This window comes from Lontra canadensis, unplaced genomic scaffold, assembly GCF_010015895.1.
Source record: "Lontra canadensis isolate GAN:19392208 unplaced genomic scaffold, GSC_riverotter_1.0 scaffold193, whole genome shotgun sequence".
In the NCBI taxonomy this organism is placed as follows: Eukaryota; Metazoa; Chordata; class Mammalia; order Carnivora; family Mustelidae; genus Lontra; species Lontra canadensis.
In genome coordinates, this window is record NW_022631187.1 from 543,722 (window position 1) to 832,079 (window position 288,358).

Sequence of the window (288,358 nt, forward strand, 5' to 3'; positions counted from 1 at the left end):
GAATTTGAGCTTTACCCTAAGAGACATGGGGAGCCATTGGAGGGTTTTGTGCAGAGAACTAACACGATCTGACTTGGGTTCAGCAAAGCTTCTGTGTGGAGAAGAGGCCACAGATGACAAGGACGGAAGCAGTGAGACCGGTTGGGATGCTTCTGCAGGGATTCAGGTGAAAGATGATGGTGGTTTGGACTACAGCGTTTGCGCTGGGAGAGAGAGAAGTGGCTGGATTCTGGATGTGCAGTATCCCCCATGTTTCAAAAGTTTGCCTTATACCACTTTGCTCCAAAGAAAGACCCGCATCACTAGCTGTTTTCACCAACTGAAAGAAACCCAAAGAGGATTTTTGCTTTTATTTTTTAAAAAGGAGTAAAAAAGTGAAAATAGCATTCGGCATTTGCTTTGCAGTGAGCAGTGATAGAGGTGGCAAATACCAAGAGCGAGCAGCTAGAGCAGCCTGGCCAAGCTCTTTCCTGGGGAACTGTGCCCAGCAGCTCAGCGTCCAGTCACCACGGCTTTGAACTGTATCTGTGAGCATCTGTGCTTTATCTCCATTTATTTTGTGCATTCGTTAGCAAGATGTGCCCTGAGGTATCAGAAAAGCCTAAGAGAGATTATTTTTGGGGTCTGGGAATGCTCAAAAATTTTTCCATGCACATTAATGGTAATTGCTTTTTTGCCATTTCAGCTTATGAAAGGTTTCAGAGGAACCCACATTTTGAAGCTAGGATTTGCTGACAGAATGGATATGAGGTGTGGTTCCAAGGCTTTTTGGCCAGAGCCACAGGAAAGGTGAAACTGCCATTGACTGAGATGAGGACAGCCTTAGGAGTGGCCATTCTTGGGAGGGGGGGAGGAGGCGGGTGCGAGGGGAGAGATCAGATGTGTGGATTGGGACATGTTGAGTTTGAGGTATCTATCAGACACCCAGATGGAGAGATGAACAATAAACACTGTAAACAGCCCTGTCACTGAGGTGCTCCAAGTTAGAGAAATGGAAATGTAGATGCAGATCATTATAGTCCCCATGAGAAGTGCTGTTTCAGAGGGTTGTACAGAAAAGCAAGTTACCAACTCTCCTTGTGGGGGGAGGACTTCAGAATTGTTTCACCAAGGAGCTCATATTTTTAGTTTGGTCCTGAAGGGTTGATTAGGTGTTCATTAGGTAGTGAGAAGAGAGTGGTGTCTTGTTTTCTATATTTTAGACCCTGGCACACAATGGTTGCTCACAGACCCAACACAGTCACTAGTCGTGTGACCTTGAAAATGCTCTGAGCTTTAGTCTCTTTGCTTGTGAAATGGAAATAATCGTAAGGTTTTTGTGAGGATTAAATGTAAAACACTTCACACATTCCCTGGTACACAACACGTTAAGGTTAGTTATTATTGTTAACTGAACAAATGAATTAATATCTTTTTTTTTTTTCTGACCAAGTCTAGGCTGGGCTGATAACCCAGGAGCTTGAAGTCTTTTATGTGCTCAGCAGTTTGACAATATTGACAAAAAGAGGGCTAGACTCATTTTTCCACAAAAAGTGGCTCGGGAAGAAAGCCCGCTGTAGCCTGGACCCTCTGAACGGCTCCGATTGAGGAATAAGCATTGGTAGGCCTGGAGAGAATGGAGACGGTCAAACATGCCTTCCCCACAGTCCCATCCCTACTGAATGGTTCAGGCCCGCCCGCTCGAGCTCTCTCTCCCTCCCTCTTTCATCTTTTCATTTTTAATGAATATGAGTAAAATCCCTCTAGAACCATAGTGTACTTCTCCCCACTCACTCCGGAGAGACTCAGACTGGACTGGGTTGGCTAGGCTGGGAGCACGCGGTCAACCCTGAGACGCTTTGACACTTGGCACACACTCTCAACTGCTAGAGCTCCAGCCTGAGGCCCCAGGGAGGCAGGCGCCCCCTACAGGTCCAAAGCGGCCCCGCGCCCCTGCAGGCGGCTATGGTTGCTAGGCAACCGAGGGGTCTGCGCAGAGACTGATGCCACCAAAGAGTAGTAGGCGAGGGGGTCCTGGAGGAGGAGAGAGACCATTTCTCATCCCATCCACCGTCTCTGGAGCCCTCAGCAAAATGACCCGGTTGGGACAGGGCGGCCTGCTGCTGTATGATAATCTGGGCTCATTCTTGAAGGTGGACCTGTATACAAAGACAGATTTTGTATGTGGAGAAACAAGCAGCCTTGTCCCAGAGCCCTCTGGTTTCCCCTGGGAGCTGGAGATCTGGGTCGCTTGAAGGCAGAAGTTTCTGGTTTACAAGGAAGGGGCCATTGTTGTGGGTGTGCATCCTTGGTGAATGGGAATTCTAGCAAATTGGGTGTGGGTAGGAATAATTTTGGTGAGTAGTCCAGTAAAGTATCAAGATTTCCCCACCATTCCCAATGTACGGATCAGGGAATTCCCAATTTATTTTTTTAAAAGAAGATTTTATTTATTTATTTATTTGAGAGACAGCGAGCATGAGGGGGGCAGGAGGGATGTGCAGAGGGAGAGGGAGAAGCAGACTCCCTGCTGAGCAGAGAGCCAGACATAGGGCTCCATCCCAGGAGCTGGACCCTGAGATCAGGACCTGAGCTGAAGGCAGACGCTTAATGGACTGAGCCACCCAGGCACCCCAGGAATTCCTACGTTAGCCCATTGAAATAAAAAAAAAGTCTCCATAGAAACGACGATACATAAAGGATCATTTATATCTTGGCGGAGCCAAGTTTCTCAGTGGCTTTCCTGAATTAGGTTTCCCTATGGAGTTGGGAGACATCCTGAGGTTTGTTGACCCCTGTGAGTAGGGAGCCCAACAAGAGGGAAAGCAAAAGACTAGGCAAGCGGTAAATACAGAATTCAGCAGTTTCCTAGTGTTGTGTCTAGTATGGGGCTAGCAAATTCTCAGCTCTGTTGCCCTCTCTTTTAGGACCATGCTGAAGTACCCCATCCTTATAAGGGCTTCTGGGGACCAGAAAGCCAGAGCTTTTCTTCCTGGTAACCCAGTATTCTAGCCCAAGAGTAGGTCCAGGCAAGCCAAATCTGTAGCCACAATAACTGTTCTACTTGGGGCTTGTGTCGTCACTCTCAGATAGTACAACAGGAGGTTCATTGTGGCAGAACCCCAAGCCATGGCAAACTGAGGGGAGAGCTGTGCCCAGGAGTCTTGTGTGCCTTCTCTTGGGAGTTTCAAGGTAGAGATATTAGGCTTGAGGTACTGGTAGCTAGAGAGGTACTGGTTCAGCCACTGCCTCAGTCCGCAATGTTTCCATCAGGGCATGGTGACAGAGGGAGGCTCCTTCCTCCCTGTGCTTCCAAACTGAACTGGGTCGGGGCTGTGCCTTGGCTCTATTAATAGCCCCCTAGCCCAGCCTGCTAGCCCCAAACCCGGATGCCAGGAGCTGTGAGTCAGCAGCTAAAAATAACGGAGAGCAACTGCACCCCAACCCCAACGAGCAGCTCCCTGAGGCCCTCCACCCTTAAGTTTTTGTCAGTCCCAGTCTCCAGCCGAAGGCCTCATAGAAGTTAAGTGAACCATAGCTGCCCAGTCCTCCTGGGAAGACGGTAAGGATAGGCGGTGGCAGGCTCAGGGCCGACGACTCAGGGGCTACGGGCTTTAGGGTCTGGGACTAGGTCCCGGCATTCCGGCGGTTACACGACTGCTGCGGAAAGCCTGGGAGCTGAGAAGTTGAGGCCCCGGGGGCTGGACAGCCTGGAGATTGTCAGGATTGGGTTGGAAGGGGAGGTGAGTTAGAGGCTGCTGGGCTGCGAGGCTGGACGCCCGGGAAGGGGCAGAAAAGTAGGGCTGCGGGGCGGAGGTGCGCGCTGAGAGGTGAGAGCCTGGCAGTACCTGACAGGCTGCGCGCCCCGGAGGTGAGGCCGGCAGTCGGTCAGATGGAGGGACGGATCGGGAACAGGGAAAAACTAAGGAAATGCAGCTTGAAAAGGTAGTGTGTGAGGGAGACCTGGCTGTTGCAAGGCGGCGTGGACACCCGAGGAAACTGGGACCAGACAGCAGCCGTGGCGTTGGCTCCTGAGGCGCCTACCTCCTCCCGGTCCCTTGAGCGCCGCCGCCCCCTCCCACCGCGCCAGCTGCAGGCCAGGTATGTTGGCTTGGAGCACTGCCTGTGTACGTGTGTGCATGTGTATCCATGGCGGGGGCGGGGCGGTGAGAAGGGAAGGGGCGGGACCCGGACGGAGGAGGGGGCGGGAATACAAATTCAAACACGCTTCCGTCCATCCCGAGACCGGAAGCGGTCAGGGGTATCTTGGGAATCGTAGTTCCCCGGGCTGGGGTGAGAGGGGGGGGCTGCCTTGGAATCGAGTAGGGTCTTGTCCGGAGGGGCTAGTGCCGCCCTCAGGTCCCAGTCTGGCGAAAGGAGAGGAATTGAGAACCGAAACTCCTGACCTCGCCAGCGTCTTAATTCAATTTCCTTTCGTGTGGAGACGCGAACGGGGGTGAATGTTGGTGCGGTGGGGGACTGAAGAGTCGGCCACAGAGCCTGCTCCGGTCCCCGGTTTTGCCTTGGCCCCCTCCCTCCCCCTTCTACCGGACTCCTCACCCTAGGTCAGCCCCTCACTGGTTTTAGCCCAGGACCTCACGAACAGCAAACACACTGGGGAACTTGCTCTCGAGGGGAAGGAGGGCCTGGGAACCAGACCCTGCGCGCCGCAGCTCAGATAGGCGAAAATTTGTGGAAATCGGCTTATACCCTTAGGGTCTAGAGTCAAGGACACAGGTCCCTAACCCGCACGGAAAACAGGTGGCATTCATACGTCACGGTGACGGCTGACGCAGCCTTCTTCTTGCGGCAGGTGACCACAAGGTGGAGCTACAACGCAACTCTGCACAGCGTGCCTCGGGCCCCCCAGAGTGTCCCCCGCGGGGGTTGCTCTCCTGCTTCCTCTCTTGCAGCCCTTCATTGTGGGAGGTGGTCCTCCCGCCTCCAGCCCAAGAACCTCCCCGTAATGACCCCTCAGTGTCATGTCACATGAGGCCGGGATGGAAGGTGCACCCCCCAACCCAAGCCCCCGCGCTGAAAAGATCAGACCGCGACCCAACAGGGGTTAAATTCATTAAGTATCAGCTTAACAACGTAGGAGGAGCCAACCAGTCTTGAAGAAAAGTCTGTGAACAGCAAAAAGCCACCTATAGGTGCAGAATTAAACAGCTACATGGGCTTTTAAGCCCCCAGCATCTAAGCAGGAAAGCAGTTAAATTGCGGCGGTCAGGAGGGACAATGAATGGAGTGGGTTTAGTGTTTCCATCATCTTAGTTCTCAGGAAAGGCCGTTCTGTCATCTCCTCCAGTCACTGGTCCAAGCTGGTCTGTCCCTGACACACCCTGTGCCTTCTACACAAGAATAGGTACAGGCAGATCTGAAACATTATTGTGGCAACCTCCTTCCCACTTCCTCTGTTCTAGTTTCATTTGGGGAGAAACCTCCCATGACTGTCTTCCCAACGACCTCAGGTCAAAACCCTGAGGGAAGTCAGACTCCGTGGAAGCTTGCTGCATGCCCATGATCTGTGCAGACGGCCCTCACGGTTCAAAACCTTCCGTTGGCCAAGTTTACCCCACCCCATCCCCACTCAGCCACTCTCCCTTCCCTGTTGTTAGTCAGTCCAGACGAGCCTCAGGCTCTGGTTGGTGGGGGTCCAGGGTTGGGCATTCACTCCATTATGAAATTGTTGATCCTGGTCAGCAGCACTGCTGTTTCTAAGCCTAGAGCAGGGGGTGGGGAGAGGGGAGGACATATAGGGAGTGACCAAAGGGCAGGCTAAAGGAGGAGGAAAATTGAGGTGAGGGGAGAATGTCCTTACCAGTTTTCTCTCTCTCCTTCTTACATCTCCTAAAGGGAGAAAAGCTTCCCATTATGAGTTCAGCCAGCTTCATGCATGACCTTTGGATCCCAGGTTCCCCAACACTGCCTTTCCTGGGTTCCAGCCAATTTGGCATAGAAGGAAGGGTCTCAGACCTTCAAAGGAACCACATAGCCCCAACCCTGTGCTCCCGGCAGCATATGTGGGTCTGAATCACCCCCATCCCCGGGACCCTGTGGGGAGAGTGAAGACCCAGGAAGCCGAGGCGTGAGGCACTCACCCTTGGAGGAGGAAGGTCCACAGAAGCAACAGGGTGGACACACAGTTGGTGATGACCCACATCATTAGGTAGGTTTGAGGGGGCTACGGGAAGAGGAAGAGGCACCTGTTGGTGGCCGGAGCGCCAAAGGTATTATATGGGGGAAGGGCATGGACTATGTAAGGAAGAGAGGGCCTGGATTAAGGAGAAGCAGGGACAGGGGAGGAAGGAGTGGGGGGGGACAGTCCCAGAGCCCTTACGATGATCCAGACAGGGTAACGCATCTGCTGGAGCAGCTGGCAGTCATTGGTGGTGACCGAATCCACCCCTGCGCACCAGAGCAGGGAAAAGAGCCAGGGCTTGTTCACCACAAACAGGTTCACCGAGACATTATCCTGGTGTAGTGCCCTGTGGAGGTGGGAAACGGGAACATCGAGGGTCACGGGGCACGAGGCACAGAAGGCAGCCCCCGTCCATGCTTGAGTCTACAGCCTTGTTGCCAAGGAACTATCAGTTTGATCTTTACACAGCAGCCCCTGACCAACGGTGATTTTCTTTGCATGACTGCACTTTGCCTCCTGGTGGGGCCCACCTCTGGATCCTAGCTTTTCCATCTGGGGCTCCCGAATGTGTTTCTCCTCTTTGTCCCACGACAGTCCTTGGGAGGTCTGAGGAACAGGTGACCATGTCCCCAGGCCCAGCAGCCCTAGTTCCTTCAACCCGAGGGCTGGGGGACCTGCCTGCTCCTTCCCTTGGCCATCCAAACCTCGCCTAAGCTGTCCTTGCTTCAGTTTCTCAGTGTTCTTTTTCAAGTGTGGGGGCTTGCCTCTGAACGTGATATCCCAGGTGGGCCTGGCCTAGCTTTGAGTACAGCAAAACCCCTCCTGGCTTCTGGGCACGATGCCTGCGCTCAGGCAGCCCGGGGTCGGGTTGGTTTTGGCAATGTCACATGCCACCGATGACTTAATATGCACACTATTCAATCAAAGCCCCGGTCTCTCTCGCACATGTTCCTGCTGAATGCCAGGATCTCTCTTGTCTTTGCTGCAACCGAACTTCCGTTGGACCGCAGATTGGGGTCTCTGCATCTATCCCTGTTGTGTTTTCCTCTCGGTACATTTGGTCCACGGTCTTGGAGTGTGTAGGCCTTTTGGGGCCCTGATTTCATCACCAGTGTATTCATTACCGATTCATGTCTTTTGGAAACATGATCCATAGTTGAGGTTGGCTAGGGCAAGACTAAGGGAGGGCCAAAGCCAATGTCGTGTCTCCCTCCACGGTGACAGCTCTGGGAGAGGTCCTTGAAATACTTGCGATTACTGGGCTATCATTCAGGCCATGGGTTTTTTTTCCCCCCTCTGTGACCACAGGGACCTTATAAGAGACCTTGGCAACTGCATGATTTGCAGTCTATCCTGTTTACTGGCTCGGTCCGCTTCTGGGGCCCAGCTCACATCTAGCACTCTCTCGTCTCTCGCCTGGACCTATTCTCTCTTGCACTTATCTCTTTGGTGAAGAAGGAAAGCTAAAACCATTCTTGTGGCCTCCAAGGGCCTACCCAGTTTGACTCCTGCCTACCTCCCCAGCCTCAGCTTCCCCTTCCTTTGGCTGCTGTCCTTGCTCTTGCAGCTCTTGTCATCATTCAGGATCTCCATGTGACTGGTCAGGTCTCAGCCCAGACAGCACGTCTTTAACGACTTTTCCCAATGGGGCCCCTCTTGAGCCCTCACTCCCAAACCTGAGGGCTCTCCTTCATCTCCCCATCTCACTATCTTCCTATCACCTATCACTATCCACTCTGTGTGTACTTCATTTGGTTTATGATCTGTCTCTTTCGCTGGTATGTATGCCCAAAACCTGCACAGGGAGTGCCTGACACAGAGTGAGTGTTAGATATATTGATAAATATTTGTTGTATGCGTGAATAAATGAACGGCTTCTGTCCTCCCTGAGGTGTCTCCACCTTGCCATGGAGCTTCCTGGGGTCCCCTCGGCTCCTTTCCCCTGGCACTCACTTGATATCCAAGAGTGGCAGGTCTTGGTAGGGGAGGTTGAGAAACTGGGGCCTCTCGGTTCTGTTGCTTTCCTGCTGTCCATATATCTGGCGCATCCTGGGGGCCCGCTGTTGGACGTTGGCCCGATCTTCATCCGGTAGCCAAAGGACCTGTGGTTCAGGGAAGATGGGCGTGAAGCTGGGGAGAGTTTGGGGGTTCCAGAACCAGGGGGCGGGGGAAGAGAGGTCTGACCACAGAAGGGAGTATATGAGTTGGGGAGGGCCTTGGGAAGGCAGTGGCTGGGGAGAGGGGCAAGAGGGAGCACTTGGGTCCTGGCAATATCACCATGGCTTGGGGCACCCTTGCACTCAGCACAGTCTCCAGGGTCTGGTTCACAAATGTGTCATGGTATGTGTGATTTCGTGGGGGGCGACGCAAGTCAAACATGATGGAAAGGTTAAGGACTGCAGCTTCCTTCAGCAGCTCTTCCAACGTTGGTACTGTCTGGTTCTCAGCCTCCTTCCGATCAGGGCCTGACAGCCGCTTGGCCCCCCAGAAGGGTTGCCTCTGTAAGAATAGGAAAATTATTTTAAGACCAGAAGGAACCTTTAGGCCATTTCCATTTTCACTCATTTTCCCCACTTGGCGCCTAGCTTCTGTGCACCTCTGAGCTACGGTCTTTCTTTCTCTCAACTGTGGCCCTTTCCAGACCATCTAACACCTTACTCTGTGACACCCACCTCCCAACCTCCCACCCTCCCAGTTTCCTTACTTCCTCTTTCCTGCTACATTTTCTCTTTGGTCTCATATAGACCTCTGGGGTCTTGACCCTTTGGTTTCCTCCTGGTCCATCAACCCCTTTCTGCCACACCTACATCCTCTCCTACCCTTGGTTCATCCACAGCTTGAGTGACTTTTCCACAGCACCCTCCGCTCTGTTCCTGCCCTGCCTGCCCCCACCCCCCCCAAAATCCCAAACTCCGATTCAACTCTATAATTGTCTGCCTCCTCCAGACCTAGAATTGTGGGGCAGAGCACATCGTGTGGACTATCACTTTAGACCTTTTTCACCTTTAGTGCCACTTCATCATCCTTTTTTTTTTTTTTAAGTAAGCTCTATGCCCAATGCACGACTCGAATTCATGATCTTGAAAGTCGAATGTTCTAACGACGGAGCCAGCCAGGTGCCCCACTTAACCATTCTTTTACTTGTTCTTGTTTTGTTCCTTCTTCCATCCCTAGTGGCTGTCCCAAACCTCTGCCACTCTACTCTCGTCCCCTTGTAATCAACAAATGACTTACCTCCTAATCACCAACACGGACAAAGCAAAGCTATCTAATACCTATTAAGCATTGACTATGTGCCAGGCAGTGTTAGAAGTACTTTATGTATATTAATTTCTTTGATCGTCCCAAGGTACTATTATGATGCCCGTGTTACAGATGAGGAAAATGAAGCCCAGAAAGACTAAGGAATGGAGCCCAGGCTCACACTAGCTAGCAGGTGGTGAAGCCAGGAGTCAAACCCAGACAGCCCCGATCTTGATCCCTCTGACATGTCATCTTACATAAAGTTCAAATGAAAAACTAGTCAAGTTGCAAATGAATATATGAAGTGATCCTATTCACGCAAAATGAAAAGTACATGTGTGTACATACATGTATATGGACACATGGAATTATGTGTCCAACTGTTAGCAATGAGTATCTCAGGAGTTGGATTATGGGAGGCTTTTCATCATTTAGGTTATTTTTCTGATGCTTAATTTTTTATGAGGAATGTGTATTACTTTGATAATCAGGAAAAGAGAAACTGAAGAAATAAAGTACCCTTAATGAATATTTTCTGTCACCTACAGGACCGAGCTTGAACTGGGTCTGGCATTCAGAGGCCTCCGAGACCAAACCCCTGCTCCCCTTGCCAGTCCCACCTCCTACTGCTCCCATGAATTTTATCTCTTGGTCGCACTGAGCCAATTTTGTCTGCTGGAAACACTTCTTCATGCCTCTGCGCTTTGCATATGCTCTTCATTCTGACTAGAGTTGTAGTCCCTGCTTTCCCCACCTTAAAAACTACTGTCATTTCATGTGCTGTTCAGGAATTCTTTCTTGGGAAACCACTTCTGATCCTCTCCCATGCCCACTGAGCCAAACAGCAGCTTTGCTCTCTCTCCTATTTACTTACCTACATATTTATTGATTTTCATCTTTTATTTATTCATTTGAGAGAGAGAGAGCACAAGCAGGGGGAGGGCCAGCGGGAGAGGGAGTAGCAGGCTCCCTGCTGAGCAGGGAGTCAGATGTGGGGCTCGATCCCAGGACACTGGGATCATGACCTGAGCCCAAGGCAGACACTTAACCATCAGAGCTACCTAGGTGGCCCTCTCTCCTCCCTATTTCGTAAAGGTCTTGTGATCACTCTAGCTTTCCTATTCTAATAGCCTGTTGGCTCAGCTCTGTCCTGTCCTTGGAGGGAGTGACTTGCAGGCAGAGACTGGATACTGGTAGCTCAGCACAGGGCTCAGAAAATACTTATTGATGAATGAACTTTCCCCCAAGTGGACCTACAGGTGGTTGCCTCTTCTGTGAGGCTATCTTTACCTCTAGGAACCAGGTCCCGGCATTGAGCTTCTTCAGTTCGGCGCAGGAGAAGTCACTGCTGTGGGAGGAAGTTCGGGCTGGGAACACAGAGGCCACATCCGTGGTCCGGCTCAGGTGCTCATCATGCATGAGGAAGGGGATCCCATCAGAACTGAGGGCACAAAGGGGGTGGTCAGAGGGCTGAGCTCTGGGACTGCTCATCACTTCCCGAGCTCCCCTCCTGCATCCCTCTGCACCCCCAGCTTCTCTCACCTGACCATCACATCGGTCTCAAACACAGCGGCTCCACATTCAGCAGTCTTCCGCAGGGACATCAGGGTGTTCTCGGGGGCCAGCTGGGCAAGGGAATTGACAGGGAGGTAGCAGAGAGGGGTGGGAGCCTGGGAGCTCACAGGCCTGATGCTGCAGCCTAGAGGAGCAGCCTAGAGGAGCAGACCCTCTCTCCTTCATTCATCAACCCTGCCAGCATCCCCCTCAGCGCTCACCATGGGGGCGCCTCGGTGTCCCACCAGACCAGGCTTGGGGGGTAAGTCTCTGGGCTCCATGATACAGGGTGAGGAGATGCATAGTGGGGCCAGGTAGACGGCCAGGGAAACTCCAAAAAATAGGAACAGGAGCAGAGTCTTGGGACCTGTGGGGAGTGGGGGATAGGCTATGGAGAGAGGGTGGTGGGTGAGCTGAGGCGGGGTGGGGGAGGGCAGAGAGCAGAGTGCAGGTGCAGTAGAACAGGCAGCAGGAGGCAGAAGCATCAATGGCCAGTGGGGGTATGTCAGGGAGTGGAGTTGGCACCTCTTCGATGGATACGGTAGAAGGTGTCAGCCACGGGCCAGGCCAGGAGGGTGATGCCAGCAACTGCTCCGATATGAAGGAATGGGGCTGTGGCCTGTGGAGAAGAGTTCTTCTCTCTAGTGCCCCTCCCAGGTCCTGAGTCTAGAGCCACTCGCAGCCCTGGGGACCAGGGGATTGGACGCAGGCCAAGGCTCCCACCTAGGCAATGGGGATAAGTCACTTACCTGCAGTGACAGACGTAAGCTACGCCATTCCTGCTGCCATTGGACATCCAGTCCCACAAGGCCAGCGGCCACAAGAAGCATAATGAGCAGCAGCAACATCTGGGGGACCGGGGGTAAATGGTTCCTTCTTTGTCAACCTGGGCTCATGGATCCCCAGGTTGTGCCCCTCCCTCCACCCCCCACCCACACTCTATGACAACAGGACCATTTCTTTCCCCTTGACTAATCCACGTTCCTTCTTTCACTCAACACATATTTACTGGGGTTCAGGTCCTAAGCTTGAGTCCACGGGTAGAATACTGGGGTGCTTGGCAAAGAACTGGCTGAGTGCCGGGCCCAGTGCCCCCCTTTTCCCGCTCACTCCCATCCCCCACTCTACCTTGTGGACACTGTGCAGATGCAGAGGCTGGCCACAGAGCCGCAGGAGCAGGGCCAGGAGCTGGAGGCAGAGGGTGGTGGGAGTAATGAGGCACCCAGAGGGGTCCCTGAGATGGGCTTCCCAGGCTGATGCCTCCCCCCTGCCCTCCCCTGGGTGGCCAGGGAGAGAAGCTGAGCAGGAAGGGAGGACTGAGTTGGGGGGGGGGGGTTAGACGGGCCACTCCCCGACCCACCAATAGCAGGGATGCATATGTGACAAGTAGAGAGATGACCAGCAGGAATGCCAGGGACCAGTCCATCCAGTGTCCCCAGTGGTGGAACAGAAATCTGTGGGAAGGGAGAGGAAAGTGCCTGAGTGGAGGGGAGGGGCGTTAATAGTGGCCTAAGGGGAGTTGAGGTGGATGGGCCCAGAAGGATGACCAGAAGGGAGTGAGGGGAAGCCCTTCATGGGGCCAGGGGCCCCAAGGACTTGACGGGGGTGGGGGGTGTGGGACGTGGACTCTGTGGAGGAATTTTCTAAGGAGGTTGGGCAGCAGGGCAGCTGGGCAGGGCTGGGGATGACTGAGCACCCAGGGGTCTCAAAGTGGGGTAGAGATTAACGTGGAGGCTGAGGAAGGAGGGGGTCCATGACACACTCATTGAAGTTGTGCAGGTCATTGAGAAGGATGAGCCCGATGTACAGCCAGCCCAGGGAGAGGAGAAAGGTGAGGAAGAGCAGGCCAAACCAGATACAGTCGCACTGCAAAGGGGCAGGAGAGAAGCTCACAGCCGATCCCCACTTCCAGCTCACAGTCCCCAACGGATGGCAGCTCAAGGGGGCTTCCTGCCAGGCGTTGGGCTGCTCTGCTCTGCTCTTCGGGCAGAGAGAGATTTTCTTCCTGGGGAGAGAAAGCCCCTTCCCCCCAGCTGCCTCTGAGCACACTGGGCCTCCTTATCCCCTCCAGGCGGCCTCTGCCTCGGACTTCCGGTCCCCCCCCATCCCTACTCCACCTTGCTGGTTTGCATCCTCTCTTTGGGGCATTTCCTCCAGTGGCAGCTATACAGGCAGTGGAGGCAGCGGGCCCAGACGGAGCAGCAGCCAGGGGACTCGGCCATGGTGAGGGCCTGGGAGAAGGGACACTCAGCCATCAGGGACCCTGGCAGAAGGCGGAGCCCAGCCTCCCTCCCAGCATATCTGAGGAGCTGGGGGTGGGGAGGAGCAGAGGCCTGGGCCGCTGCTCAGCAACGGGAGGTCATGGGGCTGCCCTAAATGCCAGATTGGACAAGGACATGAGCCAAGGGTGGGGGATAATCTTTGGGGTCTTTCTTTCTCTTGAATCTGGAGACCTGAAAAGTCAGTGGGAGACCAAGGAGGTCCAGCCTCTTTGCAGGAGGGATGCGTACCCACCCGCCCCAACTCCTCCATGGTTAACAGCATCCATCCAACTCTGGGGATTGCGTGTTTGCCCAAGGGTGGGGGCTTGGGAGAAACTGCCTGGGGTGGGGCAAATTCATTTCGGGCAAGTTGAGGCTGATCTGGCCAAGCTTCAGGCAGCCCCATGGTGGGGAGCCTTCCACCCCAGGAACCAAGAATAACCTGAAGCGGAGGTTCTAGTTCTGACCTGGGGCTAAGGAAGGCCCCACTAGTTGGCCAGTTGCTATGGATACAGAGATTGCATACACCACAAAGCCCTGACTGAAAAGATCCTTAGTCTCCACCTCCCAGGGGGCAAGGGGCACTGTCAGTGAGAGGAAGACTGGAGAGCCACAGGTTGCCTGGGTCTCCTCCCAGCCTTCCAAAGGAAACATTTTCCTGTCCGCACACACCTGGAAAATCCAAGTTCTTTCACCCCAGTCGTGTCCCTTCCTGCCCAGTTACCCCCCCAACCCCAGCCAGGAACCCAGTCTCCACCTTCTCCCTTTTCGGGGCCCCACCCTCTGAGCTCACTTGGGTGAAAGTACAACAAATACTGGTCAAAGGTGTGTGTGTGTGTGTGTGTGTGTGTGTGTGTATGCGCGCGTGCACCCCTGAGTGTGGTGGGGGGCGTGGTTGTGTTGGGGCCCCAGGATTGTTAGACCTTGTGCTTTCGGGTCACACTGAGACCTAGCTGGCTTACTGGTCCCCGAACTAGGCTGGCTGTGTATCCTTCTACCTGAGAGGGTGTGCGATTTGTGTCAGCCTTGGTATGTGTGAACGCACTAGTGGCTGTCAGTACTAATGGGTTTCTAGACGGCTTCGAGTGTGTAGAGGAATCCCTGGATACACCCAGTGTGTGTGATCTGAGGGACACAAGCCCTTGTCATTTGGGCCCCCGAAAACTGTGGAGTCTTAGAGGGGGACATAGTGGCCGGTCCCCGAAAGGAGGAGGGTGTGGCTGCTCTTGAAACTGCCCTCCTTACCCCACCGGGGCCTTGGGAAAGGAGGATTAGGGTACGGAGTGGAGGGGTAAGGGGGCTGTAGCTAGGGGAAGGAAAACTCTCCCCTCTCTGAGACCCTTCCCACGGAAAAAAAAAAAAAAGCCTAAAGGGAGTCCCCTGCTTCTTCCCATCCTGGGACTGGCTTCCAGTAGCCTGCCTGGGGCTCCATCTACACTTCTGCCTCCCTTCAGGTCCTGCCCTTGTACCCCAGACACAGTCTTCCAGAGTCCCACCTCCCTCCAGGAGCTGTCTGTAGGCTGGGGTCAGGATCTGAGTAGCCTGAAAACCCCAATCAGCGAAGTTGAGCAGGGGTGCTGCTCCATCCCTGGACCCCAGCCCCACCACCGGCTGGTGGGAACCAGTCTCCACCCCACCATTCCCGCCTGTCACCCCCAGCCTTCCCCAGCCCTCACACCTTGTCTCAGCGGCAGCTCTGCTCAGCTCTGCGCTCTGCTCTGCTCTGCACTGCTTCCCAGCTCCTCTCCGAGTTTGTCTGTCTCCTCCCTCTTCTAGTCCTTGGCTCAGCCCCACCGGTCAAACAGGTGGCACTGTTGCCACCTACAGGAGGCTGCATGGCTTATGTCCTAAGGGCTTGAGAGCTGCTCTATGGCCAGTGTTGGGGGGGGGGCGAAGAGGGGGAGGGAGAGCAGATCTGCTTCTTTACTCGCTGCCTGCTGGTCGGGGGGCTTGGCGTAAGGAATTCCTTTTCCTTTGTGCGGCCCTCCCCATCCCTCTTGTCCCTCCTCCTGTTCCCCTCTCAGTCACTGCCGGGGCTTTGTCCCGGGGCTCAGGGAGGCGAGGGCTGAGGGCACTGGCGGGCGGGCGGGAAGCTGGGGGGAGGTGACCACACAACTCTGTGACTTGGCAGTGAGGAGAAGGGGCCCAGCCAACCCCCTGGGAAGAAGGGGTGTGTGTGTGAGAGAGAGAGAGAGAGAAAGGGAGAGAGGGAGTCTAGCATTTCCCTCAAGCTCCCTGGGAGGATGGCCTTGATTCATTAGCCTCCTTTCCCTCCTGGGATCCTACTTCCACTTCTATAAGGTGCATGGAAAACCCTATACAGGGTTGCAAGCTACTTCCTGAACTCTGGGTAGCAAGTTGCCCTGTTTCTGGACCCAGGGTCCCCATGGGCCTTGTGAATCCTAGGTGACACTAGTAGCCCTCCCCTTCCCATCACCCCAGACAGGAGATGATCACTCAGGATGTAGTGAGCCTTGTGTCATTCCTGCTGTTTTGTCCCGAAGGTATTTAGAGTCTCTTTCTAGGAATCATCTGAAGAGTGTAGTGTTAGGGTCACAAGCTTTTTGGAAGATGAACACATGCAAAAGATGCTGTTACTATACATACCATTGGCAGGAGAAGGCTGGCTAGTACGCTACAGTCAGCTCAGTGCTAAAAGCACAGGGCTCTCTCTGGGTGGGATGAGGGCTGGGGGATGGTTGCTGGCTTGACTGACCTTCCCTCTCTACTCTTTGGCTGATGCAGTGGCTCAAAGCCTGGGAGGCTTGCACAGTGTTGGTGGGAAAAAACATCTTCTTTGGGAAAAAACTCGCTTTCCCCTCCCCCGACACGTACTGAATTTGGAACAGTGAGAAGGAAGACTGGCTCTCTTCTGCCAAGAGCAGGGGAGGGGCCCTCCCTCTGCCTTCCCATTGTATCCAGGGGCTCTAGTTGGCAATGGCAAGAGGCTCCCTTGCTCCCTTGTCATTAAAATGCAAAGAGAGGCAGGGCAGCTTGCTGGCCGGAGGCCAGAGAGGCGGCCTGGCCACCTAGGCCTCCTGCGGGCTCCATTTTAGATAGGTTGTCCTTCAGTTTCCTTCTCTTAGGGTTTGGTGGATTCTAGAAGAGTCCTGGATTCCGTGGGCCCAGTGCTGGGCTGGGGGTGTGTGCTCTGGGAGCCTTCGGTTAGATGGGGGGACTGGGATCAGAATGCAGGGATAGTTAGCCCAGGGCTCATGAACTCCTCGGAAGGCCTCGAGGCCAGTCAGTAGTCGGTTTGGCAGGCCAGGGCTGGCCTCATTTTAGCTTTAAGCAGAGCTGGGGGACCCTGATGCATAGTAAGGAGTAAACAACACACCGCTCCCCTTTCAAAGGAGACAGCAGGCAGCCAGGACTGTGCTGTCCTGGGACTGGGCAACAGTGTGGTCCCACGGCCAGGCTGTGCCAAGAAACCGGGCTGCAGTGCATTCAGAACAGCTCCCAATACCACCCCAGAGTCACACAAGAAGCTTCACTATGAGTGAGACCTGGGTTGGGTGCTTGCCCTCATTCTCCTCGAGGGCCTTCCCAGAGGCTGAGGAACACAGGCGATTCTTTTTGTGTCTGGCACAGAGGGTTTTTCCAAACAGTAGCTAGACTAAGATTTATTTATTTACTTAATATTAACACTTTAAAAGATTTCATTGACCTCAGCAATATGGAAGACAACCGAGGGCACTGTTTAAAACCCAATCCAGAGACAGTCAGGGCAGGAAATATCCCACAATCACCCCCATTCCTGATGGGGAATGAAAGATTGGGGCCAGGCCTCCAACCTTGGCCAGGCTCTGCCATGAAGCTGAGACAACCTAGAGGTAAGACAGTCTCGGCCTTGTCCCCATCGGGGAGGTGGGGGCACAGCCTTACCTGCTCACAACAAAGAAAGAGCTAGATTGTACTGAGGATTGGCTCCTGATGAGTCATCAAGAAGGTCAGTTGGTTCTTTCTTCAGCAGGTGGCTCGGCACCTTTCTGGAGGAGACAGAGTAGTAGTCTGGGGCTAGGGGGCTGGAGAATAAGGGCCAGCAACCAACAAAGATTTCCTCCCATGTGGTAACATGCTGTCCCCCCACTTTTTTTTTTTTTGCAACAGCAAGAACCCTGAAATCCAGAGGAGTCATTAAAGAAACTCCTTCTGGCTGCAACCTGAAAGCATCTCCCAAGACAGATAGGGGCTGTGAGAGGACAAGTCCGACTTTAGTGGGCTTCTTCTTCGATAGGGGAGCAGCCAGAGAAGAAGCTGGTATTGCTGGCCAGCGCTCGCTTCTTTTTCTTCCCTGGAGCTTTATTTTCTTGGGATTCTTTTGCTACGTGTTTCAGTTCTGGGAGGCCAGAGTTGGAGGCAGCTGGGGCTGTCTTCTTCAACAGCACCTGCTCCACGTCACACATCTCTTTCAGGATCTAGGAAGGGCAGAGACGGGTCTGAAGAGATCTTGGGTCGGGCAGAAGCTCTGCCCAGCCGCACTGCTACAAATGCTCAGCACGCTGTAGTAGGCAGTGTCCCCCAAGATTGGTGTCTTGAAAAAAAAAAAAGACTCTGGCCTATGCCCGTTTCCCACCTCCCTGCAAGTTGATTATACCTCTCCCCCTTTTCCTCCCACTGTACTGTCACAGCCAATGCAGAGATGACCTAAGACAGCTGGAAATGCCGGCCTTTGGCCCACCTACCTTGCTGTTGGGAGTGGCACAGACAGGGTTAAAGAAGCTCAATCCTGGGGTAACCTCTGTGGGATCCTCCAATTTGAAAGAGCCTTCGGAATCCTGGGTCCGCTCAATAGTGCCCAGGCCATCCTGAGAACCAGACAGGCATATTAGAAGTTTGGTTACCAGAGTTCCAAAATCAGTCTGCTCCCCTCTAACCAGTGAGGTACCAGCTCTGAGGGCCTCATCGGTCAGTCGAGGCAAGTCTTTTTTTTTTTTTTAAGATTTTATTTATTTATTTGACAGAGAGAGACACAGTGAGAGAGGGAATGCAAGCAGGGGGAGTGGGAGAGGGAGAAGCAGGCTTCCCACCGAGCAGGGAGCCCCATGTGGGGCTCAATCTTAGGCCCCTGGGATCATGACCCAAGCTGAAGGCAGCTGCTTAACGACTGAGGCACCCAGGTGTCCCAGTTGAAGCAGCTCTTAGGGAGACCCTGCTTGCGGTTTCTCACCATTGTAAAGCTTAAAGGCAGCTTCTGAAAGCAAAGGACAAGGTAGGGGAGGAGGAGAGTGGACATCATGAGCAGTGTTTAAAACAAAGCCAAGCTTTGGTCATTTCTTGATTCATCTTCTATCCTCTGTAATCTGCACTACCCTTTTTAGCATGTCCACAGGGTGTTTTCTGTATTAGTCTTCCTTTCAGAGAAGGGAACGAAGGCCAAGAGCGAAAAGTTACTTGGGTAACAGGGCGACTCTTAGGTAGAGCTTGGATTAGAATTATAGCCTGTTGTCATGGCAACAGAACAGGATTGAGAGTCAGGAAGCCTGAGGTCTAATCTTAGCTGTCAAGACCAGCTGGGTAATATTAGGTGAGTCACTTAAGCTTATCTCTGGGTCTCACTTTCCTTCCCCATATAATGGGAGCGTGGGACTAGATCAGCGCTTTGACAACTGACATCCTCAGAGGAAGCCCAGTATAGAAAAAACAAGTAAAGAGCAAGTTGCTCTGATCGACATAGGGTCGAACCGAGACAGGCCACGGTCCTCTGTTCAGGAAGCATGTCCATGGGACCACCGTAGGACTCCAGACCCCAAACTGGAAGAACCACGGGGACAGAGAAACTTTACGGCTCCTACCACTTCTACGATTCTCAGCCTGACCCCCAACTTGTCACATTAGTTGTCTAATGACTGCTGCGGAAGTCATTTTAATAGAAGCCCCAGGGCAGAACTGTTCACATGCAGATGTTCAAGAAATGCATGATGAAGTATCATTATACTAAGCTTGCTGGAGTTATTGTAGATCACCTAGAGAGCTGAGGGAACAAGCTTCTGCCATGGGCACAGGTAGGTGTAAGGTAATCTTTATTTCCCTGAGTTTGCTCTTTCCGGGAGCAATGTAAGGAGGACAGCTACAATTAACTTGGGCCACAACAGTGACTATTTGAAAGACCAAGCTTCTGTGGGTCTTTTCCTAGAGGGCATGGAGTAGTTGGTTCCCATGGACAAGGTCTAAACAACTAATGTCTCAAGATGTCAGAGGGATTAAGTTCCTCCCTGGAAGCTGCCACGTGGCCCTTAGAGCTCCAGCTAAGCCTCTGGACTAGTTTGGTCCTGTGTGTCTATGTGCCTGTAGTTGCCTGCTTTCCTGTTCTTTGTTCCGGCCTCAGAAATTGTACCCAAACTTCACAGCCAAGTTGGGCATGGGGAGCTGCTTATCTGGCAGTCTCCTGCGAAGGCTGTGGTTTCTGAAGGGGCTATGTCGACAATGCTAGCAGAGAGGAAGAAGGACTGAGAAGGGAAATGTCTCTGATCGCAGAAGGCGTGAGAATGGTAGGGAGAGCTGTGTAGGAGACAGCCAAGCTTTAGGGTGGTGGGAACCGGTGGGAGGCCCAAAGGGATGGCGAGGGCCAATAGAGCTGGTCCTACCTTGTCTTGCTGGCGGTTCCTACACTTTGTGGGGTCACAGCTGCAGTCCATGCCACAGTCTGACTTCTGCCTCCTGCACCCGCACTGCTTATTCCCACACCAGCCCTTGCAGGAACACTGCAAAACCAGGTTTGGAGAAACACATGTCACTGCAAGGCCTAGAAGACCAATGTAACATGCCTCCCCTTCATTTGCAAGCCTTTTTAGAAGACATGGAAAGTGGAAAATGGAAATGGAAACTTGACCAAACTTCTTTCTCCTCCTTCCCTCTTCTTTAGGGAAACAGTGATCCCCAGAACAACGAGAGGTTGCCTAGCCACACATCATGCTAGACAAATCCGTTTTCTGGTTTGGATTGTATACTTGAAAGACTGATTGGAGGGATGCCAGAATAATGCAGGGTAATTGGCAAAATCTCTCATGATGATCTTGCGGTCAAAGCGACGAATTGCAAGTTCGAGGGTGGTAGCGATATGTGTGTTTAAGGGCTGAGTATACTGGCTCGTTATCTTTAGCTCTACCCAGTGGTACCTTCACCCAACTTTCATTTCTGCATTTTGTTCAGTGTCAGCTGGGGCTATGTCCTCAGCAGTTTAGTTTAATCATTCAACATTTTAATAAATCACGGAGGATATGAAATAAAATCATTTACATTTGTATAGCACTTTACAGTTTTCAGAGTCCTTTCATATATATAAATGCCAAATCTCATTTGATTCTCATGGTCTATAAGGTAGTTCTGTTTATCAACTGTAACAACGGCACAAAACGGGAAAGATGATTCATAAGTAAGATAACAGAATCACAATTCAAAAATATTTTGACAGGCTGAAATTCTGGGCTGCCTGTCGAAGGAGAAGTTATAACGAGGATAAACAGAAGTCTGGCATCTGGGTTCTCCCCGCATCAGCCGTATAAATATAATATGGGGGGCGAGCTGGCGTAAAAGTAGTTGGTGCAAAAAGGGCCTAAGGATATGAGGTGTTAGCAAGTTCCATGAGTCAGCAGTGTGAAATGGCTGTCAACAAGAAAATCAGTCAGGCAGAAATTGTCCAAGTTCATCCACAATTGTGACATCCAGAAATGAGCATCGCTTTCTAATGCTGGTGTGGCCATTGTGAGGTAAACTGACACAATGCAATTCCCTTGTTTGGAAATCATGGGGAGCAACTGCTTGACTAGACACTGGGTCAGTCTGACCCCACTTGATAGAACATACTCTATTTTAGAGTATCATACTTTTGTTTGGGTATATAAAAGCACAGACCACAGCAATAAAACCCACTCGTGTTCTCACTCTTCCCTTAATAACTAAAATACAGATATAACTGAAGCCTCCTACCTACCTTTTCCCGATCCCATTCACCTCCCTCTCTCCCAGGGGCAAAGTCTCTTGAATTAGGTGTTTATTATTCCCATGCAGGTCTCTTAAAAATTTATATTCATTCATTCACCACATATGAGTTGGTTTAAAAATAGAAGGAATGATCTTACATGTTCTGATACTTTATATAAGTGGTATCTTACTATGGCACTGTTATAAGTGCTTTCCATGTATTAAACCCACTTAATCAGTAAATATGTTTCCTGGTGCACACATTTGGGAGTTTAGGGTGTGTATGTGTCTAATAAAGAGGCCATTAAACAAAAAAAGAAGCAGGTGACCAGTGTTATAGAAGTGATGTTACATGAGAAATGGTGGAAGAAGGGGGGTTAGTTTGGCTTGGAACAAACATAAGTGGCAGAGTTCACAGAATGATGGATTAGAGTCAGACGAGACCTCGGTGACTGTCTGGAGCCTGATTTGATGTATGAAGCCCCCCTCTAATGTCCCCGGCCTAATTATCTGAGGCTCTATTTATCCTGAGATGAGGATAGTTTCTGTAAAACTTCTGACCACAGGACCCCGTTCTGCTGTCTGAAATGGTAAGGAATTAGTTTAACCACACTTACACAGCATTCTTGTTCAAACCCGGAGCATAATTTCCACTACCCAGTCCCCCTCTGTCCAGAACCTCTCAAAGCTAAATGTACCTACCTTCCTCAACGATCTACCACATGACATGGTTTCTTAGAATCCTCGTCACCTTGGCCACACACCAATTTGTCGAAGTTTATCCTTGATTGTGACATCCAGAAATGAGCTCCACTTTCTAATGTTGGTGTGGCTGGCCATTGTGAGGTAGGCTGACACAACACAACACCCCTATTAGGGACCCAGTGTTCATGAGGCCTAAAAATCACAGTAGCTTTTTATCCTTTGTCATGTCTTTGTGAATCAATACTGAGTTTACAGTTAAATACAAACCCTTATGTCTCTCTCATAGAACGACTGTCATTGTTCTGTTAGTTGTGAAGGTAAAAGAAACCATTATAGTATTTTTTTCCTGATTTTTAAAAAAATTTTTTTAAGATTTTATTTATTCATTTGACAGACAGAGATCACAAGTAGGCAGAGAGACAGGCAGAGAGAGAGGGAGAAGCAGGCTCCCCGCTGAGCAGAGAGCCCGATGCAGGGCTCGATCCCAGGACCTTGAGATCATGACCTGAGCCGAAGGCAGTGGCTTAACCCACTGAGCCACCCAGGTGCCCCTTTCGATTTTGAGATTAATACATATCACTTTAAAAATCTGAAAATCAAAATCATGATTTTAAATGTTTAATAGCTGTATATAGTGTTTTATCATGTAGAAATGGCAATTTATTTAACCAGGCCCCTAATGTTAGATATTAATAATGTTTTCAAAGAAACTGCTTCCTATTACCAATCATATTACCATAGATTCTTGCTACGTAAACAGAATCTAAATGTTCCTGCCATCAACAAGGCTCTCCAAGATCTCCAAGATCTGGCTTGACCTTGGCTACTCTCTCCCATTTTTCAATACTCTCCAGCTACCTTGGCCTTTTCAAATGTTCCTTGATAAACCAAACCCACTCTTGCCTCAGGTCTTTGCATTTGCTGTTTCCTTTTCCTGAAATGTTTTCCCTTTACTTCTTTCCCTGACTTGCTCCTTTACTTTGCTGAGATCTCTGCCTAAGTATCTCGTCGCTGGAGAGGCCTCATCCTAAGCACTCTTTTCTTTTTTTTTTGACAGAGATCACAAGTAGGCAGAGAGGCAGGGAGAGAGAGAGAGAAGAGGAAGCAGGCTCCCTGCTGAGCAGAGAACCCGATTCGGGCTTGATCCCAGGACCCTGGGATCATGACCTGAGCGGAAGGCAGAGGCTTTAACCCACTGAGCCACCCAGGCGTCCCCTAAGCACTCTTTTAAAGAACTCTTTTCCTACCCCAGAATTCTCTATGATGTCACTATATTTTCTGTTTATCTCTTACCATCATCTAAAAATTATTTTAATTTGGGGGCACCTGGGTGGCTCAGTCCGTTAGGCATCTGCTTTCAGCTCAGGTTATGATCCCAGTGTCCTGGAATTGAGCCCAGCATTGGGTTCCCTGCCCAGCTAGAAGCCTGGTTCCCCCTCTCTCTCTGCTGCTCCCCCTGCTTGTGCTCTCTTGCTCTCTTTGTCAAATAAATAAATAAAATCTTAAAAAATAAAGTTATTTAATTTGTTTTTCTGGTCATTGTGTTGTATCTCTCCACAAGAATGTGTTTGGTTTCATAAGGCCAAGGATCTTACCTGTCATGTTTGTTATATATCCTCAGCAACCAGAAACAGTGCTTGGTATATAGCTCGGTGCTCACAAAAGATCTGTTGAATGAGTACATCTTTTTATGCACGACTGACTATCTCCTTAGTATAAATTCCTATGCTTATCCTTATTGAGCCAAAGGACAGAACATTTTTAAGACTTTTGATACATCCTTTTTAAAAAAAAAAAAGATTTTTAAGTAATCTCTACACTCAACATGGGGCTTGAACTTACAACCATGAGATCAAGAGTCACATGATCTACTGAATGAGCTGGACAGGCACCCCAAATTTTTGATACATATTTTCAAGTTGCCTTCTAGAAGTACACCAATTCACATACCTAATAGTAATAGACAGGAATGTCCACATTAGTCACAGTATTACTGGGCATTGTAATAAAGAAATCTTGCTTCTTTGAATAATACAGGACAAAAGACAGAGTTCTATGACATGTCCTAGGACACCTTACCAAGATGACATTGATCCATTGACTGCTATAGCCTGGGTATCGTCCTCTGACATTCACAGATTCATCTAGATGCCTCCACAACATTCTATCCTATCAATGTGTCTCTATTTTATCTAAAGGGGTAATAGAATGAGAGTGGTATCTGAAGGGCTGTCATAAGGAAGAACAATTAGACTTCTCCATAGTCATCCTCCATTGGGATGATTTATAGGATAGTATATTTTAGCTCAACAAGGGACAACCTCCTAACAGTCAGTGGACTACAATGGACTGCCCTATGAGACTGGGAATTACCAGTACTAGAAGTTTTCAAGCAGGTAGAGGCGAGATAAACACATGGTAGTGGTATTATGGAACAGTCATGACACACATGACAGACGTATTCATCACATGAATGCCATTTCACTAGCTATAACTTCATCTTGTTCTCTTTCACACCCCCAGGACCCAGATCAGAAGACCCCAGACCCATGACCTTGCCACAGGCACGACCTCAAATATATATTTATGTGGTGCATGGTGTGTGTGTGTGTATGTATGTGTGTACATGTATGTGTGTCACAACAGCTGGCAACCCACCAGCATGGCCCAACACCACAGCTGAGAACCACTATAATAGAGGGACTCTTTATATAGAGTGGGAAGTAGAGCTGAAAGATCTCTGGGGTTCCTTTAAGCCAGTGGTTTTCAACCCTGGCTACACATAAGAAATCTCTGGGGAGCTTTTCGAAAAGGCCAGATCCCACCTCAGACCAATTAAATCAGAATATCTGGGGGTGGGGTCCCAGGCTCCCTATGTTGAAAAGCTCCCTTGGAGGTTCTAATATGCAGTCGGGGTTGAGAACTATTGCTTTTGAGTCTATAATTCTTCTAGCACTGATTTCAGAATTACACTGTGTCTCAGAATAAGATTTGGTAAAAACTTAAACATAAAGAATATTTGACTAAGGGGTGCCTGGGTGGCTCAGTGGGTTAAGCCCCTGCCTTTGGCTTGGGTCATGATCTCGGGGTCCTGGGATCGAGCCCCGCATCGGGCTCTCTGCTTGGCAGGGAGCCTGCTTCCCCCTCTCTCTCTGCCTGTCTCTCTGCCTACTTGTGATCTCTGTCTGTCAAATAAATAAATAAATAAAAATCTTAAAAAAAAAACTAGACTAAGACTTCAGGAGATCCACATATGCAGCCTCCCTTGGATTCAGCTGCCTCTACCTTTCATAACTCCTAGATCTATATAAGCCCCAACTGACCAATGTTGACCCATAGGTAGGGGCATCTCTACGCCCCTATTCAGCAGGAAGAAGTTACAGAAGATGAGACCTTCCACACTCAACAACCTTAAAGATTTAAGGGTCAAAACCGTTTGGGGGGGGGATAATGTGGGAAACAAAGGCAGAAGAAAAATTATTACATTTCCTTACCACCTATAGCTCACTGACAAGTACTCAAAACAGGCAGAGTGACATTCCTCTAGGGACTAAACTGCCTTGATGTTGACACTTTGCTAAGGGCAAAAGGCAATCCTAGGCTGACCCCCACCCTCCGATCCTGTAAGTCTACTTTATTTTCTTTTTTAAAGATTTTTATTTATTTATTTGACAGACAGAGAGTGATCACAGTAGGCAGAAAGGCAGGCAGAGAGAGAGAGAGGAGGAAGCAGGCTCCCCGCTGAGCAGAGAGCCCGATGCAGGGCTCCATCCCAGGACCCCGGGACCATGACCTGAGCCGAAGGCAGAGGCTTAACCCACTGAGCCACCCAGGCGCCCCAAGTCTACTTTAATATATAAAAATTCCTTTAGAAATTTCCTTTATCTTTAAACCCCCCCCAAGATACATATTGGCAATCATCCCCCGAGCACATGGTCCACCCATATACATCTGAAGCGTCTCATGACTGAGGTTTTATTAGACAGTAATAAATGACCTTTTCCCCACAGTAGCTAGACCCCTCAAAATCCTGGAAACCTTGATTCCAAAATTCCTTAGAGACTTATGCTATCCCTAACCCCCTCCTAACTTGAAAGTATATAATGCGCCACTCCTCATGACCCTAGTGCAGCTTTCTGCCCATAGGTCCTGTCCCCATGCTTTAATAAAATCACTTTTTTGCACCAATAAAAGAAAAAAAACCCAACAAAAAAACCCAGGCTATGACAGGAGACTCAGGCTCTGGTCCTATATTTAATACTTGGTATGACCTTGAACAAGTCACTTCATGCAAGTTCATCTCCACTCTTTCATCACTAAGGAAGAGATAAGAATTCCTGCTCCCTCCTTTCTGCCCAAGGGGACAAATGAGAATATTTGTAAATGCTTACAGCGTTTTAGTGACAATCCTTGCATGATATCTTATTCTTCACAAAGTGCTTTTGCATATATTCCTTCTTTTAACTACTCAGACACCATAAAACACCATATAAAAATAGTATTATTAAAACTCCTTAATTAAAAAAACGCATTTATACAACTTTGACTCAGGATATTAGTGCTGGAAGGGACCTTACACATCATTGATTCTAATCTAATCCCTTCATCGCACAGATAAGGAATTAGGAGCCTAGGGAGATTAAGTGACCTGTATCGTCATCTGACTAGTCAGTGGCAAATCAAGACTAGAACCCATGCCTACCTGGCATCGAAGCTATTACTTTTACTACGGCACATGGCTTGTCCCTCAGCATCTCCTTAGTACATATAGGAAACATGGTTGAGTGAGGAAGCCTACTTTTTCAGCATTAGCTCTAGACGAGTCATTAGTCTGGTGACTACTGCAGCCTCCTTTAAAGTCATCTAGTCATAACGCCCCCCCATTTCAGCTGGGTTGGAACAACAGATAGGATGGCCTTCATGCAAAGCATTAAGGTCTACAGCTAATGTGTCTACTGAGCAGTCTGATCAGACAGCAGATAGCTCTCTGCTCTACATAATATGTAACATCCACATACTTCAAGTTTGCTAAAAGGGAGAAACTTAGATGGTTTGCCACTTTTGTTCCCCTTAATGCCCAGTTATAGTCTCTTCTCAAGTTATTAAGTCAGGGGAAAAGCCTAGAAAAGAATAACCTCTCAGGGTTTTAGACAAGAGATTTTATCATTGATGCAAATACTTGCTTGCAATTTTTACTAGATTTCTCTATTTCCCTTTTACACGTGGAACAACTTTGCTATGATACATACAGTAAGCTTGCTTCGAGCACAAGTCAACACATATTTGCTTTACATTTGGACACATCTTCCCAGTGGTTTTAGGTCTTCTACCATTCGTTTCTGTGTGTACTTCTCAACTCTTGCTTTCTATTACTTAGCAGACCCTTGTATCTACATTCAGCTCATGCTCTCCACTTGGGTCAGAGTAGAGTCTATAAACGTTTGTTGAATAAGTGAATGTGCTTAGACATGTTCTGCCCCATTTTCTTTAAGTGTCCCAGCCCCCTGTCCCTCTACAACTAAGTCTTTGCAGTATGTCATTCATTGTGCCAACAATGGTCTCCCACTTGCTTCCGAGACTGAATTTCCCTTTCTGTCTTAGGATGCAGTAATAGTCATCTCTTTTATGGTATCTTCCTAAACTGTATCTACTTGGTTTGGCTTTAGAGTCACTCTTAAAAATCCCTCAGTCCATCTCCCTGAGATGAATATGCTGAGGTTCTTTGGTATGCTTCTATTTCTTTTCCTTATTTTCCCACTAGATTATAAGCTCTCTGTGGCTGAGGATGAGCTCTTAGTCCCACTAAGAGCATGGGATATGTGCATTCCCGATGACTTTCCAAATGACTTAATGCCACCACTACTAGCTATTCCTCATGGATTGCTTCACTTGGGTGTTGTGGCCTTCTCAGTCCCTGATGTGGTTGGTGCTCAAGCAGCTAATGAAATCAAGTTAATCTTCCAGGAAGCTGGCTAGGGTCCCTTGTGAACTGTCCTCCTTCAGTGGAATGTGGCCACAGGGCACAGTTGGGATAGTAGTGAACTATAGTGCCTGAGAAGTTAATGTTTCACCAGAAAACATCTAGGTTTGATAATTACATAGGACTATCATTGTGGAAGTAAAGAAAGCATGCCTCAAAGTCAAATTGTTCCTAACTAATCTTAATGTGGTGTGTTTGATCTTATTATTAGCCCTTTCTGTAATTCCTATTGCCCCTTAGGCTAGCGAGCAAAATTACTCTATGAGGCAAGGAAGATAAAGTTCCCACTTAGCTTCTGGTCCACAATTTTTACTGATATGACCATACTGATATCTACCATGACATGGTAGAAACAAACCGGACTTAGAGTCAGAATATTTGGTTTCGAGTCCTGACTGTCCTTGGTTTTATGACCTTGAGCTAGGTCATTCCCCCCTCCCTCCATTTGGGTCTCAAATCCTTCTGTAAAATGCAAACAATAAACACCTCACTGGATTTTGTTTTTGTGATAAAAAAAGGAGATAATCTATATAAGAATGGTTGATAAACTGTAAAGTGCTCTAAAAACATGAAGGATTATTACCAACACTTTGGAACCAGCCTCAATGAATTGGTACAGAATACTACCACCCGTTTGGACCTAGTAAGAACCTAAAAACACGAAGAGAGCCATCTTGTGTACTCGAGCAGGCTTCTCTGCTAACTCCAGGTTCTATATAGAGCTGGCCCAACAAGGACTCCTCAGTGGAGCCAATGCCTTTGAACAGGACCCAAGGGCTCAGGTACAGGGCACGGGGCTGGCAAATTTCCCACTAGCAGTGAAGACCAAGGACTAGAACCCCTGACAGAGACGACAGCTGCCTCCTACCCCTTGGATGTTCTTCTTGGACACCTTAACCAATTTTGTTGGCTTCCATTCCTCATCATCCCCATCATCATCATCATCATCATCACCAGCACTGTCCTCAGGCTCATTCACAGAATGCTCTGAATAATATTTTAGATCCTCGATGTCCATGCTGTGCTCCAGGAACTTCTCTTTAAAACGGGAAGGTTTTGGCTAAGAAAAAAGGTTTGGAATAATTAACAAAATTGTAAAAACACACATAGATCAAATCTTCCCAAGAGCTGTTGCCAGCCATAGTCTCAGAGCCGAGTTTAGAGATTCCCTCAAATATAGCCTCTTGGCTTTCCAAGCCAGAATTAATTCGGCTGTAGCCTCTGACCTTGCAGAGTCTTTGAAGGGATGGTAACTGAAGGGGTAGAGGCTGAGCAATCTGAGGGAGGAAAGGGACTCGTGATCTGATAAGTATCTTTGGATGGACAGCTGAACACTGCTCTTTTCTCCTGCTCCTCCTCAGTTGTTACATAATGCCTCTACATGGCCAAAAGTCAGCCTTCTGGGGAGGGAGAATGCCTATTTTACTCAAGACGGCACTGCAGTCTTATTTGGGACTCTAAGGCAAATGGAGATGCTGGAATTAGGGGATTTTTAAAAAAATTTTGTTTTTAAGCAAGCTCTACACTCAATGTGGGGCTTGAACTCACAACCCTGAGATCAAGAGTCGCATGCTCTATCGTCTGAGCCAGCCAGGTGCCCTGGGATTTGGGATTTTTATCCCTCAACCTCTTCTAAAGGATGCATTTAGCACACTCACCCCCGATCATGGCCACATGAAGGTATTAGCAGCACCGAGCAGTTTACCTTAGGTGGGATATATTCAAAAGAAGAGTCTGGAGATAGAAGGGGATCCTTAGGAAGATGAGGTTTCTGTCTGCTGGCTACTTGGAGGAGGGTCAGTTTCTGTTTGGAAAGAAAATACAGAGTGTATAGCGCACAGCGGCTTCTGGGAGTGTTAATGGCTGAAACAAAGATTCCTAAGCTAGCCAAACTGAAACTGTAGTAAAGTAAGGCAGGTTGAAGGAGTCTCACTTTAGGAGATCAGGATTAGATTCTGAGAAGAGCAGATTAAAAAACATGTGTTTCTACCGTTTTGAAACGCATGTGACCCTATCATCCGGAAAGCCAATAGGGACCTCCAAAATGGAGCCGGCTCATCACACTCGGGCCTGCTCCTGAGAGCGGACCTCAATTGCAACAGGGGCTCGCAGGGCTTATTAAAAGTGGGTGGGAGGCAGTATTACCTGCTTGATGATTTCATTCTCTCGGAGAAGCTGCTGATTTTGCTCGCACACTTCTCGCATCTTCTCAAGCTCTTCATCCTATTTCCGGATAGTGCAGTGATAGGCGGGGTTATTTTCGGCACTACACGTGGGTTACCAAACAACTCACATCGATGAAAACGCGCGGCTGCCAAGTTGCTGGCAACAGATGGTTTTTGCACAGCAGCGGGACTGGGCACCCAGAAAAATGCCTCATTCCCACCAGCGCCTCAGTGTCCTGAATGCCACTTCGATTCCAACGCTCCCAGGCAGTCCTGACCGTGCTCCCAGGAACCATGTGCTCTCCCCTAAATGCTCTCCTTATTCTCTTCTATTCTTCAGACTTACATCCCTTATTCATTCACATCAGGATGCTGATTAAGAGACCCACATGGACAGTAAGCTTTGTTTCTTTCGTGTCTACAGATGCTTTTGTTTACTCTTCTAGACACCGACTAGGCAGTTTATGTGCTACTCTAATAACCCCGATGAAACTTCCTGGCACTTAAGACAACCAGATTCACAATTTGTGCATACAACTTTAACTAGTTTGGTTAGGTCTTTTGTGCATACAACTTTAACTAGTTTGGTTAGGTCTTTGATGGGAGGTGCCAAGGAAACCCTAGAGACTGGTGCTTCAGAAAAAAAGGATTCTAAGTTGGACAAAATAGTGTTCCAACACGCTGCTAAGGGGTGTGGTGTTCCCAGGCTCTGGGAGATATTCAGACCCTAGGCACTTTACAAACATGTCAGGTCTCAGCTCAGAACAGGCCCAGAAAGAGAAAGCTGAATGCCCCTAGGATTCTATGGGATGACTGAACTTTCTCAACCTTTTGGAGCTCAGGGCTGAGGCAAGGAACCAAGAGGCCTCAAAGTCGGGCGTGGAGTACATAATGACATTTCCGTACCAAAAAGGAGGTTATTCTATGTATGGTACATTCTAAATACCTCTAAATTGATCAGATAGGGCCCAAAGGTCACAGCGGTTACTATTATAAACGTGTTTTTCAGTACATTGTATTCTCCACTGCAAGTACAATGGTATAAACTAGATGTGCTTTGCAGTCAGGCCTGTGGAGCCCACCTCTGGAGACCCTCACCCCATTACTATACCTGACACTTCAGTGTGCTCAGCAGCTGTTGCTCCTTTTCACTCACTGACTCTTCCAGCTGCTTCTCGGCCATTTGGCTTTGCTGCAGCTGGCTGAGAAGGTATAGCACCTAGAGAAAGAAAGACACCGCCCAATGGGACCAAAGGAATGAGAGGAAAAAGGAATTTCGTCTTAGTCCAAGCATTGACCCAGATGAGTCCTCTGGCTTAGAGGTACCTATCATTGTTCCTTCTCATGGCTTGAAGTCGTAAGCAGAGCCACAAGGTTCATCTTGATTTCAAAGTTGGAGGCTAAGAGCCACTGTGTATGTCAATTTCAATAAGTCATTTCTCTCTTTTGGGTTCCTCGGTTGCAAAATTTGGAGAAGATGACACATGGGCTTCTGAAGGAAACTTAATATCCACCCCCCTCTCTTTTCAAAGCTAACAACAAAAAACCATGACCCTATGTTTCTCAGTATGGCTTCTGGGCTTGCCAGAGCTTACCTTCTCTTGGTGTTGCTGTTCTACCTTGACCAGCTCTGCCTGTAACTCTGTCTCGATTTCAGCAAAATGGTTTCTTTCCTCAAACAGCATCTTCTGCATGTCAGCACAGCTGGCCTTGTTCTGTTTCAGGCTGCTTTCAAGCTTGCTGACCTGTATTTTGGAGGAGACCAGCTGGAAGGGATAAAAGAAGATCAGTTTAGGGGCACCTGGGTGGCTCAGTGGGTTAAAGCCTTCGGCTCAGGTCATGATCCCAGGGTCCCTGGGATCGAGCCCCGCATCGGGCTCTCTGCTCAGTGGGGAGCCTGCTTCCCGCCCCCCTCTGCCTGCCTGTCTGCCTACTTGTGATCTCTGTCTGTCAAATAAATAAAATCTTAAAAAAATAATGTTTAAAAGAAGATCAGTTTAGTTGGAGAATGGCCACCTTTCCCCATTCATTAGGCAGAAATATGTCAGCTTTCCTGAAATGGACTGAGAAAAGTTCTTCCAGGTTCAGAGTCCATTCTTCTTTTTCTATGTCACATGGATTCTACCAGTGAATAGGAACAACGCCACCCAGGCCAAGAAGAGTCCATATTTCTGTTGAGATGGATCTCTTCGAGCTAGGAGCCATGACTGAGGCCATTTGATCTCTTGCTCTGTCTCCAGGCAAGACTGAACAGGACACAAATAGTAGCTGACAAGTCCAAATTCTGGTATTTTAAGACTTTCTTCCTTCCTTCTTAAGAGGAATCCATAGGACACACCCTTATGACCAATTATGCCCCATGTCAGAACATCTGTGTTCGCGTGTTGGAACTAGCAGACACGTTAGCTGGGGCTGTAGATCTGGCTCTTCGGGCTAGATTGATATCCTCTGCTGGCCTGGTTTCATAGTCTCTACTAGGGCGCATGCAGAACATGAATACCAGTGTTCACCAGACTAATCAGGATTTCCTATTCGGTAGGATGGATCTGCTAACCCAATCTAAAAATGTATAAAGGATAACATTGCTCAAAACTTCCAGAGTTGAGAGTTTGTATGCTTGTCTCGAAGGGACGATGCCTCAGTCACCAGAGGCCATCGACTTCAGTTCCGCTTGTGACCATGTAAGATGATGTATTATTTTAAACTCAGTGAGGATGCACTTTCCTTAAGATGAACGTAGGTCAAAAGATGATTAGGTTTCCTTTTTTCTAGATTGTGCCTTAAAATTTCAAATACATGTTTCATAGGTGTTTTAAAAGTAGTGCAGTATAATGGTTTATGTTTAACCAGTGGCCTACTCTGGCATCCTGATTATTTTCCCAGTACTAATAGCAGACATTTAGCGAGCACTTGCTCTATGTCAGGCATGACAGGTATCAACTTGCAAGTCATATATTTTTCTACATGACTGGCCTGTACTTGCTCACACCAGCCTTTACCCATAAGACCATTTCTCTAATACTAATGTCACTGCAGCTTCTACCATGAAAAGTGGCAATGACATTACAACGATATTCCTGGCTAACATTGCAACCTACCCAGCCAGACGCCCCTAATTGCTGGTAGGAAGAGTGATGCTTACCTCTCCAATTAAATACTTCAGGGCACACTTGGCTTCCAGGATGGTAGCAATATTCTCCCAGCGGTGTTTTGGCCTGTCTTCACTTTCTGCATCCAGCAGCTTCTGCTGTAGGTCAGCAATCTGAGCACTCCTTCAAGGAAAGACACAGTGAGACTTGTTGCTAGCATCCTCAGCACCAAGGAGGAGAGCTCTGTGGGGCTCTTCCAATAGGTTTATGGATGGAGGTATCAGTGAAACAGCATTTAAATAATGACTGAGTCATCTGGTTAGGATTTATACAGCATCTCAAATCCTGATGCAAAAGGAATCTGAGAGACTACCCAAGTGATTTTATTTTATTAAATACTGGTTGAAATAAATGGGTCATATAGTGGGACTTGGAAAGATTTGTTTTAGTAATGTTTCTGTTGCAGTGTGCTGACTGCAATGTGACTTTGTCTTGAGGCCATTTAAGTTCAGAGAATGATATAGTGGTTCAATTGTGCAAGGAGAAGAGTCAGGTTGGAGACCTGAAGGAAAAAAACTTTTCAAATGTACAAGCAGTAGGGTGCCTGGGTGGCTCAGTCAGTTAAGCGGCTGCCTTCAGCTCAGGTCATGATCTCGGGGTCTTGGGATCGAGCCCTGTGTTGGGCTCCCTGCTCTGTGGGGAATCTGCCTCTCTCTCTGTCCCTCCCCGTTGCTTGTACTTTCTCTCTCTCTCTCTCTTTCTCTCAAATGAATAAACTGAAATCTTAAAAAAATTAAGAAAGGACAAATAGGTAGATGTTCTTTGCTGGAATCAAATACCAAATTGGGACCGATGGCTCGGACTCTGAGAGGTTATCTTAAATTGCCTGCCACAGGACAGAGAGGTTTCTAAGAAGAGATACCCTGACCCTGCTTATAGCTTACACATGCTTTCTGATCAAGTCTGATCTGAGACCAGGGTTTACACAATATTTCAGTTTCATTAACAGCTTCCTTCACAAATTTGCAATGTGTGCAGTGAGAGGTAGTATAGCAGCACATGAGAAATGGACTGCTACATAAAGTACTATAAAAGTAGATGCGGGTGCCTGGGTGGCTCGGTGGGTTAAAGCTTCTGCCTTTAGCCCAGGTCATGGTCTCAGGGTCCTGGGATCAAGCCCCACACAGGGCTCTCTGCTCAGCAAGGAGCCTGCTTCCCCTCCTCCCTCTCTGCCCGCTTGTGATCTCTGTCAAATAAATAAATAAAATCTTTAAAAAAAAAAAGAAGGGGACCAAAATAATCTAAGACAGCAGTTCTCAAATCTTAGAGTCTCAGGACCCCTCTACACTCTTAAAAATTATTGAGGACCTCTGAGAAACTGTGTTCATATACATTGTACCTAAAGATATTTACAATACTGAAAGTAAAACTGAGAAAAAAATGAAACATTCACTATTTCCCTTAAAATAACAATAATCCATTACAATGTAGTTTATGAAAAATACATTTTCTAAAACAACAAAATCATTTAGCAAGAAGAGTGGGACTCTTACATTTTTACAAATCTCTGTAGTATCTAACTTAGTAGAAGACAACTGGCTTCTCACATCTCCCTCTGCAATCAGTCTTTTGTGATATGGATATGTACTTGGAGCAAGGAGGAGCACTTTATTTTTATTTTATTTTATTTTTGAAGGAGGAGCATTTTAATAGCCTATTCAGATAACTGTGGATATTCTTCTTTGAGACCACACTAAAACCCAACAAGTGGTAGTTCCTTAAAAATTAGCTGAAATGTGGGGCACCTGGGTGGCTCAGTGGGTTAAAGCCTCTGCATTCAGCTCAGGTCATGATCCTAGAGTCCTGGGATAGAGCCCCGCGTCAGGCTCTCTGCTCCACAGGGAGCCTGCTTCCCCTCCTCTCTCTCTGCCTACTTGTGATCTCTGTCTGTCAAGTAAATAAGTAAAATCTTTTAAAAAAATTAGCTGAAATGTGGACTCTGAAACCACTGCTAAGTAAACTTCTCTTACTTTCTTATACTAAAATCCATTGGTCTATCTTGCAATCTGAATGGATTTACCCACACATGATTCTGTAACATATCATCTGGACAATGCTGAATGTTGTAAAGTGTCCAGTTGTTAACACGTTTCATTATATAATGTAAAAAAAAATAATAAACAACTCTTAGTAATCACCACTGGTCTCCTTGGAAAAGTTAAGAAAAACTCTTGGGGGCAGATAAAAGTTTTCCAGAATTCTAAGTTTTGCTTGAAAGCTCAATTCTATCTTTGGTAACAAACACTGCCAGTTGTTTTTCTTGAAGTGACAAGCTCACTCTGTTCACTTTTGAGAAAATGCCTGCCAAGTACTCAAATCTGAATACCCATAGTTCATCAGTGCTTCTTTCGAATACAACGGATGTTCCATGAGGAAAAGAGGCCTATTGAGCTCACACCTCCAACAATTGCACAAGTGCTTTTCCTCTACACAAGTCTGAGACTTCAGCAAAACAGCACAAGTGGTCTGCATGTTCTTCCTTTTCCATCACACAGAATACTAAATAGATTTGAACTCAAGAGTTGAAATTTTTTAATAAAATTAATAATTTGTACTGCTTTATCAAAGCTATTCTTTTTTTTTTTTTAAGTAGGTGCTATGCCCAGTGTGGGGATTGAACTCAAGACCCTGAAATCAAGAGTTGCATGTTCTACCAACTGAGCCAGCCAAGCGCCCCTATCAAAGCCATTCTTAAGTAAAACTGATTTTACAAGACAACTCAGAGCATGTGGTGGTGAAGTATACAGTGACCCCTAGTTCAGACTGATGTCCACCGCCTTCATTCAAGCTATGGTATGAGCACTGTTGCTTTGCACCATCGTGGTAAGTGTCAATGGAGTAAAAATGGCAAGTGACATCTTAATATTATTATGAAAATTATTTTGATTGCTCAGAGACCCCTAGGGGTTGCAAACCATGCCTCGAGAACTCTGGTCTAATATATAGTCCTTTCCTTCAATAAGCTTATATTGACAAGACTAATAAATGTAAAAAATTAATAAATATTAAGAGAACATACACCCACTGTACCACATATATGATTGGCTACTGTAAATTCTGAAGTGGTTTAGAGAGGAGGATTAGTGGGGGATGAAGTGTTAGGGAAGGCTTCTTGGAAGAGGTGGGCTAGCACACTTCAGGTCTGTCGTCTGTCATGGCCCTTCCTGTCTCCTCTGATAATTAATGTCCCTTAGGTATTTTTTTTTATTTAGTTTATGTCTCATCAGCTTTAGGGAAATTGCCTTGACTAAACTCACCTCTGTTTAATTGTTCTCTACTTGGCACCTGCCTAACAGTTAATCATTTAATTATGCCCAGTGGTGTGCAGGTGAAAATTTCACAATCAGCACTTAAAAAAAACCAGACCCGATTTTTAGCCTTTGCTAGTTTCTCTGGTATCAATGTGCTAAGCTCTCAAGGGTTTACAACATTCCTGCAATTTTAACAAATGATTCCAACACAAATGATTATTTCCACTTGAGAGCCGGGGTGATGCCATCTACTTTCTCTGTATCCCAACTGCATGCATCCAGTGCAGCACAAAGCAGAAACTCAGATGTTGGGTGGTTTACAGACATAGCCAAAGACAAACAGCTAGTATGTGTTGCTAGAAATGAATTGAAATGATCTTTAAGGTCTCCTGGGCGATACAGTTCTATTATCCTTAAACACTAGAAAACCTCTGTGAAAGTTCGATTCCTTCTAGATGTCCTAGATACTTAAAAGACAGTAATAGTGATGAGAGCACCATAATTTCTGGTCTTAGAGCCAGAAAAGGAGAAAGAGAGAATGTTCACTGAGCACTTCTGATATGTCAAGTACTAGGTTATGTACTTTCCTTACTTATTTAATGCTCATGGACACCATTACTTCCACTTATTATATCTGCTTTGCTGATGAACCCTAAAAAAAGTTTGCTTCCCTGTATTGGTGCTCTTCTGGCATCAGTTCTTGATTTTCTCTAAAGTTTTGTTTTTAGCCAGTTCTACATTTCAGAGATACTAACATGTGGTGCAATACAAAGAGCATGGGTTTTGGAAATAGATAGACCAGGTTTTGAATCCCAGCTCTGTATAACCTTGAGCATGTTTCTTAAGATTTCTGAACTTCTGGAGTGCCTGGGTGGCTCAGTTAGTTGGGCATCCTTTTTTTTTAAAAAAAAGATTTTATTTATTTATTTGACAGACAGAGATCACAAGTAGGCAGAGAGGCAGGCAGAGAGAGAGAGGAGGAAGCAGTCTCCCCGCTGAGCAGAGAGTCTGATGCGGGGCTTGATCCCAGGACCCTGGGATCATGACCTGAGCCGGAGGCGAGGCTTTAACCCACTGAGCCACCCAGGTGCCCCTAGTTGGGCATCCTTGATTTTGGCTCAGGTCATGATCTCGGGGTCGTGGGATTGAGCCCTACATTGAGCTATGCTCAGCAGGGAGTTGGCTTGGGATTCTCTCTCTCCATCTCCTACTGCCCCAGTCCCCTGCATGCTCTCTCTCTCAAAAAATAAAAATTAAGAAAAATTTAGAAAAAAAGATTTCTGAACTTCTGTTTAGAACTTTGAAGTCAGATGATACTTAGGGGATGCCTGGGTGGCTCAGTCAGTTGAGCAGCTGCCTTTGGCTCAGGTCATGATCTCTGGGTCCTGGGATCGAGTTCTGCACCAGTCTCCGCTAAGCGGGGAGCCTGCTTCTCCCTCTCCCCTCCACCCCCCACTCACATGCTCTCTCTCTCTCAAATAAAGAAATAAAATCTTAAAAAAAAGAATGATACTTACCTCATAAGGTATAATAATACTTCACAGGGAGGGGTTGAATTAGAAAATGTATCTAACATGTCTAGTGAACTGTATGGTTCAAAAAAATTGCTATGTTTTCTCACTTCCCTATCATCACAAAGCCTTTGAAAAACAAGCATTTGAATCACTGGATTGATAGGTTCTATTTTGATTCCAGGCCTAAATTTTTATAAATTACAGTGCTTTAGAGATAGTCACATTACCTGAGCTCCATTTCAGTTTCCAGGCTTTCTATCTGCTTTGTAATGGAATCCTCTGACTCAGAAACTTGACCACGTAGTTCAGCAAGTGAGAATGTGCGCCTCTGTAAAGAACAGTGGGAATGAGGGTGAGGTGCTAAAAGGAAAGTAATCTTCCAAAGTTGCGAGGGTTCCTGGGGAGGGCCGAGTCTGGATATTGGTAATGTATCTCCTTCCAGAAGGGCACTCACCCGGAGTTTAGGAGGTGGATTCTCCCCAGATTCCTTTTTTTCTTTGAGTTGAGCCACATCCTGAGCCAGGATCTTTCTATCTTCAAGAAGGTCATTTAGATGGCGTTTGGCTTCCTCAGTACTGACCATAACCTCAATTTCATTTGCAAGCCAATTCTAGAAGAGAGATTGGTGATGTTGGGTTAGGGATAAGGGATCTCTGGCCCATAGGCTAGATTCAGCTCCAGACTTAATTTCACTCAGAACAGAGCCCACATAAGTAGAAGTGAGATTTCCATTCATGCCTACACTCACCCAAAATTGTAATAGCTCTCCAAGAGCTTTTAACAGCAATATCCCAAAAGGTCATAAGAAAGAGGCTTTCTGCAGAAAATCTTTCTCTACATACCCTAGCATTTCTAAAGACCATCTTTGCCTTCTCCATTTTCTCCTTAACTTGTCCTTAACTAGTCATGATAAGGAATTGAAATACATTTTTAAATATTTTTTTTAAGATTTTATTTATTTATTTGACAGAGAGAGAGATCACAAGTAGGCAGAGAGACAGGCAGAGAGAGCGGGGAAGCAGGCTCCCTGCTGAGCAGAGAGCCCGAAGTGGGGCTCAATCCCAGGGCCCTGAGATCACGACCTGAGCTGAAGGTGGAGGCTCAACCCACTGAGCCACCTAGGTGCCCCTGAAATACTTTATCTGTTCTATTTACTACACAGATACCCATTCTTTTTAAACTTTTTTTTACTTGAGTATAGTTGACACATAATGTTACACAAGTGTCCTGGGTACAACATAGTGATTCAACATCTCTGTATGTTATGCTTTGTTCACCACAAGTGTAGCTACCATCTGTCACCATACAACACTATTACAATATCATTGACTATATTGATACTATTCTTTTTATTCCTCTGACTTCATTCCATAACTAGAAGTCTGTACCTCCCACTCGCCTCCACCCATTTGCCTATGCCTCCACTCCTCCTTTCCCTCTGGCAGCCATTAGTTGATTCTCTGTATTTATAGGTCTGACTGCTTTTTGTTTGTTCATTCATTTGTTTTTTAGATTCCACATATGAGTGAAATCATATGCTATTTGGCATTCTCAGTCTGATTTATTTCACTTAGCATAATACCCTAGAGGTATTAGGTCCATCCATGTTGTCACAAATGGCAAGATCTCATCCTTTTTTTATGGCTGTGTAACATTTCACTGTGGGATGTATGTGTGTGTGTGTGTATCACATCTTCTTTACCCATTCATCTATCCATGGACACTTAGGTTGTTTCCTTATCTTGGCTACTGTAAATAATGCTGCAATATACATGGGGTGCAAATATCTTCAAATTAGTGTTTTTGTTTTCTTTGGATAAATACCCAGTAGCAGAATTACTGGATACATGGTATTTCTAGTTTTATTTTTTTGAGGAGCCCCCATACTGTTTTCCACAGTGGATATACCAATTTACATTCCTACCAACAAGACATGAGGGTTCCTTTTTCTTCACATCCTTGCCCACACCTGTTATTTTTGTCTTTCTGATTTTAGCCATTTTGACAGGTATAAGGTTTGGTCTCATTGTGGTTTGATCTGCATTTCTCTGGTGAGTAGTGATGTTAAGCATTTTTTCATGTGTCTGTTGGCCATTTGTATGTCTTCTTTGGGAAAATGTCTGTTTAGGTCCTCTGCCCATTTTTAAATTTGATTGCTTTTCTGTTGTTGAGTTGTACAAGTTCTTTATATATCTTGGATAGTAACCCTTCATTGGATATATCATTTGCAAATATCTTCTCCCATTCAGTAGGTTGCCTTCTTGCTTTGTTGATGGTTTCCTTCACTGTGCTAAAGCTTTTTATTTTGATGTACTACCTACCAATTTATGCTTTTGTTTCTCTTGCCTTAGGAGACATAATTAGATATGCATTCTTAATTTTTAAAGTCGATTAATGAAATTTTTTAAGCAAACAAAACTAACTAAATTTAGTTTATAAAAGTAACCATCTCTGAGAACATTTTCACTTTTGATGGAGGGATACCATGCTTAAAAGTAATCAAAAGAAGGGTGGAGTGAGTGGATATATTAACGTCAGATAATGTAAAATTCAAATCAAAGAATATTAATGAGGGTAAAAAAGATTATTTCATAATGGTAAAGGAGTCAAGTATTCAAAGGAACTTAATCCTTAATGTTTATATTTCTAATTTAAGCATCAAAACCATACATGAGCTAACAAAGGAGATAATATGAAATCATAAAAATACTCAGTTGATCCAAAAGAAGCCAGAAAACAAACAAAATAAAGGGAATGATGAACAGATGGGACAAATAGAAAATAGCAAGATAATAGAGACAAGCCTACCCATATCGATAATTATATTAAAAGCAAATGATCTAAACACCCCAATTAAAATGCAGATGGTCAGATTAGATTATAAAATTTAGACCCAACTATATACTGCCTACAAGAAACAAGCTTTATTTTTTTAAAGTTAATTTATGTAAATTAAATAATCTCTACACTCAATGTGGGGCTCAAACTCATGACCCTGAGATTAAGAGTTGCATGCTCTTCAGGGCACCTGGGTGGCTCAGTTGGCTGAGCATCTGCCTTTGGCTCAGGAGTCATGATCTCAGGGTCCTGGAACTGAGCCCTGGATAGGGCTCCCTGCTCAGTGGGGAATCTCTTTCTCCCTCTGCCCTTCCTTCCCACTTGTGTTCTCTCTCAAATAAATAGATAAACGAGAATCTTTAAAAAGAAAAAAAAAAAGAGTTGCATGCGCTGTTGACTGAGCCAGCAGATACCCTGGAAATATACTTTTAAAAACAAAGGCACAAATTGCTTAAAACCAAAGGGATTAAGAAATACATACCATTCTAGGGGCTCCTGGGTGGCTCAGTTGGTTAAGTGTTGCCTTCAGCTCAGGTCATGATCCCAGGGTACTGGGATGAAGCCCAAGATTGGACACCCTCCTCAATGGGGAGTCTGCTTCTCCCTCTCCTCTGCCCCTCCCCTCATGAGCACGCACTCTCCCTCCCTCTCTCTCATGTGCAGACTCCCTATCTCTCAAATAAATAAATAATCTTTTTGGGCACCTGGGTGGGTCAGTCGGGTTGTGTCTGCCTTCAGCTCAGGTCATGAACTCAGGGTCCTGGGATTGAGCCACGCATTGGGCTCTCTGCTCAGTGGGGATTCTGCTTCTCCCTCTCTCTCACAAGCAGGGGGATCAGGAGAGGTATGTATGTATGTGTGTGTATGTGTATATATATACATATATATATATGTATATATATACACATATTCTAGCATTAGTTAAAAAAAAAAAAGCTGGAGGGACTATATTATTAGCAGAAAAAGTAGATTTCAGGACAAAGAATATTACCAGGAATAAAAAAGGTCATTTTGTGATAATGAAAAGATCAATTAATCCAAATTATTTACATCACTAATAACAGAGCTTCAAAATACATGGAGCAAAAATAGAACTACAAGGAGAAAAAGACAAATCCATAATTCCAGTTGGAGATTTGAATACCCATATCTCAATAAATGAAAGAATAAGTAGGCAGAGAATCAGCAAGGATACAGTAGAAATGAACAGCACAATCAAATAGAAAAGATTGACATTTATAGAACACTTTCTTCAACAAGAGCAGAATACATATTCTTCTCAAGTACACATAGAATATTTGCCAAGACTGACCATATTCTAAGCCATAATAAGCCTCATTAAATTTGAAAGGATTCAAGTCACACAATGTTCTCTAACCACAATGAAATTAAATTAGAAGCCATAACACAAAGATATCTGGAAAAATACTCCAATATTTGGAAACTAAATAACCCACTTGTAAATAACCCATGGGTCAAAGAAGAAATCAACAGGGAAATTAGAATACATTTTGAATTGAATTAAAATGAAAATATAAGTATCAAAATTTGTGGGATGTCATTAAAGGATTACTTAAGGGGAAATTTATGGCACTGAATGCCTATATTAGAAAAGAAGAAGGGGCACCTGAGTGGCTCAGTTGGTTAAGCGTCCAGCTCCTGATTTCAGCTCAGGTCATGATCTCAGGGTTGTGAGACTGCATCCCTTGTCAGGCTCTGTGCTGGGCATGGAGCCTGCTTGGGATTCTTTTCTTCCTACTCCCTCTGCCCCTCACCCCCCAAAAAACCCACTTCTACTTTAAGAAACTAAAAAATATAAGCCAATTAAATCCAAACCAGAAGTAAGGAAATAATAAAGATCATATTAGAAACTAATGAGTTGGGGTTCTGGGAACATTTAAAAAATTTTGGTAAAATATACATGACATAAAATTTACCATTTTAACCATTAGTAAGAATGAGCTGGTTCTCTGATAAATCTCTAGCCAAACTGATCATGAAAGAGGAAAAAGGTACAAAATATCCAATAACAGGAATGAGATAGATGATATTACCACAGCTTTTAGACTTTAGATGGATAATAAGGGAATAATATGAATAACCTTATTTGACAACTTAGATGAAGCAGACAAGTTCACTGAAACACACAAATTACCAAAGCTACTTAAGAAGAAGTACATAACCTGAGCAATCCTATAGTTATTAAAAAAAAAAAACCCTGAATTTTAGTTAATTTCCACTTACTCCCCAAAGAAAATCTAACAACAACAACAACAAAAAACCCTTCAGGCCCAGATGACTTAACTTGGAAAATTTTTACCCAACTTTTAAAGAAGAAATAATATTAATTCTATACAACCTCTTCCAGACAATTGAAAAAGGAGTATTTCCCAACTCATTCAAAGAGGCCAACATTACTTTGATACCTAAAACAGATGAAGACATTATAAGAAAACAACAGAAATGAACAGAGATGCAAAAATTTTACACAAAATTTTTTAGAAAAATTTTAGTTTTATATACTGCTGTATTTGATAATACTTAAAAAGGATGATATATTAGAACCAAGTGGAGTTTATCCAAGGAACATAAATAAGGCTGGTTTCATAATTGAATATCACAACACTCAGAATAAAACCTTACAACAAACTAAGAATACATAAGAACTTCTTCAATCTGTGGGGCACCTGGGTGGCTCAGATAGTTAAGTATCTGACTCTTGATTTCGGCTTGGGTCTTGGGGTCCTGGGATCAAGCCCTGCAATGGGCTCTGTGTTGCTCAGCAACTCTGTTCCTCCCCCATCCCGACTTGTGCTCTCTCAAATAAAATAAGATCTTTAAAAAAAGGACTTCCTCAATCTGATAATGGATATCTACGAAAACCCTAAAGCTAATATCATACTTCATGGTGAAAGACTGAATCCTTTGCCCAAGATCACGAAAAACAGAATGGTGTCTACTGTCACCACTCTTATTCAACATTATCTTGATGGTCCAAGCTGATGTAATAGACAAGTAAGAGAAATAAAAGACATACAGATTAGAAAGGAAGAAATATATTTGTATTTACAGATGGCATGACTGTAGAAAATCCCAAAGAACCTACAAAACAGTTGTTAGACTAATAAAGTCAAAAGATAGAAATTAATATACAAAAATCAATTGTATTTCTATAAACCAGCAATAAACAACTGGATAAACAATTGGGCAGTTTTTTATAAAGTTAAACATAAACTTACCATATGACCTAGCAATTCTACTCCTAGGCATTTACCCAAGTGAAATGTCTACCTATGTTTACACAGAAATCTTTTATAGCAGCTTTATTCACAATCACCAAAAACTGGAAAAAAACCTCCAAGATATCCTTTAATTGGTGAATAGATAAACTTTGGGACATCCATACAATGGAATACAACTCAGAAAAAAAAAAAGGCAGAAACTACTGATCCATGCAACAACATAAATGAGTCTCTGAAGCATTACGCTAAGTGAAAGAAGTCACGCTGTATTTTTTTTATATGTTTCTATTTATATGACACCGATGCAAAGGGAAAACAATCATGACAGAATACAAATGAGCGTTTGCTAACGGCTAGGGTTGTGGGAGGAGTTAACCATAGGTATAGAGGAATTAGTGAGGACAATAAAACTATCCCACACCTTGCTTGTGATGCTGGTTATACAACTGTATGTGTTGTCAAAACTCTCAGAATTGTGGACATTGGGGAGGGTATGTGCGATGGTGAGTGCTGTGAAGTGTGTAAACCTGGCGATTCACAGACCTGTACCCCTGGGGATAAAAATATATTATATGTTTATAATAAAAAAAACTCTCAGAATTGTACACAACAAAAGGTAAATCTTATAGTATGTCAGATATGCCTTAATAAATTTGAAAAAAATCAATATCATTTGCCATACTAACAGAGTAAAAACAAACCATAAGATCATCTCAATAGGATTCAGAAAGAACTTTGGAAAAAACCCCAGCATCCGTTCATGATAAAAACTTACAGCAAACTAGGGAGAGACAGGAACTTCTTCAAACTGATAAAGGCATACACTAAAACCTGTATCAAGTATCATACTTAATGGTGAAGGATTGAATGCTTTCTCCCTAAGATTGGAAACAAAGCAAGGATGTCTCTTCACCTACTCAATTAAATATTTTACTGGTGGTTCTAGCAAGTGCAATAAGACAAGATCAAGTTAAAAAAAAGGCATACAAAGCTGATAAGTAAATAAAATGGTCTTTATTTGCAGATGATATGTTTGTCTATGTAGCCTCTATAAAAGAGCTATAAAACACGGTGCCTGGGTGGCTCAGTTGGTTAAGTGACTGCCTTCGGCTCAGGTCACGATCCTGGAGCCCCAGAATTGAGTCCCACATCAGGCTCCCTGTTCAGTGGGGAGTCTACTTCTCCCTGTGACCCTCCCTCTCACATCCTCTTTCAAATAAATAAATAATATCTTTTAAAAAAAAAAAGCTACAAAGACTGGGTGGTTCAGTTGGTTAAGTATCTGCCTTCGGCTCAGGTCATGATGCCAGGGTCCTGGGACTGGGCCCCCTATCGGGTTCCTTGCTCAGTGGGGAGCTTGTTTCTCCCACTCCCTCTCCCTCTGTCTGCCGTGCCCCCTCCTTGTGCTCTCTCTCTCTCTCTGTCAAATAAATAAATAAAATCTTTAAAAAAATAAAAAGAAGGGGTGCCTGGCTGGCTCAGCCGTTGGGCATCTGCCTTTGGCTCAGGTCATGATCCCAGGGTCCTAGTTCAAGCCCCACATCAGGCTCCCTACTTGGTGGGAAGCCTGCTTCTCCCACTCCCACTTCCTCTGCTTATGTTCCCTCTCTTGCTGTATCTCTCTCTGTCAAATAAATAAAATTTTTATTAAAAAAAGAGCTATAAGAACCAATGAATATGTCCAGACAACTGGAAATTGAAATAAAAAAATTTCTGCTATCTGGGCGCCTGGGTGGCTTAGTGGGTTAAAGCCTCTGCCTTTGGCTCAGGTCATGATCTCAGGTCCTGGGATCAAGCCCCGCATTGGGCTCTGCTCAGCAGGGAGCCTGCTTCCTTCTCTCTCTCTCTCTCTGCCTGCCTCTCTGCCTACTTGTGATCTCTGTCTGTCAAATAAATAAAAAACTTAAAAAAAAAATTTCCACTATCATAAAAATATGAAATATTTAAGAATATATTTGACAAAAGATGTGTAACACCGGTATACTGAAAACTAAGACACTACTGAGAGAAATTAAAGATTTAAATAAATGGAGAGGTGCATTGTGTTCATGAATCAAAAGACTCAATATTGTTAAGATATAAATTCTCCTACAGATTCTGTGTAATCCTAATCCAACTCCCAGTAGAGTTTTTATGGAAATCAACAAGTTGATTCTAAAATTTATATGAAAATGCACAGTACCTAGTTTTCCCAAGATAACTTTGAAAGAGTATAACAACTTTGGGGGCTTATACTACCTGATTTCAGAACTTATTATAAAGCTAGTGTGATTAAACATGTTGTTATTAGCATAAAGACAGACACATAGATCAATGGGATAGAATCTAGAAACTGACTTATGGACAATTGATTTTGACAAAGGTGTCAAGTCAAAATGAATCATAAACTTAAATGTAAAGCTTAAAACTGTATAAAATAAAAAGCTTTTGCACCACAAAGGAAACAGTCAACAAAACTAAGAGGCAACTCACGGAGTGGGAGAATATATATGCAAATGACCTTATGGATAAAGGACTGGTATCCAAGATCTATAAAGAATGTCTCAAACTCAACACCCAAATAACAAATAATCCAGTCAATAAATGGGCAGAAGATATGAATAGACACTTCTCCAAAGAAGACATACAAATGACTAACAGACACATGAAAAAATGTTCAACATCACTAGCCATCAGGGAAATACAAATCAAAACCACAATGAGATATCATCTTACACCAGTTAGAATTGCCAAAATTAATAATACAGGAAACAACAAGTGTTGGCGGGGATGTGGAGAAAGGGGAACCCTCTTATGCTGTTGGTGGGAATGCAAGCTGGTACAGCCACTCTGGAAAACAGTATGGACGTTCCTCAAGACGTTAAAAATAGAGCTACCTTATGACCCAGCAATTACACTTCTAGGTATTTACTCCAAAGATACAGACATAGTGAAAAGAAGGGGCACATGCACCCCAATGTTCATAGCAGCAATGTCCACAATAGCCAAATTGTGGAAGGAGCCAAGATGCCCTTCAACAGATGAATGGGATAAGGAAGATGTGGTTCATATATACAATGGAATATTACTCAGCCATCAGAAAGGATGAATACCTACCATTTGCATCGACATGGATGGAACTAGAGGGGATTATGCTAAGTGAAATAAGTCAAGCAGAGAAAGACAATTATATGGTTTCACTCATACGTGGAACACAAGGAATAGCACAGAGGACCACAGAGGGGAAGGGAAGGAAAACTGAATGGGAAGAAATCAGAGAGAGAGGCAAACCATGATAGACTCTGGACACCAGGAACCAAACTGAGGGTTACAAAAGAGAGATGGGTGGGGGATGGGGTAACTGGCTGATGGGAATTAAGGAGGGCATGTGTGGTGATGAGCACTGGGTATTACACAGAACTAATGAACTGTTGAACACTAAATCAAAAACTAATGATGTACTATATGTTGGCTAATTGAATATAATAAAAAAATGAAAATAAATAAAATTGGATTAAATTCAAACTTAAAAAAATTCTAGAAGAAAATTTAGGGGGAAACCTTAGTGACCTTGGGTTTGGCAATAATTTTTTAAACAGGTCATAAAACCCATTAAGCATAAAAGAAAAAAAAAATGTCAATGAAAAGGATGGCATCAAAATTAAAAAGGCTTGTCCTTCAAAAGACACTGTTAAAAAGGGGAAAGGCAAGCTATAGCCCAGGAGAAATTTACAAACATAAAAGTCCTTTGTTAGATATATCTAGAATATATAAAGAATTCTAACTGAAAGTAATAAAAAAAAAGAACCCAATTAAAAAATGGGGAAGATGGGGTGTCTGGGTGGCTCAGTTAAGCATCTGTCTTTGGCTCAGGTGGTGATTTTGGGGTGCCACATGTTGGGCTCCCTGCTCAGCAGGGAGCCTGCTTCCCCCCACCCCCCGCCTGCCTCTCTGCCTGCTTGTGATCTCTGTCTGTCAAATGAATAAATAAAATCCTTTTTTTTATCAGCACTTTCTAATTTTATTATTTAAAGCTTTTCTTGCATTTCCAGATTATTTTGCACTGAGTACACATTTATATTTAGAAAACATTAATAAAGCTATTTCCAAGCAGAGTAATACAGCCATTAAATTAACATATTCTCAGGTGTCCCTTCAAGTTCTGACCTCCTTTTTTAAAATTTTTGAATAAATAAAACCTTAAAAAAATTGGAAACACCACAAAATGTCCATCAGCAGGTGAATAGATAAATAAATTGTGGGACAGCCATCAGCAGGCTGCCATTCAGCAACAAAAAGGAAAGAAGTTTTGAGACACACAACCACAGCGATGAATCTTGATATAATAATGTTGAATGAAAGTCAGAAAAAGAAAATATGTATGATTCAATTTTTACACAATTCTAGAAAATAAAAACTAATTTACAGTGACAGAAAGCAGATTAATTGTTGCCTAGAGATGGGGAAGGAGAGGGATAGACTGGGGAGGGGAGAAAGTGATTACAAAGTGGTAACATAGTAAGTTTTGGTCATGATGGACATAGACATTGTCTTGATTGTGGTGCTGATTTCATGGGTGCATGTCTGAAAGCCTATTAAATTATACACTTTAAATATGTACAGTTTATTGTAGGTCAATTGTACCTCAGTAAAACTGTTAAAAAATTAACTGAGCCTCAGTAGAGGCAGGGATGGAAAGGGTTCTCTACTCTTGGTCTTTAACATCTGTTTAAAGATATTCAAAGGTATCATTAGGAAATCAGGCTTTCGGGTATGACTTCAGATTTTGAAGTGTTTAATTCTAAACCAAAATAAAGCGATTTTCCTTGTTTTCCCTATCCCTGATGTAGGTAAGAAAAATGGCAGCGTAAGCTGCCCATACCTTCACTCGAGCTGCAGTGCCTTCCATTCCACGGCTCTGAGTCTCCTTCCTCTTATCTGCGACCTCCTGCTGTTTTTGGAGAGCATCCTTGAGACGCTTGTTGGCAGCTGCTGCCTAAATAAAAATGGCTCATGGTAATGTCGAATTGAAGAGTGAAAAAAAATTTAATTTCCATTTTTCTTTCTTAGTAAAGAAAAACGAAAAAATTCTATGGGTCTGAATTCCTATAGGAATCAACTTTTAAGTCTCCGTGTACATAATACTGGTGAATAGCTACTGCTTGAGAGCCTAGGAGAGGTACATATTTCAGAGAAGTACTGTGGACTGAAAGTGTCTGGCAATGTCACTTCTCAATATTACTCTGCTTTTTTTTTTTTTTTTGGAAAGAAGCAAGCCTAATTGGAAAAAAAAATCCTTATTTGAATAGTACCATTTTCTTCAGATTTTTTCTGCTCACAGTTCATGACATATAAACAGGGATTAAGACTTAGGAATTGCTGGCCAAGATTGGTATCACTGGTTTCTCAGGACACTGGCTCATTTAAGGGATACTACTTTATCAGCACCTAAGCCTGAAGGTGACCTAATAGATTGGATTTTCTTACCTCCTCAGTTTTACGTCTGAGCACATTAGACTGTTTCTGGAAGTTTCTTTCAAGTTTGAGTAGTTCATATTGCCTCTTACGGTCCTGAGAAGAAAAAAGTCAGGCTTTTAATTGCAATTAATCTAGCTAACATAAAACCTTATAACTAAAGAGCCTTTCAACGTAATAGTCATTATGGAAAACATTATGGAGGTTCCTCAAAAAATAAAAATAGAACTAGCATATAATCTAGCAATCCAACTACTAGGTATATACTCAAAGGAAATGAAATATGAAATCAGTATTTTGAAGAGGTATCTGCATTCTCATATTCATTGCAGCATTATTCATAGTAACCAAGCTATGGAAACAACATAAGTGTCGACAGATGAATGGATAAAGAAAATGAGGTATATGTATATGACGGAATATTATTCAGCCACAAACAAAAAGGAAATCCTGCCATTTGCAACAACATGGATGAACCCAAAGGTCATAATGGTTAACTGACATAAACCAAACTATGAAAGACAAATACTGTATGATCTCACTTATATGTGTAATCTAAAAAAGTCAAACTCATAGAACCAGAGAGTATTTGTGGTTACCAGAAACTGGGGGTGGGGAAAGCAGGGAAAAGTTGGTCAAAGGGTGCAAACTTTCAGTGATAAAATGAGTAAGTTCTGGGGATCTATATATAATAGTGACTATAGTTAGTAATACTGGGTTGTATGCTTGAAATCTGCTAAGGAGTAGATCTTAAGTGTTCTCTCCACACTGAAAAAAACCAGGTAACTATGTGAGGTGATGGACGTATTACCAACAGGAAATGTGACATCTCCAAACTTACTCTTCTCTTTCAGGATTGTTATGACTATTCTGGATCACTATCCTTTCCATATGAATTTTAGGACCAGCATGTGAATTTCTGCAAATAAGCCAGTAGGAATTTTGACTGAGATTGTACTAAATCTGTAGCTCAATCTGGAGAGTATTCCATGTTTTCTTTTGGGGGGGAGATATTCTATCTTAAGATTATTAAGTCTTCCCAGCCATGAACACGGGCCATCCTTCCATTTAATTAATTAATTAATTAATCCAATGATATTTTATAGAATTTAGTGTATAAGTTTTACATTTGTTAAGTTTATTCCTAACCATTTTATTTTTACTGATGCTATTGTAAATGGAATTGTTTTCTTCATTTTCAAATTCATTTCTAGTATATAGAAATACAACTGACTTTTGTACATTGAGCTTATATCCTCCAACATTGCTGAATTCATATATTAGTTTTCCTAGATTTTTAGTAGATTCTCTAGCATTTTATACGTACACAATCATGTTACCTGCTAACAGAGAGTTTTGTTTCTTCCTTTCCAATCTGGATGCCTTTTATATATTTTTCTTGCCTAAGTGCCCTGGCTAGAACTTTCAGGACAATGTAGAATAAAAGTGACAAGAAAAGATATTCTTGCCTTGTTCCTGATCTTAGGGGGAAAGTATTCTTTTTTTTCCCTATTATGATGTCAGCTGAAGATTTTTCATAAACGCCCTTTAACAGTTTGAGGAAGTTCCCTAGTTTCCTGAGTGTTTTTATTATGAAAGGGTGATGGATTTTGTCAAATATGTTTTGTCTGCTGAGATAATCATGTGGTTCTTGTCCTTTATTCTACTGATATGGTGTAATATATCAACTGATTTTCAGATGTTAAGGAAAGCTTATATCTTTTTTTTTTCCCATATGAACCCTACTTGGTCACAGTATATCATTCTTTTTGTTTGTTGCTAGATTCAATTTGTTAGTATTATGTTGAAGACTTTCACATCTATATTTACAGGAGATATGTGTCTATAGTTTTCTTGAGATATCTTTGGTTTTGGTAGCAAGAAGTACTGGCCTCATAGAATGAACTGGGAAATGTTTCCCCTGCTTCTGTTTTTTTGGAATAGTTTCAGAAAATTTGTTATCATTTCTTCTTTAAATGTCTGATAGAACTCACCAGTGAAGCCATCCAGGCCAGGGCTTTTCTTTCTGGTAAGTCAGTCATTCATTCGAGTGAATACACACATGAGTGCAGGGGGAGGGGTAGAAAGAGGAGCAGAGGAAGAGAAAATCCTCATGCAGACTCTGTTGAGCACAGAATCCAACTCGGGGCTTGATCCCAGGACCCTGAAATCACGACCTGAGCCAAAATCAGGAATCAGAAGCTTAACCGACTAAGCCACCCAGGCGCCCCCTATCTGGGAAGTTTTTTTCTTTTTTTGAAGATTTTATTTATTTATTTGACAGAGAGCGAGAGATCACAAGTAGGCGGAGAGGCAGGCAGAGAGAGAGGAGGAAGCAGGCTCCCCACTGAGCAGAGAGCCCGATGTGGGCCTCAATCCCAGGACCCTGAGACCATGACCTGAGCTGAAGGCAGAGGCTTAATCCACTGAGCCACCCAGGCGCCCTCTGGGAAGTTTTAAATTAGTAAATTAATCTCTTGTTATGGGCCTGTAAAGATTTTCTATTTCTTCTTGAGTCAGTTTCAGTAATTTGTATCTTTCAAAAATTTTTTCCATTTAGGCTATTTAATTTGTTGGCATACAGTTGTTCATAGTATTCCCTTACGATCCTTTCATTCTGAAAACCAGCAGTGATGTCCTCTCTTTATTCCTAATTTTAGTAATAAATCTTCTCTCTCTTTTTCTTAAGGCTACCTAAAGATTTGTCCTTATTTGTCAATCATTTCCAAGGTCCAATTTTTGGTTTCACTGATTTTCTCTATTATTTTTTCCCATTCTCTATTGTATTAATTTCCACTCTAACCTTTAACATTTCTGTCTATCTGCTAGCTTTAGGTTTAGTTTGCTCATTTTTCTTTTTTCAGTGTCTTAAAGTGGAAGTCTAGGTTACTGATTTGGGATGCTTATTCATTTTTAATATAGGCATTAACAGCTACAAATTTCTCTCTAAACACTGGTCTAGCTGCGACCCATAAATTTTGGTATATTATGTTTTTGTTTTTATTCATCAAAAATTTTTCATGTGACTTCCTCTTTGACCTTTTATTTAATTAGGACTATGTTGTTTAATTTCCTCATATTGGTGAATTTCCCAAATTCCCTTGTTATTTATTTCATCCCACTGTGGTTGGAAAGTATACTTTATATTATTTTATTTCTTTTAAGCTTATTTTTTTTCCTTTTAAACTTACCAAGGCATGTTTTATGGCCTAACATACAGACTATCCTGGAGAAATGTCCTTGTGTTCTTGAGAAGACTGTATACCCTGCTATTGTTGGAGTAGTCTACAGATGTCTATTAGGTCTAGTTAGTTTACAGTACTGTAAACTAACTTTGATATCCTTGCTGTTCTTGTGCCTAGTTGTTCTATCCATTTTTGAAAGTAAGGTACTGAAATATCCAAATATTATTATTGATTTGTCTATTTCTCCCTTCATTTCTGTTGGTGTTTGCTTCACATATTTTGAGGCTTTGTTGTTAGGTGCATATTTTTTTTAAATAATTGTTATATCCTCCTGATGGATTGACTCTTGTATCATTATAAAATGTTCCTTTCTATTTCTAGTAATATTTTGTGTTTTAAAGTGTATTTTGACTCTATAGCCACATCAGCTTTTTTATAGTTGGTGTTTCAATGGTACATCTTTTTCCAACGTTTACTTTCAGCTTCTTTGTATCTTAGAATCCATTATGTGTCTTCTGTAGACAGCATATCTTGTTATAAATCTTGGATTTTTAATTTATTTTATTTTTATTTATTTTTTAAAAAGATTTTATTTATTTATTTGACAGACAGATCACAAGAAGGCAGAGAGGCAGGCGGAGAGAGAGAGGGAAGCAGGCTCCCTGCTAAGCAGAGAGCCCGATGCAGGGCTCGATCCTAGGACCCCGAGATCATGACCTGAGCCGAAGGCAGAGGCTTTAACCCACTGAGCCACCCAGGCGCCCCAAATCTTGGATTTTTTAAATCCAGACTGACAATTTCTACCTTTAGAGAAGTAGTTTAATCTATTCACCTTATGTTATTATTGATATATTTGGAATCATCTTTTCAAGTTTACTTTTTAAAAAATATATCTTTTTTTGTTCTTCCATTCTTCCTTTACTACTTTCTTTTACGTTAAGTGAATATTTTTTAGGGTAGTGTATTGATTCCTTCAATGATTATTTCACTATTTTTGAGTTATTTTCTTTTTTTTTTTAAAGATTTTATTTATTTTTTGACAAAGAGAACACACACAAACAGGGGAAGCAGCAGGCAGAGGGAGAGGGAGAAGCAGGCCTCCCACTGAGTGGGGAGCCCATTGCAGGGCTCAATCCCAGGACCCTGGGATCATGACCTAAGCTGAAGGCAGATGCTTAATTGAGCCACCCAGGTGCTCCCTGAGTTATTATCTTAATGATTGCCTTAGTACTTATAATATATATCTTATCAGAATCTACTTCAGGGGCACCTGGGTGGCTCAGTGGGTTAAAGCCTCTGCCTTCGGCTCGGGTCATGATCCCGGGGTCCTGGGATCGAGCCCCATATCGGGCTCTCTGCTCAGCGGGGAGCCTGCTTCCTCCTCTCTCTCTGCCTGCCTCTCTGCCTACTTGTGATCTCTGTCTGTCAAATAAATAAATTAAAAAAAAAAAAAAAAGAATCTACTTCAGATTTATATTAACTTAATTTCAGTGAGATATAGAAACATAATTCCTATATAGCTCTGTTCTCTTCCCTTTTTATGCTATGATTGTTATGTAAATTATAACTCTATGTAACCACATAATTCATTATTATTAATATCACTTTATATAATTTATCCTTTGAATAAGCTGAGATGAAAGAAGAACAAATATATATTTATAGAATTTGTTCTTATTAACCATTTCTGGCTCTCCTCGTTTCTTCCAATAGATTCATGTTACCACCTAATGCCATTTCTTTACTCAAATACAACTTTGCTTCCAGTCACCTACTTTGTCAAATATAATATATTTCTATATATTATAGGCCCAACAATACAATTACATAAACACTATTTTATATAATTGCTTTTTAAATCAGTTAAGAGAAGGGAGAAGAAATACACAACTATACTTTTAGAATTACCCACAATAATACCTTTATTGGTACTCTTTGTGTTTTCTGTGTGTGTGTGTGTGTGTGTGTGTGTGTTGATTCAAATTACTGTCTAGTATCACTTGCTTTCAGTCTAAAGTTCTTCTAGTATTTCTTGTAAGGTAGGTCTGCCAAAATAAGATCACTTAGCTTTTGTTTATCTGGAAATGTCTTTGTTTCTTTTTTTAAAATTTAATTTTATTTTTTCAGTGTTCTAAGATTCATTGGTTATGCATCACACCCAGTGCTCCATGCAATACGTGCCCTCCTTAATACCCACCACCAGGCTCACCTAACGCCCATCCCCCTCCCCTCCAAAACCCTCAGTTTGTTTCTCAGAGTCCACAGTCTCTCATGGTTCATCATCTTCTCTGATTTCCCCCAATTCACTTTTTCTCTCCTTCTCCTAATGTCCTCCACGTTATTCCTTATGCTCCACAAGTAAGTGAAACTCTATGATAATTGACTTTCTCTGCTTGACTTAGCATAATCTCCTCCAGTCCCATCCATGTTGATACAAAAGTTGGGTATATCCTTTCTGATGGAGGCATAATATTTCATTGTATATATGGACCATGTCTTTTTTATCCATTCGTCTGTTGGGGTTTATTCATTTGAGAGCAAGAGAGAGAGGGCATAAGCAGGCAGAGGGATAGAGGGAGAGGGAGAAGCAGGCTCCCCGCCAAGCAGGGAACCTGATGCTGGGTTTGATCCCAGAACCCTGGGATCACGACCTGAGTTGAAGGCAAACGCTTAACTGAATGAGCCACCCAGGTGCCCCTTCTCTTCATTTTTAAAAGAAAACTTCGTTGTCTATAAAATTCTTGGTTGGTAGTATTTGACTTCAGCACTTTGAATATGTTGCCCCACTGTCTTCTGGCCTCCACTGTTTTTAATGAGAATTCGGCTGTCAATTTTATTGGGGTTTGCTTGTATGTGATAAGTCATTCTATCTTGCTGCTGTCAAATTTTTTTGTCTTTGCCTTTCAACATTTTGACATAATGTGCCTTGGTGTGGATACCTTTGCACTTATTTTGGAGTTCATTGAGCTTCCTGGATGTGTAGATTTTTTTTTGCAGCAAATTTAGAAAAATTTTAGTCATTATATCTTTGAATATTTTTACTGTTGTTTCACTTATTGTTCTTGCAGAGCTACCACTCTTAATTGGTCACCACCAAAATTTCCATGATTTTTGACAGCTCCTTTAGGTTTTAACTTCCCCAAACTCTGTCCCCAAATAAAGAGAGCCCCTCAGGGAGGGCTGCATTCCTATGGCTATTCCAGTGGCCTGCCCTCTTGGCAGAACCTCTGTACCACTGCTCAGGACTGGGGAGTGGGGGATAGTAGCCCACTTCCCTGAGTGATTTCTCTGTTCTATGAGGGGGTGCTGGGCAGGGGCCACACACTGTTTTTCTTGGCTTGCCTCTCCTGACATGGAACCTACCATCCTATGATTAGATGGGTTGGGGTAATCAGGCCCTAGTACTCCTGGCCTTCTGTAGCAGGAGTAGAGCTTCTGCCCTACACACATGGGCTGGGTATGAGAAAGGATCCCCAGACCATCTTGGTTGCTCCTGCCTGAAATAGAACCTCAGCAACATGAAGCTGGGGGTGGGGGGGATGAAACAGAGGAAACCATAGCCATAGACTGGACGTTGAGGAGTGAGGGGAGTGAGCAGATTGTGGTTCAAGGGCCACAGACTCTTGCTTCTTACTGAGGTTTACTAGATTTCCTTGAAGACATTTTCTTTGCTATATGCCCTTCAGGACATATAGAGACTTCTAATGGCTTTTTTAAAAAAATACATTTCACTAGTTTTGCTTCTTTTGCCGAGAAGAGTGTTCACAAAGCTACTCTTGCCACCATTCAAAAAGAACTTTTCCTTATTTCTTGACCCAATGTATCACATTCTGGCCAATTCTAAAAATGTGCCCATATCAATGTCCTTTCCAAGAATACTGTTACTGGGGCGCCTGGGTGGCTCAGTGGGTTAAAGCCTCTGCCTTCAGCTCAGGTCATGATCCCAGGGTCCTGGGATCCAGCCCCGCATCAGGCTCTCTGCTCATCAGGGAGCCCGCTTCCCCCTCTCTCTCTGCCTGCCTCTCTGCCTACTTGTGATCTCTGTCTGTCAAATAAATAAAATCTTAAAAAAAAAGAATACTGTTACTACTCTAATTCAGGCCCTTACTGTCTTTCTGGATGATGTGATATGTTCTTAATTTGTGTTCTGGCCTTCAGTTTCTCAATACTTCAGTTTGTTAAACATGTTACTCTCAGATGTGTCTTTCTAAAGCCATACTTGGCTGATATCACTTTGTTTCTCAAAAACCTTAAAAATCTTTATGCTGCTAACAATATAAAGTTCAAACTTCTTAGATCTTTAATAATCCAGCTTCATTTTGTCTTTCTGATGGAATCTTCTACTATCCTTCATCCCACCAGGACCATTCATCATTCCTTGAATATGCTTACAAAGCTGTCATCTCTGTGTCTTTGCTCCTGCTGTTCCATCTATCTGGAATGCCTGTACCTGTCTCTATCAAAATCCTCTCTATTATTCAAGGCCTGTTCAGCTGTCATGTTTTCACTCTAACTGGAAATATGCTTTCCTTTCCTAATTGCCTTGGTGTTTTAGGCCTTTCATAAAGCACAGGTCTCTTTATTCCTTCAGTGAGAGAAAACCATGCTATGTCTCACCTTCCCATTTAGATTAAGACATTCTTCAAGGGCAGAGCTCATATACTACTCATTTTTCTATTTTCCATGGTATCTACTGGGTAGTACCTTGTACGTGGTAGATGTTTAAGAAATACCTGTTAACTTTATGAATGTGTCACATTTTTTTGGGAGATAACCAGTTGTTTGAAGAAAAGCTTTAATGTTAATCACCCAGAGAAGGGTTTATGAGGTGGGCCTTTGAAAAGCTGTAGTTACTTACTCGTTCTTTTAACTGGATTACTTCTTTGTCTTTTTGTTGTTTCCACTGTCTAAACTTCTCAGCATCCTCTTTCATCTGACGCATTAACTGTACCCTCTGGCTTTTCATCACCTGTAAAAACAAAACCCAGTACAAGTATTAGTCATCTGCACTTATTCTAGGCTGATGTGCAGATGGATAGACTAACTATTAAGAAGAGAGAAAACCCAGAGCTGAGCTGAGAAGGCTGCCAACAGATTTTCTGATTAGGCTTGCAGTACCCCTTGCTATGCTTGCAAGGGGTTTCCAAGTATAGACTACACAAAAGAACATGCTGAAGAAATTAAAAAAAAAAGTACCAACAGCTAAAATCAGCCCGAAATTCTTTGTATATAAATGAAATTTCAAGGAAATATCTCCTAAGCCTCAAGGACAAATCCACCTAGCAACCAGTGGATTCTAAAGGTTTCAGTATAAGCAGCCAGTGACTCCAACTCGCAGATGTCAGAAGTCGGACATTCAATGGCTGAAAATATTTTCCAGGTGTCCTCACTTTGTAACTACTTGACAAAATAATTGTACATAATCATGGAAGGTGGGTTAGGATATCACCACAAAATATCAAGGTATCTTTCTCCTTTGGTTTCCCAGATGCTCACATTAAGCGCCTGAATGCTCAAGCAGGGTTTTGTCATTCAGATTCTCGGTGACTACCAGGACAATGTCCTGTAAAAGGGACATTTGTGGAGGGTCACACATTTGAAATGATGGCCCTGCCTGCTACTTTCTCACCTGACAACACCTCTGTAGTATAATTCTAAATGGAACACATATGTTTGTAAGTTTTAACGAAATAAACCCAAGGATGAGAGTTTATTACCCGTATCTCCTGGTTCAGTTTGGAAACGGTATGCTCTGTGGATTCTTTCAGCTTCAGGAGTTTGGACTGTTCATTCAGTTTCTTCTTCAGATCAGCCATTTGACCCTCTAGCTCCTGGAGACGTTTACGGCGGCGCTCACTCAACCTAAAAACAGATGCCATGGGAATGAAGACTAGGAGCAGCAAAGCCTGACTTCAAAAGACATAGTACTCGACTCCCAGGTTCACAATCCTGATATATATATATAAAAGAGATGACTGATCACATAGTCATCTTTAAATAAAGAATAACCACCCAAATGGTCTCAATAATGCAAGCTCAATACAAAGAATAAAACAACAAATTTTTTGAGTGTATAACACTGCAATTGACTCAATACATCACTCTCCCCACTATGCTAAAAGGATGGTTCTTTGAGGATATTTCACTTTAGTTTAGCTGTAAAGGAATAATTCTAATGATTATTACACTAGTCTGAGATAGAAAGCAAACATTCAGCATAACATTTAAGAACATGAACTTTAGACTTAACAGAGATATAATCGAGTCACTGAGTAAAAAGAAGGTAGAATAGCCAATGAGGAAGAGGTCTGAGGAAGAGGAGGATATTCTGGTTATCTGTCCTGGTTTTATTCTTATTATTTTTTTAAGTAGCTTCCATGCCCAGCGTGGGGCCCAAAGTGGGGCTTGAACTCATGACCTCGAGATCGAGACCTAAGCTGAGATCAAGAGTCTGACATTTAACCGACTGAGCCACCCTGGGCACCTCTGTCTTGATTTTATCCCCCACCCCTTTAAAGAATTTTTATTTATTTATTTATTTGATACAGAGAAAGAGAGAGAGCATGAGCAGGCGGAGTAGCAGGTAGGAGCAGGCGGAGTAGCAGGTAGAAGCAGGCTCCCCGCTGAACAAGGAGCCAGATGTGGGGCTCAATCCCAGGACCCTGGGATCATGACTTGAGCCGAAGGCAGTCACTTAACCAACTGAGCCACCCAGGTGCCCCTTGATTTTATTCCTAACTGACTAAAGGATGGCTAGATTGTTCTTTCATTTACTAGCCTGGACATTAATTCTATTGACAAGCTAATTGGCCATCAGTGCAGGGACAAAGAAACTGTAATGTCAGGTAGGTCTGATAATCTTTCAGAATCCAGCTCAAATGCTAATTTCTCATAAAGCCTTTCTTGATTATGCTGAGCTAAACTGGTATCTCCTGACTCTGAACTCTTGAAGCAATTACTGCCTAGGAAATTTATCTAGCTACTAAGCACATGCTGCTATGGCATTCTTTTACTGACATCATGAGGTACTGTTATAAATCTCAATTAACTTTTCTTCTGTTGAGATCTCCTCTCCACAACTAGGTGTAAACCCTGTGGGGGCAGAAAATGGCTCTTTTCTTCTCTATTTCCTTTATAACTCCTTACACATAGTAAGGACTTAACATAATACTTATTGGCTATATTCTTACTTGGCTTGGTTGACATCCTTCTTTGTTGTCTGAAGTTCAAGAACCAATTCTTCTTTTTCCTTCTGCAGATTGATGACTTCTACTTCTAGATTTTTTATGTTATCCTAGAAATGTTATAGGTCAGAGAGAAAGCATTAGAAAGCACGGGAAGAGACTCACTTAAAATAAAGAAAATCCCTTCAACATTCCATCTCTTGAGGAATTATGTATTCAATTTTACCACTTCAATCGCACACTAAAAACATCTGTACTAGATTTAAGGAGATTAAAGTTACATAGTGGGAAAAGTATAAACTTGGAATCCAAAAGCCTGGGTTTGAACCTTGAGTCTAGGGTTTAATATCTAAATATCTTAAGGGAAGTCATTTCATCTCCTTTTAGCCTTAGTTTCTATGCAGAAAAGAGTTAATATAGCAGGCCTGATATTGCTATTCTTAAAAAAGCACTGCTTGCAAGACTGGTCTTCGGCTCAGGTGTGCAAACTTGGGTTTTGATAGGGTTTCCATCCTTTTGATAAGAGTGACTCATTATGCCAAGCAAGAGACCCTTAACCATACAGAACAAACTGATGGCTACCAGAGGGGAGGTGGGTGAAGGGATGGGTGAAATGGGTGATGGGGATTAAGGAGGGCACTTGTGATGAGCACAGGGTGTTGTATGGAATTTTTGAATCACCATATTATATACCTGAAACTAATATTACACTGTATGTTAACTCACTGGAATGAAAACAAAACCTTAAAAAAAATCCCTGGACTCCTAGACTCCAGGGAGCTTCCCTGATAGACAACATTTCACACATGTTGTCACAACCCATTGCTAGAGGAATTAAATAATACATATTGTGTTACTCCACTGGGAGAAGACTCTTAGAAGCTCACATCTGGTTTCCTTCAGACTTTGCCCCATGTGCCTATTCCCTTTGCTGATTCTGTTTTTTATCCTTCCACTGTAATAACTCATAGCTATGTGACTATATGCCGAGTCCTTTGAGTCATCCTGGCAAATTGTCAAACCTGGGGGTAGTCTTGGGGACCCGCGAGAGTTTCCCTATCTATGTAAACAATTAACAACACTACTTACCTCCAGGGTTGTTGGGGAGATAAAGTAAGATAAAAAAGTTATGACATTTTGTAAATAGAAAAAGGGCTGCACAAACATTCTTATATTCAGAACTTTTAAACATATATATTTAATACCAACTGCAGTTCTGCATGCATTTAGGAAATGAATTTCAGAAACTGAATTTTAGTCATTTCCAAGATTAGGAAAATCCAATAGATCCCTTCCTGTTCTCATAACCAAAAAATTTCAGGAGACTGGCTGAATGAGTGGCTGTTAGCCTAGAAGATTATGTGCGGTTCTTAGACCAGTATTGAAATGACATGAAGAGGCAGGTTGGGTGAGGCTGTATCAGAGAAGCTTTCTAAATAGGCAAGAGCTGTTTTCCACAAAATCTCCTGAGCCACACTAGTACCCAATGAAAATCAATCTCATTGCTTTATAGTTACCTTGCATATTTCAACTGGCAATAATGTGTGTGTGTATATTTAGGGAAGTAACACATGAAAACACTGTGGTAAAAAATAATCCAGATAATACATATAAAGGGCATGTTCCCTCCACTGCCCTACACTTCCAAAATTCCAGTCCCCTATCCAGAACTAACCATGGTTATCAGCCTAATTCAGATCTTTCAGACATTTTTTCTAGATATTCACACATATACGTAAAGACCTTTATGTGTGTGTGTGTGTATATATATATATATATATATAGCTAATAAATACATAAGTACATTGTAGCAAATGTCTAGAGTATTTATGTAGATAGAAAAATAATATATACATACACACATATACATGTGCATATTTGTGAGTGTGTACCTCTTGAATTGTGCAAAGATAAGTAGAATTACACTGTATGTATATATTATTCTGTAACTTGCTTTTTTCCAGTCTTAGAGATTTATTTTTATCATTGCATATAGATCTAACTCATGTTTTTGCCACAATGAAATATTCTTGTGCATGCCTTCTGTGCATATGTGCAAGGTTTTTCTAGGGTAAGAACAAGTGGAATTACAGAGTCACGGGGGTATACACTTTTAATTTTCATAGATACTGCTGCTAAATTTTCCTCTAAAGTGGCTATTCCAATTTATACTCTTGCTAGCTAAGTAGGAGAGTACTCTTGTCCCTACACCCTTACCAATATTTCATATTATAAGACTTCAAAATTTTTACCAATTGGATGGGTGAGGAATAGTATCTTTTCATTAAATATATGCCACATTTAGTCAAAACTGTCTGATTCCACAAAGGGAGTTGAGTCCTGGGTTACTAGAACTAAATAGGCAAGAGCTAAATCTTCATTAATCAGAACCTATACCTCCTCAAGTTTTTCTATAGCAATTCTTCAATGATAAAAAGAAAAATACTTAGGGGGCACCTGGATGGCTTAGTCATTAAGTGTCTGCCTTCGGCTCAGGTAATGATCCCAGGGTTCTGGGATTGGGCCCCGCATCGGGCTCTCTGCTCAGTGGGGAGCCTGCTTCTCCCTCTTCCACTCCCCCTGCTTGTGTTCCCTCTCTCGCTGTGTCTCTCTCTCTTTCAAATAAATAAATAAAATCTTTAAAAAAATACTTAGAACAAGAAACTACATTTATTTCTCAGAGTGATTTACATGTGATGAAAAGGTACTGTTTACAATAAGAATTTGTTTCCTCTTTTTTATTTTATTTTATTATTTTTTAAAGATTTTATTTATTTATTTGACAGAGATCACAAGTAGGCAGAGAGGCAGGCAGAGAGAGAGGAGGAAGCAGGCTCCCTGCTGAGCAGAGACCCCGATGTGGGACTTGATCCCAGGACCCTGGGACCATGACCTGAGCCGAAGGCAGAGGCTTTAACCCACTGAGCCATCCAAGCGCTCCTGTTTTTCCTCTTTTTTTTTTTTTAAAGATTTAAATTTATTTACTTTACAGAGAAAGAGAGAGAGACACTACAAGCAGGGGGAATGGTAGGCAAAGGGAGAGGGAGAAGCAGGCTCCCCTCTGAGCAGGGAGCCCAATGTGGGGCTCCATCCTCGGACCCTGGGATCACAACCTGAGCTGAAACCAAGAGTCAGTGCTTAACTGAGTACGCCACAAAGGTGACCCTAAAGTAATTCTATTTTTAATCTTTTGAGCAATTTTATACGTTTTTGCTCAGTGGCTGTACCAGTTTACATTCCCATGAACAGTACATGAAGTTTCCTTTTTCTCCACATCCTCGCCAACACTTGTTGTTTCTTGTGTTTTTGACTTTAGTCATTCTGATAGGTATGAGGTATCTCATTGAGGTTTTGATTTGCAATAACGTCTAAAATTTTCAAATTAATGTATTATACTACCAACTCTTATCTACAAAAATAAGGTAAGTGTCAGAAGGAACAGCTTAAAAAATTTAAAGTATAAGCCTAGGGAATAGGGGAGAAAGTAGTAGGGCACAAATTGGTTTTATTTTTCTGATTATTGTACTGTTTGGCTTTTATTTTTTAATTTTTTAAAAGATTTTATTTATTTATTTGACAGAGAGAGATCACAAGTAGGCAGAGAGGCACACACACAGAGATAGATAGAGAGAGAGAGAGAGAGAGAGAGAGAGAGAGGAGGAAGCAGGCTCCCTGCTGAGCAGAGAGCCCGATGCGGGACTTGATCCCAGGACCCTGAGATCATGACCTGAGCCGAAGGCAGAGGCTTAAACCACTGAGCCACCCAGGCGCCCTGTTTGGCTTTTACAAATGATATATATGCATCTGACATTAACAAAAAATTAAGTTTAAAAAAATGTTAAGACAAAAAGGAAATAAAACCTCTAATGGCAACTCAGTTACTATTTTGGAATACCCAAAGGGAATTCTCTACCCCAAGGGAAAAAAGCATTAAAAATTATTTAGGAGAAACACTTTTCTTGTTTTTACTCTGGAAATTTAGGGGAGCTGGTGGTAGAAACACATGAACACGATCATGATTTCTTGATACAGGCATACAGGACCTGAGGGTGGTAGGATATAACTAGATAGGGAAACAATCCACCCTTTCCTCTACCAGCACTGGTAACATCACTTGGGGGATGGGAAACACTGAGCTACAGTGGAAAATAAGGTCTGGAGCAAGGGTAACTCTGTGGAATAACCTGAACGCCAAAGACTTGTCTTTCAGTAAAGACCTGATTATTTTTTTTTTTTTAAAGATTTTATTCATTGGTTGATTGATTGATTTGACAGATAGAGATCACAAGTAGGCAGAGAGGCAGGCAGAGAGAGAGGAGGAAGCAGGTTCCCTGCTGAGCAGAGAGCCCGATGCGGGGCTCGATCCCAGGACCCTGGGATCATGACCCGAGCTGAAGGCAGAGGCTTCAACCCACTGAGCCACCCAGGCGCCCCAAAGACCTGATTATTAATAAGCAGGGGCCAGTTAGAACTACCACTAGGAAAAACAGTCTAGCCATTTGCCCAGTCAAATGATACCCATTATAAGTTTCCTCCTAATTCACATTATAACCAAGGCCATCTACTAAGAGATCTATCTTTCTTAGACTCTCAGTATAGTTATTAGAACAAAATTTCTCCACAAGTAGGGACTACATTTATTATTATTTATCAAACTATTTATTAAATACCCATTGCATAAGGCAAGGTATTAGAGCAAATGAAACAAAACGGCAGGTTCCCTATCCTGAATGTATCATTTTTGGAAAAAACAAAACAAAAAAAACCAACGCTCATTATGTTGTCTCATCATCATCACAAATAGCACCAACAGTGTGCCTGTTCTCTTTCCAAACAATTAAAGGGAGATGGTAGACATGAACAAATGCTGCTCTAGTAAATATCTTACCTGGTACTGGAAATGAATGGGCTGTAGCTGGCTGTCATTCTGAGTCATCTTTCTGGCGAGGGCCTCTTTCAGTGCCAGGGCTTTATTCAACTCAACAAGCTCCTTAGACATTTGAGCTTGACGTAGAGCATGCTGAGTAGTGAAAGCATCAGAAGACCTACTGGTCTCTGGACTGGTTTCCACTTGCTAGAAAAAATCAGGATAATGATTTGTAAGAGAAAAGCCACTGGAGTTCCTTAGGTCCTGCTTCATCAGGTCTCACACCACCTCTCCATTACTAGTACCACCGTTCTTTTAAAAATATGGCTTCTTGTAGATTTGCATTAAACATATAAGATGAATTGAGCCTAGGCTATTTCCCTGTGCTCACGGCACCTTATTTCTTATATCCTTTAACTGACCCTTCTAGAGCACACTAAGTTTCTTGCTCTTTCTTTTATTGATCAGGCTAACATTTCTTAGCTTTTATCTCATTCTAAGGGGACTTTACGGGAGAAAGAGTTCTGGAAATGGCACTTTAGGAATGATGGCAATGGAGAAGAGGCTTCATTTATTCTCACAGAGCTCACCTCTGGCACCTGATTTATCTCCTATCTTTCTTCTTTCAGAGTATGAAAAATACTGATACATGTTTATTTTAGGGGGGAAAAAGATGTCTCAAGCAAACCATTGTCTTGCCTTCCATTCTGACTTTACTCTATAACCTTTAGCCAACATCTAGTATATTTTATCTATTCTTGCAACTCAAACACTCCAGATATTCTCCTTGGTTCTTTTAGCTCCTAACCATCCCATCCACAGAAAAAGTATGATGAGAAAAAAAATCTCTCCCACATCTTCTCTGATGCATTTTCGACTCTGCCAAAATTTCCTGATTTGTTCCTTTCCTCATTCTAACTTGCTAGACAGCAGATGCAGGATACTAGCATCTAACAAGGAATCTGTAAGCCAGATTACAAATAAGGAAAATGACATCCTTGAGATGCCCTGCCATCCATCACCGGTTACACTAATTTATACTATTAGAGATGGAGCCTATCCAATTTAGGGGTTTTCCAAAGCTGACATTTACACTCAAGATTTCCGGATTTCCAAGGTATTCTATGGACGGTGGTAGCAATCGGGGATGCTCTTCCTCAGCTGAGTGATACATTACAGGAAACGGCACAGTTAAATCTCCTAGTTCTACACAAAGCCGATTACTTACAGCTTCTGGTTCCACTGTAGTATCAATGGCTGCAGCCATGCAAGCAACAGTTTCATCCTGCAATGACAAATGATGTTTCAGTTTAGGAAGAGACTCTGAAGTGAAGCTTACTAGTGGATTTTATATTGCTTATTCAGTTGTTTTTTTCAAGTGTATGTAGAGACTGTTTAAGGCGCTGGACCCATTTTGTGGTATATGTACACCCAAACCACAGATTGCCAGTTCTCACCTCTTAAGTCTATCCTTGTTATAAGGTCAATTGTGTACTTGTTGTTAAAAAAAGGGGGGGGGTAGGTCATGTGGCAATTGACATATTTATTGCACCTCTCCTGCTCTGTCCGAGAACAATCGTCCGGAGTGAAACATTAGCCGTTCTCACAGGCCAAAGTTTAACCCATTTTATAGACTCTACTCTTTCTTTCTGTTTTTACCACCAAGTTTACCTCTATGATATATGGGTCTAGCCAGTTCTCATGGACATACCACCCTAAAAACAGACATATGAAATAAAGATAATGCAGTAGAAAAGTGAATAGAATGAAAGGTTATTTTTTGTTTGTTTGTTTTTATAGTCAGTTGAGGTAGCAAGAGCCTACACTAGGAGATACATTCCACAGGTAGACACCCCAGAAAGATGTGCTCATGAAGTCAGACAAAGATCCTGCAGCTTTTCTCCCTCATATACGTAAGAACCAATCAATCATACAATAGCTATTCCAGGTAGTGGTTACTTGAAAGAGTAAGCACTGATTCCTTTCCAGAGAAGGGCTATTCCTCTTTTGGGCATTGGAAAAACCATCTAAAAGGGGAACCTAAAACCATGTATTAGGACCAGTTTGTTCATAGACTGTCATACGAGCGAGCTCTGTTCTCCCCCACTGGAATTTAGTTAGGCTTTATTTGGCATTGGGCCGTATGGATTACCACTTCTGTTTAAGTGATTCTGCAAGCCCTGGGAAGAAAGGATTCTTTCCAGGAAGTCACATGATTAAAGAGGTCACAGGTGAAGAAGCTATTGGCTCAACAGCAAAGAAAGAATTCAGGGTTAGCACACAGAGTGTCTGGATCAGTCCAGTGAAACATTACATAGTTTTTGAAACTTGAATCTCAGTACCTTCAAGGCGAGGAGCAAAAAGGCCCTTAGTTAAGTGCTATTTGTAAAGTACTTCCCTGCCCAGAAATTCCCAATCAGTGAGACTCAAAGAAAATTCAGAGGAATCTTCAGTGTTCCCACATCCCTTCTCATCAACACAATACTCATGATCTTCAAAGGGCCAGACATGAGACTCTTCTGGAACAACAGCACTTCAATATATTATAGGTTAACAGTTACCCCTTTTTCCTCCCCTATTTTCAGTTTCAGTAAATGGCCTACTTATAGGCCTATCCTAGATTAGCAAAGCCTGTAACACTGGCTTTTGGAGACTTTTTTCTAGTACCTTCCAGAGGGTTAGGATCAAAGTAGATGGGTTAATCTTTGAAGAAGACATGTTACTGTGGGTTTACCTTTTGGTCTGTGGCCCAATAAAATTTTGTAATGTGAAAGTTTAAGCTTTGGTGACATGTTCTACATGAACATGGTAGGATTCTGCCTTCATAATCCTAAATACAAATACATGACAATAGGATTTATTTCAATCTAACAGCCTTCCTCTCATCCTAAGGCTGCAATGGAGAATCTCTCGTAAGGTAAAAATACATGATTTGCTGAAGGCGATGGTCAGGGAAACAAGCTAGGGTACACTGAGCTATATTGTATTAACCAGCAATACCCTCCCATATGAAGTTCGCACTGGGAGGCAGTAGGTCATACCATTACTGGGCATGCAAGATGCTTTTTATGGAAATGGTCTTAGAGGAGGGGGTAAAAACAGCGACAATAAAATTTGATTTTGTGGGAAGTGAAAGGACTGCATGAATTTCCTCACAGGTGACTATAGCAAGGAGGTTTGTTTGAATTGTGTTTTAAAGGAAGAAATGGTACAGTTTAGTGCTTAAAGCCCCAGGGGGAAGATTTGGGAACAACGGTTGCCTTCATCCCTAAAAAGGGGGTGTTCACCCGTCACTTAAAATAAAAATAGTTTTAATCCAGAACGAAGGGCACAAGCACTTACATTTGAAACATTTTGCTTTCACTGTAGTGAGTCTTAATAAAAGCCACAGGATACATTGTTGTGTATTTCCAAAAAATATGTAGCTGGAGGGTCCCCCAACAATAGACATGGAGAACTCTGATTCAAGAGTCCAGCAGGAGCTGTGGGCAAAGGGGTTTACTCTGCCTAACTGTGCTAGTGGAGGGAAGCCAGTGAAGGGCTTTATCAGCTTGTGGCAATCTTTAGTACCTTCTCGTTTCAGGCGCCAAGTGAATTTTCGTGGCAGATTCAGCGATTCTACAGAGTCTCTGTGAGTCAGCCACCACTAGCGACTTCCCTCTAGAGGCACGCCAGGCACCAGTCATATCACCAGATCCTCATTGCGGATATGCCTTCTCTTCTGTTTAGGACTGGTTTCCATGGGTTTCCTTCATCCTCCCCATGTGACTCGAAGCCCCAGAAATGAGGTGGTGCGAAATCCTCTAAGATCGGTGTGGTGGCCATGAATGGTGGTGTCCTGGGTCACTCTTTTGTGATCATTTAAGCTTCAGCTCCAGTATGGTTCCACAACCTATATTATCTTAATTTTGAGGCAGCTCACACAAGGTGTTCAGACATCAGATGTTTCAGCTATATTTAAGTGGAATTATTGATGGTGAAATTTCACCTTGTGATAGCCATTCTCTGGCATACACTCTATAATTTAGCCATAATGAAGTCCTTATTATGTTCTAAACTTTCATCCCTTTTTGCTTTGGCATATACCTTTTTATATAGGCTGTCTTCTCCTCTTTGTGTGACAAACTTCTATTCATTTTTTAGAGCCCAGTTTCTCCTGTACTGACTTCCTGAATTTTCCAGGCAGTTAATCACCCTTTGCTCATATTGCTGATGTAAAAGGATTAAAACAGAAAGAGAGGGTTCTTAATAATCCTTGCCTCCTTTCCCCTTTCTTTGCCACCTCTCCCACCTGTGAACCTTAACCAAAGAACAAACTACAAGGCTTGCAAGAATGACCCTGAAAATAACTGGACAGTTAGCAGGATGGGGTTGCACCATTGTTCTTAATTTAAGCAAGAGGCACAAAAACTGGAACAGGCTCCAACCAGAAGTTTTGCGGCAATTAACCACAGAACTACTACCTGAGCCAAACCACAAGGACACCCCACCCCCTCGCTTCTCACCTTACAAAACTCTAATCCTGCTTTGACTCAGGGAGTTACCTGGAGTTCAGGAGCTCCCTGAGTACCTCAGCTGAATGATGCCTTTGGCCTCTTTTCGAGTCACTTAAACTATTTTCTCTTGACCTTAATACAGTAGTTAGCAAGGTCACACAGCTAGTGAGTGGCAGAATTGGGTTCTAACCAGGGTCTGTGTGGCTCTGGAGCCCAGGTTCTCAACTGCTGTGGTCTGTGTGTTGGACAAATGAGCTGTAATCTCAGACTGCTCGGGACAGCTCTGAAAAGTACTACTTGTTCCAAAACACTGCTTTCTAGTCTTTTGGGGACTTTACTCATTTAATTTATTGGAACTCATCCTAACCCTTCCTTCAACAAGAATGTATAATATTTTTAAAATTGACTCTTTCAGAGTAAAATACAGGTGTAGCTGATTCTGTGATACCGTTCTGACAAGTCTAGAAAACACTGGGCAAGAGCTGAAATGGAGAAATCACTGTTCTGGTAGAGTTAAACCTCTGCCCAAGAACTAGAAATTACCACCAGTCATTTATGAACATGTCAGAGGTTCAGAATGATAAACAAGAGGCTATAGATGGAACAAAACCAACCATAACCCCTTAATCAACCATGGTCCCTTAACATAATATCATTTCAACTTAAAAAAAAAAAGTATATATGCCTAAGGGCTAAGCTAGAGAAGGAACCCAAAGATAAAAGGTCTTTAGGGTGGTTGGATTGTAAGAATTTTTCTTCTGGGAAAAACAAGAAATACCCGCTGCCTACCCCCTCCCCCACTACCATTGTAGTTCTAAAAATAAATAAAAATTGGAATTTACAGAACGATCATTTAAACTAATTTATTACTGGTTAGAAAGGAGAGCTATGGTATTCCCTGGTTGCTCTAAGTTATCTGTCAGAACCCAGTGTGTTTAGAACTGAGGTGTGGCACAAGGCCTCTTGTTAAGTTAGCCTACACTACACAAGTCAATGACTGCCGCCATGCTACAGGACAATTTTGCAACTGCTCTGTTGCTGTGTCCAGCATTCAAGTAGAGTACTGAAATCTGAATGTGCCATTGCATATGTAAACTATGAGTGTTTTGATTGAACGAATTTAATATTCTGATCATATCCAGTGATCCATGATCTCTGTCCTCAAACAGCTCACAATCTAGTTGTTTTCGGCAAAAGCCAAAGGCACAGAGTTGGACACATGTATAGGCAACAAGTGAAACAAAAGAAAGCAATATGTCTATTTACACTGCCCGGCCTTGGCTTACCGATAGCTGGGTAATCACGTGCTGTAGGTTACGAATTATCTCTACATTTTCTTTTAATTCCTGGTCTTCCAAAGTTTCCACTAACTTCTGAAGATCCACTTTGAGGCTGACAATTCAAACAGAGGAACCCAAAGGTTAATCATACTGCAAAGACCAGAGGATAGATGATTATATACTAAGGTTATAGGTCACTCACAGACATTTGGTATGAAACTTACGCTGCATGCTGCCTGAGTTCCTCCAGCTTGGCGTTCATCTTTTCATTCGCTTGTTCTGTCTGCAACAGAGACCCAGGAGATCAACAGTGGTGATGCCGGACAGTCTCACCTAATTGTGCCCTCTCTCCTATTTCTATGCATTAAAACCTGGGTAGAGAAATTGCCTCCTTTTGTAATCGAGGATTCAGTGGGCTTTGGTGATTTAGTGAGAAATGACGTTTTTTTTAACAGTCATGGAAATTAGCCCTTCAGTCAACATGAGCTACTGAAAATAGCATCCAAGCAGCTGGGTCTTAGGCTTGCCATGAAGCTCAGACTATGGTGTAGAGTGTGAAGCCTTAATTCCATATAGAACTTTGCAATTGGGGGAAAAGCAATACTTCCTGGCACGCTACTCCCTGCTGTTTGCAAAAAAACCCACTTACTTTAAACTGCCTCCTACGCTCTACTGTTCCCTAGCCCTAGCATAAGGGCACTGAAAACATAAAAGGGCCTCATATGAGTTGAGCTTTTTTTTTTTTTCAAGTTACACTATCTGATATGGTAGGCTGGTTTTAGTAAGAAAAAACAAGAAAAAGGGTGAGGCATAAGAATATGGCAGAAGGAGATACATTTTGGGAAGGGTGATTGATAATTTCCATTTTATCTCAATCACAGTATCTGTAACATGCAAGATGCTGCAACAGATTAGGTAAAGACAGTTTATAGAGGACAACAGTATTGTGGTTGTTGACATTCTAACAGGACATCAAGCAATAAGCCTTCCCGTAGCCAAGTTCAGAGGGGTATGTGGCTAGAGTAACAGGTGCTGTCTGTTAACATTGGCCATAAGCACACATGTGTGAGACGCAGCTTCTGGAATTACTTCAAAGGCATAGAACGCAGTACTAGAGACAGAAAACTGTATATATAAATGCTCTAGTTCTCATTTTCACCATTCCAGGAGCAATGGACAATGGATATGGGATTTGGCCCTCTTTCAAGAATCTTTAAGCAGCTTAGGCCTCCCTGACTAGAGAGCACACAGATGCATGAAGGTGTATAAATTACAGATGTTCAATCACATTTTGGTGGAAACTCATTTTTGCTTTTGGCAACAGCTGGGCTATTAAAAATTGAGTTGTATTCAGGCTAGTAGAAAAATGTTAGTGGTAGAGCCAGCACGCACCGATTCAGGTTACTATCAGACAGGTAGTAGGATATGGAACTGGAGAAATCAGTTATATAGGGATCCACTCTTTGGAAATTAACCGTATGTGAAAGGAATTAACATTAATTTCCCAGCTGTTCTAGCTCACCATGGCAGCTGTTAGGACAGCTATGTGTTAGGACAAAATGTGACATTAGGGGAAGAGAGGTAGAGAAGACCTAAAATCTTACTAAGGGGACAGTTACTTGCTATTACAGATAATGATTAGGCAGGACTTTAGGTGACAGAAGGATCTGGTTCTTTTCTCTCTGGTTGGTATTTTAGAACAAATCTACTTTAAAATCAGATTCATGTGGATTCTCTGTGGTGGATATATAGGATATATATGATTCTTTCAACTTTTCTGTATGTTTGATTATAAGCCCATGCGTCTACCCTAGAGGGGCTCCATGGAGGATACGGTACTATGAATCCATTTCTTTCCGCATAACTCGTCTCTCATAACGAGAAGCTTGTAAAATATTTCCAAAACCAAAGCCAGTAAACGTCCAGATTGCTAGTGGCTTAGTTGTGGGGCCTCACCAAAATGATCCTCTCCAACATCTGGGCTGTCTGACCAGCTGCTTCGCTCAGACCACGACTTAATTTTTCATTCTCCTCTATAAGGGACTGATTCTTCTCCATCAGGGACTGTAGACTTTCTGATGGTTCCACACTAAAACAAAGAAAGAAATGTATTAGAAACAGATCTGTTAATAACACCTATATCAAAGGTAGATAAAAATATATCCCACAGACTTTTTAGGTGTGGGGAGTTGGTTTAAAATTAACCCCCAAAAGTCTGGGAAAAAGTGGATCCATTCCAATCTATCCTTCCAGTCAGGTCATATATTGAATGAATAAGAAATATATGCCTGAAATACTTTGAATTAATGCTTTGTGGGAAGGTAATAATTCAGAGCCAGCCATGGTTGCAACAGAAATGACTAACCTCAACCCTTGGCTCTTGGTTTAAGATCTTTCTATTTGTGCCATGTAGTTAAGAAGTGAAGGGAGGCTAAGCAAAATAAGTCAATCAGAGAAAGATAATTATCATATGATCTCATTCATATGTGGAATTTAAGAAACAGAACAGATGAACATAGAGGAAGGCAGGGAAAAAATAAAACAAGACAAAATCGAGAGGGAGACAAACTGTAAGAGACTCTTAATCATAGGTAACAAACTGAGGGTTGCTGGGGGGGGTCACTGGATGATACACTATATGTTAATTGAATTTAAATAAAAACAAACAAAAGAAGTGAAGACTAATTGTAGCTAAGATGCATGTTGTCTCCCTCCTCTTCACACTCCTTCTGTAGCTGAAACTCCCTCTCAATCTCTCATTAAAGATTAGGGAAGCAAAGAAGGAAGAGATAAGGAGGAGGTAGAAGTGACACTGCTCTGGGCTGAAATTTAACCTTATCAATATAAGTCAGCTACCTATTTACTGAAGTTTAGGGAAATAGCATTAAAGAAGTCAGAAAGTTGATGTAATGACCAGTGGCCACCGAGAGCACATTTCACAACTCTCCATAAATGTTCCCTTCTAAATGTCTGTCTTGCTTGAAATCTCTCGTTCATTTGTCTATCAATTTTAAATTGCTTAGTGTGGGTGGTAGCAACAGTGGTGTCCGTATCAAGTAGGAGTGGAAGGGAGGGACAGAAATAGCTTGAAGGAAAACATACAGATAAGAACCTTTGGAACTTACGCAGATTACTTGGTGTCAGTTCCAGACTAACGGAAAAGACCAACAAGATAGTCTTGGAAAAGACCATCAAGTTTGTTTTTTGTTTTTGTTTTTGTTTTGTTTTGTTTTGCAATCCACTGGTATTCGTTGTTCAAAAGACTGGAAAATAGGACTGGTGAAAAAAGATCAGAAGAAATATGAAAATTTGGATCTGAAGGAGACTGAAGGGAAAAATGAATAGTTGCCAAGGCTATAATAAAGAGGAAAAAAAGGACAGGGAACAGCTGTTCCCAATCTCAATAAAGGCTGGAAAAGGATTTCAGGAATAGATGCCCTCTCACCCAGCTTAAGACCTCCAGGAATTTTTAACAGAAACTCTTAACATGCTCTTTATCACAAAGTTAATAGCAGGGCCACACCATAAGGTCTAATGTTACACTACTGAGAATTTACTAAGACTTTTTAAAAATTATTTTTAATTTAAAAAAATTCTTAGGGGCCCCTGGATGGCTCAGTGGGTTAAAGCCTCTGCCTTCGGCTTAGGTCGTGATCTTAGGGTCCTGGGATAGAGCCCCGCATCGGGCTCTCTGCTCAGCAGGGAGCCCGCTTCTTCCTATCTCTCTGCCTGCCTCTCTGCCTACTTGTGATCTCTGTCAAATAAATAAATAAAATCTTTAAAAAAATTTTTAAAGATTTTTATGTTAGAGAGAGACAGAGGGAGCGTGTACATGAGTGCACAAGCAGGGGGCTAAATGCAGAGCATACACGGGGCTGGTCTCACTGCCCCAAGATCATGACCTGAGCCGAAATCAAGAGTTGAACACTCAACTGACTGAGCCACCCAGGCGCCCTGAGAATTTAAGACTCTTATGAAAGAATGTTGAGTTAAAATGTGGATTATAAAGATAAACTATTGGCAAATTTAGTGTTATTTTAGATTGCTTTGATATTTTCTTATTGTTATTAAGCTGAAAACTTCCATGCATCATTTATGAAAGTTGACAAGCTCCAAAGTAATGATACTTTAAACTCAATAGTTTTCTCCTTCTAAAAATTTCCAAGGTTTCTCTAAATGGGGGGAAATACAATGGAAAGCCAGTGTTTCCTCTTTTGCAGGCTATTTAATGGTCAATGCTTGGAATTCAAGTTAGCTGAGCATGTGCAAATTGATAAATGTTCACAGAAAATCAATGCAAAAGCTTCCATGACTCACATTCAAAAAGAAAAGAATATAATCCTAGGACAAAAAGCAAAAAAAATCCATTTATATGAACTGTACATTTTGTAAAAGGCCTTTATGAGAGGTTTCTTTTTTTTATTTGAGAGAGAGAAAGAGCACAAGCAGTGGGGAGGGGCAGAGGGAAAGGGAGAAGCAGACTCCCCCTGAGCAGGGAGCCCAATGTGGGACTTGATCTCAGGACCCTGGGATCATGACCCAAGACAAAGGCAGACGCTTACTGACTGAGCCACCCAGTCGCCCTGAAATGTCTCTTAAAATATACATTCTTGAGGGGCATCTGGGTGGCTTAGTGGGTTAAAGCCTCTGCCTTCGGCTCAGGTCACGATCCCAGGGTCTTGATCGGGCTCTCTGCTCTGCAGGGGGTCTGCTTCCTCTTCTCTCTCTGCCTGCCTCTCTGCCTACTTGTGATCTCTGTCTGTCAAATAAATAAATAAAATCTTAAAAAAAAGAAATGATCAGTCCATTAAAAAAAATATATATATATACATTTTTGAGAAACGAAGTAGCATCTTTATTTCTCTGTAAAACGCTAAACAGCTGAATTCACTGTTTGATTCATCAACTGTTTCTTAGAATCTATTCCTTGTGTAGCTGAAAACTATATCCTGTAGTACATTCTTGGTGGTTGGAAGTCTGGAATAGTTTTCATTTGTCTTGTGTTCATTCATCTTGTCTTACATAAAACAGGTCTGTACTAAACTGAAAGGAAAGGAAGATGGATCAATTGCTTCTAAACTGGTTAAACTAGGGGCACCTGCGTGGCTCAGTCATATAAGTGTCCAACTCTGGATTTCAGCTCAGATCATGATCTCAGGGTGGTGAAATTGAGGCCTGCATTGGGCTCTGCGCACAGCAGGGTGTTGGATGGAGATTCTTCTTTCTCTCTCCCTTTGCCCTGCCCTCCGCTTGTATGTGTGTGCGTGCGTGTGTTCTCTCTCTCTCTCTCGATATATAAATAAAATCTTAAAAAGATAAACTGGTTAAACTAGAGTAGGTCTTTAAGAGACCCCAGCTTTCCTCAATTTCTTTACCCAACATTCTTAAAATATTACCAGGAAACCGAGATTAAATTACCCAAAGAGGGAAAATTACAAAGAGAAGAGTGGTCATGTCTGGGTGATAAAATTATGGCAATTTTAAGATTTATTCTTTATACTTTTCTAAATGTTCTACAAGAAGCAATGTACCCCTTTAAAATGAGAAAAATGATTAAGTTATTGAAAATGAGTATATTAAAATAAAATAGGCTCACACATACTTAAGAATAAACTCCAAATGAAAACATGAAAGGTAAAAAATAAAACCAACATAAGTTCTAGAAAGAAACATGGGCAAATCCCTCTTTAGCCTTGGTGTAGGGAAAAATAGTCTAATTATGATTCAAAATCCAGAAGCATGAGGAGGATGTAAACACCAGAGCCACTTTGGAAAACAGTTCAGCAACTTCTTGAAAAATTTAAGATGCACCCCAACAATTCTACTTCTAGATATCTGCCCAATAAAAAAGATATGACCATATAAAAACTTGCAAGTAAATGTTCATAACAGCAAAATTCATAATAGCCAAAATGCTGAAACAACTCAGAAGTCCATCAGCCAGTCAACAGATAGATAAAAAATGGGTAATCTAGACAGTGGAATACTACTCAGCAATAAAAATGATAAGAAGTTAATTAAAATTAAATTAAATTAGTTAAAATTAAATAATTAAATAAAATTAATAAATTAAATACATTTATATTTATTTATAATTATAAATTAAATAAAATTAAAGTTAAATGATATGAAGTGGTAAAACATACATGAATCTCAAAAATGTTATAGGTAGAGATGAGTGTATCATATGTTTAGAGAAGTTAAATCACTATGTTGTGTACCTGAAAGTAATATAATATTGTGTGTCAGCTATCCTCAAAAAAATGAGATGTAGTCTATATATACAATGGAATTACTACTCAGCCATAAAAAAGAATGAAATCTTGCCATTTGCAATGATGTGGATGGAGCTAGAGGGCATAATGGTAAGTAAAATAAGTCAGACAAAGACAAATACCATTGCTTCCACTTATATGTGGAATCTAAAAAACAAAAACAAAACAAACTGAAAGCAGAAACAGAGCCAGAAATTTATAGAACAAACTGGTGGTTGCTAGAGTGGAGGGGGGTGAGAGGATGAGTGAAATAGGTGAAGGGATTTAAGAGGCACAAATTTCCAGTTACAAAATAAATGTCATGGGGATGAAATAGGGTATATAGTCAATAATATTGTAATAACTTTGTATGGTGGCAGATGGTGACTACACTTATGCTGGTGAGCACCGTGTAATCTATAGAATTGTTGAATCACTATGTTGTAAACTTGAAACTAATATAACATTGTATATCAACTATACTTCAGTTAGGAAAAAAAACATTACAGGTAGAAGCTGACAAAAAAGTCCACATACTGCATGACTCCACGTGTATAAAATGTCCATAATGGGCAAATCCATGGAAATAGAAAGCAGATTATTGGTTGCCTGGGGCTGGGAGTGGGAATAGAAGTAACAGCAAATGGGCATGAAATATTCTAAAATTGGTAACTGAATATAATAAAAAAAGAAAAAAGAAAAAAAGGGGAAAAAATTGGATTTTGTGGTGATAATTGTACCACTCTAAATTTACTGAAAACCACTGAATTATACACTTATAGTAAGTGACTTTTATGGTATGTAAATTACATGATCAATAAAGCTGCTAAAAAAAACAGAAAGCAATAAAAATTTGACTAACTTTACTACATAAAAATTAAAAATTTTTGTGTAACAAAAGCCCCATAAACAAAGACAAAGAGAACAAATTAGGAGAAAATATTTGCAACACACACTACAGCCAAAGGACTAACATCATGAATATATAAAGAACTGTTAAAAATAAGGGCCAGAATTAGGGTGGCTATTATTATTTTTTTTAAAGCAGAGGGGCACATGGGTGGCTCAGTCGCTTAAGATGCTGCCTTCAGCCCAGGTCATGATCCCAGGGTCCTGGGATTGAGCCCTGCATCAGGCTCCTTGCTCAGCAGGGAGCCTGCTTCACGCTCTCTCCTCCCCACTCGTGCTCTCTCTCTCGCTATCTTTGTCTTTCTCTCTCTCAAATGATAAATAAATACAATCTTTAAAAAAATAATAGTAAAAACAGAAAATAGCAAGTGTTTGGTAAGGATTTGAAGAGACTGTCACTCTTGGGCACTGCTGGTAGGAATGCAATATGGGGTAGCCACTATGTAAAATAGTATGGCAATCTTATTAAAAAATTAAAAATAGAATTACTATATGATCCAGCTATTCCAGCTTTGGGTCTATACCCAAAGAATTGAAAGCAGGATCTTAAATCATTCATGGCAGCATTATTCACTGTAGCCAAAAGGTGGAAGTAATCTGTGTCCCCTGACAGATGAATGGATACAAAATATGTGGTATACATGTACAATGGGATAGTATCCAGCCTTTAAAAGAAAGGGCATTCTGACATATGCTACGACATGGATGAAACTTGAGGATATTATGCTAAGTGAAACAAGACAGTCACGAAAGGACAAATATTACATGATTTTATTCATATGAAGTGCTTAAAATAATTAAATGAAAGTAGTATGGTGATGGCCAGGACTGAAGGGAGAGGGGAAAGTGGGGAGTTATTGTTTAACAGGTATAGACTTTCAATTTTGCAGGATGAAAGAAGTTTTAGATGATAGATAGATGGTGGTGATGGCTGTACAATAGTGTGAATATACTTAGTGCCACTGAAATGTATACTTGAAAATGGTTAAAATGGTGAATTTAATTTTATGTATATTTCATCACAATTTTTTCAATAAGGTCCAAAGGATCAAAAACCCTGATAGGAAAAAATGGGACATGTGAACAGATAGCTCATCGGAAAGAGATAGAAATGGTCCTGAAACATATGAAAAAAATGCTCAAATCCACTCATAATTAAAGAAATGAAAATTAAAACAAGATACTGAGATAGTACGCCTCACCTATGAGACTGGCAGAGAAAAAGCATGACAACACAATCCTCTGGTGAGGCCTTGGGGAAACAAGCGCTCTCATATGCTGTTGTTGGGAATGCAAACTGGTGCACCCCTTCTGGAAGGGAATATGGCAATAAGGCAATATCTAACAAAATCATACAAGCCCTTATGTTTTGCCTCAGCAATCCCATTTCTAGAAATCTACCCTGAAGATAGACCACTAATAACATGAAAACTGAATAACACAAGGTTATTCACTGCAGAATGTTTGTAATTACAAAATACTGGAAACAACCTAAATATCCATACATAGGAAAAGTCATTGAATTAATATGTTTGGCATGTGTACACTAAGAAGAATACCATGCAGCTGTGAAAAAGTGAGGAAGATGTCTATGAACTGGTAAAAGTGATTTCCAGGAAATGCTGAGAAGTGGAAAGCCACAAAGACTATCTGTGGTATACTACCATTCATATAAGGAGAGGATATGAAAAAATATATATAAGTATATGCTCATTTGTACAGGAGAAATATAGGAAGGTCAAGCCAGAAACTAAAGAGATTGGTTAAATACAAAGGAAGGAGAAAAGTGGTAGAAATAGGGTGCGATGGGAATAGGATAGCAGGGATGAAGAGGAAATGACATTTCCCTGAGTATTTAAAAAAAATGGGGTAAATAAAAAACATGTAACAAAATTTACCATCTTCACCGTTTCTTAAGCGTACATACAGTTCAGTAGTCTTAAGTATATTCACATTATTGTACACTGGATCTCCAGAAATTTTTCATCTTGCAAAACTGAAACTTACACCCATTCCACAACCCCCTGTTCCCAGTGTCCCCCAAGTCTATTCTTTCAGTTTTCTGCCATTGCTTTTATGTATTTTCTTAAAATATTTTATTATTTATTTATTTGATAGACCCAGAGAACAGAAGCGGGGAATGGCAGAGGGAGAAGGAAAAGCAGGCTTCCTCCCCACTGAGTAGAGAGCCTGACATGGGGCTTGGTCCCAGGGCCCTGGGGTCACAACCCTAGCCGAAGGCAGACACTTAACTGACTAAGCTACCCAGGTGCCCCCTGCCATTGCTTTTATTTCTACACTGTTCTTTATGTTCACCTATATGGACATAGGCCTTTGCCCTATGTTTTCCTCTAGTTCTTTTGTGGGTTCTTCTTTTTTTTTTTTTTTAAAGATTTTATTTATTTATTTGACAGACAGAGATCACAAGTAGGCAGAGAAGCAGGCAGAGAGAGAGGAAGAAGCAAGCTCCATGCTAAGCAGAGAGCCTGATGTGGGCCTTGATCCCAGGACCCTGAGATCATGACCTGAGCCGAAGGCAGAGGCTTTAACCCACTGAGCCACCCAGGCGCCCCTGTGGGTTCTTCCTTTTTAAAATTGTGTGAAAACATATAAAACTGGGGTGCCTGGGTGGCTCAAATGGTTAAGCGTCTGACTCTTGGTTTCAGCGCTGGTCATGATCTTGAGATCGAGCTCTGCCTCAGGCTCCATGCTCAGCGGGGGGTCTGGTTGAGATTCCTTACTTCTCCCTCTGTCCCTTCCCCCAACTGGTGGATGCTCTCTGTCTCTCTCTAAAATAAATAAATGAATCTTTAAAAACAACATATAAAACTTACTGTCTTATCCATTGTTAAGTAAACAGTTGAGTAAAGTGCATTTACGTTGTCATAAAACAGATCTCCAGAACTTTTATCTTGTGAAACTTTCTGTTTCTATGAATTTGATTTCTCTAAGTATCTCATATGAATGGAAACAGTATTTTTTTGTGACTGATTTATTTCACTTAGCATAATGTCCTCAAGTTTCACTCATGCTATAACATGTACTAGGATTTCCCTCTTTTTTTGTATTTTTTTAAATTTTATTTTTTATAAACATATACTTTTTTCTCCAGGGGTACAGGTCTGTGAATCGCCAGGTTTACACACTTCACAGCACTCACCATCGCACATACCCTCCCCAATGTCCATAAGGATTTCCCTCTTTTAAGGTTGAATAATATTTCACTACACACACACACACACACACACACACACACACACACACATTTGCATATTTGCTTTATCCATTCATCCACTGGTAGACATTTGTGTTGCTTCCACTTCCTGCCTATTGAGAATAGTGTGAATATTGCTGCTATGAACATGGGTGTACAGATATTTCTTTAAAACCCTGCTTTCAATTATTTTGGATATATAACCAGAAGTGGGATTGCTGGATCATGTGGTAGTTCTATTTTTAACTTTCTGAGGAACCTCCATACTGTTTTCCATAGCAGTTATATCATTTTACAATCTTTCCAGCAGTGTACAAAGCTTCTTATTTTTCCACATCTTTGCCAATATTTGTTATTCAGTTTTTTTAAAAGATTTTATTTTACTTGAGAGAGAGAGAGAGAGCGCGCGCATGAGCAGGGGGAGGGGCAGAGGGAAAAGCAGACTCTCCACTTAGCAGGGAGCCAGACATTGGGTTCAATCCCAGGACCCTGATCTGAAGTCAGACATTTTAGCAACTCAGCCACCCAGGTGCCCCTCAGTTTTTTTTATATTAGTGATCCTCATGGGTATACGGTGATATTTCACTGTGGTTTTGATTCACATTTCACTGTTGAGTATTTCTTGTTGTATAACTCTGACTCTTAAGAGCATCATAGTATTTCATATATCCTTCACATACTCAGAATATAAACAAACAGTTAAAACCAATGAAGATGTAGGGGGAAACCTAAAATGGAATACAAACAGTAACTGTGGGAACCAGTATCTTGCCTGGATACATTAAGCCTAAAGACAAAAGAACTGTACATAAATGTAATCTAGTTCATAAAAGTGTTTCTCACTGGGGTATGGGCTAGCAATTCTGAAACTACTTTATGTGTATACTAGAACTGAACAAGTAAGAAAAGAGATTGCAGCTGGTTTCTCACTGTTGGAAAAAGAAGTTATAAATAAGGGGAGGAGGAAGGCTAAAGTGAACTCTGTAGTGCTGGACTGGTATCATAGGTATTGGTATAAAATCATGGCTTTTAATGTATATACAGATGGGATATAAAAATATACATGTGAGCATATGTGTGCATTACTAGGCATACAGATATTTCCTAGTTCTACCCACTGAGAGGGACTCAGTGACACCCCAGTAACAACGAGCATACCTAGCACCCAGAGTGGGTTTCTAAGCAATATTTTCCAATAAAAAAAATCAGGGCTCTCTTGAGATATGGTTGATTCTAGAACTGGGGCAAGTAAAATACAAGATGGGTGTGGACATCTCCTGGAAATGCTTAAAAGCTAGAGGGTTGGGGAGCCTAGGTGGCTCAGTTGGTTGAGTTGCAGACTCTGGATTTCGGTTTGGGTTTGTTCTCGGGGTCCTGGAATAGAGCTCCACATGGGCCTCCGTGTTTGGCAGGGAGTCAGAGGATTCTCTCTCCCTCTCCACCTGCCTCTGTCCCCCACCACGCACACACACTCTCTCTCTTTCTCTCTAGAAAGGATGAACAAATCTTAAAAAAAAAAAAAACACCAAAAAACTACTAGAGGGTATATTAAAGAAATACGAACCATCCTGAAGGAGCTCCTACTGGACAAAGCACGAACAATTTGAGCAATAAGACAAATAATGGTAGTACTGGGTGTTAACCCATAGAGTAAAATGTGTCACATGTGTCTATATGGAAATAAATACATAAATAAATAGGAAGAAATAGCTCTTCTTCACAGGAGAATTCCAATTAATAAATTTCTGAGGCCAGAACCCATGTTCTTTCTACCACATCAGGCGGCCTCAAAGCTAACTAGCAAGTTTGACAAGCTCCCTGCCTTGATACTAAGTGCTGCCAGAAACTTGAGTATATCGGGGGAAACAACCATCAGGAGAAATGGCCTCTGCTAAAATGTACATTTAAAATTAATCTATGACTCTTACTTTATAGATCCAGGCAGTGTGCCTCCATGGGCTTGTAGCAACAAAACCTGTAGCTGTTGTACCTGGGAAAAGCAAAGAAAAATAGTCAGCTAATCACCGATCAAAAGCTACTTATCCCTTATCCGCTAAATTACTACAATTAGCCGTAGTGTAATTTTACTTGATACCTATGAAATCTAAGGCATATTTTAGGCATCATGGAAAGCATCAGGGTTGATGATTCAGTGACAAAAGTCCAAACAGCATTATATGAATGACTAGTACTTATAAGATGAGCTGTCCCTTTATCTGAGCGTCTTAATGACTTTTTATTGAGCATCTATTTTTAAAAAACCAAACTCAGCACCGGGCTAGGTAACATGAGGGAGATGTGAATAAACTCTCATGTTTTATTCTCAAGTTTACAATGATAAGCCTACGGCTTGAAATGGTAAGAAACAATACAGGAGAGAGGATGCCAGTTCATGAAGTACAGTTAAGTACTTTAGGGTTCTGAGAAGAAGCAAGATAATGAAATTCCACAAGTGTCAAAAAGAAGCTTCCTGGGGTTGGATGTTAAACCAGAGTGTGCGAATAACGATCCTCTTCCATTCCCTCCTATGACGCATAGAGGAGCTGTTCTGCCTCCTGTGACCAATCTCATTGCTTATGCTTTGGATCCCAACTCTTCTTGTCTCCTGATCAATCATACTTTGTTAACCCTTCTCTCTTCTATATCTTTGACTTCTCCATTTCTACAGGATCATTTCTATTAAGATTAAAACATGTTCGGGGCACCTGGGTGGCTCAGTTGGTTAAGCGTCTGCCTTCGGCTCAGGTCATGATCTCAGGGTCCTGGGATCAAGCCCCGTGTCGGGTTCTCTACCCAGTGGGGGGAGTCTGCTTCTCCCTCTCCCTCTGTCCTTCCCCCCTGCTCATGCATGCGTACATGTTCTCTCTCTAATAAATAAATAAAATCTAAACAAAAGAGATTAAAACGTGTTCAAGTCTCTCCGGTCTTAAAGCAAAAGCACCCTTCTCAATCCCACTTCCTCTTTTGCCCTACTTTTCCCCTTCACAAAGTTTGAGAGAACAGTCTAAACTCATCGTCACCATTTCCTTTTGTTCACCCCTTGCACTTGCTCCACAGAATCCTCTAATCTGATTTCTGCCCATAGCATTCCACTGAAACAACTCTTGCTAAGGTCACCAATGATCTGCATGTCACTATAATCTATGGGCATTTTTCGGTCTTCGTTTTACTTCACTGTTTGCTAGCATGTGGTTTACTGGACACCATACTTTCCTGCCTTTCCTTCTACACTTCCAGCTGATCTTCTAAGGCTCTTTCTTGGTTAATCTTTGTGCCAATTGTCCTTTAGATGATAAATCCTCAAAGTTCAGTATCAGTCTTCTTGCTTTATATTATACTCTCTCCTTGAAGTCTCTCTGTCTAATGGTTTCAGTTACCATCTATAAAGTAGTGACTCCCAAATTTATCTCAAACACAAATCTTTCTGAATTTAGAGCTTTATGTTCATCTACTTCATAGTCCCACTTGGCTGTCTGCTATCCCGAAACCTGGTCCTTTTCTAGTGCACTCCGGGTCAGGGAACGTGCAGTTTCACATGCAGAAATCTGGGTGCCAAACCCTCATCCTCTTATCTAAGCCACTGGTCAATTCTTTCCATCACCACCACCACCACCCTAAGTCCAAGCCACCATTTATCTCTCATGTGGACCACTGAGTAACTTCTTAACATCTTCTCGATGAATCTACTCTTGCTCCACTATAATTCATTTCTACACAGTAGCCAGACCATCATTTCAAAATGGAAATTGTCCCTGTTACCACCCTGCTTAACATCATTTTTAACATCATCCAGTCCTCTATCAGGTATCTGCTTCTTCTCCAGTCTTCGTATTGGAATACACTTTCCTGGCTCCCTCTGCTCTAGCCACACCGGCATTCCTTCAGTTCTTCAAATGCACAATACGCCTTCCTAAATCAGGACCTTTTCAGACTTGGAATATGCCTGGCACTGCTCTAAGTGTTTTCTGTGTATTAATTCATCTAACCCTCACAAAAACTCTACGAGGCAGGTACAATTATTTCTATTTTTTTTCAAAGATTTTATTTATTGATTTGACAGAGAGACAGAGAGAGAAAGACAGAGAGCACAAGCAGGGGGAAATGGCAGAGGGAGGAGGAGAAGCAGGGAGCCTGATGTGGGGCTGGATCCCAGGACCCTGGGGTCTGACCTGAGCTGAAGGCAGACGCTTAACAAACTAAGCCACCCAGGCACCACAATTATTTCCATTTTATAGTTAGGGTAACTGAGGCACAGAGAACTTGGCCAGGGTACATAGCCAGTGAGTTATAAAGCCAGCATCCGAATGTGGGCAGTCTGACTGACGTGCAATGCTCTTAACCACTATACTTAGCCACAAATGCTTTTTCTTTTCTCTGGAAGCCTCTTCCTTCTTTTCTGCATAGATAAGTCCTAGTCAGTCCCTCAGATCTCAATTCCAACATTGCTACCTCAGGGAAGACTTCTCAGCTTTGATACCTAAGAGAAGACCCTGTTCTATAATGTCATACTACCCTAATAATAGCACACAATCTCATTTTAGAAAATGATATGTTGGTATGCTTATGTATTTGGCATTTGCTTCTCCCACTTAGGCCTTAAGTTCCACGAAGGCAGAAACCATGTTTGCTTTGTTCAGCCACGTATCCCAGCATAGTACCTGGCACATAGTAGCATTCAATATAGATTTATTATTGGAATGAATGAACAAATAAATGACTAGGAAGAAGAGTGTTCTTGGCAATAATAATACACATGAAAGAAAATGGAGGGACAGAACTGAGTATGGTTATTTCATAATTGAGATGATACTGTTAACAGGTAAATTACTTATATTTTCTACAGTGACCCCTAGGAGGGAGGGAGTTAGAGGAAGAGAAGGGAAGGGGAAGCTTTAGACTAACTAAATAGTAGCTCTTATCACCAAGGAGGAAGGCCAGAGACGGAATAAGCACTTCACAGCTGGGAAGCAGTGCACAGTGTGGGAAGAGTACTATACCCTGGAAGGCAAGAAAACTTGACCCCTCTCCCAAGCCTGGATCAGTCCAACTAACTACCTCCCTTTTCATCTCCTCTACCAGAGTCACTGAGCTGTTACACAACCATTTGTATGGATATTACCACAGATGCATATGCCTTGTCTGCTACCTCTTCCATTTCCACGATTTCAAGCCTCTGTGGCCTCTTCAATCCCTCTACCCTATTATCTGGTTGCTTGTTCTTAGAAGATGACCTTGCCTCCTATACTGAGAAGGTAAATGTTGTCAGGCTGAAAATCCCTCAATTTCCCTTTTTCTCCCTCTAAATTACCATCACTGTATTCTTCCTATCCTAACCTCTTTCCTTCCAGTCTTGGTGGCAGGTATCCTGTTGCTGGTCTAAAGCCAATCCCTCTTCATTTGTGCTCAGGATCTCAACTACTTAGAGATGATCCCTTAGCAACTAGTGCCTATTCTCAGTTTCACTCTCTTCCAACTGGTTCTTTCACTTGTTCAAGTCTCTTGCATATTTTTAAAAACAAACAGACCTATAACCTTTGGCCCTTGACTACCTAGCTACTGTCTTCTTTCATCTTGCCTTCTCAAAAGAGCCTACCAGCTTCTTCCACTTCCCTACCCAGCATTCACTGACTAGCCCACAACAATCTCCTCCTATCATTCCCCTGACCCTCCTCTCACTGAGGTCACCTTGTTGCTTAAACAACCAACCAACCAACCAACCACTTTCCAGTCCTTATCTTTACATTTTATAAATTTATACTTTTAATGGTCCTCAAAACTTTCTTCCTTTGTCTCCCATGATATCACTGCTTTTCTTCCTACCTGTTGGCTCCTTCTCACTCTCTTTGTGTCTTCCCTTTTTTCCCCATTCCTTAAATACTGCTGTATCCCCAGAGTTTTGTCTTTGGCCTTCTTCTCTTCTTGGCCATTCACCCATTCAGCAAATATTTACTAAGTACCCTGAATGCACCATGTACTCTTTGATCTTGTCCACTGTATAATTTCAGATTCCATCTAAATGCTAATGACTCTCAAATCTGTTCAGACCTCTCTATGTTAAACCCATGGCCAGCTATGTTTGAACAACTGTACTCAGATGTCCCCCAAGCTCTTCAAATTCAAAATGTCCCAAAGTGAATCTCATTGTTTCCATTTTCCCACCTCATTTTGTTTTTCCTCCTGTATGCCCTGACTCAATGATTGGTACTACCGTTTAAACAGTTGTCCAAGCAAGAAACCCGAGAAAAGCCTTGATTCTCCCTTCCATATCAAATGTTACTAAGCAAGCTCTAATAATTTTTCTTTCTAATTTGTACCCTTCTCTTTATTTCTATGGCCACTGTCTTTAGTTCAGGCCATAGTTCTCACCTGGGTTATTATAATAGCCTACAACAGATCTGTGGGAGATATGTTCCCAGACCCCGAGTGGATGCTTGAAATGGTGGCTAGTACTGAACTCTATATGTACAGTGCTTTTTCCTATATACCTATGATAAAGTTTAATTTCAAAATGAGGCAAATAAGAGATTGACAATAATAACTAACAATAAAATAGGCCAATTATAATGGTATACCATAATAACAGTTATGTGACTGTGGTCCCCCACAAATGTCTTATCGAGATACTGTCCTTACCCTTCTTGTGATATAAGATGATAAAATATCTATGAGTTGAGTGTCTAAGTGGGGTGAATGACACAGGCATTGTGATGTAGCATTAGGCTACTATTAACTTTCTGACAATCTATGAGAAGGGAGAATCATCTGCATCCAGACCATGGTTAACCATGGGTAACTGGAACTGTGGAAAGTGAAACCATGGATAAGGGGGTGGGTACTGGTGTAGTTTATTTTCTTACTTCTAGTCATACCCACTTCTAATCCACTTTCTTTGTGCTTGCTAGAGTGATCTCCCTAAAACACACATTTCACCGTGTCACCCACTTACTTAAAATCTTTCAGTGGCTCCGTACAGTTCTCGGGTTAAATTCCAAATCCTCTATGAGGTCATATAAGGACTTTCATGATCTGATTCTTGTCCACCTCTCTTGCCTCATCTCTCACTGCTCACTTCTTTGTCAGCGAAATCTCTAACGCTACCCTCAAACCTTACATATGATGATAAACATGTCAATAGGAATTACTTTAAGATTTTCCCAAACTAACAGAATGCTTAGATATCATCTCTAAACCTCTGGTAGAGAAGCTGAGAAACAGAAGATCCATCATTCCACTCACATACTTATAATTTTTCCCAACAAATTTTAAGGCTCTTGTACCTGTTGCTTCAGATGATTAAGTTCAGCTGTCTGGGGATCAATATTAACAACAGGTTTGTTCTTTATTTTTCTTGCTCTGTCAGCATAGCGAAGGGTATTTAATGTTTCTTCTAGATTGGAGTCAGCAGGACTCACACAGGCGATCATAAGAGTATGGCTATTACCTCCCAGAGAATCTGAAAAAGAACAACAGGAGGAAATAAAAGCAAACAAGTAGGATGTAAGCAGAGCTGACCATTTGGGTTGGTGGCTTCAAACTCAGAGCTCTTAAATCCTAAGAAAAAAAATTCTTAAGAATCTGCAAATTTCCTATTTGTGTTGATAGAAAAATACTAAAATTTTTGATGTGTAAATGATATAGTTTAGAATCCTATTCCATGTGTCCCCCTTGTTAAGATTGTGATTTCAGCACTTAATCAATTTAAAATAACTGGGGCCTGACCCGGGTAAATTAGGAGCCACTATTAGAATTAAACATTCTTAGGATGCCCCCTCTAGGTAGGTTTTAATTCTGCTTAACAGGCACTAATAAACAGTAATCAGATTCATTTTCAGGGAGAGAGGACTAAGCACAGTTGTCATTCTATAGATTTCTTGGCTCTCAAAGCCATAGATGAAGACATCTTTCCATTATCATAGAAGCCTGATTGCCAACAGGTCTATTTCAAAGCTCTTTATCATTTAGACAGCTCTGTATGTGATAGTCCAAAAATCTGTTTACCTGTCCTGTCTTCACCTTCTCAGCACTATTATTCTGGGTCACTCTCTCTTTTTTTTTTTTTTTAAAGATTTTATTTATTTGTCAGAGAGAGAGAGAGAACACGCACACGTAGGCAGAGTGGCAGGCAGAGAGAGAAGCAGGCTCCCCGCTGAGCAAGGAGCCCGATGTGGGACTCAATCCCAGGACCCTAGGATCATGACCTGAGCTGAAGGCAGCAGCTTAACCCACTGAGCCACCCAGGTGTCCCTGGGTCACTCTCTTATTTTGAGAAACTTTGGGCTTACCTTGAAGCAGTCGAGTCAACTTGGAATCTCTGTAGGGCACAAAGCCACCCTTTTTGTCATCTCCAAGAGCACTGATTACATTTCCCAAGCACAGGAGGCCTCGGTTAATATTAATACCTAATAGCAGGAAAGGAAATTTACATTGCTTGGTAAAGTATTGAACATATACTTGCATAAAATATATACCTGCTTAAAATGAAAACCCTACAGAAATCTTACATCATCAATCTTAAGGAAACTTCTTGATCCTATTCACTTCTGAGGACAGAGGTCTAAATGTTGGATATGCACACTGAATTTGCTGGCACTTCTTGCCCTTTCCCATGGAAACAAAGTAGACACACAGATAACTATCACCATGACAACAGCATTTGTATATTTACTTTTTACATCCATTATCACATTTAATCCTTAAATTAACATGGAGAAATTAGATGAACAGCTATTTTTTATTGTCATCTTGCTAAACTATTTTTACTATCATTCTCACCTTACAGATAAGGCAATCAGCACAGAGGTTCACTGACTTGTCTAAGGTCAAACAGCTGGTGAGTTGTAGGCCTGACATTCCATTTCAGGATCTCACTTAAGTCCTATGCTCTTTCTATGACACCACACAGGAATACATGTTCTCTTGTTGCTTTTAAAAAGGGCAAAGATTCTTTTCCACTTCTTTAATTCCAAGGTTTGCTTTTTAAATCCTGTAATAATCTCGGAGGTCCTTCTAAAGCCCCTGATTTTCTCATGATTACATTTGTTGTGTAAAGGCTGTACAGTATAGTGGTTAAGTGCATGGGCTTTTGACATCACATAGAGATAGGTTCTAATCCTGGCTCTACCACTGACTACCTATACGATTTGGGTGAAGTTCTGCTCTAAAACGAGACAAATCTATCTACCTCATTGGGTTGTAGTGGGGAATGAAATAAGATACTTGTACAGAATTAAATGCTAAAGAAATGGGATCATTTTTGTTAAGGCTACTCTATCTTTTACTTACTCGGTCATACTTTAGACTCCCCTATAACCAGAAACAATCAGATCTACAAGATCCTGAGCTCCAGAATTCCTGACTGCATCCTACAATCCTTTCATTTCTTTCATGAATCCTGTTCTTCGCCCTTATTGAGACCACCAATTTACTGACACCTTTTTTAAAAAAAGATTTTATTTATTTGACAGAAAGAGAGAGAGCACACAGGCACAAGCAAGGGGAAAGGTAGGCAGAGGGACAGGGAGAAGCAGGTCCCCTCACTGAGCAGGGAGCCTGACGCAGGGCTCGATCCCAGGACCGTGGGATCGTGACGTGAGTTGAAGGCAGATACCCAATGGACTGAGTCACCCAGGCGTCCCTGACATTTTTTTTGGACACTTTTTAAAAAAGATTTTATTTGAGAGAGAGAGAGAGCATGTGTGCATGCATGCAAGTGCCAGTTGGGGGAGGGGTAAAAGGAGAGGGAGAAGGAGAGAAATCTCAAGCACACTCCCCTCTGAGTGCAGAGCCTAATGTGCGGCTTGATCACATGACCCTGAGATCATGACCTGAGCTGAAATGAAGAGTCAGACACTTAACCGACTTAGCCACCCAGGAGCCCCTACTGACACTTTATTTTTTTTTTAAGATTTATTTATTTGAGAGAGAGAGTGCATGAGACAGAGCACAAGTGGGGGGAGAAGCAAAGGGAGAGGGCGAAGCAGACCCCTCACCGAGCTGGGAGCCTGAGGTGGGACTTGATCCCAGGACCCGGGGATCACGACCTGAGTCGAAGGTAGATGCTTAACCAACTGAGCTACCCAGGTGCACCCTGCCTCTTCTTTTCTTTCTTTCTTTCTTTCTTTCTTTCTTTCTTTCTTTCTTTCTTTCTAGATTTTATTTATTTATTTGACAGAGAGAGAGAGACCACAAGTAGGCAGAGAGGCAGGCAGAGAGACAGGGGCAAGTAGGCTCCCTGCTGAGCAGACAGCCCGATTCGGGGCTCGATCCCAGGACCCTGAGATCATGACCTGAGCCAAAGGCAGAGGCTTAACCCACTGAGCCACCCGGGTGCCCCACCCTGCCATTTTGTAATACTCCCAGTAGATCGTTCTCTCCTGGGCCTTAAACTGGACCCTGTGATTGATCATTTCAGTTAGGCTTTCCCAAATACTCACTAGACCCATGACCTTCTGCCTTCCCATCATGTTAATTCCCAGTCACAAGTTAAACCGACTGTGTGTGTCTGTGTATACGTACAAGTTTCTGTAGGCTGCAATGCTGAAGAAAATCACATAACCAAATGGACTCGATCCATTCATTATAAAACGCTGCTATCTGACTTTAGCTGAACCTTTGGTCATTGACAGTCTTTTCTTCCTCATCCCTACTTCACCACAGCAGCTATTCTAACCATTCGTCATTTTCAAAACCGTCAATCTCCCTTCACTCTTAGTGGATGGCTTCAACAAATACAACGTGGACATCAAAGTTATCTACAAGGGAAGGTTTTCCCTCTCATCTCATAGTCTTGTCTTTGCTGTTACTGATTCCTGCATCCCTCTCCTTGTTTCAAAGGAGTAAATAACTACCTTTATTTCCCCTTCAGCTCTGCTGGTTTGTTTCTGTTCCCTCCATTTTCTCTGGAACCCTGGGCCCTTTGATCTTCTCCCTCTCTCTAAGATCTTCAACTTTTTTCCCTTCACGAATTCCTTCTTTTCAGTCTATATACATGCTCAAATCACTCCAATCTCAAACAAAAACAGTCCCCTCAAGCAACCTTTCCTTTCTTTTCCCTTAATTGCTAACTGCAAGGGATACCATTTTTCAGGGCCATTTAGCCTATCAGGATGTGAAGGAGAATCTAGCAGGATTTACCAAAGCTGCTTGCCAAAACCTGTACTAATTCTTGTGTTAGTTCACTCCTTCCTTTTCTATTCCCTTTGAGGCAAACAGAACACTGTGCCATCTTATTGGCTCATATCCCATCTGGGATGTAAAGGAGAGATGGGGAGGTTTTTCAAACCTGCTGAGCAAAACTTCCATCAATAGTTTCCTGCAAGAACAACAATAAAAAATTCTAGATGAACCCTGAGGAGACTCTATGGCAACTAGGATCTAACCAAGAATCATATGCTTGGGTATAAAGAGGCTCGTTGTCTTCTTCTTCAAATGAGAATCGGGGTTTTGGAGTAGAAAGGAGCAAGGGAAATGAATCTCTAGAAAGAAACCATCACAAAACAGGATCTGATTTCCAGTTGTTAAGAGATTTTAAAATGACAAATACTTGACCTGGATGGAGTATACTTCATAAAGACTGGGAAGCACACATTTGCAGGGATTTAAATTTCTGATCGAGGATGGTTATGGAGAAAAATGGCCAGATAGCATTATAAAATCAGAAGTTTTTCTCTCTGAGACTGAGAACAGATCAAACAAGGAGAGGATCAAGAACACTACTCGACATTTTTTGGTATTTATTTACTATGGCAACAAATCAGGAAAAGAGATTTTAACTTAAAAGGGAACTATGACTTGTATCGTGGAGGCATGTTACAACAGGTTTCAGCGCTAGAATAGAAGTAACAAGAGAGGAGAACCAGGTAGGAGAGAAATGAAGTAGCTCCATATAAAGCAGCTCTCGAATGGGGATTAATTTTGCTTTCGAAGGGACATTTGGCAATATCTAGAGACATTTCAGTTGTCACAATTTGTGGGTGGCAGTGAGTGCTACTGGCATCTAGTGGGTAGAGGACAAGGATGCCACTAAACATCCTCCAAGGCACTGGACAGCCTCGCAAATGATCTGATCTAAAATATCAATCTTGCCACAGCTGAGAAACTCTGCTCTATAGGTGAAGAAAGTATCTGCGAGCTTAAGGCAGGTAGCTGAGTAAGACAGGGTGGAAAACAGAAAGAGTATTATAGTATTGATACGGTCCACCTAGTTAGAAAGGGAAAGATCTGTTATTGCAATGGCTCACAAAACTCAGGAGTAAATCCTGAGAAGGGATAGAGTTACAGGGAATCTGATTAGGATACAGAACCTTAGTTCAAACTCTGCCTCTGCCACCTACCAATATGTGTGATCTTGGACAAGCCACTGAAACTTTCCTTTATTCGTATAATAGGTGTACATCATACCTTACCTCATGGGACTATGATAAAAAATCTAATGTGATCTACAAAGTCCTACCTACACATAAGTTTTTATGAATAGGGTAGACAAACTTGGATGATTTGGATATCTACTCAGTTATGTGAGGCTGAAAGCAGAGCATCTGATCAATTCCTAATCTACTCTGATGACAATTTCCTCACTCAGAAGATACTGTGAGTGAATAAGGAAATGGTTGTTTTGGGCTTCAAGCTGACACACATGGAAGAACTGATTATGTAAGTAAAATGATGGGATTCTGTTGGTTGGGGACCAAGGGGTATGGTTATACACCAGTATGCTAGCTGTTAAGAAAACAGATCTCCAAAATTCAGGAAAAAAGACAGCTAACTTTCTGGGAACAGGACGTCTAAAAGGGAAAAAAGGACAGAAGGCTTTCCAAACACAAAGCTGTAATTATCTAGTCACAAATTATTCCAATAAAAAAATCGACATAGCTTCATAGAAATCAACATGGCAAAGAAACTCATATACAAAAAGAACACAGAACATTATAGGGAGTTCTGTTCAGACACAGGAAACTGACCACCAGCACTTCTCTCCTCTCCCTCTCCTAAAACACCAGTAAACAGAATTTTAAAAGTACTCACCCACCAGATCACAGAACATAGGAGAGAAATATCAGTACACAGGAGGTTTTAACATATTTTTAGAGTATAGGTAGAGAAGTAGTAACTAACTTAGCAAGACAGAAGCAGCCTCAATCTAGAGTCTGCAGGGGGACGATAATGGTGACAGTGATAATAACAGCTAAGTTTATATAGTGTTGACATAAGCCAGACACTATTCTAGGTACTTTATACATACGAACTCATCCTCACAACAGTCCTATAAAGTATGATTGTCACTATATTGACATATATGAGAGTCGAGGCACAAAGAGGTTAGGGAAGTTGTCCAAGGTCACACAGCTAATAAGCGGCAGGGTCAGGATTCAAATACACAGAGTCTGGCTCCAAAGCCCATGGTCCTAATCTCTATTGAAATGAGCTGATTTGGTCATTTAGCGGCAGCACCAGGTACATCAGAAAGGGGACAGACTTGAGGCTGAAAAGAGGGGATGGGTAGAAAATGGGTATAAGGAACTCTGGAACTTTCTCCAGTCTCTGCCCCAGAGCCATGCAACTACTGTGCTCCGCATTCTCAATCATTTCTAGTCTACTTAATGGGACTGCTTTTCTAATACCCACCCATTAAATGTAGATCTTCTCTTGAAACTGTCTTGAGGTCTTTTCTCTCTATACAAACTCTCTTTAGGTTAATTTATATAGCCTAGAGTTCCAATAAAAACTATAATGAATGAGTTGCAAATCTGCATCTCCAAACAAGACCTCTCTCCTGTGGCCCAAAGCTATATTTTGGCCGGGTACCAAATAACCTCCAGTGGGCTGTACCCAGTACCCACAAGGCATTGCAAGAAATTCAAAACAAAACAGAATTCATCTTTCAGCGCCAAACCTTTTCACTTCCAGCACTGTCTTTTTTCATTTTTCTCGCCGTCTAACCAGTCATGCAACAAATGGCAAACCTGGGACTCTTCCTCATCTCACCCCACACACCTGGGAGTCCTTTTCATCAAATGCTTAGTGAATAGGTACAATGTTCTAGGCACTGTGCTAGTTATTAGAGATACAAAGATGACTAAGTCACAATCCCCGCTCTCAAGAAGTTCATAATCTAAAGGGGGATATGGACACAAACAAAAATAACTGCAAACAGGTAGCACTAAAGGAAGAGACATGTATAGTAAAAATGTGTTCTCCTGAGGGAATGGTAAACTTTACCCAGGAAGGTAAATGAAGGCTTTGGAAAAGATTTAAAAATTTGAGCTGAAATGTGAAGGATGACTAGAACAGTGCCAGTGGAAGAGAGAAGGATAGGAAAGAAGAACGTGAGGGCATTCCAGCAGAGGAAGTAGCGTATGTCAAAGCCATATTTGTGAGGAACTACGGGTAGTTCATTACCAATACAGTGCACGGTAATGAGATGGAGAGTGACAAAAAAGGTCAGAGGACAGCTAGGGAGAGATCATAAGTGCATGACAGATAAGTCAGTCTCAGGTATTTATCCCGTAGGTCAGTGGTTTTCAAATGGTGTTCCTTAGAACCTTAGGGATTCTGTAGGGAACCGTAGAGATGCTTCCGAGTTTCAACAACTGTAATTTGGGTTTTGTTTTTTAAGCTTTTTAATTGAGGTAAAATATGCATAATATGAAAGTTACCATTTTAACCATTTTTAAGTGTACATACAGTTCGGTGGCACTCAGTACATTCACACCGTTGTGTAACCATTACCACTATTTACAAATATTTTAACTATTTTAAAAACTGCCTTTAAACAGCTCACTCCAATGTGCTATATTTCAAATCTCAAGATACTGGAGTCTACTGACATATCATCTTGTGTGGCGAGGTTAATGAAGTTTTCTGCAGTCTGTGAAAGCACCTGTATCATTTGTGCATACGTTTGACTTTTTTTGCAAACGTGTATTTTCAGGTTGTGGCTTTGCACAGACTCTTTTCCTGGCCACATGCTCGCACATGGAAAATTGTGCAAGATATCATACCACTGTACACGAGTTTGTCCTGAGACACCAGACAGAGGCAACTCCTCCTTTCACACACTCCTCACTGTGTCATAGTCAGTTGTGTGGTACCAAATGGCTGTTTGCAATCTACAGGTCCACTGGTGGATGAATGAGTGCACAGAATTCGTTGTACACACACAATGGAATATTATCGAGCCACGAAAAAGAAGGAAATCCTGTCTTTTGCGACATGGATGAACTTTGAGAACATTATGCCAAGTGAAATAAGTCAGATGGAGAAAGACAAATGCTGTAGGTCCTCACTTATAAATAGAATCTGAAAAAGCTGAACACATAGAAAGAGAGTAGAATGGTGGCTGTCAGCAGCTGAGGGGTGGGAGAAATGTGGAGATGTTGGTCAAAGAATATAAACTTCCAGCTATTAGATGAATCAGTTCTGGGGCTCTCATGTAAAGCATGAAGACTATAATTAACAGTACTATATTCTATACTTGATAGTCGTTAAGAGAGTAAATCTTTTTTTCAAAGATTTTATTTAATTATTTGACAGAGATCACAAGTAGGCAGAGACACAGGCAGAGAGAGAGAGGAGGAAGCAGGCTCGCCGCTGAGCAGAGAGCCCGATGCGGGGCTCAATCCCAGGACCCCGGGATCATGACCTGAGCCGAAGGCAGAGGCTTTAACCCACTGAGCCACCCAGGTGCCCCAAGAGAGTATATCTTAATTGTTATCAACACACACACACACACGGTAATTATATGAAGGAATAGAGGTACTAACTAAACTTATTGTGGCAATTATTTCACAATATATACATGTATCAAATCATCAATTGTATACCTTAAACTTACCTATGTTATATGTCAATAATACCTCAATAAAGCTGGAAGAAAAGATTAAATGAGATAGTACATATGAAGAACTTAGCCAATGGCACTCAAAAAAAAGTTTCAGTGCTTCTTGTAAACTTTGCAAGTATCCTGTTAGGCATTTATAGTTATTACATAACATAAACTAGGAAAGATATTGCTAGTGACACAACTTAAATGTCTTATCATTTGAAACTCCTGGATCAGTTTAATAATTGAAGAGAATCCTGAGGTTGTAAAATGGGTTGTTAAAAAGTGTTTCTAATTCACAACTATGTATCAATATGAATCAGGATGTTCTTTTTTTTTTTAAAGATTTTATTTATTTATTTGACAGGCAGAGATCACAAGTAGGCAGAGAGGCAGGCAGAGAGAGAGGAGGAAGCAGGCTCCCCGCTGAGCAGGAAGCCTGACGTGGGGCTCGATCCCAGGACCCTGGGATCATGACCTGAGCCGAAGACAGTGGCTTTAACCCACTGAGCCACCCAGGCGCCCCTCAGGATGTTCTTGATAATGTGTCACCAGAACAAATTACAGGAAAAATTAGAGCAAAACCTTAATTAAGATTCTGTCATCCAGAATCCCCATCATGTCATACACTAAGAATTAAGAATGTTCACTAGAGCTTAGTCTGTAATAGCAAAAGTCTGGAGCCAACCTAAATGTTCATCAGTAGGGGAATGGTATAATAAATACAATGGTATATCTATACAGTATATAGACATGAAAAAGAATGTGGTAGAGATGTTAAGTTAACATGGAACAATATATCATTCAGTGAAAAAAATAAAGGGTAGACTAGAATAGACAACCTTGTATGCCTCCATCTGTACAGAAAGAGAAAATATCTAGAAATGTGGATTAGGGGGCACCTGGGTAGCTCAGTCAGTTAAGTGTTTGCCTTTGGCTCAGGTCCATGATTCTGGGATCCTGGGATTGAGTCTCCCACATCCGGCTCCCTGCTCAGCAGAGAGGCTGCTTCTCCCTCTCCCTCAGCCTGCCTCTCTGCCTACTTGTGCTCTTTCCCAATCTCTCTGTCAAGTAAATAAAAATCTTAAAAAAAAAAAAAGAAATGTGGATTAGGGATTTGGGACAAGAGAAAAAAATTACTTTTCATTATACTGCATTTATAAAAAGCTTTTATTTCAAAATAATTATTCAGATTCACAGAACGTTGCAAAGAAATGTATAGGAAGGTCTTGTGCCCCATTCACCCAGCCTCTCCAATGGTAACATATTGCATAGCTATAGTTAACATTGGAAAGTTAACAGTGGCACAATTCCGAGCTTATTCAGATTTCAGCAGTTTTTGCGTGTACTCTACGTGTGTGTGTGTGCGCGTGCGTACGTGTGTGGTTCTGTGCAATTTTATCACACGTATAACTTCATATAGCCATCACCCAAAATCAAGATACAGAACAGTCCTATCACCACATGGCTCTCTTGTGCTACCCTTCATAGGCACACCTACTCTTTTACCCCCCAATTCCCAATCCCTATCAACCATTAATCTGTTCTCCCCTATAATTTGGCTATTTCAAGAATGGGTTTTTTTAAACGATTTTATTTATTTGAGATAGAGAGAGCAAGAGTGAGTGAGCAAGACAGAGCACGAGTTGGGGGGAGCAGCAGAGGGACAGGCAGAAGCAGGCTCCCTGCTGAGCAGGGAGCCCAACGCAGGGCTTGATCCCAGGAACCTTGGGATCACGACCTGAGCCAAAGGCAGATGCCTAACTGACTGAGCCACCCAGGCGTTGCCATTTCAAGAATGTTTAAATGGCATACATACGTTTGAGACTGGCCCCCTTTTCTTTCCAACTCAGCCTAACAATAATCCATCCAAGTTGTTGTCTGCATCAATTCCTTTCTACTGCTGAGGAGAATTACATGGCATGGATGCACCGTATTTTCTTTAACCATTTGCCTGGTAATGGACATTTTGATCATTTCATTTTTGGTCATTACAAAAAGAGCAGTTATGAACATTCATGTACAGATTTTTGTGTGATTTATATACTTTCTCTGGGATAAATGTCCAATAGTGCAATTGCTATATTGTTTGATAAGAACATATTTAGTTTTAGAAGAAACTGTTTTCCAGAGTGACTGTACCTTTCTTACACTCCCGCCAGCAGTGTATGAGAGATCTAATTTCTCCACATTCTTTTGGTATTGTCACAATACCAGCATTTGGTATTGTTACTATTTTTTCTTTTAGCTATTATGAGAGGTATGCAGTGATATCTCATTGTGGTTTTCATTTGTATTCCTTAATGACTAAGGATACCAAACATCTTTTCATGTGGTTATTTGCCATCTGTATGTCCTCTTTGATGAAATATCTGTTTGTGCCTTTTGCCCACTTTGTAGTTGGACTGTTTTTTACTATTGATTTTTCAGAGTTCTTCATATATTCTAGATACAAGTCCTTTGTTATATTGCATTTTTTAACATGGAAAATTTTATGATATACAAGTTATTATAAAGAAAGAAATTATGATCATAAACTAGCTATAATATTCTTATTGCTTGAAGATGGACTTATACAATGTTATAAATCTGAACTTACAAAATAAATTTACGTGGATATAAAACCTGTTCTCTGATTTATTTTAACCGTTAGAATTTGTTGTAAGATTTCATTTTAAAAAGAGGTCTTTTGCTTTAAAGGGAAAGCAGATAAAAACATCTGCTGTAAATGGTGGAAACAAATGAAAGTGTTTTTTGGGGGGAGGGAGAAGAGGGGCAGAGGAAGAGAGAAAATGTGAAGCAGGTTCCATGCCCAGGGCAGAGCCCAACCTAGAGCCCCATCTCATAACCTTAACCAAGATCATGGCCTGAGCTGAAATCAAGAGCTGGATGCTTAACCAACTGAGCCATCCAGGCCACCCCACAATTGAAAGGTTTTAAAGAGAGGGTATATGTGATGGAATTTGGATTTTATAAATACCACTTTGGTCATCAGTTGGAAGGTAGATTTGGGAGTCACAAACTGGTGTTTAAGAAACCATTTAGCAGGTTATTTTAATAGTTGAAGTGAGAGATCTCTAAGGACTGGAACAAGGGAAAAGGAATAAGGGGAAAGGAGTTAAAGGTATTTAAGACCTAAAAATGACACGACCAAGCAATCTTTTCAAAGTGGGAGATGAGAAAGAATGAATACAAGATGTGCTCACATTCTGGGAATAAGGCAGATACACGTTCATCTGGCCAGCCAACAGTTACTGAGCACCAACTGTGTGCCAGGCACAGTGCTTGGCACAGGCGGCAGGAAAATAAGAACTGGTCTTTGTGTTCAAGGAGCTCAAAGTCTAATGGGAATAAAAAACAAGTAATTACAAGGAAAAGGGAGGATGCAGTGAGACTTGGCAGGGTGGCAACTGACTGGGAAGGGAAATAATCTTCTGTATCGTGATAAGGTTTTAGTTTGTAGGCTTTTGGGTAAACACCTTTGCCAAAATCTAGCTAACATATGCTTAAAATGTGTGCTTTTCATTACAAATCCCACATTAAAAAATATAAACAAATATTAAACCCCAGTTAATAACATGTAAGCTTGAGTATTTAGGAGAAAGTGTACTAATGTGTGCAATTTGCTTTAAAATGCATCTAAAAAAGGATATGGTTTAATGAGTGGATAGATAGATATGTAACAAAGAAAATATAGTAAATGTTAATGGTGGAATCCAGATGCTAAGTATAGGGCTATTCCTGTAAAATCTTCTCACTTTGCTGTATCTTTGAAAATAAATAAAATGTTAGGAAAAAACACTATGGAACACCAGCTGATGGACTAACCCATATTAGAGGTTTCATTGTTGGACATCTGAATTATGAATTGAAATATTAGTAAGAATTGTCAGACTAAAAGGGAGCAAGAATTCAGGCATTCAGTCAGGACCAACTATGAGTTAGGCACTGTGCCGGGACCTAAGGATTCGAAGATGAATAAAACACCTTTTTGCCTGGCTTGCTGTCAAGTCAGCCATTTTAGGAGATGATGGGATTTCAGAGTTGGATTAGTGTTAGCGCAGGAAAGAGGTAAGCACTGGATGGGGGTGGGGGATTGAAGGTGGTCAAAGAGAGTTTCAAGGAGATGAAACTGGAGCTGAGTACTGAAGGGCAAAACAAAATTAGCCATGTAAGGGCAGAAGGAAGGCATTTCCAGCAGAGGGAGCAGAATGTACAAAGAGGCATAGAGGAGAGACAACTTGGCACACTTCTAATGGCTAAGCAGATTGCATGGAAGGGATGGGGAGAGGGGAAGCTAGTCAGGTAGGGAGGGCTAGAGCACAAGTGTAATACAAAGTGAGGAGCTGCGAGAAGAGCTTTAAGCAGGGATATCCAGTCTAGGAAAACATCTTGGCTGCTGATCGGTAGATGGCGTGGAAGGGTGCCTGACTGAAAAAGATAGGGAAACCAGTTGGAAAGCTTGCTCTAAGCTGAGAAATGCTGAAGGCCTGAGCTAAGGTAGTGGTAGCAGGGTCAGAGAAAAGAAAGTGATTTGAAAGATGAGAAAGTTAAGACTGAAAGAGCTTGGCGACTGATGGGATTGGGAGAAGGAGCCAGAGTGAAGGAGGAGCACGGCTTGATGCTCCGGTTTCTGACATGGGTGACTGAGGGGATGTTGGTGTTATATACTGAAGGGAATGGAAGGGCAGGTTTAACAGAGGCAGGGAGAGATGAGTTTAGTTTTAGGTATATAGAATGGGAGTTGTCTGTGGGACATCCACGCAATGTCCCACAGGCAACTACATTTATAGGCTGAAAGGGAGATGTGAGATCTGGGATGGAGATAAGAGCTGTGGGCTGGGCAGCATGTAGGCAGGAGTTATAAGCATCTAAGTGGGTGAGACCACCTTAGGTGGTGCAAAGGTGGCAAGGGATAGGCTTGAACAGTGGGAAGAGAAAGAAAAAAATCACAGAACAGAACCTGAGCTCTTGCAGGTATAGCTGGATGGAAGAAGAGGAGAGAGTCCTCAGAAAAGAACACACCCGGCAGACAGCAGTGTCACAGATCTGAGGGAGGAAGGAGACTGTCCAGATGAAAGGGCAGGGTGTTGGACACTATGGGGACACTTACTTAGAAAGACCACGTGAAAGAAGGACTAAAAAGAGCCTAATTGAGCCAGTTTTTTAGGTCACTAGGTGACCTCAGCAGGGACAGTTTCAATGGGATGAGGATGGAAGGCTGGCAAAAAGGCAGGGTGAAAGGTAAAAGGCAAAGAACAGTAGTATGAGGAGGATGAAGGATTTTGTTCTGTTTTAAAATGGGAAAAACCCATTAGAATGCTTCTATGCTGGGGTACGAGGGAAAGCCAGTAGACAGGGAGAGGTTTAAAAGCATAGGAGGAATGGGGCGCTTGATGGAACCACATTTGCAAGGCAGTGAGTGGAGAGGGGGAAAACCCAGCAGAGAACATACAAGTCAACGGCACAGAGATCTAAAATAAGAGTGCTATTTGGAAATGATGAGTAGACTATTGTGGTTGGAACCTTGTAGTCTGTAGGCAAGTGGTGGGAGATCAAGCTGGAAATCTAGAGGGGCCAGAAATTGACAACGAAATCCCCTGATACCATATAATCCCAAGGAGAAAAAAAAAATACATTAGAAGACAAAATGGTTACCTGGGCCACATCAAAAATCTAAGACTTCTGGTTGGACCTGGGAAGATGGGTCTACTGCAGACAGTTTGATGGGGAAGGAGAGGACGGCTGCATTCCGGGAGAGAAGAGATGGCTGTGCTGGAAGTGCATGGAAGCCAGAATTAGCAGGGCATGCTGTGAAGGCTGCATGGCTGGGGTGGAGAGTGGGCAGAGGGAGCTGTGAAAGACAGCTGAGGAGGTAGGCTGGGACCAGGGTACAAAGGGTCTGGAAGGCCTGGAGATGGATTTCAGATTTCATCCTGTAAGCGGTGATGTGCCACTTCATTTCTTATCGGGGAAAGCACCATGTACAGAGTGGGATTTTAAGGAGGCTAGTGTAGGTATGGTATTTAGAATGGAAGGTCTCCTAGGAGCCGAAGTATGAGGAGCTCTTCACCAGGTATGCGGGGCAAAGGCAGGGATGTTGCAGAGGGAGCAGGAACAGACTGGAAGTGGGCGCATCTCTCTAATATTGCTAAGGAAGAACAAACAGCAAGTAGTGGGTACTCATTCCTAATTGAGGAGATCATGCTGGGTGCAATAACTGGCATAAGGGATTAGGAAGAAGAAAAATCCGAAGAGAAGGAAAAGGAATAGTTTGAGTTAGAGAGAGAACTGAGAGAATGATAATTTATGAACCAGAAGGTTTAAGAAGGGTATGTTCGAATGTCAATGCCACCAAAAGGTAAGGTAAGATGGGCACTAGAAAGAACTAGTTCATTTTGGTAATTAAGATATCACTGATAATCTTTTACATAGTGGTTTTAGCAAGGTGGATAAAGATAGACTACCAAGAGAGTCAATCAGGTTCCTAGGTAGACAAAACTCAATATCAAAAATTAATTTTATTTCCATATACCAAAAATAAAGAACATAAAATTTTTAAATATTCTTCTTAGGCTAGTTACATGGGTTTGTTCAATTTGTGAAAACTCAGCAAGCTATTTGCTTTGATGTAATTTCCTGGTTTTAAAGATTGATTTTATTTATTTATTTATTTATTTATTGGGGACAAGCAGTGGGAGGAGCAGAGGGAGAGGGACAAGCAGACTCCATGCTGAGTGTGGAGCCCAACACAGGCCCCAATCTCACGACCCTGAGATCATGATCTGAGCTGAAATCAAGAGTTGGACGCTTAACCGACTGAGCTACCCACGTGCCCCAGTTTCCTGGTTTTAATTACACTTCAGTAAAAAAGTTTTTAAAACATCACTTCTAAACCCATTAACTATATGGTCAATTAATCTTCAAGTAGCAGGAAAGAATGTCCAATGGGAAAAGGACAGTCTCTTCAAAAAATGGTGTTGGGACGACTGGCCAGCAAAATGCAGAGAATGAAACTGGACAACTTTCTTACACCATACTCAAAAATAAATTCAAAATGGATTAAAAACCTAAATGTGAGACCTAAAACCATCAAATAAATTCAAAATGGATTAAAAACCTAAATGTGAGATCTGGAACTTAAAATGTGAGAGAACACAGGCAGGAATCTCTTTGACATTGGCCATAGCAACTTCTTTCTAGATAGGTCTCCAGAGTCAAGGGAAACAAAAGCAAAAGTAAACTATTGGGACTTCATCAAAATAAAAAGCTTCTGCACAGCCAAAGAAACAATCAACAAAACTAAAAGGAAAAGATATTTGCAAATGACATATCCAATATAGTTAGTATCTAAAATATAAAAAGAATTTATAAAACTCAACACCCCTGAAACAAATAATCCAATTAAAAATGGGCAGAACACATGAATAGACATTTCTCCAAAGAGGACATCCAGATGGCTAACAGATACGTGAAAAGATGCTCAACATTACTCATCATCAGGGGAATGCAAACCAAAACTACAATGAGATACCACCTCACACATGCCAAAATGGCTAAAATCAACAGTGTAAGAGACAACAGATGTTGGTGAGGATGTGGAGAAAGGGAACCCTCCTACACTGCTGGTGGGAATGCGAACTGGTGCAGCCACTCTGGAAAACAGTATAGAGGTTTCTCAAGAAGTTAGAAATAGAAAGACCCTATGATCCAGCAGTTATAGTACTGGAGATTTACACAAAGAATACAAAAACGCTAATTCGAACGGATACATGCACCCTTAAGTTTATAGCAGCATTATCTATACTAGCCAAATTATGGAAGCAGCCTAAGGGTCCATTAATTGAAGAATGGATAAAGAATAAGTGGGGTGTGTATATATATATATATATATATATATATAAAATAACATTATATATATATATATATAATAACATTATATATATATATAATGGAATTTTTATTCAGCCATAAAAAATGAAATCTTGCCATTTGCAAGGATGTGGACAGAGCTAGCAAGTATAATGCTAAGCAAAATAAGTCAGCCAGAGAAAAACAAATACCATATGATTTCACTCATAGGAGGAATTTAAGAAACAAAACAAGTGAGCCAAAGGGGGAAAAAAACCAGAGTGAGAGAGACAAACCAAGAAACACACTCTTAATCATAGAGAACACATCGACGGTTACCAGGGGTGGGAGGGAGGATGGGTTAAATAGGTGAGGGGAATTAAGGAGCGCACTTGTCTTGATAAGCAGCAGGTGATGTATAGAATTGTTGAATCACTATATTGTATACCTGAAAGTAATAGTATATCACTGTATGTTAACTGGAATTAAAATAGAAATTTAAAAATGTATCACTTCTAATACTGTCAAAATACAAATGAACTATGAATAGAACAAAAGATGTATAAGACTTCTACAGGGGAAGTTAATGAGAAATATTAAAGAAGTCCTAAATAAATGGGGAGATATATTATGGACATAGGTTTGGAAGACTTAACTTGATTTAATGAAATAGAGTGCCCAGAAACAGACCAAGGCAAACTTGAGCCTTAATATATGATAGAAGTGGTACCGCTCAGTGGTGGGGGAAGGACAGACTTTTTATTAAATAGGGCTAGGACAAATGGGTATTTATGTGGAAAAGTGAAATTGGACCCCTACTTCATACAATGTACAGAAAACAGTTCCAGGTGAATTAAAGAGTTAAATGTGAAAGGCAAAACTGTGAAGCTTCTATTAGATAATCTAGAAGAATATCTTTAAGACCTTGCAGTACTGAAGTATTTCTTAAACAGGACAGAAAATAAAGGAATCATGAATGAGAAAAGAGTGAAAAGACAAGCCAGAGATGAGGGAGCAGATATTTGCAAAACATGTGGGAATGGGGAAGTTTTCAATAAATATGACTGAACAGTGACTAGCATCTATAGTATGTGAAAAACTACTTTTTAAAATCAGTAACAAAAGGACACAATAGAAAAATGGGCAAAACTAGGACAGGTACTTTACAGAAAAGAAAATGTATGTGGCCGGGGTGCCTGGATGGCTTCGTTGGTTAAGTGTCTGCCTTTGGCTCAGGTCATGATCCCAGGGTCTTGGGATCAAGCCCTGCATCGGGCTCCCTGCCCTTCAAGGAGTCTGTTCCTTCATCTCCTTCTGCTCCTCTCCCACTCATGATCGATCTCTCTCTCTCTCTCCTCTCTCTCAAATAAATAAAATCTCTTCCAAAAAAAAAAAAAGAAAGAAAGAAAATGTATGTGGCCAAAAAAGCACAGAAAAAGGTGATCAACCCTTTTAGTCATGGAAGTAATGAAAATTAAAACCACTGTGAGGTTTATCACTCCACACTCACTAGATTGGCAAAAATTTTAAATTCTGACCAGTGTTGGGGAATGTGGAGCTACAAGGACTTTCATACCTTGGAGCACTTCGTAAGACAGTTGGGTATGTACCCTATGACGCAGTAGTTTTATTACTCAGTATATACCCCAGAAAATCCTTTTTTAAAAGATTTTATTTAAATTCAAGTCAGTTAATATATAGTGGATTACTAGTTTCAGGGGTAGAATTTAGTGATTCTTCAGTTGCTTTTAATACCCAGTGCCCTCCTTAATGTCCATCACCCAGTTATCCCATCCCCCCATCCCTCGACCTTCCCTCCAGCTACTCAGTCTATTCCCTGTCGTTAAGAATCTCTCATGATTTGCCTCCCTCTTTATTTATTTTATTTTACTTTTTAAAAAGATTTTATTTATTTATTTGACAGAGATCACAAGTAGGCAGAGCAGCAGGCAGAGAAAGAGGGGGAAGCAGGCTCCCTGCTGAGCAGAGAGACCGATGAGGGGCTCGATTCCAGGACTCTGGGATCATGACCTGAGCCGAAGGCAGAGGTTTTAACCCACTGAGCCACCCAGGTGCCCCAGTTTGTTTATTTATTTTAAAAGATTTTATTTATTTACTTGACATAGAGAGAGACAGCATATGCAGGGGGAGTGGGAGGCAGAGGGAGAGGGAGAAGCAGGCTCCCCACTGAGCAGGGAGCCCGACACGGGATTCAATCCCAGGATCCTGCGATTATGACTTGAGCCAAAGGCAGATGCTTAACTGACTGAGCCTCCCAGGCACCCCTCCTTCTCTGTTTCTATCTTACTTTATTTTTCCTTTTCTTCCCCTATGTTCATCAGTTTTGTTTCTTACCCCAGAAAGTTCTTACACATATGCATCAAGGTATATAAACAAAAATGTTCATAAGGACACTGTTAATAACACTGCCAAACTGGAAACAAATGAACTCTCTAACAACAGTAGAGAGAATAGTGGTATAGACATATAATGGAATAGTATACTGAAATGGAAAAAAGGGAACCACAGCTATATGCAACATAGATGAATCTCTCACACAAAGTGTTGAATGGAAGATGTAAGACACAGATGATTACATACAGTATGATTCCATTTATATAAAGTTTAAAAATAGAACGAAAGTATGCTACTTTGATATTTATACAAAGGTGGCATTACCATCAAGGAAAGCCAGGGGATTCCCCTCAGGAAAGTTGGAGTGGTTACCTCTAGAGGGAAGGGAGGAGGTCATGACCTGAGAGGGGTATACAGAGGGGCTGGAAGCCTTTTGTTTTTCAACTTACGTGGTACTTAAATGACTGTGCACTTTATCATTATTCATTAAACTGTATGCGTGATCTATGCAATTTTCTGTATGTATGCTCTATCTCATCAAAAAATGTAACTAAGAGTGAATCACATGTGTTGCTAAGCCATGTTAACTTTTCTGAGGACTTGGCTCTAAAGGGAGGGAGACAGTGTAGCAGTTACAGGAAGATTCAGGAATGAAGGAATTTGGGTGCATATGTTCACCAAAATACATATACAAGAATATTCATAGCAGCACTATTCATAACAGCCCCAAACTGGAAAATACCCAAATGCTCATCCAACAGTAGGAAGGATAAATAAATTGTGGTATAGTCACCAATAGAATATGCATAGTGATGAAAATGAATGAACTACAACTACATGCAATAATATGGATTAATCTCAGAAGCATAATGTTGAGTCAGGGTTACTAGATTTAGCAAAAGAAAAAAAAACCCACAGGACATCCAGTTAAATTTGAATTTTAGATAAATGATGAATCATTTTGCATGGAACATACTTATATTAAAAAATGATTCATCGTTTGGCTGAAATTCAAATTTAACTGGCCATCTTATATTTTCTCTGGTGACCTTACATAGAATGAAAGAAGTCAGACACAAAGGTTACCCTTTGGGGAAGCTAGAGACTGGAAGTGTACCTAAGTGGTACTTCTGGGATGCTTGTAATATTGTTTCTTGATCACCACTTATCCATCAAACTGTATAATTATGATTTGGGCATTTTCCTGCATGCATATTATACTTCAGTTGAATAATCTATGTCATCCATCTGTATCTTATTTATAATCTATCTGGCAACGATCTGAATATGTTTTATATTCAAAGTCACAACAAAAAATAGAGATAATCTTAAGAAATGTTCGGCACCCACACTGACTAAAGGAAGAGAAATACTTTGAATGGGTGATTTAATCCAGAATATAAATGGTCTATAAATATACAAGTATGTTCAATTTCACTAACAACTATAGAAAGGAAAATGAGATGCCATTTTTCACTTATCAAATTGATAAGAATACTTAAAGAAGTTAGAAAACTTGAGAAAAATGAATAATCTCATGGCTTCATGGGAATTTGGTAGTATATTTTAAAAATTCAGAAGGAGTTTGGAAAGATGGTAGGTTAAAGATATCCCAGAATCCCTTCTAGTCCCAAATCTGAGCCATCCACTCTGTTCTTGAGCCAAGCAGGTGTGCTGTAATCAGCCAAGAGAATCAAGTCACAGGATGGATCTGGGACCGGATAGTAAGGGGGTGGTGCAGAGTTTTTCACCTCTGGAAGAAACCAGAACTCTGAGCCAAGGGCTTTGGGTCTGAAGTACTAGAGCCAAGGTACAAAGATGGGAACAGGCTTCTGGTGAAGGCTTGGCCTACAGAACTCTATGCATTCCTAGGGGACAGTTGATATTGTCTGTGTGAGTATGCCAGGATTCTCTGGATCTGAAAATGCTGAGAAGAGACTGAAGAGCTGGGTTGGGTCCTCTTCATCTTGAGATGAGGACAGCACCAAGGAACAAGATACAGAGAGGCTTTCTCTTGACACCTCCCAAGGGTGTGAACAGCTTGCTGACAACACGACTGTGGCGCAGTGCTGGCTCATGGGCAGAAACCACTGGGCCTTTTCCACTCACACAGCTGCTAGGACTTAAGGCACCTGAGCCCCAGTGAACACACAAAGGAAAATACAGTCCTCAAAAGGGGACCCCAAAGCCAAAGAGAAGCCAAGTGGAACACTTAGAATAGGACTTAAATGAAACAGAGTTGCTGAAAGAAACAGACAATTCAAGTTTAAAAAAGATCTCCCCCTGGGGCGCCTGGGTGGCTCAGTGGGTTAAGCCTCTCTCTTCGGCTCAGGTCATGAGCCCAGGGTCCTTGGATCGGGCCCCACATAGGGCTCTCTGCTCAGCCGGGAGCCTGCTTCCCTCTCTCTCTCTGCCTGCCTCTCTGACTACTTGTGATCTCCCCCCCACTCTCTCTGTCAAATAAATAAATAAAATCTTTTTAAAAAAATCTCCCTCAGAGATTAAAGGAGAGCATCAAAAAGACTTTTTGGAACTAAAAGAATGAAATACTATTTACTAAAACCAGTAGCAATTATTATTCCAAATATTAAAACACTAAAACCATTCCAATGAAAATCAGAAACTAGATCCTCCTAAAGAAAGAAACTTTACAAGCCCAGAGCATATCCTTCAACATCCTTCTCCCTGCTAATGAACAAAAACTAAGAGAATTAATAACAGGAATAAATACTGGCAAAGAGAAAATTTTCTTCTTACTAGTATGATTTTATACTAAGAAAACACAGCACTCTAGTTAAAAAAAAAAACTTAGAACAGAGCTATATGTATCAGGATGAATGAACCCCACAAATGAAAAACAAATAAAACATCAGTGACAAAAGAACACATACATTATGTGTTTTAAACTGTTCTAAACTTTTCAGTTTAGAAATAAGTAAAAAGCCACTGCATATTGCTAAGGGATACAAGAATAAGGAAATGAATGGATAAGATAAACACCACATTCAGAATGGTAGTTAATGTCACTCCCCAACCTGTCTGATGCAACCTTACCACTTGACGGACATGGCTCTGGCAAAGATTACCAAAAAGACCAATGGCTAAATCCATCTGTCTCTTCTCAGTCCTCATCTTATGTAACCACTCTGAGGCATCTGACAAAGGTGACAGTCCCTCTTTTCTAGAAACTCTTACCTTGGTTTTTAGACTACTACTATTCTCCTGTGCTTCTTCAACCTCTTTAATTGGCTCATTTACTCCTGACTAATATTTAGCGTTGGCAGTCTTCTTATCTAGTCTTTCTCTACATAACTCTCCCTGGGCAACCTCACCCATACATTCCAAACATTTATCTCCAGTCCAGATGCTGCTCCTTTAAAAAAAAATGGTTTATTTATTGGGGCACCTGGATGGCTCAGTGGGTTAAGCGTCTGCCTTCAGCTCAGGTTATGATCTCAGCGTCCTGGAACCAAGCCCCACAACAGGCTCTCTGCTCAGCAGGGAGTCTGCTTCTCCCACTCCCTCTGTGCTCTTCCTTTCTCTCTCTCTTAAATAAATATTAAAATCTTTTTAAAAAAAGTTTTATTTCTTCATGTAATCTCTATGCCCAATGTGGGGCTTGAACTCATGACCTCAAGATCAAGAGTCAGATGTTATTCTGACTGAGCCAGCCAGGCATCCCCCAGATGTTGCTTCTAAGCTCTAGTTTTGAATTTCCCATTTCCTCTCGGACTTTTCCAATATGCATTTCTGATCTTGACATGTCCAAAATCAAACTTACTTTCTGCAGTCTGCTCCCTATATATCGATGTCTTGCTTTCTTGCTAATTTCCTTCAGCCAATGGCATCTCTCACTTGATCGAAGGCCAAGATTTTGTCATAAAGTTTTCTGCCTCACAAATCAAATCTACCTGAGTACACCAACTTCCTCCACCCCCAATAAGGCAACAAGCAACAAAATTCTGATGGGCCATATCTATCCTCTGAAAATATCCAAAAGGGGCTAGCAAATTTCTTAGCCCTCAGTACTTAGGAAATGATTCCCTCTAGCAGTGGGGAGCTTGGCTTTGGGAATGGTATTTTGTTGACTAAAGAAAACTTAATCCTGCTGGGACAAGTCATACCCGTAAGCCCCTTTCACCCTCAAAATCTACCTCAAGTGTTGACAAGCACCCTGGCCAGCTCCCAGGGGTCTTAGCTCAGTTGGGCTTGTCTGTAAATATCAGTAGGGCCCCTATCCTCCTTATTAACCACCATCTAGAGCAAGTAAAACACAGAAGATGGAATCGATACTTATTAAAAGGCTACTATATGCCAGGAATTACAATGCTTATTTTACATATATGAGTTCACCTAATCCTCACATTTCTATGGGGGTATATATTCAAGTCCTATTTTACAAATGAAGAAATTGAAGTTTTAAAGCTGAAGTGGGCAACTCAGAATGTGGATGCAAAACTCTTAATGCAAATGAGTGAAAAATCCTTTGAGAGACCCTGAAAGTCTTTGAAGATAGTGCCAAGTGACAAGCCACCAACCACCTGTGAATCTATCACTGATGGACTGGAAACTGCAAAATTCTCGAGACATTGAAAGCAGATGTATAAGACTGACAGAAGGAAAAAACATACAGAAGAGAACATCTGTGAAAGGTGGTACCAACCCTAGGGGTAGTGCAGACTTAAAGGAAGTGAATTCAGATTCAGCAAACAGGAGGGAACCTTGGGATAGGAATCCATGGTAATTGGTTGTGGTACCACAATAGGAGTGGGCCACTGGCTTGGTAGCCAATGACATGGCAGGAATAAGTCCAAACACAAACATGAAAATATGCAGAAGAAAACCCTTTGTTAAAAGAGAATATTGGATTGGGTACAAATGAATGAATGAATGAAATAAAGCTGTATGCTTCAATAAGGGATGTAAAAAGACATACCAGGCAGTGCTTAACAAAGAGAAAGTAAGTAAAAAAATATTAATCAGATAAAATAGATACAATCCTCTGAGAAGATATATGCCATGATACTTCATGCAGCTAGCAACATAGCTTCAAGACATATAACTGTAATGACATTGTATAGTGACAGATGGTGACTACACTCATCATGGTGAGCACTGAGGAATGTGCAGGAGTGCTGAATCACTGTGTGGTACACCTGAACCTAACATTGTATGCCAACTATACTTCAATAATAAAAACACAATAGCTGCAAAAAAATGTGTGTGTGTATAATGCATAAATATGTGTATATATAATGCATAAATGAAGAAATATAAGGAGAAATTGACAAATCCTTGGTCATATTGTCACAAAATAACATACTAAGTAAATAACAAGAAAGAACATGAAAGAGCCAAATAATATAATTAAAGAGTTTATCTAATAGGCAGATATAGAACTACATACCCAACAGAAAATACACTTTTTTCAAATATACATGGAATATTAACAAAGACCAAACAAGAATCAGGACAAATTTCAAAAAGAAGAAATCACACATTCATCGATCATGAAGCAATAAATCAGAAATAAGCAACAATGGGATACATAAAAACACCTTCTACATAACTCAGGTTAATGAAAAAGGAATTATCTAATTCAGAAATTAATAGAGGACTAGTTCTCAAAATTATAAGATTATATCCAGTGGTACTTAGAGGAAAATGAATAGTTTTAAATGTATCTTTTTAGAGAAGAACAATTGAAAACAAATGAGCTATGCTATCAAAGAAAAATAATCAAATGGCATACTCAAATAAAAGCAAAAATCAATCCTGAATGTAACTTAGCCTCTAGATCCAGTTACCAATTTGTAGGAAATACAGAGGAACAAGAAACATGTTAAAACTACATGGGGATGGGCGCCTGGGTTGTTCAGTGGGTTAAGCCTCTGCCTTCAGCTCAGGTCATGATCCCAGGGTCCTGGTATATGTGCTGCTGAATGGAGCACGATCCCAGGGTCCTGGGATCAAGGCCAACATCAGGCTCTCTGCTCAGCAGGGAGCCTGCTTTCCCCTCTCTCTCTGCCTGCCTCTCTGCTTACTTATGATCTCTCTCTCTCTGTCAAATAAATAAATAAAATCTTTAAAAAAATACATGGGGATATGCAATTAGCAAAATTCAGACTATGAGAAATTCCATAAGACAACCCGGTTTTTTCAATAAATAAAGAAGGTTGAGGGGTAAGGAGAAATGGAGGAGTTATCTACAGATTAAAAAAGACTTAAAAGAACCTATCAAGTAATAGCAATATGTGGACTTTGTTTACATCCTGATCCAAATAAGTAAAATCAATGAGACTACTGGAAAGGTGAACAGTGACTAGATATTTTATGATGCTACGGAATTATTAATAATTTTTAGGTGATTATATTCTTCTAAGAGTTCTTATTTTTTTTCAAATACAAACTGAAATATATAAAATATATCTGGGATTTGCCTCAAAATAATATCGGAGGGAGAAAGTGGTTAGCATACAGATGAAACAAGACTGCTCATAAATTTGTCATTGTTGAAACTATATGACAGGTATATGGGGGGTTCATTATACCATCCTGACTTCTTGAAAGCTTTAAAAAAAAGAACTAAGCTATCAATTCAGGGAGCAATACAATGAATATAACAAAACAACTTAGGAGGAAGTCATTAATAGAGAGTAAAAAATATAGAAAAAGGAGAGTTAATCCATAAATCTGTCAAATGTGGTAGAAAAAATAGGGCAGATATATAATAATCAATGAACTAAAAGTAGAGACATAATGACACACATGGAGATTAAAGATATAGTATAAATCTATATGCAAAATTTTGCCAATAAACTTGGCAATCCAGACAAAGTGAATAATTATTTAAGAAATTATAAATTATCAAAATTGTTTCCAGATATAGAAAATCTAATATCCAAGAAAACTTCAAAGATAATTCCCATGTTATATAAACTGTATTAGGGCATAGAAAAAAAATCAAAAGCTTCCCAACTCATTTTATATGGTTGGCAAAACCTTCAAACCAGAACTGGACAAGGGGAGCACACACAGAAAAAAAGTTATAGGCCACTCTCTCATAGGAACACATATGTAAATGTCCTAAATTGAAAACTAGTACATGAAGCTCAGCAATATACAGAAAGAATAATTGATCATGGTCAATAGGGGATGATTCAGTGATAGAAAAGTTATTTTTATAATTCACTTTAACAATAGGTTAAAAGGAGAAAAACTACATGATCATTAATTCCCAATCAATGATAAAACTCAACACTCATTTCTTATTTTAAAAATATGTACTTCTGGGGCACCTGGGTGGCTCAGTTGGTTGTGTCTGCCTTTGGCTCAAGTCATAATCCCAGGGTCCTTGGATTGAGCCCCGCATCAGGCTCCCTGCTCAGTGGAGAGTCTGCCTCTCCCCCACCTCTGCCCCTGCTTGTGCTCAAGTGCGTTCATGTGCGCGCGCTCTCTCTCTCAAGTAAATAAATCTTTTTAAAAATAAAAAAACTAAAAATATGCACTTCTTAGCAAACTAGGAATAAAAGGTCACTTCCTTAACTTGATAAAAGATATCTGCCAGAACTGTAGTGATAATTAAAGGTGAAACACTAGCAACATTCTGGCTGGAGTGAAAACAGAAAAAAGTGAGAATGGCTACTCTCACTGGTACTATTCAATCTTGTACTGAAAAAAGAAATAAGGTATAATAAATGTTTAGAAGAGGCCAAAGTGTTTACTTGAAAGTAATATGATTATCCACCCAGAAAATCTAAGAAACACAACTGAGAAATGATGAGAAACCAAGAAAGCACAGTGCCTGGGTGGCTCAGTCTGTTGAGTGTCTGACTCTTGGTTTTGGCTCAGGTCATGATTTCAGGGTCGTGATATTGAGCCCTGCATCAGGCTCTGTGCTGGGCATGGAGCCTGCCTGAGATTCTCTCTCTCCCTTTCCTTCTTCTCCTCCCACCCTTACTCACAGTCAAGCTCAATCTCTCTTAAAAAAAAAGAAAATAGATTAATTTTTTAAAAAAGAAAATAAAATAGAAAAAGATATTCAAAATAGCAACACCAACTGTAATATTCTAGAATATGCCTACCAAAACAGGTGGTGTAAGAATTATACCAAGAAACCTGCAAAAGTTTATTGAAAGACATAAAAGACTTGAGTAAATGCAGAGAGATCATGCTCCTGGATGGGTAGGCACAATTCTCTAGTTAATCTATACATTGAATTAAGAATTTATGCAATTTGTGAATTTTTCGTAGAACTTGACAACCTGATTCTAAAACTCATCTGGAAGAGAAAATAATCTAAACTTTCCAAGAAAACAAAAGTGAGGAGAAACGTGTTCTTCCAGAGATGAAAATATACGATAAACTACACTATTAAAGGGTTTAAGAATAAACAGATACACTAATAGGGCAGACTAGAGTCTAGAAATAGATCCACACATATCATCAACTCAAAACACCACAATACTAATTCAAGTCAGTGGCAAAGGGACTTATTTTTAGTAAATGTTGCTAGAACAACTGCATATCCATGTGAAGTCGGGGAAATGATCTTTAACCCCTATCTCACTTTATAACCAAAAACTAATTCAAGATAGATTACAGAACTATGTAAAAGCTAAAGCTATAAAGCTACAAGCAGAAAACATAAGAGATTATCTTTATGACTTTGGGTAATGACTTAAAGATTATCTTTATGATTTCATGGACAAGACTCCAAGTGCTCCAAGTATTAATGAAAAGAAATGGTAAACTGGATTTCATAAAAATTAAAATTGCTGCTCATCAAAAGACATCATTAAAAAGACAAACAAGCCACAGGCTGTAAAACAAATATTTATAACATACATTCTCTGACACTTGAATCCAGAATATATAAAGAACTCCCACAAATCATCAATAAAAAGACAAATACTTCAATTTGTTAAAAGGGGCAAAAGACTTGAATGGACACTTCAAAAAAGAAGATACAGGAATAGGGACGCCTGGGTGGCTCAGTCAGTTAAGCTGCTGCCTTCGGCTCAGGTCACGAACCCAGGATCCTGGGATCAAGTCCCACATTGGGCTCCTTGCTCAGCAGGGAGCCTGCTTCTCTCTCCTCCTCTGCCTGCTTGTGTGCGCGCTCTCTCTCTCTGACAAATCAATCAATCAATCAAATCTTTAAAAAAAAGATGCATGAAAAGATAGTAAGTACATGAAAAGAGGCTCAACACTGTCATCTTTGAAATACAAATTAAAACCATGATGAGATGCCATTTGACACCCACTCTAATGTTTTTAAGACATCCTTTTTTATGTTTTTAAATTTTTAAAAAAGATTTTATTTATTTATTTGACAGAAAGAGAGAGAGAGAGAGAGAGAGAGCAAGAGAGGGAACCCAAGCAGGTGGAGTGGGAGAGAGAGAAACAGTCTTCCCGCTGAGCAGGGAGCCCAATGCGGGGCTCGATCCCAGGACCCTGGGATCATGACCTGAGACAAAGGCAGACAGTTAACAACAGAGCCATCCAGGTGCCCCATAAGACAACTTTTCTTTTTAAAGATTTTATTTATTCATTTGAGAGAGAGAGGGAGAACAAATGGAGGGGTAGAAGGAGAGTGAGAAGAAGACTCTCCCCTTACCAGGAAGCCCAGTATGGGACTCGATCCTGGGACTCAGAGATCATGACCTGAGCTGAAGGCAGATGCTTAACTGACTGAAACACCCAGGTATCCCAACAACATCTTTGAAGATATGATAAACTGGAACTCCCATACATTGCTGGGATATGAAATGGTATAAACTACATTAGAGAACTACTAGGCACTTTCTTAAAAAGTTAATTAAAAATACATATCTACCTCCTCCAATCTGACATATTTACCCAAGAGAAATGAAAACATATTAACAAAAAGATCTGTATGTGAATGCTCAAGGCAGCCTTATTCCTAATAGCCAAAACTCTGGAAATAACCCAAACTTCCATCTACAGGAGAATGGAAAAACAAGCAGTGGTATAATCAGATAATGGAATACTACTCAGCAACACAGAGGAACACATTATTAATCAAAGCAAGAACATGGACAAATCTAAAAAAAAAAAAACCCTAACTACATTATGCTAAACAAAAGAAGCTAGGAACATAAAAATTATATGATTCCATTAATAGAAGTCTAAGAACATGCAAAATTAATCTATGGTGACAGAAGTCAGAAAGAAAGTGGTTGCTTAAGGTGGAATATGGTTAGGGTGGATTGACTGGAAAAGGGTATAAGGGAACTTTGTGGAGTAGATGGAAATGTTTCCTTCATATCATGTTTTAGGTGATAGTTACACCCAAACTGGATGATAAGTACATATACAACTATCAAAACTCAACAAACTAAACATTTAAAATATGTGAGTTTTATCGCATATATAATTTACCTCAAGAAAAAAATAGGAAAACACACCCATAAATATAAATGAAAAGATTACAAAGTTAAAAAATGAGACTGAGAAAAATATATGTAACATACATAACAAGGTATTAATATTTAAAATATATAGACAACCTCTAAAGTCAACCAAAAATACAACCTGAAAGAAAAAAATAAGCAAAGGGTATGAACAGACAGTTCACAGAAACAGAAAAAGAAATGGCCAATAACGCAAAAAAAAAAAAGCTCAGTTTCACAAGTAATTGGGGGAAATACAAATTTTTTAAAATAACATGCAATGCTCAAGATAGAAATAAGAAAGGTCCATAATATCTAATATTTATCTAATATTGTCAACAGTACACGAAAATATTCTCACATAGTGTAGGTGGCATGTATACTGGGACAGACATTCTAGAGAACAATATTTAGCAGTATTTAAAATCTCAAATATGTATGCCTTTCACCCTAACAATTCCTCTTCCCAGTATATAATCTAGAGAATACTTTCAAGTATATATCACATACAAGGCTATTGACTGAGGCATCATTTTGCAATAGGTAGGAACTTGACAATCTAAATGTCTTTCAAAACAGGAATAAATAAACAAGGTAGACTTGTACACTGTGGAATCCTATACAGCAGTCATAAAAATGACACAGATTTATATAGAGGTACAAAAAAGTTTGAAGATATTATTTTTAAAACATTTTGTTAAAGATTTTATTTATTTGACAGAGAGAAAGTACAAGTAGGCAGAGCGGCAGGCAGAGGGAGAGGGAGAAGCAGGCTCCTGGCTGAGCAGAGAGCCCGATGCGGGGCTCAAACCCAGGACCCTGGCATCATGACCTGAGCCAAAGGCAGATGCTTTAACCAACTGAGCCACCCAGGTATCCCTCAAAGATACATTATTAAGAGACAAAAGGAGTTTAAAAAATAATATGCAGATGATAGCATTTGTCTTTAAAAACAATAGGGAAACACCAGGTTAAAAAAACAGGCAGGTGAAAGTGGTTACCCCTAGATTAGGATTGGGAGGGAAATCAAGGCGGGGGTAGGGAGTGGGGTTGGGAGGCATGGTTTATCTTCATCTGCATTGCTTGTGTTTTATATTAGCAATTTATTCATGTAGTACTTGTGTCATTCAAAGGGAGTAAATTAATTTAACAATACCAAAATTTTAAAGGCATATAACAAATATATTACTACATGTACACGCACATTTGTGTATAGAAAAATATTTGGTAATGATGCACACCAAACTTAATAGGCACAGTTAAATAAGAGCCTGCTTGGAAACTTAAAAGGAAGATGTGGGGGAATGAAGAGTCCACAGGAGGCTTTAAAAAGCTCTGATATATTTCTGGAGATCTAGAAAGCCATATGCATGTTCAGGAAAGACCTAAAAAGCCCTTATCTCGCACCCCTGGCTGACGCTGAGGCCCTGTTCAAGAAGTGAAGACTAGGATAGAGTTGTAGAGAGCCTGAGTGTTAGAGACAAGCCCCCACACATAACACAGAGCCCTAGGCATATGCAGAAGAGTTACAGTTCAAGGCATTTAAAGAAGTCTGAGACAAATCAGTAGTTAACCAAGTAACTAAGTAACTAAGTAACTAAGCATACACTTCTGAGACTGCACACTACAGGGAATTTTAGAATTAGTTCGAGAAAGTCACTAAGCATACAAAAACAACAAGTTAGCTTTATTCTAGGAATATGAGATTGGTTTAACATCTAAAAATCAATTAATGCAATAGACCATACCAACAGAATAATGAACAAAAATAATGTGATCATGTCAATAGATGGTGAAAAATCATTTGAAAAACTCATGATAAACACACTCAACAAACTAGGTATAGAAAGAAATTCCTCATCCTGGTAGGGGCATCTACGAAAACTCCACAGCTAACGTCATACTTAATAGTAAAAGACTGAATGCATTTCCCCTAAACTCAGGAATAAGACAACAATATCCATTCTCACCATTTCTATTCAACATTGTCCTGGAGGTTCTAGCCAGGACAATTTGGCAAGAAAAAGAAATAAAGGCAGCCAGACCAGCAAGGAAGAAGGAAAAATATCTCTGTTATAGATGACAACCATTAAAAAACCTATTAAAACTGACAAACAGGTTCAGCAAGGTTGCAGACACAAGATCACTATACAAAGCTCAATAAACAATTTGAAAATGAAATTAAGAAAACAATTCCATTTACAAAAGCACTGAGAAGAATAAAATATTTAGGAATAAATCTAACAAAAGAACTGTAAAACTTAGACACTGAAAATTTAAAAAATTATTCAAATATATTCAAGAGGATCTAAATAAATGGAAAGACATTTGATTTTTGTGAATTGAAAGACTTAATATCAAGATGGCAATATTCCTAAATGAATCTACAGATTCAACACAACCCTTATGAAAATCCCAGCTGGCTTCTTTGCAGAAAATGACAAGCTGATCCTAACATTCATATGGAAATGCAAGGGACCCAGAATAGCCAAAACAATCTTGAAAAAGAACAAAGTCAGAGCACTCACACTTCCTGATTTCACAACTTACTACAAAGCTACAGTAATCAAGACAGTGTAGTAGTGGCGTAAGGATAGACATACAGATCAATGGAATAGGACTGAGAATTCAACTACTTCTTGACAAAGATGCCAAGACAATTCAGCAGGGGGGAAAATAGTTTTTCCAACAAATAATGTGGGGATAACTGATTATCTACATGTGAAAGACTGAACTTTGGACTGCCAGTTCACACCATATACAAAAATTAACTCAAAATGGAGCAAAGACTTAAATACAGCATCTAAAACCATAAAGCTCTTAGAAGAAAACAGAAGCATAAATCTTTCTGACCTTGGACTGGGCATTTTCCATAGATATGACACCAAACCCATAAGCAACAAGAGAAAAAAAATGGATGAATGGACTTCATCCAAATTTTTTTAATTGTGTGCTTCAAAGGATACCATCGCTAAGTGAAAACACAGACCAAAGAATGGGAGAAAACATTTGCAAATCATATACCTGATAAGAGGTTAGTATGCAGTATGTATGAAGAACATACATAACTCAACCATAAAAAGATAAATAACTCAATTAAAAAACAGGCAAAGACTCTGAATGACCATTTTTCTAAAAAGATATACAAATTGCTAATAAGCACATAAAACAATGCTCAACATCATTAGCCACTGGGGAAATGCAAACCAAAACCACAATGAGGTATCACTTCACACCCACTAGGATGACTCCAAATAAAGACATAATAAAAGTAAGAATATGGAAAAATTAGAAAACTAATTTTAGAATTAGAATTCTAAGAAAGCATCCTGAGAATGTTAAAGTGGTACGGTTGCTGTGAAAAACAATCTGGTAGTTCCTCACAAAGTTTAAACACAGAGTTACCATATGATCCAGCAATTCCACTCCTAGGTATATACCTGAGAGAAATGAAAACTGACATCTACCAGAAAACTTGTATGTCAATGCTCATGGCAGCAGTATTCCTAATAACCCAAAGTGGAAACAACCCAAATGTCCATCAGTGGATAAATAAATATACATTAGTAAATATTGATGATGAATGTGTAATAATAATATATTAATATTTTCATGTAGTAGAATATTGTTTGGCGATAAAAAGGCATGAACGCTGACACATGCTATACAACATGGATGAGCCTTGAAAACACTGTTAGAGTGAAAGAAGCCAGTCACAAAAGACCATATATTGTGTGACCAGATGTGTTATGAAGTGTCTAGAACAGGCAAATCTATAGAGACAGAAAGAGCATTAGTCATAGATAGGTGGGGCTGGGGGTGCAGCAGGGAGGAGGTTGGGCAAAAATAGGGAATGACTACTAATGTGTGTGGGTTTTCTTTTTGGGTGACGAATATGTTCTAAAATTTACCATGGTGATGGTTACACAACTTTGTGGATATACTAAAAATTACTGAATTACACAGTTTTTTTAAAAGGGTGAATTTTATGGTATATTAGTTATATTTTAATTTTTAAAAAAGGCACTTAATATGACCCAGCCAGTGATTATACAGTTAGGTGTATACCTAAAGGGAAATTAGAACATTTGTCTACACAAAAACTTATACACAGATGTTCACAGAGCAATATTCGAAAGCCAAATTGGATACAACTGATGAATGGACAAACAAAACATATGTCCACACAATGGAATATGATTCAGCAGTCAAAGGGAACGAAGCATTGCTACACACTACAACATGGATGATCCCTGAAAACCTTACACTAAGTGAAACAAACCAGTCACAAAAGACTGCATATTGTACGATCATACTTACATGAAATACAGGTCACAGTTGCCTAGGGGCTGGCAATGTGGAGTGATTGCTAAATGGCATGGAGGGTGAGTTTCTTTTTGAGGGTGATAAACATGTTCAAAAGTTAGGTTGTGGTGCCGGTTGCACAACTCTGAATATATCCATGGAAGTGTACAGTTTAAATGGGTGAATTTTATGGTATGTGAATTATATCTCAATAAAGATGTTAAAAAAAACTCAGAACTGTAAACCTAAAAAAAGACAGAGGCACAAGAACCTTTAAAAATAGTATTAAGAAAGCTAAATCTCACAGTGCAAACATAGAACAAAAAGGGCACTTTCAAATACATTCAGAACAAAAAGCTGAATGAGCAAGAAATAGGTCTCTGCCCTGTGCCAACAGTATAATAATGATATGTGACAGAGGTAAAATTCCTCAATTACTATTTTTGCTCCTGCATTCTCAGTTCCCCAGAGGGAACTGCAGCCCAATATGAGTAAAAAGGTAGTAACTGAGAACTTGACTCCTTTAACAGGAGTTCAAATATCTTGGAGCAGACAAATTATAGCCAAGGAAGTGGAGTGTACTTTCAAATGAGAATGCTGAAGCTATGTCAATGATCTTTGAGGAATCACAGAGAAAGATGTTCCAGAAGACTAGGCAGATACAATTTCAATTTTCAAAAAAAAGAAAGAAGAAGAAGAAGTAGAAGTGCATTCTATAAATTACAGACTAGTAAGTTTGCTGTAAGTCTTCTAGACTATTAGGGGATGGATGATTACAGGGATGGCTTGCAAGAACCTAGAAATGGAAGAATAAGCACTAGAAGCCAGCTTGAAGTCACTAAGAAGAAATCAATTTAGTCTAATCCTTATTTCTTTTTTGTCATGTCTCTAAACTGGTAGCTAAGAGAAATATGGCAGACTTTGTATATCTGAACTTTAGCAAGGCATTTGGCAAAATCTCTGACAAGATCCTTAAGCACAAAATCGAGAAATAGGGGCTGGTTGTTAATTTTTGTTAGATAGATTAATAATCACTTGAAAGACCATTCCCAAAGCATGCAGATCACCAGGCCCCAACATGCTAGACTAAGTTCTCTAACAGCATACACCGTGGGGTTCTTCTAGCCTTAGGAGCTTCATCATGTATATCTAACAGCTTAAATGAAGATATGGAGACCATGCTGATGAGGTTTATAAGTGACAATATCTGAAAAGGACAGTGAATACTTGGGATGACAGAATCAGGAGACCAATTTTAACCATAAGTAGTTGGAGATAAAACCAAACCAAACCAAACCAAACAAAAACTAAAACTTGCCTGGACCAGATGAAATCAAACCAAGGGCCAGATCCAAATCTCAGACCTAAATTAGAAAATGAGTGCAAGGGAAAGAAAGAGGTTTTCACTATTTCTGATATTATCCTTGAACTTGAATTGTAGCTACTGTTAGAAAATAACCCGAAATATTTCAGTCAAGACACCAACAACACAATAAGAGTACTGGAAGTTTTCATCTACAACTGTGGCCTTAATTTTTCTCACCCTCTTTCAGACGGTCCCCTTCAGCCTTGGTTTTCTTCTGTCTTTCTGATCCAGCAAGGTCTACGAGATGCAGCTTGGAGCGAAAGCTGCTACTCCTGTGATGACAGGAAGACACCAATGAGAATGGTTAGGGTCAAAGCTGACCTGCTGGCTCTGGTTTTCTTTCCAACCAGTCAAAATGGCTCTACTGGTTACCAGTGCTCAGCGTACTGATGTCAGATGATTCATCAAATGCACTTAAGAAGCAACTTACTAATCAACCTTGGTAGAACTACCATTAACAATCTTGACTCTTTAAACTGCGAACAGCAACTTACTTGTCACTCTTCTTTCTTTGCTCTATGGAGATCGTAAAGATAGCATGAGATCGGGATGACTGGGAGTTCATCGCTGTGGAGGCCACGGTCCTACAGTTGTTGCCCTGTTCCAAACAGGAAACAGTATCCAGAGCGACTACAACAGTCTTTTCAGTGAGTCCCACAATCTAATTCAAAGAAAGAAAAAAATGCCCTTATGATTCTGTTTTACATACTTCACCAGAGATAGAAGGGACCAGCAGGTTAAAAAATAATGCTTTGATGTTCCAACAGAACCTCAGCAAACAGAACAGTTGTGGTGATGAGGACTGTTTTAACCAGCAGCTCTGGGATGACTGTAAACCATGGTCTCTCATCTCCCCTTGGGATTTCCAAAACAAGGGTACCAGACAACACTGGAGCTAGAAGAGATCTCTACATTTTAGGATAGAGCAACGGATAGGTGCCTTCTGGGGATCCCCCAAGTGAAGGTCAGCTTTGGCCTCAACAACAGCAAAGGCAATGCAAATATGGTATTTCTCTTTGCTACTTTCTCCACGTGACCCTATGCCCCTCCCTATACCCCTGACTGGTTTTAGACATTTTCACTAGGGGAAACAGTGGGAAAACAGGGTTCTAGGCTTGGTACTGTATCTACCTGAGAGAATTTGTACACGTTAAAATCTCTTGGAGCCTCTGGAGATTGAACTAGATGATTATGAAGCCCCTACTAGCCCAAATATGCTATTGTTTTATTACTCCCTAGCTCCCAGATCTACATCTGTGGCCCTGATTTCTGGTCCTTTATTTCTAATTGCCTGCCACTCACACTTGGAAAATAGTGAATTATAAACCAAACTCCTCTTCCTTCCACCAGCACCGACTCTCTCCACTTCTATTACTCTATGCTCAAAACCTCAGATTCACCTTCTTCTCCTCCCATTTCTCCGGACCACATCTATCTCCCACTCGTAGCCATTTTTCTTTTGAATCCATTGCTTCCTTTTCCTTTCCACATCTACCTGCCTCGTCCTTCAAGCCTTACTTCTTATTTCATGCCTGAAGAATAAGGCAAAGTTTCTCCAACCTTCCTCACCCTAGTCTATCTTCTTTTCAAGCCACTTCTGTTTGGTCTCCCTAAAATCCTGCCACTGAAAATGTCACCACATCACTAGTTCTGTGCTAGATAATGAGGATCCGAGGAGATTTTAAGACACTCTCCTAACTTCCAGGAGCTAACACAATTGGAGAGATATACGCATAAGGTAAAAACTTGTAAAAGTAGAGAGAGCTGTCTCATTTATATACTGTCTACAGGGATGGAACAAATGAAGCTTTAGCCTGGCTTCATAATCTGGTCCTAACACACCTGTTACTTCTCAACCCAGGGCCTCGAATCGAGACAGACAGGGCTAGTCTTACCACCCTAAGGAGTGTATTTTCTGCTTAAGCTACTCCTTGCTACAAGAATACCCTTACTTCTTTTCTCTCTACTTATATTCCATCTATCCCACCCGAAGAGTGGTTGACAAACTTGTCCTTACCCACCCCAATTTAAATCAAAAGCGCCCACTTTGTATTGAAAATTGTACCTCAAAGAATGCTTGGGATTTAATTCCTGCTCTGGCATGGGACATATAATAAAAGATCTTGGAACTGGGTCAAGACCTGGCTCAGTACCAATATTCTTTCTGGTGATAGCATGCACTTTGTCCAGGTTTCTTATCCCCACTATCCAAATCATCTTCCTGTATTCCAAGTGTATCAGGCTTTTTAAAAAAGATTTTATTTATACTTGAGAGAGAGGGAGGGAGAAGCAGACTCACCACTGAGCAAAGAGCCCAACATGGGGCTCGAACCCAGGACCCTGGGATCATGACCTGAGCTGAATGCAGATACTTAACCGACTAAGCCGCCCAGGCGCCCCTATCAGGCTTTCAAAATAGGTCTGATCCTTCAAGTCTTGCTTTTAATACCTGGCTAATGTCTTAATAACCCAGAAGGAAAAAAAAAAACAATCAGAAGCACATCTGCTCCTCATGCACCTGTACCCTAAACCTTCATCTTTCCATGCAGTGAAGGGCGGAAGGGGAATAAGACACTATTTGACCAAGTTTTCCCAACTATATAAACTACTCCCATCCACTTCCAGCCTTGGATTCTCTTCCTGAATACTCGAGCTGGAGCTAGACCCAAACTCTGCCTGTTTTCAATACTGGCTTCTGGATTTGGTCCACTCCCATATACAAAACTCCCAAACTTCCTCAAATTTTCTGTTCAGCTATAGCTCCTCATCCTGCATCTAAACCATATGACAGAAGCTTTTCATGTGAGTGATCTCTTCTTCCTGTGGTACTTATGGATTTAAAATGTTTTAAATTATTTAATTTCTTCCCTTTAAATATCATCCCAAAGCCTAGCATAATGTCTGTTATAGTGGTGGCCCAACAGAATTTTCTGTGACCATGGAGATGGTCCGTATCTGTGCTGTCCTATAGTAGCCACGTGTAGCTATTGGGCACTTGACAATATTGGGCTGGTGTGACAAAGGGACTGAATTTTAAATTTCATCATATCTTAGTTCACTTAAGTTTAAATAGCCATTTGTGGCTAGGGGCTATTATAATGAATAGCCCAGGCTTGGAACTGTGTAAATAATTAATTAATATTTAGTTGGTAACAGGTAACAGGAAGACGACAAGACTTCCTTCCCCACAAAAGCTCCCATCTAGGAATTCTAGACTAACCAAGGAAATCAGGATCACACAAAATCTCAAAGACTGAGATGTCAGCAGCTGTTTAAAACCACAGTGGCAAATAAAAGGGATGTGAACTTCGGCAGTAGCCAACATTTTTCAGTAACAACAAATGAGAGACAAACACACCTTTATGCCTTCTTTGGGATCCTCTCGTATATTTATTTGAGAGGCTTTCTCACGAGACGGGCATAGAAGATCCAAGATTTCTTCGTTGTAAATCTGGTATTGTTAAAAATAAAGTGGTAAAAACAAGATGTTAACAGTGGTAATCTGAGGGTGGTGGGATCATAGGTGATTTTTTAAATTCTTTGTGACTTTCTGTATTAAAAAATTTTTACAACATATTATTTTCATAGTTAAGAAAAGCCCTTTAATCTCATATGTAAGTATTTGATACTTATAAGAATGAATACACATATTCATTGCAACAAAACTGAGACTGCTCTCTCAAGACAGTTTCTTGGGAATAGCAGACACGGTGAAAAGTTACACAAATGCCCAAAATTCCGTTCCTTGATGGTACCATAACATCATCACCTTCCCTGATTTTGCTACAGCGTTTAAGTAACGGGTCCTTAGCGGACAGTGGAAATGGGAAGCACACAGGAGAAGTGGCAACCAATATTTCAACAACCAGAACTTTCAGCATTTACAACAGTGTTTAGTACATAGCAAGCACCACATTTGTTTGCTATTATTGTTGGTGCTGCAATTTAACATACCAGGTTCTTCAGCAATTTTTACATTTGATTACCTGACCATAACTGGGTTAATCAAGAGATTCAAGAAGGCTAAATCTGAATGATGTTTAACTCCCAGTCTTCCAACTCTACACCTCCAATACCCATTAACGTATTAAGATTCAACTCCAGTATGAAGTATTCACATACAATATATAATTTCATGCTTATATTATGTAAGTTTAATCATGGCTTGTCAAAGATATCACTGCTATGGAACCAACTAGTTAGTTTCCCCAAAACCATAAATTTCCTGAACATGTGTTTGAGGTCACAAAGTTAGATATAACTGGCCAATCCAGTTGTATAGTGATATTCACTAGAATGAAAACCCCACAAGGGTAGGGATTTTTATGTTTTGTTCATGGATAGATCCCAAGTACCTAAAACAGGCCCTGTAACACAGTAGGTATTCAGTAACATCTGTTGAACAAACACATCCTATCACACAGCTCAATATTTCACCCATTTTCTCTAACATTCTTCCTGAAGTAGAAGCATTATCACTTAGGCCTCAAAACAGCTAAGGGAAATCAAATATTTTTCTGCAGACTCTACAGGGAATCAGCAGCAGAGGCCAAATTGGAATTAAAGAACTCCTATCATCTTTTTATGCAGCAATGCCAACTCCTCTAACAATCAGATTAAACAGCCTATTCTCACAAAAAAAGAACTGGGCGGGAGCCAGCTCCAACTGAGCCAGTAAATTTTCTCTATCAATTTATTAAAATGTACTTTACTAAAAATGCAATTTACTAATTTGTGTCATGCCAGGAAAAAACTTGATTTGGGTTTATTTTTTTCTACCCAAAGATACATTTGAATTCAGTATAATTAAAGATAAATCATTTACCTCCAAGTACGACACTTTCAGAGTAAATTCGATGTCACTCTTTTTATCAATTTCTTTGAAGAGCAACTGTATTACCCTTGGGATGACCCCAACTGTTGGTTCATTCTCTTGCTCTGCAGTATATGCACCTCCCATTGAATAGGTTTTTCCAGAGCCAGTCTGCCCGTAGGCCAGGACGGTTGCATTGTATCCTGGCAAAATAGAAGTCATAAACATAGTAGTGCTCAAATATTTTCATCCAATCAACAAATACCGTTTCCTTCAGCAATTACTTGCAACAAAATTGAGACTGCTCCCTTGAGACAGGGGTCTCTTCAGAATAGCATTCACAGAGAAAATTTATATGCGTGCCAGGATTTTGCATTACTCCAAACCTGCAAAGGAGAAAAATACCAGCCCCTCTTCATTGTGTGCCCCTCTTCATTGCCCTTAAAAGCTAAGAAGTCGAAAGGTATGACTGAGATAATGAAAGTGGCCGACTCACTGCCAAGAAGCCATTCAGAGCTTTCCAATTCTACTTTTAGCCATGTTAAATTATGGGAACTAAATGAAAGTCTTAGAAGGTTCATAAATATAAGGGATTCCAATGTATGTGTTTTTGATGACCAGTCTTCATCTGAAAAGTCACCAAAGTTGATTTTTATAATCAATGAAAGCATCCACTCCTTATCTAAACTCTCAGACTGCATCTGGACCATATATATCAGCCCCCTTGGCCTTTTTTTTTCCTTTTTAAAAGAACTTGTTTGTCTAAATGAAGACCTTCCTTGATATTCTGAAAGATCATAAGATGTTCCATTAAGATTTTCCTGTAATAAATAGCTAGTATCACCTGGCATGACCATGGGACAAAAGAATAACATTCTACAACGTTCTACAATATCACAGATATGTATATATAGTAATAACTGGGGAAACCAAGTTGCAGTACTTTTCCCAAAATATTCAGGGCTCTCTGGTATTGGGAATTCAGAGTAGAGGAGGATGATGTTAAGCTGACTGAAAAATATTGGCTTCATATTTGCACCTGAGAGCAATGTTAACCAAACATATATATTGGCATCACTATCTATTTTATATTGCCTCTAAAGACTATAATTTAATTCTCATAGATTCCCAAGTTAAGATAAAAGTATAGAACTACAGTGCTCTTACTGAGCTGTGAAGCAAGATTCTGAGGAAGATGACCAGATAATGAAGGGTCTGGAAACCATACTGTTTCCAGAACAGCTAAAGGAAAGAGGGGTGGTTTATTGGAAGAAACTTGGGCAGAATCACATAATTGTCTTCTTTTTAAAATTTTTTTAAATTTTTAACTTTTTAAATAAACATATAATGCATTATTAGCCCCAAGGGTACAGGTCTGTGAATCGCCAGGTTTACACACTTCACAGCACTCACCATAGCACATACCCTCCCCAATGTCCATAACCCCACCACCCTCTCCCTACCCCTCTTCCCCCCGGCAACCCTCAGTTTGTTTGTGAGATTAAGAGTCTCTTATGGTTTGTCTCCCTCCCAATCCCATCTTGTTTCATTTATTCTTTTCCTACCCCCAACCCCCGCAAGTTGCATCTCTACTTCCTCATATCAGGGAGATCTATGATAGCTGTCTTTCTCCGATTGACTTATTTCACATAATTGTCTTCTAAATGCGTAAATAGGGAAAAGATTAACTTTATGGTGGAGAAGCCTGGCAGATAACACCATAATCGAATAATCGAAATGAACATCAGCAGTAATGAAACAAATCATCATGTGCTGCCCGACAGGATTCAATGGGAAGAACACAGCACCACTTCTGTGATATTCCTGCTACAGATATACAGCCTGAATTCAGTCCTAAATAAACATCAGACAGACCAAAAATGGTAAACAGCTTACAAAACAACCAGTGATCTTCAAGAATCAGGATCACAAAATTAGAAAAAAAAAATAGAGACTGAAAAAACTTTAGAATGAAAGAGACAGTACAACTAAATACAAGTGCTTTTCAACAAGATCCTTTTACTCTAAAGGACGTTATTGGGACAACTGGTGAAACCTGAAACCTGAATGAAGTCTGAGGACTAGATGGTAGTAATGCAGCAACGCTAATTTCATCATTTTGATGTTTACATTGTAGTTATGTAGGAGGAAGCCCTTGATTGTAGCAAATATACACGGAAGTATTTAGGGGGCATCAGGTCAACACTTCATCTCAAGTGATTCAGGAAAAAAAAAGTTCCTTATGCTGTTCTTGTAACATTTCTCTAAGTTTAACATTATTGCTTTAATATTTTAAAAATGTGAAGCAAAGTGTTCAGTGTCCTCTGAGCCACAACATCATTTTAAAAAGTGGAAAAAATATGTGAATTTGCCTAGAGGGATGAACTAACATCATGGGCAGAAATTATAGGGAAGCAAATTTCATCTCAATATAATCTAGCGCAATTGGAGTTGTCCAAAATCCAAACAATGAGACCACCTTGTGAGTCAGTGAGTTCCGTATCAGAAATAAAATTTAAATGGACACTGGAAGTTCACTTAGAGAAATTTCTGGAAAGCATTTTTCTTTGGATACAAAGTAAGACTACATGATGTACAAATGTGCCTTTCATCTTTAAGGGACTGGTGTGAAGTGGTTTAACTTCTTTTACATAGACCTCTGCTTTGAATTCTGAATAACCTCTGTACTGGAATAATAGTAATTAAACACCCCTCAGGCACTGCTCCCTTCTTTAGAACCCTGCTTTCATGCTGTGGTCTTCAACAACACTAAAGTCTTAGCTTCTTCAATAAAGATTATTAACTGGTCAGAGGACTCAGGCACTTTAGGAAATAGCCTTCTTCACCTAAAAGAATTCCATTCATCATGCAAGATCTCTCTCAAAGATTCCCTGTGCTGTTAAATTCACCCCTAATCTCCCACACAGAGTTAGTGCCATCCTTTTGGTTTTCATAACACTTTGAAAGCAGTGCTACTTCTACAGCAGCACTGATTCTATTGTGTATTTTTAACTCTTAAAATATTTTTTCTTAAAGATAAGTGCAAAAAGGTTAAAATGTTTTATGTATTTAAAATTACATATGTAGTCATCTACTTCCACTCCTACTCTTGGACTTTGAACTCTTCCAGGGCCTGAAAGCTATATAATTTTTCTCTGAATCCTCAACAGGCTTCAGAGTACCTGGGCCTTAAGTAGGTCGGCAAATGATCATCTTCAGCACCCATGAAAGAGCTTAGAATCTAATGAAGTCCCAGGACAAACAAAAATATATATACAAGTCAAAGATGGGCAGAACCACAGAAAGCAAATACAGTAGAAAACTAGCACCAAGGGTACAGACTTTCACAAATGATACTGAGTTGGTTCCTAAGCTGCGGGCTTTTTGAAGGCAGGACTCACGTTTCATCCATTCCTCTATTTGCAGCACCCATGTACCATGGCTGACACCAAACATATGCTCGAGAACCGGTGGAAGAATCAAATAGCCTCACCTTTAAATATGCCTTTTATGAGTGGTGCTACTGCTGTATTGAAGACTTCTTCCTGTTCCGTAGACGGGTCAAACACAAAATCGTAGGTAAAGGATTTGTCAGTACCAACCACCACCTAGAGAAGGCAAGGGACAAGGAGTAAGAAAAATGCAAGGCGAGACCACGCCCCTCACTGCCATTTGGCCCCAGCTGTTCAGAGGCAGGCCCAGGACTCTTCCTACGCACCTGAGGTTCCCCGGGTACGAAGGAAAGGCACATCTGGCAGCCCTCACTAATCTCTTTGGGGACCAGAGGGCGACATCGCAGTGCCACTCTTACAGGAATTCCCTTCACCTCTTCCTTCATGATCCTACAGCAGCACCGTCTCTGCGCAGAGGGGAAAAGAAAAGATACTTGCTGATGAATCTTTGGTAGGTCGGGAGTGGTGGGAGTTCCCGCCCGCCTTGAAGGGTGGGATGGGTTACGGAACTCGGCAGTATAGGTGGCAGCCTCCCCGTCCCCAGCGGGATCGCTGCCTGCGGAGAGTCACTGACCCTCAGACTTGGCCAAGACGGGACAGCCCGTCAGCCCCACGCTCTGAAGAGAGAGAAGTGAAGTCTGAAATGAAAAGGAAAGCCCCCAGCGGAGATGTCGACAAAGAACCCAAGCCCCAGCGTACCGGGAAAGGCAGATCCTGAGCGAAGGTGTGCCCCCTTAACTCACCAAACTAAACGTCCCTTTCCCGGTCTCCCGCCTCCCTGTCCCGACCGGAGCTTTAACCGCCAAGTTTCAAATCAGTCCCTGAGGCGCCAGCCAATCGGAGCGCAGACAGATTGCGGGGCAAGCACGCACGTCGGCGCGCGCAGGAAGACGCGTTGGGAAGGGGAGGATCTGCGCGCCGCACCCTGAACCCGCCCCTTCCGACCCACCGGAGCATCCGCTTCCGGTTTCCACACTGGATCGGCGGTGAGCGGCTTCTGAGGTTCCTGAGGCCTGCGGGTAGGTGAGGTGGTCTGGCGTGTACCGCGGCTTATGTGCGGGACTCCAGCGGAATGCGGGGCGGGGACCTGGAGGATGGCTGGCGGTGGAGGAGGGGTCGTTTTTGGGGACCCCCACCATTACTGATCACGACTACGGGATGTAGGGCGGTGCCGAGTCCTTATGGATAGTTGGAGGCAGCCCTCCTTTGGACTTCGAAAATTAGACGCTCCTGATTTCGCCTTCTCTGGATTGAATACGGTAACATCTATTTTTCAGGATTGTTGTGAGAAAGGAGATAATCTCTGTGGAGTAACTAACAGGTTGCTTGGCATCCAGATGTTCAGCAAAGTTAATTGTTTTCTTCCGTCTTTTTTCTTCTTTCTCTCTCTCTCAGTCTCTGTCACCAGGAAGTGGGCTGAGCCCATAGACTGACACCCTTGGGGTGGAGTGGAGTTGTTTTTTGAAACTTGCTGGACTGCTGACCCCTTTGAACTGTTTTTTGGTCAGCTTCGATTCACCCTTTCTTCCATTCCAGGGCCTCGCTGGAGATGGACAGCCGAATTCCTTACGATGACTACCCCGTGGTTTTCCTGCCTGCCTATGAGAATCCCCCAGCATGGATTCCGCCTCATGAGGTGGGAATGGTTGAGGAGGGGATTCATCCCTGTGGGCATGAGATGGTATATGAAAGATAGAATGGCAGGGTTAGAAATCTCAATAGAGGGTGAATTCTAGCCTTTGTTGTAGCCAGGGGACCCAGAAGTTGGATTCTGAACAACTGGGCCCATTGGGAGCGTCTAATGGTATCCTCCTGCCAGAGTACATTCACACCAGAGAATTCTGGAAATTCAGAGCCCTAGTTTCTATTCTCTCAAGATAAAGAGGTAGGGGAGCTCCTGGGCTGCTAACATTTCCCCCTGCTATCCACCTCCCCATTTGGGCAGTGTTAGCTGTTCTGCTTACAACTAAGTTCATGGCCGCACCTTTTCCTGACTTCAAGGTGATACATTTTTAGTCCAGGTGAAGATGTGTATAAAATCTAAGGCTGGTAGTCAGATTTCTGGGGTTGCTGTGTCTTGCAGAGGGTGTATCATCCAGACTACAACAATGAGTTGACCCAGTTTCTGCCCCGAATCGTCACACTGAAGAAGCCCCCTGGAGCTCAGGTGAGCCTAAGGAACAATTGTGTCTTTTTTTTTTTTAGATTTTATTTATTTATTTGAGAGAAAGAGAGAGAGAGAGCGCACGTGCACAGGTGAGGGGAGTGCAGAGGGAGAGGGAGAAACAGACTCCCTGCTGAGGACCCTGAGATCATGACCTGAGCCAAAGGATGCTTAACCGACTGAGTCACCCAGGTGCCCTGGAACAATTGTGTCTTATTCCAGGCTAGCTTTGTCTGTACCAGGCCCAGAAGTTGACAGTGGTTGAGGGGATGGATGGGAAAGCAGGTAGGAAGGTAAGGAAACTCTAATGGTTAGAAAATCTGAGATACCACTTCCATAATTTCTGACTCCTCTCTGAGGAACATGTAAGCCAGGCTGGCATATAGTGATGCTATTAGATGTTCTTGTGTGCATGACCTATATTGATCTGTGCTCTTGTCTTACAGTTGGGATTTAATATCCGAGGAGGAAAGGCCTCCCAGCTAGGAATCTTTATCTCCAAGGTATGTGGGCCTGGTAGGCAATATGGATTGCTCATTCCCTTTGTTAAATTACCAGATGGCAGAACCCTAGTGTCCAAAGGCCTGGGAGGAGAATGATACAGTAGACCTACAGAAGGGGCATCATGGGGACACCCTTTCCCATGTAAAACTTCTCACCTGGCAAACCGTTTCCTCACATTGTCTCACACAAATGCACGCTAGCACCTTACATTTGAATAGCACTTAATTTCACTTACAGCCTTTGAAATTCTCTCACCTCAATCTCATGTATTCTCTCCTTGCCAACAGGTTATTCCTGACTCTGATGCACATCGGGCAGGACTTCAGGAAGGGGACCAAGTCCTAGCTGTGAATGATGTGGATTTCCAAGACATTGAACACAGCAAGGTGAGCACAGCATCTGGGCTTTGGTGAAGTGAGAAGTCATCCCTGGTAGGAAAGGTTGGACAGGATTAGCCTAGTCTCTAACTTGATAAGAAGGAGTCTCCAGTGAGGAAGTCCATTAGAAAGAAGCAGCTAGTAGTGACCCGGAAGGTTGGAGTAGCAAATGATTTTCCTCTTGTTATGATACTGTTCTGGATCGTATCTTCATTTGTACAAGCTGCTGTGTTCCTTCCAGGCTGTTGAGATCCTGAAGACAGCCCGTGAGATCAGCATGCGTGTCCGCTTCTTTCCCTACAGTAAGTGCCACTCACTTTTTCGTTTACCTGGGAGGGCCTTGCGTAGGAACTCTTTAAATACGGATTACTAAAGCCCCCGCTGCCACCAAGCTGGGGATGGGGAACTGGGAGTGCAGGTCTGAAAGTAACCCGTTCTTGTCTTCCTTTTCTTTTCTCCTTTTCCCCAGATTATCATCGTCAGAAAGAGAGGACTGTACACTAGAGAGTTGCAGCCCATAGCGCTCCACATGGAATCTTCTAGGACAAGCTGGTTAGGCCTCAGGGAAGCCTCTTGGGAAACTCTACTCTCAGCCCCACCCTAGCAGAGCGGAGTGGGGAGGCTGGGGACACAGTGAGGCCCCGCCACCAAGCCATCTAGCCAACTGCATTACCCAGACTCTTTTGTACTTCTTGTTCCCTCATTCTGTAGGTGGGCTTCATTCCCTGAAACGGGAAGAGTGGAGATCTCTAGATATAGCCTGTGGAGAGCCCGGCTAGAAAAGGCAACTGACATTTATTGGGGACCACGTGCTAGACAACTGCACATGTCACACCATGTTCACTAGAGTCTAGAAATTAATAGAAGAAAGAATCTCGAGGCAACTGATGTTTATTGACTACCGCGTGCTAACCAACTACACATCTGCCCTCTCATTTTCATCAGAGTCTAGAAATCAGTAGCGAAAAGAATCCTGGGGGCCTTCCATCTCATCCCATTGTTGTACTACCTGTCTCAGACCCTCCAAAGACTCCCTGGGATTGTTTTTCCCCATCTCCCTCCTCCTATCCTCTTCTCTCCCCTGCCCTCCCGCCCTCCAAAGTAAAAGGCAATGCTGAGGAAATGTCGGTGTGACTTTTGGATGATACTGATTGGGTTTTAAATGCTATTGAGGCAAAAATAAAAGCTCTTCCAAGGAGAGGAGCCAGTGGGAAGTATGAGCACAACTCTATCTGGCCAGTCCATCAGGAAGGTGCAGGAACCTTCCCTTCAGTGTAACTGAGGAATGGTATAGGGTGAGGTGAGTACTGGAAGAAACAGTGCCCCTTCCCTCATGAACTTTGGGCTTTTCTTTGCAGGGACGTGGTATTAAGGTAGTTGTCTTCTTCCCCAGGATCTTTGATCTGGTACACAAATGAAGGGAGAGGCTTAGAGGCATTCCTTTCAGGGACAGCAGTAGGAAATTGGTTCCCAATTTCCAACTTGTAGGCTGAGTGGTACTATTGACTTCCCCCCTTTTCTCCACTCCAACACCCACATAACCTGCCACAGTCTTCATTACCAGTTCATTGTTAGCGATTCCAGGCCACACTTTATGCCATTTCCATTGGCATCTTTAAAATACCCATTCAGAACAGAAAGGTTTCTAATGAGGTATGGGGTGAAGTCCCCCCATGATGAAAGTCCCCAGTTTGCTGTGAAAGAATCCTGGGAAGCTTAAATGTGTATTTCCACGCCCTGGCCCTGGAGAGTGATTCTGTTGTTCTGGAGTGGAACCTGGGAATCTGAATTTTTAAAAAAGTCTTCAAATGGGGGAAACCGTTCTAAACAGTATATGGCTATGAGTAGGTTCTGGCTGTCTCTATAAATCCCATCTCAGCTTTACTACGCACTACTGGCAGGTAGCAATGTCCTTGGGAGTGGAGTTGGAGGCAGTCTCTGATTCCTTGGGAAATTAGGCTCCTGCTCCTGCTTGCTGTGCTGCCCCCCAGTGGCCATCTGAAAAACTGGAGGCTGAGACTTGCCCAAAGGCCTGTTGGCTGGGTGGGCTGAATGTCGAGGTCAAGTACTCTGCTTGCGGTTAACAGGTTTAAAAACATTTCGTCTAAGAACTGTGGTAGACATGGTAAAAAGTCCCAGCTAGGTGCCATGGGCCTGAGAGGCAAAAAGCCTCCTGCGCTAAATTTGTTCTCCCTCAGAGGTACCTGGAATGAGCAGGATGCAATTGCATTGTAACCGTACAGACATAGCACGGAGAAGATGAACGATAACAGGCTGAGGCCCAAGGACCAGTGGTTTATCGGGTGTAGGTAAGAAACCACGGGGAATGAACTCTAACTGCCTTTGAGGTATCCCAGCTGCCATAGGCCTGCATGCCCTAGAGATGGCTTTTAGCAGTCAAGAGAACGTAAGGTAGGACTCCTGGGCCCTGCAAGAACTTTCCACCCCCCACAGCTGCGAGATGCAGTTGAAAAAGAACAATAGCATTTTTGGGGGTTATGTTTAAAAATTTTTTTTTTTTAAGTTTTCATTCATTTGACAGATGCAGTGAGAGAGGGAACACAAGCAGGGGGAGTGGGAGAGGGAGAAGAAGGCTTCCCGCTGAGCAGGGAACCCAATGTAGGGCTTGATCCCAGGACCCTGGGATCATGACCTGAGCTGAAGGCAGACACTTAACAACCGAGCTACCCAGGTGCCCCTAAACATTTTTATTTTAAGTACACTCCACACCCATTGTGGGGCTGGAACTCAGTGACCCTGATGTTAAGAGCCATGTGGTCCACTGAGCCAGTCAGGTGACCCTTGGTTCTATTTTAGCTCCTAAGCTCAGGAATTGTATGAAAGCTTGGTAAGTACCCAAGTATGTATGTATTTATTTTTAAATATTATTTATTTATTTGAAAGTGAGACAACACAAGCAGGGAGGAGGAGTAGAGGCCAAGGGAAAGGCAGGAACCCCACCCCCCACACATGCACACTGAGCAGAGACCCTGATGTGGGGCTCGATCCCAGGACTCCAGGACCATGACCCAAGTGGAAGGCTGTGACACTTCACCGACTGAGCTGCCCAGGCGCCCCAGTAGCCAAGTATTTAAATCTTAAATCTGAGGGTGGGGGAGATGGATTACTGGGAAGCCCAAATACAATAAAGTCATCAGATTAGACAGAGTCAATGTCTTTTGATGCCTGACTCTATGGAAGGCTCCAGTTGAATTTCCACCACTGTAGTGTGTATTAAGGTAAGAGGGATGTAGCTGGGGTTAAATCTCAGCTATCAGGGGGGCATCTTCTAGGAAACTGAAGAATTCTGATCTTATCTCTTGCCTGAAGGAAGACCAGGGAGCTGTTGTTGGCTGAGGTTAGTCCCATTTTCCCTAAAATAGCAGTCAGCCCTGGCCATCAAATCAGCAAAGGAAGTCTGCCTTCTCTACATTACACTCCCTAGCCCAGCAAAGCTGGGAGAAAAGATAACCCTCTTCAGTGGAAATGAATTCTGGATGGCAGAGTGGAAGCCATGTGCTGGAATAACTCTATGTGTGTGCGTGCGTGCGTGTGTGTGTGTGTGCATGTGCACGCGCGTGCACTTGTGCAAAAGGCCAGGTTCAGAGATTCTGGGCCTTTGTGCTGCATGATGGGGAAATGAACCTTTACCCACCCCAAGATAGGACAAGCCAAGGTTATCCAAAAGAGTAAGCAGTGAGAGGTAGTTAGAGACGAGTACAACAGAAGTACAAAGAGAAATGGGCATTACATATTTCACATTCTAACCGGTTTGGGCACTGGTTTCAAACATCACACTGAGGTCTCTGGCTATTTCTTCCCTGTCATCTGCAGAAACTTGTTTGGACAAATGAGAAATGATACAAGGCACCAGATAGTGGTAAATGGTAACTCAAAGTGAATAGAGATGGATCCTTCTGAAGTCTAATGATGCCTCCCCAGGATATGAACCATAGAAGCCTTGAACCCATCACCTTTCTGTTCCCTGAAACTGGTAAACTTCTCCCATGTAAACACAGCACGGTAGACCCTCGCCATAGGAATTGAACTCTAGGTGTGCCAGAAGTCGTAGTTCTTCCTTACCTATTGTTGTTCAGATCAGTGTTGTTACCCACTTACGCGATGATGATATCATCACCTCTTTCTGCTCCTACATCTACCCACTTACGTGTCTCCTTGAAAACGATGTCTTTGAGAGAATGTGTTGTGGAGAGTTGAAACACTTAGTAGAGGTTTAGAGAGAATAATGTACCTGTCCTTCCTCTCTGCTAGTCTTACCAACTTCCCTATTGTTTTCCTCAATCCCTTTTTCAAATAAAACATGGCGTAACACACACTTGTGGTGTCCTAGACCAGCCACTATAGTAGTTGAATCGTGTGTACCCAGAAATTTAGGCTGCAAAAGCACTCCTGGCCAGCTGTGTCCCATAGCTGCAGCTGAACCTGCATAAGCAAATGTTGAGAGGGATGCATAGGTGGCTTGGTCAGTTAAGTGCCTGCCTTTGACTCAGGTCATGATCCCTGGGTCATGGAATCGAGACCCACATTGGGCTCCTTGCTCGGCAGGGAGCCTGCTTCTCCCTCTGTCTGCTGCTCCCCCTACTTGTGCTCTCTCTGACAAGTAAATAAAAACTTTTTAAAAAATGCTCAGAAGGGAAAGAAACGTACCTTTTAAAGGTTAAAACTTAAAAGGCGAACCAAAAAGAATCAAGGAAACCGTGTCCTTGAAAAGTGGCTGCTATAGCCACAAACCAAGTAGCCTACCATCCTAGGACAGATCCAATCACAATATACTATCTTGATTAAGGAAGACCCCATGGAGCAGCCGACTTAAGGATTCAAAGCCTCTTGGACTCTGTGTTACAGGGGGAGACTAGATGGAGGCAGAGAAAACGAGAAACAGCAGGGTTTGGTCATTTGGGGAGGTTCCATATTTTTTCCCCCTGCTTTATCCACAGATAATCCAAGACAGAGCTGCCCTACCATTAATGAATAGGCCTAAGGGGCCAAGGTATAGAGTTAGTGATATGAGAGTGAACACTCAACATCTGGTCCTCCCAAGCACATGATCTTAGGAAGTCCAGTCCAATGACTGCCTGCAACCCAGGGTCGGGTACTCTGCACCCCTCCTCTCCTTCCAATACCAGGCAGTCTTTGAACCAGAAGTGGGGAATGGCCCTTGAGAAGGTTGTCCTGGCTCAACTTCTCAATGCTTACAATAGATAACTTTGAGACGAATCCCTAGGGGGGTTGGCTGAGGAGGGGACAAAATGTTCTGTGTGATGTCTTGCTGGTGGGCTCCCCTGGCAGGCACAGTTGAAGGTGTAGTACAGCAAACCGCTGAGGAGCAGTATCTTCCCCACTGTGAGGTGAGTAAGTGGGCCAACCATCACCCCCAGTGAGGAGGAGGAAATTGATCCGGCCCCCGACGCTCTTCCATCCCAGTCACACCTCCCTATCTCCAAAGCCCCACCCAGATACCCCCCTTCTCCTTGCTCTGCTCCCCCAGGCACAAGAGTTTGGACTTGTGCAGGGGTCGGCTCAGTCGTTTCCAGAAGCCTCTGGTTTGCTGTGGGCCCTGCGTGCGAGGCTGTACATGGCGGCAGGTGGATGGTGTGCTCTCTGTCCATCTGCTCATCACCTTGCACACGGACTCGGGGTTGGGGGCATGGCCACGCCCCCTCAGGCCCTGCCTGGAGCTGTGGGTGATCCGTGGGAGATCGCGGCAGTGACGTGAAGGGGAAAGGGGGGGCTGCGGAGGTAGGGTGGGGGTGGGGATAGCCAGGGTCCAGAAGGCAAGTTGAAGGACCCACAGAGGGCAGGTGGCCTAGCCAGAGGGAAGTCGGGGCTTGCTTGGGGGAAAAGCACATGTTTCGGAGTCATCACTGCCAGGGGCAGAGGGTGCTGTTCTCTGTAGTGCCATCACCCTCCCGGAGAAGGAAATACCAAAGAGATTGCCAGGCGCGTCTTGGACAAGTTGATTTATTACAGCGTTACAATGGTGCTCCTGCCCAGACGCACCAGAGCGAGGTGTTCAGCTTCCCTCATCCCCCTCCACCGCCACAGCCTCCTGGCTCTCCTCCCCGCGGTTCTCCTGCCGAGTGAACTCCTCGATGACTATGTCCTCAGAGCTTGCAAAGCAGCAGAGGGGAACGCAGGGTTAGGAACAACTCTCTGGGCATCGTCCACGTTCCCCCCCTTCCTGTGCTTCCAGAACAGTGACCTCTTTTCCGCTTCTGACTCAGATCTGAAGCCCTCTCTGGGTAGCGACCCCCACCTCCCCAACCTATGGAACGACCACTCTAGCTTGTCTCCCTTCGCTCCCTCCTCCATCTCCCAAAAGCCCCCCCCCCCCCAACCCCCCCCCCCCCCCCCCGGGGGGGGGGGGGGGGGGGGGGGAGGGGGGGGGGGGGTGTAAGGAAGGGATGAGGGGGAAGGAGGATTCTGAGAAGAGCAGGGGGTGGAGGGCATATGAAAAGCACTGAACTATGACACGAGGCTAAACCATAGGTTTCCACCGCACAGTATTGAAAGCAACACTCCAGGGAAGCTTTTTAACATTGCCATCGTCATAAAATGGAGGGTGGCAATGGGGAAAGGGGGATGGGGTTTCCGGGCCTCACAGTTTCTTACCTAGCAGCCTCTGAAGCAAAGCATGGAGAGGGAGGGACAAAAGGAGAAGCTGACACGGGGCTCTTCAGTTCCACCGAGAAACGTCTTGTTTCGCTCCCCGCTCCATTTTTAACACTCTCCTCCCTCCCCTTTCCCAAGGTGCGAACGCGCGCGCGCGCGCGCGCGCACCCCCCCCCCCCCCCCCCCCCCCCCCCCCCACCCCAGGGTCCCACCCCCCCCCCCCCCCCCCCCCCCCCCCCCCCCCCCCCGCCCCGCCCCCGAAAACCTAGGAACCCGACCTGCCCATTGCTCTACATTCTCTACCCACACAGCCAGTCTGGGACTCCGGAGATTAGAACGGCTTGGTCGCCGCAATCAGGCCCACCGTTCCTGTCAGTCCCACCTGGTCCCTCACCTTGTGATGGCTTTGGATGCATCAAGATCAAGGGCAGCTCCACACCGACGTCGCTGCGAGGATTCCAAAGAAGAGTCACAGATCTCCCTCCGAGGCCACTCCCAAAACCTCTCCCCCTCGGTTTTCTGGTCCTGGGATGCCCTCGGGCTCTCCTTTGGCCCTCTTTTGGTCTCCTTATGGCCTCACCTTCCCCTTCTTGCTCTGTCCCCTCCCCCCACAGCTTCCTCATAGAGTCTCTTACCTGGCTATCAGGTCACCGAGGATGCTGAGGGTAGAATGACATGGTAAAATTAGCAGCTGGAAATGGAAAGTGGCAACCTAGTTTTCCTGGGGAATAAGGGATCATAAGGCCAACTCAGCCATAGGAGAGGTTTCTGGAAGGGAAGGTAGCTTGCTCACTGAGCACACAGGTTTTGGGAAACTGGTCTGGGAGAAGGGATGGGGAACAGCTTGACTGGGTCAGTCCAATGGGAGGGAAAAAACAAGTGTGTCTCCCTGGCCCCTGCCCAGACAGACCCTGAACCATCACTTACCCTCCACCGGACACCATCAGGTTGACTTTCACTTTGTAGGACACCAGGATCCCCAGGAGCTCCTTGTCCATTCCAGGTTGAAGACTGGAGATGGTAGTATTAATTGTTGTGTGTTTGTTGGGGGGAGAGGAGTAAAGCATTCTTTCCCTCAGTCCCTTCCTGTGCACCTTTTCTCACAGGCCTTCCATGCTCTCATCTCTCCTACTCACTGAAATCCCATTTCTGTTCCGAAAGTCCAGTTTTACCGTGTCACCCTCTGCTGAAGAGCCACTTGGTGTGGCTTTCATGACCCTTAGCAAACTGGCCTCACCCAGCCTCTCTAACCTCTTCTGCCCTGATTCCCTGATACCAGGGATACAACCTAAGCGGACCCATCCTCTCTCCATGCTCAGAACATGCCATGCAGTTTCCCACCTTCTGGCCTTTGCCCATGCTGTGCTCCCAATCTAGAATGTTCTTTCCTTCCTCTGTTTCTGTTGTTATCCAGATCCTACATGTGCCTCAAGATCTAGCTCATTCAGGGGTGCCTGTGTGGCTCAGTTGGTTGAGTGACTGCCTATGGCTTAGGTCATGATCCCAGAGTCCCAGAATTGAGTCCCAGCATGGAGTCCTGCAGCAGACTCCCAGCTCAGCAGGGAGTCTGCTTCTCCCTCTGACCCTTTCCCCTCTCATGCACTCTCTCTCTCTCTGTAAAATAAATAAAAAGATAAAAAAAAAAAGGTGTAAGTCATTCAGTCTCCTCCAGGAAGCTCTCTCCAGCTCTGCCGGCTTCTTTTAACTTCTATTGAATTTCTAATCTGAACCACGTGTACAAACATTTAACCTTTAGATTGCATTTGCGTTCCTCTTTGTTCCCCGCCTGGGCCATAAATTGACTGAAGGCAGAGGCTGTCTAAAATGTCTTTGTATCCTCCCACATTGCTTAGCATAGGAACGAGCATGTAACAGGTGCTCCCTGAAAACTCACTGATTGGAAAATAAGACACAGAAAACTGTAGGAAATTGGGAAAGTCTCTTCATGACTCTGGAATACTGATCCTTTAATCTATAAAATCATACTGTTTGGATGATTTCTGAGGGTCTTTCTAGCAGTAACAATCTATAGCCTCAAGATTGATAAGGTATGGAGAAAGATAGGGGACAAATAACATTCATCAGATGGTGGCAGATGGCTTTTGGTGGGAGACATATCTAGCACTAGGGCCTTCAAAGACATAGGACCAAAATGAATGATTGGGTAGAATTCTACCAATTCCTATTATGTCGTTCTCCTTTTTTTGGTCGTCCTCCTCCTCCATTTCTCATCTCCTAGTCTTTCACTCCCAGACATGCATGAACTTTGTGAGCTGCAGAATATTATACAACACAGGGAATTTTCCTCACTGCTTCTTCCTTTCTTGCTCCCTGTGACCTAAGCCTGGGCATTGGTCCCATGGACATTATTTAGCTTCCTGATGGCCTTCAGGCCTGCAGTGGTCTCTGAACACTGGCCTAGGGACATTTTATAAAAATGGGTAGGCTTCCTTAACAGGTAACAGCTCAGAACTGTATGCACAGCATGAAGAATGGGTAAGGGGATGGGACATGGAGGTTGGGCCTCACGTGTGAGCTTACATTGTGCTGGAGGCTAGATTGGTATCGCCGTGCTTGAGTTTGCCATCCAGCGCCAGGCCCTGTTTCTGGCAGTTGGGAGCCAGGAGCGGAGTTACTTCGAAGCTCTTAGAGAAACTGGAGTTAGCAGCTATAGTCTCCCTTTAAAAGAAGAGAAGAACTTAGGCTAGGCTTTGCCCGTTATGCGTACTTTAATTCCCAAGGCCATCTTGCACAATTCCACAAACCTACTGGAGTAGCCGAGAGAGTGGGCATGTCCAACTGCAGAGAGTGGGAACACTCTGCTCTGGTGGGAAATCCTTATGCCCCTGACCTCCCCGAGTTTTGATGGTCCTCTTGTGGGTATCCACTCTCTAGTTCTCCTGGGAATCCCTCCTATTCTCTCCAGCACTCATCTTGACTTTCCTCAGTCCTGGGTTCTTACCCTCTTCCTTCTTTCCCCAACCCCCTCCTTTGCCTCTAGTCCCTGACACTTTTCCCACCAACCCACCCCTTGGCTCTCTTGCCCCCAGCCCCGGTGCCAGCTCACGTGAACTCCTGGATGAACACGGTCTTGGTGTACTTGTCTAAGGAATACAGGACAACGTCTGTGATCTGGTCAACTGAACAGCCAGGGGAAAAGCACGTGACTATAATCATTCAGTCTTCCTCAAAACCCCAACTCACTGCCCTTAGATGTGACCCGACACATGGGTACACTATGCATGTTGCACTGAGATGCGCTTGTGGGCAAACAAAGATAGGCATTTTGGTAAGCTTGCATTAGAGAGAAAGTCTAGATGAATGCAGACTGGGTAAGTGAGGCAGCATTTTGGAAAAAGACCCGTGGGTTAGGAACCAGGTGCAGGGGGAATAGGAAAAGAAGCTCACGTGAAATCTTGATTTTTTTGATGACCTTGTTGGTGCAGTTGTTGATAGAAATGTTGACAGAGATGGGTTTGCCGTGGTAGTGAACCTGAAGCAGAGGGAGAGGCTTCTCATGAGGCTGGAGGGAGAACCCTTAGATTGAGACCCAGAATTCCTGCTTCTTTAACAGTGTTGCCACCCTGGCTTCTGTCTCTGGCTACCCAAGAAGGAAATCAGTTAAGGATCAGGGTTTTGGAGGGGTTTCAGGGTAAGGGGTCAGGAAGTGGGGTTCACAAACCTCCCTGTCCATTGAGGCCTGCAGCTGTAGGGGCTGAGCCGACAGAAGGAAGCGGTGGGTCGTCTGGGCACAGGGGCCAGGGCCTGGTTCCGAGGGTGCAAACTGTATTTTCCGAACCACCAGCCGCACAGAGTCTCTGAGTAAAGGCCAAGAGGTTAGCCAACACATCTCCCTGGGGACTCACAGACTTTTTTCCATGCCAACCACATGGCCCGGTCCTTGCTTGGGGTGGGGGTGGGTGGGTGGAGGTGGCGTAGAGCCTCCCCCAGAAAATTCCTCTAGACCCTCAGTGGAGGCATCCATACCATGGGTCGGTGAACAATGGCTCACTGGCCAAATGTGGCCTGCTGCCTGTTTTTGGATGGCCCACAAGCTGAGAACGGTTGTTGCATTTTTAAATGGTTGAAAAAATTCAAAGAACGATAATATTTCATGACATGTGGAAATTATATAAAATTCTAATTTTAGTGTCTATAAATAAAGTCGTATTGGAAGACAGCCCGGCTCATTCATTTACATACTGTCTCTGCCTGCTTTCGCACTACAATGGCAGAGTTGAGTAGTTGCAACCGAAACTATAGGGCTGGCAAAGCCGAATTATTTAGTTTTTGGCCCTTTCAGGGGAAGCTGGCCGGCTGCCCTGGAGCAAGGAAGAGAAGCCAGAGGGGAATCAGAGCTGGACCTCTGAGTCGGCCGTGATGGTACTACGGAGGTCACAAGTAGGGCTCTTTCAGTCCTGATATCAGGATCTGTTTCTTAGCCCAGTCTGGAGGCAGGGTTTTTGAAGAGGACTAAAGACTACCTCTTGGAGATTTTCTCCTCCAGGTTTTCAGCACAGAAACTCTTCACTTCAAAGTCAATCCCACAGGCCTGCAAGGGGGCAGGGGCAAAGAGAACTCATTTCCGACTATCCCTTTCCTCTTGGGTCTCTAAGGAAATGCCTGACCCCATCTCTTAGGAGTCTGTTTCCATAGTCTTGTCCCCCTGTCCACCTGTCCCTCTTCCTGGTATTGACTATTTCTCTCCCTTTCTCAGAACCAGGACCTCACCTTTCCAGCATCTTCAGGCCCTGGCTGCAGCGTCACTGAACAGGGAAGGTTAACAGCCATCTGGGGGATCAGAAAGAGGTCAGCAAACAGGAGAAATAGGGCACCCCTTCCTCTGTTTTCCCTCTTTAGCTTCCCCTCTTAATCTCCCCCTGGAAACCTTGCCCAGGACTTGGGGGGGTTAGTACCTGCAGGGTAAAGGGGTAGGCATTGTCCCCCAGCTTTTGCAGGAGTCGCTCCTGTAGGACTGTGAGGGCCCCTTGGGGGCTGGTGGGCTCAGGTGGGAACACCTGCTGCACCTGCACATACAGATCTTTGCGGAACGTCAGACCAACCACATCCAAGTCATCGTGGCCATAGCGGAAGGCACATGTCAACGTGACAAACACTGCAGGCAAAGGAGGAAGAGAGTGACTTGTCATGCCTGAGGGAGAAAGGAAGTTCTTAAATGGCCCAGAGGAAGACACGGAGAGACAAGGGAATATGACTGAAACCATGTGGCCACGAAGAAAAGGATTAATGCATTAGACTACAGTAAAATTTAAATCCTCTTTACATTAGGAGTCTTTATGAACAACAAAACAAGCAAAAGCCCAGGAGAAAACATTTGTACCATGCAAGCATAGCAAACCAAAGTTTAGCGGTCCTAACCTGAAACTAAGGAATGTTGTGTGTCAACTCTACTTCGATAAAAAAGCTTCGCGTTTGTGAGATACAAAGATCTCCTGAAAATCAATCATTTAAAGATCCCAATAAAAAAGTGTGCAAAGAGTATGGAAAGGCACGACATAGAAAGGCCAGTGAGATGTGAAAACATGTCAGGGTGCCTGGGTGGCATAGTCGGTTCAGCGTCCGACTCTGGGTTTTGGCTCAGGTCGTGATCTCAGGGTCATGAGATCCAGCCCGGCATTGGGTTCTGCACTAGGTGTGGAGTCTGCTCAAGATTCTCTCTCGCTTTCCCTCTGCCCCTCCCCCCTGCATGCGCTCTCTAAAATAAATAAGTGATAAATCTTAAAAAAAGATATGCAAAGATGTCCAATCTCATTAGTAATCAGATAAGCACGGATTAAAACCACAATGATGAGGTAACATGTCACGTGCATCAGATTGTCAAAAAATTTAAAAGTCTGACGATACTAAGTGTTGATGAAGGGGTGGGACAATAGGAGCTCGTCGCACGCTGCTGGTGGGAGGATAAATGAGCACAAACACTCTGGAGAAACTCCAAAGTGAGTAAAACTGAATCTGCTTATATATTGTGACGTAAGAAGAATTTAGAGGAACTCTTGCTCATGTTTATGTGGAGATACATATGAGAATGTCCACTGCATCAATATTATATTTGTCGTAGCATACAATTAGAAATAATTTCAATACCAGGGAAAGGATGAGTAATACAGTTATGGTATATTCATATAATAGAATGCTAAACTGAGTTTAAATGAACTAGAGCTCCATGTATCAACATGCTTAAAACTCAAAAAAACTATTGAGTCAAAAGAAAGCTAGCTTCACAATGATACCCATGATCCAATACCGCATATATGAAGTTGAAGAGCATGTAGAACGATACCAGAGTTGCTCGCAGATACATAACTTTGGAGTAGAAGTATAGTAACATCATAGGAATAATAAACACCAAATGCGGGATAGTTGTTCCCTGGGGTGGAGGCCAGGAGGGAAGGAGGGAAGAAGGAGGGGGAATGGGATTAGGGAAGGACACATGGGAGACAAGTTTGTTTCTGTAGTTCTTTTGGAAGCCAGGCGGTGGGTACAAGGTATTTACTATGGAATTCTCTAGGGTCCCACTACCTCGGCTTGAGTATGACTTGTACGAATCCCTGGAGTTCTGTGAGTCTCAGTTAATTCACCTGTCAATAACAGGAGCTCTTCATATGTTATTTAGACTTCACAACAATCCTCTGAAGTATCATTACTGTTTTTTAAATATTTCATTTTCTTAAGTAACTTTTACATCCAATGTGGGGCTTGAAATCGTGACCCTGAGGTCAAGAGTCACATGCTCTACAGACTGAGTCAGCTAGGCGTCCCTCTTCTGAAGTATTTATCTCCATTTCACAGGTAGAGAAAATGAGTTCAGAGCTGCCCCGGTCACTTAACTGTGTGACTCCAAAGGCCAGACTTCTGTATGCCCAACCCAGGTCATAGAAGTTCCTCTGAGGAGTTGATGTATAAGAAATCCTTTTGGAAACTGTAATTATAGATGTGAATGATGACGCCAGTTATAGGAATACTGGCAGAAATCGGATAGTTATAATTGAATTCATACTTATGCAGCTGGTACCTAAGATGAGGGGCAAATAGAAAGCTGCGTCAGTGAACTAGCGGAATGTGGGATGGGGTGCAAAAGCCCTGACCCACAAGAAAAGAAAAGTACCGACAGCCACAAACTAGGAGAAAGCAACTTATTTCGTATTTTTATGAGATCAAAATATCGAACAGCCAGGATATCTGCTTTTCAAATTAAGAACAAGGAAAGCGAATCTATATTCAAAAGATACAATGAAGACTGAAAGTAATAATAATGGTAGTATTTATAAGGACTGGGGCAATGGGTGGCCTTATAGACTGCAGGAGGGAGAGTCAATTGGTACAATCATTTTGGAGGGCAGTCTGGCAATAGAAACTTTTAAAAATGTGTGAATTCGGGATGCCTGGGTGGCTCAGTCAGTTAAGCTGCTGCCTTCAGCTGGGGGTCATGATCCCAGGGTCCTGGGATCGAGTCCTGCATTGGGCTCCCTGCTCAGCAGGGAGCCTGCTTCTCCCTCTGCCTCTGTCTCTCATGAATAAATAAATAAATAATTTTTAAAAAGATTTTATTTATTTGACAGAGAGCGAGACAGCGAGAGAGGGAACACAAACAAGAGGAGTGGGAGAGGGAGAAGCGAGCCCTCCACTGAGCAGGGAGCCCGATGTGGGACTTGATCCCGGGACCCTAGGATCATGACCTGAGCCGAAGGCAGATGCCTAACGACTGAGCCACCCAGGTGCCCCATAAATAAAAATCTTAAAAAAAAAAAAAGAAAATCAATCGTTTTCATTTTTAAAAATTCAACATCTATTCTAAAGTTATCAACTTATGGTTGTGGTTGTGTCTGTTAGACAAACAGTACCTCTTAATTGTGTGAAAACCAGAAAATACAAACAAAAAGAATAAACCGGAGCTCTGCTGTCATACAACGTACTGCAGAGATAACTGCTGTTAATAGCTCTTGCACCTGCTTCCCCACTTCATGTCTCTAATGAAACACAAGACTACCGTAGGCCTTTGTGCCATTGCCTTTTGAAAGCGAATTGTTTATTTTGAGAGCATTGTAGATTCACATGCAGTTGTAAGAAATAATACAGAGAGATCCCAGATAGATTTTTGTTAAACAATACATCTATACTGCCTTACAACTGGCCTTTATCACTCAGTAATACAGCATAAGCCTGTTTTACATCAACAAATGAAACTTGAGAGAAAAAAAATCAGAAAATTCGCAAATAAAAACATCTTCACAAAAGGAACAAGACATATAAAAGAGCCAAGGGACGAACTGAAGAAACAGACCCAACTTAAATGAATAGTCATAAAAAATTCTACTAAGGGACATAAAGAAAGACTCAAAATGGAAAAGACATCCTCCTTCTGGATCAACATGCATTTTCTAAACTAAGTATTTCTTTCTATAGGTTATTATGAAGGTTATTCTGAAGATTTTGTAGCAATGTGGAAAAATGATTTAGGGTGTTTTTTAATTTTTTATTGTATTTCTTTATTTCTTTATTTTTAGAATACAGAGTAATTGAGAGTCTTAAGCTGGTTAATTTACCAGCTATTCCCCAGAATTCTTCTGATATTTAGAACTGGCTGGACTGCTTATCCATACTGTTTAATCAGAAAGACTAAGGTTATTTTATCTCACAGGATCTAAAGGTTATGTTTGAACTAGTATTCATCAATTTGTTCTCAACCTTTTTCAAGCCAAACCCAATTTTCAGGCTTAATGAATCACAGAATGAAAAAATTTTTTTTTAAAAAGCAGTGCAAAAATATTTCAGTGTAATGTTGATCTATGGTACTGTGGCCAGAGTAATGTCTCTTGTTGTTACTTGCTGGAGCTATTGTTTTCTTTGTTTCTTTACTTGGGCTCCCCTCCCCCACCAAAAAAGATAGGGGGTTTTCCCTACGCAGAAGGAGAGGTGGAAAGATATATCCCAGAGGTCCCAAAATGGCAGTCTGAAGGTCACATCCAGCCTAAGTAAAAATAAAAATTTTTGATCTATCCAGGCCTTAAAAAGTCTTTTAGTTAGCTGCCAACATTTGAAGATCAGGAAATTTGCATGAAAATATGGATTTCTGGAATACTGGATCTTTCTATAGCCAGTCTAATAAGCCAATGTTCAGTTTAACAACAAAGCAAGGGGACCACCAAAAATGATAAGGAAAACCAGAAATTTTAGAAAGAAACTATTTTAATTCTAGCACACATGGAAATGTTGTGTACTTTTGAAAAATAAAATTTCATTTATGTTTTAGAAATATATCTATGTTGAATATTATTTGGGAAAGAGGTACCATAATCTTTTTAGAATTTGGGCCTCTGACGGTCTTATTCTGTGCTTCATTTCCGGTCCCTTTCCAACAATCGGAAAATTTGGCCTCACTGGGCTAAAATTCCTGGTTGCCTGCCCCCACCAGACAAGGCATTCACAGTTCCCACTGCTTTTTGGTTTTCTTATACCTCTCAGGTCCACTCATCCACTCTACTCATTCAGGTTACTTGCGGCATATGTGACATTTCAGTTTGGGGTCCCTGGCACATACAAAGTCCAAGAGAATTTTTACTTACTCTTTCGATCTTTTAAGTAATCAGGGTCAACCAGGACCACACCATCTGTGTAGAGAGAGATAGAGGGCACCGCAGTCAGGAAAAAGCCTTAGACTATGAAACAGAATTGGATCCCTGAAATAGTTCCTCCCATTTTTCCCTTTAATTGCCTCCTCTTCTGCATGTTCCTTTCTTGGTTTTCTCTTAGTTTCTGGCTCCCATTCCCTTCTCCCCAGGCTCTTTCCTTTTTTGGACTCACTGACCAATGGGATCCACCATGTCCACATGGTCCACGAAGTCCCGTTTCCCCAGGTAGAGAGTAAGCTGTTGTGGAAGAACCTGGCATGTTACTCTCATAATCATCTTTGAACGGATTCCCCTGAAGCCCCCAACAAAAACCCTTTGAGACCTTTAAGGTGGTACCCGCCTACCCCTTTTGCCCTCTCATTTGCCCGGCTAGGCCAGGTTCTCTCACCTTCCCATTGGAGCAGGTCTTCTTATATACCCTATAAAGAGAAAATCGAAAAGGAAATAGGAAGGGTCATTGGGAGAGAAGGAAAGAGGAAAATAAGGGAGGGGAAAGGAAGGGAAGCGGAGGAGAAAAGGAAATATTCCTAGGATTAGGAGAAGAGGTCTAAGAAGCATGAAATGGAGTAGAGTTCAAATTTTAAGTTGAGGAGAGGTTGGAAACTTCTCTACCCCAAAGGCAAGTACTTGGGTTCAGGTAAGGGACAAATCACAGATTCAGAGAATTAAAAGGAGTTCTTACTTACCTTGAGATGTTGGCCATGGAGTTGACGTTGTGCCTTTTCTGAGAAGAGGGAAAGAAGGAGGAACGTTCAGTCATTTGGTTCCTATTCTCTTTGCCCCATTCTGGGATACCTTCCAGACACACCCAATGTGGTGCAATCTTTCCTCCTTAAATAGACACCTCGCCACCATCAAGCACTTTATACTATCCCTCTTGCCAAGATTTCTTATTCAGTCATACTCTCACCCATCCCAGACATGGGGGGAAAAACTATTTTTACAAATTGTCAAGTAACCATACTGTCTATTCTCCAGGAAGGGCATGGCTTCCTGGAGTAGCTGGGGCATTCTTGAGCACCTTTATGGAGCAGGAACTTGTCTGGAACAGGGCTGGAGGGATGCCTCCATCCAGACAGTTGGAAGAAAATTGGACTGGATGAGGCTGGAAGTCACCTGGCACACAGTAGTATGTGTCAAGATGTGTTTGTTAGATACACGAATAAATGAATGAAGAACAAATGGATTCTGCCTGCTTTTGCTCCTACTTTGGATTCTGAGCCCGAGTTCACCTCACAGTGGCCTTAACTCTCATCTAAGAGGGAAGAAAAGCATGGGAGAGAAGGGTTTTGTGCCCTCACGCTCTTGGTTGTTGGTGGCAGAAACCTCTATTGAGGTCGAAAGCCTTCCTTGCATCTGTTCATCACTCTCTTCACCTTCCCCCAATTTTCCCATTCTTAACCCCATCCATGTCCCCAGGTACTAGGCCTTGGAGTGGGGACCCTTAGAAAGAGGGGGATGTCTGTCTAGTGTATCTCTTTGATGCATATCAGGTCTGGCCTGAAGGGTGAGATTTGGGGAATTTCCAGAGGTCTCTCATAGGGTGTCTTGGCCCAAGTGCCTGCTGATTGTGTCAAGAAAGGTGCCCTCAAGTGCTCCTTGATATATTCATGGGGTTGCTAAAGGTAAAGGATATGGGACCTAGTATGGGCTAGAAATAGAGGAATTTGGACTATTACCTGGGGAGAGAGATGAAGCTCACATCCGTCTCCAGGTCTGTTTGCTATGCTCGCTTCCCCAGCCTCTTATAGTTAAGGTCCTTTGAATGTTTAGACTGGTGGGGGTAAGGGAAGGAGAATGGAGTTGGGGGGGCATAAAACACTGCTTTATAAATAGCTCAGGTGCCAAGAGTTTGGAAAGCAGATTAAAGGCTAAAAGATTAGTGGCTAAGGATTAGCAGGCTCTTGCTGCTGGGACAGGGTGGGGGTAGAGGGTTGAATCTGATGGTGTTAAAGTCTGGGAAGCTTGAGAAAGGGAACTACAGGGTTTTGGCCTCATGAGGCCTTGAATCTGAGGACCAGGATCAAAGGGGAGTCAGGGACATTAAAGAAAAAGCATGGTGAGGGATAGAAATAGGAGGGCTCAAAGTATGCGTCTTTGTGATTCTGAAAGGAGAGCCTTGTGTCACCCTCTAGTGTTTCTATGTCTCTTGATCAGCTATTACAGGCCATACAAAGGCTAAGAGTATGGGAAAGAGTACCCCTTCCTCAGTCCCCCACCACGTGGGACTTGGGACTCTTGAAGCCTACTGTTTAGAAACCCTGATTATCCCAGCTTATGTGCACAGCAGGAGTCAGTCTCCTGTAAGTGGGAGTGGTGACTGGGGAGGGGAGGCTGATTGTGTTGTGCTGTGTGTGCACATGTCTGTGAGCTCCGAATGTTTCTTGATGGAGAGGAAGGAGAGGAAGAATCCATAAAGGATTCTCCTGGAAGGACGTTGCATGTGGAAGGAATAGGCAATTGACATCTGTATCACTCCCACCTAGATCAAACCTTCCCACCCAGTTTTTGACTCTCCCGAATCCCTGAAACTAAGTCCATGCTAGAGGCTCTAAGCAGCTTCCCTTGCCTCATATGACCACTCACGGAATTAGAGATATTTCTGTCCTACAGCTGCCAGGACCCCCACAATGGCAGCAACAAAAATAATCTTCCTTTCTTGGCTGTCCTCACAGGGTGCAGGTCCAGGCTTTGTGGACATAGAGAACGTAGAGACAGAACCTCCAATCTCTGGGGCTAAAGGACCCTACCCTGCCTTCAACCCCTCATAGAGTTGGCTGGTCTTTAGTATCTATACATAGATGCCCACCACCTGCCACAACAGGAAGTCCATTCTTCAGAACATGGCCATGACTATGGCTCAGAGGGCTGGGCGTTCCCTACCTCCTGCTCTCTACTGTGGCTGCTGGGCAGCTGTCCTGTATTCTTTTTGTACAGCTAACTGTGTTAGCCTTTGCCATTTCTTGCCAATACACACCCCAGGAGCTTGTCTTTTAGTTGCTATTACTCTGCCCTTCTCATGGATTTTCAGATACAGCTGGAAGCCCAGACTCTGCAGGGACCATTGTGGGACTAAAACTAATGCTGGACATACAGGAAAGAGTTCTGCACTTGCCAAGATTGGTGTCTGTGGGGAAGGTGAGACTTCAGAATCAATGTACTTTTGGACTAGGCTTCAGCACATTTTTGTCTTCAGACCCACACTTAAAGCATATCCCCTCTTTCAGCTGAGATCTGTGGTCCTCTTGGCAAGAAGAAAATAGATCTGGTAGGTCTTTAATTCATTACTATGACTGAACTTAAATCATTATCTCTCTTCCAGGAGTATGTGCCTTTCTTGGCTGAGGTATAATTTACCAACAACAAAATGCATAAACCTTTAATTGCACAGCTTGATGAATTTTTATCTAATGTAGTAGGCTGAATAATGGACTCCAAACATATAGGGTCCTAATCCCTAGAACCTATGAATTTAACTTTATATGGCAAAAGGAACTTTGAAGAAATGGTTAAATTAAGGATCTTGAGATGGGGAGATTATTCTGAATCATCTGGGTGGGCTCTAAATAACCACTAGTCTCTTTATAAATAAGAGGAAAAAGAGGGGGTTAGAAGGAGATTTGACTACAGAAGCAAAGCAATATGAGAACTGAAGCAAGATGCTATGTCACTGGCATTGAAGATGAAGGAAGGGGACACAGTCAAGGAATGCTGCTCTGGATGCTGGAAAGGACAAGTGCATGGATTTCACCCCCCCCACCCCACCCATATTCTCTTATGGTCACAAGGTAGCTGTTGCAGTTCAGGTGCAATTTTAGTGAAACTGATTTTGGACTTCTGACCTCCAGAACTGTAAGAGAATAAGTCTGCTGTTTTAAGTCACCAAGTCTGTGGTAACTGTTTTACAGCAGGAAGAGGAAACTAATACCCCATGTGTGTACACATATGTAACCACTACCTAGATCAAGATATAAAACATTTCCATCTTTCCCCCCAATTCCCTCATATTCCTTTCCAGTTTGTAGTTCCCAAAGAGAATTATCACCATAGTTTAATTTGAGCAAGAGTATTTGCATTTTCTAGTGATTTATTCCTGGACTGCAAAAGTGGTTCAATATTTGCAAATGAATCAATGTGATACACCACACTGATAAAAGAAAGGGTAAGAACCATATGACTCTTTCAATAGATGCAAAAAAAGCATTTGACAAAGCACAACATCCATTCATGATAAAAACCCTCAATACGGTAGGGTTAGAAGGAACATGTCTCAACATAATAAAGGCCAAATATGAAAAATCCCCTGCTAATGATCATCCTCAATGGGGAAAAACAGAGCTTTTCCTCTATGGTCAGGAACAAGAGAGAGATATTCATTCTCACCACTGTTATTTAATATAGTACTGGAAGTCATAGCCACAGCAATCAGACAACACCAATAAATAAAAGGCATCGAAATTGGTAAGGAAGACATCAAACTTTCACTATTTGCAGATGACATGATACTCTATATAGAAAACCCAAGACACTCTACCAAAAAATTGCTAGAACTGATACACAAATTCAATAAAGTTGTAGGATATAAAATCAGTATACAGAAATCTGTTGCATTTCTATATACCAATGAAGAAGCAACAGAAGGAGAAGGGAAGGAAGCAATCCCATATATACAGTTGCAACCAAAACAATGGGGTATCTAGGAATAAACCTAACTAAAGAAGTAAAAAACCTGTACTCTGAAAACTATAAAACCCTGATAAAAGAAGTTGAAGATGACACAAAGAAATGGCAAAACATTCCATGCTCATGGATCGGAAGAACAAATATTGTGAAAAATCTATATTGCTCAAGGCAATCCACACATATAAAATAATCCTTATCAAAATACCACCAGCACTTTTCATAGAACTAGAACAATCCTGAAATTTGTATGGAACCACGAAAGACCCCAAAGAGCCAAAGCAATCTCGAAAAAGAAAAGCAAAGCTGGAGGCATCACAATTCTGGACTTCAAGATATATTACAAAGCTGCAGTGATCAAGAAAGTATGATACTGGCATGAAAATGGACACATAGATCAATGCAGCAGAATAGAAAACCCAGAAATGAACCCACATTTCCTGCTCTTCGACAAAGCAGGAAAGAATGTCCAATGGACAAAAGACAGTCTCTTCAACAAATGACGTTGGGGAAACCAGACAGCAACACGTAAAATAATGTAACTGGATCACTTTCTTATATCATATACAAAAATAAGTTCAAAATAGATGAATGACCTAAATGTGAGACCTGAAACCATGAAAATACTAGAGCAGCAACCTCTTTGACATCGGTCGTAGCAACATCTTACTAGATATGTCTCCTGAGGCAAGGGAAACAAAAGGAAAAATAAACTATGAGGACTTCATCAAAATAAAAAGCTTCTGCATAGCAAAGGAAACAATAGACAATAAAAGGTAACCTAAGGAATGGGAGAAGATATTTGTAAATGACATATCTGATAAGGGGTAGTATCCAAAATCTATGAGGAACTTATCAAACTCAATGCCTCAAAACCAAAAAATCCTGATTTTAAAAACGGGCAGAAGACATGAATAGATGTTTTTCCAAAGAAGACATCCACATGGCCAACAGACATATGAAAAGATGTTCAACTTCACTCATCATCAGGGAAAACAAACTACCATGAGCTATCACCTTACACCAGTCAGAATGGCTAAAATTATACTGTTGGTGGGAATGCAAACTGGTGCAGCCACTCTGGATAACAGTATGGAAGTTCCTGAGAACGTGAAAAATAGAACTACCCTATGATCCAGGAATTGAACTGCTAGGTATTTATCCAAAGGATATAAAAATACTGATTTGAAGGGATACATGCACCCCCATATTTATAAGCAGCATTACCAACAATAGCCAAATAGCCAAATTATGGAAAGAACCCAAATGTCCACCAATTGATAAATGGATAAAGAAGTAGTGATATATATATATATATATATATATATATATATATATATATGAATATTTCTCAGCCGTAGAAAAGAATGAAATTCTGCTATTTGCAACAATGTGGATAGAGCTAGAGAGTATTACACTAAGTGGAATACGTCAGCCAGAGAAAGACAAATACCATATGATTTCATTCATATGTGGAATTTAAGAAACAAAACAAACAAATATAGGAAGGAAAAAGAGAGGCATGCCAAGAAACAGACTCTTAACTGTAGAGAACAAACTGATGGTTACCTGAGGGGAGGTGGGTGGGGGGTTGGGTTAAATAGATGATGGGGGATTAAGGAGGGCACTTACAGTGATGAGTGCCCTGTGTTATATGGAAATGGTGAATCACTAAATTGTATACCTGAAACTAATATTATACTATATGTTAACTAACAGGAATTTAAATAGAAACTGGAAAAAAAAGGTGTTTGCATTTTCTGAGAGAGCAAGAGTAAGGAGGCAAAGGAATGCATCTCTAATTATGGAGCTTCTGGCCTCTGTGTTATATTGAAGAGAGATGTATTTTCAGGTCTTTACCCACCTCACTTGCACATCCCAGTGATTTTTCCCACCTGGGCCTTCCAGTTGGAAAGTGATGATCAGATCTCAAAGTGAGGAAATAATGGGTTATTCAATAAAGGGTTGTAGCAGACAGAATTGTTTGTCAACTCACCAGCCACCTCCCCCTTCATTTTTATGGGCAGAATCTCCATTTCCTAAGCCGGTCATGGCCATTTCATCCCTCTTGCCAGTGACTGGTGCAGTTACATAAGCATGATGAAATTCTAGCCACTGAGATGTGAAAGGAAGTGTGCTAGGGAGATTCTGGGAAAGGTTTCCAGAGTAATAATAGTAAACCTACAGGAAGAGAGGCCTTCTTCTCCTACCATTGAATGTTGTCATGTTTGGAAGCAATGCTGGAAGATGGCTGAGGGGCATCAGCCATCTTGTGACCATGAGAGTTGCTAAACCAATATGCCGAGGGCTGCAGATCAGAACGATGGAGTCAGGATTTTTTGTGACATTGCTGAGTTGTTGAATTAGCCGACTCCAAAGCGGCCCACTCCTGGGCTTAGATGCAAGGTAATAAATTTCCACATTTTAAAATCATCCGACTTGGAATTTTCCATTATTGCCATTGAAAGCATACCAGCGGATTTAAGTGGGAGCTGGACAATGGCATTGGCTCAGTGGGGAAGGATAGAAAGGAGACCAAGGAATCAAATGGTAGAATAAGAGACTTCCTGTGCTGTCCTAGGTGCTGGACACAGTGGTACTAGTCTCTACTCTAAAGCTTTTAACAGCCTTGCTGGAGATAAGGAACAGACTTGTAAGGACACCTGGGTGGGTCGGTGGGTTAAATGGCTGCCTTTGGCTCAGGTCATGATCCCAGGGTCCTGGGATAGAGTCCAGCATCGGGCTCCCTGCTCAGTGGGGAGACTGCTTCTCCTTCTCCCACTCCCCCTGTTTGTGTTCCCTGTCTTGCTATATTCCTCTCTGTCAAATAAATGAAATCTCTTTTTTTAAGCATGAGAGAGAGAAAGAGAGAGATCAGGAAAGAGAAATGATAGACTGAGGAAGAGGTTGGGGAGAAGGAAGTGGGGGAAGAAAGGACAGAAGAGAAAAAGCTCCAGGGATAAGCCTTGGGGAAAGGTCACCTTTGGAGGAAGGAGGACAAAAAGGAGCCAGGTGAAGAGGTCAGAAGGGGCGTCCAGAGGAGTAGGAGAACCAGAGTAATGCAAAATCACAGAAACAAAAGTGAGGAAGAGTGTCACAGAGGCCAGCAGGTCTGGCCTGCAGCATTTCCTAAGGCACAAATCCTTTTGGCCCAGGCGGTGCTGGGCGAGGTCCTTTCCTGAAGTAGCCACTGGGCGGCGGTGGCAGCAGTGACAGCTGGAGCTTCGTCCAGGGACTAGCAGAAACCTAGCAGCAGGAGCTTCTCTACTGTGGAGGATGCTGGCGTGAACTCTTGGGTTTATGCCAAACCTCGAATCACACGTGTTCTCCTCCAAAGAGATCAGCTTCATCCCTAAGTGCAAAGGAATAATGCAAAATACCTTGTGATTTACGATGTGTGTTCACACCTATTGACCAATTCAATATTCAGGAAACCCTGAAGGGCTGGTGTTTATTATGTCCATTTCACCGGGGAGAAAACATAGTTACAAAGAGGTGTCCAGCATCACACAACTAATGCCTGGGAAAACAAGGATTTGAATTCGTGTCTGTCTGGCTCCAACATCTGGGCCTCTTATCCAATATCCCAGCAGCCTGCTGTTCAGGGCTCAGGCTCAGACCGCTTCCTCCATGTCTCCCTTTTAGCTACCCCCACCCTGCCATGCGGCAAGTATCTCCAAGTTTCCCCTATCCAGGTTTCTGGGCCTCCAGGAGATCTAGGTCCCAGATTCTAGAGCCTCCCTCGCAGACCTACCGCCTCCTCTCACTCCCGGAATCCAGCTTGGTAACCCGAAGATCAGGTTCAGAGTCCCCACTGCTTCCAGTTCCCTGAAGCGTGGATTCTGCCCAGACTGCCCTTCCCTCCGCAAGAGCACTAGTTGCCTCACCCCCAGAGTCCTCCAGGCCCAAAGTTTGCCCCCTCTGCCGAAGATTCCCACAATCCTGGCACCTTAGTTAGCCCCAGGAGCCCCAGATCCAGAGCTCCCAACAAGGTGGCATTGTCTGGCACTTAACTCTCAAACATCTAGGTTTGGTTTCTGTACTTTCTCTGCTATATTCAGACTGGAGTCTCCTGGAGTGGTAGAGAGAGATGAGGGGTGGTGTGTAGGATGGGGTGGGGCCTTTCAGGAAGATCTGTCGGCTAGCAACCTTGGGGAGGAGGGAACTGTCTCCTCTCCTCCTCCTCTCACAAGTGCAATAGACCTCTTGAAATTGACAGGCTGAAAAATAAACCCCCAGTTTTCCCTCAAACCTGCTTCTCTCACAGCTTTTCCCATCACTGTGAACAGTCACCCAATTCCTCCAGTTGCTCAGGCTACAAATCTTGGAGTCGTTCCGGACTCCTCTCTTTCTTGCACAGCCCACATCAGTAAATTGTGCTGCCTTTACTTTCAAAATCTAGCCAGAATCGGACCACTTCCCATCACCTTTGCCACTCTGGTCCAAGTCACCATCATTCATTGGCAATAGCTCCTGGGTTTATCTTCCTCTTGTTCCCCCCAGTCTTGCAGTCTATTCTCAACATAGAGCTAGCCAGTAACCCTTCAAAAGTACAAATCAGGGGGCACCTGGGGGGGGGAGCGCAGTCGGTTGGGCGCGTCGGACTCTTGGTTTCCGCTTGGGTTGTGATCTTGGGGGTCGTGGGAACGAGCCCTGGGACTGGCTCTGCGCTAAGCGGGAATCCGAGTTTCTCTTTCCCTCTGTGTCTGCCACACCCCACCCGCGCTCTCACTCTCTCTCTCCGTCTCTCTCTAAAATAAATAAATAAAATCTTTTAAAACTATATAAATTAGACCCTGACACTTGTCCCTTCTAAACCCTCAATGGCTTCCCATTCTTTGAAAGTAAAAGCTAAGCCATCTTCACAATGGTTTCCAAGGACCTTCCCACCCTAATATTTAAAGAAGCAATCCTCTCTATCCCCATGTCTCTTCTTCTCTATTTCCCTTTCCACCTTTTTCTCCATAGCAGTGATTACAATCTATATATTTTACTTGTTAATTTTCTTTTCTTTTCCCTCCCACTAGTATGTGAGCTCCATTAGAATGAGAGTTTTTCTCTTTTCTTCATTCCTAGTGAACTACCAGTACCTAGAACAGGACCAAGCACACAGTGGGCTCTCAGTAAACATTTGCTTCTCTTTTTCCTGGATTATGGCCAGTGGCTTCAGAGGGGCAACCACACATAGCAATTAAGTACACAGATGAGAGACGCCTGGGTGGGTCAATGGTTAAGCATCTGCCTTTGGCTTGGGTTGTGATCCCAAGGTCCTGGGATGGAGCCCCGTGTTGGGCTCCCTGCTCAGTGGGAGTGGGGGAGTCTACTTCTCCTCTGCCTCTCCCCCTGCTTGTGTTCCCTCTCTTGCTGTCTCTCTCTTTGTCAAATAAGAAAATAAAATCTTAAAAAAAATAAGAACATGGAGTTAGAGCCCGGATCAAAGGCAGGCCTGCCTTGATTCAAATCTTGACTCTACCACTAAATAGCAGAATAAATTCTGTGCCTTAGTTTTCTCATCGGCAAAGTAGGGAGATTAATTGTGCTTCTAAAGAACCTGTGGGGCCATCAATAAGTGTAAAGCACTTAGAATAGTGCCTTGCACACAGTACGTGATACATAAGCATTTTTATAGATTTATATCAGTACTATGGCTTTCCTAAAATCTTTCTGTGTGTTATCTGGCATTTCTGCCCATGTTAGCATTCATTCACTTCCCGTGTTTCTGCTCGCTTACACAGATTTGTATGATCTCCCTGTAGCTTTAGTCTCCTGCGGCCTGGCTCTCCATCTGTAAACTTGGATGTTTCCTTGTGTACTCTGTCCTATAGTCATTTAGAAATTGTTAAATAGTAATCTCACCGGGCCCCAGTTTCTCAATCTATAGAGTGAGTGGGTTGGACTAGACAATCTTGATGGACCTTTCTAGCTCTGATGATTTCCCAGGCCAGGAGGAGGGAATAGGCCCCACCCCCAAACCCGCCCTCTTGGATATGCCCTCTGGCTGACAAAGGGAAAGGTGACAGAGTCAACTGGGCTCAGCTTCAAGGGGACCAGGTAGGAGACATGCCAAGTTTCTTTGTTGAGGGTGGTGATGGGGCTCCTGGGCTGGACCAGGCTGGGGGAAGGCATCAAAAAAGGAATTGTAGTGTGGAGACACTGGGACCTGGGTGAGGGGATAGGTAAAGTCACCATGTGGAGAAATGTCATGGGCTAGGAGACAATTTGGGTCCGGCCATCTTCGCCAGTTGGATGGTCCTGCCCTTTCGGCTAGCCAAGATCTGAAGGACAGAGTCAGTGGCAGGATGAGAACAGCCCAAACTCCCAGCCTGCCCTGCTGGGCACCAGCACTGCCACAGGCTGGACCAAGGGGGCTCCAGCAGGGGCCAGCCTGGCCCGGGTTGCTCCTGGATATACTCCTGTCAGCTACTCCTCGTGCTTTGGTCACGGCCCTCCCCGTTCTCGGCTGTTTGGCTTCAGGTCAGAGTTGGGAGGCCAGGAAAACCCAGCTGTCCTCACTTCTCCCCTTTCCACCTCCAGGGGGACCATGGCCGGTGCAGAGTCCTCTCTGCTTACAACCCTAGGTCCCAGCCCAGATCCTGGCGATAGCCAGGGAGAGCTGGACTGCAGTTTCAATGAAGAGTTCAAGTTCATCCTGCTGCCCGTGAGCTACACAGTCGTTTTCCTGTTGGGCCTGGGCCTCAACACCCTGACCCTCTGGCTCTTCCTCTTTCGCCTCCGCCCCTGGGATGCCACGGCCACCTACATGTTCCACTTGGCCTTGTCAGACACTTTGTATGTGCTGTCACTGCCCACCCTCATCTACTATTATGCGGCCCGCAACCACTGGCCCTTTGGCACGGGGCTCTGCAAGTTCATCCGCTTCCTCTTCTACTGGAACCTCTACTGCAGCGTCCTCTTCCTTACCTGCATCAGCGTGCACCGCTACCTGGGGATCTGCCACCCCCTTCGGGCCCTGCGCTGGGGCCGCCCGCGCTTCGCGGGCCTTCTCTGCCTGGCCGTTTGGTTGGTCGTGGCTGGCTGCCTTGTGCCCAACCTGTTCTTCGTCACCACCAGCCCCAAGAAGGACACCATCCTGTGCCACGACACCACTCGGCCCGAGGAGTTTGACCACTACGTACACTTCAGCTCAGCCATCATGGGGCTGCTGTTTGGCGTGCCCTGCCTGGTCACTCTCGTCTGCTATGGGCTCATGGCCCGGCGCCTGTATCGGCCCTTGCCAGGGGCTGCCCAGTCATCCTCACGTCTGCGTTCTCTCCGCACCATCGCTGTGGTACTGACTGTCTTTGCTGTCTGCTTCGTGCCCTTCCACGTCACCCGCACCATTTATTACATGTCAAGGCTGCTGGAAGCCGACTGCCGGGTGCTGAACGTTGTCAATGTGGTCTACAAAGTGACTCGGCCTCTGGCCAGTGCCAACAGCTGCCTGGATCCCGTGCTCTACCTGCTCACGGGGGACAAGTATCGTCGTCAGCTCTGGCAGCTGTGCAGGTGTGGGGAGCCTCAGCCCCCCACCACGGCCTCCACCCTGGCTCTGGTGTCCCTGGCTGAGGAAAGCAGCTGCAGGTGGACATCCACCCAGAGGGACCGTGGCTTCCCTGCCCCTGGGGCAGATAGATCGTAGCCCTAGGAGCCAGGAAGTGAGAGGAAAAAGGGTGCGTGCAGGGCAGAGGTGAGGGAATTTGATATTTACATCCAATATGGCTGCTCCTTCCTCTTTCCCAGACTCCAGAGAGAAGCCCACACCCTGAATATTAAGAGGAACCAGGGAAATCATGTGTGACCCCATCTCTCATAACCCTTTCAGCTGCCCTCTCCTTTTTGGCCAAAGGCAGTAACAGCCACTCTTCTTTCTCTTTGCCTCTGTCTCCTTCCTGGGGCCATCAGTCCTGTCTCCCTTGAGCCTACAATGTTTCCTAAAATCCTCATGCAGTCCTTTTTCCCCCATGCACCTTTGTATAGCCTGTGTTCCTTCAGCCAGACCCGCGCAATAGACTGAAGAGGTGGAGAAGCTGGGGGATGATCTCGGGATTGGTCTGATTTATCTGAAGGCGATAGCCAGCAATGGGAAGTGGGAGCACTGGCATAGCACAGATGCCAAGGTTGGGACATACGTAGTGCCCACACCCTCTTCCTGGGTTCCTCTCAGGATGGTCTTGCGTACTGAAGTGTTGAAATACGGCTCAATCCCAGACAGCCTGCAGGCCAGGGTGCCCGCGAGCAGCCGGACGCATGGCGCTATTGAACTGGTGTACAGCCCAGCATCTTACCATGGGGTGGATAACCTGCCTCAAGGGGCGGGGTCCAAGCTGATGTTGGCCTTTGGAACAGGACCTCCTTTATGATGTTTGCTGGGAACATAGTTGACAGTTCCCCTGTACTAAATGAGAAGAACAGCCGATGGCTTGGAAAGAAAGAGAGGGGGGAGCTCTCATGTTTGTGGCCGTAAGTTCCAGCACTGAGGGGCGTAGACCAGGTTTGTACAGAGTTTGGGGCGGTGACAGGGACTGACGCCCAGAGCTGGTTCTTCCCTGGTCTCTCCCCTTTCTCTGGCTCCTGACCTAGGTGAATAATAAATCTGTCACCAACTCTTTCAGATCATGCTTTAGGGCTTCAATGCCAGGGCAGACAGAGCATGGGGACGAAGACAGGTCCCCTGACATTCTTGCATCCAATCACTCCTCCCCAGCACTGTCCTACTACTTCTGGGCTTACAGGAGTCAGGAATAGGTATGGAACTTGGGCAGCTAACTTCCAAGCCTAGGAAGTAAGAGTGTCTAGGCAGGTGTTCATCAGAAGGGTGGGCTTACCCTTTCAGGCACCCCCCTCTGAAATTGCCTTCTAGGCACTGGTCTCCTGAGTCTCCAGCCTTCCTTTTCTTTTGTCCCACTCTTGCTGACCTGTCTCTGATCTCTTCCTTGTTTACTGTCATCTAAGGGGTCTCTCTGGAGAGTAAGGCTGAGGTTAGTCTTCAGGAAAAAATGACTCTGATGCTCCCATGTCCCCCTTTGCATCCTTCCATGTGCTCCCTCTCCCTGCTTGCTACCTAGGACTCCTTCCATTAGCAGTAAATGTACAGGCCTTTTCTTTACTAGTTTCCCAGTGCCATAGCCACTTCTTAGACTGTTACATATCCTATTTTTCATCTGTACTCTCTCCCTTTAATTTCTATGACCACAGCCTCCTTGCCCATCACCTACCTCTCCTATCCACCGGCCCCACCAAGTAAAGCTGCTTTCTCCATCACAACTGACCCAGCCTCTTCTATTTCACAAGTCCATTTAACCCATATCAAGACTCATTTCACCCATTATCAAGACTCACTGCCCAGACTTTGCGGTCTGCTACTTTAAGGCTGTCTTCCCTCACACTCTAACTTTGGCTAAACACCTTGAATCTCACCTTTAGCCAATTTTTCCCTTTCTCTTAGACTGAAGGGGATTGCAGATGAAACCAGAGCACAAGGCTGTTTTGACCCACTGAAACTTCCTGTCTTGTAACTTCATCTAAGCCTCAATTTTTACTAGCTTGCTCAGCTCCTAGTGGCCATTCCAGAGCAAGTGTTTTCTGTCTTTTCCACCTTATCAAGACTCCAACTCCAAGCTACCCTATGACCTTCTAAGAGTTACCTTGCCTCCTGTAAAACTGAGACGATCTAATACCTCAACCTCTTTCTGCTTCATTCATGATCACTCTACTGTTATATCCATCTTGTCTTTCTTCCCTGTAGATCCAAAATAAGAGGTGGCTTTCTTACTTGTTCATTTGTTTATCCCTTTTCATTATTTTCAGTCTTTTCATAACTGATTTCACACCATCTTTAAAAAAAACACACACAACAAAACCCAACCAAACAAAAATAAAACAGTATCACCGATACCATGACCCTGCTGTCTCTTGTAGCTAACATTCTAGTCAACTTATTCATTTCACTGTCAAACTTCCAGAAAAAGTACCATAACCCCATAACCCCATTTCATCACTATAAAGTCACCTCTTAACTCTCTGAACCTGGTTTCCTTCTGTACCTGGAAGAACACAAATTACTTCAAAAGCAATATCTTTCATGATATTTTCTCTATATTCATCCTCTTTTACTACTGAGCCCCCAGGAGCCCCTTACCTTTACTTCCTTGATTATTCATGTGATAGGAGACTTTTCCGTATGTTTACTGTTTGTATTTCCACTTGTGTGAATAGGTTATATTCTTTACCAGTTGGCATGAGTAGTTTTATATACATTGGTGATCTTATATATCTAAATGTATTCTTTGTTTAACATACATGTTAACCCTTTGTCGTATTTGATATACATATTTCTTCCATTTATTATAAATTTTGCTTTTTAATTTTCATTCCTTTGGTTCCTTTAATTTTATCCTCCGGCTTTAAATTTCTCTCCTCCTTTCTCTCCTCCTGCTTTTACTTATCTTATTATTTCCTTTCTCTCTGCTGGCTTTTCCTTTTTTACTACCTAAGAAAACAGAGATCCAAGATCTGTCATAGTCATAGCATTTGGGGATTATTTAATCCACTCCCCAACTCCCCCCCATCTGACCCCTGATTTTCTCCTGGAGAGAACATATGTGCACACGAATACAATTCAGTTGACTTAGAGTCCTTGAGAGTACCTCAGAAATCTCCCAGGGCCTAGATACCCCCTCACTTTACAGAGCAGTAATATGGCCAAGAGATAGGACTTGCCCATTACTTAGTAAGTTCGCAGGAGAGGAAGAACTAGGCTTAGACCCCAGGTCCCCTGACTCCAAGACCTCCTTCCATTATACGCCCACTCAATTCTAGCATGTCCTTTCTCCCAAGTTCCACCTCTATATCTTCAATTGCCCACCGGACAGTTTCACTTGGATCTTTCATTGTTACTTCCAACCCAAGATGTCAAAACTTACTAAACCAGTTTCCCTACCTGTTTTGATCATTTTTTTTTCATGCCATCTTCTTTCCCCAAAACACTCAGGTAACTTCAATTCTTCTATTTCAGGAGATTCTGACCTTTCTTTAGTTAGCATGTCGATTATAATCATCTTTCCTTTATGATCCCAATGGTACCATTCTAATACTGACTATTGTCACTGTATCCCTGACTGACTGTTACAGCCTCCTAATGGGTCCTTCTTGCATCTAGTCTCTCCTCACACAAATACATACTATATAATGCATACTACCAGGTTAGTCAGCCCTAACACTGCTCTCACAGTTTCACTCTCTTACTTAAAACTCTCTCATGGCTCCCCACTGTCTACAAGACAAGTTGAAATCCTTAAGTCAGAAATAAAAGAGAGAATTTTCAGCCTTATTTCCCATTCCTCCCCAGTACAAGCCTTTCTTCTCTAGCTAATTTGAGCTTCTCATTCTCTCTTCAAATAAGACTTGCACTTTCTCAGCTCTGCACCCTTATTCTTCCTTCTCCCCACACTAGAATGCCTTCCTTTTCTTCTCCCACTGTCTTTTTCCTACCTAGTTTCCAAGGGCAGGCTTAAGCCTCACTTCCTTGTTGAGGACTTGTATGGTGACTCTTACCCACAGTGACCTTCCTGGTCACTCCTACAGTAATTATTGTCTATATCAGTCACCCAGCACTTTTATTGTCTTTTGAAATTATATTATTATTGCTATTTAACTCTTTATGTGTGTTTGTTTTGAGTTCCCTACTGTAAACTCCTTGAGCTACTGTGATAGGAGAAAAGAGGATAGGATTAAAATCAGAAGAGCCAAGTTTGAGCCCTGATTATGAAAGAGGGGCTTAAGTGTGTTACTTGGGTGAGTCTTTGTGTTATAATTTCATCACCCATAAAATGAGGATCATAATCCCAGCTTTAAGTATTTCAGATTGTGGTAAGGCTCTGCAAATCTAGAGAGCTAGCCAAATATAAACAGTTGTTATTCTATCACCCCATTTGCTTAATAAATGATGCTTAATAAACATTTGCTGAATGATTACATGTCAATAATTCAACTTAGTGTTTCTGTTCCTGGGCATAGTTCCACGTTAAGAGGCCATAGGAACCTCAAGAAACCTAAAGATCTAAGGGCACTTTAGGAACAGTGGAGATAGGAAGGGCATTGAAAAGACCATTGTGAAGGAAAGTGGGCCTGTTCAGCATCTCTCATATCCCCCTACATTGGTTACTCACTAGTTGGCCTACCCTAAAGCCAGAGTGGATGTGGAGAGGAGGAGAAGATGATATATTTGAGATTTCACTTTCCTCATGTATCCTACTACTTCATCCCATAATCCCCAGTTAGGCCAAATGCTTCACCCAGGGTGCATCTAAGACTTTACTCTCCTTCACTGATGTGATGAAAGCCAGCATTTTGGTGAAGAAGGTGATGAGAAGTAGTAGAGAGAACAAGCAAATTTAGTCAGATAACCAGACTTGGCTTCTTCAATCTGCTGCTCATTAGTTGCATGATCTCAGACAAGTTACTTAATCTCTCTGAGATTCAGTTTCCTCATTGGCAAACTTGGGATAGTGATACTCATTTAGCAGGGCTGTTGTGATGTGTCAATGGAGTAATAGATGAAGAAACATCATTTAGAATTCCTGTGAGTGGGAAGCCCTTTTCAATAGTTCTCAACTTTAGTGTAGTTGGATGAGGAACCAGAATTCTAGATTTGGTTTTGGTGCTGCTTGGAAGTGATAGTTAAGATCACGACAAACCCTGAACCCTTGAGTGTGAGAAGCAGAAGGCTAAAAACTGATTATTCAGAGATGACCACAGTGATGAACTGGGAGGAAATATATTGAAAATTTGGCATAGCCTCAAGGGAGAAGAGAGTTTCAAAGACAGGGCCTTATAAAAGTTATTTTTTAAAAATCTTTGAATGAAAGGAAAGCAAAGAAAAATCAAGGAAGTAAGCAACAGCAAATGTATAAGAGAATTCATGGAAGATAATCTCTCAGAAAGATAATTAAAAAAATACTTGATTCCTTGCCAGCTTGCATACAAAAGCTATTAGCCAATGACATTAACTAAAGAGGCCAATTTCAAATAGTTTTTGTAATCAAGATCTGTTTACCTGTATTTACACTCCTCCTTCCCTTTTAGTTCCTACATGACTTTGCCTCTTTCCAAAGATTTCAGAATCAGCCACTGAATGAGCCACTTGCCATAACCTACAGACATTATATTTCTTGTATGAGCTGAGCTGTGGTTTGTCGCCAAAAGGGAGTATGAAAATACTCGAGTATTTTATGAGGGCGCCTTGGTGTATGTTTGATTGCCAGAGTTTATGTATTTTGGTCACAAAGTGGGAAGGAGACAAATTATTTTTCCTTAAGTCAAAGGGTAAATTATTAAAATGTGAGAACTCTTTGAGACAAATAAGAAGGTAAAATCCTTTTTGGGGATGGCTGGCTATTACTGTACATTTTGTACCACAGTTCAAGGCTCTGGTCATGCTTTTGGAACTACTGATGGGAAGAAGAAAGCAGATGTAGTTGGAAAAACTAAAGAGATAAATCAACTAATGCCATCTCAGAGCATTATAATTCTGGCACCTGTTCAATTTATTTACTTCTTACTGATATTTAACTTAGTGCTCGTTGTAAGCCTCATCCCCTTTACTACACCAATAACTATCTTCAATGTGAATAAAATGTTTCTTTTTACGCACTCTGATCTTGCTGGATTTCTTTCAGAAGGTAGCCATTGCTCTGGTTCTTTGAAAATGTAAGCTAGTTTGATTTTTACGAGTTTCTGTCTTTATTCATTTCTCTCCTGCAGTTTCCTAAAGCATATATTCTGGGACAGTAATACATATTACTAAGTTTTTAAGGGGTTGGATTAGAAGGGAGGGTCCAACCTAGTGACATAGGCAGACCCTGAACTCAATTCCTCCCATGGAAATCTACACTTACATATAGAACAATTCCTCCTGAAGAAGAACTAGGGGCTGACTGAACAACTTCAGCACGGCAAAGGATAGAGGGACCACACAGAAAATGGCAGGAGAGATTGGGATACAGCAATGCTGCAAACTGCAGTGGAGAAGGATAGCACTGAGGAAACTGTGCATAGATTTGCCTGCCCTCAGGCACAGAAAAAAAAGCCTCGGTTTAAAGGATAGCTAGACTCTAAGTGAACTAATGCTAGAACATCTCCTAAACAGTAGGAGAACTGCTGGAACTCTCTCCAGGGTTAGAGATGCTGGTGAGCACCATTGTTTATTTCCCCCCTCCACCTTGATGCTGCAGAGTAGAATAGTGTCTGGGCATTTTAACCAGGCTGCTGCCTTGATGAGACCAGGGATCCTAGCCCACAACAGCTCCAGTCATTTCTCCAAGGTGGCCTCCCCTACTCTTGACTGCCTGAGCTCCAGTTTTCCCACCAAGGTTGCCTCAGTGTGGTGTATACCAGGACACCCCTGGAATGTGTCCACTACAACCCCAGCCATCTCACCTAGGTGGCATGGGTACAAAGCTTTCTAGGACATTCCAGCTTTTTGCCCACTTCAGCTGCAGCCAACTTGCCAAGGCAGCCCCCACATGGAGCATCCTGGAAACCCCCTCCCACCTGTGTACACTTCATCTCCAGCTGTTCTACAAGGACAGTACCAGTGAAGAGTGCCCCAGAACTCCCAGCTTGTGCCTGCTAACCTGAGGAAAGAAACACATCCATGTCCAGGAAACAAAGAGAATCCCAAACAAGATGAACCCAATCAGGTACACACCAAGACATATAATAATTAAAATATCAAAGATTAAAAATAAGGAGAGATAGGGATGCCTGGGTGGCTCAGTCAGTTAAGCATCTGCCCTCAGCTCAGATTATGATCCCAGGGTCCTGGGATTGAGTTCTGCTTTGGGCTCCTCAGTCAGTGGGGAACCTGCTTCTCCCTCTCCCTCTGCCTGCTGCTCCCCCTGCTTCTGCTCTCTCTCTTTCTCTGACAAAAAAAAATCTTTAAAAAATGTGAGAGAATCTTAAAGCAGTAAAAGAAAAGCAGCTAGTTGCATACAAGGGAACTTGCATAATGCTATCAGATTATTTTTCATCAGAAACCTTGAAGGTCAGAAAGAAGTGACATGATACATTCAAAGTGCTGAAAGAAAAAAACTACAGCCAAGAATACTCTACCTGGCAAGGTTATCATTCAGAATTAGAAGAGAGATAAAGAGTTTCCCAGACAAAAAAAATTAAAGGAGTTCATCACCACTAAACCAGCCTTAAAAGAAATGCTAAAGGGACCTCTTTAAGCAGAAAAAAAGGTCATAACTAGAAATAAGAAATTTATAAAAGGAAAACATTTCACAAGTAAAAGCAATCTTATAATAAAGGTAGTAAACTAATCACTTATGAAGCTAGTATGAAGGTTAAAAGATAAGAGTAGTAAAATCAGTTATATAAAAAATTAGTTAAGGGACTCACAAAATAGAAAGATGGGAATTATGATAATGTATACATAAAACATGGAAGAGGAGAGTACAAACATAGTGCTTTGAGATTGTGTTCAAACCTAAGTGACTATCGACTTAACATAAAAAGTTATATACGTAAGATGATATATTTGAACCTCATGGTAATCACAAACTAAAATTAAAATAGATACACAAAAAACAAAGGAAAGGAATCCAAGCATAATAGTAAAGAAATACATCAATCACAAGGTAAGAGAGCAAGAGAAGAAAGGAACAGAGAACTACAAAACAACCAGAAACCTATGAACAAAATGGCAAAAAATGCATACCTATCAATAATTACTAGATGTAAATGGTCTAAATGCTTCAATCAATAGACATAGGGAGACTGAATGGATGAAAAAAAAAGACTCAACTATATGTTGCCTACAAGAGAATCACTTCAGACCTAAAGACACATATAAACTGAAAGTGAAAGAATAGAAAAAAATACCAAGCAAATGGAAATGAAAAAACAAATGAACAAACAAACTCAGATAGCAATACTTAAATCAGACAAAATAGACTTTAAAATAAAGATTGTAATGAGAGACAAAGAGGGGCATTACACAAAGATAAAAGGATAAGTCCAACAAGAGGATATAATAATTGTAAATATCTATGCATCCAACATAGGAGTACCTAAATATATAAAGTAAATATTAACAGACATAAAGGGAGAGATTAACAATAATATAATAATAGGGGACTATAACACTTCACTTACTTCAATGGATAGATCATCCAGAAAGAAAACCAATAAGGAAACAGTGGCTCTGAATGACACAGTAAACTATATGGACTTAACAGATATATGCAGAACATTACATAAAAAAAAGCAGAATATACATTCTCTTTTCTTTCTTAATTTTTAAAATTTATTTTAATTTAATTTAATTTTTAAAAATTTTTATTTAAATTCTAGTTAGTTAAATACATTCTTTTCAAGCTCATGTGGAACATTATCCAGGATAGATCACATATTAGGCCACAAAACAATATTTAAAAACTTAAGAGATTGAAATCATATCAGACATCTTTCCAAACACAATGGTATGAAATTAGAAATCAACCACAAGAAAAAAACTTGAGAAAACACAAACATATGGAGGCTAAACAATATGCAATTACACAACCGATGGGTCAATGAAAAAATCAGAGGAAATTTAAAACTTCCTGGAGATAAATGAGAATGGAAACAAAATGGTATAAAATTTGGGGGATGCAGCAAAAGCAATTCCTTTTTGAAAAAAAAAATTAAAGAAAGAGAGCACAAGTTGAAGTTTGGAGAGAGGCAGAGGGAGAGAGAAAGAATCTTAAGCAGGCATGGAGCTTGACACAGGGCTTGGTCGCAAGACACTGAGATCATGACGTGAGCTGAAATCAAGAGTCAGATGCTTAACCAACTGAGTCACAAGGTGCCTCACAAAAGCAGTTCTAAGACAGAAGTTTATAATGCTATAGGCCTACCTCAAGAATCAAGAAAGATCTCAAATAAACATTGTAACCTGTATGTAACTGATGAATTGTATGATGATGAATTGTATGTAAGTGATGAATCCCTAAATTCTACTCCTGAAACAATCATTACACCATATGTTAAGTAACTGGAATTTAAACAAAAACTTAAAACTAAAAAGAGAAAAAATTAGTTTTTAAAACTTTAATGATAAAAGTAATTCAGAATTTTTCAGATGTGGGGTTTTTCCTCCTACCTTTTTGAGTTTTATTTCTAATTCATTTTTAGACAGGTATGCCAGCTCTGCTGGTTTGACAATATCTTCACAAATTAAAAATGAAAAAAAAAACCCCAAAGTTTGAAAACAAAAATGTTTAAAGATTCATAGAGGTTGTAGAAACCATCTCTGGTTTACCAAAATTACCAATATGTGAAGAATCAGTAACAAACAGCTTTTGTCTTTTTAAAAGATTTAATGTATTTATTTGAGAGAGAGAGAGAGAGCAGGGGAGAGGGGCAGAGGGAGAGGGAGAAGCCGACTTCAAGCTGAGGAAGAGCCAAGCCTGATCAGGCTTGGCTCAAGCTCACTATCCCCATATCACAACTCCAACATCAGGACCCAAGCCTAAATCAAGAGTCAGATGGCCAACCGATTGAGACACCCAGGCGTCCTGCTAACAAAATTGCTTTTGAATCAGTTGTTGACTCTTTCTGTTTTTCTGCTATCTTCTCCTCTGGAAAGCTGATCCCTGCCTACTCTTGGGCTGGATCTTCTTGGATAAATTAGAGCCCTGATAGGTTTTCTTGGACACCTCAGATATTTACTAACTTATACACTTCATTCAACAATATTTATTGATCACCCATTATGTGCTAGGCACAGGGGGAACATAAGTCAGACACCTACCCTGTCCTCAAGAAGTCTATTGGATGAATATTCAAACACAGTCAATGGTTACTAATGTTGATTTACTATGTAGCAAGCATTGTCAAATGCAGACATTATAAAGCTTTCCATGTGAAGGAGAAGTGATGATGTTACGCTACAAGAGACTCTCCATAATGAGTACAAGGCAGTCAAAAGATTTAAATTATATATATAGACCACATCTTCTTTACCCATTCATCTGTTGAAGAGCATCTTGGCTCTTTCCAGAGTTTGGCTATTGTGGACATGGCTGCTATGAACATTGGGGTCCATATGGCCTTTATTTTCACTACATCTGTATCTTTGGGGTAAATACTCAGTAGTGTAATTGCTGGATCATAGGGTAGTTCTATTTTTAACTTTTTGAGGAACTTCCACATTGTTTTCCAAAGTGGCTGGACCAGCTTGCATTCCCACCAACAGTGTAAGAGGGTTCCCCTTTCTCCACATCCTCTTCAACATTTGTTGTTTCTTGTCAATTTTTGCCATTCTAACTGGTGTAAGGAGGTATCTCACTGTGGTTTTGATTTGAATTTCCTTGATGACTAATGATGATGAACATTTTTTCATGTGTCCATGTATAGAATGGAATATTACTCAGCCATCAGAAAGGATGAATACCCAACATTTTCATCAACATGGATGGAATGGGAGGAGATTATGCTGAGTGAAATAAGTCAAACAGAAAAAGACAATTATTATATGGTTTCACTTATTTGTGGAACATAAGGAATAGCATGGAGGACATTAGGAGAAGGAAGGGAAAAATGAAGGTGGGGGGTAATTGGAAGGGGAGATGAACCATGAAAGACTGTGGATTCTGGGAATCAAACTGAGAGTTTTAGAGGGGAGAAGGGTGAGGGGATGGGTGAGCCTGGTGATGAGTATTAAGGAGGGCATGTATTGCATGGAACACCGGGTGTTATATGCAAACACTGAATCATGGAACACTACATCAAAAACTAATGACGTACTGTATAGTGACATAACATAATCAAAAAATTGTTTAAAAAAGAAATATTTAAATTGTTTAAGATAAATTAGGTCCTTGGTTTTGAAAAGTTGCTTAAGTCCATAATAAATATGATAAAAATCATATACTGTTAATCCTATTTTTGTACTTGAGTTCTTTCAGGAAGTACTTTAATGTGTTACAAAAACTTATTATGGGAAAACCAGTTTTTAAATCAGAAGTAAGCCAAGCAATATGTAATGGACTCTGACAGTATCTTACCCAATACCTATTATCCCAATCTTCCTTACTCAGAGAACCCCAATTTTGTTTGGGGCAGCAGTAAATCCAACTTCCCGAATGTATACCTCAGGACGGCTACATGACCTAGCTCTAGCCAATGAGATTTAAGAGAAATCTACTGGGTAGGGTTTCTAGAAGTGCTATTGTTTTCCTAGTAAAGGAAAACAATTTAGTTTACTAGATCCTTTAGTTTTTTGCTTTATGCTTTTTACCCCTTTATTCCTGTGTAGAAGAGACAAGATGCTTAGAAATTGAGCAGCCATTTTACAACCATAAAGACATAAAATACACACTAAAAAAACTGTGAAGCAGAAAGCTGTAAGGATTATCTTGTGCAACTGGACCCATCCTTGGGCTGGCTACCTTGAGTTTTGTTTTGTTTAAAAAAAACAAAAAAAACAAAAAAAAACCAAACAGAAATACCCGGAGGTGCCTGGGCGGCTCAGTGGGTTAAGCGTCTGCCCTCTGCTCAGGTCATGATCCCAGAATCCTGGGATGGAATCCTGCATTGAGCTCCCTGCTCAGTGGGGAGTCCACTTCTCCCTTTGCCCCTCCACCACCTCTTGTGCTCACACATACACTCTCTCTCTCACTCTTTCTCCCTTTCTCTCTCAAACAAATAAATAAAATCTTTAAAACAAAACAAAATAAAAGATACCTCTTTTGTTGAACCACCACAAAAGGTTTCTGTCACATAGTGCGGTCCTAACTGATACACTCTACCTCAAAAGGGAAAGGTTTGCAGGGAAAATATTTTAATTTTTATTAGGAGAATAAGAAAAAGTCTTTCTTTTGATTTGAAAAACAATGGAATTTCCTGCAAAATAAAAGTTCTTTTCTTTTCTTGATCCATATCTCTCTGTGGTGGAGAGCAGGATATTTAGAGGAGCAGGAAATATAAGCTAACTCCTGTCCTCTGATCAAATGAGATCCAAGATATTAGATTTTGTTTACTAGAGCAGTGTCTCCTAAAATGTGTCATAGCACAATAGGTTCTTGAGATGTACCTCAGGAAAAAAGAAAAGAAAAAAACATTTTTTGGTCAACAGATTTGATAGATATTGAATATAGAACCCTTTCCTCTTAGAAATTCACAGTAGGCATTATGATGTTACAAGCTCTGGATAAATCCTGTAGTACAAAAAATTGGCTTAGCATTGTTTGACCCAACCCTTTAATAAGCTATTTTTTAATTGAAGTATAGTTGACTTATGTTGTAATATTAGTTTCAGGTGTACAACATAGTGATTCAATAATTCTCTACATTATGCAACGCTCACCACAATAGATGTAGTTACCATCTCTCACTATACAAAATTATTGACTATATTCCCTATGCTGTATTTTCATCCATGTAACTTATTTATTTTATAACTGGAAATTTGTACCTCTTAATCCCCTTCTTCTGTTTCACTGATTCCTCATTCCTCCTGGTAACTGCAAGTTTGTTCTCTGTATTTGTTTGTTCATTTCTTTTGTTTTTTGTTTTTGTGTTTTTTTTAGAATCCACAGATAAGTGAAATGATATGGTATTTGTATTACTCTGTCTGACTCATTTTATTTAGCATAATATACTCTAGGCCCATCCATGTTGTCACAAATGGCAAGATTTCACTCTTGTTTATGGTTGAGTAATGTTCCATTCTATATATGCCACCTTTTCATCCACTCATCTATCAATGGACACTTAGGTTGCTTACATATCTTGGCTATTCTAAAAAATGCTGCAATAAACATAGGGGGTAATGTATCTTTTCTAATTAGAGTTTTTGTTTTCTTTGGGTGAATACCCAGTAGTGGAATTACTGGGTCATATAATATTTCTGTTTTCTGTAGTGGCTGCACCAGTTGACATTCCCACAAACTGTGCACAAGGGCTCCCCTTTTCACACATCCTTGCAAACACGTTTTTTCCCTTTGAGTATAGTTGACACACAATGTTACATTATATAATGAATTCAAATACTGAATTGTAGTTGTGAATGATTCATGTGCACTTGAAAAGAGTGTAATTCCTTGTCCTAATCATTAAGTTCTTATCACTTGACAGTCTAGCCTACATTGTTTACTGTACTATTCAGCTCCATACTTTTTAAAGGTTAGCTTTTTGTTTACTTGATTTGTCATATTCTAACAGCTGAGTGTTGAAGTCTCCAATCACACTATATGGCAGAACTTTGATATATGAGAAATTCCAAAGCACATACTGCAAGACCATATGATTTTCATCCATAAATGCAGAGAAAGTATGACTGAAAATTTCCTCCTTTACACCCTTGATGGGGTTAATCATAAGTGAAGACTGACAAAATCGAGTTTTCATTAGTAGAGTCAACAAAAGCCTTTGGAAGAATGCAGCAAGGGGTTATTAATTCTGCCTGGTGAAGGCTTCACTAAGAAGGTGGTATTTGATATGGACTTAAAAGATGAATATGCTTTACTATGTAGAGAGGACATGTGCAGAGGCAAAGAAATGTGAAATTATCCAGAAAACATGAAGTAGTCCAGTGTACTACTTTAGACCATGATAGGGAGTGACTGGAAATTCAGAGGGGTCAGAATATGAAGGGTCTTTGGTGTACTTCATGATGGACCTATTATGTATGGGGAAGCATTGAACTCTCAGACTGTAAATACGGATCTTCCATCTTTGGGGCAGTGCTCTGGATATCACTCAAGTACTCTGCTCACTTTCTGCCTCCAGAATTTCCTCTGAAGGTCCCTGTACATTTGGCCCACTAGGATCACCAGCCTGGCCACTCTTTGTAAATTTCTCTTGCTACCCTCACAATCCATGATTAAGTCTTACTGATTAGTTCCTTTGATGATCACTTCATACAAAGTTACTGTGACATCCAGAGTGAGGAGCAAAACCTTAGAGTATCAGAGTATCTAGAAAGTATTCAGGGAGGGAGGAGGAGAGATAGGGAGAGCAAGAGATTGCATTGTGGCATAGAGGCTGAGGGTGAAGAGAAAAGATATGGGGGGAATGAATTTTCAAGAAGGAGCATGCAGTTGATGCTAATAAGAAAGCAAAGGCTTACACTGGAATACTTTGTTTTTGTTTTTGTTTTACTCTTTTAGGTATAGCCTCATTCCCATGTGTGCCCTTGAGATTCTTTTCTGAAAAAAATCTGCCGTAGTTTGCTCTTCCTGGACAACCCAAAGAGGTGAGGAAAATTCAAATCCAATTTCCTCTTTTATTCAGTTACCTTTTGCTTACCTCTTATGAGGTTTTGACTCATTCAATTAGACCTGTGACTCCTACCATGGCTTCTCCCAATCTGATAGGGTCCCAAATCAGGTAAGCCACTTTCTCTGTATTACCATACCAAGGGGTTTGAACCTTATCTTGTAGACCAGCATTTGCAAGATTGTATTTAGAGAAAGACTAAATGTTCCATGGAATGGTAATAGGTGTTATTTGAAACAAGGGTTCCACTGTCAGGTAAGTTTGGGAAATACTAAATACTCTCTCTTGGATAGTCACAATGCCCATTAGCGTAGTGAAGATTCTGAAAATATTTCAGTAAATACATCTATCTAGCTTTGCTTAATCCAGCATCTCCTACAGTTATTTAACCACATAATGATTTTTTTTCTATGCAATATTTATTAACATCCATGGAACATTAATGGTACCCAGAACATAATTCAGGATATGCTGGTAGAAGCACTGTAGGAGAAAAAAAAAGGATTTCAAAGCAGAGGACTAACAAGTCAGGCTTAAGCATTAGTAAGAGCACTTTGGCACCAGTGTGATGAATGGATTGATTAGAAAGGACTCTAGTAGAAGACGTGGCAATTGTCTAGGAATTTTGGTGAGGGCTTTGACTAGGTTGTGACAGTGGAGAAGGGAAGAAGACACAATGGATTAATATTAAGGTGGTAAAATTAACAGGATTTGGTGATAAGATGTGAGATTGAGAGGGGGAAGATGTTTCATCTGCTATTGGTTATGTTAATGTTAAAGTGTTTGTTAGAGATTGATAAGTTGGATATATTGGTTTTGAGGGAAATTACTTATGAGAGAAATCTGGGTTAGAAATGAGTATTTCAGACTGAAACAGTATAAAGTGAGAATAGGTGGGACCCCAACAAAACTGAATATTGAAGAAGTATGAAATAAGAAAAGTAAAAAAAGCTAACCTAAACCCAAGGCACCTGGGTGGTTCAGTCGTTAAGTGTCTGCCTTCAGCTCAGGTCATGATCCTGGGGTCCTGGGATCGAGCCCCACATCAGGCTTCCTGCTCAGCAGGAGGCCTGCTTCTCCCTCTCCCTCTCCCCCTGCTTGTTTTCCCTCTCTCACTGTGTATCTCTCTGTCAAATAAATAAATAAAGTCTTTTAAAAAATAAAATAAAATAAAATTTCCCCCCTTTTCACTTTATTGTGATAGAATTGATATATAACATTGTGTGAGTTCAAGGTATGTGATTTGATATACATATATATTGCAAAATGACTACAATACAAGGTTAGTTAAAATATCACCTCACATAATTACAATTTTTTGTGGTGAGAACACCTAAGATCTACTTTCTTAGCAATTTTCAAGTATATAATACATCATTGTTAATTGTAGTCGTCATATTGTACATTAGATCCACAGAAGTTATTCATTTTATAACTAGAAATTTGTACCCTCGTGCTCGCTTCGGCAGCACATATACTAGAAATTTGTACCCATTGGCATTAGCCAACATTGCCCCATTTCCCCTATCCCCTAGGCCCTGGCAAGCACCATTCTATACACTGTTTTTATAAATTTGACCTTTTTTTTCTTTTAGATTTCACATGTAAGTGAGATCATACAGTTCTTGTCTTTCTTTGTCTGACTTATTTCACTTAGCATAATGCCCTCAAGGTCCATCTGTGTTGTTGCAGATGGCAGGATTTCCTTCTTTTTAATGATGAATGTTATTCCATTATATTCCACATCTTAGTTATTCATTCATCTTTAGTGGACACTTGGGCTGTTTCAATGTCTTGGCTATTGTGAATAATGCTGCAAAGAATATGGAGGTGCAGATATCTCTTCGAAATAATGATTTCATTTCCTACAGATACCCACATATGGGATTGCTGGATCACATTATAGTTCTATTTTCAATTTTTTGAGGAACTTCCATCTGTTTTCCATAGTGGCTGCACCAATTTACATTACCACTAGGAGCGCATGAGGATTTGTTTTACTCCATGTAAATGTTTGCCAACATTTATCTTTTGTCTTTTTGATAGTAGTAATTCTAACAGGTATGAGGTAATATCTCATTGTGGTTTTAAGTTTCATTTCCTTCATGTTTAGTGATGTTGAGCATCTTTTTTATGTACCTATTGGCCATTTGGATGTCTTCTTTGGAAAAATGTCTATTTATGTCCTCTGCCCACTTTAAAATCGGATTATTTTTTTTTTGGCTATTGAATTGAATGAGTTTTTAAATGGCCTTTTAACTCTTGTTCCTTTGCTACATTTTTTTTTACTATAGTTGACACATAATATTATGTTAGTTTCAGGTGTACTACCTTTGTTGTGTTATTAAATGTGACTTTTGTTGGTTGCCTTGTGAAGGAAGAGACAGCTGTGTTTTTATTTATTCTTTTAAAATTCTCAGAATACAGCTTTAAGAAAAACTTTTAAGCAGGACTTAGTAAGACTTTAAAATATAGATATAAAGTGGATTTCCCATCATAGACTTGGGATGGTAGCAAAACCCTTGGGGTTATGGTGCAGACCATCCTGAGGACAAAGTGACTTAAGTGAAATGCCTCTGCCAACTGAAAAGTAATCCTGAGTAAGTTGCCCGTGATTTATCTGAAAGATATGCTTGTTAGCTTGCAACACTTGTTAGTGTTGTGGAGATGAGGGAAGCCTTTATATTTGGAAACTCTGGATTACCACACAAAAACCTGTACATGAATGCTTGTAGCGGTGTTATCCATAGCAGTCCAAAAGTGGAAACAACCCAAAAGTCCATCAACTGGTTGACTGGATGACAACGGTTGTGTATATGTGCAATGGGATATTATTCAGCCATAAAAAGAATGAAGTAGGGATACACGCCACAACACGGATGAGCCTTGAAAACATGAAGCTAAGAGAAAGAAGCCAGTCCTAAAAAACCCATGTAGTCTCTGATTCCATTTATATGAAATGTCCCAAAATGGCAAATCCACAGAAATGGAAAGTTGATTATTGTTTGCTAGTGGCTGGGAGAGATGAAGGAATGGGGAGTGACCGCTAATGTGCAGTCAAATGCTCTACCACTGAGCTATACCCCCTGAGTGACCGCTAATGTGTATTGGCTTTCTTATTTGGGGTGCTGAACAATGTTCTAAAATTAGTGGTAGTGGTTGCACAACTCTGTGAATATACTATGTACTACTGAATTTTACGCTTTAAACAGGTTAAACTTATGGAATGCAAAAAAAAATCCCAATTAAAATATGCATTATGACCGAATAACAACAACCACCACCAGAGTGGGGGCTACTTGGGCTGTTTGGCTGTCATTTGAGTCCTTTGAGACCTGGGGGTTAGGCTTAGGAAGGAAGCATGTGTGTGCTTAGCATGCCCATGGCTGGGCCTGAGGGGCCTCAGGATGCTCCCTTTTGTGGAATGACTGAGTGAAGCTCCCTGGGACAGCAACTATGAGGGCTTTGTGACAAGGAAAGAATTCTTAATGTCCTCCCCTACTACGCATAGCCTTCCCTTATCTCCTTTTCTCCCCCTCTTAGTTAGCAGTAAATGAGTCTCCTCCTCAAGGCACATTTTTTTTGGGGGGGGGGGCGCATGCAAGCTCATTCAGTCACAGGAAAAGCAGCTTTTGGGTCTCTGAGCAGCCATACTGGGTCTTGTGCCGGTCAAAGAGTTTGCACAGGGCATCCATATAGAGTGCATGGTATTTGTCCACCACTTCCTGGCTTGGTTTTTCAATTTTGGGCACCAGCAAAGGCTCCCCAACTGGAGATGGGAAAAGAGAAGGAGCAAGTGTTAGATCTTCTCTTCCTTTAACCTCCTTCTTCCCTGGGCCGGATCCTCTCACTTGCCAAGTCCACTCCCAGATTCTCCCTCTCTGCTTCCCTTTTCTTTGGTGGGGGTGGGATGGGGAGGGCTGAGGTTGAGGTCAGGAAAGAGCTGAGGTGGTCTTGGGGCTGAAAGCAGCACTTACCTACAGTGACAATAGGAAGCGAGTAGGGCAGAAGCCCACTGGTGCCTGGGTAGAAGCCTCTTCCATAGAAGATGCAGAAATAGAAACCAAAGATTCTGCGGAAGCAGCTCTGGAACTTGTACATCCAGCTGTCCTTATGGAATTGCACCTGATCATATACCTCAGTTTCTCCAAATGTGAAGGTGGGGACCAGATGAGCACTGAAGGAAAACCCCGAATTATTTCTCAAACATGGGCTAGACTGAGAACCACTCAAGAAGAACATTTGCTCCTGGCCAGGGTCCCAGCTATATAAAATCCCTGCAACATAAAGGATTTCTTCTTGCACCAAACAGGGCTCCCATATTGACTCTCTCTCGTCTTGAAATGTTCAAGTCCGGTGAGAATGCTGTCTCTGGTCCAGGATCACAAGGGTGAGATACGGGGGTGGAGGGAAGGAAGAGGGTTTTGGGCAGAGATCCCCAGAGACCTGTATCATGTTAAGAAAAGTTTCCAGAAAGTGTCATGCAGGGAAATATCTGACTCTGTTTCTACTAGTAGGAAGCATAGAGATGACGATAATATCACACAGACGCAGATATTATGATATGCCCATCCCCCACAGGAAATATGCATAAAGTATTCTGTCCCTTGAGATTACAGAAGAGAAAATTTGTGTCCCTCTCGGGCCATAGGTAGAGAGTCAGGCTCCTGAAGTCCTCTTGTGAGAGGAGAGTACAGAGAGCATGGCCTCTCTTATACAAATCTTTGTGAGTTACTAGGCATCTCTCTGCATTCTGATATATGTTGCCTTCTTGGATCCTCACAGCAGAGACAGTGCAGGGCACAGTAGGGGGTGGTGGTATTTTCTTTATCTTACAGATCCACAAGCCCAGGTTCTGAGAGGGAAAGTTCACTGGGCAGTCAGTGATTGGCACGACCTGGGCTAGAACACAGGATTCCTTCCTCCCTGCTCAGAACTCTCTCCCCTACATTAGGTTCCAAACTGACGAACAGGCCACTCTGGCAAGGCCCTTGGATGAACTACTTCTCTCTGAGTCTGTAATAAGACAATTACCTCTGTGTTCAGTGGCCTGGCCTCCTGACATCATGGTGCACCCCACAGTTCCCATCTTGGCACCTGCTCTTTACCTCCTATCTTTACCCCTCAGTTAGAGTGGGTAATGATTATCTACCACTTATTGTGTGCCAGACACATTTGTTGTTTTATTTAAACCCCACCATGACCCTATGGAGGAGGTACAATTATTAGAGCCGCATCATGAAAAGGAAAACACCAAGACTCAGAATGGTTAAGTAATCTGTCTCAGAACACACAGTAAGTTATGGAACCAGGGTCTCAGATCAGGGTCCCTGACTTCAGCTTCTGCACACATCCTCACCATACTGTACAACCTGCCCCTTGCACTTACATTAACAAGCAGATACAGATATTGATTTTGCTAGAGGTGATGTGGGCGTCATCTGTATATATTTGGGAGCCCTAGCCAAGCCCCATGATAATGAATCTGGGTTTCTGGTTTGGCTTTCTGAGAACTGGTCTGGCTAGTTTAAAAGGAGTGGATGACATTAAACCTTTTAAAAATGCTATGGCCATCTCCCTTGTGTGCTAGTAAGTTCCAAGAGGGCAAGACTCATGTCTGAGTCATTTTGACATCATGTAACAGGTGATGCTGCTCAGAGAAGGCCACGCCCCCTGCCCTGGGAGGAACACTCACCCATGCTGGAGGGCTGTGCGCACAAACCCCTTGCGCTTCTGGAGGATGAGGGTGGTGGTGTTGGGCACACTTTGAAGGGCCTCTCCCACCCCTCCTACCACGATGCCCACGAGGTTGCCAGTGCCGTGGCTTAGCAGGTAGTCGATCGCTGGCTGACTCACAGAGCACACACCTAAGAGGATCAAGGAGCAGAGAGAGGAGCAATATAAGGAGAGGTAGAAATGGCTGAGAGAGAACACCCTCTGCTCTACTCCCCATTGGCCTGTGTATGCACCCTGTGTTCCCGTAAGTCTCGGAAGGAAAATCAATGAGATGGGGACGAGGGTGGGGAGAAAAGGGCAAACCCAACATGTTTCACTTGGAGGCAATATCTCCACTTCATAGGAAGTGCTAGGTTGAAACTATAGTGGGAAGATTTCCAGTGGAATAACCAGAAGGACTTTCTGAATTTCAACTATAATCTTACTCTTTTCTTTTCCTCTGTTGCCACTAAATAGCAAAAGTTATTCTTTACTGAGCATATACTCTGTGTCAGACACTATAGCGAATGCATTCCTTCTATGCTTTCATTTAACTGTCACACCAAATCTGAGGTTGGTCTGTTATTGTCAGCCTCACCTTACAGATGAGGAAAGTGAGATGGGTAGCTTGCTCAAGACCACACAGTAGGTGGCAGAGCTGGGACTCAAACCCAAACAGTTTAGCTCCAGAACATATGCTTTTAACTACTATGCTCTGATGGAAATGGGTGAGAGGTGGTTGAGAGGTAGGGGATGAGCCTTAAGAAGGTGTGTCTCCCAGCAGAAAAAAATGGGTCAGAAACTCCAGTAAGTATGGTCCAAAGTACCTTTGGCCATGAGGTACTCCCTGACAAAGGGGATCTTGAAGAACCAGGACAGTGTGGCCAGGTGGGGAGTGATGCCTGGGAAGACCTTTGAGAAGCCTGTGGCTTCAGTGCAGAAGTTGCAGAAGGCTCCAAAGGTCAAGAGACCATGAGGGTGAACCCCCATGAGATAGTTGTGCTCCGGCGACAAGTCTTTAGTCTTCTGGATCTGCAGTCACGGAGAGAAGTGCCAAACGTGGTGGAATGAGATCACGTGAAGAAGCAAGGCTGAAAATGTTTCAGGGATCAGGGTGTTCTCTAAAGCAGAGCTGCCCTCCCTTCCTTCCTTCCTTCCTTCCTTCCTTCCTTCCTTCCTTCCTTCCTTCCTTCCTTCTTTCCTTCATTCTTTCCAAGATTTTATGTATTTATTGGACAGAGAGAGACACAGCGAGAGAGGGAATGCAAGCAGGGGGAGTGGGAGAGGAAGAAGCAGACTTTCCGCGGAGCAGGGAGCCGACATAGGTCTCAATCCCAGGACCCTAGGGTCATGACCAGACTGAGCCACCCAGATGCCCCTAAAATAGAACTTTTCAACTGCTAGGCCATGAGGGTGTTTCAGGGGGCCAAGATATGGGTCTCCTCAGCCCCTGGAAAACCAGGTAGGATCCGGGCCAGCTAGAACTCTGGACCTCTTCCCCATGGCTGGCTGCAAGTAGTTTGGGCCATTTGGCTCAGTGCGCCTTACGCATGGTATTGGCAAGCTCTGGTCTAAAAATCGGGACAGTGTTAGTTGTCTACTCCAAAGAATGCTCTGAGGATCAGCATAGCAGTACATTTCTACATTGTCTTCCTGTTATTTTCTCCACCCAAACCCCTTCCGGTTTCTGCCTGAGTGTCTGCCATTGGACTTGAAAACCCTGCCAAAATATCACCACATCTGTGAAGCTTTTCCTTACCCCTCCTCTGAACTACTTGTGTACTCGTACCAAACTATAAATACATACTTGTCTGTCCTTCTCATTAGATGGGAGCACCTTGCTGACAGATCACATCCTACTCACTTCTCTGTACCTCTAACGTGGGAGAGTAGGCTTTCAATCAATGTCTGTTAAACAACTGTATTTGCATTTCTGTCTGTGTCATCTGGTAGGTCATGCTAAAGGAGTCCAAAGTATCCTGGCAGAGCAGCGAGTCCCCAGCTGCAATGTAGGTTTTGAAGTATGTCTAGGCTGCACTGAGACTTCTCTGGTAGTCTTGTTTTCCTTATGGACAACCTTAGTAATTTGGCATAAATGCCTAGTATCTTGGGAACTGTGGGGGATGCTGGGAAAGAGACACTTACCGTAATGGGGAAATAGTCCCTGATGTGGGTCCAGGCACACCAGTTCCTTACCCAGGCTGAACGCCTGCCACCTGAGACAGAAATATCAGTGGGGGATGGTGTCTGTGTGTGGCAACCCCATCCCTCCCACTCTTTCGGGGCTTTACTAATAGCATGGAGGGACCATGGCTCTGCTAGAGAGGTAGAAAAGGAAGAGACCCCAAGACAGTCCTGGCTGGCCCAGGTCCTGTGACTCTGAACTTGGATGAGAGGCCTGTGGCATGGTGAGTGGGACTCCCTGGTCATAGGTTAAGCTGGAACATTCTTAGGCCGTGTTCTTTCTAGGTCTATGGGTCTTACCTTGCTCTGGAGTCTTCCAGTCCAGGAAATACCAGGTAAAGTACAGCACTGGCAGTGGCCACAAGGATGTAAACAGCAAGGAAATGAATAATGGCTGCAAGATCCAAACTGATGAGGGAGCAGGTCAGGTCAGAATTGTGCTGCCAACAGAACTTGCCCAGGTACAACCCCCTTAAGAGCCCTCCAAACTACTCAAGGCTCTGGTCATGGCCTTCTGTACAGTCCAGCTCCTGCCTGTCCAGCATCTATGTCTGCTTGTCCTTCAGATATTTCCTTTATCATCTGCCATATACCAGCCCTATTTCTAATTCACCATCATCGCTGTCCACTCACCATCCCTCTACTCCTGCTCCCTGCCTGCCACCAGCACAAGCAGGCAGGCGAGTAGCAGGTAGAGGGAGAAGCAGGCTCCCCGCTGAGCAGAGAGCCTGGGGTAGGCTCCATCCCAGGACCTTGGGATCTTGACCTGAGCCGAAGACAGACACTTACCAGACTGATCCACCCAGGTACCCCCCGCCCCATTTACCATTCTTATCCTCTTACTCATTCACCATTCCTTTCATTATCACTATCTCCCTACATGCTACCACCCCAGCCCCTCCCAGAACGGAAAACTCTATGGTTTAAACACAGGCTGTACTTCTCCAAGTCCGTTATTCTAATGCTTCTTCTGCCCCACTCCCGATGCTTCCTTATGCTTATGGGTGTATCATGCCTATTCCTTGGGCTTCATTTCCTCTTTCCAGACTGTGAGGGTTAAGAAGTGGCTGAAATTAGCCAGATCTATTCATATCCATCATGACCCTGTTCTACCCCTCTGCCTGTTCTCACCACCACCTGTGGCTCTATCTCTTCCTTTTCCAGGACACTGGTAAGACTCAAGACTCCTTGACTTTACTCTGTAATACCATCTGAGATGATCAAAAGTTAGACATGAGACTTCCCATGAGCTTGAAATTCACCCCAGATCTGGCCCTGGCCTCTGACTCTGGCTTCTTGCCATGCATTGTAGGATCAGTACTCACATATGGCAAGGTAGCTCAAGGGCCATTGCAGAAGTATCAGACTCTGGAAGTGCGTAGGCTGCTTAAAACAAGGCATGTTGCTCAGGAGCCGGAGGAAGACAAAGATCCCAGAACACTCTTTCAAACAATGGTGCCACCAAGCCTCTTGAAGCTTGCTGGATAGTGAATGTATATGGTCAGGAGGATTTTCACGTGCCCTTTTCCTTCTTTGTCCTGCCCCACACCTACGACCCACTGCAAGAGGCAGGCTTTGGAGTACCAAGGACTGCCCTATCAGGTGTGAGCCCTGGGCCCTGGCCATTTGCCCTTTGACTGTTTCCTGAGATTATTAAGACATCAGGATGAAGAAAGGTAAGAAGGACTGCCATCTAGTCCTAGGGACTCAGAGAGGGAAAGAAGGGAAATACCTTTCACAGACCACTCTCTGAGACTACAGGGGTTGTGATCTCAAGGAGGTGGCTAGTGGGGAGGGAGCTCTGGGGGGTTTGTGGGGTAGGGGAGGACCTAAGATTAGCTTTTTGTTGAGACTATTGCCCTCAGGCAGTCTGGCTTGGGATGTCCCCCTCTTTTAACTAGCTACTACAAAAATTTCAAATACACACAAAACTAGGCAATGCAACAAATTTTTATCTTTGTGTTTATGTTTTTTGTTCATCTTCAATAATTACTAATATTTTGCTATACTTGTTCCATATATTGCCCCGATTATTTTTCTTGAAGTATCTTTTTTTTAAGATTTTATTTATTTGACAGATAGAGAGAGATCACAAGCAGGCAGAGAGGTAGGCAGAGAGAGAGAGAGGGAAGCAGGCTCCCTGCTGAGCAGAGAGCCCGATGCGGGGCTTGATCCCAGGACCCTGAGATCATGACCTGAGCCGAAGGCAGAGGCTTTAACCCACTGAGCCACCCAGGCACCCCTTTCTTGAAGTATCTTAAAGCAATTCTAAGATATCATGTCATTTCACCCCTAAATACGTCACTGTGCATACAAAAATAGGAATGTTTCCTTCCAAAGTGATGCCACTATTACCCTTAACAAATTTTGTAATTCTTGAATAATACCTAATATCTAGTCCCCATTCAAATGTCTTTTAACAGTTGGTTGATTTGAATCAGGATCTAAACTAGTATTACTGATTGTATTTGAAAGTTATGTCTTTTAATTCTCTCTCTCTTTAATTTTATTTTGGACTTTAAAAAATTTATTTGACAGAGAGAGACACAGTGAGAGAGGGAACAGAAGCAGGAAGAGTACCTCCAGTATTCCAGGAGGAGTGGGCAAGGGAGAAGCAGGCTCCCCGCTGAGCAGGTAGCCCCAGACGGGACTTGATCCCAGGACCCCAGTATCATAACCTGAGCTGAAGGTAACTGCTTAACGACTGAGCCATCCAGGCACTCCTCTCTCTTTTTAATTTTTCATTATAAAATAAAATATAGATACAGAAAACCAGCTAAAATAAATGTATGGCTTAATAAATTATTAGAAGACTAATACCTTGCAGTCACCCCTACATCAAGAAATAAAACCCCAGAAGACTCTCATGTGCCCCATTTCAGTCACAACCCTCTTCCTCCTCCACAAATAACCATTATCCTAACTTTTTTTTCTTTTTCAAAATTGCTTTGGCTAGCTGGGTTCTTTGTGGTTCCATATAAGTTTTAAGGTTGTTTATTCCAGTTCTGTGAAAAATGCTGTTGGTATTTTGATAGGGATTGCATTAAATCTATAGATTGCTTTGGATAGTTTAGACATTTTTAAAAAGATTTTATTTATTTGAGAGAGAGCAAGAGAGAGTGAGAGAGAGCATGAGATCGGGGTGAGGGGCAGAGGGAGAAGCAGACTCCCCAGTGAGCAGGGAGTCTGATGAGGGGCCTGATCCTGGGACTCCAGGGTCATGACCTGAGCCAGAGGCAGATGCCTAACCAACAGAGCCACCCTATCCTAACATTTAAAGTAATCTTTTCTATGCATTTCTATGGCTTTATTACCATAGTCTTACCCATTAAAAGAATTGATAGGTTCCTAGGGACGGCTGGGTGGTTCAGTCAGTTAAGCGTATGCCTTTGGCTCAGGTCATGATCCCAGCATCCTGGGATCGAGTTCCACACTGGGCTCCTCGATCGGCAGGTGCCGAGCCTGCGTCTCCCTCTGCCTGCCACTCTGCCTGCCTGTGCTCTCTCTTTCTCTCTGACAAATAAATACATAAAGTCTTTTAAAAAATGAAAAAATTGATATATTCCTTAAATTTTCCTTTTTAAACTTTTTATTTTGGAAAGTTTTAGACTTATGGGAGAGTTGCCAAGAGAGCATAGAGTCCCTTTACCCTTCGCCCAGCTTACACTTACGTTAACATCTTATGTAACCAAGGTAAAGATATCACAGGTAAGAAACCAATACTGGTACATTGCTGTTAACATCAGAGTTCATTTGAATTGCACTAAAATTTTCTCCTAATGTCCACTTTCTGTTCCAGGATTCTACCAGGTCTCACATTGCATGGAATAATCATGTCTCCTTAGTCTCCTCCAAGCTGTGATACTTTCTTGATCTTTCCTTTTATGACCTTGGCATGTTTTAAAACTTTATTTTATTTTTTCACAGTTCCAAGATTCATTGTTTATGCACTACACCCAGTGCTCCATTCAATACGTGCCCTCCATAATACCCACCACCAGGCTTACCCAACCCCCCCACCCCCCTCTCCTCCAAAACCCTCAGTTTGTTTCTCAGAGTCCACAGTCTCTTGTGGTTTGTCTTCCCCTCTGATTTCCCCCAATGACCTTGGCATTTTTGAAGAGGTTAAGTCTGTTTTCATTTACAGGTTCCTCCTCCATCACTTTCTTTTTCTGACGTTATTTATACCTTGAAGAGTCCACATTTGACCTGGAGAATTTTCCACAGCCTGGACTTTGTTTACAGCATGCCCATGGTGCACTTCAGTAGGTTCCTCTGTATTTCCTGAAGATTGGCATCTGGATTCAAGGACTGGATCAGACTCAGCTTTGAGTCCTTTGGCAAAACCTAAATTTGCTTTTAATAGAGAACAATCCTCCTTCCCACCCTCTTTTTTTTTCCCATGTCATTGGTCTGTTGAAGACTGTTCTCCCTTAGAGTCAGCCAGTGTTCCAGGCCTCAGTGCCTGCTCTACTAAGCAAGGGTGATGGTGTGGGGCCTTGTCCCTAAGTGAATCCCAAATACAGGCTAAAATGAGAAGGGGAAAATGAGGCCCTCATTCCTCTCGCTGACTCCTGTCTCTTACCGTGTTGTAACTTCATGCCCAATGAAGCAAATGGAATTGTAAGTTTGTTTTTATTTTTGTTGGTTTTTTGCTTTTCACACCTGAAGACTGTATGCTTCTAAAAGGGTAGGGACTATACCTAATTTGTCAGGGCCTCTGCCCCTAAGGCCCTTATTATTGAATGAATGATCAGTGAGTGAGTATCTTAATTTGAGATCTTGTGATCAGGATGGTTTCTTATGGGTAATGAAATCACTGGAGTCCTAGGGAGTAGTGTAACCTGGAGACCTGAGAGGGGGCCAAGAAGCTGTGCAGAAATTGAAGATAAGGGACACATTACAAAAGGGAAAGGAAGAATGAGAGAAAGGAAAGGCAGCTGCTGACCTTTGAGTTGGTTTGGCAGAAGATGGGGAGGGCCCTCGCCACTCCATGTCTTTCTGCTGATTGGATACCAGCCTGGCCCTTGAGCAAAGGCTAGCACTCAGGTATTGCAGCATCACAGCCTACATAGGTGTTGACATCCTTGTGGTTGAGTGTGGGGACTAGCCTCTGGTAACATAGGGGAGATTTAGCCTTCTGCCTTTCCATAATAGAATTTTCTGAGCCAATATCAACTCCCTCTCCATGTTCTCTCATCCTTCTAACTTACCTTTTCCTGGGACTTCTGGATTAACTGTTTTTTTTTTAAGGCTTTTTTGTAATTTATTTATTTTTTTCATTTAAATTTAATTAGCCAACATATACTACATCATTAGTTTTGATGTAGTGTTCATTGATTCATGAGTTGCGTATAATACCCAGTGCTCATCACATCATGTGCCCTCTGTAATGCCCATCACCCAGTTATCCCATCCACCCACCCACTTCCCCTTCCGCAACCCTGGATTAACTTTTAATAATCTGTGCCTCTGCAGTTTTCCCCCTCTATTTCCTCCCATTGTTTCTGAGAAAAAGGTGGTAAGTTGGCGAGAAGACACTCAGGCTACAGTGCTGACCCATACATATATTTTTCCTTGTAGCAGCAGATCTCATCCTTTATTTTAGTGTTTAAAATTTATGGACTTCCATATGATAATAGTAGTATTTTTAATATTCATTGATTGAGAAATATGGAATAAACTCAAGCACAAAGAGTATATACCATGACAGTATATACAACATGTCATTTGGAAAAAATATGTGCAAACATATTCATTCTAGACAATGCTTGGGTCATGTGGGAATTTCCAGAACTTTTGTAATAATTAAGTTACTCCTCCCCTCCACTCCCCAGTAGTTTGCCACCTACAGTCTGGAAACAGTGGCTGTTCACTTTTTTCAAAATGGAAATTAATTTATTGTTTTTCCTGATTATATAAATAATCCATGTAAATCACAAAGAGTTCAGACTACTCAGGAAAGCATAAAGGGAACAAAAGTCACTCATAATCTCATCACCCAGAAATAACCAGTTAATGTTAACATCCTGGTGTTTCTCTCTCTTGACTTTTTTTCTGTACAAACATAGACATAGATATGGTGTCACTGAAGAGTTTGGGCTCCAGAGTCCAGCATATCTAGGTCTGTTCCCCAGCTCTGCCATTCCAGTGAACTATGGCAAATTACTTACCCTCTTCCTGCCCAGTTTCTTTATCTGTAAGAAGACAAGTATAATACTACCTACACCCTAGGGTTGTCGTGAGGATAAAGTAATTAATGTAAATCACTTTGTTCAGTGCCTTGTTCATATATATACTTATATTTAAGGCTCAGTGTTATTATGTATAATTTATTAACAAAATGGAATCATAGTCTGTGTACTGTCTTGTAACCTACTTCTTCACCTAGCAGTATATTATGGGCATTTTTCATGTCAATTTCCTTCTCTGACAACATATATCACATTTCATTATATGGATATGCCATGATTTATTCAACTAATCTCCTGTTAGAGAGGAAGCACAAGTTTTTAGACATGATTTTTCCATTATCTGGTCAGGCTTCTAGGTCTTCTACTGGTAGGTGAACAGAAACCATCATGTACCTGCAGATTCTTCAGTGACACTGCACAGTTTCCTGCCTTCTAATACCTTTTAGGATTTACTGATACATAAGTGGGATGCTTTGTTAACCTGGGAGGTGGTCAGGGACCAGGAAACCTGGTCAACAGAATCAGCTTCTCTCTCCAAGGAGATGATTGGGTCTGAAGAGAGGATTTGACCTTTTTCTCCAAACAACTCAGAAAACACAGTTTCATGAAGGTCCTCCCAAATCCTACTAGACTCAGTGGGGCTGCTGCTTAACTTCACCTCAACTCCCGCTCAGGGAATGTTTAAATGTAAGCCAAGTCTGGGTCTGTGAGAACATGTCGAAAAATGGGGCTTGTAAGCTGTGGATTACTGATCAGCCTGTATCCAGGAAAAACTGGGGTAAGATACCTGTTTTATCAATATGTTGGTTTCTATGATTTTGTAGTATTTTCTCTTATTTTTGAGAAAAAAAAATTAATCTAGTCCCACCTGAACTAAGGGTGAGAGTGATTGCAATTTTTTAGGCCAGAGACTTTCTTGGTATGTGGGTAGTCCTGGTCACCCTGAATTATGTCAAAGAAAATGGAATGGTGGCCAAAAGAAATTAGGAAACCTGGGAATGTGAGAACTCATTGTTAGTAAGCATACTGATCCTTTCTTCTCTCTCTCTCTCTCAAACGTGACCTTACAGAATTAATCATAAACCCTCGGCTAATGATACACTCATTGTTTCAGGATGTTCCTCTTCTTGATCTTATCTGCCTGTATTTATTGATTTGTGTTTTTCCAGTAGGGATTTCCCTCTTGAGCACTGCACATGAGAAGTAAGGTCTTGTCCCTGGGTCACAACTCAGCAGCTAATTGTCTGGTCTTGGCCTTCACTTCCTTTCCAGAGGCCTGAAGATACCTTCTTGATGCCAGAGCTCTGGTAATAGAGTTCTTCTTTCCCTTATGTTCTGGCCTGGTAAGGACTTATCAGAACAGTGTCAAATCCTTAAGTGAGTTCTGTCACCATAGGATATTGACAGAAAGTAGCCAAAGCAGGTCATGGAGAATGATGAACAGGCATCAATAATCCCCCAAGCAAATGGCGGTCATATGGAGAACTAGATATCAGAAACAAGTTGAAGTTCTAAGACCTGGGAAGTCAACAAGATGTGGAGGCCAAGGCAAGAACAAACCAAAAAGCAAAGCCATTCCAAAAAGTGACAGGGCCAGTGGAAACCATTCAGTTCTGGTCCTAGGTCAAAGGTGAGTGGGGATTGGAAGAACAAGTGATCTTGAGCTTCCTGTCCAGGTGAGTCTTGCCATTTCTCCACCAGCTTTGGCAAGCCAGTCGTTTGTCACACAGTGTCACTGGCCAACCTCAGCTAATCCACCAAGTGACACTGCCTACCTCTGGTTATCTGCTTATTCCTTCTAATCTTGTTTTGTGTTCTAAACAACTGGGTGCATTCATTCTGTATGGTGTGGGCAGATATAAGCCTGGGGTAATAGGGATCAAGGATTTGTTTAGTGCAGTGTGATAGCTGTGGGAGTGAAAACCAGAGTTTGCAGAGAAAGACACTGTCATATCCCAGAATATGACAAGACAAATGCTAACTGGGAAGCTGCTTCAGCTTCTCTAATCCGTCAGTCTGAAGAGGAAAGGTTTATGGACCCGAAACTTTCTGGTACCTATGCACCCACACTCGAGGGATTTTTTCTAACTCACAAGTCCAAGCACCATGTAACAGAACAGCTATTTATCTCAGAGGTTATTCACCTGATACAGTAGTTTGCCCCCACTGGCCCTTTGATGTTGCTGAAAGATCATACTTTCTCACCCTTTCCACCCTTGGTGCCAGAGAGACTACAGGAGTCATAAAGAATCAAAAAATTCTTCATCTTATCTTCTGGGAGAAACTAACTGGTGTGGCTTGACTTTTTCAAGGCCCCGCCTATATCTTACAAGGTACAGTACAACTGCTAAAGTTACTGTAACTGCAGGAGGGTTCCCTCTCCACTGCAGGGTAGTGGTGAATTACATTAGCTGGCATTGTCCTTAATCTGTTACAAAAATACAAAACTTCATGTGTGCTTTATTCAGTTTTTGGGAATGAGAGAAATGCCTGTCATGTTCCAACACCACTACCTGTTTACATTCAGGCAACAGAGAGATCTAGGAGGAGCCAAGATCTACAAGCTGAGCCACATGTTTCAAACTCAAATGTCTCTAGGGAATGGAGATACTGGAAACTAGGGGACTGGCTGAAAGTTACAATAGGGAATGGTGGGGATTGTGGTGAACTGGAAAGGGCACACTCCTTCAAAAGCACTTCAAAGTTGGTTTTTCCAAATTTTTTGGTGAAAATTTCAAACATACAAGAAAGTTAAAAGAATAGAATAACACACACTTGTATATCATCTATCCACCTCTTTGACTCAACAATTGCCAGTACTTTTTATGTGTATTTTATCTCTCTGTATTTGAATGTATGTACATATATATGTGTATGTGTGTGTGTTTTCATTTTCTGAACCATTTCAAATTTTAAAAAACAATAACTGTACTGTCTAAACAAAACTCAACTGCAAACTGATTTGGCCCCAAAGCTGGTAATTTGTGACCCCTGGGGAATAACTGGTATGAAGGGCACATACCAAGTGTGGGGTGCCTAGCAGTGTGGTCAACATCAAAAGATCGAACATGAAACAAGGGGTGGGCCAGCAGAAATAGGCCTGGGCTGCCAGCTCTTCCCCAGCCTTCTTGTCCTAAAAAGAGCATATAATGCTTTTCAGATCCAATGGGGTTTTTTCTTTGTATTACTGTGAAATAGATCATATGCATAAAAGAGATGAAAGAATAATCATGAGAACACATATGTATTTATCACCCAGATGAAGAAATAGAATGCAATCTGCAGCTTCAAAGGCCCTTACATGCCTCTCCCTAATATTCCCCTCATCTCCTCCACCATAAAACACCACTATACTGATGAGTTTGTCTATTATTCCCTTGCTTTTATCAGTGGTTTTATCATATACGTATATATGTGTCCTTAACAATAAAACATTGTTTAGTTTTGCCAATTTTTATATATATGCACATACATGTATACATATGTAAGATAATATTTTTTAATATTTCATTTATTTATCTGTCAGAGAGAGAGAGAGAGAGAGAGCACAAGCAGGGGGAGCAGCAGACAGAGGGCAAAGCAGACTCCCTGCTGAATAAGGAGCCTGATGTAGGGGTTTGATCCCAGGACCCGGGGATCATGACCTGATCCAAAGGCAGATGCTGAAAGGACTGAGTCACCCAGGTGCCCCATAAGATGGTATTCTGCTGTGGCTTGATTGTTTTCATTCAACACTAAGATTTTGAGGTTCATCTTTTTGATATATGTGGCTCTGTTTTCTGTATTCCAGTGTATGAATATGGATGGATGTACCATGATTTATTCATCTGTGCTTTTATTGATGGATATTTGGGTTGTTTTCAGCTTGCTTTTGTTACTACAAACCATGCTTCCAGGACATTCTTATATATGTCTTCCGATGCTTATGTGTAAAAATTTCTCTAAGACACATGCCTAGGAGTAGAACTGCTGAGTCATAGGTTCCATGCATATTCAATTTTCCTTTAACTGACTTTTTAATTTTTACTGATCAGTTTATTGTTGAATGCTACCTTGTTGTGGTTTTAACTTGTATTTCCCCCATTACTAGAGGCTGAGAATCAGTTCTATATTTATGGGCCATATTTCTTCTGGAAAATACTTGCTTATGTCTTTTACTCTTTTTTCTGATGCTTGTTTTTCTTTTACTGCTCTGTAGGAGCTCTTTGATATAGTCCGTATTCTTTTTTTTTTCTTTTTTTTTTCAGTGTAACAGTATTCTTGTTTTTGCACCACACCCAGTGCTCCATGCAATCTGTACCCTCTCCAATACCCACCACCTGGTTCCCCCAACCTCCCACCCCCCACCCCTTCAAAACCCTCAGATTGTTTTTCAGAGTCCATAGTGTCTCATGGTTCACCTCCCCTTCCAATTTCCCTCAACTCCCTTCTCCTCTCCATCTCCCCTTGTCCTCCATGCTATTTGTTATGCTCCACAAATAAGTGAAACCATATGATAATTGACTCTCTGCTTGACTTATTTCACTCAGCATAATCTCTTCCAGTCCCATCCATGTTGCTACAGAAGTTGGGTATTCATCCTTTCTGATGGAGGCATAATACTCCATAGTGTATATGGACCACATCTTCCTTATCCATTCGTCCGTTGAAGGGCATCTTGGTTCTTTCCACAGTTTGGCGACCGTGGCCATTGCTGCTATAAACATTGGGGTACAGATGGCCCTTCTTTTCACTACATATAGTCCGTATTCTAATCCTTTGTCAGTTAGATGCCATGAATGTTAATATACCCATCCAAGGTATAGAGGACATAGCTCTGGAGCCAGACTTCCTGGGTTCAAATCCCAGCTCCACCCTTCACTAACTGTAATCTTAGACAATTAACTTCTCTGTGCTTCAGTTTCCTTAACCTCCTCGTTTTTCTTATCTGTGGAGTACAAAACTCATAGAGTTATTGTGCCAATTAATGAATTAATATATGTAAAATAGTTAGAATGGCACCTGGCCTGTAGTAATTAACATGTATTTCAATAGAATGTTCCCTAAGGGCAGGGATTTTTTTTAAATTTTTTTTTATAAACATGTAATGTATTATTAGCCCCAGGGGTACAGGTCTGTGAATCGTCAGGTTTACACACTTCACAGCACTCACCATAGTACATACCCTCCCCAATGTCCATAACCCCACCACCCTCTCCCGACCCCCCTCCCCCCAGCCACCCTTAGTTTGTTTTGTGAGATTAAGAGTCTCTTACGGTTTGTCTCCCTCCCTATCCCATCTTGTTTCATTTATTCTTTTCCTACCCTCCAAGCCCCCCATATTGCATCTCCACTTCCTCAAATCAGGGAGATCATATGATAGTTGTCTTTCTCCAATTGACTTATTTTGCTAAGCATAATACCCTCTAGTTCCATCCACATTGTCACAAATGGTAGGATTTCATTTCTTTTAATGGCTGCATAGTATTCCATTGTATATATATACCACATCTTCTTTATCCATTCATCTGTTGATGGACATCTAGGTTCTTTCCATAGTTTGGTTATTGTGGACATTGCTGCTATAAACAGTCGGGTGCACGTAGGGCAGGGATTTTTTACATCTTTTTGATTTGTTCATTGATTTATCCTAAGGACCATTATCAGTATCTGGCACATAGTAGGTGCTCAATAATATTTGTTGAGTGAATGATCTTTCTCTTAGTTTGTAGATTGTCTTTTTACTTTCTTTAGAGATGTTTCAAAGTTATTGATTTTAATGCAGTTGAATTTATCAATCCCTTCCTTGAAGGTTTGTATTTTTGTGGGTTGTTTAATAAAAGTTATTCCCCACTTTGTGGTTATGAAGACATTTTTCTAAAAATTTAAACATTTATTATTCCTTTTAAAAAAGATTTATATTTTATTTGAGAGAGAGAGAGAGTGAGAATGCACCAACAGGGGGAGGGGCAGAGGGAGAGGGAAAGGGAAAGGGGAAGTAGTTTCCGTGCTGAGTGTGAAGCCTGACACGTGGCTTGAGTTCATGACCCAAGCTGAAATCAAGAGTTGGAGGCTTAACTGAGTGAATCACCCAATCACTCCAACCAACTACGTTTTAATGCAGTGTTCTAAGTACTGGGGTTACAGCAACAGTGTAGACAAAGTCCCTATCCTCATGATGCTTATATTCTAGCAGGGGGAGTGGCAGGCAGAGGGAGAGAAGGGACAGAAGACAACAACAGAATGTGTGTGTGTGTGTGTGTGTGTGTGTGTGTGTGTGTGTGTGATATATATGTAAGGGGGATGGGGAATGGGAATGGGCTGCCAATTAACGTAGATTGGTCAGGGAAAGCATGTGACTATCTAGTGAAAGAGCCATTCTAGACAGAGGGTACAGCAAGTACAAAAATCCCTGAGGCAGGAGTGTACTTGTTCAAGAAATTTATTCAAGAAACAGCAAGCAGGTCAGTGTGGCTGGAGTAAAGTTAGGAACAAGTAAAAAAAAATAGTAGGAAATAATAGTCAGAGAAGTGGTGATAGAATTAACCATGGTAAGTCTTTGAGGAAATAAATTATTTTGGCTCATCAATGCCTGCCCATTGGGTAGAAGCAAGGCCTGGATTGGATTCCTAATATTGTCTCCTGGTCTCTGGTTTATCTTCCCTTCTGCACTACCACCCATTTCATCTTTGGAAAATTCCCTTTGTACTTGCCACTTTCAGATGCTCTCTGTTACTTATAAGATAAAGGCCAAATTACAGTTTCTGAAACCTCACGCATATCGTTCCTTCTATTTGGAACATCTTCCTACGTCTTTTTTGTTCAAGGTCACATGGCCAATACAGTTAAGACCGGAAGTCAGTTGTCTTGTATCCCAGTGGTAACAATCAGAGCTTGTTAGAACTGGAATGATTTGTATTGGTTAGGATGTAGGTTCATTGCATGTGAAGGAGATCCAAAGTGAAATGTAGCCCAAATAAGGTAAAGATGTATTTCTCTCTCTTTTGGATACTATGAGGTGTCTGAGCTGTTTTGCAGGTCTACTCAGTGAAGCCGTCAGGGGCCCAGGCCCCTCCAGCCTTCATCTGAGTAGCCTACATTTGCATTGTCCAAAATGGCTTATCTCCTAAACTATTGTAGCAGCCTTTTAATGATCCCCTTGCTTTGGTATTTGCCCTTTTAATTAGATTAATTATTTGACTAATTAATTAATTTTGAGAGACAGAGAGTGCATGGGCGGTGTCGTGGGTGGGAAAGGTAGAGAGAATTTTTTTTTGAAATTAGTTTAAATTCATTTTAATATATTTTTTAAGATTTTATTTATTTATTTGAGAGAGAGAGAATGAGAGAGAGAGAGAGAGAGAGCAAGAGAGAGAGAGAGAGCCTGAGAAGGGGGAAGGTCAGAGGGAGAAGCAGATTCCCTGCTGAGCAGGGAGCCTGCTGTGGGACTAGATCCCTAGACTCCAGGATCGTGACCTGAGCCAAAGGCAGTCGTTTAACCAACTGAGCCACGCAGGCGCCCAGGTAGAGAAAATCTTAAGCCAGCTCTCCACCCAGAGCAGAGCCTAGCATGGGGCTCAATGTGGGGCTCCATGCAAGGGATCAATGTCATGACCCTGAGATCATGACCCAAGCTGAAATCAAGAGTTGGAGGCTCAACTGACTGAGCCACCTAGGTGTTCCTGGTATTTGCCCTTTTAAATTCTACTTCTCACAAGGCAGTTAGAGGAAGCCTTCTAAACTTCAAGGCAGATTTTTCCATTCCCTTGTTCAAAACCAGTGTTGATGTGGAATGTTACAACGAAAAGATTAGGTTATCAGCACACATATTTTGGATCAATCTTAGAAGCACTATAAGGAAGATATCCCCAATGTGCAGTACCTATCTGTACTACCTTTAAAATATTCTCCACTCCAAAGGTGAACCTGAATCTATAAAAGCCTCTGGCCAGCTTCCAGTTTAGACAAAATAGGAGAACTAAAGCACCAAGTTAAAAGACACCATGAGAAGTCTAACAGACAAATCCTGAATTTGGGATCTTATATAGGACAGTGATCTAGTTTCTTCAAGAAGTCAGTGGTATAAAAAATGGGGGAGGAGAGAGGGAATGCTGCTCTAGGTTAAAAGAATTTATTTAAAATAATTTAAAATATATTTACATCATAAACCAACTATAAAAAACATTCTGAAGGCAATGAGGGAAATTTGACTATGGACTAAGTATTAGATGGTACTAAGGAATTACAGTTAATTTTTTAGGTGTGATAATGACTTTATTGTTATGTAAGAAAAGAGTAATTTCTCTAGATGTGACATATGTAAAGGCAAAATTTACCTGAAAACACTTCAGCTAAATCAAAAAGGAAAAGTTGGAATAGAGGAAGCAAACAGCAGTATCTTTTCAAAAATTATTTTAAGTAATCTCTCCATCCAACGTGGGGCTCAGACTCATGACCCCAAGACCAAGAGTTGCATTTGCTCCACCAACTGAGCCAGCCAGGAAGCAGTAGTATCTTGGTAACTGTTGAATCCCGGTGATAGCTTATAAAGGTTCATTGTAGTATTATCTCTTGATTTATACATGTTTAAAACTTTTCATAGCAAAGATAATTGTAACCCTTCCAGCAACATCTCATGTTAGTAGAATATCCCAAACCATCATACTGGTCTGTGGGGTCCTACTTGATCTAGTTTTTGTCCATTTCTCTCACGTTATCTTCCATTCTCTCCCTGTTCATTCCACTCCATCCAGTGACCAGGAAATCTTGCTGTTTCCTGAACATGCCAAGGAGAATTCCTCTCAGGCTTTTATCTTTGCTGGTCCCTCTGCTAGGACTGTTCTTCCTCCAACATTAACATGACTGGCTGCCTCACTTTAGTCAGATCTTTATTCAAATAATACCTTTCCAGGGAAAGCCTCCCTCAGCAACCTCACTGAAATAGGACTCCCCATCACACACTGGTCCCTGATTGGCCTTATTTTTCTTCATGGCACTTACCACTATCTAATGGTCTTCCTTTCTTGCTTGCTTATCCGTCTCCCCCAGCTAGAACATAAGCTCTGCGAGGGCAAGGGCTTTGTTTTGTTCAGTGCTACAACCCCAGCATCTAGAACAGTGCCTGTCACATAGTAGGAACTTCACAAGCATTTGTTAAAATGTTGAAAGAATACTGTTATGATAGCTTGAAAGCACTAGTGATGTGGGACAAATAACAATTTAGGCTGACACATCTGCAGAATGGCTAATCCTCTAGGAACATGTGCTACAATGACCTATATATGTCATAGGGTAGGAGAGATCTTTGGGATAAAAAAGTAAGGCATCTCCTAGACTCTGCTTGTCTTCAGGGAGGACTTGTTTGCACAGATGCTTTTGGGTTGTGTCACCTGGCTTACCTCCCGGCAGTTGGGTTTGTCAAGGGGGTGGAGTCCTCCTCCAACTATTGGTGTAACTACTCTGTTTTCTGACTCACCCATTCCTTGTCCTAGGCCATCCTTAAGCTGAGTTTTCTTCCAGTTACTGGGGAAGAGAGGAAAAGTGGTTATTGAGATAAAGCTCTCCCAGGTTCTAAGAGCCAGAGACGAGGCTTTAAAAACCTCTTAGTTTTTCCTCAGACATTATGCCTTGAGACTGGGGTGATTTTGGTAGTGGAGGCCCATGAAAGGTGGTTCCCTATGGTAGTCTTAGACCTGAGGCCAGCAGTGAGTCTGAAGGTCCTTTCCTTCCCCCTAACAAGGAACATTCTCCTTCATCTATTTCCCTCCAACCTCTCTGCATTGTCCCTCTTGATGCTCTCTTGTCATGCAGTCACTGGATAGTAGTGAGTCTGGGTCTGTGGCACATAAGAGAAGCCCGTTCAGGGATGCCTGTGCAGAGACCCCATTCAATTCTTCAGCTCAACAAATTCTGGGGGAACTTGACTTTGTTGCATGCTCAGACAATAGTGTTGTGCCATTGGGTTGGGGGTCTTGCTTTATCCTAGGAAACACCAGTGCCAAGGAAAACTCTTTCAGCCCCCTTATTTGAATAACTTGCTATTGCATCCTAGCTAACACTGCTACTATTCTGATTTAATGTGAATATTTTTCGTGTGCTTTAACATCTACTTGTGCTACAGCCCCCTTATTTGAATAACTTGCTATTGCATCCTAGCTAACACTGCTACTATTCTGATTTAATGTGAATATTTTTCGTGTGCTTTAACATCTACTTGTGCTAATTCTTCCACATTACTCTTAGTTTTCAAAAATTGTCTGGTTATTTTTTTTAAGTAGGTTCCACACTGGACATGGAGCCCAATGTGGAGGGCCTGACCTTATGAGCCCGAGACCAAGACCTGAGTGGAGATTAAGAGTTGGATGCTTAACTGCTTGAGTTACCCAAGCATCCCTTCATGGTTATTTTTTGACTGCTTATTCTTTTGGATGAATTTTAGAATAGGTTTCTTTTTTTTTTTAAGATTTTATTTATTTATTTGGCAGAGAAAGATCACAAGTAGGCAGAGAGGAAGGCAGGAGAGAGAGAGGAGAAGGCTCCCCGCTGAGCTGAGAGCCCAATGTGGGGCTGGATGCCAGGACCCTGAGATCATGACCTGAGCCGAAGGCAGATGCTTAACCACTGAGCCACCCAGGCGCCCCTAGAATAGCTTTCTTAAGTGCCAAACAAAACTTGGGGGACCAGGTTGTGGGTATTAGAGAGGGCACGGATTGCATGGAGCACTGGGTGAGGTGCAAAAACAATGAATACTGTTACGCTGAAAAGAAATTTTAAAAAAAGATTTTAATTAGAAGTGTATTAAACATTCAATTTAATTTTGAATAATAGTTCTTTTTGGAAATAATTAATAATCAATATCTTCACAATATTGAGTTTTCTCATCCAGTAACAAGGTTTATATTTCCATTTATCTACCCATTCCTTTATATATCTTAGTTTTTATAAATCTCTTTCCTATTACATTTTTGAATTGGTGTTTATTAATATACAGGAAAAATTGATTTTGCTTATATTATTTTGTATTTAGCCACTTGACTGAACTCTCTTATCAATTCTAACAATTTCTCAGTGTATTCTCTTGAGTTTTTAAAGAAAGCCATCATATTGTTTGCAAATAACTTAAAGCCTATTGATTCCTGCACCAAGTTCAGGCATTAAGATGTCATAAGGTAAACTCATATCCTACTGATGCAATATAATACATTGTAATTTGTTCCCCCAAATTCATGTCACACTGTAAAAATACAAAAATTGGTAATGAAAATAAATAAAAAAGAAAATCCAAATATATACTTTTTGAAAACTCTCATTAACTATATAAGACAAAACGCAAAATAGAAATGTTGCATCATAAACGTTTCTTTTGGGGGTTTATTTTTCCTCAGGGGCTGGTCTAAGATGTCCATTGTGAATATATGAAAAACCACTGAATTGTATACTTCAAAAGTGTGAATATGGAATGTGAAATGTATTCCAATTTCTTAAAAAAACAAAAATGCAAGTCCTTGAATTTCAGAATGAGGATGTCGTGTTTTTCTGCTAAATATGCCTTAAGTAAATGTAGGCATTCTTTATTATTCTTAGGACCTTAGAGTGCATTTTAAAATAGGGTCGTCTTTCTGGAAAGTTTTTGTTGTCAATGAGATGTGTATTGACACATGACAAATATTTGGAGCAGGATAATTTCTGGGGCATCTCTAAGAGTGGCCCTTTGCTCTCCTATTTCAATGAAATCTTTATGGCTGAGGTCCTTTGAGAATCTAACCATGCATCCACCTCTGATTTATAGCCAAGCCTTGGTTTGTATTTCTTGGTATTGTAGATTTGTGACAGCAAAACATTACAAAATGTCCTGTTTCATTGATATTAGACACCTGTTTGGAAATAGTAGCCTTCATTTTCAGTGATTTCATTTAACTTTGCCAGGAATTTCACTAATACTTTTACAGAAAACTCCTCCCCCAGTTCTGATATTACAACACATGCTTTTCTTCCTGTAGCTATTAAGTCAGAAGTATACTCTGCTCATAAAAATATTTTCCTTTGATTACCTCACTCGGCCTATTTTTATGTGTTATTGAGAAATAATATTTTTGTTGAAATTGTTGCTCATCTTTTTTGTTATGGAGTCAAAAGTCAAAATATTGGGGCGCCTGGGTGGCTCAGTGGGTTAAGCCTCTGCCTTCGGCTCAGGTCATGATCTTAGGGTCCTGGCATTGAGCCCTGCATCGGGCTCTCTGCTCAGCGGGGAGCCTGCTTCCTCCTCTCTCTTTGCCTGCCTCTCTGCCTACTTGTGGTCTCTCTCTCTCTGTTGAACAAATAAATAAAATATTTTAAAAAGTCAAAATATCACATTTTAGTTTTAAGTTATAGCTTTTCTTGTTTTTTAAAATTGATTTGGCATTTCTTTTCTTATGTATTACAGAGAGTGAAAAAGCCACTATAATGTAATTTGTTAATAGTTGCAATACTACACTGATAGAATTCATAACAAAACATTTGGTAAATTCCACTTCACCAAAACTCAAAGTATTTTCTCTCTAAAACACCTGTTAAGAAGATAAAAAGACAAGCTACAGACTGGGAGAAAGCATCGGCAAACCATATATCCAACAAAGGACTAGTAGCTAGGCTATATAAAGAATTTGCAACAGATCTAAAATGGGCAAAAGACAGTGAAGAGACATTTCAGTAAAGAGGATGTATGGGGGTAGCTTAGTCGTTAAGCCTCTGCCTTCCGTTCTGGTCATGATCCCAGAGTCCTGGAATCAAGCCTCGCATCAGGCTCCTTCCTCAGCAGGAAACCTGCTTCTCCCTCTCTCACTCCCCCTGCTTGTGTTCCTGTGTCTGTCTCTGTCAAATAAATAAATAAATAAATAAAATCTTTAAAAAAAATAAGAGACTATATGGACAGCAAATAAGCACATGAAAATATGTTTAACATCATTAGCCATTAGGACAGTTGTAGTAAGTGCCTGACAATTAGCTCTTGGATTGCAACACAAATGCCTGGCATTAAGTTTTTTTTTTTTTTAAGATTTTTTTTACTTATTTGACAGACAAGTATGCAGAGAGGCAGGCAGAGACAGAGAGAGGAGGAAGCAGGCTCCCTGCTGAGCAGAGAGCCCGATGTGGGGCTCGATCCCAGGACCCTGGGACCACGACCTGAGCCGAAGGCAGAGACTTTAACCCACTGAGCCACCCAGGCGCCCCTGGCATTAAGTTTTGATTGCCAAAGCATCCATATCGAAGACATTAATCTCAAATGAACACATTACCAGCCACACAAAGCCTGATGACCCCAACCATAAGGTTCCCTTTTAGAAAGCCCTGGTGACCCAGATAAATGACTGCGTGACCTGGCTTTTCCCTTCCCAAGCTTTCATTCCCACTCTTCTGTCTTAAATTCCCCCATTCAGAATGAATCTACGAAGCCATAGGCAGCCCACCCTTTACCCCAGTAAAGGCAGAACCCCGGCTCTGCACACGCTTTTTCTCTAGTTCTACCTATGATGTCACTGTGTGGCACCTGGCGTGCTGTGTACTCTCCAGAACCTGAGTAATACACCTTGGTTTTTCCAAGTTCCCTGATGGTTATTGCTGAGGTGTGTCTTGCATTCATAATAAAAACCACAAAAACAGGGCCAGCCACAACACTGACTCCAATGGGGAACCTTCTTTGTGGATTTGCCCCAGGCAGTCTGGGTCCAGGTGAGAGATTGATCTAAAACAAAAATGCAGATCAAAATTACAATGAGCTAGCAGTATGCATGTATCGGAATGGCTAAAAGTAAAAAAGAAGAAACAGTGACAATACTAAATAACTAGCTAAGATGCAGAGACACTTAATCCCTTATATATTGCTGATGGGAAAGTAAAGGGGTACAGCCACTCTGGAAAAGAGTGCGACAGTTTCCCACAAAATGAAATGTGCGATTACCATATATCTCAGCGGTTGCACTCCTAGGCATTGATCCCAGACGAATCAAAACTTCCATTTGTACAAAAACTTATACATGGATGTTAACAGTAGCTTTATTTGTAATAACCTAAAGCTGGAAATAATACAGATGTCCTTCAATGGGTAAATGGTTTAACTAACTCTGATGCATCCAGACCACAGAATCCTACTTTGCTTCAGAAAGGAATGAAATATTGATACATAACAACTTGGGTGGATCTTAAGGGCATTAGGCTTAATGAAAAAAAAAACAATCTCAAAAGATTGCATACTATATGATTCCATTTATATAAGATCCTTGAAATGATAAAACTATAGAGATGGAAAATAGATCAGTGATTGTCAGGGTGCAGGGAAGAAGGTACGTGTGTGTGTGATTATACAGGTGGAGTTCTAGGAAATTACTCTACGGTGATGGAACAGTTCTATGTCATAAGGGTAATGGGGGCCATACAAATCTGTATATGAGATCAAATTGCATGTATACACACACATCTACACACAATGAGTGTGCATTAAATGGTGAAAACTGAGTAAGGCCTATAGTCTAACAGTATTGCGCCAGTGTCAGGTTTCTGTTTTGATACTGTACTCAATTTTACAAGATGTCACTATCATGGGAAGCTGAGTAAAGGGTCCAATGGGTCCAGCATCCTGTGAATCATTGCAAAATAAAAAGTATTTTAAAAATTTATCATGTATTTTTAAACTTACAAGCCACACATTTTTCCTTAAATTAAAAGGCTGATTTTTCTTAAATGTTACTTTTTCCAGATATAGTCATATACTATAAAATTTGCCAGTTATGGGGCACCTGGGTGGCTCAGTCGGTTAAGCGTCTGCCTTCGGCTCAGGTCATGATCTCAGGGTTCTGAGATTGAGCCCTGTATCAGGTTCCCTGCTCACTGGGGAGTCTGCTTCTCCCTCTCCCTCTGCCTGCCACTCCCCCTGCTTGTGCTCTCTCTCTCTTTCTCTGTCAATATAAATAAATAAAATCTTAAAAACTAAAAAAAACAAAATCAGCCGGTTTAAAGTATACAGTGTGGTGGGTTTTAGTTACTCACAAGGTAGCATAACCATCATCACTATCCAATTCCACAAAATTTTCATCATCCCCGAAAGAAACTCCATACCCATTAGCAGTCACTCCCCCGTTCCTGATAACCACCAATCTACTTTATTTCTCTCTCTGTCTCTTTATCTCTATATTTGCATATTGTGGACATTTCATAGAAGTGGAATTATGTAATACACAACCTGAGTTTCTGGTTTCTTTCAATTAGCATAATGTTTGCAAGTTCTTCCATGTTGCATGAATCAGTATTTCATTCCTCCTATGACTGAATATTATTCCATTGTACAGGTATACCACATTTTGTTTATCCATCAATTGATGGACTTTTGGGTTGTTTTCATTTTTCTGCAATTATAAATAATTGCATATGATCATCCATGTACAAATTTTTGTGTGATGATGTACTTCCAATTTTGGGTGTTTGTACATAGGAGTGGGACTGCTGGGTCATATGATAACGCCTTGTTTAACTTTTTGAGGGAACTGCCAACTTGTATTCCAAAGGGGCTGTACCATTTTACATTCCTAACAGCAGTGCCTAAGGGTTCTAATTTCTCCATATCCCTCAATAATACTTGTTACTGTCTGTCTTTTTTCATTATCCTAGTGAGTGTGAAATGGTTTCTCATTGTGGTTTTGATTTGCATTTCCCTAATGATTAATAATTTTGAGCACCTTCTCGATTGTAAATCTTATTTGGAGGGATGCCTATTCAAATTCTTTGCTCATTTTTAAAAAGATTTATCTATTTTTATTTATTATTTATTATTTTTTAAAGATTTTATTTATTTATTTGAGAGAGAATGAGTGAGAGACAGCATGAGAGAGGAGGAGGTTAGAGGGAGAAGCACACTCCCCAAGGAGCTGGGAGCCCGATGCGGGACTCGAACCCGGAAGTCCGGGATCATGACCTGAGCCAAAGGCAGTCGCTCAACCAACGGAGCCACCCAGGCGCCCAGATTTATCTATTTTTAGAGAAAGAGTGTGAGCGAGAGAGAGTATGCATCTGCCCGCGAGTTGGCGGGGGGGAGGGACGGCGGAAGGGGGCAGGGACAGAGGGAAAAAATCTCCAAGCGGACTTCCCACTGAGCGCGATCACGGAGCCCACCCCATCTGGAGATTGATCTCCCAACCCACGATATCACAATCTGAGCAGAAACCTAGAGTCACACACTTAACTACCACTGGGTGACTGAGCCACCCAAGTGCCCGCCTTTGCTCACTTTTACCTGTGCTGCCTTTTTGTCTTCCAGTTGTAAGAGTTCTTTTTATATTCTGTATGCTAGACTCTTATCAGGCACATGATTTGCAAATTTCTCCTCTTCTGTGCTTTGATTTTCACTTTCTTGATCGTTTTCTTTGAAGCATAAAAGTGTTTAATTTTAGGGGCGCCTGGGTGGCTCAGTGGGTTAAAGTCTCTGCCGTGGGCTCAGGTCCTGATCCCGTGATCCTGGGATCAAGCCCCGCGACTGGCTCTCCACTCAGCAGGGAGCCTGCTTCCTCCTCTCTCTCTCTGCCTGCCTCTCTGCCTACTTGTGATCTGTCAAGTAAATAAATAAAATTTTTACCAAAAAAGTGTTTAATTTTAATGAAGTCCAACTTACTTATTTCATCATTTGTTGTTTGGGCATTTGTGTCTTATCTAAGAACCCATTGCCAAATCCAAGACCAGCAAACTTTACTCATAAGTTTTCTTCGAATAGTTTTCTAGTTGTAGCTCTCACTTTAGGTCTTTGATCCATTTTGAGTTAAATTTTGTGTATGGTATGAGGTAGTGTTCCACCTTCATTCTTTTCCATATGAATATCCAGTAGTCCCTGCATCATATATTGAAAAGACTATTCTTTCCCCTTATTGAATTGCCTTGGTATCCTTGGCAAAAACAATTGGCCATACATGTATGGGTTTGTTTGTGGATTCCCAATTCCAGTTTATTGATATAAAAAGTTTTTTTAGTGAATAAATTATTTTCCCTGAAGTCTAACCTTGATCTAACCCTGAGTAGAATCCATGTCACTTTGTCCACAGTTATGAACTAATTTAAGTGGGGTACCATGGGTCCTTATTTAGGAAAATGAAGCTGATTAATGGGTCTCCAGGAAATGAGGAATGGGAGGTGTGGTGGTTGATGTATTAGAAAGAACTTTGGATTAGAATTAGCAAGACCTGGGTTTGAATGCTACTTCTATCCAAAGATATGTGACTGTGGGCGAGTTACTTAACTTTTTTGAGTTTTAGCTTCTGTGAAATGAGGATTACAGCAATTTCACGGGGTTGGCATTGGCATTAAGAGACAAAGATTGTAAAAATGACGGCATAATCCCTATTACACAGTAGATACTCGATATAAAGTAGACTCAGTCCATGCATGGTCTTGTGGCTCCCTTCCTTCTGACGCAGGATGGTTATGTGGGGTTAGGAGAGATGGACGACTCAGTGGGTATCTATGCCAATTCTCACTGTTTTGCTCCTGTCTCCTACACTGTGTAGCAGTTCTGGTTCCTCTTCTTACCTTTTCTGTCAGAGGAAGTATAAAGGATGGGTAAAGAAGAGGAAAATGGCTCTCCACAGACCACCTTCTTGACCAGGTTTGAGGGAAGACCAGTAGTGAACCACAGTAATTAGAAACTAGTCATAGCCTGTTTTATGTATCTAGAACTTTATTCTTTTTTTTCAAATTTTTAAATTTAATTTCTAGTAAGTTAACATATAGTGTAATGTTAGTTTCAGGAGTAGACCTTTATTTTTATAGACAGCATAACTACATGCAAAAGTTTTGTCACAACTAAAGGGAATCCTTTCTGCTTGGATCAGGAACTCCAGGTCAGGTCTCTGGTTTACGTTGTTGTATTTCCCAAACTGTAAGGAGGAAGAGGAAACAAACCATTCCTGTTCTAAACAAGTCTTCTAAGCCTAAAGCTACATAGTATGGTGTCACTAAGGCTTGGGAGAAAGAAGCAGTGGTGTTCTTTGTCTTCTAATTCCTTTGATCAGAGAGCTGGTTGGAGTCATGGGGCAGAAAAGATCTGCGGATTCACAAGAGTCTGCTTTCTAAAGTTGGTTGTTCCCTACTCTTCCTCTGCCCCTCTGGTTCTTTCCACCAAGCGAGGTCCATTAAGTACTTGCTGGCTTGTTTGGCCTTTCTCACGCCTGAGATCCTCCTCTCTGCCCAAATTCTTCTTCCTGGGTAGCCCTATCTGAATCCCTCAATGTTCTAGGAGTTTAGTAATGGGGGAGATCTAGTTCCTGTTATATGATTATCAGCTCCTGGGTCTCAGGAAGGCCATACTGAACTTTGTGCTGGTCAAACAGCTTGCGCAGGGCACTGATGTAGAGTGCATGGTACTTGTCCACAGTCGTCTCGTCTGGCCTCTTAATCTTGGGGATTGGCAGGGGTTCCCCGACTACGGGGAAGGAGAAGAAACAAGCATCAGAGCCTCCCCTCCCCAACTCAAGTTACCCATCCCTCAGAAGGAGCCACATACTGAAACTCAGTATCTTTGTCCCCTCCTCTTCCTTTGTTCTTTCCCTGTGCTCTAGCTCCATCTCATCCCATATACTGCAAATACCTAATCTCATCCATGCTGAAGAGAATGAGAACAAGCTCAGAAGAGTGATGGGAAGGAATGTTTGTGAATAAAGATGCTCTCGTGGCAGCTATTAAAAGGCCACAACTATTATCTGTTCAGTTGTCCTGCCCACCCTGCCCTCAGTCATACCCTTTGGAATTCCCACTGCCCATCCCAGCTGTTTGCTGGGCCTCGGTGACTTGATGGATGACCTGGGTGGGGGGAATCAACAACAAAGGTGGTCGGAGGTATTGGAAAGCTTACCAACAGTAGTAATGGGCCGATTGAAAGGAAGGAAGCCCCAGGATTCTTGAGTGAGGCCCCGGCCATGGAAGGTACAAAAATTTAGTCCCAGGATTTTTTTGAATGTGGCCTGGAAGGTTTTTTGGAAGAACCTTATCCATGTGCCTTCAGGGAAGATCTCTTGATTGTGAACCTCATTCTCTCCAAAGGAATAGGAAGGGACAAGGTACGCTCTGCAAAGAAAGGAGCAGAGTATGAACTCTCCGAGGGAGCTCCCCCCAGCAAAACCCTCTCCAAGGTATGAAACCTTCTAATCTCCCCATTATAGAACAAGAACCCAAGCACCCAAACATCTTCAGCTTTGTGTCTCACTCTTGCCATGCCCCACCCTTCCAACTGAACTCTTCACGGGGAGCTGCTGCACCTTGTCCTCTGATAGGAAAAAAATAATCTTGGGCAATCTAACTGTTTTCATTGCTCCTAGCATCCAGAATGATCTTCCTAAACTGTGTATCTGGACATGTCATTCTTTTTAAAACTCTTCCAGATCCTCACTCTGTATTGTGCTGCTTACCATGGCTTTTGTGCTCTAGCTTTTGTGCTAGCTTCCCCTCTCCCCGCCCCTTTCTTGCAATCTGCTTAACCATACTAAGTGTGCCAAGCTGTTTCTTGTCTATGCTTCTTTGTACATTCTGCTCCCTCTGCCGGAAATGCCTTCCTTCTGTCTTCACATGGCTAATTCTATTTTGCCCTTCAATGCTCAGCTCCAATTTCAATCTCTTGAAGAAACCTTTTTTTGACTGCCTCCAATTCCCTCCCCCACAATATGAATTAGGTACCCTTCAGCTTATCTTTCTCCACACTAACAATAGTCTAACTCAGTTATTACGGTTACCTCCTTACCTGTCTGACTCCCTAGTTGTCTGTCAAGCTGATCAAAGATGGGAAATTTGTCATTCATCTTTGGATCTCTAGGTCCTCGCCTAATGCTTGCTATGTTGTAGGTCCCCTGAATTCTTTCTCCCTTTTAGCCTGACTGGCAACTCCTACTAATATTTTAGCTCACAATTCAGATGTCACTCACTTATGAAACTTCTACCTTGAGAGTAAAAATGTTTCCATCAGTTGTTGTTCCCATAGGACTTTGTACATAACTCTATTACAGCACATCATTCATTCGACAAATATTTATCGAGCTCTTTCTATGCACTGGCCCTGGTTTAAGCCCTAAGGACATGTCAGTGAACAAAATAGATAAAAAAAAATCTCTTACAGTTTTTCTTGAGGGAGGACAGACAATAAACAATAATAACAAATAAACAAAAAAACAGATATATGAATAAGTAAAATCAGTGATACATAAGAAGGTGATAAATGCAACAGGAAAAAATAGAGCCAGATGATCAGGATAGACCTTATTGAGAAAAAACATTTGAGCAAATACCTGGAGGAAGTAAAGGAATGAGGCAAGCAGTTAATTGGAGGAATAGTGTTCCAGGAAGTGGGGACAGTTAGAGCAAAGAGCTTAAGGCAGGAGCCTGTGGCTTGTTTGAGGGCCAGCAAGAAGTCCACTGTAGCTCTACTAGAGTGAACGAGGAGGAGAGCAGTGGGTGATGAGGGGTAGCTAAGGACCAGATCATTTATGGCTTTGCAGGCCCCCATAAAGATTTTGGCTTTTGCCCAGATTGAAATGGGAGCCTTTGGAGCATTTGGAGTAGTGACATAATCTCACGTTTAATGGGATCATTTTAGCTACGGTTGAGAATAGATTCTAGGATGTGAAGGCAGGTAGAGCAGTTAGGAGACTGTAATAATCCAAGGGATATATGGTGCTAGTTTAAACTGTGGGGGCTTGTAGTTGAGAAGATAAGTGGTTGGCTTCTGGACATATTTTGTAATTACATGTGTGCACTTCTGTTTCCATGGGACTGTCAGTTTCTTAAAGGCAAGGACCGGGTATTATTTATTTTTATATCCTCAATGCCTAGTACTATGCTTAACACACAGAGGTGTTCAATAACTGCTGAATGAATGCATTCTAGTTTTCAAACCAGATTATATGCTCTTTGGGGAAAATAATCATGTCTTATTTACTTTTGCAATCCCCACAGCCTCAAGCCCAGTGCCTTCCCTGCGCTGAGTATGTTTTCTGGGCCTCTCAGTTAGTGCGTTGATATACATTAAAGCTCTGTTTCCCCAGACCCCTAGCTAACTAGGCTAATGGGCAGAAGGTAAAGGTCTTTTCCTGCTCTTTTCTCCAACTTCAATTAAAAGAAGTGCCTACAAATGTATCTGGAGCCCCAAATACAATTAAGACACAGTGTGAAAGAGCAGAAGGAAGCAACCAGAGTAAAAAGAGAGCCCTTTCTAACAGGTTTAGGGCACAAGAACCTGGGGACCCACCCTGTCTTCAGTGCCAACTTCACGAAACCTTTCCGTTCTTTAAGGTAGATGGTAGAGGCGCCTGGCCGGCACAAGAGGGCTTCAGCAGCTCCACCCACCACAATAACCACAGCGTTGCCTGAGGCTTTCTGGGTCAGCAAATACTTTAAGGCCAAGCCACTCACTGGACACACACCTGTGAAACCAAAGAGTCAAGTGGCATAGCAAACTTCGTACCTGAGATTGGGGAAAGGGGTTCCTCTGGGCTCTTCATGCTGGAGACAGTTCTGTTTCCTGACTACTGTTGTTTCCACTCTTCTGTCTTTGACCTCCACTTCCTGGGTTTGCGCTATCCTGAGGTTGGTCCTTAGGGTCAGCTGCTTGCCTTGTGGAAGGGTCTGTGATACTACAATTGCACCTACATTGAGTTCCTCTGCCTGCTGCCTCTTAGATCAATAGTATCTACTCTCCCCAGCCTTACAGCTCTGTAAACTGTCCAGAGGTCTCTCTCTCTCAGGGGTGATCAGGACTAGCCACTAGCCACCACTGACCTTCTGCTTTCCACTTTGGCTTTGATCCTGGACTCCAGCCTTCTGCTTCTTTTTCTGAAAGGATTTCTGGCAACTCTTATAACTGCCTATAAATTATCTTACTGACTAACTAAATCCTACCACCCATATCTTAGATAGAACATGCTGCGTGGCTGCATACTCTTGTTACTGGCCCAGTGTGTTCTGGACTCATTTTCTACTAAGTCCTCTTCCAGCAGGATGTGAGATGTGGACTGTCAGGGCTTATTGGGGTTGGAGCTCTGAGGTGGGTCAGAGAATGGAATGATTTCTTATATTCACTCACCCATTGACATCACATAGTCTCGCACAATTGGGATCCAGAAGATCCATTCCAAGGTTCCTACAGAAGGAGTGATGGCTGGGAAAATCCGAGCAAAACCAGTGGCCTCAGTAGCAAAGTTGATGAACACACCATAAGAGACAATGCCATGGGGGTGATTGACAATGATATAGTTGTGTTTGGGAGAGAGGTTGTGAGTCTTCACCAGCTGTTGGAGGGAGATTAAGTCAGGGTGGCAGATAGGAAGAAGGAAGAGAGGACGTGTACAAGCAGGTATCCTGTGTTTCCCTTGGGGAACCCCAGATCCCTGTTCTTTGAGATGTTTTCATTGTCATAGGATTGCCAGGGGTTATGATGCTCAGAGAGGCTGACCTGGGTTTGCCACTGTGAAGACAGGCTGTAATCCATCCATCTCCCTACCTGCTCATCCATCTTGGATGTCTAACCTGCATTATGCTTCTGGGGCTTCACTTTCACTGTTGGTCACTAAAGCCTTTGAAAACATGGAGCTGAGAGGGGGAGAGTCTGGGCAACAAGAACCAAGGGCACTAAAAGGAAGGGGAGTTACCTTTATTGGGAAATAATTTTGAAAATACTTCCAGAGGGTCCAATTTCGTACCCAAGCTGAACGCCTACCACCTGTGGGTACAGAAGGGAAGGAAAGAGCAGGTGAGATACTGCCAATCCCTCAAACCTCTTCCAGAGGTGGAGGGTTCTTCTTACAGCCCTTGGGTCAGAGAAGAGGTCCCCTTTACACACTTCCATATTTCTAGATAGGTACTGTCTCTGAATCCAACCCCCAAGAAGATCTAGAAGGCCCCGGATCCCCTGTAGCCAGCCAGGAAGGTGATAGAAAGATATTCCAAGTTTGGGAGCACCTGTCTTAAAACCTCTTAATCCTTCTTGGGAAAACTGGGAAAGATCTCTCTTCCTTGCTAAGCTTTGGTCTCCTCTCTCCTTCTCCTTCCCTCTACCTCTAATTGTTTCTTTCCATCTTTCCTGCCCTCTACCTTCCTACTTCTTTTCCTTTCCCTTTCCCCTTCTGTCCTCTTCCCACCCCTTCTCTCTCTGCCTCTCCCAATCTCTCCCTCCATTTCTCTCTCCCTGTGGTTCCATCCTCAGCACACACAGGGACCACCACTCTTCCTCTGTTTCTTACCTTGACTGTGGGTGTTCCAATCATAGGCGAGCCAGGCTAAGGCAAGCACAGACAAGATCCAATATTTAGTGAACACCAGAAAGTAGGGTATAAGCAAAATAGGAATCGCTCCTGAGGGGACACAAAGGTTCAGTTTCCTTCAGTTTCCGTCAAGTTTAATATAATTCTAACTCCCATCTCTGCTCTATACTGAATGAGCAGATCAAGGCTGATGTGAGACCCTTCTCTCCCTTTTCCCTCACAACCCCTCCCAACTCTGCTATAGTCCAGGCCCACCTCGGAGTCCCTCGGCCTTAGTCCCTTTGGTGGCTGAGATCTTAACTGAGGAAATGGCATTCTCAGAGCAGGCCCTCAGCTGGGGTCAAATGACAGCACTACTTGGCAAGTGCCTTGGCAAGAACAGCTCCTTGAAGCAGTGACTGACATCGCCATTCTGGAACTTCAGGAATTCTTTTCTAAAAGCTTGACCCTCCTTTGTTTGTGGAACTGCTAAGTCAGTACATACCAGCAGAGAGGGCTGCCTGCAGTATTACAGGCTGCTTGATGCTGAGAAGAAAACACGTATTTAGAAAGTGCTTTACTAGGTTCAGTTTTGTCACATTCAAAAAGTCTCAAAAATCCAGAAGGGGGAATATTATCTCTGTTAGCAAAGGGCCATAGTAGGCTTTGAAATGTAAACTTGATACATCTCACAGCAGTGGGAATTAAATTCCATTTTAAAATCTGCATTCATGGGGTGCCTGCGTGGCTTAGTCATTGGGCGTCTGCCTTCGGCTCAGGTCATGATCCCAGGATCCTGGGATCGAGCCCCGCATTGGGCTCTCTGCTCAGTGGGAAGCCTGCTTCTCCCTCTCCCACTCCTCCTGCTCGTGTTCCCTCTCTCACTGTCTCTCTCTGTCAAATGAATAAATAAAATCTTAAAAAAAAGAAAATTTGCATTCATGAGAAAAAGGGGCTAAATACACATATTGTGAAAGAAAAAAGACCCAGCTAAGGGAATGACTTCTTGGGCTGGGTCACCACATCATGGTAGATAAAATTTCCAGAGAAGGGAAAGAAACTCAAGAGTTACTTAGTAGTGGGTTTGTCTCTTGCATTTTGGACATAGAGGGAAACAACAGGAAAAAAGATGGAATGGGCTTTTCTTTAAAAAGTCATGTGATGGAGTAAAAGAAACCTTAGTGATAGGCTGAATTCTCTCTGCAAGAGCTGGCTGAGATGGTTGTTACAATTACGCTAATTAAATAAGAAATAGCGGTGGGAGGAATTTCACAGGAAGCTTTCCATAGCGAAATGTCCTGCTGCCTCTGACCCTCCAAAAAGATGAGAGTAATGTGCCAGGTAAGCTTCAGAAGAAAACTCAGCAAGAATCATTATTAATTAAAGGTAGCCTAAGTGTATCATTTCCTTTATGTCTTGCTTCAAATAAATTTTGTTTGTCTCCCCAGTATTTAGAACCATGCCTTGCATGTAGTAGGTGTTTAGCAAATATCTATAGACTGGCTGAAAAACAAATGTTTTCTCAATAATAGGTAAACTCAAACGATAAGTGTTTAAGCAGCATTTGTGTTGTTTAAATGTGATGCTATCTAAACCATAGATGGATTGTGTGCCTTATATCTGGTCTCTTTCTATTATTCACAAGTAATGGGAGTCTAACCAAGAGCTATACTTCCATAAACACTATCCCCCTTGTGGAATCTATTTGAACTGCAGGTATGGCACCTCAGGAGACCACAAATGTCCTTTGAAGACAAGCCCGCCAAACACAGCCTGTCTGAGAATCACTGGTGTCGCAGGGACAGAAGTGAGATTTAAAGAGATAAGAGAAACAGAGGCCAAACATGGAAGAGCTAGAGCTCATTGAACAAGGAGTTCTGTGACACACAGAAAGCAAAGGTGTCTGAGGCAAGAATGATGAAGAACAACCATTTGTGTGGATGTATATATGATGCATTCTTAGATATAATGGCCTTGACACCAGGAGAGGCTTCCAAAATCTTATCTGTTTTCAAGTGAGAAGCCTTAGTGTAAATTATCAAGGAAGATGCTCACATAAGGCAGGCTCTAAATTTAGTTTGTACGGAAGATGGCCAAGCCATTCTAATAGATGTGTAGTGTGGTATCTCATCATAATTTTAATTTGCATTTCCCAAACATCTAATCATGCTTAACAGCTTTCCATGTGCTTCTCTGCCTTCTGTATATCTTCTTTGGTGAGGATATATTTATTTCACTTTGGTCCATTTTTCAATTGGGTCTTTTTGTTTTGTTTTTACTGGTGAATTTTAAGAAGTCTTTATACATTCTGGGTACAAGTTCTTTGCTGGATATGTGATTTGCAAACATTTTCTCCCAGTCAATGTTTATTTTTTTATATTGTTCTCTTAACAGGGTCTTTCGTAGAGCAAAAGCTTTTAATTTTGATGAAGTCAAGTTTATCATTTTTTCCCTTTACAGATTGTACTTTTGATGTAAAAATCTAAGAACCTTTTACCTCACTTCAGGTCGTGAAGGTTCCCTTCTAAATTTTTTATTAGAACTTTTACAGTTTGTGTTTCACATTTATGTCTGTGATCTATTTTGAGTTATTTTTTTACTAAGATTTGAGGTTTTGATCAAGGTTCGTATAGTACATATGGATATCCAGTTGTTCCAGCATCATTTGTTTAAAAGACTGCCCTTCCTCCATTGAATTACTTTTGCATCTTTCTCAAAGATCAATTGGCCATAGAGGGTTCAAGATGTGGTGTAGAAGGATCACCTTCTCCCATGAACATAACTCTACAGCTACACAAAGAACAATTCCTTCTGGAAAGGACCTTAAAGCTAGCTGAGCAGAGCCTCCAGGACAAAGGATAAAAAAGCCACCTTGATATATGTAGGAGAGGTGGAGACACAGTCTGTAAAGAAACCCCCACATTCGGGAGCAGTGACCCACAGTTGGGAGGGAGGTCTTATAATCTAGAGCTCATCCCTGAGGAGTGAAGTGTTTTTGCCTAATTTCAGGCCTCCCAAACCTTGAGAACTGCACCAGAAAGATGAGACCCCGGAGTGTCTGGTCTTGAAAACCAAGGTTTACTTCAAGGAGAACCAATGGAAATGGAAATGGAAATGGAAAGTTCACTCTTAAAAGGGCTTGCACACAGACTTGCTTGCCCTGGGACCCAGCACAAAAGCAACAGTTTGAAAGGCGCCTGAACAGAATGTGGAAGACTCATGTTTTAATCTTAAAGCATCTGCTGGAGAAAAAGAAACCTGTTTAGATGCTCGCTAAGGATGGAGGCACCACTGGGTGTCATTTTTGAGTTCTCCTGCTTTGTTGGTGCTGGGACTAGCGGGTGACTCTTCACAACCTGCCTCTAGCTTGCTAGCTCCAGTGGAACTGTCCCCCACCACCTTCCATGCATTGCAGGTGCAGCCTACCCCACTGCAGTTGGGCTGACCAAGTGTCCCACCCACATGAGCCACAGTCGTGGCCCACCAAGCCATGGCCAGCAAGCACATGCAGCCCATAGAAAGGACACTCCTTGAGCACCTGGCTGTCTTGGTCAGGAGAAATGCATTTCTGGGCCTCATGAGTCCAAACCAATTAGAGAGATAGTCTTTGGCACAGGGCACTGCACAAACAGCAGACTGAAACAAAACCCTAATCTTCATGTGAAAAAGTTTTATTTTCTTGTCCCTAAGCTTCATACTGAGGGGCAGGCTTCAGGTTTGCCACACATCCAGGGGCTACAGAGGAACCCCCCCAGGGAATATGGACAGGGAGATGCCATGTTAGTGGCCTCCCTTGTCTTCCCCACAGCTGGCTGATACCACTCAGACGGGAGCTTGAAGTCTAAAGCCACAATTTTTGCAGCTGTTGACCAGAGGACACCTCCAGAGCTTCTTGTCTGGATATCAGCAGGGTTTATATTGTAGACTCACAAGACTGTCTATATTTGCCTACCTTAAAAACTGTTGCCTGCGGATCTGGCTTGTAATTAACCTGAAGCTAAACTGTCCGAGGTCTCTCTCTTTGGGACACTGACAAGTGTTGGCCTTCCCTCAACAACTGGAACCTATCAAGAAAAAATCAGGGTAGTTAAACAATTATAAAGGTCTGAGGAATAATCAAAAGATAAAGGATTAATTAATTTAATTAATCTCCCACACAAGGCCACTTTTTCAAGACTGGGAGAGATAGCTGTTACACAGAAACAATCATGGAGGGCGAATCAAAATGAAGACAGAGGAATATGTTCCAAGTGAAAGACTCACTTTCCTCAGGGGAAAAAACCTTAAAACTAAAAACCCTTAAAAATGGAGATAATCGGGGTACCTGGTGGCTCAGTGGGTTAAGTCTCTGCCTTGGGCTCAGGTCATGATCTCAGGGTCCTGAGATCGAGCCCTGTATCAGGCTCTCTGCTCAGCAGGGAGCCTATTTCTCCCTCCCCCTCTGCCTGTCTGTCTGCCTACTTGTGATCTCTCTCTCTGTCAAATAAATAAATAAATAAAATCTTTTTAAAAATTTTAAAATTGGAGATAATCTACCTGATAAAGAATTCAAAGTAAAGGCCATAAAGATGCTCATTGAACTTGAGAAGAATGAACAAACACAGTGAGAGTTTCAACAATGAGATAGAAAACATAGTAAAGTACCAAACGGAAGTTATGGAACTGAAGAAAACAATAACTGAACTGGAAAATACAGTAGAGGTGTTCAACAGCAGACTAGGTAAAGCAGAGTAAAGGATCAGTCAATTTCACAGGGCAGAAAAACTAACACCAAGCATTAAAAAGAAAAAAATTGAAAACAAGTAAAGGTAGCTTAAGGGATTTATGGGACAATATCAAGCAGACTAACATTTTCATTATATGGGCCCCAAAAGGAAAAGAGAGAGAGAAAGAGGAAGAAAACTTATTTGAGAAAATAATGGCTAAAGAATTCCATAACCTATGGAGGGAAATAGACACTCAGCTCCAAGAAGCAAAGAGTTCCAAATAAGATGAATCCAAAGAAATCTATACCAACACACATTATAAAAAAATGCCAAAAGTTAAAGATAAAGAGAGAATATTAAAAGCAGAGAGAAGAGCCAAAGTAATCTTGAAAAGAAGAAAAAGGCAGGAGATATTACAACCCCAGGTTCCAAGGTACTACAAAGCTGTAGTGATCAAAACAGTATGGTATTGGCACAAAAATAGACACATAGATCAATGTAATAGGATAGAGAGCCCAGAAATAAATCCATGCTTATATGGTCAGTTAATCTATGACAGAGGAGGCAAGAATATACAAGAAGGAAGAGTCTCATCAACAAATGGTGTTGGGAAAACCGGACAGCTATATGCAAAAGAAAGAAACTGGAGCACTTTCTTACACCACACACAAAAATAAACTCAAATAGATCAAAGACCTAAATTTGAGACATGACCATTGGAGTCCTAGAAGAGAGCACAGGCAGTAATATCTCTGACATGAGTCATAGCAACATTTTTCTAGATAAGTCTCCTAAGGCCAGGGAAACAAAAGCAAAAATAAACTATTGGGACTACGTCAAAATAAAGTCTTTTGCATAGCAAAGTTAACAATCAGTAAAACATAAAGACAACCTACTGAGTGAAAGAAGAGATTAGCAAATGACACATATGATAAGAAGTTACTAGCCAAAATATAAAAAGAACTTACATAACTCAACACCAGAAAATAATCCAAATAAAAAATGGGTGGAGGACATATGAATGGACATTCTTCCAAAGAAAACATGCAGATGGCTAACACACACAGGAAAAGATGCTCAACATCACTGATCATCAGGGTAATGCAAATTGAAATCACAATGAGATACCACCCTATACCTGTCAGGATGGCTAGAATCAAAATGGCAAGAAATAACTAGTGCTGGTGAAGATGTGGAGAAAAAAGAACCTTTGTGCACTGTTGGTGGTAATGCAAATTGGTACAGCCACTGTGGAAACAGTATGAAGTTTCCTTAGAAAATTAAAAATACAATTACCATATGATCCAGTAATTCCTCTACTGGGTATTTACTCAAAGGAAGTGAGAAACACTAATTGGAAAAGATATATACACCTCTATGTTTACTGCAGCATTACTTATAACAGGCAAGATATAGATGCAACCCAAGGGTCCATCCATACATGATTGGATAAAGAAGCTGTTATATGTATATGTGTATGTGTGTATCTATATATGATCTTGCCATCTGTAACATGGCTGGACCTGGAAGGTATCATGCTAAGTGAAATGAATCAGTCAAAGAAGGACAAATACCATATGATTTCATTCATATGTGGAATTTAAGAAACAAAACAAATGAACAAAGAAAAAGATACCAACAAAATGATACTCTTAAATACCGACAAATTGGTGGTCGCCAGAGGGGAGATGAGTGAGGAGTAGGGTGAAATACATAAAAAGGATCAAGAGTACATTTATCTTGATGAAAAGTGAATAACCTCTAGAATTATTGAATCATTATATTGTACACCTGAAACTAATGTAACACTGAATGTTAATTACTCTTCAGTAAAAAAAGAAAACAAGCAAATAATCAAAAGCAAAGTTTTCAACCAAGAAAACTCTACCTGGCAAGGTTATCATTCAGAATTGAAGGAGTGGTGGAGGGTGGTTTACCTAAGCAAAAGTAAAGGATTTGATCACTACTAAACTGGCCTTACAAAAAAATGTTAAAGGGACTTCTTTAAGCTGAAAAGAAAAGGCACTAACTAGTAAGATGAAAACATGCAGAAGTAAAAATCTACCAGTAAGTGCAAATATATAGTAAAGGTAGTGGATTAACCACTTAAAAAGCTAATATGAAGTTAAAAGACTTTTTTCAGTTAAGAGCAAATATAGGATAAGTACTGCAGCTGCTCAGAGCACTGTGGGGAGTATTTCTTAGAGTACTGCAGGAGAGCACAGCCCAGGGATGGAGCTTGGAACAACCGGTGCTCGACTTGAGAAGCATACAGGTATACTAGGCAAATGTATTCTGCCATGATGATCAATGTCTTTGTTGCCTTTTTTTTTTTTTTTGAAAAAGAATAGATCCATCCTGCCTAACCTTGAGTTTTTGGAGCACCACAGTTGTCCTGGGAATTAATTGCATCTCACAGGTCATCTGAATTCCCATTTTTAAAATGTGGGTTCAGACCCTGCTGAACACTATAGGTAGATTGGTTTCTGAAGTCCACTAGAATGTCATGTCAAGAGACTTACTACCATGACATCTGATTGATAGGCAGAGTGGGGAGCTCCAAAATGTGGCCTGATTGTGACAGGCCAGTAAGGACAGCCCTGAAATGATCTCAAGGTCCCCTGAGATCTGTCAGCCACTCTATTCTGAAATGTCCCTTTGAGTAGCACATGTTGTGTGCAGTTCTTGATGATTGAAATTTATTAAGAATAGGGGCAAGGTTCAGTAGGTTAAGTATCTGCCTTTGGCTCAGGTCATGATCTCAAGGTCCCAAAATCAAGCCCCAGATCAGGCTCCCTGCTCAGGCTCACATGCTACAGGTTGAGGAAAATGGTATCATATTTTGAAGTGTGTGTGGACAACAATGTGGAAGCTAAAACTGGTGTATTTTATGTAAAATGTTTCTATTCTTTGATTTTTAAAAAGACTATTTATTTACTTAGAGTGTGAGTTGGTGTAGGGGCAGAAGGAGAGGGAGACTCTCAAGCAGACTCCATTCTGAGCACAGAGCCTGACATGGGGCTCAATCTCACCACCCTGAGATCATAACCTGAGCTGAAATCAAAAGTCAGACATTGAACGGACTGAGCCACCCAGGCGCCCCCTTGAATTTCTATTTTCAGTCGCTTTCTGCTAGTATATAGAACTGTGGTTGATTTTTATGTGTGATCTTGTATCCCGTAACTTGGCTAACCTCCCTTGCTAGTTCTTGGGTGTGTGTGTGTGTGTCTGTTTAATAGATTCCTTGGGATTTTCTACAGACAATCATCTCATCTGTTAAATTAGGGTAGTGTTTTTTTTCTTATGTTTCAATTTGTATGCTTTTCTTTTTTCCTTCTTCTTGTCTTACTGCACTTGCTATGACTTTTAGTATGATGTTGAGTACATATGGTGAGAGTGGACATCCTTGCTTTGCTGCCAATCTTGGGGACAAAGCTTTCAGTCTTTCATTAAATATGGTGTTAGCTACAGTTGTTGTTTTTTTTTTTTTTATAGATGCTCTTTATCAGGTTGAGGAAGTTTCCTTCTATTCCTAGTTTGCTGAGAGGTTTTATCATGACTGAAATGGAATTTTGTCAAATGCTTTGTCTACATCAGTTGATATGATCATGTGTTTTCTCTTCCTTTGTTAATATGGTAGTTTACATTGATTTTCAAATATTTGCACTTGCATTGCTGGGATAAAGCCCATTTGGCTGTGGTATATTATGCTTTGTATTGCTGGATTCAATTTGCTAGTATTTTATTGAGGATTTTTGCATTTATATTTATGAGGAATATTGGTCTATAGTTTTCTTTCGTGTACTGTCTTTGTCTAGGTTGTTATCAAGGTCTGGCCTCATAAATGAGTTGGCAAGTGTTCCTTCCTCTTTTATTTTCTGGGAAAGGTTGTGTAGAATCTGTGATATATCTTCTTTAAAATGTTTGGTAGAATTTGCTGTTGAAACCATCTGGGCCTGCAGTTTTCTGTTTTGGAAGGTTTCTTATTTTCCAAAATTAGAAATTTAACTTAATTAGTAGTTATGGGTTCTCTCTTTCATCTTGTGTGAGTTTTGGTTGTTTGTGGTTTTGGAGGAAGTCTCCAAATATCATTGTTAGTTTGTCTATTTTTCTTTTCAGTTCTGCTCGCTTTTGCTTCATATAGATACTGAAGCTCTGCTGTTGGGTGCATCTACTTTTGGACAGTTATATCTTCTTGATAAATTGACCCTTATGACCCTGGCCCTGGCTTAAAAAAATAAATTTTAAACTTGTATAACCTCCAATTACTATTGTTTACTAGCTTAAGTTAAAGGTGGTACCAGTATGAATCTAAGTGGGTCCTTTCTTCAAATTATCTTTGATGCATCGTACCTGCTCACTTTCCTCATACAGTAATAGGCAATATTTACTGTACACTCATCGTTTTACATGCATAGTTTATTTAATCTTCACAAATACTCCATTATGACAGCAACTAATCTCATTTCGTACATGAGGAGCCCAGGTTTAGAGAGGTTAAATAACTACCTGAGGCCACAAAGCTAGCGTGTGGGTGAGCCAGGGTTGAAAAGTCAAGACCATTTTACTCCAGAGACTGCACCCTTAACCTCTAAGCTCTAATTATTTTCTCCTTTAGTCAGTTACCAACTCCTGGCAGTTCTACCTTCTAAATGCCTTTCAAATGCTTCTATTACCGCCCTTCATGTTACTACCCAGTCTAAGCCACCATTATCTCTTTCCTAGATGACCTTTAATGTCTTCTAAATCTTTTTAAAAAAGATTTTACTTATTTGAGACAGAGAGAGAGAGAGAGAGAGCGCAAACCCCCTGGGGGGGTTTGGGCACAGAGGGAAAAGCAGACTCCCCACTGAGCAGGGAGCCTGATGCAGGCCTCTATCCCAGGATCCCCAGATCATGACCTGAGCTGAAGGCAGACGCTTGACCAACTGAGCCACCTAGGCGCTACTGGCCATTTATTTCTTCTCTCAGCATTTACTCTAAAAAAATAATTGGACAAGTGCAGAAGGTGTGTGTGTGTGTGTGTGTGTGTGATGCTAAATGCAAATCTGACTCTGTCTCTGTACAGCATTTAACCAGGAACATGACTGGGTCGTTAAGGAGGCATTTCTGTAGCTTTGAAATTACTTATTGGGTCTAAATTGACTGTAAACATAAGAATGTGTGGGAGTAAATGGTAATTTAATAATTCAGCATCGAATGCGGCTTCTGATGACTCTTAAGGTGAAGGCTCTTAAGGTCTTGTAATCTTGATTTTGAAGGCCCTCTGTGGTGAAGCCGCTGGCCACCTCCCTTATTTTAGGCATTCCACCATACTGTTCTGTCTCTCCTCCAACTCATTCTGTTCTTCCTGCCCAGCACAGGGAGAGTGTGGGCTTCTGTGCATGCCATCCCCTTTCACCTGAAAGAATCTTCCTCAGCTCTTTCCTGGATAGTTCCTATTCATTTTTTAGCCCTCAAAATAAATGGCCTTGTTGCAATATTTTGGAGCTCTCTTAGACTTCCTTCCCTTTCTAAAAAATCTCTCTCCCATTGATTCTCCTGCTTCTATCTCCATTGCCACTGCTATAGTTGAAGGCTCGATCTCCTCTGGTCTGGAGTACAGTCTTTAGTCTGCTCTTTTTGCCTGCTGGTGTCTTCCCTTCTGGTCCATTTCCCGTGCTACTGCCAGATTTTTTTTTTTTTAAAAAGCACAGTCATAATGTTGTTTACTTCAGAAACAGTGGAATACATTGGAGAGGATGGAGAATAGAAGATAGAGGGCCAGGAAAGAAGATATAGCAACAGTTTAGGTAGATGGTGATACAAGCCCAGAAAAGACAAGACAGATGGAGAGCCATTCTCTAATGGAAGTTGGCCCTCCACGGGGGTGGGGGGGGTGGGGACCGGAAGGGGTCTGTCAGGGCCATTGCCCAGTTCTAAGGCTCATGAGTCTTACTATTTCACATCACTCCCAAACTGTCTTTCCATTCCTCTCTTCTCACGTTTCCCCTCCTTCTTGTCCCTCTGCATTTTTTTCTCCTCTTTTCCCCTATTTTGTCTCCCATTACTTTCAGTGATGCTCAGTAATCAGCCATGATTCTGAACATCATTTGGGAAGGAGAGGCACTGAGGAAAGCTCTGAAAGAGAGGAATGAAGGAAGTGGGTGAGAAAGAGTAGAACAGAGGAAATTAAGAAGGGAGGGAGAAAAGGGAGAGAGGGTAGGAAGGGAGGGAGGGAGGGACACTTTTCTGTATGGACAATTACTGAAGGCCAAGCTGAGAGGATGGGGATACTGAGCCTTAGAGTGGGTCACAGAACTCGTTGGAAGTCACAAAGTGAACTGTAGTCCAAGTTACACAAATTCCAGAATCCACATCCTGTTCACCATGTTTCACTGATTCTCTTTTCTACCTTCCCAATCCCCTCAAGTTGGTGTGATATTTTTTCCCTTGAAACCCTAATATCACTTCACTGTGACTCCTTCTTTCACTTACTAGTCTGTCTTCTATCGTAGTAACTTGTGTGTGTGTCCAGTATGATGTGTAAACTGTGTACAATGGTGGAATTAATGATTGTTTTATCTTTGTTCCTAGATAGTAAGGAGTTGGTACTTGACTCATTGTAGTCTTGACAAGGACAGTTGTTGTCTTATAATCAGTATTTGCTCTGTAACTATTGAACAGATGTAAATATCTTAATATCTTTAATATCTCACGCTGTTAAATGCTACAGCTACCTCGGTAAACTCCAAGACCCGGGATTCATGTTGTAACTTGTAGCATAATTGCTAAAATAATAGAAACAGGATGTATAACATCTAAACCAGTAGAGGAAGATAAATGGAATGATGATCGATTTAAAAGAAGTTGAGACAAATGGCCAACAAGCCAATAAGCATACAAAAAGATGCTCAACACTACTAATCATTAGGAAAATGCAAATCAAAATCACAGTAAGATGGCATCACATTCAAAAAACAGAAAATAAAGAAGTGTTGGAGAGAATGTGGAGAAATTTGATCCCTTGCACACTATCGGTGGGAATGTAAAACAGTGCAGCTGCTATGGAAAACAGTATAGTAGTTCCTCAAAAAAATGTAAAATATGGGTGCCTGGGTGGCTTACTCATTAAACATCTGTCTTTGGCTCAGATCATGATCCAGAGGTTCTGGGATCGAGCCCCGCATTGGGCTCCCTGCTCTGAGGGAGGCCTGCTTCTCCCTCTCCCACTCCACCTGCTTGTGTTCTCTTTCTCTCTGTCAAATAAATAAATAAAATCTTTAAAAAAAAGTAAAATGGAACATCCATATGATCCAACAATTGCATTTCTGGGAATATATCCAACAGAATTGAAAACAAGATCTCAAAGATACATTTGAACACCCATGTTTATAGAACCATTACTTAACAATAGTCACACAATGGAATGTTACTCAGCCTTAACAAGGAAGGAAATCCTGTCACATGATATAACACAGGTGGAACTTGAAGACATGGTAAGTGAAACAAGCCAGTCTCAGAAGGACAAAGAGTTCATAATTCCACTTACATGAAGTGCCCACTCACCCATTTGAGTGCGACTCAAATTCAGAGATGGAAAGTAGAGTGGTGGTTGCCAGGGGCTGGGGAAGGGCAAACGGTGAGTTCTTGTTTACTGGGTACAGAGTTTCAGTTTTACAAGACGAAAAGAGGTCTGGAGGTGGATGGAGGTTGGCAATGGTTGCACAACACTGAATATATTTAATGCTGCTAAAATGGACACTTAGGGGCGCCTGGGTGGCTCAGAGGGTTAAGCCTCTGTGTTCAGCTCAGGGCATGGTCTCAGGGTTCTGGCATCGGGCTCTCTGCTCAGCAGGGAGCCTGCTTCCCCCCTCTCTCTCTGCCTGCCTCTCTGCCTGCTTGTGATCTCTCTCTCTGTGTCAAATAAATAAATAAAGTCTTTAAAAAAATAAAATGGACACTTAAAAAATAGTTAAAACGGTTGATTGGATGTCATGTGTATTTCACTGCAGTTTTTAAAAACTTTTGAAAATGCAGGAGAAACAAAACATTTACATCTGTTATGAGTTTTTTCCCCTGAAGACACGTAGGTGCCATCATTGGTCACTAACATTCCCACTCCACACCTCCAGCTCTTCCAGGATGACTGGAGGCTAGGAAGATGGGGGTGGGCATTATTAGGAGGCTAACATTCTAATGTTAGAAGCTAATATTAGGAGGCTCACATGGGATCTTACATATTCAGTGTTGGATATGCCCTCTATCCTCATCCCTGTCTAGAGACAGTGTCCTTTGAGATGGGGAGAGGAAGAGAGAAAAAAAAATATTTCAAAACAAATCATTTTGTGGTCGAAAAATGAAAACATTTTATTGAAGAGAGCTCCCCAGAAGAGCCAGACCGGCGTGGGCACTTGTGTTTGAATGCCACACAAAGTCTCTCTGGGGTGGGACAGACCCTACCCATAAAGGGATCAGCTTACACAGTTCTTCCTCTCTGGACCTCTTTCCTCTGCTCTCTAATCCCCATCTCTGCCTGTTCTTTCTGAGATCCAGACTTGAAATGGTGGCTGTCACCACGATGCCAAGCGTTTTAGGATATTCCAGCGGCCCTCACTTCCTTAACTGGGGGCTTGAACTTGTCAAAGGGATCTGTTGGAAGAAGTTAAGATAAATGCAAAGAGAGACAAAGAGAAAATATGAAAGACCAAGAAGGAAGTTTACAGAAATACCGCTTTTTTTTTCTTAATACATCTAGAGGTGGGCCATTGACGGACTAAGAGCTCACCATGATTTGGTTAAAATGAGGCTCAATAAGTCATCATATTTTGGGGGTCATGGACCCCGTTGGCAGTCTGGGGAAGCCCAGGAACCCCTTCTCCGAATAATACCTTAAATGCCCAAAATAAAATACACAGACTTACAAAGGAAATGCATCATATTATGATGCAATTCTCAAAACATTATAAAAAACGTGATCTAGTAACCTGGGCTTCTTGGTTCATGCATTAAATAACCAGACCTAATGGTGGTTCCAATAACTACTGGAATTTTGAGGTAGTCATGAGCATAAAAGAAATTTCAAGATCCTTGCAGCAAATAGCATGTGATAAGCAAACCTGTGATGTCTATCACTGAAAAATTCACTGGTACTGATGATGTTTTTGTGTTTTGTTGCCTACATTCATTATTTCAGCTTGAGGTCAGTGAAAATAAAGGTAATTTTTTTCTATGCAAATTCAAAATCGCCCCCTCCCTCCCAACCTCAGGTTCTAGGTCTATAGGCCTTTGGTTAAGACCATCTGCTCTAAGGGATCAGATAGCTTCCCATAGATTGGCACTGGCTGCCTTCAGGATGACATTTTTCCCCATCCAGTGTCCAAGCTTGGTCCTTGTAACTGACTGCCCACGAGGTCCTAGTTTCTGGCTGGGAAAAGCTGAGAGCTCTCAACCCATTTGCCAGGCACTGATAATTGCCATGCTTTGAGTCCACGGCACAACAGGCACTTTATTAAAATTTTGTCCTATGAGTCACTCAGGCAGCTCTGAGACTTTCCAGAATTCTGTCACCATAGTTTTATACTGGAAAGTCACCTTCTGCCTACCTAGTAACAACAGCTCTGCAAGCCACCACCACCTCTGCTCCCGTCCCTGAATATGACTCTTTCCAGCTAGTTCAGAAGGGGTGGGCAGGGGGCTGGGTTAAATGGGGGATGGGTATTATGAAGGGCACTGGCTGGGGTGAGCACTGGGTGTCCTATGTAAGTGACGGATCACTCAATTCTACTCCTGAGACTGATATTACACTATGAGCTACCTTGCTGGAATTTAAATAAAGACTTGAAATTTTAAAAAAGAGGGGGCAGTCCTGAGAAGGCCGCTGTGATCTTTAAACGAGAACAACAGTAGCCTCACTCATGGCCTTCGTGCCACTCTATTGGAAAGAGAAATTTCATGAACTTAGCAGGAGCCCTCTCTCTGGGTGGGGAGGCGCAGTCTTTCCCAGAGTGTGGGGACCAACCAAATAATCTCTTTGGAACCTTCCTTATTGCCGGGGGAGGGGGGGGTGTTCCTGGACTCTTTCTTGGCCTGTTCTCATATGCTCTCCGGCCCCTGGGATTCACTCACCTAAAAACACGTAGACTGGGAGCCACTGCAAAACAGACAGGGTTTGGAGGCATTCCTGAAGATCTAGTCTGGAGAGGAAGGCCATGGCAGTGGTGCTCTTCAGTTGTGGCAAGAAGCCCAAACAGAAAGCCAGCACCTCTGTAGGTGCTTTGCTCTAGTCTCTTACCACTGAGTCCCTTCAGCTGTTGAAGATTTTAGGCCTGACCTAACCTTTACTCCAGTCTTCCCTGTTGTTTAGCCCTGGCTCCACCCCAAGCTTCCTACACACACCAGGTTTCAGATCACCCCACATAATCTCTCTAATATCCCTCTAATATATAGCATTTCTTCATGCGTGCTCCATTGCAATGAGGCAGATATGACCCTGGGGTGCTTCTGGCTGTGTGTGGGGGAATCCCCGATAAATGAGTGAAGGAAAAGAAAATGGCTTAGACCTTGAAGAGGACACCCGAAAAGCGACCTACTTCCCTGCTTAAGAAAGGAGGCCTGGTGATGATACTTGTTTCTGTTTTTTGGCTCCTCCCATCTTCTGTGGAGACCTACATGGCCAAGCTGAGCCTTTTTCTGCATGGATATCTAGACTTCTCAGATCCGTCCTGGTGCCTCTCTTCCCAAGGGCTCTGTATCAGCAGCCCGATACCCTATGATAGACTGGTAGAAGCATTACATAGAGAGCAGACCTGGGTTCTGGCCTGCCTCCAGCATGTTATTCCCGTGACATCTTTGCAAATTGTTCCATCTCTCTAGATCTCAGTTCGAGCATTCATTGTTGGAAGGCAGTGTAGTGGTGAGGGGCATGGATTGGAGAGCCGGATAGCCGGGGTTCAGATCTCAGCTCTGCTGCTTACAAGTTGGTGAACTTCTCTGCCTCAGTTTCCCCATCTGTAGAACAGGGATAATAATAGTACCTATTTCACAGGGCTTTTACAAGGATTAGGTGATCAAATGAATGTAAAGTGCTTAGCATATTTCCTGGCATACAGTAGGCACTGTGTGTTTCCTATTACGATTCGTTTAGTTCCATTAATGTCTATTGACCATCTACTATGTTTGAGGCTAAGAGTCTTGCTTCTACACACCGCCTTTACAAAATTAAAGACTGTCCCCAGGCCCCAGCCCTCTGGATTTATTATTTTTTTTTCTGTAACTACCTATTGAGTGACTACTGTTTGCCAGGCACTGCTATAGGTGCTGAAGATTTGGCGGGGAAGAAGATGGACAGGATTTCTGCCTTTATTGAACTTACAGTCCAGTGGAGGAGACAGACATGAAGCAAAAGAAAATCACAGAAATGTCTATGCATGGGGTGCCTGGGTGGCTCAGTCATTAAGCATCTGCCTTCGGCTCAGGTCATAATCCCAGAATCCCGGGATGGAGCCCTGCATTGGGCTCCCTGCTCAGCGGAAAGCCTGCTTCTCTCTCTCCCTCTCCCAATCCCCCTGCTTGTGTTCCCTCTCTTGCGCTCTCTCTCTCTCTCTCTCTCTCTCACGCTCTCTGTCAAATAAATAAAATCTTTTTTTTAAAGATTTTATTTATTTATTTTAAACAGAGATTACAAGTAGGCAGAGAGGCAGTCAGAGAGAGGAGGAAGCAGGCTCCCTGCCGAGCAGAGAGCCCGATGTGGGGCTCGATCCCAGGACCCTGGGATCATGACCTGAGCCAAAGGCAGAGGCTTTAACCCACTGAGCCACCCAGGCGCCCCAAATAAATAAAATCTTTGAAAAAAAAAAAGAAATGTCTATGCGTTTGAATGTGTGATAAGTGTCTTAAAGTAAAAGGTCAGTATTCTCAGCATTAAGGCCTTGAATACAGAAGAGCTCAAAAAAAATCTTTTGAATGTAATCAAACACGTTGCCAGGAAAATCAAATATAAAAGTGGTATCAAGTATCCTGCAAGTGCAAGGAGATATTGATTCCTTAGCCTTTTCCAGGGAGATTAGCAGAGTTCTGTCTTCTTCCCTAAACCCCACTGTGGTTCAGAGCTCCCTGATTAGACTGACTAATAAGATGTTTCAGAGTTGGGACACCTGGGTGGCTCGGTTGGTTCTGGGTCTGCCTTCGGCTCAGGTCATGATCCCAGGTCCTGGGATGGAGCCCCGAATTGAGCTCCTTGCTCAGCACAGAACCTGTTCTTCCCACTGTCTGCTGGTGCAACTGCTTGTGCTCACTCTCTCTGTTTCTGACAAATAAATAAATAAAATCTCAAAAAAGATTAAGATGTTTCTGAATTAATTAGGGAACTTTCTTGGTATGCAGCAGGGGTGTGCTTTCATTCCCCAATGACCTCAGATGGCCACCTAACGTGTCACCCCATTTGTCCACTTCCTCTTGCTTTTCTTCCCCTAGCTACCTGGGGTTCTCAAGCTGCCTATTGGGGCTACTTGGCCACATACAAGGTGAGATGTATTGGAGCACGTCTGCTCAGCATTTTCATGAGAGGAGGGAGAGAGGTGAGACAGGTCTGGGTCTTTTGGGGGAAATACAGATGTGGAGGGTTGGAGTCTCCAGCATGGACAAGATCCATAATGTTGAGAGCTCCAAGTCCCCTGATAGATCAGCTCTCTACCCTCCTTCACTTTCAGATGGGTAAATGGCAGAGGCCTAGAAAGGACTCAAGGTCACACAGGCACCAGTGGCAGGGTAAGGACAGACCAGTTTCCATTTCTGTCTCCTTGATGTCCAGCTCAGAGCCTCAGGTACAGAGTAAATACTGAAATAAAGCTTGTGGACCAAATGGAGGCGATCTGGTCTCTTGGTTCCTCAAGCAAGATAGACAGGCAAGGCTGGGCCGAACCCCTGACTGGCCACCCTCTTCCCCCCAAAGAGGAAAGCACGCTTCCAAGTTGGCGTTTTCTGCAGCCACGTGGACAAGTGTCATAGAGATACCAGAGAATGTAGAAAAGGCAGGAAGAAGCGAAGTAGGTCAGCAGGCAAACTCTGAACAGGCAGCACTCAGGATTTCCCAGTTACCATTTCTCCAGCCAACCAGCAAACGCCTAGCTTTCTTAGAGGAAGCGGTACCAAGAGAAAGGTGGCCGAGAGGCACAAAGGTCTGCCAATTTCTTTCATAAAACATTTCAGGCTGATGGGACTCTAACCATCAAGAAACTCACAGTCCAGGGTGTGAGGCAGATGTAATCACTTATACCTGTGAGGTCCTGTGAGGTGCACAGAAGAGAGGAGCCCCCACCAGCCCGAGGAGATCAGGGAGGGCTTTCTGGAAGGGGGATGCCGCGGTGAGGGGAGATGGACCAGGCACAAACGGTACAATGGGCTTTCCAGGAAAGACTGCCACTAGTTTATCAAACCAAAACGCGTGGGGAGCTGGGATAGGCCGGCAAGCTAAGGAGTTTCTAAGGGGCAACAGAAGAACAAAGGAAAGGAGAAAAATGGAAGGCAAAGAAGATCGAGGGGACCGGGAAACTCAGAAGGGAGGGTGGAAGTGAGGGAAGCCCAGAGACGGACGCAGCCCCGGGATTCTTCTTCCTGGACTTGAAGCCCGCCACTCAGCCCTCAGAAAGACTCGCTTCCAGAAAGGTTTGGATAGCGGAGGTTGTGCCATCACGCATCATTTTCTGATCTTTCTCCTTCTGCCGTACTCTTATTGGGCTAGGTATTGCGATTTCAGTTCAATTGAAAGTATTTATGGAGAACTCCCTTAATGCCAGGCACCAGATGAGATAACACAGAAGGTACATACATCGTCCTTCAGTCACCACATTTTTTTTAAAAGATTTTATTTTTTTATTTGACAGACAGAGATCACAGGTAGGCAGAGAGGCAGGCAGAGAGAGAGGAGGAAGCAGGCTCCCTGCTGAGCAGAGAGCCCGATGTGGGGCTCGATCCCAAGACCCTGAGATCATGACCTGAGCCAAAGGCAGAGGCTTAACCCTCTGAGCCACCCAGGTGCCCCAGTCACCACATTTTTTTATTGATGTCCTGCTATAAGCCTGGTATTGTTCTAAAGGTTGACAACTGTGTGTGTGTGTGTGTGTCTGTGTGTGTGCGTGTGTTTGTGTGTGTCTGTGATGGGGCAGGGTGCAGGCGGAGAGAGAAAGAAGTGCACACAGCATCAACACAGGGATCAGGGCCATCAGAGAATTACAAAGAAGATAGAGAGGGTGGCTAGTAGCTTCGTGACCTTGGACAAGATACTTCTGTGAGTTTCGGTTTCCTCATCTGGAAAAAGGGACTAATCCTATTTACTCACTGCAAGGATTGGTGGTAGTGTTCGCCAAGCCCCCTGGGCAGTCAGCGTCTGACCCCCAGGAGCTGCTTGATAGGACGTGGGCTATTCAATGCTAAAACAGGGACCGCTGGTCCCCTCCTTCAGGTGACTGCCACTGTCTCCTAGTGTTCAGCAAGCTGTTCCTCGAACATCCCCCTTCCTTTCTGGTCTCCACGCTGCTGCTAGCGGATTGCCGTCAAACACAACTCTTTGCATCTGCCCTGTTTCAAACCCTCTGAAGTCTCCTGTGGTTCCTGGGAGCGAGTTCGAACCCCAGAGCCTGGCTTCCAGAGCCCTTTCTACACGGGTTTCTGCCTTCCTTGAGAGTCCCATTTCCCATTACTTTATATCCCAGTAGACGCAGCCTACTTCCCCTAATAGGAAGTGCCCCTTCTTCTTCTGGGCCTTGGCCCCCGGTTATCTCTGACCGGCCTGCCTAACTTCTACCCTCAATCTCTCTACCCAGCTCTCCCCTCTCAGTTCCTAAGGTACATGATGCCTACTTTGGGGAGGGCGCATATCAGGAGTGAGTTCGGGATGGTAGACACCACCTCAGCACCCAGTTTCTTTCTTTTCTTTCTTTTCTTTTCTTTCTTTTTTTTAAAGATTTTATTTATTTGAAGGTGAGAGAGAAAGCAAGAGGGAGAAGCCAAATGACTCCCCACTGAGCAGGGAGCCCAACGCGGAGTTCGGTTCTGGGACCCTGAAATCATGACCAGAAGACAGACACTTAACCAACTGAACCACCCAGGCGCCCCTACACTCCTTTTTTACTGCAAGGCTTGGTAAGCTTTTGGTATATTTATTTTGAATAGTCAGTATATTCATGTGATTTAAAATTCAAAACGGACTATAAGGAATTCAGTGAAAACTCTCCTTCCCACTCCAGGCCTCTAAGCACCCCCACAATTTTCTCCTTCTAGGGATCTTTCATGTGCACACAGAAAATAAGGTAATTTGCTTTGTTAAATGCATACAGGAACAAACAGGGAAAACCTGGAACCGATACGAATGCTCACAATCTGGAGCGAAGTAAGCTCTTATATAGTAACAGTATAGAAAAATCTGCCGCCATTGAAAGTCATTAAAATTAGGGGCGCTTGGGTGGTGCAGTTGGGTAAGCGAGCATCCGACTCTTGGTTTTGGCTGGGACCCGGGTTGTGGTCTTCGGGATCCTGGGATCCAGCCCCCAGGCCCCTTGCTCAGTGCCCAGCTGATGGGAGATTCTCTCTCCCTCTTGGCCCCTCTCCGCCCCCACCCGTACCCCCACCCCACCCCACTGCTCACTCTCTCTCAAATAAATACATGAAATCTTTTTAAAATGTCATTAAAATTATTGTAAGGCAGACTCTGTAGTATAAGATATGCTACGCTGTAAAAGCAGACCTCTCCATTGAATGCCCTTGGTAAAAATGTGGTCTCTTCAGTGATAGGATGAAAGGATGCCTGAGAGAGAATTGATTGCTACTTTAAGGTGAAGAGATTCTGTCTTTTATGTAAAGCTGTTTGAATATGAAAAGGGAGAGGCTGGATTGTTGTGAATCTGCTTGATGAAGGAGTGTGATTCATGATGGGACTCATTCACTCAGTAATTCATTCCACAAACACTGAATGCTTGCTTTGTCAGGAGGAAAGAGCCAGAAACAATATGGAGCTTCTCTGGATAAGCACTAAGTGGTCTCTGGGGACCTAAGCAGCTCTGAGGGAGTGAGAGGGATGGGGAGTGCGATGAGTTCATTTCAAGGCTGTTGAATTTGAGTTATGTTCGTTCCTCAAGAGGAGCTGTGTAGTGGATGGTAGGGTCTAGGTCTGGGAGCTGAGCAGAAAGGTCAAGGACCAGTGCTAGCCACTGGGGAAGCGGGGAGGTGGGTGAAGCTCACCCAGGGAGGAGGCGGACAGGTAAGGAGAAGAGAGGTTACATAAAGCTGGTGAGAGGTCATTCTGAAAATCTCTCAATGTCTCTGAGCCAGGGCCAAGGGTACCCGGATAGTGGAGGTGGCATCAGCTGCTGAGTGTGCAAAGGGCTCAGAGCCCAGGCAGAAAACATTCCTCCCAGCACTTGGCCTCCAAACCTCCTGCGTTCAAGGTCTGGGTCTGGTTTTAGTTGTCTAGGAAAGTCTTGGAACTATGGGGGCTTCGACTGGCTTAAAAATATGTAGGGGTCCCCAAGCAAGAGGCTGGGGTAGAGGTTTAGAAAATTAAAGATCTGGGGCGCCTGGGTGCCTCAGTCAGTGAAGCGTCCAACTCCTGATATCATCTCAGGTCATGATCTTGGGGTCTTGAGATCAAGCCCCGTGTTGGGCTCCATGCTGAACCTGGAGCCCACTGGAGATGCTCTCTCCCTCTCCTTCTGCCTCTCGCCCCCTCTCAAATAAATAAATCTTTAAACTGAAAAAAGGAAAAAAAACCCAGATTAATGATCAGCTAGAACTGGAAGGGGACAGCAGGTGGGCCTGGCATTGGGAGCAGAAGTGTTGCCATGTGCAGGTTGAGGGATGTGGGGGCCTCAGGAAGAGGAGGTTTCTGAGTGGGGGTTTCCCCCTAGAGAGTAGGTCTTTGATGTGTCCCATGAGGGCCTGTTGGGCAAAACTGATGGAATTGTTGCCCAAAACTTAGAGAGGGGTTGATGGTGCACCTGCGTGGCTCAGTGGGTTAAGTGTCTGTCTTCAGTACAGGTTGTGATCCCAGGGTCCTGTGATCGAGTCCCACGTCAGCCTCCCTGCATAGCAGGGAGCCTGCGTCTCTGCCCCTCTGCCTACTTGTGCTCTGTGTGTGTGTGTGTGTGTGTGTGTGTGTCAAATAAATAAATAAATAAAATCTTTAAAAAGAGAAATGCTCAGTTAAAACAACAACAACAACAACAACTTAAGAGAAGGGGGGGAGGTTATTCCCAGAGCAGCATGCCACCAAGGTGTTGCTGCCCACCTTCCTAGGTCCCCCGTGCTTTGTGCTTGCTTTGTGCTTCCCAGGGAGGCGTTTCGGTGAACTGGAGGGTTGTGTGGCCTTTGGAGTCCCATTGACCTGGAACCCAGGCCTAGATGTACCACTGAAGGCTGAGTGATCTTTGGGAAATCACTTCTTTGAGCCTCAATGTCCTCATTTCTAAATCGGGGTGTTCATAATATCTTCTTTGTGCTGTAGCTGTGAGCGTTAGAAAGAATGTACATCTTCTCGTACATAGCATAGCCGCCATTATTTCTATTCACGATGCCACATAGGAACAGGCTAGCCTCAGGGATTGCGGAGTTGGACTCTCTTCCAGGGATTTGTTGCCGGTTGGGACAAGGAGCTGAAATCTAAGACTTTGCTCACCATCCTATCACGTACATTTGGCAAAGGCGCCCTGCGAGCAGATAACTGTGAAAACCGGTTCTCCATTTCCACTGTGCATAACCATTCTCCCCCTTTGCTGGCCATTTCAGCACATAAAGAAAAGCATTTCACAAACCTTCTTGCCGGTGGTGATATATGGACAACAGATTGAGAAACCATTAGAGAGGCAGGGGTTAAAAGACAATTGTGAAACGCTGGATTTAAAAAAAAAAAAAAACAACCAAAAACACTTCCCCTCCTCTGTCCCCACCTCCCTTACCAGCAGCCTGGGGTTCTTATTGCTCACTCTTGTGCCATGTTTTATAACCATTCAAAGCCTGTTCACACATTTGATTTCATCTGCGCCTCCCTTAGGCCTGTGAGGTAAGTAGGGCAGAGGCTGCCTGCGTCAGGAAGGGGCAAAGGGAATGACAGAGATAAGATTAGAACCCACATCTCCTGGTCATGGCATATGAGTGATCTGTGCCAGGTTAAGCCGCGCTTTCCACGAATGCGTTAAAAACAAACAGTGAGGAAACGATGCGCAGGCATCAGCAGGCGTCTGGGAGCTGTTTGGGCGCGGAGAACAAGGGGAGCAAATACCATCTTGCCCTAGAGCATCCCACAGAGTTGGGTGGCTGTGTGTCTTGTGTGTGAGAGGGAAGCTGGAGGTTCGGAGGAAGCAGGGGAAGACTGTGGAGCTGGGGCGGGGTGCATACAGAGAGGTGGATTTAGTTCCAAAAGTCTCCCCCTGTGCGGGTAGTTTGAGAGGAGTGACCTGGGTGACCAGGTTGGCCTGGGGTCACTCTGCTCCAGAGCCAGGCTCAGGACTCTTGACACCAACCTCTTGGGCTTGCGATCGGCTCATTGAGTCCCCTGCCCCTGTCTTTCTCACAAGGACCTCCGGAGGAACAGGAGTGGAAGGGACAGACCGCTGCAGATCGGGCCTGAAAAGACAGTGCTCAGCATTCACCTTTTCAGACTCGATGTGGCCTCCACGGGAGCGCTATTGAGGGCAAACGTTTTTGGCGACACTGATGGGTTTGACCCCTTGGCTTACAAGCTGTGTGGCTGAGCCACTTTTTCCCCCTCCCCGAGCCCGCTTCCTTCTTCGTAAAGTGATAAGACCTCATCTCCGGTGTGACAGGTGGTTAGGATGAAATAAGCAGCATTTGTGAAGAAAAGTGTTCGGTAGACTAAGAAGCAATATTATGATCTGGGGCACTCACCTCCGGGAGTCCGCCAAACCCAGCTCTCTCTAGGACCCAGAGAGACCCAGCCGCGGTGGGAGTAGAGAAGGTGGTTCTTTTTTGGGCTGACTGTGCCTTGGAGGAAAATGGAGGAAGATGGGCTTGCTCACCGCCTCTGTCTTCCTATCCCCCAGCCGAGGGGGGAGATGGCGGGGGAGCTGGCATAACCTTTTCTGTGGTGAGTCAGCCAAGAAGGAATTTCTAGAGCCCTGATGATGTATAAGTGGTGGTTCGGTTTGGGAGTTTTAAAGCTGCTCCCTCCCTCTTCAGCAGCTTTGAGACACACAAGAGCACTCAGGGAAGCGAATGGAAAATGGACCAAAGCCCAGCTTACTAGTGTGAACTTGAGGAAATCAGCTTCCCGGGGCCTGTTTTCTCTTCTGTGAAGTGGGGACGGTGCTACCTGTTTACGCAGGGTCATTGCACCTGTCCATTTCATTGCCCTTCCTCGAGGAGCAGGTCCGAGAAATCCTATCGCCCAAGGTCACACAGCTTGCAATTTGTAGAAGTCAGGATTCAAACCCACCTCCTCTGGGTTACCTCTTAGGTATCAGAATGTGTGAGGGGGCTTTATGGAGCTGGATTTTCTGGAAGGCCCATCTGTAAATAGATTCGGACCAAGGGGGCAACCCCAACCTGGCCCATTTTGAGAATGAACTCAGGATGGAGTATCAAGGGCAGGAAATAGGCCATCCCTACAGGAAACCTGGCAGTAATTGGAAGAGAGCTAAAAATGAACGTTTGCTTCCCAAATCCTTGGGGGAACTTAATCTGTGCTCTAACGGTTTCAGGAGCTTTATGTTTCGAGGGTGAGGGGAGTCCCTTATTAAACAGTGTACGAATAGAGGACTGGTGGTCTTCTGTCCTCTCTCACTAAACTCGACCTCCTCTTACTCATCTCCTGACAGCCCTCCACTCTACCACCCCTTAAACAAGAGGGACTTGAGTCTCCTGTTCAAACCTAAGCTAGACTGCAGAGGCCAGAATAGGAAGGCTGAGTCATCTTCCTCTTAAAATCTAAGGGGCGCCTGGGTGGCTCAGCTGGTTGGGCATCTGCCTTCGGCTCAGGTCATATCTTGGGGTCCTGGGATCAAGCCCTGCAACAGGGAATCTGCTTGTCCCTCTCCCGCTGCCCCTCCCCCCTGCTTGTGCGCTCTCTCTTAAATAAAATCATAAAACAATAACCAAAACCTAAATGTGCCTAAGCCACATGGAACAAAAGCACATTTTCTACACAGATCACATTTCAACACATGGCTGCTTTTTTAGCGTATCAACCCAAGAGCTGAGGACTTGTACCACAGGAAGTAGGTACTCTTCCATGTCCACTGTGCCCTCCTCCTCTCTCCACACCCAGTTACGGGCGCGGCTGCAAGCCCCTTATCAACCAGCAAAATGACCACCATGGCCATCTCCCACCGTGGACTGTGCTGGGTATAGGCACGGTACGGGCAAGCAGGGCCAGGATGGTCCTCTGACAGCCCACCTGGGAGCTAGGCTACAGCCGGAGCTGCTCTTCACCCTAAGGGTTATGGCCAATAGTTCAGCAACAGTCAAGGTCCCAGCCCCCGCTGCACACACAAGGACAATGTTATCCGTTTCTCTCCTTTCTCCTGGCTGAGCCCCTCTAGTTAGAGAGGACCTCTGTTCGTGCTGTGGTTCATTCATTTATGGCTCGAATTCCTGAAAACAGTGCTGTGTGGCAGGGGAAGTTCTGGCTTTCACACCCGTCGTAAGGCAGAGTGTTGGGTCCTTGTACTCATTCCTAAGGCAGGAAGGAGGAAGCAAGAGCCGGCTCCTCTGGGCAGCTCTGATGCTGGAAAATTCACTGCCCACACCAAAGGGAGATGCTCAGGCTCTCTCCATAAGCTCCGGAGGGCCACAGCTGACCGCCACCCCCCCAAAAAAAGCACCTGATACCCAAATTTCTGCACAGGCTCATGTAACATAGGGGACTTTTATTATTACTATTTTTAATGGAATTCATACAGCTATTGATTATACAGAGCCACTTCGCAGTACCTTTTTCTTTCCACTTCAGAAAATGAATACACCATGATGAGGAGAATGCTGAAACAAGATTGCTGGCTCATCACCTAGGGTACAGATAAACACTTAATTGTTTGACACTTTATTTTGCCTTTGTTGTACACAGCTGAAGCAGGAGCCCGGGGAGGGGAAGATGTGACCCCTGGTGTCCCATCTTGGTCTTGTTGTGGGAGGGCTAACCCATGTTCTGTCGGTTGCCATAGCCCCTAGGATGGGTGTCCTTCCAGTCATCCCACTCCCGAGCTCTGTGGAGAGCTTGTTCATCCTCCTCATCCTCCTCCTTTTGTTCCTGATCTTCCTGTTGCTGAGTACTTCTTTTGAGCTCTGCTGCAGTGGAAAAAACAAGAAAGCAGGGGTGAGAAACTGAGGAAATGTCAGGGGCCTCGGCTCCACTCTGAACACAGCAGCATAAAATGAGAACAAGGAAGGCAGCTGCCTGCCTACTCTGGGGCCAGCGGAGTCGTGAAGAATATTTAGATTATTTAATATATGACCTGTTAAATAATAGTTAAGAAACGATGCTCTGAGTGATCTTCACAATAAGGCCAAAGCATAAAAGTTGAATTTGCAGAATGATTTCTATTTTGGGAACGATCTTTTGCCAACAAAGGCCAAATAGCGCTGCCCCCCCCCTCCTGCCCCCCCACATACACACACAACAAAACACACCAAAGGCCCAACAGAACCCCAGCAAGCCAAAAAGACTCAAGTAAAAAATATTCAATGATTTAACGATTTGTGGTATGTCAGGAAGGAGGGACTGAGGGTGGCTTTCCTCCTCCATCCAGTTCCTTTATTACAGCTGTATTTTCTGAGCATGCGTGCATTTGTGTGTGTGCGTGTGTGTCAAACTGTAAATCACTGGGCAGTTGAACCTACTAGAAAAGAGTATATGTGCTCTTTGACACCTGTTTGGAACAGGGTCTGAAGTCCAAATGGCACTTGCTATGCAGCATACACCCCAAAAGAAATTAAACCAACTGCCACCCCCCTCATTTGCATTAATTTTGTTTTCCTGTTGTGACATAAAGGAGCATTTCCTGGCTACCCTGAGTTTGCCCATGAGAAAGAGTCTCATTACTATGATAAAAAATGAAACACATGGGGATCTGATCCCTTCCCACAGCTTACAAGCTTTGTGTTCCAAAACAAACAAACAAGCAAACAAACAAAAACAATTCTTATTGTAAAATAAAAGATACTGGAAACCACACAAAAATATACAGAATATAATTTTTTTAAGTTTTTTTAAAAAAGATTTTATTTATTTATTTGACAAGATCACAAGCAGGCAGAGAGGCAGGCAGAGAGAGAGGGGGAAGCAGGCTCCCCGCCAAGCAGAGAGCCCAACATGGGGCTCGATCCCAGTACCCTGGGACCATGACCTGAGGAGCTGAAGGCAGAGGCTTTAAACCACTGAGTCACCCAGACACCCCTGCGCCAACTTTTATAGTAGTAACTTCCTGCTGAAGTTTATTACAGCTTTATGACCCAAGTGTGTGTCCCTAGATGCCAGCGATGCTTTTTTTTTTAAGATTTTATTTTATTTGACAGACAGAGATCACAAGTAGACAGAGAGGCAGGCAGAGAGAGAGGAGGAAGCAGGCTCCCCGCTGAGCAGAGAGCCGGACTCAGGGCTCAATCCCAGGACCCTGGGATCATGACCCGAGCGGAAGGCAGAGGCTTTAACCCACTGAGCCACCCAGGCGCCCCATGTACCCCCCTTTTTTTTTAACTCAAGGATTTTTTAGTACAGACTTGTGAAACCATAACCAATGAAAAACAATTTCCATGACCCCCAAAAGCTCCCTTGTGCCCCGTACAGTTGATTCCCATTCCTTGCCTCCCCCTAGCCCCTGGCTGCCAGCAGGCTACCTTCTGTTTCTTATACACATGCCTATTCTAGAGATTAATAAGAGTATTAATGGAATCAAACAATATATGGTCTTTGCATCTGACATCTTTAACTGAGCAGAATGTTTTTAAGGTTAGTGTTGCTCATTTACAAATATTTTGATATCTTCTTAATCTACAGGCTCCAACCCTATCCCTTTCTTTCCTTGCAAATTATCTTATTGAAGAAACTGGAGCATTTGACCGTAGTGTTTCCCCAAATCTGGATCTTGCTGACTGCACAGTCATGCTGCAGTCCAAAGGGGTCTTCTGTATTTCTGCAGCCTGTCAAGTGGATACAGAGGCCTGATCTGACTCAGGGTCAGTCCCTTCGGCATGACTCTCACGGGGGCCTCATTCCCTCATCAGGTGGCGCGTGGCATCTGTGTCTCATGTGTTGTGATGTCAGTGGCTGCTGATGCTTGATGCCTGGATTCACTGATTTTCTGGGGTTTCAAAAAGTCCATACTCCTAATTTTCACATTTCTTTTTTTATTAACTAGAATGCTTTTCCAAAGAGTGGCTTCCCCTCATCTACTACTATGTAGTTACTCGGGGGTGGGGTGGGGGGGGAGAGACAAGATCGACACTTGATTCTTTCACTTTATTTACTACTTGTCAAGGTAATCAGTGGGTTCCTTATCCTCTGAAACTGAAGAGGTTTTGTTTTTAAATATAATTATGACTTATGGGTTTGATGGGTTTTAACCAACTGCAGTGATTTTCAAAAAAATACGTTTAAAATAACTTTTAAATTTTAGAATAGTTTTAAATTTATAGAAAAATTGAGAAGTTAGTGTGGAGTTCCTAGCTATACCCGGCTTTTCCTATTATTAGCATCTTAGACTACTTTTTTGCTCAAGTTTTACCCAGTGTCCTTTTTGGTTCCAGGCTCCCATCCAAAATGGGACTTGGTCTCAAGGACTCTGGTCCTTGGTCTCTTTAGTCTCCTCTTGGCTGGGACAATTTCTCGGACATTCCTTGTTTTTGAGGACCTGGGCAGTCTGGATGAGTACGCATCAGGTATTCTGCAGAATGTTCCTCAATTTAGGGCTGCTTGATGTTTTTCTCAGTTAGACCTGGGGTTATGGGCTTTGGAAGAGAGTATCATAGAGGCTGGAGTGCCCTTCTCATCACATCAAATCAAGGCAACACAACATCAACATCACTTCTCACTGCTGATGTTAACCTAGATCATCGGACTAGGGCAGTGTTTGTAAGGTTCGCAGCTGTGGAGTTAATTCTTCCCCCCTCCTCCCACACTGTTGTCTTTGGAAGCAAGTCACTAAACAGCCCACGCTTAAGGGGTGAGGAGTTATGCTGCACGTCCTTAGGACGGGAATATATACACAAATTATTTAGAATGTTTCTGTAGGCGAGCTTTGTCTCTTCTCCATTTATTTCTTTGATCATTTATTTCTTTCAGTATAAACCCATGGAGATTTATCTGACTTAAAAATTTTTTTTTAAGATTTTAATTGTTTGACAGAGAGAGACATAGTGAGAGAGGGCACACAAGAAGAGGGAGAGGAAGAGGGAGAAGCAGGTTTCCTGCCCAGCAGGGAGCCTGATGTGGGGCTTGATCCCAGGACCCTGGGATCATAACCTGAGCCAAAGGCAGACACTTAAGACTCAGCCACCCAGGCTCCCCTGAGTTTTTGTATTGTAATTCGATACTGCTATTCTCCTGCTCAAATTCTTCCAGTTTGGGCCAGCAAGAGTTCTTTCGGCCAGGCTGTATCCCATTAACAGACTTAGGGGGTTTTTCTTGGTTTTGGTTTTTAGTGCTTCTCTGTTTTCTAGTACTGAAAGATGCTTTGGGCTCATCTTGTGTATTCTCTGCCCCAGCCTAGAAGCAGCCATTTCCTTAAGGGGCCCTGGTTTTTTCTTTCTTTCTTTCTTTTTTTAATTAGAGAATGATACCAGAAACCCAGATGTGGGCTCTGAAAGTGCTCGTTGCTATTGACAATTAACCCTTTTTGAAGCCAAACTGTCTCTGGCCAGTGGAAACATTTTCAAATTGACTTCTGAGTCCTACTGCTACGACCCTAGTTACCTTCAAAAATTTCTTCCCTGTCTTTATAACAAGATGTTTCCAGCTCATCTTGTCTATTTCCTGCCCCAGACTTAGAACTAGCTATTTCTCTAATACATCCTGGTTTCTTTTAATGGGAATGGTATTTCAAGACCAAAAACTCTGTGTGTGTGTGTGTGTGTGTGTGTGTGTGTGTGTGTGTACTTTTCAATACAATTTCTCATGAGTTCCTATTCAGCACTACAGGTTTGTTTTATTTCTAACTTACATTTTTTTTTCATCTGTATTTGTCCACATGAAAAGTCTTACTTCTCAGAGACAGAGGATAGAATGAGAATAGCTCCTAACTGCTCAATTACCTCACGTTACACACAGTGTTGGAATAAAAGTGACATTTCCACCAATATAAATACTGAGAACAGTTTTTTTCTTGCACATGCTTTCCCCAATTCTCCATTTTTTAAAACACTGTTGTACTCTATCTACATTACCTGAGCACTGAGCAGATAAACATTACACTCTGCTCTCTCCCTTTTAACCCCTTCATTTAGTCTTAGTTCTACAAGTGACTAGTACCCACCACCAGCCCTTAGATGATATCTTTCTTATTATTTTGGGTGTCTGAAGCTCATTCTCTAGCAAATTCCTTAGGAGGGGATCATGGGAACAGTATTTCCTGAGCTCCTCTAGGTTGATAAATGTGTGCATCCTTTATACTCAATGGTCAGTTTTACCAGGGATCATGTCCTTGGCTCACATGCCCCACCCTGGGTATCTTAACTACATGTTACTCTACTTTCTTCTGCCATAAAGCATTGGTGGCACAAAAGTTGGAGGGTGATCTAGTTTTCTTTCCTTTATAAATCATCTGCTGTTTTTGCTGAAATGTCTGAGGCATTTTTTCTTCTTTAAAGTCTAGTAATTTTATGACAATGTGTCTTGTGGTTAGTCTCAGGTACACGGTGTGCTTTATCAGAGTAAATATTTTTTTTCCTTTTTTTTTTTTTTTAAGGTTCCAGGAAAGTTTCCTTAACATTTGTTTTTAGCATTTACTCTTTTTCCTTGGTTTGGTCTTGCTTTTCTTCTGTAGATAATCCTATCACCCAAAAGTCAGATCCTCTTTGCTATCTTTAATACTTGCCACTTTTTGAGTTGTGTTTATCTCTGCTGCTTTTTTATTTAAAACATTTTCCCTTTTACCTTAGCCAGGCATTTTCTGTAATGTTTACCCATTCTTGTTTTCTTCTGGTTTGGCTTTTACTTCTGAAATGATTCTTCTTTCTCCCACACTGCCACCACTTTTCTGTGTTTTATGAATCCTGCTTTATACTCTTCTTCATCCCTGTCTTACACAGTCTTCTTAATGCCCACCAACTAATTTTTAACAGTGTATATTTTTAGCAGTGAACATATTAACTTTGTCCAATTTTTAAAAACAGTATGTATTTTTGATTTGTTTTTTGAGTATGTCTTTATGGAAGCTTTTGATTCTCCCCTCCCCTTTTATAATAATTTTGTGTGGGATGCAACCTTGATAATTCTGTGTTCCATTTTTTCACAGCCTTATTGAGACATATTTCACGTACCATAAAATTCACCCATTTTGAGTGTACAGTTCAGTGGTTTTAGTATTTTCAGAGCTGTGCAACCAGTAGCACCATCTGTTGTTCATTCTTACGTGTAATAAGTTCTCTAGAACTTTTAGAAAGTATGGTTCGGGGCGGCTCTTCTGACTTCACAGAGGCTCCCCTTCTGCTGTTTTTATGTCTGTTAAAGAAATGTGATGACTCGCTTCACTGGAGTTCTTGGCTCTGGTCCTCTCGCCCCCTTTTACCTGATCCTTACCTTTCCTCCTTCTTTATGGTCCCTGTTCTATTCAGTGTCCATTCCATCCTCAGCAGTTTCTCCTCAAGTATGGGACCCTGTTCCTGGAAGCAAGATCTGGTGGGTCCTTTTTAAGAGTTCATTACAGACTGGACTTTCTCTGTCTCTTTTGGACTCTGACCACAGTTCCCTTGTACTTACCCAGTTTTTACTGGAGGGCAAAACCCCTCCCGTTTCAACTGCTGTCCTTACACTGGAGTGCCATGCTGTGGAGGGAATGCCTGTTTGCTGTTTTGGAATTCTGCTGTCAGGTCTCTCAGGTGGGTCTGTCAATGCTTTCTGCTTTCTCCTACACCGATACCAATCACTTGTTGATCTTGTGGTTACGAGGGACCTGCCCTTATCTGTTTTTATTTTGAAGTTCATGGGGATACGTTGTCACCTACTTTGTTGAAAATGCTGCCCATGAAGGGCACCTGGATAGCTCAGTCAGTTAAACATCTGCCTTCAGCTCAGGTTCCGATCTTGGAGTCTGGGGATTGAACCTCACATTGTGTTCCCTGCTCAGCAGGGCGTCTGCTAGTCCCTCTCCCTCTGCCCCTCCTCCTGCTTGTGTTTTCTCTCTCTCTCAAATAAATAAATAAAATCTTTAAAAAAAAAAAGAAAAAAAGGAAATGCTGCCCATGAGTTTCTTTTTGTGTTATTACTGAAATATACATGTAGACATATATACACAACTGTAGTGTGGCTCAATGAAGTTCCACACCTGAACACATCTATGTCATCAGTACTCAGATCAGATGCAAAGCACTAACTCCACAGAGGTCCCCCTCAGGTCCAATTCCATTCACGATCCCCCACTAAGGGTGAACACTATACTGGCCTTTAACCAGCCCATACAAGTTTCAGCTGTTTGTGCACTTTATATGAATGGACTCACACAGTCTATATTCTTGTGTCCGGCTTTTCTCACTCACAATCACATCTGCAAAATTCTGCTGTATTTGCCACTGATTGCTCAAGAACTAGAGGGAGTTTAAGCTTATTGCTAAATAGTATTTTATTATGTGAACACACCCAGATTTCTTTATCCATTCTACTAAGTCTGGGCATTTGAGTAGCATCCAGCTTGGGGTATTACAAATAATGCTGCTGTTCTTGTTTTCCCCAACTTCTTCAGCTAGAACCTTAGGTAATCAACTTTACCCTTTCTCTTTTTTCCTAACACAAGTACTGAAAGTTACACATTTCCCTGTCAGCATGGCTTTAGTTGTATGCCACAAACTATAATGTATTTCCATTGTCATTCAGTTAGAAAGATTTTCTCATCATTTTTGTGATTTCTTTTTTGCCCCATGAGTTGTTTGTAAGTATGCTGCTTAAATTAAGTATTTTGAAGACTTCCTAGGTATGTTGTTACTGATTGCTAATTCCACTGTGGTCAGAGAACTTATTTAGTGTGATTTCAATCTCTGAAACTTATAGGGACTGCTTTGAAGGTCCAGAATAGCGCCACTCTTGGTGAATGTGCCATGCGCATTGGAGAGAGGTGTATTTTGTGGTTGTCGGATATATTGTTCTATACATGTGGAACAGGTTAAGGTGGCTGCTAGTGTTGTCCAGATCATCTACGTCCTTCCTGATCTTCTCTCTAGTAATTCTTTCAATTAGTGAAAGAGAAGTATGACACTCTCCAACTATGACTGTGGATTTGTCTGTTTCATCATTTCAGTCTGTCAATTTTTAATTCGTGCAATTTAAAAAAGCTTATTAGCCATGAACATGTTTTTCACTGTTAGTCTTCCAGATAAATTGCTCCTTTTATTGGTATGAAATACTCTTGTAACACCTTGTAATTGAGTATGAAATACTCAGTAACACCTTCTGTCTTGAAGTCTACTTTATCTGACGTTAGTATGGCTACTATAGCTCTCTTATGCTTACTGTCAATCTGGTAGATCCTTTTTCATCTTTTCACTTTCAACCAAGCTGTGCCTTTGTAATTAAAATGCATCTCTTGTAGACAGCATGCAGCTGAGCCTGAAATCAATCTCTGATTTCTAATTCGGAGGTTTATTCCATTTACATTTAGGATAATTACTGATATGACTGGAATGGGATCTGCCATTCTGCTATTGGTTTTCTGTTCGCCTCATCTGGTTTTTTTTTTTTTTTTTTTGCCTCTCTATTCATTCTTGCTTGCTTTCTTCTTTTTTCCTCTACTGACTTTATAGCTTTATCTCTTTGCCTTATTTTTTAAAATTGACTTTACTTTTTAGAGTAGTTTTAGGTTAACAGTAAAACTGGATGGAAAATACACAGTGTTGCCATATACTCCTTGCTCCCATAGAGGCATAGCTTTCTCCACTATCAACATCCTGTACCTGAGTGGTATATTTGTTATAATCAATGGAGCCACAATGAACGGAAATAGCGGATACGTGTCATTATATACATTTTTCCAAACCCACAGAATATACACCACCTAGAAAGAACCCCGATGTAAACTGTGGACTTTGGACAATACTGTTTGCCTGAAATCAATCTCTGATTTCTAATTCGGAGGTTTATTCCATTTATATTTAGGATAACTACTGATATGACTGGAGTGGGATCTGCCATTCTGCTATTGGTTTTCTGTTCGACTCATCTGTTGCTGTTGTTGTTTTTTTTTTTTGCCTCTCTATTCATTCTTGCTTGCTTTTCTTCTTTTTCTTCTTCTTTGAATACTATTCTAGTGTCTGGATGTACCCCTCTTTATCCATTCAATCTACTGAGGACATCTTGGTTGCTTCTAAATTTTGGCAATTATGAATGAAGCTGCCATAACCACCTGTGTGCAGGTTTTTGTGTGGACCTCAGTTTTCAACTCATTTGGGTACACATCAAGGAGTAGGATTGCTGGATCATACGGTAAGAGTACGTTTAGTTTTGTAAGAAACTGTCTTCCAAAGTGGCTGTACCATGTGGCATCACGATTGGCAGTGAATTGGTGTCCCTGTAGTTCCATATCCATACCAGCATTTGGTGTTGTCAGTGTTTGGGATTTTGGCCATTCTTAGATGGGTCTAGTGGTATCATTGTTGTTTTAATTTGCAATTCCCTAATGACATGTGACGTTGAGCTTCTTTTCATATGCTTCTTTGCCCTCTGGAGATTTTCTTTGGTGAGGTATCTATTTAGGTCTTCTGCCTATTTTTTAATTGGGGGTACGTCTGTTCCCCGATTATTGAGTTTTAAGAATTCTTTATATGTTTTAGATAAGAGTCTTTTATCAGATGTGTCTTTGGTAAATATTTTCTGCCGGTCTGTGGCTTGTCTTCTTATCCTCTTGATGCATTATTTCTTAAAAAGATTTTATTTACTTATGGGGGAGGGTGTGTGAGCAGGGGAAGAAGCAGAGGGAGAGGGAGCAGCCCAAGCAGAAGGCATGAGCCCGACATAGGCCTTCATCTCATGACCCTGAAAATCATGACCTGAGCTGAAATCAAGCGTTGGATGTTCAACCGACTGAGCCACCCAGGTGCCCCTTGAAGATTATTTTTTAAGTGGTTGCTCTAGGTAATACAATATTCCTTCCTAACTTTCCAGTCTACTTAGAGCTAATATTGAACCATGTGGGAGGTAGCCTCAAAGACGGACCCCAGCTATCTCAGCCTCCTGGTATTCAAGCTTTTATGGAGTCCTCTCCCATACTATGTGACTAACAGAATATGGCAGAAGTCATGCTGTGTCACTTCCAATGTTAGGTTATAAACGATACGGGGGCTTCTATCCTGATCATTCTCACTCAGATCACTCTGGGTGAAGGGAAGCTCCTAGCTGTGAGCAACCCCATGGGGGGCCCACAAGGGGAGGTCTCCTGCCAACAGCCACATGAATGAGCCAGTGAGCTGGAAGCAGATCCTCCAGCCTTAGTCAAGCTCTCAGAATACTGCTGCCCCAGCTGACAGCTTGACTGAAACCTTAGGAGATCCTAAGCCAGAATCACCCAGTGAAGTTGATCCTGGATTCCTCAACTTCAGAAAATATGTGACAATAATGTTTATTAATAATTTTAAGTTGTGACATTGTGCAGTAATTTGTTACACAGCAATAGATGTTATGTACCACTTTACATAAAACGAAAGAATCTCACAAAAAATGGTTCCATCTAGTCCATCACTGTTGCTATGGCTGCCATATGTATTACATCTACATACAGTATAATCCCCACTGGACAATAATATAATTTTTCCCTAAAGAAGCCATATGTAGTTCATTCCCGTCAGCCCAAGGAGCTTCCTTCAGAGTTTCTCATAACGCCAGTTTCCTGGTGAAGAATTCCTTTAGCTTTAACTGAAAATGTCTTAATTATGCCTTCATTTTTTGGGATATTTTCAATGGCTATAAAAGTCTGGGACGACAGGTCTCTCCACCCCCAAAACTTAAGAGATGTCGTTCCACTGTCTCTGGCTCCCACTGTTTCTAATGGGAAGTCAGAAACAACTCGTATCATTGTTCTTCTAAGTGTAACATGTCCTTTACCCCTTGATGCTTTCAAGATTTTCTCTTTTTCTTTGATTTCAGCAGTTTGACTATGATGTGCCTATGTGTGGTTTTCTTTGTAATTTAACTTGCCTGGGGCTTGATTAGGTTTCTGAATTTGTAAATTTGTATTTCACTGATTTAGGGACATTTCAGCCATCTTTTTTTCAATTTTTTTTCTGGCCCCTTCTCGCTCACTCTCTCCTTTCCTACTGGTATTTCAACTGTACATACGATCGAACTTCTTACCTTATTCCACAGGTCACAGAGGCTGTTTCACTTTTTTCCAATTTTTTGTTCTTCAGACTGCCCAACTGGTACTGATCTATCTTTGAGTTAAATGACACTGTCTTTTGTTACTGCCAAGTTGCTATTAAGCTCATCTAATAGGTTTCCAAACTTGAGTTATTGTACTTTACAGTTTCAGAATTTCTTGTGCATAGTTCCTACTTTGCTGCTGTTTCTTTTTCCTTGTTTCTTTTTGTGAGCATATTTATTTTCAGTTATTACCCACCAATAAGGCAAAGTAAGGCTCACGGTTTTAGCTTCTGATTCAAAGTGAACTAGGACGCAAATTTACATCCGTCAGACACAACTGACGGTCACAACTTTTTAAAGTTCAGGCTATCTTAAAAGCTTGCAACATACCAGATATTGCTGGATTCTCTAGTGACAGGGTGCTGGCAATGGCTGACACTAAGTAGAACTTGTGAAGTGTTTTAAAACAGGAGGTGTTTTCTAATTGTTGCTAAAGATTAAGAGGTTTATAAACACGTTGCATGTCCAGAAATAAGTCAAGATATTTGAAAGTCTACCCACAATGATTTAGGAATGTGTATGTTATAATTTCAAGAGGGGTCAGTGGTCCACATGGGCTAAAATAATACTTACCTCTGGGTAGCAGCTATGTTTTTAAATATTAAATTATATTAGATATTACCTGCTGAGATTTTTTTTCATTCTTTACAAGCACATTTTCCCCTCTGCCCTTGATCATGCAAATATGCTGCTTTAAAGTCCTTATCTGCTAATTTCAACATCTGCATCATCTAGGATTGGTCTCCAATGACTGCCTTTTCTCTTGAGTATAAGTCACATTTTCCTATTTTTCCTTCCTCAATACATAGTAGTTTAGGATTACATCCCAGACCTTGTGAATGGTATGTTGTAGGGTATGTTGTAGAGACTCTGAATTCTGTTTCGTTCCTTTAAAGAGTACTGATTTTTCATTTTAGCAGGCAGTTAATTTGTCTAGAACCAAAAATTCTAAATTCTCTTGCCTCTGCATCGGGCAGCAGCTGAATCCTCCCATGAGTTATCTCAGCCCTATCTAGGAAGCTTGCCCGGGCATGCACAGCTTAGGCGTCAGCCTGAGATTTAGGCGAGGTGCATGTAGAGAATCAGGGTTCCTCCTCTGTGGTCCTCTCCTTTATGGGATATCGTCTCATTTCTCTCATTTCTCAACCAGTAAGACTGTACATTCCTATCCAAGTTTCACCTACCCCCATGTCACCACAACTGCAGACTGCCAATGGGTAAGAAGCTGTAAAAAACAGGAAACCCTTCCAAATGACCACTCTTCTCTTCTCTGTGCTATAGTGGAAAGAGCCTCAGAATTGTGAATTTTAGGACCCAAATTCAAATCCTACTCTGGCCACTTTCTAGCTACGCTGACTTTGTGTAGTCAGTTCTCAGATACCATTTCCTCATCCTAATATGGGGATAAGAGCATCTGCCTCACAGGGTTGTTAGGAGGATCAAATGAGATAATATACAAGATAAGGGAACAGAGGCTCTGAGGGGCTAGGTGATGTCCTATCTATTAAGCGGCAGGAATAATAGGTTACCCCAGGTCTATCCATGCCTTTTCTAATACATCATATTGCTTTCATCTTTATAATGGCCACCCTCTCCACCTTTCCCATCCGAAGATGCATCCAAGTATGTACCATGACCCAATTATCAAGTTGGCACCAAGAATACCATTAAGTCAAAGACCCTGCCCTCAAGAAATTCCAACCACGCCTTCTCCTTTCTTCTAAGTGTTGACTGCCCTCCCGCCTGTGTCTGCTCTTGGGCATTCTCTAGCTCCTCTGGGTGGTTGTTTTAACTTCTTCAGTTTGTAGTTGTTGTCTGTGGGAGGGATTGGCCTCAATACAACCTACTGCACCATTACCAGAAGTGGAACTGCCATCCATGGCACTTTTGCTTTTGCTATCTAGCTGCTTAGTCTGTTTTTAATGCCAGGACATCTGAAAGGATTCCAAAATCATGCAGCCACTGCTCCCATCCTCCCAGAATCACCTGCTACTTATCTCCATAATAGATAAAACAAAAATACTGCCTAGCATCTTTGTCCAGATTACTTCTGCTCCTAAAAGGCAACAACACTTGGTCTGAATTTAATTGCTAAGGATCAAGGAACCAAAAGTGTAACTACTTTCTCCCTACCCCGTCTTACCTGGTGGTGTCTTGGCTATGCCCTGATCTGGTAATGCTCCGTATTTCCGATGCTGATCGTACCAGTCATTCACCGTCATAGATGCCAGACTTGGATAACCAGCTCCAAATACTCTGCAAGAATCACATTACATTTAGAAAACCAAACAGAAACAGCACTATTCAAAAGCCTCTTCTCTTTAGTGACAAAACCTGTCTCTGTTTCGTCCTTGCTCCCCTGCCCAGCTATCTTCTGAGGAGCTGTGTAAACTCCTGTGAAGATATGTAAAAACAGACATCCAGGAAGGTGCATTAAAGTCAAGGGCTTTCATGAGAAGATAAATAGCTCAGGATCATCGCCCAGAAAACAGTCCCAGGGGCCAATGTCCCACAAAGTGGTGATGACAATGTGGAAAGGGTATTTATAGTTGGCGGGTCTAAAAGGTACACAGAGGAAGGAGATTTTCCTGCCACCATGTGGAAAAGCATCTCCGGAGCTCAGAATTAAATCCTTAATAGGCAAATATGTCCTTTTGAGAATTGCAGCTGAAAGCAATAATGGGAAACAAGTGAAGTATGCAATTCTCCATGAGATTCCTTTCCTCCTTCTGATTTATTTATTTTTGTCGGTTTCCTTTTGGGCCTACTGTTAAGCTTGAGTTTGTGAGGGAAACGTCTGATGAAGAGAGACATATATATTCAAGCTACATCCCTCTGATGAAAGAACAGCCACCACAGGCAAGCACGTGGCCTTTCCACAGTGCCCGTTCTATCCGTTACTCATGCACCCAATGGAATCACAAAAGCAGGGGGCCTACAAAGGCAACCCACTTTTCAGTACTACCTACTTGGCTTGGGCCACATTCCGTGTGAGAACGAAGGGTTTCATTGGAGGCCTGTCCTGACGAGCTGAATGAGAAGTTGATGCCTGGAAAGGAAATTAAGTGATGAGAAGTGCATTTCTGCCACTCTGCCTACCTGCTACGCAGGCTCTTAAGTCTTCTGGCACTTGAAAAGCCCTGGAGTCAAACTCTGCCCACTCCCTATTTCTCGGTCTCTCAGAGACAGCAGAGGAATACTAATGGCGGAGGCTGCTCAGCTCTCCTGAGGAGCCCGGAGGACCAGGCTGAATGAAGAGGAGGAGAAAGCTCTCCCAGAAATCACCTCACCAAAATTAAAAAAAAAAAGATTCCCTGGCTTTACAATCTCCCCTCCAAAGGAGGAGATTCCAAAGGCTTTTTCCGTGGTCCAGCTAAATCCCTTGAGCTGAACCTGAATCCCTTTCCTCAGCCTGGCCTTCAGTGCTAAAGATGAATCATGGAGACCCTTCTTCTGAAACCCCCCTCTGACGTCACTATGCAATTAACTGTCAAGAACCCCTAGGTTTTTAGAAGAGGGTGTTCCCAAAGGCAAGGGGGAACATTTAGTGTTCTGTATGCCATTTCATGGCATACAGAAATGTTTGAAGGAACCTGGGCTCTCCAGGGGCATATGGAAACAAAGTCTGGTCAGAAGAAAGGTGTTCGCCTGGGTCTAGGTTCATCACTTCCAGGGCCAATCCCAATACCAAATAAGAGCACATTCAACAACGACGATGACGGGACAGGGAAAGGGAGGACACAGAAGAGTCCAGCCTCAAAACGCCTGTAAGCCATTCACCTAGATAGGCTCTGGGGCCTTATGGCCTCAGAATACTGTTTATGCTTTGATCCTTTACCAGGAGGAACGAGGTTGATGTTACCCAGAGGTCTAAGCTTCTGGGCTAATGAGTACAAGTCAAATTAGGAAGAGGTTTCTCTGAGGACTTAAATCAATGCCTGTGGCAAGCTGATGAATTCAACTCAACCCATGTTGGGATCCTGAACCAAAAAGGAAGTGGGAGCAGGGCCTAATCTTTTAAAGCAGTGGCTCCAAAACAGGGAGACAATTTTCAAAGATAGCCAAAGCTGTGTCATGGCGGGTTTTTACCAGTACACCCAACACTTTGTGCGTGGAGAAGTCCTTCTGTGTCTCATACCTGAGGGGTCTAAGGATGTGAGAGTGCATCACCATGTAAGGTTAAATTCGGATTCCTCCCCCAACCTAAATATATTCCCGATCGTTCCTTTTATTTTCTTCTTTCTAGTCTTTTCTCTCCCTCCTCCGGTGCCACTTTCCCTCTCCCCTCCCATCCTGTTCCTCGTCTCCTTTGGTTATTACAGTCAAGCACAGATTTTAAAAGCCAACCTTCCCTATGCATTCCTTCAGTGGTCAGGACTTCCCACAGCCCAAACCAACTTATATCACAAAATTACACGTGGCTATTAGCATGTCACAGGTAAGGAAGCACTGGGGAATACCACCACAAGCTGGAGAGGCTACCCTAGTCGACCTTCAGCCTTTCTCCACTAAGCTTAAAAGGGACAGTGATTTTATGGAGACTTCAAACTTAAAAGGATTTTAACTCAATCGCTCCCCTGTTGAACATTCTAATCTACTGACAGCAGCTTTTTGAGCTGTATAGGCAGTGAGCAGGCTTACCTCTGGTGAGGAGTCTTTTTCTCTCAGGATCTTCATCTCCTGGTCAATGCTCTCAATCTCTTCTAAGCTGATACCAATCCACCTTCGGAGGTGAAGGAGGTAATACTCACGAACACGCTCATCATCTGCTTGACCAGTTTCCACAGCAGATTTCAGTGCAGACAACCTATGCTCCACTTCCTTCTTCTGCCTGTATCTGTTCCACAGAAAAGCATTGCCCATGAACTTCAAAATAAAGAGGTATTCCTTCAAAGAAGGCCACAGTAAGAGTTTCCCTTTTCCAAGTGACCAAGCAGTAAATATGCCAGTTTCCGCTTGGGCAAAAATACAGATTCAATACCCAGAACTTGCCACCAAGGCTGCAAGTCCTCAAGACTGCCAGGGCATGGAAGGGATCAGCAGGGCCCAATACCTCCCAAAGCCAGAAAAATACAGAAGTGACCTGATCTGAGCCACTCCCCCCACCTCATCATCTTTAGAGATGGGAGTCCCTCAGTAATTTCATTACATCGAACCTTACTAACTTGGATACTTAGTATCAACATCCATTGGGGGAACTGCCACTTCAAAGAATCACAGAATCTTGGGGGTTGTTTACCTGCCACAATGTGGGAATTCCTTGGGAAAGAGCCTAAAAAAAGTAGTCATCTCTTCATCTCTTCTGGGAAAAACAATCTTAGGTCTTCTGGCTCATCCTTTTACTAAGGAAATCATATTGTGTGAACCAAGGAAATAGTCTCTTGTATTGTATTTTTCTCAAGGACAAGTGCTATGCTAAGTGCTTTTATTTATATGATCACATTAAATTAAGCTTTATACCCAACATGGGGCTTGAACCTACGACCCAGAGATCAAGAGTCACATGCTCTATTACTGACCAAGCCAGCCAGGTGCCCCTGCCTTGTCCTAATATAATTGAAAGATTCACAACAATCCTGCCTTGCCTTTTCCAGAAGGCGTTCATTCACCTGAAAAGTATTTACTGAGTACCTACCGTGTGACCGACACTGTGCTCAGTGCCAGACATGTAGCAGTGTAGACAAGGAAGTCCTTGCTCTCCTCAAGCTCTCATTCTAGGGGAAGCTGACAAGAAGGGATGATGGGTCAAGTGGTGATAAGTGCCACGAAGAAGCAAAAGGCAAGGTAGAGTGGACAGAATGATGGCACAAGAGGAAAAGTGCTATTACATACGAGGCCATCAGGAGGAGGTGACATTGGAGCAAAGACTTCAAGCAGGAAGCAAGCCACGCCAATATGTAAAAGAGGCTTCCCTGGGCTGGGGGCGGGGAAGGAAGTGTAATGGTCTCAGAGTGGGAGAGAGCTTGGTTTGCAGTGTCTGAGAACTAGAAAGTAGGCTAGTGTGGCTGGCATGGAGTGAAGAAGAATGACAGCAAATGAGAGAAGAGGGATAGCCATGGCTATAATTTCTAGAACCCTGTAGGCTGTAAGACCCTCAATACCAAATACCATGATATTTTGAGACAGGAAAGCCACTGGAGGCTTTTGAAGAGAATACATGACACGAATACAGTGACACGAAAACTTTTTTTATATGGGCCACTCTGGCTGTGGTGCGGAGTGCAGCCTGTGGGGGAGGGGAGGCAAGGAGGGAAGTGGAGACATCAACTAAGGGGATGCTGCTACCATCTAGATGAGAGATAGTCACTTGAGATAGGGAGATGGTGAGATGTGGATGTATTTAAAATGTAAAACAGATGTACTGGATGTTAAGGGCTTGAGGGAGAAAGAGAAAGAGAGACAGAGAGGGAGAGAGAGAGAAGTCGAGGAAAAGTTCCACGATTTCCAAGAGAAGTCTTTCGAAATAGCCATGAATGGAACCCCAATCTGGATCTCCAGAATCAGATGCCCCTCTGCAGGTGTTCACCCCAATCTGGAGTTCTTAACCTGAGGTCCACGGATAGAGTCTGGTGGGAGGGGGGCTCTGAATTCCCTGAGATATGCAAAAGTCTATCTTTTTTTTTTTTTTGGACCTGGGAGAGGTCTACAGTTTTTTGTTTTTTTTTTTTTGAGGTCTATAGTTTTTATCAGATTATCAAGACCCATGACCCGTGAAAAGTTAAGAACCACTGCTCTGGAGCCGTTCTTTATTATACATACCTCTTAGGCTCTTCTGATCCTTTTACCCAACAAGTGGAACAGTTTATGTGATGTTACAAATAACCGTCCCAGCGCCAACATCAGTAGCCTCTGAGCGAAACGCTACAAAGGGAAAATCCTAGATCACAAACGCTATTACAGGTATCACTTGAGAACTTTTAATTCTGGCCCCACTCCTATCCCTACCCTCTTTCCTGGATGTACCTACAGCAGGAAAACAACAACAAACCTACCAGGGCCTTAGAATGTATATAATCCATGGTAATTTCTGGGTCAGTCTACTGGTCCTTTAGGATAAGGTTCTTGCACTTCCTTTTCCCATTCTCTGCGTACTTGTGGTCTAACCTTGCTCACAGGCTGCTTCTTCATGTCCTCGCTCCTGTGACTTCACTCTGGTCATCTTTGAAACTTTAGCTCTTCCACTCCTGCTTTTTTTAGGCCAGTGTTTTTTTTTTTTTAAACCTTTTGGTCTTAGCCAAAGAACTCTTTCTTCTTATGAGAACTTATCTGGAACTCCAATAAGTAATAAACAGATAAAAATCCACCTTAGTTAAAGCAAGAGGAGAGCTCCCAACATTGCCCCTACCCCGACACTGGGATGGATTCTTCTGAGCTCTGAGGAACGGACTGAAAACCACTGCCCTAGGCCCTTCATCACTGTTTTAGATTTCCCATGGCAAGACATTACATGGAAACACTCCCTACCATCTTAGAATCCCCAATGCCTGTCACCCATCTGACTCTGGACAATGGTCCCCATTTCCTTGATCTGTTCTCATGCTGCTGCAGAGAGCTAACGAAGGACAAATTTGTGTCAAATGAGTCAACGACATATTCAAATGATCAAACTTCAGCCGAATGGTCACTTGTGCTCAGCTGTCCTTCTGTTCATCTTTTGTGGATTCCACACCCCCATCACACTCACCAGATGGCCAAATGATACAGAATTCAGTATCCCTCTTTCCCTTACATTCTCTGTAATTTCACCTTTCATCGGCTTTAAGTAGGAGCTAACCCTGTCTTCACTAGGGCAAGGTCTTTACCATTCCGCTTTTGCTATCGATCCTGTCCCTACCCACATCTCCCCAGGCCTCACTCTGTCAATCATCCTGTCAACAGCAGTTACAACTTTTCACTCTACTGAGGCCTTTTCCCCTATCTTAGAGAACACCTTCCCTCAAGGCATATTCTATCCTTTCAAAGGACCACTTTTCTCTTTTCCGTGCTATATTGCAGAGAACTGGGAATTTGAAGACCTGAGTTTAAATTGTAGCCTGGACACTTTCAAGGTATGTTAAGTTTGGACAAGTAAATTCTTGTAACCCACTTCCTTAGCTCTAAAATGGAGATGAGAAGATCCATTTCCTGGGGTTAAGAAGATCAGATGGAACAATACACATGAAAGTCCTTCATAAGCAGTGACAGGATACAGATACTGTCAGGGGATGGGAAAGAGGAGGCCAGGAGGGGCTAGGTGATGCCCCATCTGTTAAGTGGAAGAAACTGGACTGGCTGCTCCAGGTCCATCTGACTCTAAAGTCCAGGCTTTATGTGCAACACCACATTGCTTCCATTTTTCTGATGAACACCCTATCTGGTCCTCCCAAGCTACTTCACATACCTACTGTGATCCACTGACTAGGTTGGGTCCCCAAGGACAATGATACATTAGGATACTAAAGATGCAGTGAGTCCAGGTCTCTGACCTCTAGGAGTTTCCAGTTGAGAGAATGACCAACGTAAATGCTACAGTATCTGGGAGGGGGCTTGACAGGGAGACGTTTCAAAGAGTACAAGTCATTTGCTCTCTCTTCCCCAGGCTTCTGTAAGCCTCCTGCTGAGTCTCTGACCTCTGATTGCTCTTTCCTGCCTCTTTTTCCTCCCTTAACTTGCCCAATTTTTATCCTTGGCTTTTTTTCTCGCTACATGTTTTCCCTCAGTAATCCATACCCTCCAAAGCTCCTGAAGTTTTAGCACCAGCTACCAGTCCCCTAAGGTTCAGTTACACGTCCATCTGCTGACGGACACGTACCTGGCTGTCACTTCAGAATCTCAGTTCGGTGAGAACACCAGACTCATGGCTCACCCAGCTTCTACCCTTCTGTTTCTGGCACAGCTAATCAACCAGACTCACACTCTCAGAGATGGCAATCAGAATAGAGAGGACATGTGAAGAAATGGGTTTTGAGAGAGGATATACCACTTGGGTGTTCTGTGTAGGACGGCCTCAGTGCGTAAAGTCGTGGTGTTGCGGAGGAGGGAGGACTTAACCGAAAATAAAAAGGATCTCAATAATGTGGTTTCTAATCCTATCAATGCTTCTTGCACCAGTAATACCTCTGACAGCTGTCACTTCACTTTTATCGCTTTTCCCAGCTGAAGTGCTATTATAATGTGATAATTTGTCTTTCTGCCACTCTCTTCCCTTTCGGGATTCTGTACACATCACTTCCTTCTGCAGATCTCTGACCAGAGTACTCCCAGCTTCTTCCAAACTAGACTGGTCTGCACACCCTGTACGTACCTCAAATTACTCTGCTGGGGCCTCTGCTCTTGTTATTCCTCCTGCCTGTCAACAGTAAGTGCTGCCTGAGCACCTCCTATGTGCGGGGCCATGTGCTAGACACACCGCTGCGATCAAGAGAGAGGCCGCTCCTGCCGTTAAGGAGTATACATTCTAGTAGAGAAGACAAAGCCCAGGAAGACAGAAAAACAAAGGGCATTTCATGCAAAAAGAACATGTACAAAGACTGTAGAAGGAAGGAGTTAGGTCTGTGCAAAGGATCGGAGGAAAGCGATTACGGCTAGAATCCAGTCAACAAGGCAAGATCGAAGAGAAGCAGGTGCCAGACTGGGCAGGACCCTGGAGTTAGTGGGATGGCTCTTCCAGGTGAAGTGCTAGGGGCCTGCACTGAGGTGCGACCACGGAGAACTCAAGAAACAGGATGTAAGACTCATTCTTGCCGGTGGACCCGGAGCTGGAGAGTCAGAAGGGAGGAACTGAGGCTAACTCCTAGCTGTTGGCTTAAATATCTGGGTGAATGGCGGTGCCACTCACTGAGATGGTGAAGCCCTGGGTGTGGGGGCACTCTGGGGATTAAAAAGCCAAGGGTTCAGCTGAGGCCATGTTAAGTTTGAGATGTCTGTGAAACATCCATGTAGGGTGTTGGAAGTATGAAGCTGAGGGTCAGGAAAGGTCTGGGCTGGTGATGTACAGGTGGGAGCCATTAGCATCGAGAGAACACTATTATTTTGTCTTGCAGACATTTTTGAAGAATGTTCAAAGACCAAGCTTTCTAGGCAAAGAAATGCAAATAAAAACAATGAGATACCTTTTTTGGTATCCCAATTGGATTTTCTAAGTGTTAACATCTAGGCCAATGCAGTGGGATGTATTCTAAAGCCGTGTTATTGTGGGAAGCAATGTTGCTACCCTCAAGAGTCTTCAAGTACTCAAACCCTTTGATCTAGTCACTGGTCCTAGAAATCTATCCTAAGGAAACAGTGACAGATGCACTTAAAGATGTCTGTTCCCAAGGCTACTTAGAAGAATGAAAACAAACAAAAACAAATCTGATACCCAGAACCTATACATGGTCTAAGTATTTGACAATAAAAGATTAGTTTGAATGATAATGGCACAACTATGGGATGGAATATCAGGTAACCATTAAATATCATGGTTTCAAAAGACACGGAGAAATGCTCACAATGTTAGGTTTGAAAAGGATAAAAAACTATATATACAGTATTATTCCAAATTTATTACCTAAAATAACTATGTATCTGGAAGGAAATACATCAGGAAGTTAACACAGATCATCTCTGCATGCTGGAACCAAGACCTTTTTAATTAAAAAAATACGGGTATTCAAACTTTCTACAATGAGTATTATTATGTTTACATTCAGGAAAATCTGTAATTTCTGTTTTTAAGCACAATTCAAGGCTCATCTCAAATGCATTATATGCTGAAACCTTGACCTCATCCCTCCAACCAGATGTGCTCACTCCCTGGTCTTTCTCTACAGCCCTGTATCCCTGTGGCACTTATAGTCCTGTTTCTGGGTGTACCATAATTATCTGGGTATCAAACTCACTGTTTAAACCACCTGTTACCTGCCAACGGGCCACCCCCATCTTCTGACAAAAGATGGGATGCTGAATTCCGCATCCTATCAGTCTATCCCAGTTCCTCCAAAATTACTCACTGTTGCAAACCCTGAACCGTACTTCATTATTCCTTCATAGGCCATACGACCTGAAATTCCATGATTATTTATTAGCGCACTATCTGACTCTTCCACCAAAATAAAAGCTTGATGAGGGCATGGATTTCATCTGATTCTCCATGACTTAGAACAGTTCCTGGCCCACTAGAAAGGCTCAAAACGTACCTGTCAAGTGAATGGATCAAGTATCAGCTCTGTAGTCTTTAGCTCAGACCTCTCCTCTGAGCCACACACTACCAGATACCTCTACTTGGATGACTCCTACACACCTTAAATGCAGCACACCTCAGTACTGAATTCCTATACTTTCCCACCCCAATTTGTTCTTCCTCCTCTATTCTCCATCTTAGTGAGTTCCACAAGCCATGCACCTATGACAGAAACATGGACCTCTTCCTTGTTGCCTCCATCTACGCCACTTCCCAGAACTAACAGATCACCAGGTTTTCTGCAGCTTCAATCCTTCTAAATAAATATATCCCCCTCATCTCTTCTGCCATTGCCATAGTGAGGCCTTGTCACTTGTGACCTAACTCCATCCCACTGCTTCCTAACCACTGCCTGTGTGTACTGCTCAAAATGCAAAGATGACCACTCAACTCTTTAAAAATCCCCAAAACCAAAAGCCTCCAGTGGATCCCAGTCATGAACCAAAGTTTAGGTTCTTCAGTATGGCCTGCTAGTAGGTGACACTCACAGAATATTAACTATGTGCCAGATGCTGTGCTGTTTTCTGGGCTCTATCTTAGTTACATTTCTTGGTCCTACAAGATGGGACCCTTGTAACTTGCACCCATGAGGAATCCTGAGGCTCAGATGGGCTAGATAAGTTGCCCAAAGTCTGGTGGCTTATAAGTAAAGCTGGGTCTCAGACCCAGGCCTCTGACTCCACAACCTGTACTCAGCTACACAGACAGAACAACAGCTGACTTTGAGTACTCACTACACCTGCCACGGTGCTAAGGGCTTTTTATGTATTTCTCTTTTAAGCTTCCAAACTACTTTAGGAAGAAATACCTATTATTATTATCCGATTTTATAGCTCGGGAAATGAAGGCCACCAAGAGATGAAGCACCTTACCCAATGTTAGACTGATCAAATGGTGGAACTGGGATTCAGATCCCTTCCCAAGTTCTTAGCAGCAGGGCTGTTCCTTCACCTTCCTCGCATCCCAAGCTCTCCTTGGTCTGGACCCCACAATATTCTTCAGCATCCTTCCTTCCTCTTCTCCACCACCCCACTTTATGTTCTAGCATCATCTGATCGCTTATAGTTGTTCCCCACCCACACATCCCCACCCCGGCACTGCGCTCTTTAATACCCGGTGGCTTTACTAACCTCTGCTGGCTAATGCCCTCCTTTTCTCTTCCTCTAGGTAATATTGTTACCCCTCCTTAAACAACTCATCACAGGTGTCACCTCTGCCAGGGAGGCTTCTCTCTGCTGCTCCCTCTTTGGTTAGGTTTCCCTCCTGTCTGCTCTCACAGTACCTGTGCATTTCTCTATCACATCATTTTACACTGCTACTTTGCTTAAATACCTCTCCAAACTATATAGCCCTGCAAGGTGGAGACCTTCACCCATACTCATCCCAACACCCACACTCACTTTGTATCTCCAGTGCCTACAGTAGCTCCTAGACACTGTAAGCACTCATTTAACGTTTTTTTTTAAGACTGAGAGTAAGCGGGCGCCTGGGTGGCTCAGTGGGTTAAGCCTCTGCCTTCAGCTCAGGTCATGTTCTCAGGGTCCTGGGATCAAGCCCCACATCAGGCTCTCTGCTCAGCAGGGAGCCTGCTTCCCGCCTGCCTCTCTGTTTACTTGTGATCTCTGTCAAAAAAATAAATAAATCTTAAAAAAAAAAAAGACTGAGAGTAAGCAACCTGTTCAAGGGCACACGAGGAAGCTGTGCTAGGACTAAGATTAGTTCAGGATATTACACACCTGATCCATTACTCTGTTTGGACAGAACTTCTCACTCAGTGGATTGTAGATGGATTAGAACTACAAGACCTTCAGAGATATCTACCCCACCAGTGGCAGGGCCTGGTGGTTAGGTATGAGCATCTCATCAAAAGCAGAGGCCTAATGCTCAGTAGAAACCAAACGAGAGACACCACTTTTCCCCTCCCCGCCCCCCCAAAACATCCACCGCCCCCCAACAGCAGGGCCAATGGGCAGTCCTCAGAGCATAGCTATTGACCCACCTCTCTATTTTAGCCTGTCTCTGCGATGCCATAGCAGCGAGGCTAGGATAGGCCATGGAGGAACTAGCAGTGCCATTATCAGTTGAGTTGTTCTTGGTTTTGGGCAGCTCAAACTCTGCCACATGATAGTACTGGCACTGAATTAAGTAGTTTAAAAAGTGTTCTCGAGCCCACTGCAAATGATCTAGACGCTTGCTGGGGTTGACTTGTTTCATGGTGAGCGCTCCTTGAAATGCTGGCACCATCAGGTACTTCAGGTCGGTGGAAGCAATCTCTTCCAAATCTTCGTTTCGGCTGGAAAGAGCAGAGAGGAGGCTGTGAAGCCTAGACGGCCATTCACACTGTGGCCCTTGCTTCCCGGGGGGACAGGAGGGCTGCGGTGGGTGTGTGGGGGGAGAAGGCTGGGGGAGTGAAAGTGGCTGACCGCTCACACCCAACGCCTGTGCAAAGAGCCAACCCTAGGGAGCAGAGTCGTGGGATATCAACTGTCTCCAAGACAGGTGGAGAATGTAAACAAAGTACATCAGATCGAGAAGGGAGGTAGGAATAAAAGGTTCCCAGGCCTTTTTAAAGGGTCTCCTCCACCCCGGCTCCATGACTCCACCCTTGGTAACCATTATTACCTCCATTCTCAACCGTTATTACCCTGTCTCCCATACCTGAACAAGTCGAGCTGAGATAACATTTCGGAAGCCTTCTTAAGGAGGTCTAGTCCCTTGAACACCTTTTCCTGGATCACTCGCGAACCGGTGGGTTCAGTCGCTACTTCCACTTCGTCTAGAAGCTGCTTGCTGGTTTCGAACAGCTCGGGGAGCCGCGGCAGCAGCAGCACGTCTTCGGCTGTTGCCATTTTGGGGGAGGGAGGAACGCGAAAGACCTCACTTCCGGGGTCAAAGGGAAACTTGGCAGAAGAAGAACTCTGCGAGCAGGCACGAAACCGGAAGGAGCGCCGCATTGGTCCAGTCGCTCCATTGTTACCAAAGCGTCAGAGGACTAACGGAAGCCGCTGGTCGCCGACCCTGGCAACCGTTTCCATAGACTCATCTTTGCGGGCTGCTGCCTATCGCAAGTTTTAGGCATCTGCTGAAAGCAAGCAAGCAAGCACAGCCTTACGTGCTGATTTACTGGTCACTCCTCGTCGCCGACGCCGGCCTGGGAAGTTCCACTGGCTCTGAGCTTAGTTCCCTGGCGGGACAAAGTTGAATTCAGAGCGGGAGCGGGCGCGCTGCGGGAGCCGGCCGGGTGCGCGCCTGACCTCGCGATGCGCTCGCTCGGTGGAGGGGCCGGGGCAGCCAGCAGCCCCGACCGTCAGGCCGCGCGCACCGGGGTTCGGTCATAGCCGCGCGCGAGTGCGAAGTGCCAGTGGCGCCCCCCTCCGGCTTCCGTGCGTCCAGCAGCTAGAGCCCCGGGCTCCTCCCAGCCAATTCCCGCCCGCCCTCTTCCCCTGCACGTCATCCCTCCTACACACACGCACTCACAACCTGAACACCTACTTCCTTTTGGCCCCGCTCCTACACACCCCTACCACCACGCACCCACCCCTCCCTCAGACACCCCTGTGGCCCGCTGCCACCCACCCACGCACACGCACACACACACACACACACACACACGCATCCCTCACAATTCTACTCCATAGCCAGCTTCCTCTCGAAGGTACCTTCCTTGAACCCCCTCCCCCGCCAAGCCACGGAAAACTTTCACTTTTGGGGACTGTCTGGCAGAGCACCTACGACAGTCTATCACAGCTAGGGATATACCAAGCTATCCCCCTTACCTGAATGGGTCTGACTGATTTTTACACCGCTCCCCCTCACTCAGTGCCTGGGTCTTATCTAGGGCTCAGTGTCCTAAGAATGGAAAAGTAAATGATCGGTTGGGAAGCAGCACATACAGGACTTGCGCCGGTGAGTAGGCTAGCCTCTAGCCACATGGGGTTGCTGAGCCCCTGAATGTGGCCATTTTGAGGTGAGATGGGCTGTAGATGTGAAATACAGACCCAATTTCGAACACAGGACGGAAAAAGAATATAAACTATCTCAGTTTTTACACCGATGTGTTAAAGTGCTAATATTTTGCATATGTTGGGGTAAAGATATTATTAGGATTGATTTCGCTTGTGTCTTTTCGCTTTTTTTTTTAACGTGTGCACTAGGAAACTTAAAATTACATGTGGGGTTCACATTACATGTCTACCGGACAGCGCTGATATAAAAATTTAATTCCAAGACTTCGACAGAAGGGGTGCCATTGCTTTGAACGAATCAACAGAAATATACACTGATTAACTTCCGACACACCCCAAGTTGTCCTGGGGGAAGTTAGGTAGAGCAGAACGCACACCGTCTAACCTGGAAAAATCAGCTTTTAAACTACGTGTATTTTAAACTACGTATATTTGAGAAGGAAAAAAATTCACGTAAGAACAACTAGAGGGCAATATAGGATAGTATAGAACCAAGGGATCTGTTGTCTTGCATAGGCTGTCGGAAAACCAAGCAATAAGTCATTCCATGCGAAGAGTACTTCAGAAAGCTTCTTAGACATGATACGCAGTCAGAATTTCAAAGCTAGAAGGGAACCTCAAAAAGCAGAGGAAAAAACTGAGACCGAAGCTTAAGTGACTTGCTCAACTAGTTGTGACAAAGCCAGTGGCTTCTAAGTTCAGTTGTTTTAACCCACCAATCAGACTGAGTAGGATTTAAAAAGACTGAGAGGACCTTTTAAGTGGGACGCAGTGAAGCCCCAAGCTAAAACAGTCCTTTGCTGGAGGGAGAGGAGAGTAGGGCGTAAGTGTAGGTTGGCAAAGCTTCCTAGGTGATTGTAATAAACCTCTCCTGGCAAGCCCCCAGCTTTAGAAGCTGAGGAAGAAAGGTGGCTCTGACGAATTACCTATTTGATTTGTCTGGCACCTCTAATTACTCTAGTAAACTGAACTTTCAGGGTCAGCCTCAGCCAGGAATACAAAGAAGTACTTGTGGGGGAGACTTGAAAACTCAGTAATTATGAGACTAGGGGCGCCTGGGTGGCTCAGTGGGTTAAGCCTCTGACTTAGGCTTGGGTCCTGATCCTCGAGTCCCAGGATCAAGCCCCATGTCTGGCTCCCTGCTCAGCGGGGAGGCTGCTTCTGTCCCTCCCTCCCCTTGCTCCTTCTCTCTCTCTCTCTCATTCTCTCTCTAATAAAGAAAATCTTTAAAAAATTTGTGAGACTAAAGATAATCGTTTTCTATGTATTTGCTGTTGCCTAAGAGAAAAAAAAAAACACATATGCAGAATTTGAATTTGCTCCTAAACTTCGTATGCCCTTTTCCTATGGCTTTCAAAATGACAGTCTTTATGGGAGTTGCCAACTGCCTTCAGAGTACATATTGCAATTGTCATGTTAGGTAGTGTATCACATCCTATTTTGAGATGACAGCAGCTTAAAAAGTGGTTAGGAAAAAAGTAATAATGAGTTGCTTCCTGTGTTTCTGTGTGTAAATACTTTATCACATTAAAAAACCCTAGTTTAAGGGAGCCAGAAGGAGGGCCCTTGAAAGTCATGTAAACATAATGGTACTTAAACTTTCTGTAACAGCAGAACTTGTTTTCCAAACCAGATTTGAGACAGGTCCATAATTTCTTTTCATTTATTATTTTAAAAAATTCATTTATTTAGTTGACGAGAGACAGCGAGAGAGGGAACACAAGCAGGGGAAGTGGGAGAGGAAGAAGCAGACTCCCCGCCGAGCAGGGAGCCTGATGTGGAGCTCGATCCCACGACCCTGGGGTCATGACCTGAGTGGAAGGTAGACACCTGATGACTGAGTCACCCAGGCGTCCCAGGCCCATAATTTCTAAAACAGCTGCTGCGTTTTGAAGTGGATGCACAGAGGCCTTCCAACTCAGCCTGTGGCCCACCTTTCCCCCAACCGGCTCAGTGGCACCAATGTACCTCTGAGGGACTGGAGGGGCTCTAAATAATACAGTAGAAAGAACACTAATCTAACACCCACCCTGCCCCCAGCAGTTGAAGAAACTGAGACAGAAGTTAGGTAACTTGCCCAAGGTCACACAGCTAAGACACTTCACTAAGCAATAGTATATAGGGTGAGTTGGGACTTGGAGAAACTGGAGTCCAGGCGAATCGTAGAAACCATTTTAAGTAACCTATCCGTGACTGGAGAAACGAGACGACTTAACAAGTATTCTCTGATGAGACTCCCTGATAGACGTGATGGATGTTCATTTGTCATGTTTGGATCTTAACACAGATTTGTTATCTTGAAAAACCAATTGTGTGATTCATGAGGGAAACGTTAAAGAGAGTTTTTCCTGCCTGTCTGAATTGATGTGCTTGCCAGCTTATACCTTCTTTAGTCTGCTTCAGTGGATCAGTCGCTGTTTTGTCCAGAGCAAGTAATACTCTACAGATATTTGTACCAGAAATGCCAGCGACAACACAAAATGAGATCGACTTGTGTAGAGGGAGGGTAAAGCCAAGTTGGTGTAACTTGCAAAAATTATTTGTGGAATCATTACTTTATCCTTAGCAATCAAACTATCTTCACCGTGTATTTTTTTTAATTTATTATTTTTTAGAAGATTTTGTTTATTTATTTGACAGAGAGAAACACAGTGAGAGAGGGAACACAAGCAGGGGGAGTGGGAGAAGGAGAAGCAGGCTTCCCGCCGAGCAGGGAACCCCACGTGGGGCTCAACCCCAGGACCCTGGGATCAGGACCTGAGCTGAAGGCAGACTCTTAACGACTGAGCCACCCAGATGCCCCACGTATTTTTTTTTCTTTTAATGTCATCTCTATGCCCAACATCAGGCTCGAACTCACGACCTCTACCAACTGAGCCAGCCAGGTGCCCCTCCACCGAGTATTTTTGAGATATGAATTTGTCTACCTAGTGGCAAGAAGTTTATTAAGCCGTGAAAGGAGAAACTCCAATACAATGAAGATTGCATTAAGTGAAAGATCTCAATTCCTACTTCCAGATCGAAATGCTAAGAATATGGTTCAGTACGTAGAAATTCTCTGTAGACTGGGATTTAAGTCCTGCCTCTGCTACTGAGTAGCTTTGTAACCTTGCAGAAACCCCCTTCCTTCACTTCCCACATTGCTTGTACGCTACTGTGAATTCAAAGGACAAGAAATAGGGTTTGAGCCCTTAAGGGGCCCTAGTTCAAAGAAAGACCTGTAAATCATGATTCGGTAAGAATGGAGGGAATAACTTTGGCCCTAAGGGGGACATTCCCTTTGTTGAGGGAGCAAAAGGCAAGCTGAGGGCAAAGCACAAGTTGACATTCCACAAACCGCCCCCCCTCCTGGGTGGGATATGTGTGGCATTCCTTGGGCACTTCTGGCAGCCCTAAAACTAAGGGAAAGGAAAAACAAATGGTTAAACTGATAAAGATCACAGTCCCCTCAGGATACAAGTCTCCATCAATTTGTTGTCTTAGTGATATACAAGGAAAAAGCATTCTTACCAATAGCCTTACATTCAGAGACCCATAACTCAATTTGCGGAGCCCTGACATCACCCTCCCCTCCTTGAGTGATGTGGGAAACGAAGGCAGAAGGGAATGTAAACAAAATTACATTGCTTTATGACCTGCAGCCTAATGACAAATACTTGAGATAGAAAGTCCTTTTGGAAACCTTCCTTTTTCCTTACCTCGTCCAACTCTCAAATATATAATCCGGTCGCTCCTCACACTTGTAATGGAGCTTTCTGCCCAGGGGTCCTGACCCTACGCTCTAATAAAATCACCTCTTTGCACCAAAGACGGTTCAAGAATCCTGTCTTGGCCATTGGCTGTAGACTCCAATGCTAGAGTCTGTAGACTGGGATTTAAGTCCTGCCTCTGCTACTGAGTAGCTTTGTAACCTTGCAGAAACCCTCTTCCTTCACTTCCTAGACTCAATACCACATCACGTTCAAGGTCAGACTCTACCTGACTTACAAGATCCTTTCTGATCTGATGCTGACATCCTTTCCAGTCTCTTCCTCCATGGACCCTAAGCTGACCTTCGCGCATGGATGTGGGCTGTGCCTTCCGCCTGGAACGTCCCTCTCTCCTTTGTCTGCTTGGCAAATTTCTATTCATTACTCATGAACTTAGCTCAAGGATCCTTTCTTTCAGGAAGCATTTCCTGATCTTTTGCCTGTCAGTGAGTCTCTTATAGCACTTTGTTCATCTCCCTATGATAGACAGTAGGGGGCGATGGTTTTCTCTACCCACAGCTGTCTCTCACTGGACTGAGAGCTCCTTGAGACCAGGGAGATGGTTTTTCTCGTCTTTGTTTACCTCACTATAGCACTTCACACCTGTTTTTTTTTTTTTGGGGGGGGGGGGACTTAATGTTAAAAGAATCGTGTTCCATAATAATAATACCTAACCTTCTCTGAGGGCTCACTTCTGCCACGTGACCACACAAAGTGCTTTATGGGCATTTTCTCAGCTAATCCTTGCAACTTCCAGAAGACACAGATGTTGTTACAACCTTGTTTGACAGAAGAGGAAACTGCAGCTCAGAGAAGCTAAAGTAACTGGGCTGATAGTGTTTGCTTATGCTAGGATTTGAACCCAACTCACTGAATTTAGATCCGATTCCCGAGCTCTGGCTCTTAACCACTGCAGAAGAGGGGGGACGTTACAGACCGGCTGAAGAACAAAAGAAGACACAAACATGCGAAAGGTCTGTGTTCAAAGTAAAAGGAAGTAAGATTGAATCAGTAGGTTGGTCCACGTTACGGAGAAGGTATTATAGTGAGCCATGAGAGTGTAGGTCTGGATAAACAATAGGGAGGCAACTGGTTCAGTGAAATATTTTTTGAGGACCTCTGATGTGCCAGCCATGGTGCTAGCTGCTGGGATAGAAACATGCGTAGTCTTTGCTCCTGAGGGTCTAACAACTAAGGTGAAGGAGAGAGAAAGAGAACAAACGACTTCAGTGTAATGTGGTAAGTGCTGTTACAAGTGGCCCTCGGAGGGTATGATGAAAACACCTAGGAAGGAAGCCTAGCCAGGGGGTTCGTAGAAGGACTCTCAAAGGAGATGATACCAAAACTGAGTCTTAAGTGGTACCATTTTTTTTAAAGATTTTATCCATTTATTAGAGAGAGAGAGAAAGAGCAAGCACAGGCAGTCAGAGAGGCAGGCAGAGGCAGAGGGCAAAGCAGGCTCCCCGCAGAGCAAGGAGCCCGATGTGGGACTCCATCCCAGGTTGCTGGGATCATGACCTGAGCCGAAAGCAGCCGCTCAACCAACTGAGCCACCCAGGTGTCCCATTAAGTGGTACCATTTTGACATGACTGGAACTTACAGTCAAAAGCAACCACAGGTAGGTAGGTGGCTCATTCATTCACCGGGTGTTTACCGAGCACCTGCTCTATCCAAGCCACTGTTCTAAGGTGCTGGAAGGAACAAGACAAGACCCCCGCACTCGTGGATCACCAAAAGCAATCAGGGGCTACTGCATGCCCACTTGTTTAACACTTATTTCCCAAGAACTAAGATAAGCAGTGTCTTAACTGAGCCCTATGGTGGCTCAGAGAGGGACTATAGTAGAGAGAGTTGTCCAGCCTTTCCCAGAGTCTGGAAGCACATGGATGATGTGAGGGACGAATTTAGGTGGTACCTGAAAGAACCTCAAAAACACTGCAATAGGTCTAAGTGAACCGCTAGTAGCCCTCTAGCATCAGAGAAAGCTTCACTTCCCGCTGTTCCCTAGGTGACTCCACTCCTCCCCCATCTGTCGCCATGGAGATGAGAGGCTTCCTTTCTTCAATTCCCCTACCTCTGCCCCTGAGTGAACCTCAGAAAGCCCCCTCCCCATCTCCGTGGAAAGAACTCCATGCTCCCCAACCTTTCTTCCAAATCACATCCCGCTTCTCGGGCTGTCACCATAGAAACGAAAAGTCTCATCCCCCTTTCCCAGTCATCTCCATGGTGACCCTCAGCCTTCACCCCCAGCATAGTACCAGGATCAGTCTCTACTAGAGGTCTAGAATTCAGGGAAGGCTGGAAGGAAGGCGAGGGTGACTCCTTGCTGTGGCTGCAGCCTTCGTCTCAGTCTCTCCTGTCTTGGAAGGCATGCTGACCCCTCTTTCAAAAAAGGGGGTAAGGCAGCTACAGTTTATAGGGTACCAATTATGTGCCAGGCACTGGGCTAGGTACTCGAACTCATAACCAGTCATTTTACAGAGCTTCAGCAAGAGAAGCTCACAGAGATGAAGGCACTTGGCCTTTTACCCCCAGTGAGCCCCTTATTGTCCTCACTGAAACTGAGGGACCGAAAGGGATTTTATTTCCACCATTCTCCTTTGCTACATGGCCTCGGAGAAGTAGCTTCTGGTCTCCTAGCCTCATTTTTCCCATCTGTAAAATAAGAATGTTGGACTCATTGTCATCTTGACTATCCCCCTTATTAATGTTAGATCATAATAGCTCTGATCTTCTCATTGATTTTTTTCAGGAGTGAATGCTGGCAAATCTTATAAGGTGTTCTTGTTTTTTTTTAATTTAAAAAAATTTTTTTAAAAAGATTTTATTTGTTTATTTGACAGATAGAGATCACAAGTAGGCAGAGAGGCAGACAGAGAGAGAGAGAGAGAGGAGGAAGCAGGCTCCCCGCTGAGCAGAGAGCCTGACGTGAGACTTGATGCCAGGACCCTGGGATCATGACCCGAGCGGAAGGCAGAGGTTTTAACCCACTGAGCCACACAGGCGCCCCTAAAATTTTTTATTTTTTTTAATTTAACATATAATGTATTGTTTCAGGGATACGGGTCATTCTTGTTGTTTTTAAACTGGCATGGTGGAGGTCCCTGAACTCTTTTGATCCAACACTCCAAGGTTTTGTTTAGAATCTCTCAAGGTCTCTTTTAGGGTTTTTTTTTGTTTGTTTCGAAATTTCCATTTTGAAGTAGTTCACAGGAAGTTGCAGGGAGGTCTTGGGCAACCTTCACCCCACCTCTGCCAATGTGGGCATCTTGTATAACTGTAGTCCAGTATCAGAACTAGTCAGCAGACATAGAGACAGCCCACAGAGCTCATGCAAATTTCTTCAGTTTTGTATGAACTAATGGGGCGTGAGTGCCTAGTTTTGTGTAGTTTTGTCCCATGTGGAGGTTCATGTAGCAAGCCGCAGTCAAGGCACAGAACTGTTCCATCATTGCAGGGAGTCCTCGTGTTGCCCTCTTAGAACCACACTTACCTCCTTCCCTCCCCTCATCTCTAACCCCCGACAGCCATGTGTCTGTTGTCCATCTCGAGAATTGTGTCACTTCCAGATGTGATACAAATGGAATCATAGAGTACACAGTCTTTCGGAATGGGCCCCCCCCTCCACTCAGCATAATTCCCTCGAGATTCCTCCAGGTTTTTGCCTGCTCATTCCTTTTCATTGCTGAGTAGTATTCCATGGGTTTGTTTAAACATTTACTTGATGAAGGACATCTTGGTTGTTTCCGGTTTGGGGCTTTTCTAAACAAAGCTGCTGTGAATGTTGTTGGGGTGTGTGTGTGTGTGTGTGTGAGTGTGTGTGTGTGTGTGAATAAAAGAGGTCTTTCACAGAGCAGACGGTTTGAATTTTGACAAGGCCTAATCTATCAATTTTTCTTTTTATGAATTGGACTTCTGGGGTCAAGCCTAAAAAGTCTTCGCCTAGCCCCAGGTCCCAAAGATGTTCTCCTATTTTTTTTCCTGAGAGTGTTATAATCTTACATTTTACATTTAAGTCATGCTCTTTATATTTGAAGTCATCCATAAGTGATACATTTTGAGTTCCATTTTGTAGAAAGGGGATGTTTAGGTTAAGGGTTTTGTTTTGTTTTTGTTTTTGCTTATGGTTGTCCAATTGCTCCAGCACCATTCATCGGAAAGACTTTCTTTCCTGGACTGCTTTTATACCCCTGTCCAAACTCACTTGGGCAGATTTGTATGGAGCTATTTCTGGGATCGTTCCTCTTCTTGTCTCTGTGTAGATCCTAGTAGCACTGCAAAGCACGGGCTTTTTTTTTTTTTAAGATTTTATTTATTTATTTGACAGAGAGAGAGATTGAGAAAGATCAGGGGGAGCAGCCGGCAGAGGGAGAGGGAGAAGTAGGCTCCCCACTGAGCAGGGAGCCCGATGTGGGACTCGATCCCAGGACCCAGGATCATGATCTGAGCCGAAGGCAGACGCTTAACCCATTGAGCCACCCAGGCGCCCCAAAGCACAGAGATTTGAGACAGAATGCCCAGCGCCACTTGCTAGCTCAGGTGATCCTGAGCAAGCTACTCTCCCAATGGCTTCCCATCTCACTCAGTCTACAAAACAGGCCTTCAGAGACCCCCACGACCTAATCCCTGCCAACCTTTCTGTGCTAATCTCCTATTACTCCTCCCTGTCTTCACTCTGCTTCAACCACACGGCTCTCCTGACTGCTTTTCAAACATGTCACTTATGCTCCTACCTTAGGGCCCTTCCTGGGCTGTTTCCTTATCCTAGAATCCTCTTCCCACAGATATCCCCATGGCTAAGTCTCTCACCTCCTTTGGGTATTTTCTCAAATTTTGCCTTCCCGGTGAGGCTTTATTTAAAATGGCAGGGGCACCTGGGTGGCCCAGTCGTTAGGCGTCTGCCTTCAGCTCGGGTCGTGATCCTGAGGTCCTGGGATAGAGCCCCAGGTTAGGCTCCCTACTCGGCAGGGAGTCTGCTTCTCCCTCTCCCTCTGTTACCCTCTGGTTCCTCTCTCTCTGTATGTGTCAAATAAATAAAATCTTTTAAAAATATAAATAAAATGGCAACGGCTCTACCTCTCCCCTTTCCCTGCTTTCCCTCCACAGCATTCGCAGCGGTCTAATGTACCATGTCATCTACTTCTTTGATTTTTATCTGTCTCCCACCACTAGAATATGAGCTCAATGACAGCAGGCATTTTTGTTTTGTTCACTGCTGTATTCCCAGTGCCTCAACTGTGCCTGGTGTGATACACCTTTGTTGAATGAAGAAATGAGTGGAAAGATGGGTGGATGAATGAGGGATTGAATGAAGGCTGTGAACTAGGGCCCAGCTCCCTTGAGCCACCTCTCAGCCCCTTGGCTTGTGCCAAGGCAGGACCCTAGCCCCATCCACGTGCCTCTTTCAGGCTGACCACCAGGTGCAGTTGGAGCCTGAACTCAGGCCTCATTTGCCCTTCCAGATCACTTCTACCTGCCACCTGCCAGTCTTGCCCAGGACTGTTTGACCTTCTCTGTCTAGGCATAGCCAGGGGATATTGTGTGGGCTTTTTAAGTAAGCAGTGTCAGTACCCGAAGATGTACATCTTTTTTTCTTGGAAAGGAACTACTTTCTGGGACACCTGGGTGGCTCAGTCTGTAGGTGTCTGACTTTTGATTTTGGCTCAGGTGATGATCTCAGGGGTGTGAGATCTGGGCATGGAGACTGCCTAGGATTCTCTCTCTCTCTTTCTCTGCCCCACATAAAAAAAAAGATACTAGTTTCTTTCCTGTCTCACTCTGCTCTCTGTTTCAGGTGGAAGAAGTCACAGATTCTGGCCATTAGGCTGTCCCACGGTCACTTCTGTAGCCACTGGGACAGAACACATGGACCTAAACGAATTTCCTTTGTTTCTGCCCAGCCTCAGCAAGCCTCTCCTACTACACCCCTTGAAGGGGTAGAGACAAGATACTTTAGTGAGAGGGTTAAGCCTTTTGAGCCAGGCTGGGTTTAGATTTCCACTGTGCTGCTTCTTAATCCTGTATCTTGGGTGATGTTGGGTAGCTGACCTACATTCCTCAAGCCTTAGTTTTCTTAACTGTAAAATGGGGACAGTAATAGTAGTGTGAAGATTCAATGGGATAATGTATGTACAGTGTTAGCAGAGTGCCTGGTATAGAATAAAGCTCAAGAGGAAAAAAATCAGGGGCTGCGGTGGGGATAAGCAAGACCAGACATGGTAAGAACTGGCCAGGGATTATGAGGAGGGGGCCACCTAGGTGACTAGGAGTCTGAAACCAAAAAAAGGTACAAGGTTAAGGAAGGTTTCAAAAGAGAGTTCACTTTTCAGCTGCATCTTACAGGAAAGTCAAAGTGGAAAGAGCATTCCAAGAAGAAAGAATGGCATGAGAAAGCAGAGAGAGGTGTGAAACAGCACGGGGATATTCCTGTAACTGTAATTAGTTAAGTATGACTGAAATGTTATGTTTATTTTATTTTTTTGAAGATTTTTATTTATTTACTTGAGAGAGAGAGAGCGAGAGAGATCACAGAGGGAGAGGGAGCCCCCCACCTCTCCTCCGGTAGCCTCTCCTTCCTCACCTCTGGACCCCAGCCTGATGACCTGTCCATCCTATGCTGCCTAATCCCTGGGTCTCCCTCAAATCTCCTTCTCTCAGACAGCGCCAGGCCAGGGTGGGGCCAGGGTTGGGGCCGAGCCCCATAGCTGCCCCCTCCCCTCTCCTTCCCTTTTTGTATAATTTAATAAAGAAACTGTCACGCTTCTGTTAAAAAAAAAAAAAACACAACAGAGGGAGAGGTAGAGGGAGAAGCAGACTCACCGCCAACCAGAGAGCCCGACGCGGGACTTGATCTCAGGATCCCAGGATCATGACCTGAGCCAAAGGCAGACGCTTAACCAACTGAGCCACCCAGGTGCCCCTGAAATGCATGTTTCTTGTCAGGGAGTAGCAAGAAATAAGGACAGATAAGGAGGGGTCGGATCACAAAGGCCCTCACACGCCAGGCAAAGAGGTTGCCCTTGATCTCCTGGGCCATGGGGAGTCATCAAAGAGCTTAAAGCAAGGAAGCAGATGGCTATAATTGTGGGCTTGGGGTCCGCTGGATGGGCAGGTGAGAGATGAGCTGGGCTTCAACCAGAGAAGCTGTTGTGGAGCTGGAGACCAAGGGAATAAAGTACAGGGATTTGTTTTTGGAGGAAGAAAATCAGCAACCAAGTTTTTCTAAGAGTTTGCCTGAAAAGGGAAGGAGAGTCAGAGCCAGAGAAGGAAGTCATAGTACATACAGTTTTTGTGTTTCAATACAGGTGACATCTGAGGCTCTTCTAGCCCCCACAGGGCTTGGCACTAATGAATTGGGTGGGGGGCACCCAGCACAGATACCTGCCAAGCAGTAGGGACCTAAGCCAGATCCAACCTGGCTACCGTCCTCAGACTCTCCTCTCATCTCTGAGCCAGAATCCATGATACAGGGGCTGAGAGGCTGGCCAGTTTACCCAGAGCTTAGATTTCTCTTCCACTGAAGGGGTTTCCCTGTAATGGCCCCATAGAACTGAGGAAAACAGAGGCCAGTCAGGACAGGGATCCCATGCTGTTCATTTCCTGGCACCACAAGATGTTAGAAAAACCTGGCACCTCTCTTCTATTTCCTTTTCGCTTTTGAAGGCCTTAGCTCTCCTCCCCAACTTCTCTGCCTTGTTTCTCCCAGGGACAGCTGTGGATTCTTGCTTTTCTCATCCTGTATCAGTACTTCCCGACTGGCAGGGGCCTATTTAATAAGTACCCATGATCCAGCCAAGCTCGTGGTTTGGAGGAAAACTGAAGGAGTCCAACAGCAAGGCCCAAGCAGAACTCAGCCTGCTCCTGGCCTTGCTGTCTTTGGAAGCCCGTGCATAGCAGCCCCAAGGCCAATAACTTCCCCATTCTGGGAACTTTTGCCTTTCTGGCCCAGTTTGGGCTGAAAATATGGGAGTCTGTCATGGCTAAGAAAGGGACAAAAGAATAGCTATAGATGTGTACTTGTGTTAAGTGCTTTATAGACGGCATTGCATTTTATCTCCAAGTAAGTCTACGAGAGAGCTATTAGTATCCTTATTTTACAGATGAGGAAACTGAGACTCAGGGAGACTATAGAATTTGCCCAAGATTATTAAGCTGGTTAATGGTAAAGTCGAGAACTGAACTCATTTGTTTTCCCCTCAAAACTCATTTTTACCTGGTAATATATTTGAGGGGCAGGGCAGGCATTGGGGATGTGTTGGGAGGGTGGGGAAAGAACTTCCCAGCTTGACCCTTATCCCACGAAAAGGGGCTAGAATTCTCCTGTCCTGGGTGGGTACCCCATCTCTAGGAAAGAGCGGCAAGGGGTAGGCAGTGTCTCCCCACAGGAGTCCAGAAATGGATACACTGTTGCCTCTCTCCTTTCTTTACCATCCTCCCCCTCTGGCACCCCCCAACCTCCCCCCGTCCCGTGAACTCCTGGCGCAGGGGCTGAGAGGGCCCACTCAGATTTGCTGTTCCTTTAGATGAGCCTCTTCCTCTCGTGGAGCCTTTTGTTGTTCCAGCTATAAAACGAGAGTGCTGCCAGAGAGAAATGGTCTCTCAGGTCTCTTCCAGCTCTAACACTCAAGGACTACATTGATTGTATTGTACTGTGGGATCCCCTGATTCATCCGCGGCTAGAAACAAATTTCCTGTTGCCATAGAGAACAAGGGCCTTTTGAACTCGAAAGAGAGACACTCAAGGAGGCAAGATAAATAGTGGAAAGGGCACGGGCTCTCAGTCAGTCAGACTTGGGTTAAAATCCCGTACACCGGGAAGGTCACTTTGTTTCTCTGAGTGTCTTTCATCATCTAGAAAGCAGGAATAGCTACCCCTACTTCTCGGAGTGAGGTCAGGTATGTGACAGAGCCATGGAGGCACTCAATGGGGTGCAGCTCTTGCTCCCCAACTCCACCTCACTCTCTAGCTCACAGGACCCTCTTTTCTCTCCCCCACCCATTGATGGCCAGGCCTTGTTTCCTGCCAGGCTTCCTCAGCTTCCAGACTTTTCTGGCAGGGCTCCCATGGAGTGTGGAACAACTCAACCTCTCTCACAACCTTCTGAAAGCCCTAGGGGTTGGGGATAGTGCAACTGAGGCCAGGCCAAGGCTCAGACTTTCAGAACAACCAGCTGGAGGTTCTGGCCTCAGATGCCCTTCACTGGCTCTCATCGGTCTGGCTCCCCCATCCTGGCGTCCAGTTTCCTGGACCTGTAACTCTCTGGCTCACGACGAAGTGTTCTGGTTCTTGGGTCACCTTCCAGTTCTGGACCTCTCGGCCAATCGCTTCAACAGTGACATGACTGCTTATGAGGTGGCCCCATTCCACTCATTCGAGAGCCTGAATTTCTCAGACCACATGAGTTGCCTGGCCCAGGCCACCTTCTGCTGTTGGACTTCCTCCTGAGCAACGACTGCCTTCTGAAAACGTGCTGGCTTGCTCCTGCTGCAGGAGCTCACTTTGGCTGGGAGTTCTCATCACTGCCTTTCTGCCTCCCAAGCCTGTGGCAGCTCCCCTTGAACTCCAGGGGCCTGCAGTTACCCACAGCCCAAGATGGGGATGGGACATACCAGCTTCAGGAATTAGACCCGCGTCATCGCTGCCCGAGTAATGGTCCAGTCCTCCCTACCCCATACCTTATCTTAACCTCTATCTTAACCTCTCTGACAACCGCTTGGTCTTTCTAGAATCAAATCCCCTGTCCCCAGCTTAAGGAGGTTGCCAGGTGGCACCAAGAGATGACCAGGGAGGAATCTGAGAATGGCCAACCCGAGCAGCATCATCTTGGCACATCCCGCTTGACCAAAGTAAGCAGAAGTACCTGAACATTTTCTTGGTAAGCTTCCTGCCCTTCGGCACCTCAGCTTGGCCTGGAACTATTTCCAGGATGTGACAACCCTCTGTCATGACATCCCCAGCTCCAAGGCCGGTCCTTATCCCTCTACCGTCCTCCTGTCCTCGGCATCTCTGGATGATTCAGTGTTTGCTCAGCTGGTTCTCTGAGATTATGCCCAAGCTGTAAGCTGTGGACTTAAAGGACCGGGAGTTGTACCTGTGTTGGAGGCATAGTACCATGGGGGGAGAGCCCCTCAAAAAGCACGCCCCTCTAACCCTCTGGGGAAGATTTCCTAGAGAAGTGTTTGGGCCTCTAGAGGAAAAAGCCCAAGGTCTTATGGTCAGAAGTCTACTCCTACCACCCTACGTTCCCTGGATCTCTCCGGCAATGCAGGGCTGACCTTAAGCCCAGGTACATTTTAGGGCCTGCGGTTCTCCTTGGGGAATTTTTTCTGCAGGGCAACGAACCGAGAAGCTCCCAGGCATGGCCTCCTTGCCTGAGCCAGGAGCTCGGTCCCTTGGCTTCTCTGACCACAAACTGATCAGCTGTCCCAAGGGCCTTGGTGGCTCTCCCTTGGCCAGTCTGGATTGTCACCACCATAGGCTGCAGACCCTAAAAAGGGTTACCCCCAGGGTCTGAGCCCCCAAAAAGCTTAGACCAGTGTGTGGCCATTTGTATTGATCTCCCCCACTGTGAGATGCTTTGCTTAGAGCAGGCGTGAGGTGCCCTTGGCAAGAAGAGGGCTCTTGGGCCAGACTATCAGGTGCCCATAGTTGACCTCTGTATAAGGCGTGAGGGCCTGTGGGCTCCATGGACCTGGCTGGTGGCGACTGGCCTGTTTGCCCTCCGCTGTGCTTTGAGGCTCCTGAGAAAGAGCCATTGTTGGGCTGTTGGTAAGGAGTTCAAGAGCAGCGATGTCAGCCCAGGGCCTGATTGGGAAGCTAGTGGAGGGGAGGGGAAGATTGTGGGTGGGATTCTTTTGCAAGGCATGGCCCCAGACGCCTTGCAGGCAGACAAGAGAAGACAATGAAGAAATATGGGAAGGAGGACAAGCACATGCAGGCTGTAAGCCCTCCCTGTGCACAGAAGTGGATGCATGGTGGCTAGTGTGTGGATCCCCAGAGGGCTTTACCGAGGTCATGTTTGGGTCTTTAAGCCAGTGTGTGGTCAGAAAATGAGACGTGCAGTCTGTGAGAATGACAAGAGACCTTACGGCACATCTATCCCTCCCCTCCACCTGAATGTATACACAGCCTCCGTTTAGACATCTCCCTCCCTTTCCGGGAAGCCTGTTCTGACTTCTAAGACAGGTTTGTTGGTTTTTTTTCCCCTTGTATGGAGTCTGGATTGGCTTCCACTCTTGGGTTCCAGCTCTGCCCTTCGGGGCCACCTACAAAATATATTTGTTCTCTCTGGCTCTGACAGAGTCTGAAGACAAGAGACCCACGGTTCCTTGAATCCTCTCTTCTCCAGGCTAGACAGCCCTAGCTCTTTGAATCAATCCTTATGGTACTAAAATTTCACCAAATGTGTCTCTGTGTCTCAGTTTGCTCATCTGTAAAATGGGGCCAAAACCAGGTAAGACATGCAAAAAGCTTAGACCAGCGTGTGGCATATTGTAAGCACTCAGTAAATGTGGCTTGTTGTTATTAAACTTGTATTTCTAGGGGCACCTGGGTGGCTCAGTGGGGTAAGCCTCTGCCTTCAGCTCAGGTCATGATCTCAGGGTCCTGGGATCGAGTCCCGCATCGGGCTCCCTGCTGAACAGGGATCCTGCTTCCCCCTCTCCCTCTGCTGCTCCCCCTACTTGTGCTCTCTCCTTCTCTCACTCTCTGTTAAATAAATACATTCTTAAAAAAAAGAAAAACCTTGTATTTCTACTTGCCATTTGTAATGATGTGGATGGAACTAGATCGTATTATGCTAAGTGAAGTAAGTCAGTCAGAGAAAGACAAATATCATATAATCTCACTCATATGTGGAACTTAAGAAAGAAAACAGATGAACCTATGGCAAGTGGAGGAAAGGAGAGAGGGAATGAAGTCGGAAGAGAGCCTTAACAATAGAACAAACTGAGGGTTGGTAGAAGGAGGTGGGTGGGGGCTGGGCTAGATGGGTGAAGGGTAGTAAGGAGGGTGCTTTTTGGGCTGAGCTTTGGGCATTGTAGGTAAGTGATGAGTCACTGAATTCTACTCCAGAAACCAATATTACACTGGATGTTGAGTAAAATTTAAATTAAAAAAAATGTTTAAACTTGTATTTCCAGTCTTTGATGTCAAAAGACTGAGCCTTATTAATCTTTTGTATGCCCAGTGCTTCGTCAGTGTTGGGCACACAGTAGGCATTTAATTTATGTTGGCAGTGAGACAGTGACATGGTCTCTAGTCCTCGTCTCTACTGTCGCTGTCCCCTCTACTCACTCTCCCCTAAACATATTCTAGTTTGAAACCCTTAATGTAGGAAACCTTGAACTGAATACTGTCTAACCATTTCAGATTCAAGGAAATCACAGGTGTAAAATCTCAGTATCCTAGAATCTTACGTCAGGGACAGACCTTAAAAGTCATTTATCTAGGGCACCTGGATGGCTCAGTCGGTTAAGCATCTGCCTTCAGCTCAGGTTATGATCCCAGGGTCTTGGGGTCGATTCCTGAATGGGGTTCCTTGCTCAGCGGGGAGTCTGCTTCTCCCTCTGCCCCTTCCCCTGCTCATGCTTGTGTTCTCTCTCTCTCTCCCTCTCTCTTGCAAAAATAAATAAAATCTTTTTTAAAAAGTTATATTTCTACTCCATGGAGTCCACCTTCATCCCCCAACTCTTCCATCTGATGCTACAGGCCTCAGCAAGTTGTCATCCATCTCCTGAATATCCAAGCGAGCCAGGATCTGGGAGGACAGCAGTTCCTCTGGGGGGCTGGAGCCCTGTGACCTCAATACACACCAGAAGAAGAGTTAAGGGGCTTGGTTTAGCCAACAAATGGCGCCTGGTTGGCTCAGTTGGCTAAGTGACTGCCTTCGACTCAGATCATGATCCTGGAGTCCTGGGATCGAGTCCTGCATCAGACTCCATGCTCAGCAGGGAGTCTGCTTTTCCCTCTGACCCGCTTCCTCACCCCCCATTCTCTCTCTCTCTCTCTCAAATAAATAAATAAAATCCTGAAGAAAAAAATGCTAGCATCTTGATTGAGGCAGACATCTGTGCTCTGGGCCACTTCCTTTTCCCTTGATTTCTAAGTGAAATTACCTTTTATTTCTATTTTTTTAAAGATTGTATTTATTTGACAGAGAGAAGAGAGAGAGCGAACATGTGCACACAAGCAGGGGGAGAAGCAGAGGGAGAGGGAGAAGCAGGCTCTCTACTGAATAGGTAGCCCGATGCAGAGCTCAATCCCAGGACCCCAGGATCATGACCCAGGCTGAAGGCAGACGCTTAACCAACTGAGCCACCCAGGCGCCCCTGAAATTCCCTTTTTAAATGTGTGTGTCTCAGGGACAAAATGGACATTTCTGGGAATGTAGAGTGAACAGTGATGAGAGGAGTGAGAGAGAGGAGAGAGAGAAGAGTGGTGAGTGGGAGTGGCGGAGAGGGGGAGATAGAAGAGAGACAGACAGAAAGTGACGGAGAGAAACCAAAAGAGACACATGTACCACACACAAACAGAAAGAGCAGGAGAAGGGAAAGACACAGACACAGACACAGACACACACACACACACACACAAACAGAGAGAGCAGGAGAAGGGAAAGACACAGACACAGACACACACACACACACACACACAAACAGAAGGGAGAAAGAGACTGAGACACACACACAGAAAGAGTAAGTTAGAGAAAAAGAGAGACATCTAACCCAGCAAGAGTAAGTGAGCATGAGATTCAGGCTGTCTGTGCGTGGAATCTGGAACCTTTTCCTGCCCAAATAGTGGCCTTGAAGCCTTCTGGGAAAACATAATCGGCTACGTAGATTTTCCAACAAGAAAAACCCCAAAGGCCAGTCAGTCACAGACCCGATAACCAGCAAGATTCTTGTGTCCTTCCTATCAACTTCCCCCTGAATGTGGTTCCCTTGGGTCCTGGTTGATAGACTGGGCATCAGAGAGGGCAGCCAGACAGCCCTTTCTGCAGCTACTCTATGGCAAGAGTATACAGGCAGGTGATCTCCAGAGATGCTGGCCTGCAAAAAGTATGCCAGTTTCCCAGACCAGAGTGATGCTCTGGCACTCAGACCCACAGACAAAAATCCCCTGTGCCTGAAGTCTGGGGGAGCTTGGACTCCCCACCACATATTATCCCTACAACAACCCGGTTTGGCCTATGGCAGCCTATGGCTCCCCAAGCTTTTATTCTGGAACAACGCATATGAAACACCTGGACGAGGGCGGGCCGGGGATGAGCCACGCATGAGAGGAATTCGAGGCCAGACTTCTGCTCACATAGGGGTACCGGAAAGCAACAGCCAAAGGGCCACTGAGGCATGAAAGGCATGTGATAAACCGAGTGAACAGGTAAGCAAGGCAGAATGAACAGTCAACAAACACATCGACCTTAGGCACAAGAATATGGATAAATGCATACCTGACCCTAGAGTGGGAGCAGGAGACCAGGCAGGGCCGAGCCAGCACATTGGCCACCCTTCTAGCTAATCAGGAAAGGCTCTCTGGATGAGGTGGAATTTCAGATTGCTGAGCGTGTCTGTCCTCTCTGTAATGTGATTAAAATTGGTTTCGAAATTTGTGCTATATTTCAAGTGAGTGCTGTGCTTAAAATGTAATTGCATTTGGCCGCGTATTTGACATTCTTGAAATTAGAGCAGCTTGCATGCAATAAGGAAATTTGTCTCGAATGGAATTTGAGATTTAAGCCAACGCATAGAAGAGCAGTTGCAATCAGAGCCTCTCTCGGATGGAGGGTTCCTTCAGGGCTGTTCATTCTGGGACTCTTCTCTGGCACTCAGCAGGAGGGCAGCTTCTGGACCCCTGACTTCAGAAACCACATTTCTCCTGGCAGGCGGAATCTGAGCTATCGTGACTCCCTGATCTAGGCCTCTCTTACACATCTAGCAGCCTCAGACTGTACTGCAGCCCGGGGCCATCAGGGACTCCGTCTTTCCCACACAGGACTGAAGACCTTCTTCTGGGATCTGAAACGCCCGGATCTGGTTCTGTTTTCACCCTGCTTCGCTCTTCTTTGTCAGAACCCAGAGAGCTATTGGGATTGTTGGCTGAGTCTCTCTCCCTTGTGGTGGAGGCTGAACGGTGGCTGCTCAAGATTCTGTCACCGCCTCAGTAGGGACTGTGGAGAGGAAGGAGAGAAAGAGAGGGAAGAAAAAGAGGTGTCACCTCTCAGAGGGGTCCCAAACCCCTTTCAGATTAGACTCTGGCTGGTCAGCTGTGCCCTGGTCATTGGGGGCTGTAGAGTAACAACCTGCCTGTGGGACTGTAGACTCCTAAGGCCGAGAGGGACTGCAGTCAGTCAATAAATATTGGAGCACATACCATGAGCCAGGCACTGTGCCAGGTGCTGGGGTTATAGAGCTGAACAAAATAGGCTTTGGACCTCCCTCAGGAGCTTCCAGTGCAGTGGGGGTGGGGGCGGGTAACAGTCTTGGTATAGAAATGCACAATCATGTCATTACTTGTAGGTGCAAAGTGTTCAGGCAAAGTACAGGTACTTGGCCTAGTTCAGTAGTCTGGAAGGCTTCCCTGCAGAGCTCCTATTTAAGGTCAAGGCCAATAGGAGGAGTCAGCTGGGAGAAAAAGGGGGGCGGTAGGGATTTGTGAGGGCTCACCGCAGGAGGGAGCAAAGTTCAACTCATTCCTGGGACTGACTATGTTCTGCTAGAAAAAGTGCATCTCAGGCCAGCTGTCTTGCAAATGACTGCATTTAGTCACAAGACCCAGCTGTGGCAAGCCTGGTGTAGACATGATCATCAGCCCCCTTCCCCAGGCCCAAGCAAACCTACCGCCCAGGAGCATCAGCTATGTATTTCATGGACAAGTACACGAATCAGCCTAGCAGGAGGGCCGAGAGCAGCTTTTCTCAATCTTTTTCTAAGTCTTGCTTTTCTTTCTTTGGGCATGGCATCTAGAAGCCTCCAGGTTGTCACCACTCCGAGGGATAGGGCTGGCCTTTGTGTATCTCAACTTCCTTAGTGAACCTGTTCCGCCAAGTCAAGGGAAGGGAAGGGACCCTCACTGGGCACATGCTCTGTGTCAAGTGTTTAACAAGTACCTCATTAAATCCTCACAGTATGCTTAAGAGGTCAGTACTCCTTTGGTTTTGTGGATGGGGAAACCGAGGCACAGAGCAGGGAAGTAACTTGCCGGAGGTCACAGGGCTAGAAAGTGGGGGAGCAGGAAGTCCGGCCCAATGGCTTTCACTCTCAGGACAAAGCTTTCCTGCAGTTCAACACAGCCTCTTCGACAGCTGGGATATTCCTATGGGGCAGCAGTTCCTCTGGGAGCAGAGCCCACTGGTTCCTGTTAGTTGTCCATCCTGGGGCCTAACTTCATGTCCTGCTGGGGCTGCCATCACCATTCTCATCACACCTGTGAAGGACCAGCCGGCAGAGACCCTGGCTTCTCTAAATTCTAATCAGGCTTGATCCAGCCCAGAGCTGCAATGTGACGGGGAGGGGCCAAGAGACAGGCTTGCAAAGATCTCATTTGGTGCCTCTTGGGGGCAAGACTCCCTCCCCATGCCCAGAGCATAGTGTGAATGGGTGAATGCTCTGGAGCCTTGCAAGCAGCTCCGTCATCCCCCAGGGAAGGTGACAAGTTCTCAGAGGCCTTTCCCCTCCTTGGGATCAGAGGTGAGTTCTGCTCCTGACTCAGCTGTCTCCGTGCGTGGGTTGTGCGCAATGATGGACTGCCCATTTTTGGAAGTTAGCCCAGTTCTTCTTGGGGAAGTATTTTCGCTTCGTTATGAAGAAGGGCTAGAAGGTGTGAGAAAAATGAAGCACAGCATCCTGTCTCCTCTGTAGAAATGAGCTGGGTTTTTCTCTCCAATGCCACCTCCCAAAGGTTCCCAGGGGGTTGAGGAGGGGGTTTGCTATCAGTGCTTCTAAACTTGGGCTTAAGTCTGTTTCCCTACTGCATGGGCCTCTTGTGGAAGAAAAGTGCTTTCCCTGAGCGCTGTGATTCTAGCCCCTGACACCCTGACAATAGATATTGGGTCTTGATATAAAGGGCTCATGCTCGGAATGCCTGGGTGGCGCAGTCAGTCAAGCATCTCCCTTTCGCTCAGGTCATGATCCCAGGATCCTGGGATCAAGTACTGCATCGGGCTCCTTGCTCAGTGGGGAGCCTGCTTCTCTCTCTGCCTCTGCCTGCCACTCTGCCTGCCTGTGCTCTCTCTCTCTCTCTCTCTCTCTGACAAATGAATAAATAAATACATAAAATCTTAAAAAAAAAAGGGCTCTTGCTTACTGAAGACTGACTTGAACTGAGCCCAAGAACCATACTTTCCCGGGCAGGGAAAATTCTTGTTTGGGGGAGAAAGATCACTTGGGAAAATAAATGCCAACTCAAAGATCTGCTTAAGGGACAGAGAACACACTGAGGCATTGCCAAGTGGGAGGTGACAGTGGCAAGCTGGACTAAAGGACATACTCTAAGATCTATTCCAACTGGGAGAGTCAAGGATGTCACAAAAATCGGAGCAAAGGGAAATGTTCACAGCGATCCTTTGCTCTGGCTTGAGTGACAGCGTGAGAAACTACCCTTGCCCTTCCAAAATGAGTTTCTCTCCCTAAACCTTGGGACAGAGTCCTGGGCTTGGGACTGGATTTCTAGAATTAGAACACATTCTCCATGGTAAAAATGTTTTCCCCATCACCAAGTCTGTATCACTACAACCCCTCTCTTTTCCAATCATTCCCTTTTCTGGAGGGAGAACTAATGTGTAGGATTTTCCTGTGGCCCTGAGCCTTTGGCCAGTTCACCTCTTAAACCTCTCATGTGGGGTTTGTCCTCTAGCCTACTGGCCCAAAATGACTAGAGCAAACCTTGTTTAACATGTGCGTACAGGGCAGGGGGGGAAAGGCATGAACTAGAGATGCCCTTTGTTAATTGTGTTGAATGAAGATAAATAAGCCCTTTGTTTTAAAGGGAGAAATCTGAGGAAAGTGCCACGGAAGCCTGCACTCTGGCAAAGTGGTGGGGGGGCGGGGTCCTAGGTCACAGGAGTCTGGAGGTCCTTCTGTTCTCCTCTCAGAACCCCTGGGGCCTCTACCAACTTATATCAAAATGAGGGGCTTCTCACAAAGAATTAAATACAGACAGACACACACACACACACACACACACACACACACATGGAGTTGATGTAGACTCCCAGACCTCCCAGACTGGTGGCTGCTAGGGGTCTACTCTCTGCATTTGGTGTTATGCTGGGTCTCAATCCAAACAGCTTCGAGTTCATAGCCCTCCATGGCTTTCCTTGCCCATTTATATTAATCCTGATAAGCATCTGAGCTTGCAACCCTTATTACAACTCTGCCATAGAAAGTATGACCCCAGCAGCAACCCTGGTATTTGTATAAGGATTTAGATCCACGGACCAACAGC

At 43.1% G+C, this 288,358-nt stretch overlaps 8 protein-coding genes across 15 annotated transcripts; 2 read left to right on the forward strand and 6 right to left on the reverse strand.

The window, feature by feature from the left end:
- Positions 1-5,036: 5,036 nt before the first annotated feature.
- On the reverse strand, positions 5,037-15,024 carry GDPD2 (glycerophosphodiester phosphodiesterase domain containing 2). The gene is made up of 16 exons (XM_032847760.1): positions 14,858-15,024; positions 13,036-13,149; positions 12,681-12,784; positions 12,279-12,372; positions 12,047-12,106; positions 11,668-11,766; positions 11,444-11,537; positions 11,140-11,285; positions 10,907-10,989; positions 10,655-10,805; positions 8,399-8,620; positions 8,075-8,223; positions 6,320-6,467; positions 6,081-6,163; positions 5,801-5,829; positions 5,037-5,702 (listed from the first exon to the last, which is right to left on the reverse strand). The coding sequence occupies exons 2-16, from the start codon at positions 13,138-13,140 to the stop codon at positions 5,650-5,652; spliced, it is 1,620 nt and encodes a 539-aa protein (XP_032703651.1). The 5' UTR covers positions 13,141-13,149; positions 14,858-15,024; the 3' UTR covers positions 5,037-5,649.
- Positions 15,025-17,269: 2,245 nt separating this feature from the next.
- Positions 17,270-132,032, reverse strand: KIF4A (kinesin family member 4A). Of its 5 annotated transcripts, none has more exons than XM_032847744.1 (31): positions 131,910-132,031; positions 131,433-131,573; positions 131,208-131,322; positions 127,727-127,917; positions 126,260-126,352; positions 123,396-123,562; positions 123,079-123,173; positions 89,072-89,188; positions 88,067-88,242; positions 82,718-82,779; positions 72,369-72,501; positions 70,637-70,695; positions 70,419-70,524; positions 65,865-65,921; positions 64,658-64,843; positions 59,776-59,879; positions 58,303-58,447; positions 57,444-57,554; positions 49,413-49,496; positions 48,808-48,921; positions 38,321-38,476; positions 38,094-38,194; positions 33,095-33,224; positions 31,548-31,718; positions 31,064-31,171; positions 29,933-30,010; positions 29,493-29,591; positions 28,656-28,847; positions 19,767-19,883; positions 17,865-17,987; positions 17,270-17,597 (listed from the first exon to the last, which is right to left on the reverse strand). In XM_032847744.1, the coding sequence occupies exons 2-31, from the start codon at positions 131,550-131,552 to the stop codon at positions 17,394-17,396; spliced, it is 3,714 nt and encodes a 1,237-aa protein (XP_032703635.1). In that variant the 5' UTR covers positions 131,553-131,573; positions 131,910-132,031; the 3' UTR covers positions 17,270-17,393. The 5 variants fall into 5 exon arrangements, with proteins under 5 accessions (XP_032703635.1, XP_032703637.1, XP_032703636.1 ...); XM_032847746.1 differs by lacking the exon at positions 131,910-132,031 and adding an exon at positions 131,741-131,860; XM_032847745.1 differs by lacking the exon at positions 131,910-132,031 and adding an exon at positions 131,677-131,764.
- Positions 132,033-132,058: 26 nt separating this feature from the next.
- On the forward strand, positions 132,059-135,338 carry PDZD11 (PDZ domain containing 11). 3 transcript variants are annotated; one of them, XM_032847752.1, is made up of 7 exons: positions 132,059-132,152; positions 132,703-132,802; positions 133,250-133,333; positions 133,777-133,833; positions 134,122-134,220; positions 134,453-134,513; positions 134,681-135,338. In XM_032847752.1, the coding sequence occupies exons 2-7, from the start codon at positions 132,716-132,718 to the stop codon at positions 134,713-134,715; spliced, it is 423 nt and encodes a 140-aa protein (XP_032703643.1). In that variant the 5' UTR covers positions 132,059-132,152; positions 132,703-132,715; the 3' UTR covers positions 134,716-135,338. The 3 variants fall into 3 exon arrangements, with proteins under 3 accessions (XP_032703643.1, XP_032703641.1, XP_032703642.1); XM_032847750.1 differs by having other exon boundaries at positions 132,093-132,185; XM_032847751.1 differs by lacking the exon at positions 132,059-132,152 and adding an exon at positions 132,215-132,425.
- A 4,853-nt stretch (positions 135,339-140,191) lies between these two features.
- On the reverse strand, positions 140,192-151,250 carry ARR3 (arrestin 3). The gene is made up of 16 exons (XM_032847757.1): positions 151,181-151,250; positions 150,883-150,913; positions 150,671-150,731; positions 150,429-150,473; positions 145,761-145,960; positions 145,576-145,635; positions 145,329-145,396; positions 144,527-144,662; positions 144,253-144,337; positions 143,912-143,984; positions 143,386-143,523; positions 141,772-141,855; positions 141,480-141,503; positions 141,239-141,291; positions 140,845-140,854; positions 140,192-140,342 (listed from the first exon to the last, which is right to left on the reverse strand). The coding sequence occupies exons 1-16, from the start codon at positions 151,195-151,197 to the stop codon at positions 140,246-140,248; spliced, it is 1,182 nt and encodes a 393-aa protein (XP_032703648.1). The 5' UTR covers positions 151,198-151,250; the 3' UTR covers positions 140,192-140,245.
- Positions 151,251-161,191: 9,941 nt separating this feature from the next.
- On the forward strand, positions 161,192-162,813 carry P2RY4 (pyrimidinergic receptor P2Y4). Its single transcript, XM_032847765.1, has 2 exons — positions 161,192-161,225; positions 161,709-162,813. The coding sequence occupies exon 2, from the start codon at positions 161,716-161,718 to the stop codon at positions 162,811-162,813; it is 1,098 nt and encodes a 365-aa protein (XP_032703656.1). The 5' UTR covers positions 161,192-161,225; positions 161,709-161,715.
- An 18,231-nt stretch (positions 162,814-181,044) lies between these two features.
- AWAT1 (acyl-CoA wax alcohol acyltransferase 1) lies at positions 181,045-186,872 on the reverse strand. The gene is made up of 7 exons (XM_032847762.1): positions 186,665-186,872; positions 185,640-185,747; positions 185,301-185,371; positions 183,983-184,187; positions 183,136-183,307; positions 181,418-181,617; positions 181,045-181,209 (listed from the first exon to the last, which is right to left on the reverse strand). Exons 1-7 carry the CDS (start codon positions 186,738-186,740, stop codon positions 181,055-181,057), a joined length of 987 nt encoding a protein of 328 aa, XP_032703653.1. The 5' UTR covers positions 186,741-186,872; the 3' UTR covers positions 181,045-181,054.
- A 22,527-nt stretch (positions 186,873-209,399) lies between these two features.
- On the reverse strand, positions 209,400-229,803 carry DGAT2L6 (diacylglycerol O-acyltransferase 2 like 6). Its single transcript, XM_032847761.1, has 7 exons — positions 229,566-229,803; positions 214,753-214,863; positions 214,162-214,232; positions 213,597-213,801; positions 212,763-212,937; positions 210,381-210,592; positions 209,400-209,951 (listed from the first exon to the last, which is right to left on the reverse strand). Exons 1-7 carry the CDS (start codon positions 229,648-229,650, stop codon positions 209,797-209,799), a joined length of 1,014 nt encoding a protein of 337 aa, XP_032703652.1. The 5' UTR covers positions 229,651-229,803; the 3' UTR covers positions 209,400-209,796.
- Positions 229,804-240,293: 10,490 nt separating this feature from the next.
- Positions 240,294-265,203, reverse strand: IGBP1 (immunoglobulin binding protein 1). Of its 2 annotated transcripts, none has more exons than XM_032847777.1 (6): positions 264,860-265,203; positions 264,201-264,494; positions 255,643-255,838; positions 253,971-254,050; positions 253,145-253,257; positions 240,294-240,728 (listed from the first exon to the last, which is right to left on the reverse strand). In XM_032847777.1, the coding sequence occupies exons 1-6, from the start codon at positions 265,153-265,155 to the stop codon at positions 240,580-240,582; spliced, it is 1,128 nt and encodes a 375-aa protein (XP_032703668.1). In that variant the 5' UTR covers positions 265,156-265,203; the 3' UTR covers positions 240,294-240,579. The 2 variants fall into 2 exon arrangements, with proteins under 2 accessions (XP_032703668.1, XP_032703667.1); XM_032847776.1 differs by having other exon boundaries at positions 240,294-240,731; positions 264,860-265,196.
- Positions 265,204-288,358: the final 23,155 nt, after the last annotated feature.

Excerpts from the sequence above, each read along its gene's own strand:
- GDPD2 (XM_032847760.1), bottom strand. The coding sequence starts at position 13,140 with ATGGCCGAGTCCCCTGGCTGCTGCTCCGTCTGGGCCCGCTGCCTCCAC. Across the intron at positions 8,621-10,654 it reads CCGGGACCTGGTTCCTAGAG|AGGCAACCCTTCTGGGGGGC; the intron begins GTAAAGATAGCC and ends CTATTCTTACAG. Across the intron at positions 5,703-5,800 it reads GAAGGAGAGAGAGAAAACTG|GCTTAGAAACAGCAGTGCTG; the intron begins GTAAGGACATTC and ends CCCCTGCTCTAG.
- KIF4A (XM_032847744.1), bottom strand. The coding sequence starts at position 131,552 with ATGAAGGAAGAGGTGAAGGGAATTCCTGTAAGAGTGGCACTGCGATGT. Across the intron at positions 126,353-127,726 it reads TGAAAGTGTCGTACTTGGAG|ATTTACAACGAAGAAATCTT; the intron begins GTAAATGATTTA and ends TAACAATACCAG. Across the intron at positions 29,592-29,932 it reads AGAATGAAATCATCAAGCAG|AAACTGACCCTCCTCCAAGT; the intron begins GTAATACTGCCT and ends CTTTCCAAACAG.
- PDZD11 (XM_032847752.1), top strand. The coding sequence starts at position 132,716 with ATGGACAGCCGAATTCCTTACGATGACTACCCCGTGGTTTTCCTGCCT. Across the intron at positions 132,803-133,249 it reads CATGGATTCCGCCTCATGAG|AGGGTGTATCATCCAGACTA; the intron begins GTGGGAATGGTT and ends TGTGTCTTGCAG. Across the intron at positions 134,221-134,452 it reads AAGACATTGAACACAGCAAG|GCTGTTGAGATCCTGAAGAC; the intron begins GTGAGCACAGCA and ends TGTTCCTTCCAG.
- ARR3 (XM_032847757.1), bottom strand. Across the intron at positions 150,732-150,882 it reads AGACCTGCTCCAATGGGAAG|CTTACTCTCTACCTGGGGAA; the intron begins GTGAGAGAACCT and ends CTTCCACAACAG. Across the intron at positions 141,856-143,385 it reads AATCTAGCCTCCAGCACAAT|TCTTCAACCTGGAATGGACA; the intron begins GTAAGCTCACAC and ends TACCATCTCCAG.
- P2RY4 (XM_032847765.1), top strand. The coding sequence starts at position 161,716 with ATGGCCGGTGCAGAGTCCTCTCTGCTTACAACCCTAGGTCCCAGCCCA.
- AWAT1 (XM_032847762.1), bottom strand. The coding sequence starts at position 186,740 with ATGCCTTGTTTTAAGCAGCCTACGCACTTCCAGAGTCTGATACTTCTG. Across the intron at positions 183,308-183,982 it reads GGAGTACCTCATGGCCAAAG|GTGTGTGCTCTGTGAGTCAG; the intron begins GTACTTTGGACC and ends TGATCCTCTTAG. Across the intron at positions 181,210-181,417 it reads GCTTCCTATTGTCACTGTAG|TTGGGGAGCCTTTGCTGGTG; the intron begins GTAAGTGCTGCT and ends TCCCATCTCCAG.
- DGAT2L6 (XM_032847761.1), bottom strand. The coding sequence starts at position 229,650 with ATGGCCTTCCTCTCCAGACTAGATCTTCAGGAATGCCTCCAAACCCTG. Across the intron at positions 214,233-214,752 it reads TTGGAACACCCACAGTCAAG|GTGGTAGGCGTTCAGCTTGG; the intron begins GTAAGAAACAGA and ends CTGTACCCACAG. Across the intron at positions 213,802-214,161 it reads AAAATTATTTCCCAATAAAG|CTGGTGAAGACTCACAACCT; the intron begins GTAACTCCCCTT and ends TCCCTCCAACAG.
- IGBP1 (XM_032847776.1), bottom strand. The coding sequence starts at position 265,155 with ATGCGGCGCTCCTTCCGGTTTCGTGCCTGCTCGCAGAGTTCTTCTTCT. Across the intron at positions 264,495-264,859 it reads TCTCAGCTCGACTTGTTCAG|CCGAAACGAAGATTTGGAAG; the intron begins GTATGGGAGACA and ends TGCTCTTTCCAG. Across the intron at positions 253,258-253,970 it reads CGGAATGTGGCCCAAGCCAA|AGTATTTGGAGCTGGTTATC; the intron begins GTAGGTAGTACT and ends TGATTCTTGCAG.